At 44.9% G+C, this 259,987-nt stretch overlaps 2 protein-coding genes across 4 annotated transcripts; one reads left to right on the top strand and one right to left on the bottom strand.

Moving 5' to 3' along the window:
• The first annotated feature begins 92,777 nt into the window (after window positions 1–92,777).
• Window positions 92,778–115,969, top strand: TP53I11 (tumor protein p53 inducible protein 11). Its single transcript, XM_056494015.1, has 7 exons — window positions 92,778–92,897; window positions 108,692–109,060; window positions 109,560–109,618; window positions 110,117–110,165; window positions 110,599–110,695; window positions 111,327–111,428; window positions 112,244–115,969. Exons 2-7 carry the CDS (start codon window positions 108,932–108,934, stop codon window positions 112,375–112,377), a joined length of 570 nt encoding a protein of 189 aa, XP_056349990.1. The 5' UTR covers window positions 92,778–92,897; window positions 108,692–108,931; the 3' UTR covers window positions 112,378–115,969.
• TSPAN18 (tetraspanin 18) lies at window positions 115,955–235,311 on the bottom strand. 3 transcript variants are annotated; one of them, XM_056494012.1, is made up of 10 exons: window positions 235,141–235,311; window positions 173,535–173,663; window positions 141,678–141,767; window positions 136,080–136,171; window positions 135,145–135,339; window positions 129,807–129,881; window positions 124,125–124,223; window positions 123,263–123,448; window positions 120,406–120,489; window positions 115,955–119,530 (listed from the first exon to the last, which is right to left on the bottom strand). In XM_056494012.1, exons 4-10 carry the CDS (start codon window positions 136,140–136,142, stop codon window positions 119,483–119,485), a joined length of 750 nt encoding a protein of 249 aa, XP_056349987.1. In that variant the 5' UTR covers window positions 136,143–136,171; window positions 141,678–141,767; window positions 173,535–173,663; window positions 235,141–235,311; the 3' UTR covers window positions 115,955–119,482. The 3 variants fall into 3 exon arrangements, with proteins under 3 accessions (XP_056349987.1, XP_056349988.1, XP_056349989.1); XM_056494013.1 differs by lacking the exon at window positions 235,141–235,311 and adding an exon at window positions 234,708–234,849; XM_056494014.1 differs by lacking the exons at window positions 173,535–173,663; window positions 235,141–235,311 and adding an exon at window positions 162,359–162,446.
• Window positions 235,312–259,987: the final 24,676 nt, after the last annotated feature.

Genomic DNA, 259,987 nt, shown 5'->3' with positions numbered 1-259,987 from the left:
GAGATCCTAATAAAGCTGCCCTAGTTTGCAGTTTCTGTCTGTGTGCTGAAATGTGTGAGAACACTCAACTGGCAGTAAGTGCAACAATGGGTTTGTTAATATGATTGATGAATGAACCAAGAGGAAAAATAGTAATTAAAAAAACCAATAAAAATCATGTGAGTAATACAAATGCACACTGAATGCCAGGCTAATTTGGAGTAATAGTTTAGTTGTAGCTATTGTAGTCAAAGGCTGCAAGAGGAGGCTCAAAGGGAGGCGTAAAGCTTTTATTTGTAAAGAAAATTAAATATGCAAGTGCAATAAATAACAGCTATTATGTCTTCGTGTAAACACAGGCATGCTAATTTATTGAGAGGGAGTGGCCTGGTTTTAATATGAGCCAGTTGCCTTTATATGTTTAATAGTCAGGTGTGTTGGGTTTGTGTGGTGAGGTTTGGGCAGTGGGGAGGCTACAAGGCAGCAGAAAAGAAAATGTGTTATGAACTGACTGCAACCTCCATTCCCTGTCCCCCTGCACTGCTGGAGGGCAGGACTTAAAGAACTCAGGAGTAAAATCCAGCCCAGAAAAAGGGAGGGTTGAAGGAAGGTGTTTTAATATTTAGTTTTTATTTCCCATTATCCTTTTCTGATTTGATTGGTAGTAAGCTAATTTTCCCAAGTTGGGTCAGTTTTGCCCTTGGTGGTAATTGGTGACTCATCTTTCCTTGTCCTATTTCAACCCATGAGCTTTTAGTAGTTGCGTTTTCTCTCCACTGTCTGGTTAAGGAGGGGAGTGATAGAATCACTCTGGTGAGATAAAATCCCCATGAAGAAGATTTTGTATCTTTTCTATCTAGAAACAAATTATGGAAGGAAGGCAGGGCAAATTTATACTGTCTCTGCAAAAATGTTACCTTTGGGGCTTGAAAAGGCTTCCCTTCTTCAACAAGCTGCCTCTTCACTTATTAAGAAGACATAGGATTAATTTTTTTTTTTTTTAATGAGTGCATTCAGCCTCCACTCCACCACCCACAGCAATTCTCCTCTGTCTGACAGGCTCTTAGAATAAAACTTTACAAATGGCAACATCAGTTCAGAAAGACTGTCTGATTAGGTTTTGACAGAATGAATGTCTAATTAGGTGTTGACTTTCCAGTATTATACTGTCAAATCTGTTCCTCCATGAAATGCTGGATATTCTCCTGCATAGGCAAAAAGTTTCTTCTACTGACACTGAACTTTTAGTCAATGGTTTAAAAACTAATGCTTGCAAAAGTGGATAAAACTGAAATAAGCTTGTCAAAAAACACACTTAAATGGTCTTCAGAGCTCCAAGTGCTGGGACGTGGCAGGTACATCTGTCAGCTGCAAAACCTGACCTCTGCACCAGAAGAGTCTGGATGTACTTTGTGGAATGAGCTTACCTAAAAACACCCAGTGTCTTAGGCACAACAGTGCAGAGGGTGGAAGTCAGGAGCTGTGCTGGAGTGGGGGTGGTGGGGGATGCCTGGCTGTGCCTAAGGAAAGGTAGGAAAGCATTCAGGTTCTTCTGCAGGCTAGAGCACACAGCAGCCTTGACATTACTGAGCATTCTCTCATTTAAGATTGTCACCATCATGCACATCAATACCAAGAGGCAGCTGCTTCCCAAGCTCCAAGAAACCAGTTGCTTGGGGCCAAACTTCATCTTCCTCCAGGAAAGGTTGCTCAGTTGCAAGCAGAAAGGAAAATCCAACTGCTATTACTCAGGCAGCATTTCTCTGGCACACAGAAAATATTTAAATTTGCAAGACCACAATGCTGTTGCTCTCAGTCAGTGTGTTGTTAGCTTTTAAACCCCTTTTAGCATTAAAAATTCTGTTAATAAGCCACACCAAAATCAAGGACATTTCCACATTCCTGTGTTATTGGATAGTGAAGCAGAATACAAACTTTTCATTTTGAGAAACTGAAAATGGCCCACAAAAGAAAAGGAAATTACATGACTGAGAAGGAAACTCGGCCAGAAGCCCATAGTTACAAATTACTGTAGCAGGGTGGGACAGGCTCCGAAGGAGGTGCGGGGGAAGAGCCCTTTGAAGAGCACGTAACTGTGCAGAGCTGCAGCTTGTGTTTTTGTTTCTGCTGTACAATAGGAGCGGTGATGACCTTCACCCAGTAGTGCTGGGTGTTTTTCCTCATCATGCTATATGAGTCTTCCACTGTTAGTGGTAGAAGAATATGAATCCTTTAGCAATGCAGTGCTCTCCTGGAAGTTATGGGTTTCACTGGGTTAAGCCTAATGAACAGTTCTCCAAGGAGGCTGATGAGTATTGCTGAGTTCAACTGGTAGGCAAGAAACTTTTGGGTGTAACCTTCTACTCTTTACTCTCTTCTTCAGGCTTGGCAGGGGCTGACCCTGCCCATGCCATGGCCACAGCAGCTCTGGTGTGAGAGCAGGAAAAGGCACTGTTGGGGACAGTGGGGAGGGAGGGAGGGAGGGATGGTCCTGCCTGGGGTTTAGGATTGTGTGTGGAGCCCTTCCTGGGGACGCTGTAGAGCTGCACAGGCAGTGGGGGTATGGAGTGGTGGTAGAGGTGCCATGAGGCAGCAGGCAGTACAGCCACTGCAGCAGTCACAGCCCTCGGGCTGCCCCCTCCGAGCTGCGTGCTAGCCCAGCACTCGCCAGCATCAGCACAGGAGGTGCTGCTGGGACCATGCTGTCTGGGGAGAGGAGGGAAGCCTCCTCCATCCCCTTCCCGAGCCAAGGAATCAGCCCTGGCATCTGCACCTCCAAGGCAGTGTTGTCTTGAGGATTTCCTGTTCTGTGGTGAGTGGGTGCAGCCATGGCCACCCAGTCCTGGCTGTGCTGACGAGGCTGTTCATAGGCCATGAGCTGAAGAAGAAAGCTGAGCTGGGTTAAAAATAATCCACCAAATAAAAAAGAAGAAAGCTGATTAGTTATCTTAGTATGTGGGTAGCCTTTTACCCAGACTGGTCCCCATGCCTCAGGCTATAGGGATGGCAGCAGGAATGAGCAGTCAAACTGTAGCCAGAAACACAGAAATTAAATCACTTGCCCAAGACCAGCCCTGAAATCTTTTGGGCTACAAGAGGCACATACAAAACCTTTTTCAAACACTAGGGTCTGAGAATTTGCACTGGTATGTTTTTAATGAATAACCAGAACTGCTTTTCCATATGAAATGGTCTCTCTGTAGTTGGCCCAAAGACTGGAAAGAGAGGAATGTCTCTGCTCACAAGCACTTCAAAACTCAGTGGTTTGTTTCTAGGCACCCGTCACATGTTTTGGCAGTCCATAGGAATGTGCACTTCTGTATATCACAAGCAGCTACCCTGGCTTGAGCCAAATAACTTGTGCTTAACTATAAAGTTGTCTTTAAGAAAGACACTGAGTCCTGATCTTCAGAAATCAAGAGATAAAGAATTTATCTTTCCCTTTGTCCTCTCCTCATTATAAGCATGGGCTTGGATTCTCTGTATGAATTTGGCAGCATCCACCTTCTAGCCACTGGTTCTTTTTATACTTTTCTTTATGCTTTAGATACATTCTTGATACTTTCTTCCTGGGAAGATATTATCTGTGCTATTATCTAGTCAATTCAAAATATTTCCTTCTGAGTTAATTAATGAATTTTTCTCTTTAAATCTCTCAACAAAAGACATTTTTATCAGTCCCTATATGGTTTTCCTGCTTTTCCTGTGAACCCCACTCAGTTTTTCAACATCCGTTTTAAAACACGGTTGTCTGAACTTCCCCAGGCAATACAGGATCCACTTTACCAGAAACACGCATTTGTATTTATTTACAAGTAACTTTACAGCTATGCTTTCAGGATCACCACAGTGTGTCATCATGCCAGGACACTACAAGCTCCCAGTGAAACTGTCCTGTTACCCTTTCCAGTGCTGCTGTTCCCTGAGGGTGCTCCATCACTCCTTGGGAATGGCTTGTGCTCACAGGCCAGGCATGGCACTGCCTGCAAAATCCCTTCCTGGGAATGGGCCCGTGTTTCTGACACTGAGCACTCTCAGATCAGATATCCTAGCATCTTCTCTTCCCTCATTTACTAATCTTGATGTCACCTGTGGATTTTATAATGAGTGATTTTATATTTGACTGTCTGGTGTAATACTGAATAGGTTAAATATAAATACTTCTTAGAAAATCCATTCGTTACCAGTTGTTTATCTATTGCAGTACCTGGAGGCAGAGTTCCTGAGCAGGGGTCATTATTTGAGAGAGCTTGTTGTCACTTCAGCCCAGGGCTCTGGCTCTACCTTGACTCTCTACCCACACTTCTCACCAGGAAGCTGCAGCTACTCCCTGCTGCTCTTGGGAAGGCAGGGCTGGGCTCTCATGGTGCTCTCATGATGGTCCTTGTCAGGCAGCTCTTCCAGCTCAACTTCCAGACAGCCATATGGAATGCCTCCTGCACACATCATTTATTGCTATTTCGTTTTATTGGGAGGGCAGGAGTGTTGCTCTTCCAGAAACGCTAACACGGGATGTTACAATCTGTGCAACAGTTCCCCATTAGCTGATGTTATCCTTAACAAGCTATTTTGCAAAATAAGTCAGCACAAATGCTCCACCAGAGCAGAGGGCTCCAAAGCATGTAGTTCCAGCAGATTTTCACAGGCAGAGCCTCCACCACTTACTGCTGCACTGGCATATTATGTTTCTAGCTCTACATCATGAGAACATGATCTGTAAATCTCAGGATTCTCTTTCAAATCAGAGAGATGTGGATCAAATTTAATTCTGAATTAAAATTTTAATTAAAGTAACTAAGTTAATCTACATCAAATAAATGCTTCTATGTCATTTTATATTCTTGGAGGGAAAAAGAAAGATTTTTATACCAAGTAACTTTTTGCTTGTTCTGTTGCAGTCCAAACCATTTCATGTTGTTCTAATGCATCAGTCTGAAAGTTATTATGGCTGAGAGTTAATAATAAACAAAAAGTAAAATGACTGTCCAGACGTTCTGGTCTCTAAGAAGAAGAAGAAAACTGGATATAATTGTAGACTTTTTTTTTTTTTTTCCCCTTTACTGTTGATAATAGCATAATTGAAGATAACAAATTGATTTGTAAAAAGGCCATTCACTTAAAGGGCAACATGCTGCACTTAACCATAGCATTGAAGAATGTAAGAGGGAAAGAGCCTTAAATTTTGCATCAGAAACAGAATCTGAAGAAAAAAATGTGGTAGGGAACTACAGTGTTGCCTAGTCTCATGACACTTGGTATTTTCTTTAAAGCTTCTGATTACATGGGTTTCTCGGCTTTCATTTTAAAAATAGTGCTTTCTTGTCCTTTGGCTAAGAGGCTGCAGAAAGCCTGGGCTTCTGGACAAAATATTTAAAGATACCTAAGCTAGAAGCAAATAAAAGGCAGCCACCTTTTCATTATTGCCTTGAATGTCATGATTGCAAAGCTAATTCTGGCCGTTTAGTTAATTCTTAGCTAATTCTGGCTACCTATTTTTGTTTTGTTGTTGCTTCTGAACTCTACAGTCTGACAGGTCTCCTGCCTAATCACAGTGTGTTTAATTCAAGAATCAGTTTTTTTTTTTTGTTTTGTTTTGTGTTCTGCATTTGATTAGCACTTGGATAATTTTACAGTCTCTACATCTTCCATTAATACAAGTAATAAAAGGACTAATGCAAGTGACAACAGTGACTGTGATATGGGGTAGTTTCAAAGCAGACAAATTACTTTATCAAAAGCATGAACACCAGAAGTGTTCAAGGTGAAGAAATACATCAAAAAAGCCCCAATGAGCTGAAAACAATGTTTTCATGGGTACAACTTGCATTGATAAGAGATTTCAAACTCCTTTTTTTTTTTTTTTTGGATTTTTCTTTTCAACTCTGTGAAGATGGATGCATAGATGGATGGATGGATGGATGGAAGGATGGTGAATGGATGGATGGATGGATGGATGGATGGATGGATGGATGGATGATGGATGGATGATGGATAGATAGATGATGGATGGATGATGGATGGATGGATGGGTGCATGGATGGATGGATGGATGGATGGGTGCATGGATGGATGGATGAATGGATGGATGGATAGATGGGCAGATGATGGATGGATGAATGGATGGATGGATGGATGAGTGGATGATGGATGGATGGATGGATGGATGGATGGATGGATGATGGATGGATGGAGGATGGATGATGGATGGATGGATAGATGGACAGATGATGGATGGATGAATGGGTGGATGGATGGATGGATGGATGGATGGATGGATGGATGGTGGGTGGATGGATGGATGGGTGGATGGATGGATGGATGGATGGATGGATGGATGGACTCTGTGCAGCCTGGCTGCCAATCCCTGCCCTCTGCAGGGTGGCCCTGGCTCTCTGGAGGCACTTCCACCCAGCCCTGGGGCTACAGGAGTGCACTGTGGCTGGAGACATGCTCCCTCCTCATCACCACCTCCGAGTACCTGGGGCTGAGGAGACAGTCTGCTCATAGACACCTGCAGGGACAGAGGGAGGGGATGACTTTAAACTGAAAAGAGAGTCACTTTTGTCAGGAAAATTAAGCCACAAACACCAGAGGTTTATGTCCAAAAAGGAGACAGAGGAGTCCTTTATTCAAATAAGGGGAGAGGCCATGGGGCATTCCCCTGGGGTGTCTCGAAGTTTTGGAGGATGCAGCCTCCCTTTTTATCTTTTTTTTCCCAGCCACATTTTGTTCTCTGTTTCCCCATTGGCTGAGGTACTTGAGAGGCACAGACTTCCTGGAATGCCTGACTGCTGAGATTCCCTCCTAATGTATAACCCTCCCTTTTAATTTTTAATTTGTATAGATTTCATGGTTTTCCCCCATTGTTTCTTTCATCTTTCAATATCCAGTTTCATTTATCAGCAAACCTACAGTTTGTTTGTAAAGGCAAATATCTTTTTTTCCATTCATCAATCAGTGGAATCCATCTCATTGTTTCTTTTGTCTCTCAATGCTAGTTTTATCTACCAGCAGACCCACAGCTTGTTTGTAGAGACAAATCCATCATTCCTCTCACTTTGGATGAGTTCTTAGGAAGAAATTCTTCATTGTGAGATGGATGAGGCACTGGAACAGGTTGCTCAGACAAACTGTGGATGCCCCAACCCTGGAAGTGTTCAAGGGCAACTTTAAGCAACCTGGTCTTAGGGAAAATGTCCTACCCATGGGTGTGGGATTGGAACTAGATGACCTTTAAGGTCTTTTCCAACCCAAGCTATTCTATGATTCTATGATTCTATGATTCTATGATTCTATGATTCTATGATTCTATGATTCTATGACTCTATGTTTGTTTATGAAAATTAGCAATTCCTTTATACATGACCTAGATTAAAACAATTTTTGTTGTGGGCTGCTGCAGAAATTTAAATGCCAGTTCCCTCTGGGCCACTCAGTTGCCATCACTACCGACAAACAAAGCATAAAAGAGGTAATGAAGTGTTAGAAGATGAGTCCACTCACTTTATGCTCCATTAGGAACACATTAAATGTTTGCCAAATAATTAAAACGCCCCAATATTTTAAACAAAACTGAATTTCTTCAGGTTTTCTGAAACTGATCTTTCTTCAGCTTTTATGAGACTATGCAGGGGGAACAGAGGCTTAAGAGTGGGAATCTTCCAAGGCTTTCCATGGAGCTCCTTCTTCATGTGAAGCACAGCAAGTAAATTGTAGTATTCCCCCCAAAAAGGACAGCATTGTTTCTTTTACCTTTGATGAATCAGTTAGTGCAAATGGATTTGTGAATGAAGCTGTGCCTCTAAATGTGGAATTTTCCATATTTTTCATACCTATGCTCGTTTTAAAGGAAGATAGCTCCCTGAGGATCAAAACCAAGCCAGAGCAAGATGGAATAGTTGGGAAGGTGTTTTGGGACTGGAACAGCCTGTATCAGAGAGAGAACAATGTAGAGTGAAGGAATGGGGAAAGAAAAGCACTGACAGGAAGCTGTGGGGTGTGGAAATACAAATGTCACATCTCAAAATAGTGTTCAATGCTGTGAAACCCCTGTCCAGCCAGCACTACCAAACAACCTCAAAGTCTTCTGGATGGCACTCTCAGAGCTCTAGCTGCCCACATGGGCATGTGGCTCATGTTAATACAGCATTAACCTTTTCTACATCACTGAAACAATCCAAAATCACTTCTATTTTTAAGTTCAGAGGATCATAGAATCCTACAAAGATCATCTGGCAAAAGCATGACCTAGACAAGACAGCCCATCACCCTGCCCCCCAAAATTTTAAGTTGTTCAATACTGGGGAATCCAACACTTCTCTGGGGTGATGACTGATCCAATTCCAATGGCTGATTGTTCTCATCATTGAAAATTTGTCCTCTTGTGTCCAGTCAGAATTTCCTCAGGAGTAACTGGTACCCGTTACCCCTCATCTCTACTGTGTGACTCCTCATAAACAGGCAGTCTCCATCCTTTTTGTGCCCACCCTTTAAATATTGGAATAAACTTTTTTTAAAAATATTGGTAATAAACTTTCCCCAAAGCCTTATGTTCTCAAGGCTGAACAAACCCAATTCTCTCAGTCTTTCCTCACATGGCAGGCTTCCCAGTCCTCTGATCATCCTCACGGCCCTTCTCTGGACCTCTCCAGCCTGTCCACACCTTTTTTGCATAGTGGGGACCAAAACTCAACCCAGTATTCCAGATGTGGCTTGGCAAGCACTGAGTAGAGTGGGATGATTTCTTTATCTCTGCTTGTGATGCCCTTGTGGATGCAGCCCAGCATCCTGCTGGTTTCTCTGTTACACCATCACACTTCACCCATACTGAGCTTGTCCACCAGGACCCCAGGTCCCTTCCCACAGACCCCAGGCAGACCCAGCCTGTGCTGCTCTTCAGGATTATCTTTTCCCAAGTGCAAGACCTTACACTTGCCTTTGTTCCATTGGATTTGTTCTCTACTCTTCCTCTGCTTTTAATTGGCTGTGTGCAAGAGCTGCTCAGGTTTGGGTTTCTCCACGATGCAGCCACAGCACTGCAGATGGTGCCAAGTGGAGGCTCCTGAGCTGGCCTGAGGCTGATTAACTTGAGCAATGGAAACAGCCCGTGGCAATGCTGATCCCAGAGTGAACCACCACATGGCTGTCAGGACTAACACTAGCTAATTATTTTAAAGTTATTTCCAGTATCCTTGTACTACAACATAGTCTCTTCTATGCCATATGAAATGAAAATCTGTTCTGATTTCTCAAGTACTACAGACTCTGAAGTGGCCATTCTGGTTTTAAAAGCAGGAGAATATGCACTGTATTACATCAGACATATAGTGCCAGTATATACCAGGCCTGTGCTGTTTTGCAGTTTAAGTTGCATGGTTTACTTGTTAACTTTTTACTACAGGAAATAAGTTTTAGGAAACCTCTTTATCCATGGGCATATAGATTGGTGATGTACTTGGCTTTTATTCTCCACATTACAGGTTTCAATCTTTGTTGTCCAGAGCTCTGTTATGGCACTGTTTCTCCAGCAAGGGGCATGGAAGAGCTTTAGCTGATGGCTGAAGCTGCTCCACTGGGGCTTGCCAGCTTCTTGGCTAAACTATTTCTTCAAGTCCAGAGATGGCATGTTTCTGTGCATCTCTGAGCCACCTACAAGGACTGAATCAAATGAATGCCCAAGGTCTGCTGGCAAGCTGCTCTCTGATGCTGTCTCCATGTGATAGTTTACACCACTTTGGGTCAAAGAACATCAGATTTGGAGCAGGTGTGAAAATAAAGTATTCCTCCTTCACCACTGCTGATGCATTTCCAGGCTTCCTCAGTACTTGTGGGGAGACAACACATCCCATTTTGTAAGTGTGTACCTGAAAGCACAGTTTCACAGACAGTGGAGCAGAAGGATGGCCTCTTTCCTCTCATGTTCTGAGCAGCAAACCATCCCTTGGAGCCTCAAAGCAGCCTCAGTCCTTCTCAAGCTGGTGTCAGTGAAAATGGCAAAAGCCCTGAATGTTCCTGCTCTGATCAACAGGTTTGTTTCAGTTTTTCCTTTCTTTGTGTCCTTCCAGTGCTCCAGTGACACAGATGTGCTGGAAAAAATCATCCCCAAATCCAAGGGTGCAGGCATGCTTGTGTTACCTGCTTGCTGGGGCACCACCAACAACAGATTTTATTGTGTATAGTTCAAAGCTGGATGCTGGTGCAGGGTGATGGGTGATGAGGGGGCTGTGAAAGGGTGAAGCATGTCTCTGCTGAGCAGTCAGAAGCACCAGGAGATGTGGCAGGGAAGGTACAGCCTCAGCCATGCAGTGAGTTGCTGGTGCAGTGCTGCTGAGTGGGGGCTGATCCAGAGCCTGATGAATAAGGCAGAGCCAGGATGTTAAACTTGTGCATTTCTACTCCCAGCTGTGGTACCCAGAACATGTGTGCTAACACATAGATGAATTCTGATCCATGCTACCCCATAGGTCTGTGCAGTGGAAAGCAGAAGGATTGAGACAATGGCAGAGCTGACGTGTTTGTGGCTGTGACTGCTGTTATCACTTCACAGTTAGCAGAGCAAATCTCACCAGGATGGGGAGAAATTTTCTGTTATGATGCTTTTCCATCAATACTATTCAAACTTGGATGGAGAAGCTGAACCTGCCCTTTGCAAGATGTAGATCCTCCCTGAATTCCACTGCTCTTCCCCACATGGTGAGACAGCAGACCAACAGTCTGCTTTTCTGCACCCCAAAAAGGGACAGTTGCTGCCCAGCTGCTGAGAGAGGATGGACTGTGCAAACAACACTGCTGGCAGCAATAAGAAGTGCTGGGACTGACTGAGCTTTGCTCCCCTTTGGGATCAGACTGATTGTCACAGCTAAGTGGGACACATTTCTCACGCTGCTGGGGCCTCTGAAATGGAGGGATTTGTGTTGTTTACTGAGATTCATGTGTTGGGCACTGGCACTGCCTTAGGTTCAGCAACCTGTTGCATTTAATCTTTCTGTCAAAAGCTGACAAAGCTTTTTCCCTAGGCCCGTGTTTATCTCTCCACCAGGAGAAGCTGATGTAACAGGTAGATAAGTCATCCTTCTTACTCAGGGCAGAGCAGGGAAACTGCATTCAAAGGGGAAAAAAACTCTATTTGGAGCTTGACAAGAGCAAATATCAAAGAAATAATAAGTGTACACATGCATGAAAGAGAGCAATGCGTCTTCTTTTGCAGTCACACACACACACACACACACACACACACGATTTTCTTGCACCATTCCCAGTGCTTAGGAGATTTAAGGTTTTCTCTTTCCTGTGCAAGTGTATTCACATACCTCTACGTGCAGTCATTCCTGTTATTGTGGAAAAATGAGGAGAAAACCATCTTCTTTTCCATGTCTGAGTCCACAACTCTGCCTTTTCTGTGGCATATGCTACCCCAGAGGCTTTGAGCAAGAGCAGGAGATGATCAGTACAGATTCAACTCAAGCAGTGGAGTAGAGGCAGGCAAGGGTTAATCTCACCTGCCTGGACCTGCAGGCTAGACAATGAATCTGAAGGTAATGGGTTTAGCTGTATTTATCTTTGGGTTAATCACTTGACCCAGGCCCAGACATTCCACTTTATGAGGGAATCTGCAAAGTTAGACACCTGTGATAAAGGCAGCTGGAAGAGGAAAAGGATCATAGGGAAGGATAAGAAGCCCTGCCAGTCTCAACAACCAGAGGAGGTCTTAATCCTGAGGGAAGCTGACACACTGAATTTCTGGCAGATCCCAGAGGTGCTTGTGCAAGCTGCTCTCCCAGCAGACTGTGCACATTGACATGGGCCACTCAGGCTTTGCTCAGTAATAGAAACCCCAAATCCCACGTTGCCACCATGCCCATGTCCTTCCAAGGACACAGACTGCTTCCTCTGCTGGCTCATGTCATACAATGCATAAAAAAAATCTGCCTTCTTCAAATTCACTTCAGTAACATCTTGAAGCACAGAGAGCCTTTTGAAGAGCTGCTCAGGCAGAAAAAAATTCATCTTTTCAGCTGCCCACATTTTCCAGTAATTGCAGGTCTGGCCATTATCTTGCACAAACACATGCAGGATGACCCAGCAAGGGCACCCTCTTGGCAGGATCATTCCTGTGCATCAAAGCCTGTGCCTGCCCACTGCTCATAGCAGTGCTCTGGCAGCCCATCACTGTGTCTGCTCATGCTCTCACCATGCTGCTCACAAATACTGTTTTCCAGACCACAGCCTTTTATCTGTCAATGTAACCAGAATTTATGGGTGTAAATCTTCATTATTTACCAGCCTTCCAGGCAGCGAGAGCTGAAAATTTTGCAGACACTGATTTAAGTTCCTTTCTGGATTGCTGCTGGAGTATGGGAAAGCAGCAGGTCAGGGATGTACCTCCCTTGAAAAGATTGTGGACATCATGTTGACCACTCCTGACTGGTGAAAAGGCTTTGAGGTCTATCAGTTAGTTGGTTTGCAGTGCAAGAAATGATGGGTTATCATTTAGCCAGTTTAGTGATGGGCACTGTCCCAGGACAAAAGCACATTTGTGATTCTCCCTTCTCCAAATGTCTCCAGACACAAAGTACCCTGCTCTGTGCAATAATAACCCAGCCTCACATGCCTCTGCCTTGTATCCCTCTCCCCAGGAGTGGGCTAGTGGCCATGGGAGTGAGCTGGAGACAGCTTTCCTCTGCCTCTCTCTCATCCTCCTTCATCTCTCTCTCTTCATTGTGTCCCATTTATAATTTAAAAATGCTAATGGAATGATGATAACTCCCTTACAGTTTGCAGACAAATTTTAGTTTTCCCAAATTTTATTAAAAATTGACATTAACAGTCTAGAGAGGTCTTCAGAGAGTTTAAAAAAACCTTTTGGATACTATTTAGTGTCCTGGTTTAAAAGTATTTATCTCTAGTAAAGTATATTCAATAATTTTTAGAACAGAGTAGAATAATAGATTAATCTCAGGGGATACTAATGGCACCTGTTTTTTTCCAGAATACAGAAGATAAATATATACTGGATATGACTGGGGAGTTTTGCACAGTAGTATTGCATATACAATTATCTTCATCTGATAAAGGATCTATAACGATTTTAGGATTTCTTTTGTTCTTAGACCAAGCTGCTGGTGCATCCCATAGGAGAGCAGCAATGCTTCCTGGAGGGCTGGGGACAAGCTGTGCAGGGTGAGGAGTGACTTCAACCCTCCTGGTGACCCTGGTCACTGAGCCTGTGACACTCTTGTGGCCACCAGCAGCAGGCACTGCCTCTGCTGCTCTCTCTGCAGGTGGAGGAGAGAGTCACAGACAAAGTGGTGTGGCCAAAACCACACAGGAAATCTGCAGAAATATTTTTTTTCCCATTTAAGCTGAGTATCCAGCCTTGGGCTGCACAAACACCCTCCCTAATGTGACAGCAGATATCTGCACATGTGGGCACCTGCCAGTGCCCATCCTCCAAGGCAGCCAGAAATGCACACTACATCACAAGCCTCATGTCCCAGCAATTAAATTAAATTCTCTTTTCACTCCAATGGCAAGAGGATCTGTGCTTATTCTTCCTGTCAGTGCCAAGCCTAGAGAATACAATAAAGTCCTGGGTGGCTGGTTTTGTTGTAAGGTAAAAATGTGGGATGATTATTATCTTGGGAGGAGATGAGGAGGCCCAAAGAAGGTGCCTGAATTATTCAGCTTTCTCTAATGTAAAGCAAGTCATTCTGTTCTGCTTCACAGTCATCTACTGGAAAAATTCTGGGATTAAAATGGTCAAAACCTTGGTCTTTACAGTCACCTATAAAGAGAAGCTCAGATATGCTGTGAGGAGGAGCTTGATGACATGAAGGAGCATTTTCATGCCCTGGAGTGGCTTCTGCCTGCAGGCATATGGAAGACCATGGTCTGCTCTTATAGGACTCTTGAAGGAAAGCAAAGGTAAACTCAAGGAAGTGCATAAACTCTCTGTGTAACTCTCCACCCTAGCAACTGAAGATATTTAGGGCCACAGATCAGGACTGGTGGAAAAGTGCAAAACACAGTGTGGAAAACATTGGAAATGGCCCATTCTTTGATGATTTAAAGAACTGTAAGGAGGAGCCAGTCTGCAGGGTGATACCATTTCCTTCTCAGGAATGGAGGGGAAGGTGATCTTTGATCTGATCCACTTTCATGATCAGTAAAGGGATTTAGAAGCACTTTCACCCAGGTCCTACCAAGTGAAATTCTTACAGAAGGTGGAAGAAAGGGCCGGCATCTCTTGCTGACATTGGTCTGGAGACTAATAGAGTGGGATGGGGCTCTAGCAAGAAGCAACTCATAAAAACTCCTCCAGCAGTATCAGCAATGCACTTTACCCCCTCCTGAGCAGTTTTCAGCCTGGAGAGGATCAGAGTTGTTTGCTGAGCAGTATGAGCATCCCTGCCACAGTCAGGTGGTGGGACTGACTCCAGTGGGTCTGCTCACCAGCAGGGAAAGGGTGCCAAACAAAGCTGTCCTGAAGGGAAACTCGGAGATGCCCAGTGCTATTTCATCCTCTGGAGCACATCACAGAGGCTGGCTAACAATACCCAACAGAGGTTCAGAGCACAGCAGGACTTAGATCTCACCTGTGGCTGCTATGAGAGGTGGAATTAAAATGTGGTTTCTTGATCTCAAATTCTCCTCAGACAATCAATTCTTTGTGGAATTATAATAAGCCCTTTGGTGACTCATTATTCCAGATCTTTTTGGTGATACTCCAAGGGATTTATCCACACAGATACCATTAAACCTGCTGCAAGTTGCTTTGGAATTTTCATCCCAAAAGTGGAGAGCCCCTGCCCTGCTGGGCAGCCAGCAGTGTGTAGGTGCTGTGGGAGGGCCCTGCTCCTGCAGGGCTGGCAGCAGGGAGGATGCTCTGCTGTGCTGGGAGTGTGCCACAGCCGGTGCCCTCTGCATCTCAGCTGCCCCTGGAGGCTCTGTTTCCTTGTTCTCTTCCCTCCCTTCCAGGCTGCAGTGTGCCATCTCCTCTTGCTGCTATCTTAATATTTCTCTGACCACATCTGTGTCGCTGCAGTGCTCATTTCAGTCATTTGTACAGAGGTAATTAAGAGGCAGTGCCTCTTAATTACAGGGAGAAGCACACACCTTCCTCAAAGAGCAGGGAGGTGCAGCCTGTGTGTGCTGGGAGCATTAGATGGTGGGAAAGGAGGGAGGGCTCTGCAGGATCCCATGGTGCTGAGCAGGTCACACAGGCTAGCAGAGGAGCCTCTGGTTCACAAAGAATTTTTTTCCCAGCTCTCCCTCTTGCAGGCATGTGAGGTGAGGTGAAGAGCAGCCAAGTCACAATGCTTGTGTAAGCTGTGCCTGAGCACCAGTGCAGCATCCATCAGCTGATGGGGCAGGAGGGGAGGAGGGAGAGCCTCCAGCTGGACTGAATGGGAACCTCCATCTGGAAATGCCAGCACCAGAGCAGGGAATACAGGGAAGATTTAGGGAGGAACATATGGGTGCTGGATGTGTGGTTGTGAGACAGTATCACAGGGATAAAGTGGGAAGGCAGATTTCAAGTAGGACTGAAACAGTGTCAGAAAAAATGAGCTGGAAGGAATAATCTCCCTCTGTCTTTTCTGAGGGAAGTAGCCCAGAAGGAGCCTCCTAGGGCTGTTTCATTTTCACCCCTGACAAAAGGAGATTTTTATGCCAATGCAATAGGTTTCCTCTGGGGAATCTAGATGGAGGCTTTTCTATTCCCAGTCAACACATAAAGTATAATGGATCTAAATATAATATATATATAATGGACTCTAAACCTCAGGGGTCCCAGGCAGACCTGACTGCCCTACCATCAGGAGCTGAATGCAGAGGAGGGCCCCACACAGGCCAGGACTTTGGGAAAAACGTGTCCTCCAACCCAGTGTCACAATCCCATTGGCCTTGGGCACATGTAGGGCACTGCTCTGCAGTGACTCCATGTCCCTTGCCCCTGCTGCAGCTCAGAGGGAGGGCATTTGTGAGACACAGTCTCTGCTCTGCCTTGAGTCTCTTTTTTGAAGTCAATCAGTTTTCCCATTAGATCAGAGGTGAAGGCAACCACATCTTGCCATGTGGTGATTTCAGGCACAGATGTATATGTTTTTAGCATCAGGCAGATAACCAAAATAAATCAAGCCCTGACAACCTTGTGATTATATATTCATCTGAGAGCTCTTAAAGCCACCACAAGAAGCTTCTTTGTGTCTGAGGCTCCCTCTTGCAGTCTTACATGCACTCCAGCATTTTCAGTGTCTGGGGAAAAGGAAGTGGAAGTGTGAGGGGGTAGCAGATGGGGATTGGGGCCAGTGTTGCCAGTTATCCTTACAGGTTGCCAGTTGTCCTCCCTTGGCAAGTGCCAGCACCTCTGGGCAGTGACACAATGAAACTTGCCTTCCTAAATATTGTGCAGCAATGATGGTGCTGTAGGGCTGCTCCTCTTCACTGCTGCAGAAGATCTCTGTGAGAGGCTCTCCTCACTCTGGGATGCAGAAGATCACTGTGGGATGCTCTCCTCACTCTGTGAGAGGCTCTGATAATGTGGTGTAAGGGGATGCAATGGGAACTGGGACAAAAGACAGAGCTGGGCCATAGCTGCTCTGAGAACACAAGTGAGTTACAGGAGAGACTGGTGAAATGTGAAGACTCTTCCTGCAATTTGACCTACTTTTGGTGTCCTTAGGGGCAGCTGATGCTCTTTTTGCCCATTATTAAAAATGGTTGCTATGGGAAATTGTGTAGCTTCTCCTTAAAGGCAAAGCTGCAGAAGCAAAGCTGGGAGCCAATGCCATGGAGCTGAGTTTGCAGATGTGAAACAAGAGATGGACATAGAGGGCTGGGGAGGAGGTGGGTGGGAGGAGAAGGAGCTGCAGACCTGCTCAGACCTGGAGGAAGTCAGCTTTTCTTGAAAACTGTAGGGAGATGATGTGGAGTTTGCTGCTATTTGGTGCTACCTTCATTTTTACAGAGCCTCTTTTTCTCTTGGCATTTTCCTTTCCAGTTCCTGTCAGCATGGGTTACTTGTACCTCCAGCACTGCAGTGTTTGGAGCAATGCAGTGGGAGAAGGTTTGTGTGAAGGTTTGAAAGGACACTCTGAGTCCTTTCTGAGAAGACTCATCAAAGGTGATGCCTGAGCTGCTGGGGTTGCTGGCTGGCTGGCAGCTGGTCCCTGCACTGTCCTCTGCTGCAGGAATGTGTGGCTTCCTCCATTTTCTGACATGGAGACACCTTGAGCTTGTTGATGGGTGAGGCTTTGGGTCAATGAACATTGCAGGACATGGCAGGGAGAGGAAAGAGAGGAGCTGGGTCTGCCAGCAGCACAGTGAAAGAGAGGGACATTTGCTTGTCTTCTCTCTTCTGGGCTGCAAGAACACCCAAGTACAAAAGCAAAGGAACCTGGATAGAAACCTCATATTTATTTCCTCAGTATGGGAACCCTCATGAGGAAGAAAATAACTTTTTTCCCAGGAGCTGCTAGAAGGAGCCCTTGGGGCAGTATTTATGCAGCAGCAGTATCTAGACCTTCACAGGAAGGGAAATATAGTGCACTCAAAGGTCTGTGCTCTAAATTGTTCCCTCCTGAACATAAAGAAAGGAGTATATGTGATACTGAGCTGAAATGCTGGATGATGTTTCAGAAATCATTTGGAGGAGAGAGATGAGGGCTATTTACATTGATGTCTGCAACCTCACAATTCCCAGAAGGCCAGCAGCCTTCAGGTGGGTTGTTTGCCTCAAAAATAAACCAAGTCAGGCAGGCACACAAGAAGGCTTCCTTACTCTTCCTTTGTGGATTTGTGATGACACTAAGCAGGAGAAGAATGCAACATTCTCATATCCCAGGAAATGTCTGTGGATGTCAAGGGTCTAGACTATCAAGCATCAATATGTTCCATATGAACATCCCACCTGAGTGCTTGGCAGGTCTTGTTTTATTTTATTTTGTGTGGTGTGCTTGGGACAGCCCCTGTCTCAGAAGGGGCATTTCTTCTGTTCAGTGTGCACAGCAGAGGCTCTTTCTGCAGGAGCAGTGAGCTCACAGTGCCCACAGTGCATGTCCCAGCCCCACCTGAGCTCTTTCTCTGGGGCTGTTTCCCAGCCCCACTCCTGACTCCCTGGCTTGGCTGCAGAAAATGTGAGGGACACACAAAGGGGAGGGTTATGGACTCCTCTCTTTTGGGTTACAACTAGAATTGGGACTGGAAGCACAGTGGAGGCAGAAGATGCTGGAAGAACATGAGACTGTCACTGATTGGCACAGATGCATCCTCCAAACCTTGGAAACTGAACAGGCTTGTAGGTGAACAGTCATGATGGAAGAGCATCCTACAGCATCTTCCAAATCAGTTAATCACTGCAGTAAAAGATTTTATTTCAGAAAAAGAATCTCTGGACTTTGGTGTTTGTGGTTTTAAATTCAGTCTCTTCCATCGTTGGTTTTTTAAAAAGGAATTGGATGTGCAGGAAATGAAGCTAATATTTCATTTTATCTGTCAGCTTGTTCTACAAAGCAGAGTGTGAGATGAGTAAATGTGACTGAACCCTGACCTGCCTCCCAAAAAGTCTGACCCTCTTCCTCCACAAACATACACTTTTTTACATGTTTATTTGGGGAAGAACATATACAGAGCTGATGAGCCCAGGCAAGAGAATTCATTCATGAGGAAGGAAAACAGCTAATATTCCCATTTCACCAGGGCTTTTGAATAAATAAATAGAACAATTAATAATTAATAGATTTAAACTGGAACTCTAGGCAAAATTCCCCTCCAATGAGCTCTTTGCTCAAGCGCTATATAGGTCAGAAATTCGTGATCTGACATGAAGAAGATTTTAAAAAATAACAATTGTGGGTTGATTTTCTCCCCTCCCAAAAGAAACATTAACTGAAAGAGCCATGTGGAAAGTAGAAGTCTGTATTGTTCTTTGGATTTTGTCCAGTGCTGGGGAAAGGAGGAAGCTAAAGTATGGTCTGAGTTTTTCTTACATGTTTTGATTCAGTAGGCAGCAATAAAGATATCCAGGGGAGGGCATCACAAGTTCTCCTGAGCCCTACTTTTTTTATAGGGCAGGGAGACAATTTGTAGGAGAGCTTCCTGAGTGGGGAAACCATGGTATAGCTGGACTTACCACTAATCCCATGCACAAACACAATCTACAAATTATCCACAGCCTCAAATGATGGCTAACAGCTTCAGACTAACAATTGTGCAGAACTGGAGCATTCTTGTGAGAGAAATAAAGCTACAACACATTAATGTCATGATTCAGTAGATTTTGAGGGCCCCTTGCTCATTGCTACCTCCTTATGTGTTTTTCTTCAGTTTTTACTCTGGAGAGGGGACACTAGATTCTTAGGAGAAAAAATATGCAAAACTGAGTTAGTAAAGGAGTTTGAATCCTAAGTACTTGGATTTTTACTGGGGTTTTTTGAGTTTTGTTTTTGGGTTTTTTTTTCCCTATTGCTATTTTCTCCTAGTTCTGGTTTTTGCTCTGCTAAATTGCCATCCAAGCCAGCTCTTCTGGCTGCATTTCATCCTTGGGTTTTGCTAATGTCTGCCTGATGCTTCTACTCAAATTCTCCATCCACACTTAGTCCCCATCCTGTCTGCTTCCTGTTTTGTTTCCCCAGGACTTCTGATGCTTCTGTTTATCCCACTTGGGCTGTCTGTCCTTTTTCTGCCCAAACATTTTGCTTGCCTGTTTCTTGCAGGTTTCCAGCTCTCTTGAGATATGTACACAACTGCTGTCCTGAGCTAAGCCAGGAGCCTTCACCTCCCCACAAATGCCCCCCACAAATCACATTTCTTTCTGTTTGGAAAAACAGCAAGGGAACGAAAAGATCAAACAACACACTGATGACAAAGCTTTCACTTTAGTCAGCAGAGATGAAAGGAGACTCAAAGCAACTTCTTGTAGAATCAGACAAGTAAATGGCAACAAAAGAAATTCAGTGCTATTATTTTCTTTTTAAAACCCATTGCAGGAAGGCTCTTCAAGTATTTGTACACTGTAAAGGTTTCCACATTACCTCTGTCAGATAGGAAAGATAACAATATATCATATTCAGAAAGGACTTTTTGACCTTGGTCAGCAAAGCTAACTCTTGCAGACTGTGGAAGGCATGGAATGGAGGCATATTCTGAAGCATTTCTTGGACATACATGCTGAAAAGTTGACATACATGTTTAAAAAATGACCTAGGAATTGTCCAAGGGGTGTCTCAGTTTGTTTTCTTTGAAGAAGGCTGTAAAACTGCTTTCATTTTATAATGTGTGGGGCATGAAGCTGCTCTCTGAACTTCTCTATTAGAGAAGCCAAGTGAGCTAACACTTTAGAAGGCACCTTCTCCATCTCCTTGGCCAGGAGTGAGTGTTTGTCACCAGTCATGGCTGGGGCAGAGGTGATGGCCAGGATGGGCAGGGAGAGGGCACTGAACATGCATCCACCCTGCAGAGCTGGCAGTGACGGACAAGAACCCTCAGACCACGACCCCAGGTGACAAATGACAGCCCAAGGGGACAAGCTGCAGTGGTGATACCTTTTTCTCCAGCAGAGTGACTCCTTCAGCCACGGCTGGCAGCTGGGGCTCATTAGCTGCTTTACCCACTGAGGAGGCAGAGTCATCTGCAATTTGCCTGGGAAATATTAACTGCATAAAAAGATAATTACAGAAAGGCAATTCACTTGATGGAATTAGTGCTGTGAGAAGGTGGTGCCTCTAGTGCTGGGGCAAGTGGATAATGCAGGAAGGCTGGGTGTTCCAGTACACTGAGCAATTAACCACACACTCCTGCTGAGCTGTGCTCATCAGCTGAGCAGCCCCGAGCCTGGAGGTGTCATCTGCATGACACATCCACTGCCACAGACAGAGCCTCCACACTGGCCTCATCCACGGGGAATTCGGCTTTCCAGCAGCCAGGGATCCCCAGGGTGGCTCTGGGGACCTGCTGCTGGAGATGGAGGTGTCCCCTCTCCTGTCCTGGTGTCCCCTCTCCTGTCCTGCTGTCCTGCAGGCAGCTGTCCCCTCTCCTGTCCTGGTGTCCCCTCTCCTGTCCCGGTGTCCTGGTGGCAGCTGTCCCCTCTCCTGTCCCGGTGTCCCCTCTCCTGTCCCGGTGTCCTGGTGGCAGCTGTCCCCTCTCCTGTCCCGGTGTCCCCTCTCCTGTCCCGGTGTCCTGGTGGCAGCTGTCCCCTCTCCTGTCCCGGTGTCCCCTCTCCTGTCCCGGTGTCCTGGTGGCAGCTGTCCCCTCTCCTGCTCACACAGCCCTTGCCATGGCTGTTTGCAGGCCATGGCCCTGCAGGGATGTGGCTGGCCCAAGGCTGGATGGTCTCTCAGGGTCAGCAGGTGGCTCCACCCTGGCAGGAGGGTTTGGCCCATGGCTGATGGGATGCTCTGCTGCTGATGGGACAGGGTAGCTGGCACTGCCTGCAGTACAGCCAGGCTTCTGCCTGCTTTGGCATTTGAGTCTCCAGAGAAAGGAACAGCACTTTTGCCCAGAGCCTTGCAGGGAGCAGCAATGCTCTCATGTGCAGTGGGACTGGCCGTGGCAGTAACATCCCTGTTCCAGAGCCCTTTCTACCAAGGACTCAGAAGTGACAAAGGGCAGAATTACAGGGGACTGGAGTGAATTCAGGGTGGCACAGCTGTTGGCTGGCTGCAAAATCCCAAACCCTATTGTGTTGCTCCAGCCCTTGTGTCACATGTGATCCACTTGGGTTTCATTAGTAAAAATATTCTCCTTGTACATGGAAGACAGGCTGTGAAGCTGCAGAGGAGCTGATTCAGATGAGAATGTCCCAGCAGAACAATTGGTGCTATTTATAAAAAATGCACTCTTTGCAGTGTATAATTAGAAGCTTTGCCTTCCACACACAAATTTGAGATAATGGCTCTGAAAGAAAGTGAAGGAAATCCAAACAGAACAATTTCTCTGAAACTCACTTGTTAACAACTCCTTCAGCTTTTCCCCACACTCTCATCTGGATATCTCATCTCTCCATGTCCCAGCTAAATGACTAGGGGTCTGGGGATGTGGAAACATGACAGAACATTTGGCAGCCAGGAAGATAGCTCAGGCAGGTAGAAGTAAAACCTGTGGGTTTGTTACACCCTCATACTCAAAGAGCACTTTTGAAAGCCTCACCTGTTACTGACAGAGCTGCCTGAACAGAGGGAGCTGCTATGGCTGGAGATCTTCTAATTGGGGCAAAATGTATTTTCAAAATTCATCGTGGAAAGGCAAAGCCCAGCTGTTCCATTTCCTGACTTTGACACAGAAATATCTTTAACTGATAATTACATTTTAAAATTTAAAAATACTGTGTCTCCATATTGTTAACACATAGCACACTATGGATTAAAAACATGACATTCATTCTTAAACTTTCAGAGATTTGCTATAAGTGCACACAATTAAAGTGAATTACTAGCTAAAACCTTTTGAAAAGAAAGCAGGGTAGTTCACAAAAATCAAAATACAGTGAAATCAGAAAGTTCCTCAAGAAACCCTTCTCCATCTGCGTTTTTCTTAGAACTCACACAAAGTGCTTTCACAAGATATCTTGGCTTTCCTGAGGCAGCACCTTCTGGTGCTGTGCTGTCAGCACTGCTAGTCCATCACAGCTCAGCAGCAAGCCCAGCCAGCCCTGCTCAAGTGAAATCCTCCTCAGCAGCTGGCTGGCATTTTGGGACATGCCTTGGCCCTGGACCAAGGCAGGAAGGGAAGCCAAGGACCTGCTCCTGAGCTCTCCCACCAGCACCACGGCCTGGGCTGATGCTGGCAGGGTGGGGACAGCCACCCTGATGGGCAGAAGCATTTTAATTAAATCCTGTCATATGGCAGAGCTCCTGGAGTCCAAACACCAACTACTTCTCCTTCTAGGCAGAGAGCAGCCCATCAAAGTACGTGAGATCTCCAGTGCAGGTGTGGGGATTGCTGAGTGCTTGCCATATGTGCTTTCTCTGTACTAATTTTAAATTGATGAAAATTAAATTATTTTTATATATATATATATATATATATATATATATATATATATATATATACACATATATATACATATATATATATATATATATATATATATATAATTGTTTAAAAGTGATATAAAAATTTGCTTTAAAAGAAGTAAAGGGAACACTCACAGTCCCCCTGCAGAGCAGCCCTTTTTTTACTCCTGTTTTGCAGAGAGATAAAATGAGGTGCTGTGATCAGCATAAGTATCTGGTTTGGAGATCAGACAAATAGCTAGATGCAGAGCTAGAAATAGAAACCAGGAAACTTATTTTTCACTCTGTGCACAACAGTATCATCCATTCTCCTCCTATGGGAAAGGGAAACAATGAAATTATCATGGGAGTGCTGTGAGTATTTGGAAGGTTGGAAGGAAAACATTTCCTTCCCCACATGTAGCTCCATGTTGGCTTCCCTTCTCTGCTGAGCAGCAGCAGATCCTCAAGTCCTGTGTCCTAAGGAAATGCCATGTGCATTTCTGACACTGACTGGTGCCAGGAACTCCTCACAGCTACCAGGCTGCCCTTTTTGAGCCTTGCAAGCATCCTTTGGGTGGGAGATGGGAGAGCTGGTTGCTCCCCAGCTGGGGATGGTGTACTGAGCCAACAGTGCCACTCCCTCTCACAGCAGCTTTCTCTGAAATCAGAACATACACCACTATTTGGAGACATGTTCACTCCTGACCCCTCAGCTACAGCCTCACAGCAAATATGGTTACCACAAGATTCTTGAAAATTCTCCTAATTATTACCATATTTTTTTTAAAACAGTCTTACCTAATTACTTGACAAATGGTTCAGAATGTGTGGTTTTCTTTTCTCTGCACTTTGTTGCTAGTAATTGTTCCTCAGAGTTCACTCCTTCCACCTCTGTTTGCTGAGCTCACAAGAACTTGCCTGGGATCGAGTGATAAATGTTTAAAAAGTGCTTCCAGCAGCGTGGACTGAAATTTGGCAGGCTAAATCCTGTTCAGGATAGATACAGGCTGACATGGCAGGACAGTCTGGGTATGGACCAGTTTTACCCTAGCAGAAGGCACCACTCAGCCTTCTCCTGCCTAGGACATGGCAAGAAACCAGGACAACCATGGCAAAGCAGCCTCTGTGTCTGCAGATGCTCCTGCAGCTCAGCATGCTCATCTGACCAGAAGGAAGAAGCTGTGGATAGGACTGGGGACTCACCTGTAACCTCTGGTATGACTTGTTTGGCTTAGCATGGATAATTCCTTTGGCATCTGGTGATCAATGGGACCTGCTTGCAGCTGGGCCCCTTAGTGCTGCTTGCCTTCCTAAGAAATGCAGCAATGGAGTAGAACAGGCAGTGATGAAATAGAAGGACCCCAAAGTAGAGCTTCTTTTTCTCTTCCTTTAATTGCAAGGCTAGTGTTCCATGTAATATCTAGCAGCTGGTTATTTGTGTATGTCACTTTGAAAGCCTGGCTAAAGAACAAGAGAGAGTACAGCTGGGAGTCAAAAAAGCTTTCAGAGGAGATAAGGCACTTTGCCACCAGCACTTCATGGGAGGGGCATTCAGGCAGCAACATGATTTTAAAAGATTAAGTGCAAAGAGTATTAAGTTCATGCAGAATTTAAATATTTATTAAACATATATACCAGAGGCAGCCACAAAGCACCAGGTTTAAGAGAGGACTCCTGAGATAAAAGGTAAGTACAGGTGGTATATAGTGCTCTGTGGTTCCATAAGGAGAAATCCGTCAGACACTGCTAAATGAAAAAAAAAGCATAAACCTCTGAAATGAGCTGAGCAGTAATTGCCTAATGTCAAAAAGACAAAGCACAGGGTTCTTTCCTCTGTCCCCTTTATTATTTATAATTAACTTTTTGCTCAGACCTGCAGCCCTAGCTGCTCTGGGTACAGAGTCACCATCTGGGAAGCTACCAGAGGCTGACATTTTAAAGGCAGAAGGGATCTGAGTTGGCCCTGAAAAGCAGGGCCTCTGCCTCTGTAGACATCCCTCTGATTTCTGATGCAAATATATGGATAAATATCCAATTATGTGTATGTGACAGACAGGCATGTTGTGTGAATAGGAGCACACAGCTGCGTGCTCGTCCCAAACTCAGGGTTTCAGGACTGCCTCCAGGAAGCTGGCATTCAAGAGGAGAGGTGCTCACTCCCAGAAGTCAGCTGAAAACACACAGAGGTTCAGTGAACCACTCCAGCAGAAGTGGTTTTTGTGGCCACAGGTGAGTAGGAGGTCAGCTTGGTCCAGCTGATGGTCCAGCACAGCACGCTGAGGAGCAGAGGGCAGCACATGGCACTGGGGACACAGCAAGTGCACATGCTGGGCTGCTGGGGACCAGTGCACATGGGGGCTGTGAAAACAGCAGGGAAAATAACAAAGGAAAGTGAAAACAGCCACAAGGAAAGGCATTAAAGTGAATACTTGCAGAAGGAGAATGTCTTGGTTAGACACAGAAAGCAGGTTTTAGAAAGAGATCAGACACTGCAGATGAGAAACTCTGCAGGGACATCAGTCAGAGGAACTCAGCCTTAATGTGAGACCCTTTTTTTAATGCTCTTAAGAAATAACACTAAATTTTGAACTCCAGATGATCTAATTAAGTATGTTCCTGTCATCTTACCTTAGTCTAAGTAATATGAAGTATATGTCTGCTGGTAGTTGCCAGCAAGCTGTACCTTTTGACATTTTTCTCATGGAAAATCTTGACTCATCTCTTTCTCTCACCTCCAATATTTGTCCATTACCTAAATTCCACTCAGCTTAACTAAAGCAAGGATGGCATAAGATGCCTGTTACAGTTACTCATTTCTGGTAAACCACTACTCATATTCATACCATCTTCTATTTCTAGTGATTATAAACAATTTCCTCTATAATACAGGACTTGATTATTCATAGATGTAGTGAAAGAGATAAATTTATCAAAGGGCCAACAGTTGAGGGACAGGACACAATCAATTGCCATCACCAGCACCAGGGCAAAGAGAAGATAGCTTGAAGAGGTGATGGTGGATGGAGAGTTTCCCAGCCATTTCCAAACAGAGGTTTGGCTATCCAGATGTGAGCCCCCAGCACAGCTGTTCCTTGGTGCCACAGGACTTCCCTTCTCTCTCTTCAGAGAGCTGGCTCTGGGGCTTGCTCTGCAGTGCAAGTGCTGCTTCTCTGTTCATTGTGCAGGACTTCATTTTCAGAATGACTGTGTCCAGCCCTTTCCTGTCAAATCTATGTTCTTTAAGTTATCTCCAGATTGGAGAAATCCTTAGGCATTTCCTACCCCCACCTCCAGTGTCATAAACTCAGAAAGCTGAAAGGACTTAGAGCAGCCTAAGCTAATTTACAAGATCCATTTACTGACAGGATTTTATTTTAAAGGTTTTTTCCCCCCCCTGTTTTTAAATGCTTGCCAAATGGTCCTGCAAACACACTGACATGGACACAGACAGCCTCTAACTGTGCAATTAATGACTCTCAAATATTTGCACTGTGGGAATGTGGGAGTGCTATTGTTTTTCTTCCCAGGCAAGCATGATGTCCACATCACTCAACACCCCCTTCCAAGCTTTTTGGAATTGCTATGAGAATGTGCCCTGCACAAATAGCTGCATGACATTTTTATCTAGACCAGATTTACTTTATGTGCTTTCTTCAAATATTTGTGGGAAATAGATAAATGCACCAGGAATGTATGGTAGGGAATGGACTCTTTTTAGAGGAAGACAGTGACACAGAGATACTGCAGCTCTTGCTGTTCCAATCAGCCCCTCTCACCTCTGCAGCTCATCTCTGGATTTTAAAGGGGTCTTGGACAAGGCCCCAGCATTTGGTACTTTTTCAATGAAAAATGAGGTGGGCACCACTTACACATCTCACAGAAGAGCTGTTTTCCTTCAGTCTTGGATTTTTCTGTGGTTATGTGTGCCCTGCCAGGCATATTCATTTTGCTTCCTCACCAGACCAAATGCAGGCCAGTCTGACAGGCATTCCCAGGGAAATGGGCATGGCATTGTCCCCCCCCCATTTCCACTGACAGGGAAGCACATGCAGGTTGCTGAGCAGAGGTCTTTCATGCATGGCAAGAAGTCCAAGGGAAAATGGATTTATTTATTTAACATTTTACAGTGTAAAGTCAAAAAGCCTGAAAATCAGAACTTGTTTTGCCTTGTAAGCACAAATGTACCCAAAAAGTAACAATACCTGCATCTCTACCATGCTTTTGCCCATGTTGGTATGAATTCCACAATTCTGGAAAAAGATGAGAGATAGACCTGCCTGAATGCCTTTTAATCTCTGATCTTTGGTTTGAATGACCTTCTGGGCTAGTTTTGACTCAAGGGATGTTATGAACTGGGAAGTCCTCCTCCTGATGGAGGTAATGAAAGAACAATTTGTGCCATGCAATACCAAGCTGACTGCACTGAACAACCCAGAGACTTCTCTGGGAAACCAGAAAGCTTGCCTTTTTACTTTTTGTCATAGTTAGCTTTCCAAATGTCAATGCCACTCAGTATGCCAGCAGTAGCACCACTGTGCTAGAAGCTAGACTGGAATACTGATTTATACAGCAAAAGCTCAGAGTGGAAAACAAAAACACTTCAAGCTGCATTATGATTTTATCCAACCTGGGAACAGCCATGAAGTTTTCACAGTCACAGTTCATCTGACACATTTTTTTGATGTGTCCAAAGTCCAACTTGAATTTGAGTTTTTCTTTCCAAAGGGTTGTGTTCAACAGTGTGCCTGTTTGAGTAACCTCTGTAGACAGGATGTGAGAAGCTCACAGGTAAATGTTACAGAAAGCCCAAAGCCCTCTTAGAACAGCTATTCTTAGCAGAAACTTTATTGACCCAACAGCATCTGTATTGCTTGAGATGCCAGTTCTGGTAAAAAGTGCAAGGCTGACAACTGTGGGGACTTGAGGTTTGTTTACTCACTGAACCAAGAGAAAGGAAAAGAGCAGCAGAGAATAATTCCTTCCCAGTGCTCCCTGCCAACCTCATTCTTATTACCTAACTCTTGTAGCAAAGCAGCTTTTCAGAGCTCCAACCAGCAGCTCTGGCTGCTGAGCACTGTAAAAATAGACAACCTCTTCCATTCTAGCAAGCAGGACCAGGATAGTAAAGCACTTTTCATTCCCATGAGATTTCCAATGAAATGGCAGCTACATTCTGAGGATTTTCAGTGTCCTGACTGTTGGAATTCAAAATGCAAGGAATTCTCAGAACATCAGGCCTGTAAGCCAAAGCTTAGAATTAAACACAGTTAAGTAGAGGTAGGTTTAGCTTTAGAGCTTAAGATATAGAAAAAACAAAGGTAGTTACAAAGGTAACAAGAAGATTTAGAGTGCAGCAATGTAAGTTTGTGTGTCATTATATGATTAGCCAAGAAAGCTCACACTGTAATATGAGTCAATAAGATGAAATATCTTAGTATTGGGTTAGAAACATAAATATACCTTTTGGCAGTGTTTTATTGGTTAATAAATCCTTAAAAGACCTTGTAACCATAAGTCTTGTGACTTCTAGCCATGTTCTCAACACCTGTAACAAGAGCTCATGCCTTCTGTAGAAGATAAGAGAAATAAACCACACTTTCTAAAGCAGCTAGAAGTGCCATCTCTCTGCCTCATTCAGAAAAAGAAAGAATCCCCTGGAACATTGTAATGTAGGAGCAATAAGCCCACACCTGGCCAAGACCTGCAAACTCTTTATGCAGGGAACAGTGTGAGCACCTGACATCACCTAATCACTCACCATCTGCTTAGGCTGCCATCAAATCCTGGCTTAGGAGGACCCTGACCTAAAGCTGTGATATGTTTCTGAGTAGTACATATGCTTTAGCCAAAAAAAAGAGGAACAGCAGAAGGAAAACTGAGGCAAGGGGATAGAGAGTATAAACAGTGCATTACTGAGACATCTGTTTGCCACAGGGGCAGCAGAACAAGACAAACTTGTGAAAATTGCCTTCAGTGGTCAGGGTTGAAGCTGGAGAACCTGTCAATATCTCAATTTGGGGGGAAACTCCACTGAAAGGAGACGGCATCCCCATTTGGAACCATTCAGTTCAACACCCAGAGACAAAAGTGCAGCCCTCCAGCACAGATCACTCTAATTGCATCCTATTTACAGGGTAATTGCCCTATAAACAGACACACACATACAGCATAGGATAATTTGGATCTGTAATTATGTGTAGTTAGCAACATTCATTGCTCCCTGCTCTACTTATCCCTAATGAATGGCCTGTGCAAACAGCAGGCTTGGTACTGGGACAAATTTAAGTGTGACATGGGCAAGGGTAGTGCCAGAGATCAGCCCCATTTGTCAGAGAGTGAGGGAATGGAGGAGTATCAGTCTAGCATGAGCAATGAGAAGATCTCCAAAGCCTGGGAGGGAAGGGGAACAGTGCCTGGCCAAAGGAATCAGAGGACTCAGACTCTGCTCTTGACCTGGAAGTGTGGTATCAGGAAAATAATTTGAGTGTCACTATGCATCAATTTCAGCACCTACAAGACAGGGCTGGCCTCCTCATTTCTGTGAAATTGAGGTGGGACACAGAAGAACATTTTTATGGAAGAGATGAGATATTATGTTATTTTAACAAGGGATCCTCATATATTAGAGTCCAGTAAATGCTTTAAAATCTTAGTGGATGCAAAAACATTAGAGATACATGACTTAAAGGTGTTAGCACCTGATGAGAGAGGCACTGGCTGAAGAGGCTCAGGAACATCCCTAAATCAGAATTTTAGGACCAGATAAAACCAGATATGTCTGAGGTGTTGGGAGCAGACCACAGGGAAACAGGGACACCTTCATCACCTCCAGCTTGAGAAACAAAGCAATTTAATGTTGGGAAACTATATTCTTTGTAGCAAAGAAAGCCCTTCTGGGCCTGACAGATGGAGAAGATGGAGTTTTCTGTCCCTAGGAGCTACAGTTCTGAGAAACAGAGCTGGGCCCTGAGTGAATCAAAACTGTCTGTGAGGCTCTCCAGCAGATTTGTCATTTGCTAAACAGTGATGATAATGGTGAAAAATATCCATGTTCTAAAAAAATCTACTGCAAAGGGAAACCACCCAGCTGGGCTTCCACTCTCTGCATGAATTCAGGCTGTGGTGTTATCTGCAAGGATGCCTTCTTGCTGGCAAATGTTAGCCAGTACCTGCTGGAAGAGAAAAGCAAAACATTTTTTCTCTCCCAGCTCTCCTGTGGAGGTGTATTCTCCCAGGAGTGACTCAGCAGCTTAGCTTGGAATTGCTCTTTTGCTGCCTTCCATTTTTTTTCTTACATTCCAAGGAATGCAGTCCATTTACTTCAGCCTCCCTAGGCTGATCCTTGTTGTGTTTGCTCTCTTTCCCTCCCAGAGGAGCATGTCCCCCTCTGGACTGCCCCATGCCATCAGGGGCTGCTTGCTGAGGCAGCCAGGACTGTGCTGGGCTTCCTCAGAGGGACAGCACTCAGCCTGGCTTCTCCTGCACCAAGAGGTGCCCTGTGCAGGAGGCAGAAAAGCCTCCTATGTGCCACTGCTTTTGGGGAATTAAATATCTAGGAATTGAGGGTGAATTTCTGTTCTCTCTTATTTGATCAAGGTCAGAAAGTACCATCTCAGTAGGGCTGGCATCCTTGCCCACATACAGCCTCTGGCAGCTAAGGCTTCTCCTCTTATGTACTCATAGCTTAGTGCCCTTCCCACTGGGTGCCCTGATCAGAGAGAACTTGTTTAATGAAATCTCCTGTCTAATGGCAAAGTTCCCTGACACAGGGACTTACTAGGCCCCAGGAAATTTAAGGAAAAAGCAGAGGGATTTTTCCACCCACACAGAGCAGAGTGTGAGCCTTGGCTTTGGTGGCTTTGGAAGGCAGCAATGCATCTCCCTGGAGGAAGGCAGCTCTGACCTGCCCTGGGGATCCATCCTCCCACTCCCTTTGAGGAAACACCAATGGAGGCTGCTTCTGGTTCATCTCCTTGCTGGCATGTGCTTGTCCTTTTGGACCTCTATTCCCATGACACTGCCTGCATCTTTCTGTGCTGTACAGAGAAGATTTCATTCAGGTATCAGCCTCACCCTCCCATCACACTGCTGTTCTTCACCTTCCTGCTCTCCCAGGCCAGGAGAGCCCCCTGGCCTCTGCTGCAGCCCTGGACCAGCCCAGCAGGCTGCCCAGCCCATGGAGCACAGCATCACAGCAGGCTCAGCAAATGCTGTATTTAATGGGAATAAAATCATTACAGCAATGGCACTCTCTGTACTTAAAAAGAAAAAAGACAGCCTGCACCTTTGGTGTGTGTTACCACTAAGGAGCACTGTTTTCTTTAGTTTTTAATTTAAATTTTCTTTAAATTCTGCTTCCTGCCCTGGAGCATTTGAGAGCTTTTGAGAACTAGCAGTGGGAGGAGAGAAGAGGGGAAGAAGTTGAAACAAATTCTGTGCTGGGCTCCAGGAGCACTCTGGGGCCAGATCCTTCTCCTCACCCCACCAGCAGCCAAACTTCTGCTTGGACCTAGAACATGAAGAAAGGGTTTATTGCATGGCTGCCTAAAGGGAAGATCCTTTTGGCAGCATGAGGAAGAGAAGCAGCCCATTCTTATCTTTGGCACCAGAGCAACAGAAGGCCCTACCATTAGAGTCAGAGAGAGACCTAAGGTGACATTTTTAAGTCCCCTTCAAAGACAAAGAAAAGACAGCAGTTGCAGAAAGCATGACTCTTCTTTAAATTGCCAGTAGATACTGAACTGCCTTATGATGAACAGTTTTTGGCAGCCTGTGAACATGGAGGATGGATTATCTGGACACATCTGTGGGTTGCAGACGGGGCAAGCAGGAGACCTCAGGATCTTGGCTGTGTGCACAGAAAGAGCAACAATTTCAGGGCCTTTTGCAAAACAGCACCCACAATAACAAGTATTTTTTTCTTGCTCTTTCCAGAGCTGCACAACTCTCCCAGTGTATTAAGAGCAAGGCTACCCTGTAAGTCCTAACAACATCCATCAGGAAGGATGATACAATAGAGCATGGAATAAGGGTGTGTGGGAGGAAAGGAGGGGCATCTACATAATTTTTAAACCCAGGCAGTTCAGATGTGCTGAAGCAACTCCTTACACCCAGGAGATGCAGCAGCTGAGCAGGTGATTAGTGAGTTTGGCTGTCTGAGCATTCTGCCAAGGCGTGGGAAGGGACACAAATGGGGGAGATGGGGTGGAGTTACAGGGAGGCAACTTCAAAAATTGGTACCATTTGTCAGCTTGCTGCTGGTTTGGCCTTGGCAATTCCTCCCTGTCTGAGTTGCTCCAAGCATGGACAAGGGGATTGCAACCATTAATTTCATGGATTTTGGAAGGTGCTTTGATAAAAATATTTGGTCGTTAAAACCATTTCTTGATTAAAAAAAGATAATAAATTTCACAGTAGCTCATAACAGCACCATCAGCAAACACATTAATCCTCATGTTCCTTGGAGAGGAGCAATGGCAGAGACCAGTGAGCCAGGTAAGCTGAAAGAAAGATGAAAGAAATTAACATAATATAACATTGTCCTCGAGGAAAGTAGAGGGAGAAATGTGCCATGGCAAATTATAGTGCACAAGGAGGGAGGAGATAGAAGGTGCTGACTGAAGCAGCACAACAGGCCTTGGGAGAGCCATAGCAACAAAACAGATTGAGGTGATAAAGCAAGAAATGCTTCTCAGGGAGAGGCTCTCAAGGAAGAGAGACAACTGAACAGGATTGAACCAAGACCAGCCAAAGAAAATCTCACTGGAACTTGCTGGCACTTGCTTCAGAAAACAGACCAGTGAAGATCAAAGCAGCCTCTTACCTCAGCTCAAATGAACCCTGACATGTCTGGTTTCCTTGGAGCTGAGCAGTTCTTAGGTCCAGCAGAAGTTAAGGCAGCACTGACTGTCACAGTGCCTGGCTCTAGCCCTGATGCCCACTGGAGTGCACATTGTGCCATAAGATGTGGGATCCTGCATGCCTGGGCCATTCAGTGGGCGGTTTCTCAGGCAAGTAGTCTTATTGGACTTATTAGAAGAGATACAAAAAGGATAATTGATTATATCACATGATTTTGAAACAGAATGTTGTTGGTTTTGAAATAGGCACTGTTTTCTCCTCTATATTTATAGTCTGAGCTTTTAAACCCAGAAGGCACAGGGCAATTCAGCCTGACCACCTATTTTAGCAAGCTGGCCAGACTGTCTAACCAGCAATTTCAGTTTCAGATGGGTAACATCTGTTTAAGATCCACCACCTCTGATTGCTTTCTTTTTCCCAGGCCTCAGTCCATTGCAAGGACTGTTCCAAAATTCAGGTGCAGATTAGAGCCTGCTCAAGCTGTCAGGTGACAGGAAACCTTTTCTAAATAGGATTGCAGTAACAAAGTGCTCAGCAAATAATGCTGTCATTGCAGGGTGTTTTTCTGCTTGGTCAGGCATAATTTTGGGAGGGGGCTGGATGCCCTGCTGGTAGCAGCACAGGTGCCTTCCACTTCCTGCTCTGAAGCTTTCTGCAGACTTTCTGTTCCCATTTTCATGTCCAAAATGGATAAGGCATTTTGGTCTTGCAGGAGGCCTGTAAGAACTGTATCACTGAAGTTTCTAAAAGGCTGATCTGTGGTGGCATAAGCCCATCCATCCATTCATCCACCAGGAATTTAGAAAGACAGGGTGAAATTTTGTTCCCCTCTGAAAAGGGAGGCAAAACTGCTCCCTGATTTCAGTGGCACTTGCAAGGTGCACAGCTCTTAGATTCAGTCAGTGGCAAATCTGCCTCTCCCAGGAGGACTAATGGGCCAATCAATACAACCAGTGTTGGTATTGGGAATCAAAATACGTGCTGTTGGTAAATTGTAAAGGATAGGGCAGGAGTGGGCTTTAATTGTATTTATTAGCAGACTTCACCACATGTTGTGTGAAATAAGATATTACTAATGCTGTTAATCTGCAGTGACAGCAATCTTTTTTTACTCTGTGCACTGACTGCTCACAATCACTAATCACTGGTGCTTGCTTTTCTTCAGTTCTTTCCTTTAATGAGCAATTAGCTTGTACAATGTTGGAACCATGGTGGATATAATTTTCAGGTGGATACCTATGCCATACCATTAAATTATTACAAAAGTTGCATGAACTGAGTTAAATTATTAAGAAATATTTCCTGGTGTATGAAGTGGCAGCTGTTCTGGGATGAGGGGAATTCTCCAGACTCATGAAAAGCATATGAAAATGCAGCAAGGGTCCTCATTGGAGAAATATCTTTGGCTGTCTCTACTCAGCCTCTTAGATAACTCTCAAGCTTGAAACATAATCTTAAGCCTTCATGTGGCAGATTGGCCAAAAAAAAAAAAAGCCTTAAAACATGAATTCAGGGCTTGAGATGTGATAAGTGTTGGCACAGTAGTGGCCCAAGTGCTGGCTGCCCATGCAATGGCACATCAATATAAAAGGAGTCAGGTTTGTCCTGATCTTGCTTTGCCCAAATTACAGACACACAGTCTAATAACCACAGCATTTTGCCTTTCACAGAGTCAAGCTAGGTAAGATGACCCTCTTCTTCCTCCTGCTGCCCCACTGCTTTGCACATGCAAATAATAAATCTGGTGAAAGGAACTGCTTGCAAGTATGGCAGTTCCACTCAGAACTAATTCTGCAGAAATGTTGTAGAATAATTTTGTGGAACTTTTTTCTTCTGCATGCTTTTAGCTTCATGCTTATATACATTTTCTTCATCTCTTTTGCTCTTAAAATATATCAGAAAGACTAGCAGACATTAATGATGAGATAGATGGCAGGTCTAAATTGCATTATCAACACTGCCTTGTCATCCACCATCTGGGTAAAATAACATGTAATAGAAATGGAAGTTTATGTCAAAAAATCTGTTCAAAGGATTCAAGATTTGTCTCTCTGGCTTTACAGACAAAGCTGTATTACAACAACTACACTGAACAGTTTATTTCTCTCTTCAGAAACAGAGTTCAGTAGGATACTCTGCAGGCAGCATGCCTGAATTTAGAATTCCATGGAAACTCAGAGCAGGGAAAATGACCCTCAAGGGTCCCTTTCTGCTCCCAAATCAATTGCTAAGCTCAAATGCTGAGACAGGCTACTGGATGCAATATTAATACATTGAATATATCGTGCCCAACTTCTGCTTTTGAAGGTCTCAGAAGTTTCAGATAGTGAGGAGGATGTTGTCCTGTGCTAAAGGCACAAAGCATCATCTCCCCCTCTTGTTCTGCCCTGTGTAGACACAGTTCAAGGACCCTCATGGTCCTGAGACCCTGGTTTGTTCATAGCTGCCTTTGCCTGGGGCAGCTCTAAAATGAGGCAGGAGGGCTGCCACTGCTAAACCCATTGCAGTCAGTGCTGATCCCTTGGGAATTTCCTCCCTCAGACCTTATATTTAGCTATAAATAGAGAACAATGCAAAACACAATTTGCAGGGCATTTTCTTGGTTGCTTAGCTGGATGCCTTCTGTCTGAACAGATGAAGACCACCCAGAGCGTGGTATTTTAAGCAACTTCTGTTTAATTCTTCCTTGTGCTGGAGGCCTGAATTGTGCTAGACATACTGAAGTGGTGGGCACTGACTGTGTCCTGCAGCTAAATTCTTCCATAATTTCTTGGGAGATGGGCTGGGCTGGTTATAGGTGTAACCCAGGCAGGTTTGCCCTGAACCCTTGGCAGCACCCCCACTTTTTTTCTGCTTAATTTGTCATAGTGTCCCTTGGCTGCTTTCCATTCTCTGCTGAGAGAGGAGGCTGATCAGAATGCAGGAAGGGCCACAGGGAATTTTAAACAACCAGAAACCTGCTGGTGGCACTGGCTGCAGGCAAAGGTCTCTCTGTGGCTGCCAAGCTCAGAGCCCTCTGCCAGTGGGACACACAGTCCCTGCTCTGGATCAGCTCTGTCTGGATATCCTGCTCTGTCCCCACCTGAGATGTTTGCTTGGTGGTGGCACTTCAATGCCAGCCCCCTGGCATCTGGCATCCCAAGTCCTACAGGAGAAGCAGCCAGCTGGATCCTCAACACAGGGCTCTGTACAGAGCACAGCAGCTGAATTTTTGAGATGAATGCACAACTTTTGTTGTGGTCATTTTGGGAGAATGTTAACGAGTCCAGCACTGGAGCAGGTTGGGTTGTTGAAATAGTTGTGAAATCTCCATCCCTGGAAATATTCACAACTTGTCAGAACAAAGGGCAAGTAACTCCACATGAGTTTGCCCTGCTTTGGATGAGATGATCCTCAGAAGTACATTTCCTCCCAAATTATCCTCTGGCACTCTGATGTCATGTCAGGGTGACATGGTTTTTGAAACAATTGTGAATGTTCCCAACACAGACTGGGCAAAATGGTAGAACAAAGGTGTCTAAATTTACATTTCTAAACTTTAGTTTAATAAAAGTTACCAAAAGCTCCAAATCCACTTATGTAGATGGGCTCTTTAAACAAAAAGCATTGTTACTTTTCACAGCTCACTCTAACTTTTTCTTTGTTTTGTTCTTTTGTGTTTTTCTTGTATCTTAATCATGAAGAAATCAGATTTATTCACTGGAGCTGACTAGAAAGAAAGGATTTTTACAAAGGATCAAATGCAGAGCTGTTTAAAGATTAAAAAACCAAAACCAAAACAAAAACAAACAAACAAACAAAAACCATAACACTCCACCAACAGCCAGGAATTGTAAATTCTACATCCAGACAGCCCAGTTCTTAAAGCATTTATCTTAGGCATGGGCAAGGCAGAGTTAAGATCTTTACTCTTTCTGGTTCATTGTGTGGTCAATGTTTTTAATTGTATTTGTTTTGGCTTAGGACAGAGCGAGTGCAACCTGAGATCAGGGTCTGAAGGACAGCTAGAGGAAAAAGCTGGCTTTGTTCTCTAGCTTTCATCCCAAGTCCTGCTGGCTTGGATTGTGCACCAGGCATAGCTGGAATGAAAGGACAGATCCGAGCCCGTAAAGCCGAGAGCTGAAGGAAACTCGGTTACACCAGTAATTCATTAGTCTCCCTGAGCCAGGAGCACAGGCTGACCAGCAGAATGCCATTAACTGTGTAAGAGGAGGAGTCTAAACAGCACAGGAGTGCAAGCCTTCAGTGGAGATGAAAGAGGGTTTTTCAACATTTTCAAAAGACATCCGACGTTTCCTTGGGGTCGGATTTTTGCCTGCTCTTTTTCTGCCCTGCTGCAGCTTGCACAGATGCACAGCCCTGTTTTCTGCTTCCATCTCTGCTGGGGAGGGGCAGCAGAGGCTGGGGCTGCCACTGATGGCAGGTGGCACACTCACAGCAGGTCCTGCTGCAGTCCATCTGTGGGTTAAAGCATAGGCTGGGTGACCTGCCTTACCAAGGGTGTCTCTTGGGAACTGTAGAGCTGCTGTAAATGGAGCAGAAAAAACACCCTCCCTTCCTCACGGCTTAAGGAACTCATTTCTGTGCAGCCTGGAACAAAACTCTGTGAGAGCATCACTTGAGAGCTTGCACAAGTACCTGTCACAGTGCTGAATTCCTCAAAAATAATGCAGTCATGAATAGAACATACTAACCATTAAATGTTTAGTGAAATCAAAGGAGAAAATTGGCAGGGGAAAAAAAATGTTCTTTTTAAACTTCTGAAAGAACACTACAGGCAAGAGGGAGCAAACAGCAATATCACAGCCTAATAATAATGCTGCTTGAGGACTCCTTTAAAGTAATAAATATGTTTTTAATAAGCATATTTTCCTGTTTTGGCATCTCTGGGTTCACAAACAGATGTAATTTCACACGCTGTGAGGATGCATCTGAAATGCCTGGGGACTCTCCAGGTGGAGAGATGTGGGTATGTAGAGGAACAGTCTCTGTCAGAAGGGATTTAATCTCTACTGTCTCTCAAAGATGAGAGAAACCCAGAAAAGCTGGCAATCCCCCAGCCCCTGTTTGCCTCCCCCAAAGATGACTGCACAGCAAGTTCTACCCAGAGGTGTGCAAGACCCAGCTGCTGAGCAGGGCAGAGCACCTCTGTCCTGCTGTGCCTCCTGGATCACCCACAGGCTGTGGGGCTTCTCCTGTCCCAGCCCTGGGCCAGGGCCAGCTCTGGGACAGCCACAGGGAACCTGCTGGCAGTGCCACAGTGGCACTCTGACACCTCTCTGCAATAAAATGAATCCTTCCTCTGCACTGTCAGGTGAGGGAGATGGTGGGGAGGGGTAGGCAGACTTCAGGTATGATTATCTTGTCTTCCCATGCCTTTTGCCTCTTAGTAAATAAACCTAATAAGATGCTGGGCAGCAATTCAATCTGTCATGCTTCACACATCAGAATAATTCAGCCAGAAATAGAAAGCCTCCAACCCCCATTAGAGGCAGTGCCCTAAAGAACAGGCTGATTTCTCTGGTTTTTGGCTTGTAATTTATTTCACATCAATTATGCACTGCCAACAAAAGTAGCTTCGTGCCAAGCTGTGATCTGCTCTTCTTTTAAAGGCATCCTAACCATTTAACTTCTTCTCAGACTGCTTGTTGGCAGATCCCTGCTGACAGCAAAATCTTAGCTATGTGAAGAAGTCACACATGGCACTACATTCCCAGTGCTACAAGGTAATTCCCTCTGTGGCACGAGGTCCTGAGCCAGCTCTCCCCAGTCTTTTCCTCTCATTAAGAGGAATGCACATTTTGCCTGGCCTTCTTCTGATGGTCTCTGAGCAGGAACAACATGCTTGGAGAAAACTGTGACACCCTGATGAGCACGAGATTGACCACACACACCCTGACACTCATCCCTTGGCAGATCAGGGATGCAGTCCTTGCAGCTCAGGCTCATCAGGAAGAGTGGCAGAGAGAAGGGCAGGGGTGCTGACACCATGCTGCAAACCACCCTGCTGGGAGCAGGTCTCATGTTCTCTGCGCATCTGCAGGCTCAGTCTCTGGCTGGGAAGCTCCTCTGGGAGAGAGATCCTCTTTGCATTGTAGGGCTGTTCCACCCCTCTGCCTCTCTCACTGCATTGTCATGGTAATGGGCCTGCTTCAAACAAGAAGTGATACTCTTTTTTAATTGCTAAATTAATTATTTGGACTAAACTCCACATTGCTTTGCTTCTTGTATTGCCACTAGCACAGGAAGTGGAAACAATTTCTGCCTAAATTGCACCTTGTGGAAAAGTTGCAGATCAGATCTGTGATAGAAAAGCAGGGCAGCCACCACTCACATTCAGGCAGCATTTCTCAGCAGATGTTTCTGTAAAGCAGAGGTGAAGCACCCAAATGAACCAGCCCTACTGCTCAGCTCTCTGCCCAGTGTGATGCTCTCTTGCCTTTCCCAGCTCTCATTGCACAGTTATCCAAGTTTGCATGAATCAGACCTGGAATTCACAGGCTGTGCCAGGAATTGCTCATTCCATGCCATTCAAAGTTTTGCTGAATTGGGCATTCTTTTGAGTCTGCTTTTTCAATCATTTGCAAACACACAAGAGGGACTAAAAAGGTTTTGTTTCTTTGCTCCCATATCCTCATCATCTGTGCTGTTTTGAGAGCTTGTTGCAGGCACATGTGGAGATCTTTGTTCCAGGGAGCCATTGGTAGCTGCTATCTTGGGAATCAAGAGAGAGGCAGGCTTCTCCTCTGCCAGGGTTGAGGTTTTTTCTATTCTTCCTGCATGATGCTGGAGCCTGAAGGGAAAGGCATCTCACCAGGAGGTGCAGGTAAAAGCCATGCCTGCACAAAACACCCAGGACTCTGATCTAAAGGGATCAAAGTGGGAATGGTAATTAATTCAGCCACGGAGCTGGCTGTCATTCCCATCATTAGCAAGGACAGGCAGGAGATCAGTCATTCTCAGGGGCTGGCTCTGCCCCAGGGGTGGCCATGGCAGTCCCTGGTGGCACTGCAGAAGGGCCAGAAGTGTGGCACTTCTGACATTTGCCAAGGGGGACCCAGAGGGCCTGGCTTGCTGCATCCCAGTGTCTGTGCCCTGTGAAACAGGGGGTCAGGCTGGGGAGAGGGCCTTGCCTTGCCTCTCCTGGCTGCCCTCTGGAGAGCTCTGGAGTGGCTGGCATTTCCCCAGGGAAAGCAGAGCCTGCAGGTTCTGGAGGAGATGCTGGCTGGGAGCAGCAGTCTGCATGCCAGGAGGCACTGAGACTGCTCTGCTTTAAAGGGTGTTATTTTATTACTTTGCTGCATAATGGCATTACCTGTGCTCTTCCTCTGCTAATACATTTTTGCTGGCTGTAGGAGACAAAGTGATTCTTAATCACACTGCTGTGACAATTGGGGTATCAATATCTCACTGTGTTGGTTATGAACTGTGGCAGTATTGCCTTTACATATATTTTTATGCCATTTCACCTGCAGGAGGTTGTAAGTATTTCTCCTTTCTAACTTCCTAGCTAATACTGTTTCTGCAGAGCCTTTCTGCAGAAAGTTTTGCAAAAAGCTCTGCAGGAATGGAGTTTTGCAAACCAGGCCAGCTTGTAAAGGCCATTATGAGCTCTTTCAATAGCCAGGGTGAGCTGTGACTGGGCTCTCTGACTGTGAGGAGCAGGACTGGGATGCAGAGCCAGCAAGGTGGGTCACCCAAGGCTTCTCACAGCCATGTGCAAGTGCCACTGTGGAGGGCTGGTGAGCCTGCATGCACACTAGTTCTCCAATCTCCCCATGACAGGTACACAAATTACATATATAAATACTCCTTTGCTTCCAAGAAATTATTTTCAGAAAAGTCTCCAAATCTTCTGGGTTTACAGGAAACCAGCTAGATCAAAACAATTTCTTCTGGTGTATGAAAGCTGTTGCTACACTTTGGCTGAGACACTGTGAGGTTTGCTTGTTTTCTTTAGAGCCCTGTCCTAAAAGCCCTGCCAGGAGCTCAGTGTGCAAACAAGGTAACAATGCTGAAGTGCTCTTCCCAGCAGGTTCAGTAATGTTTCCATGTCCACTTCTCAAGAGGAACTCTTGGCACCTCTAAATGTACTCACAGCCAGGGTTATGTTCTTCTTACCCTTTCTTTTTTTTTTTTTTTTGTTCTGCTTGCTGGAAAAAAAAAAAAAAGAGAAAAGTTGAGTGTTCTGCAATGGAAGAAATGTTATGTTGTACAACTCCTCCTGAAAGTTTTTCATGATGGGGTAGAGAAAAAGGCAGGTTCCAGCAAGCTGGGCTTTGCTGGCACAGCCAAGGGGTCTGTGGCTGGTTCCTGTCTCCAGAAGAGGCTTTCTGTGTGCCTGGGAGCATTCCCTGCCTGCCTGTCCCTGAGCAAAGCCCTGGTGATACACAACCCATCACTCAGACAGGGGCAAGCAGTGAAAATGAATGTGGGGAGAGCCCTGAGCTGTGCAGGGCACACAGGCACAGCCAGGGTGCTGCTGGGCAGAGCAAGGCTGCAGGCAAGGCTCTGCTTCAGCAGGGTCAGCAGCCCAGCCCAGCTGGTCCTGGCTGCAGGCATGCTCTGCTCAGTGGGTCTGGGCTTTAGTAAGTCCTTGCCTTTTGCCCAGGCCTCTGGAGCAGCCAGTAGCTTTATTGAGGCAGCCAGCACCCCAAAACCAACTCTTGTTTGCCAGTTCTTTAATCATGCTGATTCAGTTTATTATAGAATGAATTATTTATTCAATAGACATAAAACTAACAGATATAAGACTGAAAAAAAGCCTAAGCAATAAGGACAAAAAGAGACTACTAGTAGGTATATAAAGCATATACACATATGCTAGTGAGGAAATAATATAACTTAGGATTCAATCTATCTCACCATCCAGTGGTTGGTGGGGCACACACTGAGATCCTCTCCCTCAGTCCCCAGGGAAGTAACCTGGATTTGTGTCCAAACTCCATGGAGAAAGTCCCCCACATTTTCAGGGTGTGTGTGTAGAAGGCTTCTGCCTCTGTGATAACTCCTGTGTCTTTTATGGTTTGTAAAACAGCATCTCTAAGTCAAGAGTATTTCCTTTATCTCTTCCCCCATCAGCTCTCCAGACTCAGATCCTTCTGGTGCCAGAGATGACCCTTTGCTGGGCCTTTCATCCTGGGTTATCTCTTTATGTAGCCACTGTCTGGGGGGGAAGACATCCTGCCACAATGGGAGCCTGGGGACCGTGCAGCACTACCCAGTTCTGCACTCACCTCCAAATAGAGGGGAGCACTGCTCCCTCGCTGCACATGTCTTCTATCTAAAGGCAGGCCAAAGGTCCCACTGGCTCAGGACACCCGTGTGTGACTCAATGACTGGGGCACAAGCACCACCTTGCCCCTCAGAGTGTGTTTCCAAGAGTGGGAGGGCAGAGATTCCTGCTGCAGATGGAAATCAGCCTCGCCTGGAAGCACAATGACAGCCTTATCTCGTAATTATTTCCTACTGAGCATCATTTCACATGCAAATCCCACCAGTGCAAAGATTTAATCCTTTTAAAAATTCTGAGTAAGTGGCAGGGTGTGTAATTTCCTGCTGTGGTGGCAGTGCACAGTGCCACCAGGCAGTGTGTGGCTCCAGCAGCCACTGCTCTCACCTGCCTGCACCCTGCAGGGAGCATTGCCAGCAGCTCTGGGCAAGCTGCTGTCTGCTGGCATTGCCCATCTATGGGCCATTTGTGAAACAGGATTTTCTCCAAACAAGCCCATTCAGGAGCAAAATGCAGCTGTGTAAATATGACCAGGTGCTGGGGAGCTGAAAAGAGTCCCTGGTATGTGTCAGAGCAAGGCTGATGTGGGTCAGGCTGGAGCCCATGCTGGCCTGGGCTTAGCACAGGGCTAGCACAGAGCCCTCTGCAGATACTCTACATGCCATCCTTGTCCAGGCTGGGCCTTCCCAGAGGAAAACTATTCATATCCTTCACTAATTGTTGTGCCCATCCCTATCTGGGATGTTCAGGAAGAATTATTTGGGGTGCTTTGGGAAGACCTACTTTTTCCCACTCATTGCTTATATCATCAGCTTCTTACTTGTGTCACTGTGAAGCAGAAAAGGGGAAAAAAATTGAGTAGGAATATTGCAGGTCTTCAGAAGCCTCTGGATGAGAGTCCCAAGTTGAGGGCAGCCTGTGGGCCAAAGCCCATGCTCCTGCTGGGGATGTCCTGGTGGCCTGCTGAGGATGTTGTGGAGAGAGAAGTAAAGAAAGGCACTCTTCAGGCAGCTGTTTGCAGCTTTCTGTCACTATCAAGGAGATAAACTCAAAAGTTTTAAAAGACTTTAAATAGGCTTTGTGTTTAGACAACCCAGTGTCCCAGACCTGTCTTCCACAAATCAGAATTTTAATGTGTTGAGTACCACCTGTCTCTAGATATTTATGTTCTTTTGGTTCATGACTCTCATGTTGGTTCACTGTCAAATATGTATATACATATATATATATTTATATATATATAAATATATATATGGCTCTGTCCTATACATGTATTTAATATATACAGCTCACAACTGCACTCTGAGCTCACTGGGAAAGGTGAGAACATGCAAATACCTGAGAAGAGCTGCTTTCTTGTTCCTCTCCTGGAATGGGAGCCTGCCCTGAGCTGGCAACCTTCAGCTGTGATCTATCAGTATGGAATTCTTTCACATAATAAAAGCACAAGTGGTGCTAGTTTTGATATTGAAAGCAAAAACAATCTCATCTCTGTCTCTCAGGAGACTCCTCTGAATGAAGCAACCTGTCCTGCAAAGGCTTCCCCAGTGACAAACAGAGCATGCCTAATGCTGAACCTAAACCAGAACATGCAGATTGACAAGAGTGTCTTGGAGTGGGGACAGCAATGCAAAAACACAGAAAGCAAAGCAGAGACCAGGCAAGGAAGGAGCAGAGCCAGGAGCAAGTTAATTTAAGAGACATGAGCTGCTGGATTTCTTGCACAGCACCCTGACTGCTGGAGTTAATGCTGGGTTATAAAACAAGCTCTGGTGCTGGCTGCTGCTGAGGAAACCTTCACTTACAGCAGGAGCTGGGAGAAGGGAGCCAGAACCCAAATCTGTGAGATGTCTGTAACCAGGGAAAAAGCTAAAAGGTTTTCCAAATGGCAGGAAATGGCAAAGTAGACCCACATATTGGGAAACCTTGGGTCTGCTGCCAGCCCTGGCCCTTGCAGATTTGTTGATTTATGCAAAGTTAAAGCATGCTGAGCTCTACTCACTGCAGTGCTACTGCCTGGCTTCATGCTAAAGAGCAGCAGTTGAGAGGACAAAGTACAAAGTTTAGTTTTTATGTAAAGATGGTTCATTCGAATTTAGCTCAGAAAAAATTACAGCAATAAATGATTATCTCAGAGCCCCATCTGTTAACCCAGGTAGAGTTTAGTGGCCAGCAGTCCAACTCTTAATGGCCCTGCTTGCAAAGCAGGGACACATCCTGCCTTGTCAAGCCAGAGCAGGCATTTCTGTCTGGGTTTGTGAGAGAAGGCAGGGCACATCCTCTGCTTGGAGGTGCTTCTTTCAAGGCAGGAGCTGAGTAGATTTAAGAACTGCAGAGAAAGTTATCTTTCCCTCCAGTTCTACACTAATGCTGCAAATAAATCTGCTCTTTCTGAAGGGCAGAGCTGGGCTGTCTTTTCTCTCACTGCCCTTATCTCTGCCTGTCCCTGTTGCCTGTGTCTGAACAGCATCCACACCCCACAAACCTCAACGTGTAGTCTAAGGACAGTCCTTCCTGGCTGTGTAGGGAGCAGAGAAAAAGCTGAGAACTAGAGATAAAATTGATTATTCTCCAATTTCCTGGCCACATTAGTATAAATTCTCCTCTATTCATCCCAAAAGAACTAACATGACTCAGAGGACGCACATTAAGGAGATTCACAACTGCACAGCAGGCAGTGGTGGAAATTACATTATGCTGGGGTTAAAAATGTGAAGGAAACTTAAATTTGCCATTTTCTTCCTTGTTGCAGTTCTTTGGGAAGATAGATAATTTTACATAGACAAAAGAGAGGAAGAAAGCCTGGGAGAAGCAGCTGTTATCTTTGTACATATGTATGAAGCATGAATTCAAACCCCAAAGATATTCTACAGGAGCAGCCAGCCCAGAGAGTACCCTGAGGTCCTGTGGGGCTGACCATTAATGCAAAATTGATCATCCTCAGTACTGGAAACTGGCTGCTTTACAGTCTAGAGATGCTTTATGATGACCTTGCCATGGGATTTATGCCTCAGAAAATGGTCTCTCTGATTAGTGGGAGAGCAGCCTGCAGGCCCCTGGGGATCCCAGGTCTTGCATCAGGGCACTGAGCAGTGGGAGAGGAGCATTATCCCCCTTCCAGCCTATTGCTCCCAGCAGAAAGGAAATCTGATAGCTTGCCAATCCCCTGAGTCACCTTTTGCAATAGGCAAGCATTAAACTAAAATAACAATAATAACAATAATAACAATAATAATAACAATAATAATAATAATAATAATAATAATAATAATAATAATAATAATAGTAGTAGTGATAATTTTTTAAAATTACATTGCCCTTATTGCAAGGCCTAATGAAACAGTTACTATATTTAGACTCCTATGACTGTGGTCTCACTGCAAGGCACTTCTGCTCCTCAGTTTTGTAGCTAGTTACTCCAACTCAAAAAGCTTCAGAGTAAAACATTTTATTCCAGTAGCTTCCCAAAGCTGAGTCCTGTTCCTGTGCCAAGCTTTTTCTAGCTACTTGCTCCCTCCTAAAATGCTGGTTGTGCAGCATGAAGTATCTCCTAAACATATTCCATCAAGCTTTCTGCTGAGTATATTCCTAACCTTGGGATTTCCTGCAACCCCTGGTCCTGATAAATGAACTACTTAATCCTCTGCTCTGCTCATGGTACTCTGCATGCCACACTTCTGCAATTTTCCAGCAAAAATAATGCCTGTCCCAGGTCTCAGCAAATCTTATCTCCTCATGGGCTGCAAATAACCCATGAAACCTGCTTCTTCTGATCAAACAGATGGGTAGCATCAAATTTAGTATCTCTAAATGGATGGGAGCTTCTGTTCCCTACTTCTTACAATTTATCAGTTTATTTTGGAAACAAACACATATGAGGAGACAATGGATATCCCAATGCCTGATAGAGACAAGGTGACACAGGCTTGGGGCTGTTATGTACAGAAAGTTCCCAAAAAGAAATTGCCAGAGTTATCTGGCATAACTCTAAAATATATGGTCAAGGTGTGGAGATGGTACACATTGATACACCTACTCCAATTTGAAATTATAATTTAACTGGAATTATATAACTGAGCCCAAATAACAGCAGCACTGTGTTCGCTCTGAGTTCCTACCAGCCAGCAAAATCCAGCTAAGAAGGTGGATAAATCTCTGCATGATTATCTTGGGTTGATCTTTACACTGGACAGACCCTGAAGATGTCAATTTATGGGATCTGAGGTCCATGTGAGGCAGGAATCCAACACCTCAAACAACTCTGGAAAAGACATGCTCAGTAGATGCTGAGGTATATGCACCTCTACACAGCTCTTAGTCATTTAGGCCTGATTGTTTTATCTAATGATATGATGTGATTTGATTGTCTGCAGTTTATATAATTATAGCACTCATTGTATCTCCATTGTTCAAAGAGCCTCCTTATGGGAGAGATTATTCATGTGAACGACACAATTTGTTCTTCTGTCACAGATCTTTTAAAGAAAAGCTAAATATAGAGTGCTGGTGGATCTTAAACCACTTTTCAGTGTTGCTTGCTGTAGTGGAAGAAGTCACAAGTGGGACACAGATTCACCATTTCAGTGCACTCAGCACTGCAGTGTAGGATGCATTAGAGCAGGAGTGGATGATGCAGAGGGGAAGTAGCTCAGGTAATGAATCACTGCATTGGCAACCAGTTTGTGAAACAGGTGAGAAAGGGCAAAAATACATGCATCTAGCTCTAGGTAGCACAATTTAGCTGCAAATCCCTAAGATGCAGCATCTCTGCCTAGTTGTATAATATTGTCAGTGGCAAATTGTGTCTCTAAACCATCTCAGAAGGGAGCATCTGCCCACATGAGCAAGGTATTTGTTCATGTGGTTACATGTCCTAGCTATTGCCAGACTGGATAAGGACATCAGTTCATCAAAACCTCTCTAGCCTGCTCTAATGCACCAATTTTATGTCCTACCACATTAAATTGTCAACTATGTTTCCCATATCTAATATCTTTGGAGACAATTAGTTTCACTTGCCATAAAATGTCATGTTAATTACAAACAGAATGAAATGTAATATGCATTTACTTCATCCACTTTGCACATCAGCAGTGGGCTGCACTGGGCACAGCTCAGAAGTTTGCTTTAGAAAAGCATCTCTGTTGCTGCAGCACTGTGAAAATTAGAAAAGCTTGTTGGAACATGGTTGGACTTTGATCCTCTGCAGGGCAGACAGCAGATCTTATCATCCTTGTTTCACTTTTCCTGAGTCTAAAACTGACTGGGAAGTGCTATGTGAGAAGTCCTTGCCAGCTTTCTGGCAGTCTGTGCTTCGAGCTAAGCTGGCAGTACCAAAACAGCAGACTCCAGAATGGCAGCCAGCACACTTTGTCCTTCATGCCTGCAAGGGCACCTTCAACTTTTTCCAGGGCTTCAGGGGCTGGCTCATTCATATTCATAGCCTCACCTGGGAAATTTAGCCCACAGGAACCCTGCAGCCACAACTCATGACCTGTAAACCTGGTGCATCACACATCCTGCTCTGACACACTCATCCCAAGATCAGAGTTTGGACATGTCCAACTTGCCTTGCTAGAAACAAATGCATTTGCCAACATTTCCCTTTCTGGGGGAACTTTTCATTCAGAGAACACCCTCACAATTTTGTTCATGACTTTCACACACATGATGGGAGGCAATCTGCTGGTGTTCCACGTTATCTCCACCCCCCAGGCTGACACTCAGGCAGTGTTGCCAGTCTGTGGTGAAAGATGAGGAAACTGATAATTTACTTGCCTGACACCCTTTGTCCAGGTGAAATCTGAGGATCCAGAAGTAAAAGAGGTGAGGAGGAGAAGGATAGATCAAGCTGTCTGATTCAGACTGTCTTTGAGAGTCACAGAGCACCCCTGGTTCCCAATTATCAAGATGTAATGTAGGAAAAATCCTTGTTTTACTAACAGGTGGAATCTTGAAAGTAAACTACTAACCAGGCTGGTGAAGACATGTTATGTCATGGTGTAGTCACTGCACATGACCTCTCCATGCACAAAATGTGTGCAAGGTCCTTGAATTTTCATGGGAAATCCTATCTGGCTTTGGTTCCTCCCCTGTGGCTCCTGAGCAATTCCTCAGCATGTCAACACTACAATTTGCTTGAGAGTGTCCTACTGTGAATAGTTGCCTGTTTGCTGTGGTTATCAGGTCTCCCCCAGTAAGCCATAGATGTGGATCAAACAATCCACAGCAGGTGTTTAACAGGAGAGGAGAAGAGCACTCTGCAGTGATGCTGTACTGATGTGTCAGAGGCACAGGCTGAGAGAGGAGAGGAGAGACATCATGGAGAGCACTGTGCTTTCACTGTCTTTGTGTCCAAGGCTCTGTGTGCCTGCTGATTCACCTGCTCATATTCTTCCTTCAGCTTCTTTTGCACTCTCACCTGCTGCAAGGCATTGGCAGGAGACAGAGCTGCCCAGGAAGCCTCAGCTGCATCCACAGAGCCTGCCACACTTCCTCTCCTCCACCTTTTCCTGCCCAGGCTGCCTTTCATGTGGAGCCTGCCAGTCTTAGCCCATGCACCCCTCACTGAAAGGAAATGTTTTGAACTTCAACTGAGTTGACAGCACCAGAAAGATCCAGGTGGGGGGATGAGGAGGCCAAATCTGCTGTGTTGCCATGATGAATCACAGCCTCGTCCTTTCCATTGCTCTGGGCACAAACATTTATTCCCTGTGCTGACTGCTGAACCGTGAGCATCAGAGGGATTTCATATTCCAGGTCTGAGCCCATGTCCAGGATTGCTGCTGCTATTGCCATGACATCATTTGGGTCTGATCAGACAAGCAATTTTTTGAAATACTGCTGCCTACCTGCACGGGATTTTCTATCAGGAAAAGGGTCTGTCAATGAGGGAACCAGTTAGGACAGTCCTAAGGTCAGAATGATGATGAGCCAGCTCAGTTTACTGGTAGATGTATCTGAATCCTGTGCACAAATGCCCCATGATAAGTCATGGCCAAACCACCAGCCACTTGTCACATTCTTGGAGGAAGAGTTAGGTCAAAGAAATATATTTATCCCTTCAGTGCTTCAGGGCTTTGCTTAAATCAGAGGCAAGAGATGCTGCCTGTGCAGTAGGCAGCATCCATTCTTCCCCAGCTGCAAGCCTGCTTTACATATATCTAAATAAATAAGAGCTTAATCAGCTTCCCTCGGAGCTGCCTGCACTGCTGACTCCTTGGTGGGGCTGTCAGGCACACTGGAGTAGTACAGCCATCCACAGCACCCTGGAGGAGGCTCTGCTCCATGGAGAGGTGATGGCCCAACCTGGGAAAGTGGCTCATGGGCCCCAGGCAGGGCAGGACTGGCCAGCTGGAAAAGAGGGAAGGTGTCCAGCCCAGCCTGCAGGAATGCTCCCTGCTTGCTCTCCTTTCAGACCCCCAGTGATCCCCTGGTGACCCCTGCTCACTTGTGAGTGAGGCTGAGAATATCCATGATGGACTGGAATTGTGCTCCCTGGAGAAGCTGCTCCAAGGGGCAGCAACTGAGAAAACACAGCCATGCAAGCCCAGTGTTTGGGGAAAACCCCATCCCACGGGCTGTTCTGCTGCACAGGAGTGAAATCTGGGTTGGGGAGGGACTGGCAGGCAGTGCTAAGGGCCAGGGGCTGCACAGCTCCTCAGGGAGGTGGCAGCAGACCCCAAGGGTGCTAGGCAGCTGTGCCCTTTCCCCTTCTCTATTCCTCCTTCAAATATTTACATTTCTTCATTTCTGCAACCTTTAGGCACAGGACTGGTACAGCAGATTACAACAGGATGAGGCTTTTGTTTACACATTATAGAATCACTTTCTGTTTCTAAATGAAGTTGGGAGGCAATCTCCTCTACCATGTAATGGATTATTTCATAATGCTGAAGTTTCAACAAAACATTTTTCCCTAGAACAGGAAAGAAACTGGGATCTACCAAGTACACAAGAATACAAACCCACTGAAAAAAAAGTATGTCATTTTTGTTCACATGGCTGAGATGTGGTATCAGCAATTGGAAGTGGCATTGTTCAGCATAAAGGAAAGGGCAGGAAAATGTGACAAGTCACATACAAGGAATTGTTAGCTGATGTAGCCAGTTTACACTGGAAAAACGTGTAGAGCACAACCTTCTTAAAATTAAAAAAACCCCCACAAAATCAAAACAGCCCACCCTGTTGGGCTTGTTGTTTCCTTTCAGTCTGGTTTGTGGTTTGGGGTTTTCTTCCTCTGTTTCAAATATTTTCCATGCAGGCTGGCAGTGGAAAAACCCACTTTGCTCACCACCCTTCCTCACCTGCCAGCTCCCACAGAGGCCAGCACAGCCCCAGCCCTGCCAGGCTGGTTTTGCAGCAGTGGCTGCCAGCAAGGGAAGCAGGGAGCCTTTGGGAGCAGCCCCAGCATCCTTGGAGGGGCAGACCATGTCACTCAGGTTTGCAGATCTCCAGTGGTGACATCTCTCTGGTGACACAGGGAGGGGTTGGCACTGGACTCAGGCTGGAAAAGCTGAGCTCTTGCTCTGTGGTGACAGGTAAACTGCTCTGTCAGACAGAACACGGTGCTGGTGGTTGCCAGTCTGTCCCCCGGTTTGTCCATCACAAAGCAGGCTTGTGAGACAGATGTGTGTGGGTGATAAAGACCTGGAGCTGCCTCAAAGGGACCCACTCTGCAAACTTAGGAGAATGGCAGGGCATGAGCTCTCACTGCCATCAATTATTTGACAGGGCAGAGCAGATGCTGGTTGTGTGATGCTTTGGAAGCTGAGCAGAGACCATCATCTTGCTGCTATGGGATCAGCAAAGCACAGCTGTGTGCCAGCCCCCAGAGGCTGTGTGTTTGTGCACGAGGAAGGAAGCAGCTCAGCACCATCCTTGAGCCCTCCAGTGAGGATGAAGTGCATTGGAGCAGGGACAGGGATGGCAAGGGCAGCCAAGCCTGGGTGGCTCCCTGCAGAAGCTGCTGGGGATTGGTTCCCTGCCCATCCCGAGTGACTCCATGCTCCAGAGCAGGGGGAAGAGCCTGGAGGTGCCTGCCTGAGTCGTGCTGCCTGTATCCCTGAGCAATGCCTTCCCAAGGCAGCCCCAGGAGACCAGATGCTGCTGCTTAGCAGCTTCTTGAGTACAGCTCAAAAGCACCACGGGCTCCCTCCTCTTGGCAGGGATAAAGAGAGCAAAAATGAGCCAGCTGGAAGAGACACAGGCAGTCCTGGTGACTGGAGCAAGTGCCCAGGAGCACCCACAGCAGTAGGAGGCGAGACTGGAGCAGGAATGGCAGTGGGGAACAAATAAAGGCTCTCTTGGGGACAAGGGGGTCCTTGTGCTCAGGGGGATGCCACAGGGGCAGAGCATGGAGCAGCTCTTCCCAGGCAGGCTGCTGCTGCTGCTGCTGCCCACTCTCTAATGCCAATAATACAGAAAAACCTCCTGGGTTTATCATCAAAAACACCTGCTCTCTGTCAACACAAGCTGGAGCAGTGAGAGAAGGGATGAGATAGGCAGGGGATGTGGAAAAGGCTTCAGTAGCCTTGTTATCTGATAATCTCAGTGATAACCACATCCCTCATTTTTCCTCAGTGCTTCTACATTCACATGGCAGTGGCTCTCCCAGTGACATGTCTGTGAAGATATTTGGAAGGCAGTCAGCAGAGAAACCTTCCCTGCCTCTTTGATCCCAAAAATGTGGAGAGTTGGGCTTTGTGCTCTTTAACCTCGTGTCAGGAGGCTTAGTTAGGTGTCTGTTGCAGTCTCTTTGCAGGATATGCACATCTGGTGTGCTTAGAAAGGCGATGCTATGTTTGCAGGAAATACACTTTTCCTCTCCCTCCACCCCTTTTGTAATGATCTCATTCCCAGAGCAAGAAATGGCAGGTGGCTTCACACCACATATGGGCAGCTCACAACGTGCATTCCACAGAACTCATATCCTGCCATCAGCAGTGTGCTTTCCTTGGATCAGACCTGGAAGGTGACACAATCCTGGATGAGCTGCTGAGGGAGACACACAGCAGTGGACCAGCCACTCTCTCCATGGTGTCACTGTGGTTGGGCTCAGCGCTGGGTTCCTGTTTGTCTGGGGTTTATGCTCAGGGTCACTGAGCTGAGAGTTCTCCCACTTACTGTCACCTGCTCCTGTGTCAGAGAGCTCCTCAAGGGGGAAAAAATGGTAAAAACCTGTATTAGAACTCCTCCCTCCACCAGCTGGTGGTGGAAGCAATGGTTAACATTCCTTCCATTCCAGTCAAACAGGAGTGCAGTGTAAGCACGTGACTGCTAATACAAGAATTGTTAAAATAAACGTGCATGTGGGAGATGCTTTAAATAAAGAATGTTTGTGGGGGAGAAGGAAAGGGGTAGACAGCTGTGTCATCCTCACAGCCCTCTCAGCACAGCAGCAGGGGAAGGTGACTCTCAGAAAGGCACATGCATGTTGCAATAGTCTCCACTGATGTAATACCCACCAGTGCAGCCTGTTGGGATGCACTGGGAGGGGTTTTTGTGGCATCAGGCCATTCCTAACTCACAGGGAGCCAGCCAAGGGCATCTTGTGCCCCAGAAGTGACTCACAGCATGGATGGAGCTCTGCTTCCTTCCCCTCTGCTGCTCCCAAGGCTGAGGTCTGCATGGTTTGTTGGTACAGTGGAGTTTGTCCAGCCTGCATGGTAATTTTTGTTTGACATGAATAGTCTTGCTGGGAGATAAATTTCTTGCTAGCAGGGCTGTCTGTATCTCTGAAACATATGAGCTTTCTCAGCATCTCCCAGGGCAGTTCCCAGGGAAGAAGCAGAGAAACAGAGCTAACTTAATTATCTATCAACTAACAGTGAATAAACACATCTCACAATGAGCAAACAGCATCTCCAGGCCCTTCTGTCTCCTTTGCCTGCAAATTGTAGAGGAAAGAGAGCAGCCAAACGGGCCATCACTCAGTTTCCTGGCCTGGGAAAGAGCAAATCTATTCTTATTTGATCTTGTCATAACATTTCTATGTAGGTGAAGTAATATTTGTGGAGGCATTTTGGGATTTGCAGAAAATGTTTGGAAATTGCAGGGGTTTGTTTTAACAAAAAAACGTAAAATATTTGAAGGTGTGTCAATGGATCAGAGGCCTCTTTTTTTTTCTTTATTTACTTATGGAGAACAAAGAGGTAGGATGTGTGCATGGGCTAAGCGGAGAGCTACTGTAACTCAGCATGGGAAAGGGAATCTGTCACACATCCACAAAGCCAAACAGATGGAAATGCAGTTTATATAAAACCTGTGTGCAGCAGGCAGGGAACAATCTGGGGAAGGGAGGGGAAGGGCCAGAAGCAGCAAAACTGATGATGTGTGTGTAGTGCCATATAGCTTTACAGCACTTTATGAGCCCTAACAAAGGCTCACAAAGGCTCTCCCAAATGACAGCCACAAACCCTGTCCTGCAGAGGAGATGCCTTGTTCTGCCTGAAATAACCCTGTGCCATAAAACTGCACGTTGCTGCAGAGCAAACAAAACAGGGAAATGCAGCCCCAGCCAGCAGGAAATCCTCAGATGCATGAGGGGAAATAGGCTGTGCTAGTGAGATGATTCCTTCATTATGTCACCTAATCCAAGGCAAAGTATAACCCCAAGGTTATAGCACAGGGAAAGGCAGGTAACCTTTTGATAAACACTGTTGCTGAGAGTGGAGAGACAAGGGATGGCACAAACAGAAATATGTGCTTGGTTTTCATTTTGACTTTTCATAAGCCACAGAGAAACTTTCACTCATTTCTCCTTTTGAAGGCCAGGCCGGATGGGCTCTGAGCACCTGCTCTGGGGGTGGAATGAGACAATCTTCAGGGTCCCCTCTCCACCCAAACCATTTTATGATTCTCTGATGATGATTCTGTGATTCTTTTCCCTGCTACAGCTTTGGGCACACCTTACCTAGCGTGGCTATGGAGTGCAGTGGGTCACCAGTGGATTGGAGAAGCCCTTGTGGGATTTCCCCCTCTCCTCTGACCAGTTTTTGGCAGCAGGGGCTCTGCCTGCCCTCTGGGAGCATTGCTGCCAGCTGGGGCAGGCAGAGCCCTCCTTCCCCCTCCCCTGCTCCCTCCTGGCCCTGATACCATTGCACTGGCTGCAGCCCAGCACAGCCTGGGCTTTCTCAAACCACTTGGTTACAACAGGCAAGGCAGAGACCCCTCACTCATTCTGGCTGTGCAGGTGTGTGCTTTCTCTCCAAGCCATCCTGCTTTACCTCTTGGTTCATAGGCAGGCCAGCCTTTCCTCCTGGCTTGTCTTCTCCAGCTAGTTTCCATCTCACTGAGTCCTCACACTCCTCTGTTTATTCCCTTTTGCACGTGGGAAACCATTTTTCCAGTGGATCTCACCATCTGTCAGGTATTGCTGCCATGGCCTGGATGGCTGCACTGACAGCACGTGGTGGAAGCATTTTCTGCACAGCAATCCAAGCACTGGAGAATGGCTCTTCAGGCAGAAATGTCCAGCAGCACAAAGATCAGGGAAAAGTATTGCAAGTTTATTCTCATACATCATCTCTGCAGATTTTACTCATATCCAGCTGTTCTCCATCTTCTAGCACTGTCAAAAATAGTGAAGCCCACTGAAACATGGTTAACTTGTTATTGTCCTGACACCACACTTCCAGGGGGAGGTAATAACTGGTTTTCCTCTTAATAACTGAGGATAAACACAGGTCCTTGAACAAACCTCAGGTGCTCCAGGCAACGATTCTCAAATACTGGCACAGATATTCACGGGTCACAGGTGCTCTCTTACAATTGTAAGTCAGGAAAACAGACCCAGAGAGAAAGATTTGCATCCTTCTCCAGCTGAGCTTCCAGAGCAAGTGATGTGTGAACAGCTATTCCCAAATCAGGGAAGACACTGTGTGTTTGAGCTAAAGCAGATCCATCTGAGGGGACACTGGCAGGCTGCCATGCATGATGTGCAAAAAAAGATTGAGGAAGTCGAGTTGCTGTAGCCTCAGGACATTTCTCACTGCTGACTGTAGCTGACTCATGTGGCAAGACAGAGCCAGCCTCCTCTCAGGGTAGGAAGAAGATAAGAAACAAGGAAGACAAATTGCAGAAAGGGAAATTTTGGTTGCATATAAGGAAAAGTATCTCTCCCTGTATCATGGTATCATAGAATCATGCAATATTTTGGATAGGGAGGGACCTTTAAAGGTCATGCAGTCCAACCCCCCCTGCAATGAGCAGGGACATCTTCAGCTAGATCAGGCTGCTCAGAGCCCCATCCAGCCTGGCCTTGAATGTTTCCAAGGATGTGGCACCTCTCTGGGCAGCCTGTGACAGTGCTTCACCACCCTCATTGTTAAAAGATGTTTTCCTTATATCTAACCTAAACTTAGACTCTTTTAGTTTAAAACCATTACCTCTTGTCCTATAAGTACACACCCCACAAAAAGTCTGTCCCCATCTTTCCTAAGAGTCCCCTTTAGGTACTGAAAGGCTGCAATAAAGTCCCCCTGGAGCCTTCTCTTCTCTTCTCTTCTCTTCTCTTCTCTTCTCTTCTCTTCTCTTCTCTTCTCTTCTCTTCTCTTCTCTTCTCTTCTCTTCTCTTCTCTTCTCTTCTCTTCTCTTCTCTTCTCTTCTCTTCTCTTCTCTTCTCTTCTCTTCTCTTCTCTTCTCTTCTCTTCGATGAACAACCCCAGCTCTCTCAGCCTGTCTTTACAGGAGAGTTGCTCCAGTCCTTGAATTATCTTCATGGCCCTGCTCTCTCACCCTCCAACCATCCCACATCCTTCCTGTGACTGGATGCAGTGCTCCAGGTGGGGTCCCATGAGGTTTCACAAGCTCCTTGGCAGCAACACCAGCCACAGAGACATGTATTAATAGACTGGCTCCATCTGCTTTTTCCAGTGTCACTGCCCACAGCTGGAAATAAAGAGGAAAAAATAACCTGTGCTCCAGATTCCCTTACCACCCTCAGTGTCCTTTGGTGGTCCTTGTTCAGACACTGGAAAGGGTGTCCCAGGAGCCTGCAGTATGCCCAGCCTTGGAGACACTCACAGCTGAGCTGGACACAGCCCTGGTGCCTGATCTAACTGTGAAGGCAGCTGAGCTTCAGGCCAGCTCAGGTGAGCTTCAAGGTCCCCACCAACAGAAAGCATCCTGTGACATCCACTAGGGCAAAGAAGGACAATGGAGAGCCTGGACTGCAGTGGAGTGACTATGATGGCAAGAACTTCATCTCCTAATTCTATTCTGCCTGCTCATTCAGGAATACATTACTAATATCATGGTCTCAGTCCACCAGCAAAATAATCTCAAAGCAAACAAGTTTAAAAAGACCCTTTGGGACACACTGACACTGGACATCAGGACTTTTCTTGATCTTCACATGGACACAGTGACAATGAAAAAATCTGAAAGTGTCCTAAAGAGACAGTTCTAATTGCCTCCCTTCATTAGGCAGCAATGTGCTGTTTATAGAAAATCTTAAAATGAAAATTATTTGAAAGTATAAAGAGTGGAGGAGAGGAGAATTTGTCAAATGTGGTGCTGACCCATGGTGCTAGAGGTGATGTGTAAAACAATCCTTTCTCAAATTCTTGCTGTGCCTCAGTCACTAGGTGAGAGAAAAGTGAAGTGGTTCACTTTGGGATCAATCAGTTGCAGCACCTTTCCCTCAGGTCACCTCTAAGGGGACAGACAGGAGAAGAGAAAGGGATCTTGTCCAGGATCTTTCTGCAGGAAGCCAAAAGCTCAGTATTGCTTATGAAACACATTTATGGCTTTCTGAGGAAACATTTCCCAGCCAAATGCTTTGCATTTTTTTCAGCACAATTAAAGGAAAAGGAAGAGGCAGCCTTGGTTTGATCAAAATAGACAGCAGATGCTGGAGAAGAAGAATGGGAAGGTTGTCAACTGGAGCAAAGAGGACAGAACAGCCTGTTGTGCATGGGCACAGCTGGAAAGGGCCATGGCTCCACAGCCTTTCTGCCTGAAGCTGGAGCCACTTCACCTTTCCATGTGGAAGAGGACAGGTTACAATAACTCCCACAAAAGGGAAAAATAATTCCTAAGCCCCAGGGATGAAAAAGATCAAGTGAAGGCAGTTATTCCCTATAACAGAATTAGCTGTTTCCAGGATCTCATTTTACAGCTATACCATCCAACTTCTGTGTCACAGGAGAGGCATTTCATCTCTAATTTAGTATATATTCTTGATTGAAATTTTCTCTGCAGGTATTCAAGATACTCAGTGCAATCATAGGAAACAGGAGGTCTTGAGCTAAATAACTTCCTGTCTAACTGCAGAAAGAAGGAAAAGGGAGATCAAATAATTTGGTGGACATGATCTAGCTAGGCAGTAGTGCAACTAGGCACAGAAGTCAGGTGTATGGTGTGATAGCAGAAATCCATACGCCCCAAAAGAGGTGACTCTTCTTCAGGCTCCCTGAAGTGCAGCTCCTGTGACAGAGAATGTGGTCCTGTGCCCAGAAACACACCAGGTTGCAGAAGGTTCTTAAAAACCCCCACACCAGCCACAACAAACTGCAGCAAAACTCCCCACTCCATTGTACAAAGCACCTTTGATCAGAAAGCACCTGCCCCAGGGTGGTGGGAGAAACCCAGCAGAAATGAATAAATGCTGTTAAAATTTGCCTTTGTTGTTCTTTCTTAGCAGAAGAGGCAAAACTCAGTGTAGGTCTGCTTGTCTTATGCAACTAAGGTAACTATGAAAACCCTTCCAACCTGCAGTGACAGGCAGCAAGTTCCTTTTTCTGAGCTCTTACTCATTGCTCCCCTAGCCAGTACATGTTAATGGGGCTGGCAGCCTCCATCAAACATGTGGCAGCCTGGGTTCAGTGAGACAAGGGACATGTAGAAGAAATATCCTCCCATTCTCAGTATAGCCCTGCTAATGAGTGACCCAACACTGCTATTTGTTTAGATCCCCACTATGTAACATGCACACACACACAGCTACTGCAGCTTCTTCTGCTGAAGGCACCATCAGCTAAAAGCTGCTGCTGCTGCCTGTGATGGTCCCCCAGACACTTTCTCACCACAGCAAATGTTATAATCTTTTGCTCTGAGAGGAAATATACCCCAGCTTTTCCAAGAAAGTACAAACCAAAGCATCCCAGCACAGAGAAACCATTCTGGCAAAGGGAGATGTGAGGAGCTCTCTTTATTCAATACCATTATATGAAATTATTTCTAAATGAAAGCCTTTCACTCTAAGCCAAAGAATAAACACAAATATTAGCTGAGTTGGTCTTGATGAGTTTCCTAGTACCTCGGGGTTTGTCATTATAGTGGCTGAAAACAGGGAGAGGGAGAGAAAGGGAAAATTTGCCATTTTCCCTCCTGTTGTTCAGAGAAATAAAAACTAAATAAATCAATGAATAGTTCCCCTGCAAGCAGTATGTATCAAAAGCAACAAAGACTGGCTATTAAAGAATGTAGTTTGTTACAACTTGAGCAGAAATGTCACATCACAGAAAATACTTCAACAATTTCATGCAGGAGTGAGGAGAGATTTTCTACTTGAGCAAAGGAAAAAAGAGGCAAGGACATCAACATGTTCTTTTCTGGCTTACCAGACTGACTTCATTTTTATGGATATCAGTATAAACCACAGATACTTCCAGCATCTCCTCACTCCTGCTCTGACATCTCATAAATCCTTCATTTGAACACCAGCATCTGCTGAAGGCAGGTTTTATTTCCAGTTCTGCACTTCCAACAAAGCCAGTGAAAAATGTTTTTTGTAATGGTTTGAGTAGCAGAAGGTTAGAAGCCTCCTGAAGTCCTCAATGACAGGCTGGCACCTCGATGGCTGTGGGCACTGGGACACATCCCTGTGTCTGCTGCTCTCTGCCCTCCCCCAGCAGAGCTGCCATCTCAGTGCCTGGCCTTCTCTGTGGAGCACTGGGGGATGGAGAAGTCAGCACCAGGGAAACTCTGCTCTTCCTCCTGCACATCCCAGCAGAGCCCTTTGCCTTCCATGCAGCAGCCTTGGAAACACGGGGTGCATCCTTCCAGGAATGCCTCCAGGGGAAGATGACCTACCATATATTTTGAATTCCTGGCATTTTTGGACGAAAAGAGACAAGGGTCTTATCTCTCTCTCTCTCTCTTCTTTTTTTTTTTTTTTTTTTTTTTTTTTTTTATTATTTTTTTTTTTTTAGGAAATCAGAACCCTTTTTTCAGAGAGGTGCTAGATCTTGTGACCCCTATCTCGACTTGGACTTCCAGCACTGTCCTGTGTCTGTGATTCATGACAAACCATTCATAAACACGTATTTCTGAGCCCTTGAAAAAAATCAGAGGAGCACTTCCAGACTTACTTAGGATAAGGCTGTTTTCTGCTGTGATGGAGAGTAATAGAAGAGCAGGATGAAAAGTGGTTAGAGGCATGAGAAACTTTCATAGGAAGACAGTTTAGAAAGAAAGAACCTGCCTAGTTTGCAGAGAAAATGAGTAAGAAGGACATGCTGGATAAAATATTAACAGGCTAGAAACAGTAAATCCTTAATGCTTTCTTCTAGAAGAAAAATAAGATGTTCAGAGAAGCTGGTACTCAGTAAATGCAAAACCAAGGAAAAAATGTAATTTTCACACAGCACACAGCCAGCTTGTGAGACTCAGGATTTAATCCAGGAGCCCAGCAGAGCCCAAGGAAGGAATGCACGTTCTATGGAGAAGGATACGCTCAAGTGCTATGGCAAAGGTTGAATTTGCAGATGGAAAACTACAAGAATTTGGAAGGGATACAGACTGTCTTGTTCCAGGACATCAGGTACTCACTAATAGAGAGTAAAGGCAGAGATTCACCTGGGGCCATTGATTTTACAGCAGCTTGAGCAGGTTGCATGTGCTGTCCCCTGAAGCATTGCTGAGAGCCAGAGCTAAACCACCAGGAGCTGTGTTCCCTGTGCTCTCCACAGTCCCTGCAGACTCCATACATTCATTTCTGGGAATGGTAGCACAGCTGTGGAGCATCATCCCACACACACAGCATGGATTCCAGCAGTTCCCACCATAAACCCATCCCACAAGGCAGGTGAGAGATGAGGGGGACGTGCAAAACCAAGAGAGACTTCAATAACACAGGCTTGACCTCTGATCCAGCAGTATCAAAATGAAGCTTGCTTTAGAATATCTAAATTTATGCCATTACCCAGTTTGACTCCCATAAGAAGGTCACAGACTTTTATTTATTTATGACTGCAGTGAGGATAATAAATTCTGCTTAAGTGAAAAATAAGTTTTAGAAAAGCAACTAGACTTCTTCTGAATAATTGAATTAAAACTCCTTTTCTCCTGTCTGTTCATGGTTAATTTTTCATATTGTTTCTGTTTCATCCATATGTATTTTTGTGAGCTGGAATAGTCCTTGTTGTGAGTAAAACTCTCATTATTACATCTTGGTGGCAGAAATAAATCTTTCACCTCAGTGAAAACATACACTGCAGTAAAGACTCAGTCACAAGATTATGTTATTTCTTGGTACTAATATAGGATTTTATATATTAGAAGCACTGTGGCTAATATTAGCTAATGATAAAGTAATTAAGCCAAATTTAGATGCCAATATAATTTCACTTTTGTTTCTGAAAGGTTTTAAGCTTTATACAGGCTGTGCTGCTCAATTAGCTGAACTCTCATTAAATACTGCAGTCTGCTACTCATCGTCTCAGACAGAAAAAACAACATTATTAACCACTGATGGTATTTGATACAAATAATAGCTTTAGTGGTTGTCTGTCTTTGTCAGCGATGACAACCAGCAATTCCTTCTCCACATTAATTTTAATGATGACTTCTAACATGAAGCCCAGACATAGTGAAGGAAGTTCTCACTTGCACAGAACCAGGGGAACCAGGATGGCTTTGTGGGCTTTATTCCTTGTCTCTTAGGGGCTAGATTGGAGTATTTTGTAATGCAACCTTATCATCATGTCTTGTCTTTTATCAGTTGTGCTACAGGCTCCACTGAGACAATGGAAATTTGGCATTTTGGGGGCTGAACTTTCTCAGACAGTCCTCTCCCTCTACAAGAGCTGTCATACTTAATACTGATAATCTAACATCAAACTTTCAGAGGTCAGATGGCCCTGCTCTCCTCAACCACTGCTCTGCTGTCACTATAGGGCTAGGAAGTGGCAAAAGAATATTGCAACACACAACTTCCTTCAGAGGCAGAAGAAAAGCAGCTTATTAAAGAAGCATTCACACTTTTATAGACTAGATCATAGAACTGAGGGCAGAAGTAATTTCATTGGTCCCAGGAAGGTAACACCCTTTGCAAACAGGCTTTCACCAAAATATCACATCTCACATGTCCTCTTGCACCAACAGCAGGTGCTAATATCTGTTATTAATTCTTTCCCTTCTGTTTTCCTTAGAGAAGCCTGAGAAAGGCTCAAGCTTCTTTTCCCCTAGCTCTCCACAGTATCCACACTGCCTTGCAGCATACTTGTTTGCAAAGGGTTTGGTCACTCACTCCAAAAAATTCAATGTAAATTACTTTGTCTTTAGTCTTGTTAGCTTTATACCCCACTGGGACACCCATTGATTTTATACTTAGCAGCTGTGGTCATTTGGGTTAACATCATTGAGAGCAGGGAGATGTCCCACTGAATCTCTTGGGTGTATGGGTGTTGTTGGACACTGCTGGGAACCAGGGGAAAAGCAGCCTTGAAGCCTTGGGTTCGTCAGGCTGCTCAAGGACAAGGAATTATAGCACTGCTTAAACACCTGCAGGTGTGTGAGTGATGTGATGTTTTGCAGAAAGCATGTTTTCAAAGAGGTGTTGCCTTCTTGGACCAATGAGCTTTTCTATTTTGTATTGCACAAACTACCCTATATGTAAGTGTAGTGTTTTTAAAAAAAAGCTCTCCTTTTGCTTCCCCATTACACAAAGAGCTATATTGCATTACCCTTTTCACTGCTCTCCTGTAGCCCAAACACAACACACAGGCTCTCTCCAAAGCAGGTGATCCTTAGCAGCCATCACAAGCACAGGATGGAGCAGGTACAGCTGTCACCTCCTGAGTTACTCTGCCCTCCACTGCAAGTTCAGCACCTCTTTTCTCCCCCAGCTCCACCCAAAGCTCTGATGGCTTTGCAGAGCCCCCTGTGCCAGCTGTGCCAGCTGTGAGTGCACCACAGGCTCAGTGGGAGCAGCAGCACTGGGGTGCACTGACGGTGGCTCCTCACCAAAGGGGGACTCATCATGCTATACCTTGCTGTAAAGTTTGATTCTTCCCACTCATGTGAGGTTCATGTCACTTCTGGGAAGGATGAAACAGACTCTTTTATGGGAGAGTTTCCATATCCTCTCTCATACTGGAACTCTCAGTCACTGGGAGGGCTGTCAGCTCAGGAGAAAACAGCTCTGGGCCCCAGTTTTGTGGCTACAGCTTTCAGAGCATCCACACCTGCCTCTGTGTCACCAGCTTGTCACTTCTGGACTGCAGTCCCAAGTGCTGGTGGCATGGAAGTGTGGGAAGGAGCTGCAGGGAGCAGCTGGAGATGGCCATCAGCTGTGACAGGTTGCCTTGCCTGCTCTTGCCCAGAGCAGTGATCTCCCCTTCCCATCCAGCTCAGCCACTCTGCCTTTGGAGGCAAGGAAATGGATATTTCTGCTGGTTTTGTGTGCCCTACCAAAGCACTTCACCCATGAAAACGTGAGGTAGGTTTCTGTCCAGCACTTATGGACAATTCCCAAGACACGTCCCCAGAGAGCCCTTCCAATAAAAAAGCCCTTCAGGGATGACTATATTCTGAAGGTACTGCATCCAGCTAGCAGAAACACTTTGCTGATGCCATTCCACAGCACATTAGATTCCTTCTGGTGTTCAGATCAGTTAAGAACACCCCAAATGGGTCTTTCTGTACCCCTACAGTGTCATTGCTCATGAAGAAATAATCCAAACTCTGAAACATTAAAACCAGCTATGTCACCCTGCACTGGTGAATAGCATGGAGCAGATCCAACACCCTGGTCATGTAACACCCATCAAGATTACAGAAACCAGGTTTCATGCCCTACACTAATCATTTTTGCACAGTTGGTCATGTCATCCCCAGGACAATATATTCCTTGTATCTAGTCAGTCTTTTATGTACACACAAGCTCAGTAAATTCCTTTCAAAAAATTTGGAATTCATTATAAATAAGAAAAACAGTTACAATCTATGAACAGGGTGCATGCTTGCATTCCTGCCCAAAATCCAGGAAGAGTATTATTAGTCTTATCTAAATAGAGCTCTTCTTTTTTCTCTGTACTCTTTCTGAAATGCAATCTGCCTCACAAAAAAAGGCAGCAATTATCCCCATTTTTTGATTCTTTTTGATTCAGTTCTCTGGTGCTCATGTGCATTCCTATAACACATCTGATGTTGATGGAGGTCTTTGGGTGCAATCACATGGAATTCACTGCTCAGAAACCTGGCAGTGCCTCTGTTAATTCGTTATGCTGTAGATGTACACACTGCTCTACCCAGTGTAACCTAATGATAATGAGTTTGCCACACAGGTATGATTTAATACTGCAATAAACACCTTGATTATAGTGTGACAGAGGTCTAGATCTGCTTTTCAAAACCCTTCATTTCACAAATTACCTATTTACTTTCTTGTCACTATATGAAAAAAGGCTGTTTATTTTCCTGCTGTACTACTGAAGAATTATTGCTTTGATGACAAAAGAGCTGAGCGTGGGAACCAGGGCACCATTTCCAAAACCAGAACTGAAGGGGTGATCTGACAACCACAAATTTCTGTTGTTCATCCTGTTAGATAGAAATGGCACAAAAAGAATGAACAACCATGGTTTTTGCAGAGGAAATACTTACCTTGGGAACTGCTAAAACCCATCCTCACCCCTGGAGCTATTCAAAGCTCATCTGGACCCAAGCAGCCCAAATACCCAAATACTGGTCCAAGCTGGCTCTGCTTCCAGGGCAATAGGATAGACAATCTTCACACATCCCTAAATAATTCTCTGGTTCTATGTTCTCTCACTGATGAGAAAAATGCCTGAATACCATATAACAAAACTTCAAAATTCATTGCCACTGGACATCATTCTGATCAAAAGCAGAAATTATTTTAAAGATAAAAGCCATCTCAATTGCAGGAATACCAATAGCAATTAAATACCAATGGCAATTAAATGTAATAATTTGTGTTTAACCTCTAGCACTGGAAGTCCCTGCAGTTTAGATTACATGAAGCTAAAAGCTGCTGCCTCAGACAGCTCAGTCTTGTGAGCTTGGCCTTCTGCACATTTCCTGTTAAAGTTGCTGGAAGGGTGGTAGCATTAAGTGGGCTTTTATCCTGACTAGTGTAGCTGCTTTTATGTACCAAAGTGATGAAAGTGAATGGTGCAGGAAGTGGTGCAGGGGTGGTAAGCAACGCCAGTGTGAGGCAAGGCTTTTTGAAGCTAATCTTCTTCAATTAGCCTTTCACCTTTGAATAAAGACAGACTGCTACTGCCAAAAAATGCCTCTTGAATATTCATTTAAATTAACTTCCCTTGGCCTGGTTTTGTCCTGATGGGATTTGGATTCTCTGAGTACCCACAGAGGTTGGTACCTCTGGCATGAGGGCTGTGAAGGGAACTGTCAGAGCTGTGTGCCCAGTTGTTTGTGGATTTATTTATTTATTGAGGATTTAGTCACAAAACATCCATGTCAGAAGCAACACACTGGAGCAGTGTGGGCTTTTTTTTGAGCAGCCTCAGTACAACAATTTGATTTCCAGGGAGTTGTTATTGGCCCAATGGGATTTTAAAAGAGAAAGCTGGGAATACTGTTTGGCTACAAAACCAAACAAAATAAAAAACCACATGAAGCTACACAGTGAAAGGAGAGAAGATTAAACAACCCAAGTAAGACAAATTGTTTGCACATATTTTCCTCTCTGGGTTGAACTGTACCTTTCTCATAATCCATCACACATTTTGGAAAGCAAGAAGTTGTGTAGTGACTGAAACTGCAGTCTCACACTTTCCTGGTTCATGTATTCACTTCTTCCTGGTTTTCTGCATCCCTGCAGAAAGCCCAGGGGCTGGTCCCTGTGGGTCAGGAGTGCTGACATGGAGTGATATGTCCCCAGAACTGAGACATGCCAAGTAACCACAATAGCATTGGAGCCCCTGTGTTTTAATGCAGCCTTGACATTTTTGCTCCTTACACCGTTCTGCCTATGGTGGCTGCTTTGTTCCAGCAAACCAGAATCATAAGGCCCCATGTATCTCTCCTTGAAAGACAAAGCTCAAGGAGCCTTGTGTGGTGGGCTGGCCCCAGCTGGATGCCAGGTTCTTACCACAACTGCTCTCTCATTCCCTCCTCAGCTGGACAGGGAAGAGAAACCACAACAAAAGGCTTTTGTGGGCTGTGATAAGGACAGGGAGAGATCACTCACCAATTACTGTCACAGGCAAAACTGACTCAGCATGGGGAAATTAATTTAATTTATTACCAATGAAATCAGAGTGGGGTAATGGGAAATTAAAAATAAGTCTTAAAACACCTTTGCCCCACCCTTCCCTTCTTCCTGAGATTAACTTTATTCCTGATTCCCTCTCTCCCTTCCCCACAGCCCCTCCTTTCCTGCACCTCTCACCAGCAGCACAAGAAGACAGGGAATGGGGGCTGTGGTCAGCTCATCACACATGGTCTCTGCAGCTCCTTCCTCCTCAGGGGCAGGACTCCTCACACCCTTCCCCTGCTCCAGTGTGGAGTCTCTCCCATGGGAGACAGTCCAGTTCTTCACTAACTGCTCCACCATGGGTCTCTTTTCATGGGGTGCAATCCTTCAGGAGCAGTTCTATCAACAAAATTGCTTCAGCTAGGACACCTCTCTTCATGGATTCACAGATCCTGCCAGGAGTTTGCTCCATCACTGGCTCCCCAGCCTGCTCTGGTCACATCCACTGCTCTGCTGTGGATCTCTCCAGGGGCTGCAGGTGGATGTCTCCAGGGGCTGCAGGTGGATCTCTCCCTGGGCTGCAGGTGGATGTCTCCAGGGGTTGCAGCTGAATCTCTCTGTGGGCTGCAGGGGCACAGCTGCTTCACCATGATCTGCACCAGGGGCTGCAGGGGAATCCCTGCCCCAGTGCCTGGAGCACCTCCTGCCCCTCCTTCTGCACTGACCCTGCTGTTTGCAGGGCTGCTCCTCTCCCCTGCTCCTCTCCTCGCTCCTCTCCCCTGCTGCAGTTCCAATTTCAAGGTTTTTGTTCCCTTCTTTACTCTGTTATCCAGAGGCACTACCACCATTGCTGATAGGTTCAGCCTTGGCCAGCTGGAGTTGTATCTTTTGGACATAGGGGGAGCTTCTGACAGCAGAAGACAGCCTGAAGCCCTGTCACCACCCAAACCTTGCCACACAAACCCAGCACACCTTGGCAGTGCACCCAGCCCTCCTAGCTGCTTATTCAGACCAGACTCTGATTCAAAGGATAAAAGCCCCATACAATCAGGAGTATGAATAGGACTGTCTGGTGGGAATCAGCCCACTGTTTAGTAGCAGACTGGTTATGGTTTGTTACCTCCCACCCCTAGAGCTTTGGGGACAGGGAAGGGACCTTCCAGGGAAGCAAGATGAGTCAAAGATCAGTCTCATTAAATACAGCTTGAGCACATACCTGTGTCTGACCACTTAGAATTGATGAAGAAAAGGCAAGGAAAGGCACAATCCCCTATCTTTTTCCTACCTGCATGCTTGTCTGGTAATAGGATGTATCTGATGAAGCAACGTCTCAAAACAGCCACAAAATATCACTTGGGATTTTTTTATATGATATAAACCTTGCTCTGAAGTTTCAGAAATGTTTGTTACTGTCAAGAGCAGCTCTGCACTGCCATTAGTAGATATGCTGAAAAAGGAAGGGCCAGAGTTTTGCTTGCAGTTCTGTCCTTGCTCTCCTGTGAGCAGCTGTGGGGCTGAGCTGCTCCCCTGCCACCCGAACAGGAAGACTCCTGCATTTTCCAGAGACAAAATTCCCCATCCAGTGGATGCAGATGGGGGCAATGTCTGACATACAGAATTTGGTATACATTTTTTACATGTCAAAGGTGTAGAGAGAAGAGATCAACTTTCAGAGGAAATTAGTGATTTTGGTGTTCATGGGAATCATAGAATCATGGGAATGATTTGGGTTGGTAGGGACCTTTAAAGTCCAACTTCTGTGCAATGAGCAGGGACATAACTAAAACCAGGTGGCTCAGAGACCATCCAATCTGGCCTTGAATGTTTCTAGGGAGAGGTCACTCACCACCTCTATGACCAACTTGTTCCAGTGTTTCATGACCCTAATTGTAAAAAACTTCATCCTTATGTCTAATCTAAACTGATTCTCTTTCAATTTCAAACCATTGCCTCTTGTCCTACCAAAACAGGCCCTGGATGTAATTTTTGTCCTCTTCTTTCTTGTAATCCTTATTAGGTACTGGAAAGCTTGGATAAGGTCTAACTGGAGCTCTCTCCTCTCCAGGCTGAACAATCCCAGCTCTCTCAACCTGTCCTTGCAGCAAAGTTGTTCCATCCCTCTGGTTGTCATCATAGCCCTCCTCTGGATTCAATCCAGCAGGTCCAGGTTGTTCCTGTACTGGGGACCCTAGGGCTGGATGCAGCACTCTAGTTAAAACACAAATTGTGACATTTTTTATCACCTCAAAACAAAATCAAACCCAAAGCACTAATATTCACATATAAAACTAAAACATTTGTTGCCTACAAGTAACTATCTGACTAATTCCAGTCACAGACACATCCCATCAGCACCATCCTTTTTTCTCTGATGAATTCAATTGCATTTTTCCATGTATGCAATAAATGTTAATAAAACCATGCCAGGGGCATTGAGAGTGGCTTGCATCACGTATTGACACTTCCTTATTTGCAGAAGATGCTGAGAGGTTATTGAAGCACTTTATCACTGTTTTGGGCTGGCACAGGGTGGTTTCAGCCATGCTGTGGCTTGCAGGTATCCTCATGGATCAGCTGGCAGCTCTCCAGTGTGGCTCAGAGGGTGTGACCCCTCACCTCCCTTCTGTTGGCCATGGCCAGTGCCAGCTGCTGCTCTGGGCTCTGCTGTCACTGCTCACAAGCTCCATCCACACTGAGGGCCCATCCCAGCAGGGACCATCCCTTGGTCAGTACCAATGCTCCCATGATCTAGGGAACATCTCTGACTGCAAGCCAGGGTTTAATAGAATTGTCAAGCTGATTTACAAACAAGGCTGCTCTCTGGTGCAGATGATGGTGATGATACCATCTTTGTGGCTTAGAGTTTACTTGCAGCATGGATGCTGGAGCATATTTATTTGACAAAAGGAAGGAAAATAATTACTTGGGTTACTGCTGGATTTGTTTGAGGCTGATGCACCAAGTCAGGCCAAGGCAAAATCCCCCTGTGGTGTTGCAGATAAATGATGTAAGGATTGGTCTCCTCTGGGCAGAGTGCCAGGGCATGTCCTAGGGAGCCCCACTACTCTGTTTTAGAGGGTGTAGTAGTAAATAAAACGTGGATAAACTGACCTGTTGAGTACATATGAGGAGCCCATTTACTCTGTATTCCCTAAACTGGAGGCAGATAATCTCCTTTATCTTTGTTTACACTGAGCTGCACACAGGTTTATTGGGAGGAAAGCAGCTTTCCCTGCGGCTCAGAAAGCAATTACTGGAGATTGTCCCTGTGCCTCCAATGGCTCCCAGGCAGCAACTGAGCCACAGGCACTGCCAGCAAGGAGAGCTGCCAGGAGCTTCTCAGGGCTGTGCTGGCCCTTTGCACTTCACACCCTGACAGGCTGCTGACATTTGTCCTGCTGTCCTGCTGTCCTGCTGTCCTGACCCGAGGAGTACAGCAGTGGAGAGATGCATAATCAATCTCTTTAGCATCAGTTCTTTAATTTTTGTTTTACTGTCTTCTGAAGGTGTGACTAACTCCCTCCTTCACTGCTGCTGTTGTGAAGTGTTTATACTCTCCCATGTCTCCCATCAAGTCTCCCCCCTCACCCTGAGCAATCATTCTACAGTGCACAGTTCAGGTTTTGCATGTCTAGCTTTTTCTTCTCCTCATGTTTCTCTTTATTCCTTGCTGCCTGGGTAATTTTCTCTTTGCCTCTCTTAGCACTTTTTAACTAGTTTTTCACACAGTTTTGTAAAGAGAGAGAAAGGGAAGAGCAGGATCATGGAGCACTGGTGTCTGCAAGAGCCCCACCCTGTTCCTCACCCTCTTCCTTGGATAGCTCTGGAAGTCTCCATATCCCTGTGTACCACAACAGAGTATACAGAGGACTGGCCAGTGTCTCTGCCTAGAACCCCTTGAACTGGAGTCAAGAACTGTGTTTTTAACCCTTTTCATTGTAGGGCACACCAGACAAAATCTGACTTTTGTCAGACACACCTGTGTTAGTTATTCTCAGTGCTTAGCTTTCAAATTCTAACTATCAGAGGATTTGCATGAGCTCTCAGGTTTGGTGTGGGCTTTTTTACAGCTAATTTTTTTTCCTTTGGAATCAGACCAACACAATTAAAGTGACTTCAAATAAGTATTTCAAGTTCCATTAGAGATTTCAAGTCTGGTTTAAGATAAGTTGTGAAGATTGTGGAAAAGGACTGAAGACAGGCAGACTTAGAAAAAACAGAGATGAATGCACTATCAGGAAACCATGACAGGTGAATAAATTGTGGAGTAATACAAATAACCAAAATAAGGGAGGATGGTAATCATAGCTGTCAGTGCTGACAGCAATTTTATACTAAAGAAGCACTGTTCAGTGGAGAGATAGGATCAGCCACAAACTAATAAAAGAACAGTATGAACGAATTGTACACTGAGCCAGGGGAAGCAGCTGATGGGCTCAGTGTCTGCCTAGACTCCTCTGCAATAAAGCTCAGCAGTGTTTCAAGGGTGGCAGTGATGGGCAAGAGATCCCCAAGTGCTTCTTTAAATGGGCTTCCTGACACTGAGACCACAAAGCACGGAGGCAATGAAACCAGAGAGAATATTCAGCTTTGCTTTCTCCGCTCCTGGCACTGAGTGAGATTTGCTGTCCAGGAAAACCAGAGGGCAGCTCTTGGCTTTGGGGTGGGATGAAGACTCAGGCAAATGTCTTTTTACATTCCTCAAGGCAGTGGGGGGAGAAAATGTTCCTGTATGGAAGGGTTAATGTTTGATAGCCACGCTGGGGTCTGGACATGCTAGTTACTTGTCTGCCAGCCATTAAACCTGCTGTTTCCCTGCACAACCAACACAATCAGAATCTATGCTTCTGACCCACTCAGCTCTGTGGTTCATATCTGACAGCAAGGCAGACTTTGGCTTTATATCATTAGGAACCAGCAAATTAATAGAAAATTATCCCATTCCTTGAACGAATTAGGGGACTGTCACCAGCGTCTGGATGAGAGAAAAATGCCTTGAATCATCTTTATCTAATCTAATTTGAATTTGTGTGCAGTTGTTAAAGAATAATCTATGCACCTCTAGCTGTAATCATTCAAAAGGGCAAAGGCATGGCAAGGATTTTATATGCAGGCCTACACAAATAACACCAATTAACTTGCCCTGATAAGTTCTCTAGAGAAAAAAATTGTTATTGAGGAGTTCTTACAATAGTAGCAATTTCCAATAGAGAATTTTCCCCTGAAAAAAAAATACCAAAACATAACCAAAGATTGCCATAAGAAGAAAAGGATAATGAAGTATCAGGGAGAAGAACCAGCCAAGTAGCAACAGTATTTAAAAGTTTTAATTGCAATTTTCAGTAGGAAGCCAAGAAAATGAGATTAATTTGCCCAGGATGCTCTCACTACTGTGAACTCAGGGCCTCTGGTCTGCCAGTTTCCAGACACTGGGACTTCCTTCCTGCAGGCATGAACAGAAGGGGGTGGCTAGTCATTAGCTGGTCTGAAGACAAGAGTGGGATCCGGCTTTAGTTCTCACTGGATTATTATCTCCTCTTAATTAAAATGCCCTATAACATTATTTCTCCTTTAGAAGAAAGAGCCTTTGAAAGCTGTTAAGCCTCAAGACTAGGTAGTAGAACTTTCATCCTCAAAAATTTGAGGAAAGGGAAGGGTCGTTTCTCCAAATTAGAGAAGCAAATCCAGGAGTGTATTTGCTGATTGGTTCCAGAAAGGAAATTTTTATCCTCGAGACGAAGCCAATTAGTGAGGCTCATGACTACATGCTTCACAAAGAGTATTTTGTGGGAGGAGAAAAAAAAGAAAAGCCAGTGTTGGATTTTGAAAAGGTGATGAATTTCTTGTCCTTCTTTCCATACAGTGGGCACAAACAGCTGCAGGGCAAAGCCTTCAAGATGCCACATTGGCCTGAGCCCACTGCTCTTTGGACCAGCATGCAAGTTCCCAGGTGTTCTTCTCTACCAGCCATATCCCCAGCACGGGGCCCACCAAAGCTTGCTCAACCCTAAGTCACAGTCCTGAGAGTAAGTGGCTTGTTTTCAGTGACTTGAATGCTGGAACTGACTCATATTCCCTATTTTGTTTATATACTCATCATATTTGCTTCCCACTTATGCATCACTCCAGCTTATGTCATAAAATTAGAAAATGAGACAGACTTGCTAGAGACCAAATATGATCTCTGGTTTGACTCAGCAGTGTTTATGTGGAGCTGCTCAGACATAATGTGGTTTGACACATTGGTGATGGCAGAAAGGACAGGTTATAATCATTTTCCAGCCTGTACCTCTCCCCCTGAAAAAAGCCCAACCCATTGAAATTCATTGTCATCCCATGACACCCTCATTAATAACAGAAATAGATACTCATGAACATGCCTTTCAGATAGATCTGGGTTCAAATTTTAAGACTCCCTGCAAAAGATTGCTGTTTTCTCCATCTGTAGGAGTGATGCCCGTGACAGGTACTACCTCTCCCTCCACAAATGCTCTTGCTCATTGCTTCACATATGGGAAAAGATCATCCCAATTTCACACCTCAGATGTCTGCAAAAGGCTGAGTCATCTTTATCTCTGGCTCTGGCTGTGGCTGTTTCAGCTCTTGTGCAGGTGTTATGGAGGAAGGCACTGGCAGGGGGGTTTCCCACTGTGCTGGCAGGTGCCACGCCTGGCAGAGCTGCTGCACCCATTGCCAGGGGTGGCTGTGTCTCCAGGGGCTGGCAGGTGAGCCCAGAGGGACAGCAGCTGCACAGAGTGCCTCCCTAGCATCTGTGTGGGGACCAGAACGGGATCTGGCAGCCAACAGAGCAGATTTGTGTAGCCAACAGAGACTGGCAATGAAGGCAGCGGCTCCAGGAAAACAAACACAAATATAAGAAATGCAGCAGCAACATGATTCTGTGGCAAGGATGGGAGATGAACTATCAAACTGACTCAAGCACAAGCCAGCTGCACAGGGCACACCTCAGCTTGGCAGGGAAGGTGGGCAAAATACCCCTTTGTTGGCCCTGGAATTATGATATGCTGTGGGGGCAGCATGGGAAGTGATGATCAGCTTAGGGCATGGTTCTGGTGAGAGCCTTTGGCCAAGGTGGGAAATAGCAGGGACATTGTTTGGACCTCCTGCCTACCAGTATGCAATTGACAATGTGTTGCATGGCAAATTTTTGGGTAAGGTGATACTGAAACCCAAATCTCCTGGGTCTGTATCCTCTGCTTTATTCAAGTATTTGATCACATTCCCTCAACAGAAGCATTGTGTTCAGAGTGGCACTGCCTGGTTAAGAGAGTGGAAGCAGCCATGAGAAGGGTCCTGATGTTCCTTCTCCTCAGACACAGCAGGCTGCATCCCAGGACTGAGCACTGCAGGGATGGGGCTGGATGGAGCAGCCACATCCTTGGCCTGGGACAGTCTGTGCATGTTTGGGTCAGGGTGCAAAAGAGCCTCAGAATGGCTGAGCCAGGTGGCCTGGAAACACAAACAGATCATGTCCTTCCCTCTCAACACTCTGCCAAGGCAGAGACCATGCTGGACTGCTCACCAGCAGCCTGGGAGATGCAGCCAAATTCAAGACAAACATTGACATCAGCTTTTGAATCCTAACCAGCCTGTGCAAAGATACCCTCACTTACACTTTGTTTTCTTTCCAAGCCCATATTCTCCAGAGGCCTGGGAACAAGCTGCTTTCTCACACTGCGTGAGAGTGGAGTTGGGCTGATCCAGAGTCTGGGAAGAAGGGAACAACACATCTTAATGGGGTCACACAGTCTTGTCTAACCTTTAATTCTTCTATGGGCCTTCTGTTTTGTTGTCTCTAGCAGGATTTCTGGATGACATAAGTCAGAGCAGTACAGCAATTTGTGGAAAACACATCACCCCAGTACAGCTCACAATGTGTTGCTCTTTTGTAGGGCAGCATGGATCTCAAAACAAACTGGACCCATGTTTCTACAGCATTCAGCTCCTCTTTCATGTTCCCTCCACCTCAGTATTGCACCTCTCTGTCTTGTGACAAAACAGCCATCCCTATGGCTTCCAGCTGGGATGTTACAAACACAGGATAAGGACCATGGCCACTGGTCTGTGTAAATTCCCTTAGGGTTAAAATAGAGCAATGAGATGACATGCAGTGAGAATAATGATGTGCTGTCAAACATTTCTTGGGAAGGGAACCATGCTATCAGATTTGCAGAGTTTTAGGCTTTTTAACAGATATTTTGGAAGCACTCACTGGCCTTGAGGGGCTGCACCTCTCAAGGTGTTCTGTACCACAAGGAGCTTATTACCATGAGCAAGGCCAGGCAGGTCAGGGCATCACTCAGTAATCACCTTGGTGGATACAGCAAGGACAGCCATCACCTGGCCTGGCACCATGGCCTGGACTCAGGTGAAAATGTTCAATAGCTTGTGATTAAATGAGTTGAAAATGGATATTCTTCTGTCACTTTAAGAAAACTCACATCATATTCCTGGCAGATAATCAATCTCAATCTCATCTTCTTGTGCTGGAGAACTTCTGCACCCCTCCATGATGATTCTCATGACATGGAGCATATGCTGTGCTGCTGCAAGACAGCCTGCCATGGTCACAATAATCCAGACCTCTTAAAACAAAAATTTCCCTTCAGTGCAGGTTGGGGGGAAACTAAAAAGAGCCTTGCCTGAACACCTCTTTCTTCTCTCTCTGGTTTTGTGGGGAAAGTATTGATGTCAAGGGTTGGATGGATAGAAACAAGAAGTATTGATGCTATAGACATACATCTTTTGGTGTTTGTAGAACACTCATCCTGCCTGTGATGTTAGTGTTATTTTGGGGGCATGGACCCTGTTTGGCAATTGCTGTAAGGTGCTGCATACCATGGGCCTGTCAAGGAGCTGCTGCAGCTGAGTTTCCTTGCTGGGCTGTTGGATCCATGACCACAACAGCCAGGAGCAAACCCTGATTTTCATCTGATCCTTTGCTTCCATGTCCTTAGAAGGCTTAGGCCACAGATAGACATTAAGTTTTTGTTTGATTCACTTTTTCACAAAGTGCTTAAATTGGTGGCAATCAGAAGGAGCAAGCAATCTCCTCTGGTGTTCTATAATGGTCTGCTAGTGATAAGGGGCTCCTCTTTTGGGGTTCTCTACAATAAAACAATCTGTCACACACAAGGAAGTTGGTCCTGTGCAATGAAGGTCCTAATCTGTCACAGGGTGTTTTGAGGCTTGTGATGCACTGGGACATTTCTTCTGGCCTGGGGTGATCCTAGAGGTCCCTCCTTCAGGGATCATGACCTTGCCTTGCACTGTCCCTGCCTGAAGCCAGTCCTTGAGCCAGAGGTTATGATACTAAAGAAACAAATGACAAAACCTCTCTGCCCTTGGGATCAATAATAACAAGAGAGGCGGATGTGCCACAGCCTTTTCAAGGCAAGCATTATTCATACACCCCCTCAGACATGACTGGTGCATATAAATCATAGCAGAGACTGCCTCAATGTGTCTCACTCCATTCTTGTAAGAAAAGGTGCACTTGGATTTTATTTCCTTTTCAGTTCTATTTAAAGAAGGAAAATAATCTTCAATATAATGGCAAAGGCTTTTTTATCCCTCACAGACAATACAGAATAGAAGGCTCAGGATCCCTGAAGTGAGTGGCAGATGAAAAATGCTATTCTTCCTTTCATAAATCAAAAATCAGAGCAGTTTTCTTGAAGTCAGTCCTGTTATTTTGATTTTCCCTCTTTGAAATATGAGCATTAATCCTCCTCATTTTACGCAGCTGTGTAATTGCATTCCCCAATCCAAGAGCACAAGTTTGCTTGTTTCAGTATTTCTTAGGATTTGCCATTCCACTTGCAGCTTGGAGGCTGCACAGACAAATAGGAAGAGGTCTGCAGGACTCAGAGTCCAGGAGAAGCTCTTGGGGCACGACAGCTTGGAGGCAGGCTGGGGAGGGAGGGAGGGAGCAGCACAGCATCTCACTGGAGCACTGTGGATGCCTCCTCTGGACTTGTAATCCATTACCCTTACACTGATTTGTGCAACTGCTCCCCAAGGAGGATAAAATGCAGAACAAAAGTGTTAGGGTCTGACACAGAAGTTGGACGTATCTTATTAATTCAAGTAACATTTAAGTTCAAGTCCAAGTGACTTGTTTGATCGTTCATCTCATTTGGCTGCTTTCATTTCCTCTCTCTTGCATGTGTTCAAGTCATTGATTGTCTCATTATGCAGCTAAAGCTGCTTAGTTGGGAGGAGGGGAAGATTGCTCCTCCTGAAATGCTCTTATTTTATTGCTGCTTGGGTCTGAATTCCTTCCTGCCCTTACAGTCAGTAAATGTTAAACATTGCTTGCTCTCAGTATTTACCTATTTTTAACCCTGACTCAATTTGTTTATTTCCATAATGTGTTCCTCTCTGTGCTTTACTTCTCAATATCCTCATTCATTTTTTTAAACTGCAGAACATCCTCACTTATTTTCATTTGTAAGCACTTCTGCTGTTTCTATTTTTTGTTCACTTTTTAACTCCTTTTCTTTTCTCCTTGTCCAGTTCTTGGAGGATTTTGTTTTTTTTCTGAGATGTGGGAGGTTGTCTAGTCCAGGAACTCACATCTCTCCATATCCTTAGCTTGGAGCTGCTCTCTGCCTGTCAGAAACATTCACCTTGCTTACACTTTCCCCTGCAGAAATACCAGGGTCTACCAATTCATCCAAAAAATCCTTTAGCATCTCATACCCCACTGTACAGCAAAGGCAGAGCTGAAAGTGTCAGCAGACAAATCATCTCCATAGCTCAGCTTACTGCTTAGAAAAAGAAAATCAGAAAGATTATTTTAAAGGCGGATCCTATGGGAAGCCAGCATGGTTAGCAATGGAAAGAAAACCCTTCCCTCCCCACTGCTAGCAATGAATCTTTCCCTCTCAGCTGGTCCCAGCCCTCCCCTTGGAAGCTAATTACCAGTTGGGGCACAGGGGGCTCCCTCTCAGCCCTAATGAGGCAGAGTGGCAGATGCTGGGGTTATTCGGAGGTTATGGGAGACCCTGCAGCCCACGGGGGAAGCTCTCCTGCGGGTGGGTCACCGAGGCTCACACAGGGAGCCTGCTTGGGCATATCTGCAAGCCAACCAACAAAGCAGCAGACAGAAGGGTTAATGCTGCTCCAGAAATGAGCCGGCATCAAACAAGAGAGGCTTGAATCTTTCTTCCCCTGTAATAGAATTTGTTGGCTGCTGGGAGCCTCCCCTCATTTAACTGGGGCTTTTCTCTCAGGCAAATCAGGGTGGGTGCTGCTCGCACAGCTGCAACGTTGATTTCCAGTTTGGAGTAGAAAAGGAGTTATTTTCTCCTCCTTTGTGTCATCCCAGAATGAAAAGGAGACAAATAAATAAAAATCCCCTCTGTGCAGAACATGCCACTGGGAGACCGTTGTGCATGGCACAGCCCCCTCCTCCACCACCCCTCACCCTCCGCATACAATGCTCCCTCATTAACTGGACTCCTCATTCAGAGGCTGTTGCCCAACTTAATTTGGAATAATTTATTGGATCGGATTCATATCAACTTAATAAGGCTTTAGTTGAGTGCAGAAAATTCACTTTTCACCAGCAGTAATTGCAATGATGTTAGAAGGTGACCCCCTCCAGCAGACACTGACGGGCTGCAGTGCCACAGGGTATCCATGGGCATCACTGGAAGCTAGATGGGATAACACAAGGGTGTTCCAAAGGCTTAATTCCAAACAGCACAATGTTTGTCCCCCTGCCATCCTGCTGACCTCTGTTGGCCCTTCTTAATGGGTTTTTCCTCCAGCTCCTGCTTCTCAGCTCCATACTGACCCCCAGCTTTGCCCAGCCTTGCACCTTGTCAGACCTTCCCCTGAGCCCATCCTGCCTCTCCAAACTCAGGCTTCCCTTCCCACTTCACTGCCTGCACAGCCCTTTCTCATCCCGTAGCCAGCCCTCCCAAATGACCCGTTTCACAGATACCAGCGTTGAGGGAGACACACCCTTGCTGCCCGGTGAAGAGTGGGTATCGAGCTCTGCCATGAAAAACAAATGCCCACCATTCCCTACAATCCTCCCATGCCTGCTGCTCTCCTTGCTGCCCCCAGCAATCTGGAGAAGCGGGTAGAACTCTGCTATGAAATACTTTTGGACAATAGAATTCCCTCTCTTATCCACTTGCAAATGGTTCATGCCTGGCCGAAGGAGCACACCTGGGGAAGAGGGGGAGAAGGGCACATCCCTGTGGGCACAGCAGCAGGAGCGCTGGGCAGTGAGGTGGTGCCTTCATCCCACCCTGCCACCAGCAGCAGGAGCCAAGTCTGCAGAGGGATTATCCCTCCTGGGCAGTCACTGCTGCCCTGGCAGTGGGAGGTCGAGGGAGAGCAGAGAGATTCCCTTTCATAGCTGCCCGAAGCCCTCTGACCCTTTACTTGAAAAATTAGCATCATAATACCCGGCAGTATCTGTGCTGGTAATTCTTCTCCCATTGTCCTCCTGAAAGATGCAAATGGCATCACCCATTACTAATTCTCAGCATCGGGGCTCTCTTTAGAAGAAGCTAGGTGAGAAGAAAGTAATTCTAAAATCAGCCTAATGGGCTTCTGAGGAACCTGAGCACAGCTGGTGAGCCTGCCGATGTGCTCACACATTCCAAACACAGCAGTGAGTGAATAAGTGGGCTTGCTATACCTGCAGCAGAGCAACTCTATTCCTGCTAAGCAATAGGCTTTACCTGGTGCTCAGAGAGAGGGGCAAAGTCCTCCTGCATCCCAAAAATCAGTAGCAATAAAGAAAGGCAGTGCAGGAACAACACCTCCCCTGGCTTTCATGGTCTTTTGTGCACATGGAGAAGAGATTTTTTGAAAGCTCAAAGCAAACATTGACCTAAGGCTACTCTCTGAAGATAATGGCCACCGTGGAGAGCTTTTGCAAATCCTGCTCCCAGGCAGAGAAAAAGAGTTTCATTTGAATAAAGGGAGGGAGTGACTGAAGTCAGAAAATTATAAAGCCATGAGCTGAACTATTTCTGGAAAAAAATCCTAAAACAAATAGTTGAAGAAAATTTTTGAAGCACCGAGATAATAAGGCTGAGAAAATTGTAAGTTAATAGGAATATGTCAAGAATACGTTGTGTCAACATGATCCAATTTCTTTCCTGACAGGTTAATAGGGTTTGTGGATGAGGCAGGAGCAGTCAATGACATGTGTCATCAGTAAGTTTATGACACTGGGCTTATATGACACACTCATAAACAATTTAGGGTAGCATGGCCCAAAGGCAGCTTCTGTAGACTGAGAATAAAGGTAGCTTAAAACTGCTGACATTTAATTGTCCAGTTGGAATGATTCATCAGCTGAGATTTTGCAGTGATCATTCCTGCAGCAGATGTTATTCAATGTTTTCATTAATGGCTCAGATGATGGAATGAGAACAGGCTTATTAAATTTGCAGGTGGCATTAATTTGGGAGGGACTGCAGGCACATTTGATAAGATTAGACTTCAAAATGCTCTTGATAAGTTTAAGAAATAGCCTGAAAATAACAGGAGACACTTTAATAAAGACAAGTACAAAGTAGTATCCTTAGGAAGGAATAATCAGATTCCTAAATGTAAGATGGAGATGGTGGGATGGGTAGTGGGTCTGCTGGAGGAAAAGGGCTCATACAGCATCACATGCAGAACTTTGACCATAGTTACATCTTGGTGGAAAAAGTCAAAATCATATTGGGATGTATGAATACACTTTTTAAGACAAAGTGAGTCTGCTTTGCTGGAGCAAGGCACTAATGCTCAGAAGTGGCTCATGAGCCACATGGGTGCCCCTGTCACCACAGGGCTGGTCTGCAGAGGAGTGGAGGGGGAAATGTCTGGGGAAGTCATTCTCCCAGTCAGAGCACTTTACCAATGGCTAAATGCCTGAAAACACCCCAAAAGAAAACCTCTCTGGCAGCCTAACCTGTGTAAAATCAAGGCTGCCTTCCTCCATCCCTCTCACTTCCACAGAGGTGCAGCCCCTGGCACAGAATCACCTGGTGATTCTTCAGCCCAGCTGGCTGAAGCACCAGCCCTGCAAAAAATAAGTGTTTCCTTTGCACTCCTTTGCCAGCAACTGAGCTGCCTGGAAAGGAAGCCATCACTATTTTAACTTTGTGGGGGCAGAATTCTGCCCAGCTCAGCCCTCTGCAGCCAGTGACCCCCCATTGGCAGCAGTCCCACTGGCCACAAGGTAACCAGTTCCCAATACTTGCAAACCACGTAGATGTTGGCATCACTAGGCAAAATGGCACGTTTTTTCCAACCAAGCCAAATTTCACAATTCTCCTACACTTGAGCAGGGATCTTTGCCAGCTGCTGATTGCAGTATAAGTCCAATTAGAGGCTTGCCTGCTTTCCTTGGGGAGCCTGTGACCGGTGATATAATGACAAAGTCTCCCTAAAACAAGCTTGTTTGTTTACCTTCTCTGCTCGGTTCCATTTGCTAATAAACTGCCCACACACATATTTAGTCTCATATAATCTTATGCCTCACTACAAGTGGAATGAAATTGGTTTTCTCTCTGGTATTATGTGAGAAAACCTGATGCAACCTACGTTATTTCTAAAAGTCAAGGACCTTTTGGAATTCAAGCTGTTTTGTATTGTTCTTCCTGTCTCCCACTCTCTGTTTCCTCACAAAAAAAAAAAAAAAACAGTCTTCTTTTCCCCCAAAGCAAACAGCCTGGAACATACCCAAGCCCAGCTACACCACCTGGGTTTTGCCATAAGCTCTGGTTTCTCCAGGAGACAGTTTCAGAGGCAGCAGAGAAAATCCAGCTGTTCCTATCCTGAGAAGAAAGTTCCTCCTCACTCCCCTGCCATGTCCCTGTCCCCCTCCTTTCTGCTCTAGCTCCAGAGATGTGCTCTGGCCACCTCCTTGCTTGGTGTGACTCCCAAGATGAGCCCAGCCCACACAATGGCACTTTGTCCTCAGGTTGGTTTGAGCAAAAGGCTCTTTTGGGTGGTTTGTCCCAGGGGACAGCCCTAGAGCCTGTTCTAGCAGGGTGGCAGCAGTGGGATACACCACCAAGAGCAGCACACCACAGAAAAGCAACACGGGTGAGCTCAGATCTCATTAAACTCCTCCCAGATTCCTTTCATAGGATTAAAGTAGGTAGGCTTTAGCTGATTCATTGTCACTCTCCTGGCTGTCCCCCTGGGGAGCCTGGCAGTCACTTGCACCAGGAGGCTTAGATCAGCCCTAATGAGCTCACGTCTGCAAAACAGGAGCCCACTGATTATGCTGGGCAATTGTGCAGAAGAATGTGAGACTTAGCAAATGCTCACAAAGCCAGTTCAAACACTCACTTTTTACCTTAAGATACACATTTCCTTAGATAGCTTTAAATGCCATGGTGACTGCTGTTTGTGAAAACACAGACAAAGGCTCTCTTGAGAGCCTAGAGGCTTTTTGCCAATTAAGCAAAGATCTTTTGTAACCAGAGGGGTCATTTCACTGCTACAAGTCCACCTAAAAGCATATGTACAGGTGTTATTAAAAATCACTGAACGACAAGGGGAAAACAAAACTGCAAAATTGAATGTAGGGCTTTGAGAGGGGCACATGTCCTTCTGTGCCCTCTGTATGCACTTGTACCCTCCTCCTTAAATCTTCCTTCGGTGAGAGCAGGAATGTCTCAGGAGCTGCCCTGAGCAGCAGCCTCAGTGTTAGTGCTGTTGCCAGGCTCCTGTCTCCAAAACTCTGCTCACTCAAGCAGATGAAGAGTTATCCCAAAGCCTGCCCTGTTTAGATGTGGGGATGTCTCAGGCTGAGACAGGGGCTTTTTGCTGGCTATTTGTTTTTCTAAGCCTGCCTCACTGCCCTGCATACCCTGCAAGAGCCTTTTTGTGGGGAGGGGATGCTCTGCTGCCAGCCAGGGAGGTGTGTGGGTCAGACCACCCAGCATACCTGGCTGAATGTCTGCTGCCATGCTGCTACCCAAAAAGGGCAAAGGAAATCTCTGTTGATAAGTGAGAGTGGAGTTTTGCCAAGTGAAGGTGTCTGGGCTGCTTGCAAGAGCTGTTTCTGCTGAATAAGGAAGGGAAAGGCTGCTTTGTTGTAACAGAGCACGCTGAGGAAATGATTTGTATAATCAAAAAGAATTCTACATTCATGCACAAAGTAGGTAAAGAAGCTCTCAGAAAATTACCTTAGGCAGCACAAGGGTTAAAAAGATAAGGGGGAACCTTGGAGGAGGTTTAGGTTTCTCAACACCCAGCAAATGTGCTTCCACTAGTCTGTGCTGGTTACCAGACCAAAGAACTTTGGGCTTCAGGAATAAAGTGTGAATATTGTGGACTTTATTTCCCCAGAAAGACTTTTCTTAATAAAATCAGTGAGATTTGTCAGATGTGACCCTAGAAAACCTACTAAGTATTAATTGGCTTCTGCTTACTTAAAATGTTGTTTGAGTGCACAGCCTTTGTAGATCCGTGCCCAAACACTGGAATTCACACTTGTAATAAGCAAAGTTGAATTGAAATTATGCACATCTTTTTTCCCCCATATGTCCTTCCCACAAAGGTAAAGCTCTAAACTGCTAACTGTACTCAAAGTAGCTCCCAGTATTTCCTATAAAGTAGGCTCTCTCCTCTCTGATAGTGCTGGGGTTTTTTTTTACATTTCATGCCATTTGTCTCCTTGGCTACCTGGCCCTATTCACCTCCCACAATATTTTACACTTCTTTGGAAAAATATAATTGTAATTTTATTAGGAAGTGTGGGCTGAGGCCTGTTTGCATCTCATTCTCCAGGTGAACACTGGAGAAGAGTCAGAGGCACCTCTGATGTCAAGGAGCCCTGTGTGAAGCTGGGGCCCTGCCCTGCCTGGACCCCTGCAGATCTGGCCACCCCGTGATTATGTCCAAGCTCTGCCTGCCAGTGATAAAACTGACCCTTTCTGGCTATGGATAGAAATGTCAGGAAGAGGATGATGGAAACATGGTCACATCTAAGCCTTAATTCAAGTCTGCCTATTGTTGTTACTATTGATTTGCATTTAAAGCTTAATTTTGATCATTGGAAAGCAAGGTGACTTGTCACCCTTGGTGCTGCATATTTACTTCCTATATCACTTCAGGTTAAAACTTATTATTGCTGGAGACAGCATCCTCCTGCATCCCTAGTTAGCATGGAAGTGGTTCATAGGCTTTGGACTGCTCTTGGCAGAGGGAAACTGTAGTTTTGGTCCAGAGCTTTGATGGACAGTTTCACTTACTGTTAACAGCTGCTGCTTCAGAGGTGTCTGCACATCCCTGGTGCAGGGACAAGCAGGGAGGGGACAAAGTCTGTGCCACTTATAGATGAGGAATCTGGATTAATTCTTGTTCCTTCCTTCAAAATTTCTTCTCCCCAGACCTACCTATGACTTTGAATCCCACTTCAACCATGCTTCTGTGAAATGCTGCTATTTATCCTTGCTCCCTGAGAGGAGCACAGGCTCCAGGGACAGCTGCATTGGGAACTGGCCTCACTTTTGGCATGAGGGGAGCTGTCAGAGTGCCCAGAGACATGAAGAGGCCAGATGCAGGAAGCTTTCTATTTACCCAAAAGGGACTGAAAACATGTTCAGTAAATTGGCAAAATATACTGAGAACAGAACTCAGCACACTGGAAAATGTGGGAGTTGGCAAAGGCATTGGTGGCATTAAAAGCATATATGCAAAGATGCCAAGCATTATATTTATTTAGCTAGCAGGCAGTGAACATTCCCATCCCTAGATGGTCACCAAGGCCCTGCTCTCCAAGGGAAAGGTGCTCAGGGTCCCACCGTGAGCTACCAAGTGCTCTCAGCTGCACACATCAGTGTCCAACAGGTCAGGCAGGATGCCCATGGCCAGGGCAGAGGGCAGGCCAGCAGCCTGGTGACAGAAAAACCCAACTGGCCCTCCAGGCTGCAGTGAAAGAGGCAGAAGAGACTGAAGAAGAACCAAGTGCTCTGTCCCTTTGCTGTGAAGATCAGATCCTGCCTCTCATCAACCAAGGGTTGAGGAATTTAATTTTGTCCCTGCTTTGTCACCAGGGGAAATCTACATAAATGTTTTGTCTCTTTTAAGCTTTCCCCTGTTTACCCTGACTGAGCTCATACCACTCACCCTTATTTTGGTGACCACCATGTGCTAAGCTACAACATTCTGTGCTGTAGAGCTGAACACTCCCAGTCAGCAGGGAAAGGGGAGCTGGCAGCACTGCCTGACTTCAGCCTGGTGCAAAGCAGGGGTGTGGGACCCTGCAAATCCTGACACCTGGCTGTGGGCAGCAGGGACTGGTTGGATGCCATCGTGCCCATCATCCCTCCTCACACACAGCAGACTCTCAGGGTGTGCTGCACAAGACTGGCCCTGGATCCTGCTGACCCTGAGCAGCTCCTGCTAACTCCCACTCTTCTTATAATGTGTTTTTCCCCTTCTTTTGGCTCCTCCTGCATCAGACTCCTTGTGGGCAGAATTCTGCAGGTGTCTGTGGCTCTTCACTGGCAGCTCACATTGACTCACTAGGGTACAGCAGGGTGCAGGGACAGGTTATTTCCCAGGAACTCATTGTGTTTACCCTGAAGTAATCTTTCCTGCCAATGCTACAGTCAGGTGCAGGACAGCCTGTTGCAGCTTACCCCTAATGAACACCATTTTTCTTGCAGGGACATACTCCAGGGCACTGCAGACACCAAGGAACACTGAATAGTAAACTACTTTTTATGTAAATCTTGGCTTCCAACAAGCAAGGGTGCTTCCTTTCCCACAGTGAAATTACTGAAGAAGCCTTGGGTTTAGTTCATCATTTATGAACTTTTTCTATGTTTTTGTCAAATAAACCACTGCCATCAGGAGGAAATCTGTCACTGGTGTATGAACACATCCTGATTTCTTCTGGGAGAGTGACTGGTTCCTTGTGAGTTTGGTGTCAGGGAGAACCTGGGAGAGAGGAGCTACACAGACAGCTCAGAGCAGATGGCTACAGGCCAGGGAGGTGCACGGCAGCAGCACTGCTGTGGCAGAAATCACAACCAGTGATGACATGGGTGCCTCTGAGAAGGGCACAGCTGTTGACCAGGGAAGCCACACCTCCAGCAAACCACCAGCTCCAGCTCTAGGGAGGGTCCTGCTTTGAATGTTCACCTTCATGGTCATGCAGGGTGCTGTCCTGCATGGCTGTGCCTCTGATGATGCCATGCAGGCAAAGAGGTCTCTGGTGCTCTGCCCCTTCTGCTGGAGCCTTCCAGCTGCTGGCAGCTGCCTGGCTTTGTCCAGGGGCTGAAACAGTTAACTACAGAAACAGCTGAAATGTTAAAGTAGGTGGCCTATATATGCCAAGAAACATTCCCAGCTGCTCTTTGATGTTGAATTTAATCCGTAGTAGGCTGTGCAATGGCTGTGCATCCAGTATAAATGAATGCCAAAGGGCTGGCCGTGCATGCAGAGCAGCACAGTCATTTCAGGTCACAGGGGAAATCCTGCTGTGAGGCTCTGCCCAGGGGCTTTGCCTCCCCCCCTTTGGGAGGACACCCTGGGCATCACAGCTTCTCTGCTGAGCTGTGGTTAGAGCACACAGGTGCTTCCCTCCATCCCTGTCAACCCCAGTGGGGGGCACAGAGCCCCCTCCTCAGTCAGCAGCAGCCTGGGATTCAAAGATGAGGCATGCACTTGGTCTGGATACTGGGGATACACCTAATCTTTAACAAAAAGAAAAGAAAACTAGTGGTGTGGGAGCTGTTCCAGGAAGGGCCATGCAGAGTTACAGGGAGGCTGTAATGGGGTCACTCGTTGGAGAGCCTGGTCCTCAGACCTGGGCTGGTGTCCTGCATGTGTTTTGGGAAAAGTGCCCTGGGAAATGAGAGGAGCCTTCCTAAGATGGCTCTGCTTGGCAGTGGCACTTGTCCCATCTCCTCACAATTTCTTGTTCTCAGCCTTGTACCAACAAGCTCTGAAGTCTTTGCCTTGCATCTTAAAAAGTGAATTGCTGCTTGGCTGTTGCTGGGATGTGGGGAACACACATTCCATCTGTACTATGTGTGAATACCAGAGCCCTGCCAGCCCCCAGACCCGGCTCATGAGGGGCCCAGCAGCACCTTGATTCCCTGCTTTACAAAAAGAGACAGGCAATGTCCTTTCCACAAGGGAGAGGGCATCTTCTTTGTTTCTCCCACCCTTCTGACCTGGAAAGGGCGACCTGCCACTCTTTGGCAGTGGAAATCAATTAACACAAAGGAGAAGCGTCTCACATTCTGTCAGAGATTAAGCCAAGGAAATCTCAGCCCACAAGGTGAGAAAAAAAAGGAAAAGCAACAAACAAACAGAAATAAGAAATCAGAAGGGAAAAGCTCATGTAGCCTCATATTTGTTGGTGGAAAACTGCTGCAGTGCCTATCCCAGCATCTGGTGTTGATTACCTACCCATCCTTCCCACAGCATTTCATAATCATTAGCTAAACCAGCTTACTTTAATGTGGGAAAGGGACTGGAGCACTCAGGATGAAGGGCACAGGCTGCTGGCTGTGCAGGGCACTGGTGTGGAGAGCACTGGGGCTGGCCTGGGGTGCAGCTTGGGTACGTGACTGCTGGCAGCCTGCCTGCCCCTTCCCTTTCTGCAGTTTGAAAACATCATCACTGAGCCTTCCCTCCCTGCTAGAACACTCACAGCCAATGGCTGGGAGGTGGCTGGGGGTGTCCAGGCAGGGGGAGAAGCTCCTGACTCCTGGTTTCATTGGCCTGGCAGCACAGCCAGTCTGCAGTGAGAGAATGCAATGGCTGCAACTGACAGCACAGCTGGCCTTGGAAGAAAGGGCTCCAAACAAGGCTTAGTCACTCATTTTCCAGCTCAAATCAAAGAGGACAGGGCTGGGAGGGAGCTCTTGTTCTTGTTTCTACATGTTCCTTCTATAGCTTCTATTGTTGCAGCCCCTCAGAAACATTCACAGCCTTCCAGATGGGGGCAAGAGCATTACCAGACCCCAGTGTGATGCTAGATTTAGGGGAAATCCCACTTTGCCCCATTAGTTCTGACGCTTTTGCAACACTGGTCTCCACAGCCCTCTTCCCATTCCCCACTGCTCCATCCCCCCTGTTTTTGGCCAGGAGATCACTCACTAGGTGTAAGACAGGCTCCTCTCAGGTATCAGAGGACAGGCAGCTTCTTGCCTGTGCCATCTGACTCACCTTTGCCTCTACCTGCAAAAGAAAGCACAGGAGCTCTTCTCCTGTGGGCAGCTCTCCATAGGCTTTGTTTTCCCCAAGGAAATGCCACAGCAGGTGCCAAAGATGTCAGAGGGGCTGCAGTGGCCTCCCCTGAGTGCAGCTCTCATCCCTCCCTGCTGCCATTCCCTGCTGGGGAGAGAGGACAGCAAACACCTTTTCCTGCCTTGCAGCAGCCACAATGCCAGTGATGAAGCCAGTGTGTTCCCAGCTCTGGGTGAGGAGCCAGCAGTGGCTGCAGGGCTCTGGACATGAGGGAAATGGCAGGGGCAGCACAGCCCACCTGCCCACACTGCTCACCATCACAAGGGAGCAGAACCACAGCACAAGGTATAATCATGGGCCATTTACAAGTGGCACTCATGTGGAAATCTAATCCCAGGTATAATCACTGCACTGCTGTCACTGGCACAGCACCTGGGGTTGCCAGCAGGCAACAAAACCTGCTGGGATGATATCTGCTGACTCTCAACATTGCCACACTTCAACAGGCAACTCTCAAAAACCAACTCTCTCCATTCAAGATTCACACCTCTCTCATATCCACACATGGCTTGTTCATTTTTCTTGCAGCAAACCAGGCTGCTTTACATTTGCTGAGCACCAAGGAGGGTTTGGGAGGTAAAATACCCAGGGTGGGAGGCTTGAGACAAATGAAGAATGTTAATCCAGGAGATGACCCTGTGGTGTCTCATCTATTAATAGAAGATGTAAAATACACATGCTTCCAAAGCAGCTCCCTGTGAAAACTGAATGTAAGACCTTTAGATACAGAAGCCATAAAGCTGCTACTCCTGGGGTTAAGGAAATACTTGCTGTTAAAAAAAAAAAAAAAAAAAAAAAAAAAAAAAAAAATTCCATGAGGAAGAAAATACATGGAGAAACTTTGAGGTGCAACAGCATCAAATTATACACTGCCCAACACAACTGCTCCACATATTTGCTTCACCACCACAAGCCCAGCACTGCTGAGGAGAGCCTGTCACCGTTTGCTTCCAGATGTGCCATGTCCTTTAAGCATCAGTACAGGGTACAGAAACCTCTGATCACTAGAGATGGATGCCAAGCAAACTCCCATGCAAAATTAGGCATGTTTTTCCCACAAGGCTGCTCAAATAGCACATGTTTCTGGAAGGGGAAAGGCACTTGCTTGCCTGTAGTACCAGGATTTTGTGCCCAGAGGGAGGCTGTGCCCACCCTGCCAACTTGCTGCTGGTTTCAAGCTGCTGCCTGTAGGATGTGCACAAGAGGATGGCTTTTGTCCCTGCCAGCCAAATGCCCTCTGGAAGGCTGTGTGGGGGAAAGCAAGGTGGCCTGTGGGTTGAGACACAAACAGTGTTGTCTGTAGTCCTTCAGAATTCAGGAAGGTAACTTCTGCAAAGCAGCCTTAGGGTAAAAGCTAGTCCTGACTGTCCTTCTGGAAAGTATGCTATGGCAATGAAACTCATAGACTACATAGTTAACCATCCTCTTGATCTTACAGCTTACAAATCTACCACTCAGCACATTTTCTGTGACATCTTTCAAAGGAAACTGTAGGAAGTATTTTCGAGTGTGAGAAAATGACAACTTAAAGGGTGAAAATTGAAGTCAGCAACTAGCTCCATATACTGTAGGGACAACAAGACAATCTCAGATGCTGAATAAAAGGGCTGAAAAGAGGACTATCATGAATGCCCAGAGGAGCCCAGTTGCTGAGGTGAGCTGCTGTAGGGTAACAGCACAAAAGCATTGTAGAATTCTGAAAAATAAGGGTGGCAAGCCAAAGGGGTGTGGGAGGCCACTGAGGGGCACAAAAAAGAGGAAAAATATACTGTTCTGTTCCAATGTGACCTTCTTTTACAAGAGATAGAATCTGTTCCCAACCTGCTGAAATAGCAAAGCTCCTGCAGGAGTCTTGTGCAAGTGCTGGAGCCCCTTTCAGTGACACTGGGTACAGGCAAGACACTCTGGGAGTAGCTTTTTCACTTTAATTTTTGTGTTTTAGTTTGGTTTGGGGTTTTGGTGTATTTTTCCCCTCCTAAAAATGCTATTTCATGTCTTATTCTGCTTCAGATAAAATTTGCAGAGATTTTTTTTTAAAGTTTGTGTTACAAGGACAATTTTTCTGCTTAACTGTATATACATAAAATCATTTAAAAGACAGAGATTTAAATTCAACCCTTTGCAGGCCCTGAATCAAAATGCCTTGACCAGAAACAAGTTTTTGAGATTTCCTTGAAAGAAGAGCAAAAAGTTTGTGCCAATACAGAACCTACTTTTTCCTCTCTCTAGGCCCTGCCACTTTTCACAGATCAGAAAACAATTTTCACAGCAGCTTTTTTTTTCCTTGAAAGCCTGTCCATCTGACTATGCAGCATCCTCAAAGAGCAGCTTGGGGACACAGAGCCTGCACTAGATCTCTGTGCTACCCTTCCAAGACAGAAAGGCTGCCTTGCTCCTAAAGCAGCCTGTGTGTTGCTCCTGGTAAAGAAACTGTCCCATCATCATCTTCATGCCCCAGCCCAACCTCAGGGGCAGAATTAGTTCCTCTCATGATTAGTGGTCCCAGCCCAAATAGGACATGCTGTCTTGCAGGACCTGCAGAGCTGGGGTCACACCTGGCAGACACCAGGGGACAGGTGGCCAGAGCTGTGAGAGGTGCCAATTAAAAAAACAGAGACATCCACAGGGTATTGACCATTTTGGCTGTTTCAAAGCTGCAGGAGGCTGCCTGCTCCAAGCCAGCCTGCTGCCTCCCTTCCCCAGGCTCAGAGGGACACACTGGCCTCTCCAAGTCCTTTCCACCCAACACCTTGCAACATAACTAAATAAAGTAATAAATAAAGGTCTGCACCCATCAGGTGCTGTGTGGGCAGAGGGCTTGCTTGAAGAAGGCTCCAGCCTCCATCCTCTTGGACAGGGACCATCTTCCCTTGCTGGGGCCCAGGAGGAGCCAGGCCCCCAGGGAAGAGCAGGGGGAAGTGCTCTATCTGCCCTCTCCAAGGTTCCAGCTCACCTGGGAGAAAATTTAAGATTTAGCACTGTCTGTGGAAAATCCAGATCCTCCCCACCAGCGTTGTGGGGGCTTGCTCCACACACAGTCTAACAGAACTGAGTCTCTGTGCTCTAGTCTACCTTGCATCCTCTCAGAATGTATTTTAATGTGCTCAGCACTGCATATAACAAATCCTACTGATGTAGCTGCCTTAGCACATTTCAAAGGCATCATGTTTAACAAACTGTCCTATTTGGAGATGCAGAAAGCAGGCTGGTGTTTCTCCAGCCTAGGACTGTGGAAAACAGGGCTCTGCCGTGCCTTTGATCTGCACAAAAGGCTTTCTCCCCCGCAGTGGGGGAGGCTGCTAGACCCTTCTCCTTTACAGATGCTCCTCCACCAGATATTCATGAGCACTGCTTGGAGGGACTCTGGGCCAACCTCTCCCTTCCCCACTGCTGCCTGGGGCCTCTGAGCCCCCATCTCTCTGTGTCCCACTCTGTGAGTCACTGTCTGTCCATGGGCTCTCATCAAGCGCAGGACATTCCTTAGGGATAGTCCACGAATGTTTCCTTTACTTTTCCCCTTTAAATCAAACACTGGATTGTGCAGGATCCAGGGGCAGGTGCAGCCCTCTCCCTGCTCCCCTCTCCACTCTGGTTTGCAATGCTTCTTCCCCCAGGTCCAGCTTGGAGTTTATTTTCCATCCTTCTCTCTCCTGCCTCAGCACTCCTGGGCACAGGAGCTGGTGGCTCTGAGCCTCTTGGTTTCCTGGTCCTGCAGAGCAGCGCTGCACGCACGTCAGTGCCAGCCCCAGGCACTGCTAGAGACGCTCCAGGCAGGCTTTGATTGCTGAAGCCGCTGCGGAGGAAACCACAGCCTGTGGGGCCCGTGCAACACGGCAGCGTGGCGCAGGTGAGAGCCTCCCGCAGACCAGCTGCTGCTTTTGTGCATCCTCTCACAAGGGCCTCCTGCTGCAGGGAGCTGCTGATCCCCCCCGTGACCTGTGATCTGCCTGCACCCACCCATCTGCCTGCTGCTGGGGAGCTGGGGAAAAATGTGCCTGAAAGCCTGAGGTTACTTATCAAACGTGTTCACACAGAGCAGTGTTAATGCTGCGACGATCTGCTCTGACCAGACAGCATCAAAGAGAGAGGGGAGAGGGGCAGAGCTGAAAGCCATCCTGTGGCAGTTGTCTTGCCATTGAAACACGCAGCAGGGAGGACAAAGGCTTGACCCAGGCTTCTGAATTAATAAAAGGTGGGTGGGTGGGTAATCTAGGCACTCTCAAACAATGCAGTTGCTGCAGAAGGCCTCTGGCTCTTGTTTATGAATTCAAATCTTGGCTGAGGATAATATTTTCAAAAGCACATTTATACGTGCCAGAAATAACCCCTTGTTCCTTGTGACACCAGATGACACAACTGTTTGAATGACGAACATTGAAAAGAAATGTTTACTACTTCTGAAACTCTCACCCTGATGCAGCAGCCTGAGCTATCCTTGGAAAACTGTTCATTACTTCTTTGAAACAACTTTGAGAGATCTCCTTGAATGCAAATTTCTCTTTTAAAAAAGCCAGCATGACATATTTTGACTTTCCTTGTTTGACAATATCATAGTTATTTCGTGTCAATAATATAAAACGTGATTGTTTCGGCTGCGTCTTCCCATTTTGCTCTGTATGCTTTTGTATTTCATTATCATATTTCAATGCCACAAAGCCCAGATGGAGTATGTATAATATTTCATTTCTTGTACATGTTCTGGCACAATCACACTGAAAATTTTGAACTTTATTACAGTAAAATGTTTGACTAGCTCCAAGGCAGGATTGAATTTGTTTTAGAACTTGCATTAAAAAAAACAAAAACCAACCAAACAAAAAAAATCTGCGTTTTCCCCCTCTGTTATGCAGCAAAACCAGCTACTGAAATGTCAGATATTCCCTCTGAAGAAATGTTCTGTTTCCCAAAGATTCATTACTTGGCTCTGTGAAATGATACATTTCAGCCCAGTTCTCAGTGGATGAGCCTTCAGTTTCTCAAAGGACACTCTTGTGTTTGCAATGATCTCATCACATTGTATGTTTGAGGATGTGGTTCCCCATCAGGATTCATCCACGGGGTTAAAGTGAGTTCAAAGGTTCCCACCCGATCCCCCTCTCTGTACTTCCCTCTCCCTTTTCCTCACGCAGGCATCGTCCTCTTCTATACCCTCAAACTGGACCGATGAAACGAGCTGGGTCAAATGAACACACCAGAAACCTGCCTTGGAAAAAGGAGGTGTATCAGGATAGGGACAGAGCTGCCGCCAGCTGCTGTGCCACCCCTCTGTGTTTGCTGCTGATGGTTGCCCTTTACCATGCTGTCGTTCTCTCTCGTTACAATCTTATCTGCTCTGAGACAGCCGCAACATGAAAATGCCGGCACGCCCGACTTGGTCTCCGAGCATCCTTCCAGAGGGACCCGGTGATGCCCCGCTCCAGGGCCGGCTCTGGCCAGCTCTGTGCAGCCAGGCTCTTCCCCTGCACTACTTCACCTGGAAAAACTATGCGTGCTCCCCTGTGCCCACGTTTATTCATTCCCCTTTGCCTTTCTCAGGGAATTGTAAAGCAGTCCTCGAAACCACGCGGCCGTGACCAGCGCGATCGAGGTGCGATCGCGGAGAACTGGGACAGCCTCTCCAACCCTCGGCAGCTCTAACCCGTCGGACACGAAGGATGAGACCCCTCCGGCAGCTCCCCGACGGGCTGGCTGGGACCCGAGCCTTTTGTTTATTTCCATGGATGCCCCCGCCCCTCCTTCCCTCGCAGGAGCCCGGCCGCGGGACGCCGCTCTTTGTTCCCACGCGCCAGGACGCGGTCACAGGCGGCCCACGCGTGACCTGCACAGGAGCCGCACGGGGCGCGGCACAGCCCGCAGGTAGCGCGGCGCTCGGGGCGGGGGCCGGCCCGTCGGGGTGGCGGTGGCGGTGGCAGTAAAGGCGGTGGCGGTGGCGGTGGCAGTGCAGGCGCTGGCGGTGCAGGCGCTGGCGGTCCCGCCCGCCGTGGGCCGGCGCGGGCGGGGCGGGCGGGCGCGGTAAAGGCGGCGCGGCGCGGGGGCCGGGCTCAGTCTGGCTGCCTGCGGGCTGCGCGGCGCCGCGGGCGGCCCCCGAGCGCTCTGCCCATGGGGCAGCCCAGCCGAGCCCTCGGGACCGTGCCCCGCCGCCGGGAGCTGCGCTAGGGCGGTGAGTGCTGTGCGCGTCCCCCCGCGCCGCGGACTTTCCGCGCCGCCCCTCGCGGTCCCGGGATCGCGGCCCCGCTGGCAGCCGCCCCCGCTGTCCCCTCGCCGGCAGCGCGATCTGGGGAGGGATGGACGGACCGACGGACGGACGGACAGGGGCTTCAGGAGAGGGATCAGCCCTTGTGCTGGCTGAGCGTGGCCGCGATGGGACCGTCTCCGTCCCGGCCGTGCCCGCTGCGGTGGGATGGTGGAGGAGGAGGTGGTGGAGCGCTGTGTCCTGGTGGGAGGTGGCGGGTTGCTCCGAGCGTTGGAGGGACAGCAGCCGTGCCGCCTTGCGAGGTGATGCGCAGGCGGTCCCTCGGCTTTGTGGCGAGGCTTTTCTCCTGGCTGTTACTCCACTCAAGGCAAGGGTCCGATGTCACTTTTTTCCTGCATGTGCTCCGTCCTTTTCCGCGTGCTCGGGAAGCATCATAGGAGGACCACGGTGCCCAGATGAGTACTTCAGGAGCCTGGAAGGGGAGCTGAGTCCTGACCTCTGCACAGGCTAGGGGCTCAGCCGCTGAGCGTTGCGTAGGGCTGGGATGAGGGCAGCTGGCACAGCTGTGCTCCCCGTGGGATGCGATCCTGTAGGTGCGCCGGCGAGCCCCGGCGAGGAGGGCTTGGCCATGGTGGACGGGGAGGTGCCTGGGGGGGGATGGAGGGAGAGGGGCAGGGGGCAGGAGCCACGATGCGGGAGGGAGCCGGGAGAGACCCCCTGCCATGGGAGAGGGGAAGGTGAGGAACGGCAGCTCTCAGCGGGCTCTGCATCCCCGCCAGAGCTCGCACATTCCTGCGTGCTGAGCGGTCTGCTGTGCCTCTCGCAGGTCTGGCTGTCCCACCTGAGCAGCTGCACTGCTCTGTCTAGAGCAGCAGCAGCTATTAGGCTTCTCTGTTGAGTTCAGCTCCGACTGAGCAAACCACGCTGAGCAAGAAGCAGCACCTTATTCAGCACCTGCTCCTTGGCCCGCCTCAGCACTGCTTGGAGTTGGACTTCGGTGAGGCTTTTTCTTACCTGAGCAAGGAACCTGACCCTCCTGCAGCTGCCCGAGAATCAGGGCTGCGAGTGGTTAAATGGGCACCAGTTAATGTCCTCTGTCTGCAAAGGCCAGCAGCAGCCAAAGCTTTGTTGACATTTGGGTACCACTAGCACAGCTGAGCCATGAGAAACTACAGAGTATGCAAGAGCACTGGCTATTCTGGACTTGGCATAAATAACTTGTTCAGTAACTCTATCTGCAGTGGAGCAGCCTGCTGAATAATGGCATTCAGGGTCTGTGAATGAGGAAAGTGATTTTTAAACAAATAAATAGTAGTTACAGCTCAAGCAGAGGAGACTGCCCAGGGAGGAAGTTTTCTTAGAAAGGCAAAACCTCAAAATAAACAAGGTCTTAAGACTCAGCATGAAAGCACCTCAACTAGCCCTAGCCCTAGGGCTAGGTTGTATAAATACACACCTGATGCATGCACAACAGTGTGAGGGACACCATGAACCTGCGGTGTCCTGGTGGCCTCAGCAGTGAGGGGATGGTACCCACAGCAGCTGGGAAAAGGGGGACTTGGTTGCTTTAGTGTGTGTGTGTGTTCTTGTTCTTCGACTGCAGTGCAGAGCAAGGTGAAGGGTAGGTGGTTGTCCCAGCCAGGAGGTTGAGAAGGTGAGATTTGCTCTACAGTCTCTAGAGGAGTTGGTCCTTTCTGCTTGTGGGCCTGTAGGGAGGTTTTATTGTAGAGATATGGACACAAGAGCATCTCCAGAGAGGCACAGCAAGGCGAGGCTTGGGGTGGCCATTGATGTCTTGGAGAATAAACCACAGACACGCCCTCCCCTGAGGTTTTCAGTCCATTTGGAGCCGCTTGGAGGCTGGGGTGTGATCCAAAGGGAAATGTTTCCTTATTGTTCCCATTGAGCACTGAGTGCTGAAGTGTGCAAAACGCCAGGAGTACATCTGCAGCTGGTGTTCACTTGTCCTGCAGCTCTCTGAAGGTCAACATGTTGAATAGTAGGGGCTGGGAGGGATGGTACCACATGCTGGTTACAAATATCACTTCGAGCTGTTTGGATCCTGAAATGTGCCACGTGTGTGCTTGGTCCTCACGCAGTAAGCCCCCAAATTTCTAATGAGAGCTGCTGAATGCCCCCAGAGCACAGAGTATGTCCCTCTGACGCAGGCGGGATTGGCTGCCTTCCCACCGGGCTGCCCAGGAGGCTGCATGCTGACCTGGGTGGAGCTGTGCTGAGCTGGGGGTGTCCGTCTTCTCAGTGCTGCGTTTTTGGCTACAAGCTTTCCCTTGGCACCCGATAAAAGCACACGTGAACCAGAAAGATGTTGAGATTGTTTATGCTTGACTTCTGGCCTGGTGCCAGAGGGAAAGCTTGGTGACCTTGGCACTATTGGGACATTATTTATAGAACGTAGGTTTTCTGGGTTTTGTATTTTTGACGTAGGAATGTGAAAATAAGTCTCAGGAGGAAAAGACCCAATGCTGGCCACAAAATACATCTGGATTTTTTCCAGAGCAGGAAAAACAACACTTAAGAGGTGACCAGGTGTTCTCTGTTCACATTGCTTTCTGCCTTCCCCTGAAAAATATGGGTTTGGTGCTGTCCTGGAGATTGCAGGCTAGCATGAGTTCACTCCATGTTTGAAAAGTTCTTGATCAAGATGCTAAAGGATGTTGAAAAACAAATGCAGCTATAACTAAAGACACTCTCAATAGTTTACAAATGATAAATTACTCTCTGGCCTCCTTGGGCTTCCTCTTGTTTGTGGAGCTCTGTGTCATCTGCAAGGCTTAATGCATCTCTGAGTGTTTCAGTGCCCATCTGTGGTGCTGATTAGTGTGGCTGACCCTGGATGACAGATGGAGAAGAGGAGGCCTGGAGATGCACAGGGTTTTACTGGAAGGCCCACCACAGCTCTGCCTCCCAAGGCTCTGATGAAACCCCAGTAGCAAACTTCCCTTCCGGGTTTCACAATGTGTGTAAGTCTCTTATCCTCATTCTGTGCACTGGGTATATGTTCTAATTACCTAAATCTGTAAATGTCTTTCTATCCCTCTGTATGCAAAGTACGAACTCATTGAGCATATTTGCATATTGGTTTTGATGGGGAAGCCCTTGCCTAGGCTGTACCTGACTCATTTATACCAGACTTTGGTTGGACCCTTGCCCAGCTCATCTTACAGGGCAAAAACCAAGGATCAGAGTCTGTAAAAAAGCTCTATTCCAGATTTATACTGACTACTGCTGTCATTATGGGGAGGAGAGATCTATCACCAAAACATAAATGATCAAAATCATTGTAGTTGTGTTTAGTGCTAAAGGTTGAGCAGCTTCTGCTGATGTTGGCGGTCGGGAACCACGTGCTCACTTTCTGAACCTAAGGGGCCAAAATCAGAAGCCTAAGCATAGGGGCTGGTAGCTGTCTCCATTGAAGCAGAGTTTCCTAGATATTTTTGCTAGGGATTTGGATTAACATACTTTGAGTCAAAGGCACAGAGGAGAGCATGGGGAGAAAAGCAGTTAGGAGTAAATCCACGGTTCGGTAGTCTGGTCTCCTGACGCCTGGTATTACAGGATAAGTTGGTGTAGCAGGAGATGTGCACAGAGGGGTGTCAGATAATGCTGGCCACCTAATTATTTGTTTGAAGGGATTCTGTATTTTAGAGGGAGATTAGTGTGCAGTCCCCTTTGCAGCTGCCTGCTGCAGCAAACCAGAGAGGAATCCCTCCTTTTGGTACTAAAATTAGGCAGCAGCACTTTGGCTGCGTGGCCCAGAGGGGCAGGTGCAGGCAGAGCAGCACACAAAGGCTTGCAGCCCTCTTTAGCTGTATCCTGCCTGGGTTGAGAAAGTAAACAGTTTGAGTTTGTGTCAGCAGCCAAAAAAGAGACCTACAGAGAAAACCCACAAGTCTTCAGGAAACTCGGTGGGTGACTCAGACGGTGTTTATGTTTGAGTACCTGTTCATTCAGTAACCCATGGTGGCAGCAGAAGCACTTTTTGCTGTGGTGCCACCTTATGAGTGAAACAAACCTCTGGTGTTAGGTGTTTATGGTCATATACAGACTTGAGAAGCTCTTTCAGCCAACAGGTGTTGTTCCAGGAATTCCACTGCTGAGCTTTAAAATAACAGTAGTAAAATAACTAGTCCTTGTTGGGTGCTGCAGTTTCTTTCTGGGCTTCCAGTTAGGTTTGCTCTAGATGGAGAGGGATGTGACAAAAAGCAGGCAGTTTCCCAAGGACAGCTGTGCTTCCTATCCTTCCTGACAGCCAAGAAGGTGCCTTTAGTTCAGCCTTCCTGGCTGTCTGGCCTGCCTTGCTGTGCATGGCATGCACCCAGCCAGGCAGCAGCCTCACTCACCAGTGCCCTGTACTGTTGCTGCAAAGCTGTGGGAGATGTGTGGGCAATGCTGGAGCACAGCCTGGGTGCAGACACTCTGCCATGTTGTAGAGAGTCCTCAGGAACGACTGTGTTGTGGAAATGGAGGGCTGTATTGCCAGTCTTAGCCAGAGCTACAGGAAGCAGGCTATTTTCTGAAAAACAAGATATCTTAAAGGTCCATGGTTGTAAGTCCTTCTTAACCTTTCTGTTGGACATTAAGTTTTAGCTGCCTGGCATGCCATTCATGGTAGATGTTTGGTGTATTCCAAGTAGGTAAAAACATGAGCTGCCTCCTTGAAGAGGGGAGAGGGAAATTCAAAAACCACAGTACTGAATCCAGGGGAGCTGGGTGGTATTGGCTTTTCCCCAACATTTTCTTTGTGGCTTAGGAAGAAAAGCTTCTGTAGAAGCTGCTTAATAGCAATAAACAGCATCCAAACATTACTCCACAGAAAGCAGAAATCTACCAGGAGTGAAAGTTTGCACTGAAAAGGACCAAAGAATTTAGATAATCTGTCTATGTTTTCCAAAGTTGTTTTCATGATAAAGTGAGAGTAAAATTTAGCTGACTTTGATATCAGCATTGCTGGCTGAGTCTCTGTCAGTGCTGACCAGAGATCTGCTGTGCTTCTGAACTACAGACACCTATGGTGCATCCTTCCACTCTCCTGCCCTACTGCTCTGCCCAGTGCAACCGTTTTCTCCTTGGGGTGCATGAATGAGTTCTTGCCTTGTCTGTTGGCAAAAACCCATCAGGAATCCTTCCAGTCCCTTGCATGAACTGTGACAACGTCCACTGTTTAAATCTCTGGATAAGTAGGATGCATTGAGGGTTGATGGATGGAGGAATAATAAAGCAGTTGAGCTTATCCCCTCCAGCCAATTTATTCCCTGCATCACATCACCATGCAAAGTGAGTGCCTGTCATTAGTCAAAGAAAATGGGGGAGAAGAGGCCAACATGAAACCCCCAGAGTCCTGTCTGCAAGGAAATGGCATTACAGTGAAAGGTGATGGGGAAGGTGTTGGCTAAAACCTGACACTTTTGTCCTAAGCTCTTGTAAGCAGGAAGCTTTGCTGTATGTTTGTGGACAGATGTATATTTACACAGGCACAGTAGCAAAGCACCCCGTGTGTATACACACACACAGAATCCTGATGGATGATCCTGATATTACTGGAACTTGTTGTACACAAGTATCTGAGTCTTAAAACTGAAAAAGAAGGGAAGGTCCTTAAACAACCCTTGATAGTAGAGATGGGACATCTGGCAATGCTGCGTTTTCCATGGTTACTTGAGACCTTGATTTGTCAGCACTGGTGCTGCTATCATTTGGCTGCCTGAATCTCTCTGTTGCCTCCTTGTCCCTGGGTAGAGGAATCATGCAAAAGTAGAGAGAAGAACTAGTCAGTACTACCTTTATCATTTTTTTCCTAAGACTTCTCTTGCATGAGCCAGGCAAGGTGGAGAGAGAGCTCCTGTGGGACCTCTCAGTTCTCAGATACCCCATCACCAAGGCTGTTGATGCCACATACTGCTGTCCACCCCTTTGCCTCTTCTCTGCTATGAAAAGATAAATCTTGCTTTAGTTCCTCAGGCTGACGTGGGTCCTTTGTGGCTGTGACTATAGGATATGGCATCTCCATACCCTCTCCTTGCATGTTGTTGTCTAGTTTTTTTCAGAATCCCAAAGCATGGCTCCATGCTGTGAGATGGGCAAAACTGACACAAGGTTTGCCTAGGATCAGGTAGTGAAAAGTTCACTGCAAGGATCTTGATCTTGTCCTGGGGCAGACTATGTGTGCTCCTCACAGTACACATACATTGGTCTTTTGTGGAAGCTGGAGAACCTGTCATGCATCAGAGACATTGTCTCTTTCAATCTCTGTTATAAGAGTTCCTTTTTGTGACTAAAGCTTTCTAAAGGGTACTTGTGTGCTGAATAGCCATTGTTGGTAGTGCATGATATGAAATCCAAAAGGAGGGCTCTGATGAAATGCCATGCACTTCACAGTCAGGGAATTCAAAGAGCCTTGTTGATCTGTGCATAATTCGGGGCTTGACAGCTCATGCATAAACAAACGTGCACATCCACATCCATGGTTTTGTGCAGAGTTTTCCCCTGACTCAGCAGCACATAAAAGCAAAGTCATGTGGGTGAGTTCCCGAGGGGTGGGTGCTGTGCTTGTGGGGAAAGCCTGTGGGCTCTTCAAGACTCTGACTTGAGAACCACACTGGCAAATGCAGTCATTTGTTGTCAGTGTGGTGGGCTTCCTTCTGCCTTCCTCCTCTGTGCAGCTCACTGCTGAGCTGTGGCTGCTTTGATTTTCTGCATCTGGGTTTAATCTGACCACAAGAATCTTCTGAGAGTTTCTGGTGTGTGCAAAGGCAGTATCCATGTGAGGTTCACCCCGAGGTTTCCACAGGGCAGTGAAAGAAGACAGACAGAAAAAATCTGTGTTGTGCTAAGGTGGTTGTTAGTCAGGCCAGGAAGGGCATTTCTGCCTCTGACATGTGTGTGATGACCTGAGTGCTGCACTGGAGTCCACAGAGCAGGCTGAGGTGTCGTGACCTGGCACTGGTGAGGTGCAGTGGCTGGACATGTGGGATGTCTTACCTGCTGCACATGAGCTATATGAACTTCTGTGCTAGATTTACTTTTCATATACATCTGGGAAAACTAAGGTCTCAGAGGTTTAATGACATAGTCTTGATTTTATGCAAGGAGCAGCAGTTCTGCCAAACCTATAATCTAATAGTTTGGCTTTCAGGTTTCCTACTCTGCATGCTGTAGCTCTGTCTGAAAACAGCTGGTTGCACTTTCAAGTGCCTCATTGCAGGAGAGGGGGGTATTGTGGCTCCTCCTCGTTCTGAGAGATACTGTGGAAGAGTGCTGCACAGACATGTTCCTGTACACCATGTGTTCTCCCTCTAGTGGGTTGCTAGAAGTTTCTTTTAAGGTGTTTCACCACCGACTTGTGAATTAGCAGAGCCTGTGCTAGCTCTGGCAGCAGCTATTTAGAAGTTTTCCTCTTCTAAATCTGTCCTCCTGGCTCCTGTTTGCCCAACATGGGGAATTTTGCATCTGACATTTTTAGCAGTAACCTGTTGCTATAGAAACTGCTAAGGTGTCAGAGGGAGATTTTTGCCACTTTGGGATAGGCTACCAAGTAGTTGAAGAATGTGTTTTCTTGGGAGGCCTTCTCCATCATGTTTTTGCTAAGCAACTCCCTGAGCCTGTCTGCATGCCTGGGCTTCTTTCATGTGTAAGGAGCCACGAGAGAGTGATAAACCCAGAGTTCTAATTGTGAATGAACAGGAATATTGGCATACTGTTTAGGGAAGATGGGAGAAGGTTTTTCTCAAGCTGCAGTGATGGGTCCAGGTGGTGTGTAGGTGGTAGTCCAGGGCTGAGAGAGCACATGTGGTATCACTCTTCAGGGCAGTAAATGGTCAACCTAGAAGCAGGAGTTGAGACTCTAAATGACATCTCCCAGGAAGAAGTCTGGGACAAGCTGTTTGAGACCAAAATATAGGTGAATGCCAGCATACTTGGTTGATCTGGTAGTCAAGTAACCAGACAAGAGATTGTGCAGTGGAACCCAAAGTAAGTCCACACAAATCAGCCCATGTATCTTATTTGTGTGTTTGTAAATGTATATATAATATATATAACTTATAATTTATAAATTAAATGTATTTATATAAATAATAAACTTTTATTATTTTATTCAGGATGTGAATGTAACCATGTGTATGGGAAATGCTCTAAAACAGGCTTGTTAACAACTCAGCTGTTGACTGATAGTTGCTTGGGCCATTTCATATCAGGCCTGATTAGAGAAATTCTGTGTCATAGAAGGAACATTTATTACTTGAACAATGAGAAGTGTGAGTCCTGTGAGTGCCTATGTGCCTGGGACTCAGGAAATATTCTGGCTAGTCCACAAGGCAATCTTCCTGCTTAATGCAAATTTATTCGTCTGCCCTTTTTCCTCCCTATTGTGTTTGCCTAGACTGCACATCTGGTCATATCATGACAGACTATGGAGATGAGAAACTCTTTGTTTTCAACACAAATGGAAGAAAATAAACTGATGCTGCTGGGGTGTCCTGCAGGAGTTGTTCTCAGGCTGGGGTTGCCCTTGAACCTGGTTGGGAATCTGCTTTTGCAGTTCTGGAGTGGAACAGACTCATTTCATCTTCCATTTCATGGTTGTAGACATGTTGACAGTGTATAAATCTCAGTGGTTGCATTGTGCTGAGTAAGTTTCAGGATTGCAGATAGAGAACTAATGTTGCTGGGGGTGTAGATTATTGTCTTTGGGGAGGGAATCCATTGAGAATGGCTTTGAAATGACTATTTCAGTGACAGTATACAGATGGATGTTGTGCCTGTATGTGGCTCAGGGGACTTAATGTCCCGGATTGTAGTTTCTTAACAATTTTCTTTTGAGTTCTGGAAAAGAGTAGAGGTGCAGGGAATTGTTGAGAATAAAGAGCATTGGCTTCCTGGAGTATTTATGAAAGTCTCCTGTCAGGTGCTTGGGGGCACAGTAGAAAGAAAATTTGGGGAGGTTTGAGGTTGTCAGGAAAAGAGGTGCCAAGAAGCCCATGTTACTGTGAAGGTTCAGTGTCTAGCAGGGTTGTGGATAAGCAGCACAGGAATGGACTCCTCCCTGCTCCTCCCAGGGTCTTCCCATAGATCTCTTTTGAATCTCTGTTACACCTCAGGTGCAAGGCAGAGGAGATGAAATGCAATTGCATCCTATTTTCTGTAAAACTGGCCTGTATTAGTTTGTTTGAAGGGCTTTCCTAGATTTTTAAGCTGCTCTTTTTCAGTAGTAAGGGTTGATTTACTTGGTTGGGTTTTTTGGGGGACTTTTTTGTGTGTTTCTGTGTGTGTGCATATGGGTTTTATTTTTCCTTCTAATGTTTCCCTGTAGAAATCATCTGCAGGACAGATGGCCCATTAAGCTTCTGGGGCTGTCCCTCACAAACACCTGTCTAAGGCAGCTGGGAATCAAAGAGGAATTCTCCTCTTTTAATGCCCTTAAAGAAAAAACAGCACCCGATCCTAATATGTCCTGCTTCCCCCCCCCTCTCTCCATCCTCCCAGCTTCCTGGGAAACTTAACTGCTTGGTTGTGCCATCTGTTGAGACAGTGAGGGGCTGGGTGGGGAGGTGGCAGCCAGAGCCTTTGGGGAGAGCAGGGGCAGCTTTGGGGTGATGGATTGCAGTGGTGGCTGGGCTGAGAGCCTCGGTGACGATACAAGGGATGGACTTTTATGTAACTAACACAGAAGAGAGCTGTTGAAGCAGCTGCCGTACATTGGCTGTGCTTGTACCTTGCACCCTTTGTATTTGCAGCCAAAACACACCCCAGCAGCCAGGGATGGGCTGCTTGGGAAGGCAGGGTGGCGTGGCCAGGCTTGCACGTGGGTGTGATGGATGGAGGGTGAAGCCTGTTTGTCCCCTGAGCCCAGAGAGGTGGCAGTGGGGCCAGGTGTCCTGCTGGGCACCGTGGGGAGCCTTGTGTCCCTGCCTGTCACCACACTGTGCAGGGCATGCTGTGCTCATGCAGCATGTCCCAGGCTGCCCTGCCAGCTGCTGCCAGAGGCAAACAAGCATTTCTCCCTGAGCTGCTGCCCATGGAGGGGTCAGCGAGTTGCTGCAGGTGGTGGCTGGCAGGCCTGCAGGAGTGAGGTTGCTGTGTTTAATTAGAGCTCCCATTTGAGGAACCAGTAGAGCAACAGAGCTTTTTTATCGAGTTCTGGGGAAACTGAGCACTTTACAGGTTTTGATTGCTGTATAACACATCCTGTGACACAGACAGAAACTTTCCTGTGGTCTCTGCAGAAGGAAATTTGAAACCTACAGGCAATAAAATTCTGGAGATGGTCCATGCCTCCCAGATGCTATGGGATATGGCCAATAGTGGTTTTTCTTGGGGCAGGATGTTTGTACAGCCACAGGGAGCTTGGGGCAGGAGCTGCTGTACCCAGGGGCTGCAGAGGAGCAGTGGGGAGGAGGGTACAGGGGCTGAGCCTGCTTGGGCTAAAGCAACCCTAAAGCAGATGGAGGAGAGGATGCATGGAAAAGGCTGAGCAGGCTTTGGATGTCCTTTTTTTCTGGTGGTGACTGAGTAAGCAACACAACTTAACTCTTTCCTTCCCAGCAGGCTGCAGAGGACTCACTGTCTCCTGTTGAGGGGTGATGCTGGGTGATCTGTAACGTTTAGGCTGCCAGAGCTGCTGTAGGCACTGGGTGTCACTGCCTTGTGTGTGGAGGCTTTGTGGTCATGGGCAGCTCTGCATCTCTCCCAAACAGCATTGGAGGGCATCCAAAGGTGTCTGGCCATGAGATGTGCTCAGCCTGAAGGGTAAGCTTGAGATGTGCCTGAGGCTCTTGGTGTGTTGCAGATGATTTGGAACATGATCTGGAGGCACCCAGTGAAGATGTTCTTTGACCTAAGGATCTTGCTTTGCATTTTCATCTTGTGTAGGGGCAGGAAATCTGCTGCCTAGGTCTGTAGGTATTCCCTAGGGATGACACAGTCTCCCTGTGCCTTTTAGAGTTGCTTGAAGGGCTGTGGCAGGACTGGGGATGAGCCTCTGTCAAGACATGCTTCCTGCTGGTATTGCAAAGAGCCCTCTGTGCTGAGAGGGCTGGTGTTTATGTGGGAGCAGCGTCCTGTGTACCTGACTTGTTACAGGTGAGAAATCTGAAGTCTCCCTGTTGCTCAGGGGTACAGACTGTGCCAGACGGAGCGGGAGCAGCCGCCACATTCTGCTGCTGTGGTGGCTGAGTGCTAATTGGTTTTACTGCCTGATCATCAGGTTATTTTTGGCTTGATCAAGTTTCATTCCCAGCTAGCTGGTGGTAGAGAGGTTCTAAAAGTCTAAATCTCCACACTTGATAGAAATCTAGGCAGGGAGCTGGTTTGGTCACCAAGGGTTTGGGATGTGCAGTTGCAGAAATACAGGATGAAAATAGCTATATTTTGGTAATTACATGGGACAACAGGGGAGTTCTAGCTCAGAGTCTGCTGCACCATGGGCTTCCTGGGGAAACCCTTGATAGGCCATTCATGGATGCACAAAGATGTTTTGTGACTCTCAGGTGTGTTTTTGGGTTAGACACAGGGAATTTACCTCTTCCCTCAGGATTTCAGAGCCCTGAAGTGTCTGACGTTGTTTATGAACAGATTTTAAGCTTATAAAAGTGAGCAGACTGAACCTTCATGTGTGGTGGGAAAATAGGAGTCTTGGGTCGCATGCAATTAGGCAACAGGGTACTGTTTGCAAGGATCAGGGTACTTAGTGGGTCTGTGGCTCCTGTCTTTAATCCACCTGTGTTTCCACTGCCTCTCCTCTTTACTGTGTGCATGTGTTGGAGCCCAGGCTTTCTCAACAGCTCTGTGGCTGATGAGGTATAAGGTCCTGAGCAGCTCCTATAGATCTGGTACTGTCCTCAGCAGCAAAGAGACAGAACTGCTGCAGCTGGGAGGAGCATCAGAAGAGCTGGACAAACCCATTACAGCTGCTGGGCCCTTGCAAGACAAATGCTGTGGGTATCAGCCCATCTATGAGGGCCAGGTGTGGCACTGCCATGGTGGATGCCTCTCTCATGTGCACATTTCCTTGTGCTGCTGCAGTGCTGGAGAACTCCCCTGGACTCTGCCTGATTGCTCCCAGAGAACTCCAGTATTGGAAGGGACACTGCCTCTGCTTCATTTGCTTCATACTTCGTATTGGTTCTCAACCTGTGCTTTGTAGAAGATGCTCAGGCGTGGCAAGTGCCTTGTTAGGCTGTTACAAAGGACATACATCCACTGCACCTTCTTGGATAACTCTTAGGTGTAACAAATCCAAGCAGGCTCAAGATGTTGAGTTGTCTTGGGCATTGCTGACTTGGGAAATCTAAAACAGGAGAGAAGAATCCTCTCACTGGCCTGAACGCGATAGAGCTGAACAAACCTGTGTCCAACTTAAATGTATAAACACTTCATTGTCCCAGCTTGACTCCAGTTTCATACTGTCTTCCCCTGCTTGCAGACTGGAAGTGCCATCAAACCCTTGGAGCAGAGGTTCTGTAATGGCACCTCTTCAATTCAAGCCCCGCTGCTTTGTCACGTAAGAGGCTGCACTGTGGATGACAGTGCCATGCAGCTGAGCAGTAGGCAGTGTCCCTGTCCCCAGGGCCCTGGGGAGCCAGTCCTGCAGGCAGGCAGCTCCCCACCCGCGGGCAGGGGGCTCTGGCTGGCAGTCAGCTGCAGCGGGGTCTGGTGCTGCACCTCGGTGGTGGGCGCAGCTCCGGCTGCTGCAGCGCCGTGGCGTGTGCAGTCGAGTCTCCTCTCTCCCACGCTGCGGAGCTCTCCTCTCCAGACGCTGGCAGGGAAGAGCTGTGGAGGTGGGAGAGATTGAGCTATCATTGGCGTGGCACCAGTGGGGTTTCTTTGCACCACTAAGCAGTAGCTGTCAAAATTGAATGCAGTATGCTGAACAGCCGAGCAAGAGAGCAGACACTGAAAAGAGCCTGCGAAGAAAAGGGATCTATGAGGAAAAAACCATCTTTCAGCTGCACATAGGCACTGCCCATCACAGAGAGCTGGGACAGGGAGTAGGAATTGCCTGTTTATGGTGGTTGATCTGCACAGTCCCTGGGATGCTTGGAAAAAGGATTAAGGAGGAGAGAATCGCAGGAGAAAGAGGAGGGGGAGGTTTCCCTTTGCAAACTCACAGGCTAATAGCAACCATCCTCTAAATTGTCAGTGTGTCAGGATACGTTAATGTAAGTATAATGTTTTCAAATCCTCAGCATCTTCTATCTGAATGTCAGTGAGTTAGTGCTAATTGCATTCATTAGCTCGTTAGCCATTAATATTCAGCATTTGTGAGGCTGGCTCTGTCTCTGGACGATGGGGTAATGAGATGTGTGACTGGCTGCGGGGCCATGCCATAGCTGTGCTGTAGGAGTGTGGGTTTATGCACCAGATTGTTTTATTGGCATTTGTGTCTGGCCTGTGCTGTCCCGGCTCTTGGCCAGTGGCTCACCACAAATTAGTGGAAACTCTTAATGGGAGAGCAGTGTTAATGATGATGTGGATAAATTTCTACCAACTCCTGCCCTGAAAGCAACTGGCCAGACAAATGATGAAGGCAAATTTTGATCTCTTGGCCTTGAGCCAGTTGCTAAGCTGCCTCTGTAATCAGAAAGCTATTCAGTGCACTCTTCATTGGTGAGTCATGGAGTCCCACCTTTCTTTGCTTCTTGCTCTCAGGAGAAATTCTCTATTACATTTTTTTCCTTCTTTTTTTTTCTTCTTTTTTTTTTTTCCTTCTTTTTTTTTTCCTTTTTCTCTTCCTTCCTTTTTTTTTTTTTTTGTTTTTTTTTTTTTTTTTTGTTTTTTTTTTTGTTTTTTTTTTTTTGTTTCCTTGTCCCATCTTCCATTCCTTTGACATTTCTGACTATGAGGCCAGAGCAGGAGGTGTGGGCATCAGGCTTTCCCTAGCAAGAAACCAGGAAAGATCCAGAAGTGCCAGGATGGCATGGCCAGCCCACTCAGCACCCCAAGTCCTGTCAAGACCAGCAAGCCTCAGGTTTCTTATCCCTGAGGAGAGCCAGTAGGATGCTCCTGCTCAGGCCCTCTTTCCCTTAACTTTAGAAATGTGGGATGGCCTCAGAGTGAGAGAGAGGAGCATTCACCACAGGACTGTTGCCTCACAATTGGAATGGATGGCTTTGGTCAGAAAATGCTGGGCCAGAAATATCACAGCAGCAACATGTCTTCTCTGGTTTCAGCAGTTCTAGTGAGAAGCCACTCAGCATCCAGCCTTGTGAGTCTGGGTCAGCCAGGAGCGGAAAAATTGTAAAAACTGCAGCTAGTTAAAGAGGTTGAGCTTTTCTTTTAGACACATCACTCTGGCTTTGGGGTGGATTTTTGTGTGCAGATGATCTAGATTTGAATACACACAATTTATTGTGACAGTTTAGTTTGGCAAACCCCAGACATGATAAAACTTTCAAACTTTTCTACTATCAGCTACCATTTGAGCTTCCTGCCTTGTGCTCAAAGACTGAGTATACAGCTTCTGCCTTCCTCCTGTGTGGTTGTTTTCCACTGTCCCAGTTCTGAAATATTTCTAGACCCTGACTGCTGCATCTGGCTTTGTGCTGCCTTTCCAGGAACCTGGGCTTAATTATTCAGTGGAATAAGAGGAAAAATCCATGACTGAACAAGCCCTGCTACAATCCAAAAGAAGTACCTCCAAAGCACTGAGTAGCTCAGCTGGCTCACTGAAAAGCATTTTGCCTGGTCTGCTGAAAGGATCTTGTTAAACCCTTATCATGGGGTTCACCATGAGGTTCAGCAAGACCTCTTAACTTTGCCTTAAAGAAAGAGTAACGCTGGCCACTTGCAGACAGGACTGGCTGTTCTTGTCTGAACCACCACAGGGAAGTGTTTTCCTTTGAGAGGGAAATCCCTCGCAAGGCACTGTGGAACTACATTTGCATGCACAGTGCCAAATAATTGTATCTCATTTTATTACTCTCCAAAGACCTGTGAAATATTTTGACATCAACATATATTGTCTCCTCCTGGGGGCAGCTCTGGGAAGACTTGGCTGGGCCATGAAGCTGCTGGTGCTTGAGCCTGACACTTGCTTGGGCTGGATTAGCTGTGCTTGGTGCCTAGGGGGAATTTCTGTGGGTCTCTGGAAGGGTGAAGTGGCAGATGGAAAGAAGTGTTTGTGTTCAGCTGAGCCAAGATGAAATGAAGACAAATTGGAAGAAAAGGCTTTCCAAACTGAGGGTTTCCAGGATTTTATGATTGTGGGATGAGACAGAGTAATTTCATGGGACTCAATACCTGTACCTTTACTCATGCCAGAGCAGAATTTATCTTTTTCAATTCTCGTTGCCTGTATTTACTTAACCCAGATAGTATTTGTAGTTTCTAATTGCCATCATTTCCCAGAAAGTAAAGTGAGTATCTTCAGGGAAAATCATGCCTCTAGCTTCTTGTTCGTGGGCTGATATGTTCTGTCACAGCCTGGGGGCTGCAGCATCTGAGGGGGGGACACACAAATAAATAATTGACACTTGTTTGGGGTTTGACCTGAAATGGCAGCTGAAGAATGTGATGTATTGCATGGGAAAAGAAAAAAGGCCAAGCATTACTTAATGATTTTAATTCCCCTAGTCTGAGACGCACTTAATTCCCCTAATCTCAAAAACAGCAAAGAGGTATTGGGCACTGCCTCATGCTGAGATAGACAAGATTATGGTTTGTAGGTCAAAAGCATTTATAACTAAATGTCCATGCTAAAGCCACTCTGCTCTGGGTTTTTTCTTTCTCTCTCTCCCCCGTGGCAGATCCTGGAGACAGCAGGATCATTCTGAGATGAGCCACTTGTAACTGGGGCCGGCCTCGTTGCCAGGGCTCCCTGCCCCGCGAGGATGAGGAGCCGCCTGCCGGTCTAACAGGACGATTTAGTGGCGGTGGTTGTTCCGTTTTTCCCAAGCATCGCGAAGTCCCATGTGACAGCGGAGCCGCTTCCTGCGCCCTCCCTGTGCCACCTCGCAGCCCGGGCTCGGCGGGGCAGGGCCAGCGCCATGGCGGCCAAGCAGCCCCCGCCGCTGATGAAGAAGCACAGCCAGACCGACCTGGTGAGCAGGCTGAAGACACGCAAGATCCTGGGCGTCGGCGGGGAGGACGACGACGGCGAGGTCCATCGCTCCAAGGTGAGGGTTGGGAGGGCAGTAGGAGTGCTTTACTGTGCAGCACTGGTGGAAAAGGGACCTTCTGCTGGGCAAATGGGGCTTGGGGTGCTCACAGCCAGGCATTGTGAGCAGGAGCATGTTCACTGAACAGCTCTGGGCAGCGTGCACATGACAGCAGGACACATACTGTGACACCCTGGGGGCTCTGCAGGAGCCTGTGATGCAGGTGATGTGTGTGAGGAGTCCCTCGAGGAAGGAAGAGTTAGTGTTGACCCTTTCCCAGCAGCACGCTGCAGGTGGCTGATCCCAGTAAGGGAGCAGCAGAGGCTGCAGCTCCTGATGGAAATCAAGGCAGGTGTTGGGACCAAATATTCACAGCTGAATCCTTTGTCCTCCTCCTCCTTCCAGACCTCTGAGATAAACTCCTACATGGCATTAAATGTATGGTTTTGGGCTGGTGAGTACTGCCTAAGGACTGGGGAAGGATCTGCTTAGCTTGTGCTTTTCATTTGAATTTCAGATTAGCCAAGTACTGGGAAATGAAATCAAGTTTGCAGTCCGGGAACCACTGGGACTCAGGTAAGGTACCGGATCACCTTGGAGCTAGGTCTGAGGCCCCTTGGCCACAGCATCCCTGCCAGCTCTGGTTTCTGACACCAACTCTGCTGCTGTGCCAGCATCACTGCTCCCTCTGTGGGCTTCTTGCAGCTGTGGAACCAGACCAGCTCTGCATTCTTCCCCCATAAATGAACCTGAGGCCCTCAAGTTCTTGTCTCATTGCATGTACAGAGAACTACAAGGGCTACACAAGGCTGGAGGAGCTCCTGTTCCACCGTGTGACAGGGTGGTGTGTCCTTGGGGACCCTGCACTGCACCCTCTTGGCAGGGTCACTTCCCTCCTTTGCTTGGGTGAGGAGGAGTCTGGCTCTGTCTCACCAGCAAGGCTGGTCTGCATGTTAAGCTAGTGGGATGTGGAAAGCTGAGTCCTTCCATGGGAGGTTTGCTTTGTGAAATATGAGTGATGGGGTCGGTCACCTCCAAGCTCATGCTGGGTCCTCTGTCTTTGCTCTCATGCAGGGTCTGGCAGCTGGTTTCCGCCGTCATGTTCTCCGGGGTTGCCATCATGGTAAGTGAGGGATGTGGTCCTGGCAGGAACCAGCTCCTGACTGCCAAAGGGGTGCCCCAGCACAGCCCTTTGGTCCCTGGCATTTCTCTTCCTCCCCTGCCCCCAGCAGCTCCTGTGCTTTCTCCTGCCAGGCCTTTGCCCTCACTGTGTCTCAGTAATGGGCTTTGCCAACAGTGTCCTTGGCAGTTTGTTCCTGTTACCAGAGTCTGTTTTCATTAGCAGGGCCCATAAACCAAGGAATGGCAGCCTTGGCTACAGAAACCAGCCATGCAGCCGATAGCTGACATGGTGATATTTCTGTGCCTCCTTAATGTCCAGTTTCCTGGCCAGCAGCTCCAGTCCCACAAAGGCATGATGCTGGAGCACTGCTGCCCAAGAGCACATGGTGTTGTGGCCCAGCCAGTTCAGCTTGCTGAGTTTCTCTCTCTGCCAGGCCCTCGCCTTCCCTGACCAGCTCTTTGATGCCATCTTTGAGGAGGAGGCGGTGAGCAGCAAGACTCCCATCCGGCTCTATGGAGGAGCCCTCCTCAGTGAGTGCCGTACCGCGGACTGGGGCACGCTGCTGCCCCGCAGTGAGGGGACAGGGGCCGAAACGGCAGCAGGGACAAAGCCCTGCGGCTGGAGGGCAGAACACCTGCCGTTAGCCAAGAAATTGCTAAGGGGAAAGCCTGGCTACTGCTGAATCTCTGCGGGCTCAGCCCATGTACCCAGCAAAGGGAGCCTGCAGGGGAGCACCAGAGGAGATGGGACAGGCGGCGTCATCGCGGGAGGAGGGGGGCGAAGGACGGGGAGGTGCGGGGAGCTGGGAGAAGCGGTGTGGGAAGGGAAAGCGGCCCGAGCCGCGTCCTGCAGCGGCACCGCGCGGGGCGGGCGGGAAGCGCGGCCCTCGGGCTGCGGCCCCGGGAGTGCGGCCCCGTGCCGGCCCTCGGGGTGCGGCCCTGTCCCGGCCCCGGGAGTGCGGCCCTGTCCCGGCCCCGGGAGTGCGGCCCTGTCCCGGCCCCTCGGCGTGCCCCGTCCCGGCCCTCGGGGTGCGGCCCTGCCCGGCCCCGGGAGTGCGGCCCCGTCCCAGCCCCTCGGGGTGCGGCCCCGGGAGTGCGGCCCTGTCCCGGCCCCTCGGTGTGCCCTGTGCCGGCCCTCGGGCAGCCCCGCTGTCCCCCGCAGGCATGGCGCTCATCATGTGGAACGCGCTGTACACCGCCGAGAAGGCCATCATCCGCTGGAGCCTGCTGGCCGAGGCCTGCTACTTCGCCGTGCAGTTCCTGGGTGAGTGCCCACAGCCCGCCGGGGCGAGGGAGGAGGAGGAGGGTGTGTGTTGGGAAGCGGGGATGGATGGTGGAGCATCTTCCCTGCCAGCTGCTTGCCTTTTCTCTCCCCCATGGAATAGCCTCTGCCCTGAGCTGCACCTTGGACATTGCCCTTTGACAATTCATTAATTTTTTCCCCCTGAAAATGTCCTGGGCTTCACAGCCAGCACAGGTCGTTGCTGGAGCAGACTGCCTAGATGCAGGGTCTAACAAGAAAAGATTTTAGCAACCTACACTAAAAAGGGGGATGTTCAGTGTTACCAAAACAGATCATAACAGTTTAGCTTGTTTCTAGGGAGCTCATCTATATTTAACAATGAAGGGGGCTCTTGTATGTGTGTCTTGGTAGCTCAGTGTGTAGCTGGTTTAGATATGAGTTATGTGTTAGTGCCCAGAAAAGAGAGGTGCTCGACAGAGGTGATGTGTGTGCACTGTGCATATTTTGTATGTGCTCTTAAAGTTGAAAAATGTTTATCAGCACTGAAGTGTTCAAGCCACTAAAAACTCGGGAGGATGTGACTCCCGGAGAGACTCCCAGACTGTCTCTGATGGAGAGCTCTGGGGTCCATGGCAAGCTCCAAGGCTGTGAAAAGAAGCCAGTGTAGAGCCATGCTCACTGAGCGTGTGAACGGGCCTGTTCTGAAAGCTCCTGCACTTGCAAGGCTCAGCAGTTCCTGCCGAAGCCCTGCATTAGGGGGCAGCAGAAAACAGCTATTTGTCTCCTTTTGGTTTTGCATCACCAATCTCTTTCTTGTCTCCCTCTTTCTCCTCCAGTTACCACTGTCTCCCTGGCTGAGAGTAGCCGGATAGCCACAGGTGCTGTGCTCCTCCTGGTCAGCCGAGCCCTCTTCGTCCTCATCAGCATTTATTATTATTACCAAGTTGGACGTCGTCCCAAGAAAGTCTAATTCCTGGGCTTTTTTGTTATGGGAAAGGTGGGAGGGGGGAGTTTGTGTCGGTAATTTTGCATTACAAGTTTTTAATTTTTTTTTTAATTTTTTTTTTTTTTTTTTTTTGTTACACCCTTTTGGTTCTAAAGTAGTTTCCTTCTTTACCGGCATGAATCAGTGTGTAACCCAGTGCCAGGTGAAATGGGGGGAGCAACATCAGCAGGACCCCCCAGCCCCTCTGCAGGAGGTGAGGAGCAGTAGGAGGAAGGCTCAGGGAAGTGTGTGGGCCTGGCAGGCTCAGGGAAAAAAGCCAGTTTTCTAGGGGGAACTGGCTGATGGGATCACAGGCTCTGAACCCACTGGAACAAAGCACAAAATAAGGCCAGCATATTGAAACCAAATCCCTGAGGAGGCAGGGCAGTAAGACAGCCAACAAAGGACTTGGCTTTTCTACTTGGTAAGCCTTGGACTTCTCCTGGTTTGCAGCCCAATCCCCTTTCAGCAAGTACTGACTGTCTAGGTAGCCAGGACCTGGATGGGGTCAAGTTCAGTGCTTTGCAAACAGCTCTTCTTTCCTCGCTACCAGAGGTGCATTTTTTTGTAGTTCATAGTTTTGCACCAGATGCTGTGCAGAGCTTGGTAGGAGATACAGCAAAAGAAGAGCCCCTGCTTGTTCACTCTGCGGGGACAGCACTGGGAACACTGGAGCAACTTGAATTACAAGATGTGAGAAGTGAAGGAAGCTATTGGAAATAGCCCATTGAGCACAAAGACATCCTGTTGATTGGGATGTTCAATGAAGTTTTAGGCTGGGGTCTTGTCCCCTTCACCCCAGAACACTTCCTACAGTTGAAGCTTTACTGATGTTAGTAGCAGTGGTGGGTGTGCAGTAGCTTTATCTGATGCTTTAGTTGAGCAGGGGCTGGAGTGCTGTTGTGGTTAGCACTGGTAAGAGCAGAGGACTGTAACAGTAAGAGCATCTGCACAGGTGCTTGGGTCAGTGAGCAGCCTCTAGACATGGGCGCTGGCTGTGGGAGATGGTGTTCCAACTCTGCTGATATCTACATCACATCTCTTCTGACGTTGAGAAGAGAGGACCAAAGTTTGTAGCATTAAGATATTTAATATTTAACTGGGATGAAGAACAGCAAGGAGCTGTATGAGGGCAAGGATAGACTAAATGTGCTTTAGTACTCACTAGCTAGTTTCTCCAACACCTACTGGGCTATACAGCATTGACTGCCCTGCTTCCTAGTGCTTTCCTTGTGGATTATCCCTGTCCACAGCTTGAGGCAGCATTTTTTATTCTCCATGGGACTAAAGCCAGAAGGTCTGTGTACAGGATATGGACTTGTTACTCATGCACTACTGTTGACTGGATCAAAGCATGCCCTGGAATATAGCTGACGTTCCGAAATCCCAGTAGAAAGGTTCCTACACAAACAGAACTGCTTGTGTGAACAACAGTCCTCAAGCCACTGGTAAGACTGGGATCTACAGCTATTTGCTATTTAATATCTTAGTAGAGTTAGAAGAAGGTAGTGGGTAGTTATTGTATGTTGTGTTAGTGCTTTTGGCATTTAGAAGCAGCTGCATAAGCTTGGGACACTGTGTGCATTGTACTTACTGGCCATGCAAAATGTCTGTCACGTAAGAATATTGGAAATTGTTAAATCAGGAAACATCACAACTATAACTTAGTTTTTTGCCTAATAAGTAAATCAAATGAAGAGGCAACATCCAACAGCAGGCTAAATTTTGGAGCCTCACGACAGCACAAGCTTGTCAAGCTACTTTCAGCATGTCCAGAAATGATGCTGAGCAACTAAACCTTTTAATTAAGAGTAGTGTTCCTGTTCAGATGGAAGAATTGGGGTCTAAGAGGGAAACCTTTCCCTGTGAGGCAGGTAATGATCAAAGGCAGGCTGGAGAGGATCAGAAATGAGACCAAGTGGTGCAGCATGCAGGAGCTGGAGCATGGCATGCTGTGGCTGTTGCTCTCCCCCGTGCAGCACCTGCATGGGCAGCTGCAATGGCCTCAGTGTGGCACTTTGGCTGTAGTTGTGGGTAGAGGTACGTGAAGCTTGATTCTTTGTGTTTTGGGGCGTCACTTGAATGTATACACAGATTGATGGTTGGTTTTTGGGGGGGTGGGAAATTGTTTTTAGGACAGACAAGTAAAACCTACCACAGCAAAAGCAATCTTTCAGAAGAAGGAAATGGAAGCTCTTCTTCATGCTGCCTCCCATCTGTGTTGGCCACAGGTCCTATGAACTTAGTTATGACTTGGGTCTGATTAGTGTTAAAATGCCATCCCATAGGTGAGAGAAATGAGTTACTGCACTATGTGAGAGCAGTACTCCCAAGACTTCTTGATGGTTAGATCAGGTGGGATGGTGGGGGAAGCAGTTACAGCTCTCCAGGGTAGCTTTAAATGAGGTGAGATCAGATTTCTCTGGTCCCCTGATTAGCAGCTGCCTCTGCAAAACTTGAAACAGTCAGCCTCTTCTAGGTTTGCCAGTCAATGGCTTTTTCTGCTCCACCACAGAGCAAAGCCTGGGGGAGTGGCCACTTAAAAGATTTCATGCTACTTTGGTACCTAGTCCTGAAAGTGGAGAGATGAAGTTGTTTTATTTTGATGCTTCTTGCTCCATCTTGCTATAAGTGGCCCATGTAGAAACTACAGAGCTCTACACCTCCTCTACAACTAAGCTGTGGTTCCTGGCATGTCCCTTCTCAGCAGCAAGGTGCTGCAGGAGGAACACTGCCAGGCCCACTGGAGGTGCTGAATGCATGGCAGCTGAGGCCTAGGAGGGATTTCTCAGGGTGGCTTGACGATGGAGCTGCAGCACTGCCAGAAACCAACTGCACCTGGTTGTCTTCACTCTGTTGTGAATGGGAAGAAAGGGAGGAGGATGCCAAACCTTTGTACAGAGCTGTGTCCCCAAGGATGGAAGTGCTGACATCACAGCTGCAGGTGGCAGTTGACAACACAATTTAGGACCAAATGCCTGAGGTGTCACTTCAGGCTTGGCTACTGCTCTGCTGACAAAAGAACTCCATCTCCACAGGCCTCAGCTTCCTTACCTGTTACATTGTGAGAGAGGCCTTGGACCGCTGTCACCTCCCAAGGGAGACTGCAGTGAACGTCCTGCATTTGCACAATGCTGTGTAGGATTGGGGGTCTGCTCCCCAAAGAATTGTGTTCCAAGCAGGCACAGGCCAGGACTTAAAGCTGACCCCCTTTCTCTACCAGGGATGAACCCAAACCCTTGCATTTACAGAGCCCTCACTTTGGAGGGTGAAGAAAACTCATCATTCACGTAACTCCCTACATCATCTTACTTGCATCTAACCAATATCTGGCAAACTGGAGCTGGTGACACAGAGAGGCTCTGTCTGTCCTAAGCTGGCCTCTTTTCTGGTCAAGGGTTTTTACTTGGGAGGGTGTGGGTGGGGGGTGGTGGTGCAGGGGAGAATGGGACACTTCAATTTATACCTCATTTTAGCTGCTGTACCTGAGTTTATTTCTCCTCTGGTAAGAAAGTGACTGTACTTAACACCAAGCAAATAGTGAAAATTAAAGCTGTTTCACTTCACTGTCACAATATCTTTCTTTTATTTTTGGGGTTTTTTCTAAGAAATGCACAAAAAAACCGTGCAGAGAGTGCTTCAGGCTTGTGTTCTGGTTTATATTACCAAAAAAAATTTCCTTTCAATATAAAAAAGCATTACAGTAGGGAATACAGGATAAATTAGCTCCACTATCTAATAAAAAGAACATTTACATTTTTTTAAAATAGATTTCAAACATTATTTCACACGCAGCCCTTTTCCCAGGCATTTGTGACAGTCATTGGAGCATTAAATAGCAACCAGGAGGCAGGGATGCTGAGAGGGGCTGGGGGCTTGCCCAGGCTGGTCTCTACTACTCCCTCCAAGGTGCTTGGGCTGTGGTCACAGTGCTACAGTGAAGGAGATGGCAGTCCCTTCTGCTCTCCAGCCTGCCCAGAGCTCTCCAGCCAGCAGTGACTTCAGCTTGAGCCCCTGACCCCAAAATACTCACCAGAGCTGTTAAAAACAAATACAAAAATACAATTGCTTCTCCTGCCTACAGTTCTGAAAACTACTGTACCACAGAGGGGACAGCCACAAAACTAAGGGACAAAACCAACAAATTTACATGCTTTGCCATACAGTGGGAATCTGCTTTCTGGGCTTGCTTGTTCATTAAATTCCCCCCAAGGAAAATTCCTTCTGTGTTTTATCAACTACTACAGATCCTCTCAAACTTGCAGATATCTTTACAGCTATCTCCAGTTGTTTGAAATTGCTGCCTGGCCTTTTGAGCTGTGTTCCCAGTGGCACGAGAGCCAGCCTCCAGAGAGGATTTGAAATCTTCACACAGCAAAGAGCAGTGGGTGATCAGGAAAGGTAGAAGAGGAGAAACAGCTGTGCACAGCCCAGAATAGCAGATGAAGAAGAGATCCTTTTGAAGATACAGGCACTACCATTAGGGAGAGAGGGAAAGCAAGAAACCTAAGAACAGACAAAGCAATGAGTTCAGAATTAGGAAAGCCAAAGAGAAACAAGCCAGCAGAGATCATACTTCAGGCATGTATATTTAGTACTTTGTGCTCTGTCTGCTTTGGTCCAGTTCCCCCAGCTCTAACAAGTTGTTTTTTTGTTGTTTTTTTTTTCCTGTGCCACTGGTGGTAGAAAAAGACTTTAAGGCTTTTTTTCCCCTTCAGCCATCCACCATGCACAAGTGAGGATATTTTGCCAGCCAGGCTTCTGACTTGAGAACTCTGCATAATAAACTGAGGGGAAAGGAAGAAATTGGAGACTGGGGGAGGTAGTTCTTTCGATCACATCCAGCCAAATTACCCACTCTGCTGACAGTTTTGTTCCTTCCCTGGGAATTTCTCTCCCAGAACAGTCACTGACACCAGCTCTTGAGGAAGAAGGAGAACAGATAAGCTCACTTTCTGCTCAGCCCATTCCCTGCAAGACTGGTAGAAGGAACACATTTTTCTTAAGTGCAGCACCTGCTGTCCAGTACAAATACTGCTGGGTTTTGGCTAACAAAACTGTTTTTCTTTACTAAACAACAGACCAGAGTCTAATATTAAAATGCCTCATTACAAGGAGGTCCAGAGGGAAATAGTTCAGAACAGCTTTCCACAAGGTTTAATGCAACATCTGATGCTGCTCAGCAGCCCTGGCCACATAAATTGGTGCTGGAATATGCTGACTGCAGCATGGGGGGGCTGCAGCTCTACCTGCCCAGCCCTTTCCTGCCAATGAATAAATTGTTGTTCTCTAATGAAGCTTGGAAAAGCTCCTAATGCCTCCTTCCTGTTCCTTGTATCCCAATTCCCCAACCTAAATACTTAGCCATGATCTCTGTCTGTTGTGGCCCAGGCTTTCTGCTGCTTTCCTTCCCTGCCTGTAGCCCGTGCAGTGCCACTGGCAGAGCTCAAGGGACACAGCCCTAGGGGTCTAAGGGAACAGCCAGAGCATGAACGTGCTGCTGCTGCAAAACCTGGGCACAAGGTTCAATGCTCTCCTTCCTTGCCAGAGATTACAGCTTTCAGAGGAGCTGGCTTGAGCCTATATAAAAGTGCTCCCATAATCTGAGCCTATAAAATCTGTAAAAAGACCTAATCTAAACAAGAAACCACAGCCCCTTCTCTTGTTCCCCAGGTAAAATGAGTTTGTGGTCAGGGAATAAGTGACCAGATGAACAATTAAGGCAACAGAGATTGATGATTCCAGGTGAGGGAAACCAAGCACCTGTCCAAGTCAGTATCTATGACCATAGGAGCCACAGCTGTTTGGCTGCACACAGGGTGTTCTTGGATCCTGCCTGGGGTCTCAGTAGCTCCAGCTTAATCTCTGACCAAGGTCCAGTCCCAGGCATCTTTCTCAAGTTCACTTCCAAATGATTGAGCACATGACATGTTAGTTAAATACCAAACTACCTCAAGGGAGGAAACACTATCAACTAAAACAATTCTGACTTGATGATTACTTTCATCATGAGCCCATGGGAGAATCTCAGGAGAAATTCTCTGACCAGAAATGATTCCACCAGACTGATGCAGGAAAACAGCATGGGAGTGGTTGACAAACTTCAGCCTCTTCAATCCAGCACCATGTCTGGACTTCTCCTTAGGGCTGGAAAAGCTTGCAGGAACCACTGCAAATATTTATGCTAACAGAGCACCACAAACCATTTTTTGCAAGTATAAGAGGAAAGGCAAAGGCTGACAAGATTTAAACATTATATCCTCCGCTTCTCAGGAAGGCAGCAGTATCAATGATGCTTGACCAGAGGCATTATTTTTCCCAGGAGATGGGAACACAGCAGAGAACCATTTGGTCTTTTTCAGAACAATGAACAATAAATCTTAGTAAAAACAGAAGGATAGGCACCCAACTCTTGACCCTCAGCCAGCCTTAGCTGAGTCCCATTGCTAAGTTAGATCACACTGCCCCTGCTTGGAGTTCCAGAGAAAAGCCAGCCTCACTGAAGTAAGTGCTTGACATGTCTGACAAGTTTCACATGACAGGGGCAAAGCTTCCACTGAAGAATGAGTGTTTTCATCCTGTGGCTGGAAATTAAAGCCAGAATCATACAAACGTTGACTGCACTGCTTGTTTCAAACCCCCCTGGACAGTCAAGGCCAGCCTGTTGCCTTATGCAGCCCCTGCATGTCTGTCTGAGTCCTTTGCTGTCCAAAGCACGATCAAGTGGTGAGTGGTAGGCTCAGCCTGTGTGGGAGGCAGCTGTGCTCATCCTCCCTGCCCCACCAGCTCCATCCATCTCTAGTGCAATCGGCTGCGCTGGGCTCCTGCTCCACAGTTGCTGCGGGTGGCTCTGGGCAAGGGTCCGGTGTACAGTGTAGTGCACATCACCTCAAAGTTCCAGCCCCTGAAGTACAATCCTTTTGGTCATTCATATATTACAACCCTCTTTTTTCTTTCTTTTTATCTTTTCTCCCTGTCCAGTTTTGTTAAAAAAAATAAAGTTTTTTGGTTGTTTTCAGGTTTTGTTTCTTCGGATTTTCCTTCTTTCTTCTGAGCATGTGGGGAACGTGGTGGTTCATGGGCCACTTCTTTACTGGATCCCTCGAAAGAGACACATAGCAAAGATCATGGCAAACAGCTGGGAAGAGGAGGGGGGAAGAAGAAGGCAAAAACAAAACAGAGAACCATAAATGTCAGCTGCATCTTCCAGATGATCAGCAAAGCCCTCCCTGGCCCTGGGACCACCCCCATTGCTTCCTCCTGCCCAGCAGTCAGTGATGCAGAGAGGGGCACCCTTACCACCCACAGGAGGCTGCAGCAAAACTCTTTCCTCTGCCCCTCCCTCCCCCCAAACTGTTAGTGGCTGCCTGACCTCATTCCTGAGCTGCCCCAGGAGCACAGGATCCACAGTCCCTGCTCTGCACATCTCTGCTACTGCCTGGCATGGGCACAGCACAGCCTTTCTGGGATGCTGCCTCTCTGCCCAGATCTCTCTCCTTTGCACAAGATGGGAGGCTTTTGAAGTACCCAGTCTTTCCCTGCAATGCCACAGAGATGTAATTGCTGAGCTAAAACAATGTCTGGTGGATGTCTGTTCCTCAGAGACATCACCAAAGAAGTGGTTACGAATGCAGGATGATGAAAGTGCTCTGGAGCCCATAGTTTCAGTCTCTAAACAGAAGGTTTTAAAGCACAGGCAGGCTTTGAGCACATAAACCAAGTGACAGATTAGTCAGCTGGCCGGGCTCTGTGGCACTGGGAGCAGTAACTGTGCAGGGCCCGTGGAGAGCAGTGGGTCCCCAAAGCCCCTGTGGCACAGCTCTGAGCAGGCCCAGCACGAGGTGGCACTGCAGGCGTGTGGCATCAGTTATTTCCCTGCCCTTTGTGCCAAAGGATCAAGGAGCCTCTTTCCAGGCAATGAAAAGCACAAGTTGATGGCCTGGTGAGGGGGAGCACCTGCCTGCTGGCACCTTACTGACACTGCTTTTGTTCCAGTCAGAGCACAGTAAGTACCTCAATAGCCAACACTCCGATGGCAAGGGCTCCTGCCAGGTACACGTACGTCTCAAAGGAGTTCAGGATCACGGTGTAGCAGCCCTAGGAAAGACAAAACATGGTGAGACACACCTGAGCAGCACAGTGTGGTGGTGTCACAGCAGAGCCCTCGCTAGGACACGAGGTGCTCTCAGACCCTGGCACCACAAACATGGCTGTGTCTCTCCACCTCACCCAGCCCAGGCACAGGAGGCAGAGAGAGGTCCACGGAACAGTGCTGGGGAGGGGAAGGTGTTGCTGTGTGATGGGAGGGGTTCACACCCCTCACTGACCATGAGGAACTGTGAGTTCCTGCAGGGCAGAGAGGAGCAGCACAGAGAGGAACTCCATCTGCAAAGGGCAGAAACAAGCACAGAGGGAAGGAAGGACACTCACTGCAGGTGACAGACATCCCAGACTGGCTAGAGAAAAGGATGATTTATTTAAAGCCAAGGCAGGAGATTCTTGATTCATCTCTCACAGCCAGGAGCTATTTAGGAGCCCAGGACCTTTCCTCTGTGCTTTCCCCCAAAAGAGGCTGGCTTAACATCTGCTGATCTCGCTATAGAAGAAGAATTTCATTAAGAACTCAGGGCTCTGCACTATGGCAATTATTCCACTTAAAAGCATAGCCACCATCACCCTTAATTAAATTTATTATTGCTAATACAATTAACAGCAGGTAAATCTTCCTGCAAAGGTTTCAGGGTATTTCTGGAAATCACCAGCTTATCCTGGCCTCAGTTTTCCCAGCCTAAAATTTCAACTCACTGGGAAACAGCTGACACATAAAGAGAAAAGTAGACTGGAGTTTATCCAGTATGAAAAGTAGCTTCCTCTCCAATGAGAATTTACTTCACGCATACATTTTAATCCTGTCCATACTGCTAGGATGTTTTGATCACCTGTTTTTTTTTCCTTCTACCCTTAATGAAAGTGTTGGAACTGCAAAGACAGCACAATAGTTATGTCCATGCCAGACCCTGCTCACTGTGACTGAGGTGAAGAGTGAGAGATCCACTCATGAGGCCACCCCAGGGGACCCAGACTGCTGGGGCAGTAACTGAGCAGTTAAACCCATGCTCTTGTCAACATGAGACTGCTCAGAATCAGCTCTCTTCCAGTCATGTTTCACCCAAATTTTCAGAGAAAAGCATCCAGCCCAGCAACAAATATTTGTGTGCTTGCCAGACTCCCAACCTTAACCCAGCCTCCAGCATGCTCTGCTCAGCTGGCTACAGACAGCAGTGATCACAAGTGTGGTCAGCACTGCCCTACCAGCATGGTGGCCCAAGAGCTTGACTTTGCTCCAGCAATGCCTCAATTCAGCTCTCAGTTGCCTGGGATTTTCTCTCCTGTTTTACAGAATTGCACCACTCTGTGCTTGATGACACTCACTGTAAACACGGTATCTTCCACCAACACTCTGGTGAGATGGGCTTGCAGGAAACCTTCCCTTTCCATGGAAGTGGTAAGCTTCAGCATTACCACTTGGGGAAAACTTTAACCCTCTTTCTCACAATGCATTTCTCTTTCCCTCCCTGCTGGCTGTCATCTCTCTCCTCCCCATCTATTCCCAGCAATCAGAGCTGGCAGAAGCAGCATGATGCTGTCTGCTATGATCTCTCACCCAGAGTGCCTTTGCCAACCATTTCCAGCTGCCAGTCAGGGAACAGTTCACATGCTGCTTCCAAAATCCTTTCTTCTCTTTCTCAATCTCCTCTTAAGTGCTGAAAACAGGACCACTGCCTAGTCTGGAGGGAGAAGGAGGCTTGTACATAGGTCAGTACAGAGCTCAGTTGGTTTAACTAATGCTGAGGTGACCACTGTCGGGAACTTTGCTGGGAAGTTTCTTAAACATCATGTCTTGTTGACATTAGAAGGAAACTTGGTCCAGTGTCAATGGGATGAACTGTCTTGTCATAATCCAGAATTGCAAAAAATTGCCAACTCGAGAGGCCTGGCAAAATAATCATAGAATAGAACTACAGAATGGTTTGGGTTGGGCAGGACCTTAAAGATCACCTAGTTCCAACCCCTCTGCTAGAGTCAAACACCTGCCAATGGACCAGGAAGCTCAAAGCCCCATCCAACCTGGCTGTGAACATTTCTAATGATGAGGCATCCACAACTTCTCTGGACAACCTTTTTTTCAGCATCTCACCATCCTCACAGTTAATAATTTCTTCTGTAATATCTAGACTAAAACTATTCTCAGTTTAAGGCCATTTCTTCTTGTCCTATCATTACATGCCCTTGTAAAAAGTCCCTCTCCAGCATTCTTGTAGACTCCCTGTAAGTACTGGAAGACAGTTATAAGAAATGCCCTTTTTCCACAGTAAAGAAGCAGAGAAATGCAGCTTTCCAATACTTCTCTTCCTTAGAAAACAGACATGGTTTTCTGTGGCTGTTTAACCCTTGATATTTTGATTGTATATATTGATTAGGAGTCTTTGTGAGCTAGATTAAAACCACTCCTGCAGCCAGTAAGAGTCAACTCCATTCCACCCTACCTGACCTGTGCTGCCTTGCTAATTAACTTCTCAGGCGTACTTCTAACCTTCATAAACACAACAGAACTCAATCTAAATTTCCATCTTAACTCTCAATCCCTTAGGAAAATCTTCGTATTTCTGATGATGCAGCACAACATGGACTTAGCAGTGTATGCAATGAAAGATTTTCAAAACTACCCATGTGCCATTACTTCAAAAGCTGTCAGCAGGAGTGTATTAGGATGTGAGGTACAGTCCTGCCAGATTCCCTGGGTACCATGATCACTGCCATCTCTCTGCCCACTGTGAAGCTGTTTTTCCTAGAGTTTGGCCTCCCTTACCTGCCGGTTCTGAAACCTCTCATTGCCTGATAGACAAGCTTCCTTGTTGACAAACATCCCTTCCCGGCTCTGCAGCTCCCGCTGGCAACAAGCCTCCGGTGTCGCTGTCACCTTTTCCAAAGAGGAGTATGGAAGATGAGGAATAGCTTCAAAATCTTCTGGTCCATTCACTCCACAGCAGGCAAACTGGGGAGAGGCACAGAGAAGAAAGGAAGACAGAATTGACACCTTTCCCGAAAGCAGACATGAGAAATCAAAGACCTGAGCTTTGGGGCATATCCAGAATGACTTGCTTGAGATCACCCAACAGTACAATCCAGGCACCCAACCACCCTTTCTCCCCATAGCTACTGGCCAAGATTGTTGCTGCTCAAAGGCACTGCTAGGTGATTTTGAGTAAGGTTCCTCTTTAGGATTCCAGTCAGATGCTTTTTAAGGATTCAAGTCATACTCTGACTCCGTCTCCTTTCAGTCAGCAAAAGGAAATGTCTTTATTAAAGTTCTGAATCAGCATGAAGGGCAGCAATCATCCTTTCCTTTTAAGATTAAAATTGACTTTTCATCTGCAGAAGCTGGTGTCCTGCTTTTCACTCCTGAAGGGAAACACCATGGGGTGTATGGAGCACTAACACATGTACACACACACAGAGACAGACTGAACTTCTCATGGTAGGTAATAACAACTGCAGTTCCAATGACTGCAGCCATTGCCAACCTGTAACCTGACCAATTAGGGGTGCAATAACAAAGTCAATTTTGATGGCTAATATTTCTATAGGGAAAATATATCATTAGCCACACTCCTGCCTAAGCTGCTGTTGACAACAAAACATTAGTTAATGACTGGCATGGTCTGACTTACTGTGATCATGACAGAGTTCCAGGTGGCAGAGAAGACGTCCGTGTCGTTGTTCCTCTGGTAATGCTTCTTCAGCTCCTTGGTGAAAAACTCTCTGGTCAGCTGAAATGCACAGACAGGTGGAAATGTAAAGGTTATTGCCAACACCTTTCCCAAACATTTCCCAAAGCTCCCTTCTGTGAATGCTGAGGGTTCTTTGGTTTTTTGGCTTTCTTCTTTTATTTGCAAACCTCAGAGGAGAAATGTGAACAACTATTGGCTGAGCCGTATCAATGTAAAGGGTGAAGGGTACTTGTTGAATAAAACTGTAAATCGTTAAAATCAGGGACTAAACTATATCTATACTTCCAAAATAGTGTTTACACTTAAATGTTGGTTAGTTTTAGTTTTTGTTGTTTTGTTGTTTTTCTTAAAATTTTCAGCACTATTTGAAAGTATTTAATAAATTGAAACAGGCCTAAAACAGATTTTAGAAAGATTGTCAAATCCACACCCAAACTGTATTTACACTTGCTGATTCATGAGGTCTGCAAGCAAAGCATGATTTTCCCCTCCATATTTCAGTCAAACCAATTAACTTCCTGCTAATAACAGGGGAACTGCTCTGAATTTACTTCAATGTGTGAGAAAGCAGAATGAAGCCTCAACATGAAACTTTCTGGAAATGAAAAAGAAGTAAAAAAAAAAGAATAGGAACTAGCCAAGTCAGCTTATGAATCAGAAAAAAAAAATTTCTTGACAATGCTTTTGATTGTCTAAACTAACCTGCATGCAAGAAGGAAAAAAATCCTCTTTATATTTGTGTTAAGATAATGTAAACATTTTTCCGAAGGTCAGCAATATAAATTATTAGAATTTCATTTACCCTCGTTTATATTTACAGTAAAACAGAATAAATGCACAAACAATTTGTTTCAGAGTCTTCTCAAGTAGTTAGACACCTTGAAATTACATTTACTTAGGATCACTCTTTGGAGAAATAGTAAACATACAATCCTAAGTTAAATCTTGCTGCCTGCCTTTCTATCACTTCAGGACAAAAAGTTCAAGAAATCCTCTTTCATGTTTCCAGTAGATCTGGACTTGTGTGGTCCCTTCTCCAAAATATCTTGTGATTTGTGATCCACACAGGCAAAATCTGCCACTGCAAAAGCCACAGTGAAGGAGGCTGGACTTGGCTGGCTACAGCACTGCTGTGATGTTGCATATTTGTTGGATCAGGAATTAAGCTGCCTGCAAAATACCCTTTTTATTTCCCCCGTTGTTCATACAGCACTGCTGACGCAGTAACAGAGACTGCTACAAGCTGGTTTCAGGTTCTTGATATGCAACGTGAAATATCTCACATTCATATGCATATGTATGAGCTCTATGGGTGGGCACAAAAGCACAAGCACAAAACTGCTTGTTTCGTTTGTATCACAATTTAAGGACAAAATAAAGGCTGTAGTGAGTTAAAAAGACCCTGGATACCACCTCATATTGGCTTTTCTTTTACAGATACAAAGGCCAAATGGAATTACTACATCAGTACTGGGCAAAACTTTGTCACAAATACTTGAATCCTGCAGTTGGCTCAATCGCACTACCTTTGATTAGTTATGCTGTCAAATTCCTAAATTACTTTTTTGGGACGTATATTAACTCATTGTTTTGAATATTAAAATACCAGAGGACATGGCATTTTTTCCTTTGGGAATTTGGTGCACTGAGGAAAGGTGAGGTTAGAAGATGCTGAAATATGTCCTCAGTGTTCTCCTTTGCTTCCCTTTCTCTGTGTACTGTATCCACACAGCATCCACCCCTGCAGACAGCAGCACATTTTTTTGATGCTCATCTGTTCCTGAAGCACAGACTTTGAAATTGATGTTACCACTGGTAATAATCCCAGCCGGCTGCCTTTGTTGGGGTTTAAAACAAAGGAGTAATTTAAATATAAAGTGAAACCTTTATTTTGACAGCAGCAGTCCCAGAGGAAATTGTTCAGAGTTTGTGTGTGATTTTTACAACACTTGGCCTAAAACAAAGTCTAGTTCTGGAAGAGTACATTTGCCAGGAAAATAACTGATTCCATTTTGCTGGTCTTAAACTGCTTATCCTGAGCATCTCAAGTTCAGAAGAATGGGGCCAAAAAAAAAAAAAAAAAAAAGCTTCTTTTAAAAAATTGCTGACAAAGGAGAATGAAATAAGACATGGCTATCCTTCAACTCAAACAAGTACCAGCCCTGATGAGGTTGGTGCACGTTGGATTTTTATGGCAAGAACCATTCAGAAGGGAGCAAAGACCTACTGATAACACTAGAGCTTCACACACACTTTGACAACGCAGCTGTGGCAGGCACAGCCGTGGACAATAAGGAGAAGTTCGGCTGTGTTTGGGCGGGGCGCCTCCGGTGCAGCACATGCATGCATACATTTACATGGCTGTGAAAGAAGTGACACTGTTTTGTCACACTGCTTCAAAAAATAGCTCTGCTGGGATTAGTGCAGCCAGATGAAAGGGGTTTAGCAGAAGGAGGGCATTTCTGCACAACACAGGCACACTGGCACTGCCCAGGAGGGTCACAGCCTTCTTACGCTGCGCTGTGCAAGGAGCTGCCTTCATGGTGCCTGCTTGGGAAACAGGACACACTCCTACCCATCTGCATCATCCTGGAGCATCCTGATGTGTCTGGCACAGTCTGCATGGAGGTGCAGTCACCAGTGGTGCACTTCCCACTCCTGCAGTGCCTTCCTTCTGAGAGACCTCTGTCTGCTTAGCTGAGGAAGGTCATGTTCTTTAGCTTTTGCCTTATGTCTGAGGAAATAGAGGCACTAGCATCCAAGGTGCCTTGCTTATTAAGAACTGGAACTAAAAATCCAAACATCCAGACTCCATTCAAAGCCCTGCCACTGGACTCTTCTGTTCCTACCATCCTGCTTTCCTGCTTGCTAAGACAGTTCACTAAGAATCAAATCTCCAGGGATCTCCAGGGTTTTTCCCATCCAGATCTCTGAAGGGCATATAAAGAGCAATTCCTATTGCTCTTTCACAGTCTCATTCTAGTGTTCATGAAAGTCATTATTTTATGGGGGATCTTCTAGATGATAAAGGGTTCTCCATTCCCAAAACTTCCTTCTCTAAGGAAGAGAAACTCTGGTAATCCTACAGCTAATTAACAGCAGCCTTCCTCTTCAGAGACCACTTTTGAAGTGCAGCTGGACTTGCAGGTCACAGTAGCTCACCTTTGTGAACACCACCTTCACTTACCCCACCACCTTGCTCTGCTTCACTGACTCTTCCTCTCATGTCAAATCTCAGCAGAAAACATCTCTTTTCTCCCTTATTTTTGTCTCTTGATTTCTCTCACTCCCATAGCTGTTAATAATTTAATCCCACTGAGTGTTTGGGAGCTGATTTGAACGTAAAACTATACAAGAGAAAGCTGCACAGAACATTATCTGTAAAGTGAACAGATAAAGTGTATCTTTAGTCTCATTTTACACACCCAGAGAGGCCACAGCCATAAGGCCTGGTGCAGTGACCACCACTGAATCCTGCTTGGTAAGCCCCAAAGAAATTTAGATTGGCTAAGTGTGCATTTGCCACCACATGCCCTGAAAGTAATTTATTTCTCAAGGAAGAGAAAAGCACATCTGATCTTGACCTTAAATTGCTACTGTGAAGAATTCTTCCTGCCATGAGATCGATGAAAGACCACCTCTGCCCATCCATGTCACCCTAACCCAAAGGTGACAGCAAAACTGGCCACAAGTATCTTCCAAGTCAGACAAGCTACCATCACATACAGCAACACCAAAACAAGGGCTATTTTTTTCCAGAAGAAACCTGAGGAGAGAACAAACTACGAGAACTGGCAGATGAAGTTTGACTTCTGCACAGAGCCATCTCCAGCTATGCTGGGATCTGACGCTCTTCATTCCTCTCCATTTAAGCCCTTCCTGTCAATCATTCTGACAGAGTGGGAAGCTGGTGATACAAACAAGGAGACAAGCTCAAGAAAGATAGAAGTTTGTTCCCCTTCAAGCTTGATCTCACAAAACACTTCCAGATGCCACAGAAGTCTAGAATAACCACTGTGACCTTGTCTTGCAAGAGAACATGACCTTAGGTGTCCTATGGTTCACAAGGGAGAGGAAGGTACAGATGCTTTGCCCAGAAACAAGCTGTAAGTGAGGAAGACACATCAGAAGTGCAGTCACCCTGCACCCAGGACTTGCAGCAAGCCTGGGCAGTTTCTTTTACCTTCTACCAGGTTCCTACAGAGAAGGGGGGAGGTAGGAGCCATCAGCTGACAGTGCTTGCCCAGCCCCTGCTCCTTGGGCACCGTGTTCTGTCTCTGTCACAAAGCACATGCTTGGGTCTGCAGGGCAGTTTCTATGTGTGCAGTCTGCTCCTTGTGCTAAACCAAAGGAATTCTCTAAAAACTCCTAACAGCAGAGCTGGAATGACCACAAGACACCAGACCCACCCATACTGCAATATGTTTATAGGTGTTTCCATCAGGGCATGGTCTCAAAGCCTAAACTGGAATGGAGCACCCATTCTGTGTGCAGAGTGCTATCCCTTCCCCACTGCCTTCAGATCCGAGGCAAAGACCAGCTCATAAATAGGAAAAAGTCCTCTACTTCCCCCCCAAGCCCATCCTACTACAAAAATACCACACTCTCTTGCTGTGAGCTTCCCAAGTTTTGCTTATTTTCTATCAAAAGCTTTTAAATATGAATAAAATTAAAAGTATATCCTGGTTTAAGAAAATCATCATTATATGTGGCCCTTCTTTGCTCATGCCACATTTCTCTCACGTTCAGTACAGAAATGTGCTGTATGTTCTCTTTCTGGTAGAGGCAAAATATGCAAAATAAATACTAACAGTCACTAGTGACCACCTCTACCAGCCAATGTTTTTTCACAGCCATTACTCAGAGAAGGATGGATCTACTTCAGTCAGGCTCTCCTTTGCACATGTGTGAACATGAAAAAAAAAACTGCACAGACCACTGAGGGAAAGAAATGAGACTCTGGTTACTACTACTGTAGTAAAATTTACCACTAGCACAGGGGAGGGATGATGGCCATGTAATAATATTTATTGCAGAAGAATAGAAAAAGGCTACATCATATGAAGCTTTGGAGAGAAGGACAAAACTAAGCAAGGCAATAAGTGTGGGGAGAGTTTCTTAGGGCAAGACAGAGGGGATATCTTACAAGCAGCATTGGTAGAAGTCTGCTGAGCAGCAGAACATGGCAGATCAAGAATGAACACTATTAGAAGATGCATAAGAGATTTTTTGCACTTGCAGAGCAAGCACTGGAAAATGGGAGTTTTCAACTATTAATATTAAACACATGTTATATTTAAAAAGGAAAATAGTTGCTTTTAATCATAGTGTGACTTTATTATAAAGCTTCTCTCTGCTGGAATGTGCAGCTGGTTTGGCTGTAAGAGAGTTAGGAAGACTTTAAAAGACTCTAAAAACTTGAGGAATAAGTGTGTCCCCATAAACTCTCCATCTTGCACTAACTAGTTAGCATTCCCTGACGTGCTGGCAGTTCTGCAAACAGGGTACTAACAAACAAGGTTTGCTGATATTTGAAACAGCCAAATTTGTACAGATAAATCAGCCACCATCTAACACCCAGCTCCACTGGGGTCCAGAGATTGCCCACCTTTGGATACTTACATTTTCTCTGAATATAAAAGCCAGGATTGCAGCTGAAAGCTCCGCCAGGAAGATCAACAAAATAAACATGAAGAACTGGAAGAGATAAGATAAAAACCACAAACATAGCATTAAATGTGTGCAATAGGTAGTAGGAATACAGGGGTTTGCTAATCACCAAAGAAATGGAAAAAAGGAAACTAAGGAAACTCTTAAGGAAAATCCTTTTTTTCCCCTGACAATTAAGAAACCATATGAGACAGTCACTTGAAGCACACACACTCCCTCTCTGACCTCGTTGCAGGACATGGGAGCTTGTGAGACTTTTGCCTGGTTCTAATGAGTAAAAGCATATAAAGTTACAGAACCCGTAGTATTCTCTGATAAACCTGCACCAGGTCAAAACAGTAAAGCCTACTTTGCTGGAAAAGTTATATAATTGTGGATGTGCTCACACAGGTTAAACTGTCCAGACACAAGTATAGGGATCACATGTAAATGCACACACTCTCCTGATTGCAATACAAATACCATTTTACTGTAAAATAATCACAGCTTATTTTGTGTGGAAGGAGGAAGTGGGATATACTCTCAAATCTTTATACCTATGACCTAAAATGGACTTTTTTAATTTCAGGACAAAATTAGTTTTGGTTAATATTCCCTCCACACAATGGGGTTGCACTGAGTTAAGTACTAACCACACAGGACCTCTACAGAAAGTTGATAACACACCATAATAATACAATTTGATTATGCAAGCATCATCCCTGTCTTGTATGGTATCCAAAGTGTGCATATTCACATCCTTAAGATAAGGGCATGCTGCAGACTTGACAGAAAGCACAGCCTGCACATTAAGTGATAGTAAAAGGGAAACAGGCCTCCAGGTTGAAGTAAAACTCTTAACACTTATGTCATCATAATTTTAGGAAAAGAGAAGGAAAGCAAAACAGAGAGGCACATGGCTGTTCAATCTAAGCTGTATTTCATCCTGTTGCCTTTGCAGCCTTCTGCTGCATCAGTCTAAAAGTTTGGTTTTCAGTCTTGCCAAAGGTGCCTTGTTACACAAGGTTACCAAGCCTGAGTGACCCACTGTGCCTTCACCCCCCACCCCACAGAAAAAATCAGATGTACTTAAGAGGTGTCATCCCTAGAGACTGACATCCTGCTGGGAGGGTGCTGTTCCTGGGACCAGGGGGAGTGATGGGACTCCTGCAGGCTTCCTCTTCAGCTTCTGCCTGTTCTTGTCACCAGTTCTCAGTGACACTGATGCCTCCTGCTAATTTGATGCTGCTCCAGTCATTAGGATGCAGTAAAAAGAACAGACAGGGATGTGCCTTTTAATATCCTTAAAACAACAAATGTTGGTGCTGAGGAATAGCTATAGGAATAGAGTGGGAAGTGTCTAGATTCACACTCTCTCCCAAAATGGCATTTATTTCCATTCTTGTAGAGGAAATCATGGACTTGAGTAACCAAAAGTCTGAACTAAGTGGATATTTTGTACATTCTTATTGCCATGAAATTACCATTTGAATCAGCCCGTCTAAAATTCAAACAGCCCAAGAATTTGCCCACAGACATTAGCTTAGATTTTGGCATTGTGTGAGAAAGGCAAAAGTGAATGGAGAACTCTGTAAGATCACATCATTTGGAGGGTAATAAACTTGGTACATGTTACCAGTGAAGATAAATGAAGCAGCAAGTAAAAATAAACACAAGAGAAGTCTGGAAATTTTTTTTGTGTATGTGTGAGAAGTTTATAGAAGGTCTCTCTGAAAAAGAAAACAGGCAGACAAGGCCAGAAGTACTATTATGATCCCCAAGCAATGATTTATAAACAGTGTCTGGAAGGCTGCACATTGTGCACTTCAGTAATGGAGAGAGAATTCAAACTATCTGCTTAGGATGGGCAAAATGTTGTTTTGTTGTCAATTAGCAGAGCTTTAAGTGATTTTTCCTGACTGGAAAAGCACATGCACCACCCTATCACACTTGTCATCCTGTTTCTGCAATGGAAACAAAAGAAAAGGAGCCTGGGCTCAAATGACAAAACAAGAAAAGTCAGATGAGCAGGGATTTTGGTTTTTAATAGCATGCTGTTGCTTGATTTTGCTGAACTAGTTAACTCTCTAATTTATTCTTACTGCTGGAGTTTTCTGTGTGGCTTCTTTTTTTCCTGCTCAGAGACTGTTTTAATTTCACCACAGGAGGGCAAAGAACAAGTGATGAGAATGAACAACGCTTTGCAAATTCACATCATCATCCATCAAGGGATTTCAGCATAGTCACTAAGGTCTAAGGTGGTGATCAAGTGATTAATCCCATCACCCTGCTAATTGCATTTCATTTACTGATTACTGGGGGGCACATGTTCACCCAAGCTCCAGCACAAGTCTGTGCAGAAGTGGAAGCAGTCCTTCCCAGATTATCTGTGATAAGCTTCATTATCATTCCCAAACTGATTTACACTTATATTGTGCACTCTGCATTACAGATTTGTAAGTTACAGTAGAAAAAAAACCCACAAGCAGCCATTATGTTTGATGAGGAAAAGATGGATCATCAGTGTTTCAGAACTTGCTCTCATTCTGCATTTGAAGGAGAGTCAAAATCTGCTTAACGTGTTTTCCTTCCAAAAATTAAATTGATTACTGATATGTGGGAGCACAAAGGAGCCAGCTGGTTAATGCATGGGACACAGTAACCTCACGTTCAAATTCAAGCTTGATACTTGACATTTGAACACAGATACTCCCCACATCCAAGGTGAACATCCTGAGAAATGGGATCTCTCATACTGGTCAAAAATCTTGCCTCAGCTCCAGGTGATGGTTACAGGAGGTTTCACAGAAGTGGTCTATCAGAAGTTTCCACAAATTAATGCTTCATGTTTATTTTTCATAATTCATCCAATGTTCCAGTTTCAGAACTGCTATTCCAAAAAGTGCATCAGCTGTCTTTAACTCAGAGGGACTGTATTTTCACACTGGGAAGTTTGAGGGGCTACTACACCCATTTTACAGGAGAGCAAAACAGGATGTCTGCATTGGAAACTAAGCCAAATGAAGCTAACATGGACTCTTCTTTCTTTTGACAAAGCTGAATTCAGTCCCTTGCTGCAAGGCTGACTGTTTAATAGTACTTTGGATTCTGATTTTTACAGTGTTGTTTTGCAGTCAGAGGACCTTCAGGACGAGTAATTCAGTATCTGATTTGCAGGCCACTGTTTGTTCCTTTTTGTTTGTGAGCCAGGTCCAAATGCCAGGAAATCTAGAAGTGCTTCACAGCCTTGTGCTTAATGTAACATGTTAGGTTCCATAATGATGGGATTGTTTTTTACCAAAAGACAAGCAGCTTAATGAAAAATAAAAGTCCTTGCAAACACTGAAACCAGAACCTAGAGAACATGCATCTGTCTTGTAGCTTCTATCTTCTGTTTACATTTGGACTAAAAGCTTCAGGCATACATTATGCATCACTGTGAAATCTCACTCACTCCAGCAGCTCTCTGGCTCATCAATTCTTTAACAACTTTGTAAGTGGACTTGATTTGATCTAGCAACTTCTCCCCAGGTACCACCCCCACAAAGACTTACACTCTGGTTTGCAAGTGTTCCCAGTCTCTCTGGCATACAGGCATGACTCTTTTGCCTATTCAATGTCTGAAACTGACTCCTGTCAGACTTTGGGTTTCACAGATGTTTTAAGATCAGCCGATTTTAACATCAAAAAAGAAGTTAGAAACATATTTCTTCTCCCTTGGTATCAGCACAGGTCCTCATCCAAGTGCTTCACAGTGCTGAACATGAGCTGGCTGTTCAGCTGAGTTGGTGTTGATACAAAAAGCCCTTGAAGATCTGGTTGATCAAAATACAACAATGATTCCTTATCCAGTAATTAGAGTTAGTCCTAGTCTAGGGCATTACTTCCAGCTCTTATTTTTCTCACATTTCCTTCAAAATAAAATAATAATAAAGGTAAATAAATAAAGCAGCAGGGCTCAGAACTCTCTCTAGGAGTAGAAAAAGTAATAACCACAAAATTGAGTGTATTGGAGTATAACTAAAACACATGGAGAGATAGTCAAGCCTCTAACTGATGTTAAATCAGGAAGGAACACGGCCCAGAGCTCCCTTTCTCCAGTCAGGTCACCAGTCTGTATGCAGCAGACTGAAAATATTAATCCCCCACTCAGTTACAACAACATCTCATCAAACTTTGCTTTTAGTTCCTTAATCTGACAAGGTCAGGCTTTGAAGTAGCTTCAGGCTCATTGGGTCTCATCCTTTCCATTTTCTTAGATTCCTCTGGGCAGATCTCCACAGACTTAACAGGTGATACACTTGTTTTTTGGATTTTCTTCTGAGATGAATCAAACCCAGAGTGGCTTCCCCAAAAGGGCTCTCATTTGCAGGCTATGAACTCAAGGCATAGGGGAGCCAAGAGCCAGAGAGAATTTATCTCAGTGAAGCCACACTCATCTCTAGGAAAAGATGGGTTTGCATTCAAGAAAGAGAACTTTCCTGTTCTGTTTAAAGTTAGACAAGCCTTTTTTGAACCATGAAGCAGCTGTGCAAGACACAATCCTAACAAAATACAGTAAAATCAAGATTTAAAAAATAAAAAAAAAAAGTAAACCACAACAAACAAACAAAAAAAGATAACTGGCAATGCCTTCCAGTAGGAGATAATGGCTGGAAATCCTTCAGTATCAGAACTTGGCAGGAGTGGGTGGCAAGGGCAAAAGTGACTTATTTTAACTCTTTGTAATTACTGATGGCCACCATGGGCTGAAATTTAATCCTGTAATTCAGGGGAGAATGTGTCCAAAGGTAGCAAATCTGGTTAATTTTATGAGCAGAGCAGGCTGTATCAGGGAGTGGCCAGCTATTGAGAGCAGCAATGACAGCAGTGACTGCTGTGATGCAGTTCTGGGCTGGGCATTTCTGCTGGCATGGGGGCATCCCTTGCACAGGGGCTGTGCTCTAGTGTTCCCTCCTTTGTTGTGACCCCCTGAGGAATGAATGTATGAGTGGAACAGTGGGTAGCCAAGAAAGGACCATTTTTGGTCACTTTATAAAAGTAGAAAAAGACCAAACAACCAAATGGGGTCAATTAGAATGAAAGCTTAAAAAGGTCAAAATACACTCCCAGACTGGGCTCAAATCTATATAGGTGAAAAAGCAAATTATCTGCATTTCTAGCAGTGTGTAGTATCCTAAACCTACTTATCATCAGAAGGAATAATGGCTACAACAACAACCACCCATTCCTGTGCTTATCTCAGCATCATCTATGCAGTCACCCATACAGGAGGCTCCAAGAGGCCAGCAGAAGTTGCAAGGGCACTTACAAAGAGCAGGAGGCATTTGTTCTCCCGGATGGCTCCACAGCAGCCCAGGAAGCCCAGCAGGAAGAGCATTGCCCCCATGGCCAGCATGATGTAGGCTCCCGTGAAGAGCAGCGGGTTGGCAGCCACTATCTCTCGAAAACCTGTGGGATCCACAATGACCCAGATTCCCAGTCCCAGCAGGCATGCTCCTCCCAGCTGGCACAGCACAAGGACAGAGAGAGAGGGAGACAGGTCAACATGAAACAGCTGCTGCAGAAAAACTGGATTCGTTGTTATCTTTGATCAAAGATGTTAATTTGGAGAATTTGTGTTTCTCCAAGGCATGTATTCTCTGCTGTGCCTTCTGACACGCTGCTCTTAGTATCTCTTGCTCAATAAATGAATAATTTCCAGCAAAAGACACACCTCATTCTACCAACTGTTTACTCCCTCTGTACTGCTGAAAGTCTTGATCTGCTGCCCATCTGTAAAGGACAGCCCAGTAAAGGGCCTCACATGAACCATACCTGCCACAGAGGCCTGGCTGGCTGGGCACTCCCACCCTCCTTTTCAAAAACAAAACCAGCTAAGAATGACTCCACATGGGGTAGGAAAAGGACTGCTTCTGAGTGAAAACTCCAGCAGGGCACCCAGGACTAGAAAACAATTTCTTCTGACGTTCAAGGATGAACCGTGTGCACCATTAGTTTACAGCTTTCCCTGTGGTTTGCCCTGTCAAGGACAGCAATAACTCAGACAACAGAGACCACTGTGCTGCCTTGCTGAATGTCTGAGCATCTTTGGATGCTGCAAAATGCTCAGTGATTGCTAGTGCAAAGCAGAGAGGATATTCTGTATTGTGGCAACTTTACCACACTATAGCCTGTCCTGCTGGGCAACAGCAGGTTGCTGGAAACAGAAGGATCCAGAAAAGAAAGTGAATTCCAAATACTTACAAATATAAAGAAATTGAAAAGAAACATCAGGTATTTCATGCAGCTCAGACAGTCTCCCTCCATGGTCTTCAGGGTCCTTTGTCCAATTCCTCCTGCAAAACAGCAGCACTTTCTTAGCACACTCATTTTTACTGGAATGAGACAATCTATCTCCAATCTATTTGTGTTTCCTCCAAGACCCTGTGGAGTTCATTATACAGAAGAGCTCTTTTCTTACCTGAGCAGGGAACATAGCACAGGCTAGCAAGAGATAATGATTACTGCTGGGTCCCTTTGTGCTCCTTAAGGTCTGAAGGCGAGCACAGAACTGAAGGGAAAGGTTGCAGGAGAGGAAAGGTCTAGCTTTTCTTGCAGAGTGAGATATTGGGAAAAAAAATCCCTCTGCACATGAAGAATTTTTTTTCCCCACTCCTTAAAGCTTGTCAAGTCTAAGAATCACTGAATGCAGCTGTCTATTTCACACTGAGAAAAGGTCATATTGAAACTTCCATATTGAAGCTTCCTCTACGGAATGAGCACCACACAAACATGGACAGCAGCTTCAGGGAAACTTGTAGACCTTTGGGCTTGGAATGCCAGCACTGCCCAGTGGCAGGGCCCAAGGAGGATGTCCTCTCATGGTTACTCAGCCTGGGGCACGCCTGCTTGCCATGCAGTGTGAGATGTTCCTGAACAGTGAAATCCTCCTGCTCTGTGCCCCACCCTGCACAGGTCTTTTGCAAGAACCCATGGATCAATGTTGGAAAGCTTTTGAGGCCAGGAAAATCTGCTAAGGAATCTTAACCAGTTCTGAAATTCAGTTTTTGATTTAGACAACATCTGCTTGGCCAGTGCTTCTATTGGAAGAGCAGCAATAAATTCTGACCAGGTGAGGCTATGCTGGAGGAAAGTTTCTGCTTGCTGTTTAATGAAGTGTCCAAATATGCTAGGGTATCACCAAGTACCCTAGAGGGGCAGACAAATGAATACATGAAATAGTAAAACTTCCAGTGAAGCAATGCAGTCATGCACCATGCACAGATGGAGCTGTACATTTGCAAACACAGAGGCACAGGTTTGCTTGGCTCCCCAGAGGAGCCTTCCCAAAGCCCATGTGCTTTTTAATGCATCTCATTCTCTTTCTCCACTGAAAATGCCATTCCCTAACTGACATGTCTCTAATGATATGCTATGTTAGCAAAGTCCATTTAATTCACTTAAAAGAAAAAACTGAAATTATCCAAGATTTTCACCAGGGCAGAAATAAAATTGCCTTTCACTCCATTGTTTTTGTTAAACCACAAAATCTGTGAGTGCTGTAGAGCCTCACAAAGTGCTTTCCTCTGTGACCATAGGAACTGCTCTGCTTTAGCCGAAGAGCTGAGAAAACCCATGGCAGGCAGAGCTCCCAGCACGGGGCTGCCTGAGGTAAGAGCCAGATTTTTGTTACACAGTGTGTGTTTGGTATACTGCTTTTGCTTCATTTAAAATCAGATCAATTCCTTCTTTGTGACAGAACAGGCAGAGACACAACTGGTGTGACACAGAAGCTGATGTGGATGATCACTGCTTTCCCTCTGCAGCTGGGGCAGGACAGCAGGGTGCCTTGCTGGCTGGGTACTGCCAGGGAACCCCTTTGCTAGAGGAATCCTGAGAAGTTACAGCTTGCTTCTGGGGAGACACAAACCTGAACTAAACCTGAGAACTAGGGCAGCAGTTTTCTTTACAAAGTTTATTTTCTTATATGCCTGATAGATAATTGTTCTGCCCAGACAAATTCCAATACAAGACTGGCTGCAGGAGATGGGGTATGGCACAGAGCTCTGATGTGAGCCTGCAGGAAATGCCCACAGCTTCCTGACACTGTGGAAAGCCATGTCTGCAAATCTGACAGAGAAATGGATCTTGAAGTCCAGAGGGATAAGGAGCTGGGCAGGGAATTCTTCAGTTTCATAAGAAAGATGAGCCTTCAGCTCCACTAACACATGAGTTGGACACTAGAGAGGGATATGAAAATACAGACAAATAAATAGGGTTCTGGTATTTCAAGAGCCCCACAATTAGTGTCACTTAGATGTTTCCATCACTGCACTAAAAATTCAGCTCCAGTGAAACAAAGGATGGCTAAATTTTAGTATATTAGCCAAAGTCTTAAAGGTATCTCAGAAATTTCAAAGTCCTGCTGCCTTGAGCATCCATCTGTATGATCCATATTATACTAGATTTTGTAAAAAAAAAAAAAAAAAAAAAAAAAAAAAGAAAAAGGAACAGCCTTGTTGTGACACTATACATAATTCACACACCCCACTACAGGTACCCACATGAAAAACAATGCTTGTGGTCCAAGAAGCAGCAGCTCCTAAGCCTAACACTGTCCTGCTGCTTTGTAGTGTTGATAAATCACGTTCCTGCCTTACTTTCCTTTCCATGTCTGGGGCTGCTTCCTCTGTAAGGTGAGCAAGTCTCCTTTTATTTTCAAAGACAAACATAGGCTATGATTCTTTTCATGTCTCCTGGCTGCCCATCCACTCAGTATGTTAAAATGTTTTCCAGGCATAAGTAGGGAAGGGAGATTGTAAATACATTGAGCAATCAAATCCTGAAAACTTCACTGTCTGGAAGAACCAGTCAGCCACAATAACCTGGGAGCAGCATGAACACCAGCACACTGAGCCTTGGCAGACAAGGGCTCCCTTCTGCTTTGCTTGGGCATGAAATAGTCCCCAGCAGTGGTACTGGGCTCAGATTTGTATTTCCTAAACCCACTGCAGTTCACACAGCAAAGCAGTAACTGAGGGCAACCTTACTCATTGTGCTTCAGATCAAGACAACGCCCGCTGGGCATTTCAGATTCCAAACTTCTTCCACTCACCATGTGCAAATGGAACTCAGGGGCAATAACATGAGGTCTGGGCTGGTAAAGCCAACAACAAACCATATCAGAGTTCCCACAACAGAAGAACTCAAGCAAGCTTCCAAAAAATGCCAACCCACTGGCCTGATCTGAGAACCAGGGGCTCTGAGCACTGGTGAACTTGGAGAGACTCACACCCATCAGCACAACACACACTTTCCAGTTCCTGCTGGGTACCCAGATTGCCAAACAGCTCATGCAAGGCCACCATTTGGATCCTGTGATTGCATTGATTCAAACAGGGCAAATCAACCAAAAGCATGATCTGATCTCTTATGAGGCACTTAAAATGTTTGGTGTCACAGCTTGGGCACTCTGGCACTTAACACCATCTAGTTCATATTCACAGTGGTGCAAGTGGACTTTGAAGAGTATGTAAGTAATGCTGTTTACAAACAATGCAAGCAAAATGTAAATAATATGACTTACAAATAATGTAATTATGAATGCATTTGTGCCAACTCCTGCCTTGCTAATTAGTTGAAGGTACCTGGAGTCCTTGATGACAGGCTTCATGGCTAAAATAACCAACATTAAAGGACAGTCCTGACCCACACAGATGGGCTTTCCCTCTACTTTTCTTTTTAAGCCATACACACAAAGAGCAAATTATCTGAGTTACTCCTACTACACACTGATACAAGTGTGATAAAAACTGAACACATATGTCTTAATCTACCTTTTAAAAATACCTTCACTCCCCTCCTCCAGACCCCAAATCTGTGAGAGATTAAGTTCTTCTCTGCAGGAGACATTTAATGCTAAGCAAACATTAACAGTCAGAACTGCAGAAGACAGAGGCTGACAGATGCTCTCCCTGGCTTGTCCCATCTCAGACCTGTGAGACATATGAAATGCATTTGTTTTTCTCTGAAATGTAGCTATAAATGTTCAGCTTTTCCTTAGGCACATTATTCTGCATTTCTCTCTCCCCTGTATCCCCCATGAATTTTATCTTGCAAAGGGATGGGAAGGCTAAAAGTCCCCAGCAGTGTAGCCAGGAAACACAGCCCAGCTGCAGTAATCAGTTAGGAATAAAGTCTAGTTTTTTAAGGCAATGCATTTTTTTTTGTTTTCCAGCCACTTCCTTCCTTCTGTCATTTGCTTTGCATGCATTGCAGCTGCCTTGACCTTCACATTTCTAAAGGCAGCTGCCCAACCACACCCCTCCAAAAGGCCTCCAATTTTCTCTTTGCTGCCACTGACACTTCCCTCAACCCCCAATATCCCCTTAACACTGGATTGAAACCCATGGATTCACTTAGATTGCTTCTTTACCTTTGCTTTGAAGAAGGAATCACTGGAAAACTTAGGTTGGGCAGGACCTCTGGATGTCACTGAGTATAAGCACCCACTGCCTCCAACCTGGGCCAATTCCAAATGTGATCTAACTTCAAAGTTAGAGCACGCTGCTTAGGGTCACATTAGTTAAGTTCTTAATATGTCCAAGGATTGAGATTCCCCAGTCTCCCTGGACACCTCTTCCAGTGTTTGATGACTCTCCTTGGTAAAAAGACTTTTCAAAACAGCTGCTCAAGTGTGCCTGAGTTACCTGGAGGCATATGGAACAAGAGCATCTCATGGATGTGCCAGTCTATCAGAACTGTCAGCAGCACCTTATCTTCACCAGTCTCAATCCTCACATCTTCTGTACTTTATCACTCCTAGCCTCTACTGAAAACAAGTGTGTGAACTATTTTACTTGCCCATCCCTAACAGGCTACAGCAGACAATTTGTGCTTCAGTGCAGAAATTCAGATAGATTGACTGATTGCTCAGTGTCCCCATCACAAATACTTGATAGAAAACACAGAATAATTGAGATTGAGAGAGATGTCTACAATCCTCTTGCCCTCATGCAAATCACTTTTTCAGTCTCTGCTCTTCTGTCTCATGATCCATGTATATCTTCTTTCAATATAAATATTTCTGCTGTGAACATGCACTAAGAACTTGTCCACTGAACTGATGCTGAACTGCTGCTTCCTCTAAACCCTAAGAACCAGTTCTGCAGTACTTCCTACAAAATATTAGCTTGTGGCTTGAGCTTTCATAACCATACACAATGTACCAAGCAAAAGCAGAAGGTGTGATTGAAGTTCTCCAGAACCAGTGCCAGGTAGCCTTCAAAGGGGTTAGAAAATATGGATGAGATCCTCTTTCAAGTAAATGTATTGATTTCTAGAGGCTGTCCCAGATAAGATGTCACTGGAAACATCCCTGAAGCTCTAAGCTGCACAGTGCAAAGGATCACCACCACCTGGCATTGCTCCAATGTGTCCTCTCCCCAGCAGTGTGACAGGGCACCCTTTGGCTTGCAGGCATGGAGACTCAGCTCAGCGTGCCTTCCTTGCCAAGTACACCTCCCATAAGAGGAATTCTGTGTTCACTACCTGCAAGCAGCATTCAACTTTACAGCAAAGTGGTGGGATCTCCTAAGAGAACATATCTAACAGGAAGGGCCTTCCAGAAAATCCTCTCAAGAGCATTATTTTCACAGTCTGCTCCTCTAGATACAGCAGAGGTTAGGGGCAGTTTCATGAGGAAGGATGACTTTCTGCAGCACCTTCCGGGTGATACAGTGGCAGATGAGCTGTGTATTTCTTACCTCCTCCAGCACACCATAGCTACCCTTAAGCTGCCCCAACAGAGATACAGAGAAAGCACCTGGCATACAGAAAGAGCAAGCCATTAACAGCACTCACCTTTACTAATCTTGGAACTTGAAGCACAGTGTCTCTTCCAGTGTTTAATTGTCTGTGTGTCCCATGTATCTCCTTCTATCCAAGCTTATCCTGCAAGAGAAAAATACGCAATTACTGAAGAAGTCAATAAAATGCAATCATGTTAAATACACAATTTATTAAAACATACCATCCTGATGAACGTGCTCCGTCTAATTGCCACCTTAATTTAGTGTACATTAGCACTAATGAAGAGCTTTTAATGCCTGGTGAGGGATTCAATTCCTCAGAATCTCTTTAACAATCTTTGGGGTGTTTTAAATGCCCACAGACCACATGTAAATCTATAGTCCCATTACACATGCACTTCATACCACAAGAGGACTAGATTAATACCAGCTGCACCTTCAATATTTTATTGAGGTTTAGACAAACTTTAATCTGCTGTGACTTTACAGCCCATTTACTGGGAAAATGGAAAAGGCAGGAAGGGAGATGGAATGCATCTTTGGGAAGCCCAGCCATTAGGAGCAGCAGTGTGAAATGTTGGGTGCTATCCCTCATTCTTCCAGCCAATTGTCACTCCAAGTTGAGCAAACTGTTTCCTCTCCTCTGCCTCACTGTCACTGCCTGGGAAGCATCAACAGAGAGGCACAGCAAAGCCACAGCCCTGTCCACCCAAAAGCATGAGATATATGGGTGCAGACAGAGGGATTCTTGTGCAGACTGTACTCAAAGTAACAATCAGAATTTTCTCAGTAAGTTTTAATTTCTGCCCACACAGTGCTAATGACAGCCTTTGACTAGGCAAAGGTGAAGTGAGACTACAGACTAATGTGCCAGGCATGCATGTTGACTCTTGCTTTCTCAGGGCACCCACTCCTAGATTGCTTTTTCCAGCTATCTGACACAGCCCCAACCCCACATTGCAGGGCCTGTGGGGAAGGGGCAGCTTTAACCCTCCAAAGAGCACCCCATGCCATAAGAGTCCAGTGCTCACATTGCAGGGCTCAGCACTGGAACTCACTCACTATCCTTCAAAAATGGTTTTGGCACACTCACAGCTTTGCTGGAGCTGCTGCTTCCCTGTGAGGCACCAGATAAGTCACCTGGGTCTCTCCCTGCTTTCTCACTGCCAGCATTTCATCATGATTTCTAGAGTGGGTGCATTTAACATCTGTTTCCAACAAACATTTGTAAATGTGCCTTTGAAAATTGCCTGCCATTAAGACTTCTGTGAGTAAAAGTCTATCATTTGTTGTTGGCAGGAAGTGAACAAGGAGTTTCAAGGTGGCTGAAACTAATATGATATAAAACATACAATGAATATTCATAGGCCTTTTGTTTTGCATTAATCCCTCACATTTAATGCCCTTCCTCTGTCACTGTAAACCTACATCTCTAGATGAAGAACAAGGATGGCTTCCCCTGTGGAATCTGGAGGGTACAAACACCTCCTGCCAATCCACCTGTCTCTGCTGTGAAGTGCTGAAGGCACGAGCCGAGCAGTGGCTGAGCTGCCCTGCTTTACAGTGCTGGGTACAAGGGCTGCTCCAGGTCAGTGCAGCTTTTCCACCAGTGTCAGAGCTCAGAGGGTGCTGTGTGAGTGCCTGGGACACGGCTGCAGCAGGTCCAGCAGGTGTGAACAGTGACATCTGGGACAAGGGACAGTGCCTCACAGCAGGGCCCTGCCTGGCAGTCAGAGCCCATGCCCACCTGACCTCTACATCTATTTCTGTGGTGTGTAGGGACACTTCATCCTGTGTTTTGCATGTATGATTGAGAGACAATTTCTTTGCTTGTCCTGTCCTGTGATGCCACTGTCTTGGGATAGATGCTGCCAAGAGAAGATGCTTCTAACTTTAAAGCAGAGATGACATTGTGCTATACAAACCTATCATTAAGAAAATAACCAGAATGATAGGATTCCTGCTCCTACTGTGTGTGCATATAATTACATTCCTACAAGCCCTCAGAGGTCTGTGTGGGAGAGAAATTTTATTTTTTTATCCATCATAAGTCACAATATTTTAAAGAAATTACAGCACCCCGGAGAAGAAGAGTTTAAATGCTTCAGTAGGTACCAGCAGGTACTGTGTCAGAAAGCATGAAAGACTGAGTTTAGTGCCAAACAGCAGCAGTGTTCCACCTGACTCTGTTGCCTTAAAGGGGAAGAAGTCCCTGCCAAAGAGATTCTCTTTGGTTAATAGCTACGATTCTGTCATTAGGGAGAACTGCACAAAGTGCAAACCCACCATGCCTAATTGTGACTCCAGCAAGCTGATGCCTTTAATTACAGTCTCTGGGGAAACACAGTGGGAGCTGGAGCGACAGCTGAGGCTAAGCCTCATCCTTGGGCTGGCCAGCTGTGGCTGCTGCATTGTCCACAGCCACCACATCAACTCTCCTTGCTGAGCACTGGCTTCTCCTCACATTCACACTGCAGCCTGTTGAGGAGCCAGCTTTGATGGAGAAAAGCAGCTAAACATGTACCTCACGTTGGTATCACGCTGCAAGACAGACAGCTGGAGCTCCAGAGCAAAGAGGGATGGGACAGACAACAGGCAGCAAGGGACACAATAAATTAGTGATGTACAGGATGGAGAAGCAAGGACTGTCTTTGTGAGAAATCCAACCTGTTGGAAGGGCCACCAGATGAACCCCTTAGAACTGCTGTGCTTCAAAAGGGCTTCTAGCTACTGCCAGTCCCCTGCACTCACTGCTTTTGCAGGGTCAAGAGACACTTAAACACATACCAGCACATATATTCAAACAAAGGAGAAGCTGAACACAGAGTCATGTCTCTGTGTCAAGTCAGTGCTTTCACAGTGTAGGGTGAGGAGGAACTTCTCCGTGGAAGCTGGATCTGAATAATTTAATTCCCCTGCAGTGGCTTCAGAAAAAAGGTGAGACACTCTTTGATTTAGAACCGGACCTTGGCACAAGCTGTCAGCCCCATGTGTTATCCTGTAACTATTGCTCTTGCATAAATAACTAATTGTTCTGGAATTTCATAGCACTTGTGCAGCAGAATCGTTGCTATGACACAAGTGCATTACTGCATGTAAATCCAATTAGATCCCGAAGTGCACTGAGTGACTGTAATCGGCCCCTGTGGAGCAGGATGAGGGGACCTGCACAGGGCCATGCAACTGGATACTAAATTACAGTCAATCTACCTCCTCTTTAGTTGCATTAGAATGCAAATGTCAGTGTAACATGGGCCCATTTACCAGGATGACTGCCTTGCCTTGCAACACCAGAGTGAACGAGGCTGTTGCACTGCCTCCCAGCATTTAATTCCTCCGTGCAGTTGAGTGAGCAAAGCCCTTAGGGGCATCTTATACCTTCAAACACTAACCTGACTGGAGCTGAACACTAAAAGCACACGAGGCTTGTGACAGTGCTTAAATGAACAGAGCTGCCTCCAAAACTACCCTAAGTTTCCTACACAAGCAGAGCAACTGGGTCCCATCTATCCCTGATTGCTTTTAACAAGAACTCGTTTCTACCACCACTTTGCACATCAGTCTCACACAGGAGGAAAAAGAGGGCTGGACTGAACACCCTAAATTCTCAAATAAATAACAGCAGCTTTGCAACAAAACTGCTGATGCAACTCTTACCCTCTGTTTTATATTTGCAACTTCACACGATGTATGCACAGAATACATGAGATCATATGGAGGCAAAATCTCCCACACGTGCACAGACATTCAAAATGGAAATTCAGAAGTCCCAGAGCAGAACCAATTCTAAATGCTGCAATGTTTTGCAAAGTGCTAGATTATGTGTTTGAAGTGCCAGCATGGCTTCAGGCCACAGAGCACTCCGTTTCAGCTGGTGCAAATGTGCACACTGCAGCGTTCAGAACATGAACTGCCCGCTCGCTTTGGCCCCTTCCCAAGGAAAGCTCCATAGGTAATCACATCTGGATCTTTCAGACAGCTTCTCACACACAGGCACCAGCTGTCTCAGAACAGATCCTGCACACAGAACCAAAACATCTGATAGATAGCCTGCTGCAATTCTTTTAAGTTCTGTTCCTTTAAAACCAACCCTCAGATAGCTCACAGGTGTATTTTCCCTTGTATCATTAACTGCACCACAATTGCCTTTTTAAACAGATGACCCAGAGATTATATGCACTGATAATATAACATCAATTTTGTTTATTAGATGAGAGACCAAGGCTAAAAGGGGAATGGAGGTGCTAAGCCTCCTGACCCCCAATACAGCTCTCTGCTCACCAGTCCATACTGAGACCAGTCCCAAACCCAGGTGAAAGCTGATCACTTCTGGCTGACAAGTAGCACTCTTTGTCAGGCATCTTCTGTCCCAGAAAGCTGTTATTTAGCAAACCCAAAGGGAGGCAGCTAACTTTGGCCTCCTATTTCTGAAAGTATTTCCCTTCTGGATGGAATAAATGTCACCCTCCTGAGTGGATCACGAAGCTGCACACAAGCCAAGTGACATTATTATCATGTCAGACACTGTCACGTGTTGAAACACTCCATAAGCTTGCACAGCATTCCAGACACTGAGGGGATTTAACACAAAGTCTAAATGCCTGCCACTTTTTCCCTGAGCCTGACATACCTCACCTTTACAACAACTGGCTGCTCAGTGCTCTATTCTGTTCTCTTTTCCTATAGCCCTGCTTTGTTTGCAGCAAGTGCCTCAGCAGTCTGTGGCATTCGTGATGGTTTTGAGAGATACAGGAATAAAGATCTCAGGAACTCTGGACAGTTGCTGTGGCAACCTTGTCCTCCTCAGACCACGATTTTTAATATTTTAAGAATTTTCCTGATACTTTGCTGGCTTCAGGAAAACAAAATATTTTAAAGATGTTACCAAAAGTAATTATTATGTGCCACAGGGCTTCTTTTTCCTATCAAAAAGATGATGATGTTGATGTCCTTAGCAAGAAAAAGAAAACATGACTGTCTGAGCAGAGGCAGAGGCAAGGGGCCATGGGCAAGGGGATTTGAAATCACTGCTTGTATCATCTGTTCTAACACAGAATGGACTTGAAGATCAATAGGTTAACTTCTTTTGTTGTGTTTATTCTCAGTATTTTCTCATAAGGCAGAGATGTGGAAAAACTAACCTATAGTTAAGGTCATTTAACTGGGGAAGTAATAACTTTAATTCCTTTTTAAAAAGAAATCCCAAACAGAACTTTGAATTCATTAACTGTTGTACAAAAAAACCCAAACAACAACCAAAAAGACATAAACAAACAAACAAATCCTCCCAAACCAAAGCCAGACAGAACCCTCACAAACTCCAGACAACTAGCAAATTCTCTGCTCAAGGTAACAGTCTGTACAGATATAAAAACAACACAGTCAGTTTAGTCAGTCTAGAAAAGCAAAGGTTAGGAAAAAGAGCCTGTAAGAAAGACAGATCTTAAATGAGGGATCTCAGTAATACTAAATAACCCAGAAAACAGTATTTCTGGAAATCTGAGAAGTGACATTTTTTATCTGTTTCTGGTCACCTGTTAAATGTTTTTAATGAGATGAATAATAATGCATCCCAAAGTGTTATGGATTCTAAACACGATAGGATATTATAGGAAATATATACATTTCACAAGCTATTGGTGTGATATATGCAGGAAAACTTGAATGCAGCAAAAGACATGAGAAATGGCCTCAGGAAGAGAGGGAGACCTGAAGTCTAAGTTACCCTGCTTATAGTCAAACTGATACACATCTCATAAATATTTCATGTGCAAATCTAAACTGAGTTTCACTGTAATCAGCACCTTTAACTTACTCTAACACATAAAATTGCAGCTAATATGGTTTGAAAGGTAAATGTGACTGATCTAAACCACACCTGTCCCAATTAAGGTATGAACACCCAATCTTTTGCTACATATTTTTGATTTCAAATTAAGAGAGAGAACCATGGCCACAGCCCACAAGAGGGCTTCAAATGTTCTACAGGAAAATAAATGAGAGTTAATAAATCCCATAATCTTGGCATACATGTTTCTAAATGTTCTCTCTGTCTCTATTAGACATATAATCTAAGTGCTCCAGCAACCATCAGGTTCCAGGCAGACAAAAGACCCCAAGTACAATTCATACCTAGATGACAGCAGTAGAGGGACTAAGTGAGATATGAGCCAAGACTCAAAGGCTGGCTCCCAGCTGCTTTTGCTTTCCCAATGGATAACAGATACTGCATCAATACACACAATGTCATGCTAGTGAGTTTGCTGCTCTCTTAACACCTCATTTTTCTCTCCATCTGAACTTATTTTGAAAGCATGCAGTTCACTGTCCCATTCTCCTTTCTCTTTTGTCCTTACTCATGGCATGGGAAACATGAAAGACAGCATAGCTGGTTATTGTTAATGCATTTGAAAGTGCAGACCTTTAAAAGGGGGTTATTCTGGAACATGCCACGGTTTTCCTTGTTATTTGTACAGGCAGCTAATGATCATCCTAATAGCTTCTCTCTCTGAAGTCATAATAAGCTTACAAATGAACCCATTCAGCACATATTAGAAAGCAAGGGATGCTCCTTTGATTACAGCCTTTATGGAAATCTCGGAATATTTGTTTTGTTGCTGCACAGCCGCAATTAGGACATGCTGCTGGGAGCCGGCTCAGCTGCCAGAGCAGTGGGGTTTGGAGACACCTCCAGTGCCATAGCAACACACCACCTCTCCAGCATCACACACAGGGAGCCTGGCAGCTCCAGCTCTGGAGAAACTGGGAAATAAAAGGTGCCTGACTGAGCTTGCTCTGCTGACACCTCACCCGCGTTCCGGAGGCAGGACAGCCCCGTGTGCTGCTGTGGCAAAGGAGCCGTCCTGCTGCCCCCAGCACAGCCCTGCCACGAGCACTGTGTGGGGCACACAGCCCCTGAGACACGGCTGCACACCCACTCTGGGGCTGCACACTGCAGGAAACCGGGCAGCAAGGGGACAAATGCTGGGGAGACCTGAGGAGGCAGGAGAGCCACATTGCTGAGGTGCCAGTGTGCTGTTACAAGGCTAGGAAGCAGTGAAAACTGCAACAAAACTCCTTCCAGGCAGCAAGAAGGAGCCATTTATTGAAAAGCCATGGCATTTGTATAAGGGAGATCATGAAAAACAAAGTGGAAAAGACTCATTGGTCAAAGAAGGCAACACCTCTTTGAAAACATGCTTTCTGCAAAATATCACGAGACACTCACACGGCTCAGTGGTCAACACCAGGTGTCTACCTGTGTTCTTCTTCCTTCCTTCCTTCCCTTGTTTTGTCTCTGAGAAAGATCCCCAGCCTGGGAAAGATCCAAGCTGGAGTTGAGAAAAGTTAACAGCCTGGGAAAAAACCAGTTTAGGTTTCTCCACGAGCCTTCAGCAGTGTCCACACCAGTATGGGGGAACTCGCTTCCATCTCACCTATAACACTTCTCCCTCCCCAAGCTCATCCTTCCACATGTGCCAGGGGATCCAAATAACCCTATGGAAATCTCCTTACCACTTAGCTGCTCAGAGGCTGATCTAAATCCCACCTGTATTGCTGACAGACTTAAACTTCTCCAAGGGGAGGGGGAATTAAAGGATGTAAATACCTGCAAAGTTGGGGTTCATTAAGTTTTCATTAAGATTTGATCAAGCATTCCACAACAGCTAAAAGTTAAAAGACCAGACCTTTTTCTCCCTAAAGGAGACACTATGAACAATATGCCTCTTTCCCAAAATATCCCTATTCCCTGAGTGAATCTGTAAAAGTCTTAAGTGTAGAGACTTGGGAATTAATTTATTTTTGCAAACAGAATCAGCAGCTTACGTGCTGATGACATGGATCCAGAGGCTTTCAGACAGCCTCAGTGGGGTGACTTTCACCCACAAAAAGTATAACATCTCCTCTCACAAAGCTGGGACTCTAAACAAACCACTTCTACTTTGCCTGAAAGCCAAGACCTTTGTATGGAACAGATATTTTCTAAATCTCCAGGAGACTGGCTGAGGTTAAAGCAGGTCAAACCATGTAATACAGATATCTTTGTGTTGATACTACCCACGGTGCCTATTAGGAGGGCCACAATTGTAAGAAACCTTTTCTCTGCAAGGATATTTAATACAGTGCCAGAGAGTCTCCCCAGGCAGTCTTTGTTTTAAGGTTTGTGAGCTTTGGGGGGAAAGGATTGTGTCTCTGATTGTGAAGTAGGTTTTTAGCTCTATTGTAATCTAAATAGCACTTTAGAGCAGACTTCACTGCCAGCATCCCTTGCAAGAGGCCTGGGTATAGCCTGGGGCAAAACCTGGAGCACCATCAATCATACATGCACATAAAAACTGGCATGCACTCACAGAGCATTGTAAGGACTCTCAAAACTGAAGCAGCAAATTTAATTATGGAAATACTCTGCTTGCTTTACTCAGCCTTCACTTCTAGTTTACCCACTGGAAGTCAGGACTTAGAAACTAAAGAAATGAAACTTTTTCTAATTCAGATCAGAAGGGCTGGAATAATTAGAAATGCATCAGTGAATGATGAAGGCACAAGCTGATCTCATGGCCTTAAATCAGTACAAAAAAGAATTTGTAGATGAGCACCTTCCTCTTCCCACCCAAAAAAAAGCACTAAGTCTGACTTAACCTGGCAATTCTGATTTTCAAAGTATAGGCAACCTTCTTAGGGAGGACAACAAAACCAGACCTCTCACGAGGGACAGGTTAACTTTCACATCAGTCAGGACTGGGCTGAAATCTGAAAGCAAAATCACATCAGTTTTCAGTGGCTGGAGCTCACTATACCCACACTTTGCTATGTTTCTTTTCTATGTTTATTTTCTTCATCAGCATCCAATTTGAAAGAAATGTTTCATTTCCGTTAAAACCCTCACATTTTAAAAGTACCAAAGTGAAGTTTGCAGAGCAAAGAGCCAAGACAGGCCATATTAAGGCTGAGAAAACAGGAAACAAAAGGATGTTTAAGCTATCCTGAGCACAGAGAGACAACCCTTTGGGCACAATCTCTCAGTTAGGCTGCAGAGTTGCTCTGCATGAAGGACAAGAAAAGCTGTCTCAAGAAACACAGCATTTAACAGCTCCTTCTCTCATCCCCATTGTCAGCATGGGGAGAAGAATCTTTCTGAAAACATTGTGGCATCCTGCTGTGAAAATACATTTGACAATACATTTTATGACAAATTTCATTACAAGATTTGTGGTTACCATTCCTCATGTCTGGTGCACAAACCACCTTGCATCAGAACATTAATACCATTTAAGCCTTAGATTGCTTTCCACATTAGTCTGAAAGCCCTTTATGAAGCTGTGCCCTTTATAAAGCTGATGTGGCTTTACTCCAGGATACTCAGCAAGTGTCCTGAGCAGCTTCTGTGGTCTCCTGTCTAGTGCTCAAACCACTTTTATAGTTCCAGTTCTGCTAACATCTCTCACAGAAACTCAGACATTAGCAAGTTGTTTTAAGCTGGTGTTCATCATCCTCCCCTACCCCCTGTATTTAATGTAATTAACAGCAACACTTATCTGTCACCCATGCAGTTTCAGAGATTTATTTCAGTACCCTATGAGAGTGCCAGGCTGCCTGTACTGAAAACAGAAAAAAATGTACCCAGAAGACAGTATTCAAAATATTGTCATTTTTAGATGAAAACAAGGGGTTTGAGTGACTGCCAGCATTTTTATAAACTGCTCAAGTACAAAAACCCCAAGTGGGGTACTTCATATGGACCAAAAAATGTCAGATGGTTTGTACTCCATGTTCCTCTCAACAATGTGCTCAAAACTGCAGAAATAACCATTTAGAGCTGATGTCTCCAAAAATGCTCTCCTGCAGCCCTCAAACAGACAACCCCTTTGTTTCCTCTACAGGTTCACACCAGGAAATTTCCCACTAGGAGAATCCAAATCCAATGATGAAGACACAGAAGGCTTTGCAACCTTAAGAGTGGACACTGTCCACAACACAACCATCACCAGCAGGGCCCCCAGACAGTGAGAGGTTGGCTCACAGGGGTTGTGCATGGGAGGGAAGAGCATCCTGGTTCCAATCTACAGGGCCTCTGCCAGCTCAAGGCACTTTGAAACTCCATGTTCAGCAGCACAGCCCACACACCCTCCCTGCTGTTCCCCATTGACAATGGTCTGAGCCAGCAGACAAGAGTCTTCTTGGGATCAAGGATCAGTATCCTGGAGGCCCCAGTGGCTAATAAGGCATGGGGACAGTCATTTTTGGAAAATGAAGTTCCTTCAGAAGTACCTCAGGAACTAAAGTTTGGCAGTCAGCACAGTGTAAATCAGGAATTTGAAGCAGCACTTCCAATAATCTCATACTCATGGCAGAAAATCTGCAGTGCAAAACTTCCCCCAGTAAGGGATCACCTACTTGCATGGCTTGGAAAAACAGGCTTGTTCTTATATCTTTTGGATGAAGCACATTAATCTGGACACAGGATGCATTCATGTAAATTGGCCTTCCAATATTTCTATTTCTGTTTATTTGCATCAGCCTATTCCAGCTTAGAGCCCATCCTTAACCTCCAATGTTTCAAGCTGTGCACCCAGGTGCTCTAGAGACTGATGAGATGGAAGATGAAGTACCAGAGATGCACAGAGAAATGAGAGAGGCAGGAGGTGTGCTCAGGGATCTGTCATTTCGATGGGCTGCCCTCCTTTTCTGAGCCTGCACACTCCCTCTGGGCAAGGGGAAGGCAGGTGGTGATGCTGGCCCACTGTGGAAAACCCTGTAGAATAGCTTTGACTCGGTTTGTCCTTCACCACTTTTGCTGTTTGAATGCTGCAACTCACTGGAGCTGAGCACACCTCATCAGCAGAGCCAAGTTCTCCCCTTGAACCCCAGAAGAGTGAGCACACAGGGATGTGCAGCCTTTCCCCAAAGTTTTGCAGCTGCTGAAACAGCATGGGCTCACCTTGCCCTGGCTGAACCATCCCCTCTCCTCTCCTCCAAGTAGGAGGCTGTCTGTATTCCTCTTCCTCATCCATTCCACTGCTTCAGATTTTGAGAGGCTCTATTTCACCTCTCATTTCCCAAGTTTCCCTCTCTTCTGCAATGCATGGTGTTGACACTGTTAGCTGAGCCATAGATCTCACACCATATTAATCTTTTTTGTCATCTGATTTTTGCATAGCAGTTGTCATTTGGAAAATCTGATTTTGCTCAGAAGCATCCAAACAAATCTGTGAGTCAGAAAGAATGAGAGAACAAAAGTGAGTGCCAAGTAAGCTCCCATTTAAGCACTTTAGATATCCTGCATGAAATACCAGCTCCTAAAATTCATTTTTTGGTGAGATGGCATCTTACATAATATGCTATCTTTCCTTATCCCAGGGTCACACTGCTCAGGTATCTCAGCTAATACTTATCTGCTGCTTTCCCTGCTATCCTGGGGAGATTACAAATGAATTAGGTGGCTCCAAAGCATTTTGGAGTAAAAGCCAGGATATCCTTCTGATAAAAAATCATAGTCAGATAACTACAGTCTATCAGTACCAACCCAGGGAATTCATTTCTGTAAATCAATGAAATACTGCTATATCAAACACCCAGAACAATGATTTCCTCACTACTTAAACTTTGCCACTGGCTCAGTGAATCTGAAATTAGTCCTTTCAACTGGACCATTATTTGGTCCAGAGCTTAAAAAAAAAATTTAAAAAAAAAATTTTTCTGGGATGGGATATTCCTGTAATGTCAGATCTCATTCAGCCGTTTAATTAAAAAAAAAAATGATCACACTGCTGGGTATGGTATAAGCTATTAACCTACAAAATAAGCTGATTTTAATTAAGGCACAGATGTGTAAGGTTTTGGCTGAAGACTTTAAATATCTGCTTCAAGAAGTATGATACATTTATATGAGTCATGGGCAAGATAGGGAGGAATTTACTTTACACATTCATTTTTTAAAGGACTGAAAATGCAGGATTTAGTTTGTGAAGGCAGCTTTAAGTTGCCACCTGTGGTTATTACCCCAGCTTTGCTTGGAGACCTGCATTTTACAGCTAGCTGTAGTAACTCATATAAACAAGGGAATTTGCCTGGGGCAAAGGGTGCTTAACCTCGATGGGTTTGACAATATCTCCAGTCAGACTGTGTTTCATTTTCCCAACCACACAAGCAGACCACTGCCTCTGCTCCAAGCAAGGACACATTTTTCTAGCTGAAATAAAATGATATGTCATGACTCTGTTCCCTTTACAGCATCAGTTTCTTTCCTACTGTACCTGAAGGCTTAGTGAGCAATTTAATAGGAACTTCATAATGTGAATGCTTTTCTCCTTTTTAAAGATGATATAACTGCCCTTTTTGCTAAAAGATCTAAATGGAGCTACACCAGAAAAAAAAAAATGTAGTAAGGGATATTGCTACTTTGACTGTGCAGCTAAGAGTTCAATTAGCAACTCTGCACAACATAGGACAAGGCATCTGTCCACTTCATACAATGCACAAGAGCTCCTAAATCAATAAGCTTACTCCAAACCCTGAAGAAAAATATCATCAGCCTTTTCCCAAAGCCTTTTTCCTCCACTGTTTTAAATAGAGGCACTTTAGGCTTTACATGGCCAGGTAAAAAAAGATCCATGTAGGTCTGACCTGTGAACACATTACTTTACATATTAAAGAAAGAAATTAGTATTAATTACAAAGCTGAACAGATCCTGTGACCACCACAAAATGAAACAGGTTCTTGTAACTACACAATTGGAAAAATTATAGAAACATTAAGAAAATACACCAAACAATAAGAAAAATCAAAGTCTACCAGCCTTTCCCCAGCTCATCCTCCAGGCAAACATGAGTGGAGATGGACTTCCCACTCAGCCCCAGAAGTCAAGTGCCTTGTCCCAGCCCCAGATGAGCCCCAGGTGTGAGTGTTCCCTTAGAACATGAAGCTCTACTGAAACCCAAGTGACATTGTAAAGAGTGTAAAGAAACTTCCACATGCTCAGGATGCTTTACACTGGCATCTATCCAGTGTCCCTTTTACTGGGCACCATCCTGCAGGAAGGCAGCCACTGGTTTTATGGCAGCCACCACTTTTACTGGTTAACTGAGAAATGTAGTGTCTGTATTTCAGAAGGAGAGAGATATGTATGTACTTTTGTGTTTATTTTTAGTATTATGCAATACACCAGGGAAGGATGGGATTATTTTTTGTCAAGGACACACCACAACTTATCCTTTCTCTTCTCTAAGCTTAATGTTATCTTTCAAACTAGTTGATAGCATATTCAGTCAATCTAGTGATAGGAAGAAGTTCCTAGATGGCTCCAGCCAAGCAAGCACCTGGGAGCTACAGGTTGTAGGTAATGAGATTGCAACTATGCAGTATTCAAAGGGGCACTGCACTAGCAGCCCCAGAACTGTGTAATAGATTTTCTGGGGAAAAAAAAATGCACTTTTGCCCAGTACACTACCTGAGATCACATTTGTCCATGGCAAAGGAAATGGACTGCAGAGGAGCACACCCTACCCTAATTAGAGTGACACCAGCCAAGGCAGGCTCTGGGCTCTCAGGGAGGGTTACACGTGTCCCAGTCAGTCCTGAAAAGACAAGTTTCCATGAGGAGACTGACCTGGGCAGAGGTTAGTGGCAGGAAAGTGCCATCATTCACAAGAGCAGGGTAATAAGACAGCCTCTACATTTTGCAGCCTCAATTCTTCAGCAGCACTGGTTTTTAAAATACCAAAGATACCGGGTGCAAGGGGAAGGTCTCTTTTGTGTTTACAGCTTCAAACAATAGCTCAGTGATAGGAGCTTGGATATTACATGACCTACTCAAGCACTCAGGCCCTGAGCTCTTTGTCACAAGGTCTCTGTCAGAACAAAGCTAAGTCCTTGCAGCTGCACTTAAGTGACTCTACTAGTGTTCATTAAGAGGACAGTAAAAAGGACAGCAAATGGTTTGCTGATAGACTGATTCTGAGGTGCACTATGAATAGAGGAGAGGTAGCATAATTACATTAGTAAAGGTAACTGAACTCACTGCCACATTGTTGTTTGCTCTTTAATTTAAGCAAAAATAGTGTAAGGTGGCCATAATTGGAGAGAGAGAGGAAAAAAAAAAAGACTGGAGAAACTGTTCTGCTTTTGGATGAGTCTGACTGCATGATTATAGGATGTTGGTTATGTCTAAGAGGGAGCTACTGAATATTTAACCTTAGAAATGGAAGCTTGGTTGTCTCTTGTCCTGTTAACATCCACGCATATCTTCCATTAGCTCTAATTAGGGCTAACAGGGTGTTCACTAAGTATCTCCATAATTAATGTTAATAGTAGTTACAGGCAAACCTTGATAGAGGATGAAATGCCAAGGTTCTTCTCTAGGGTTAAATACTCAGCAGCCTGTCTGTCTCTCATTCCCATTTCCTCCTTTAATCAATCCCACGGATCCCAGACAGCTTCACACACCCAGTCTCACAAGAGACACGTGCAGACATAAGTAAGAGCACATGCTGTTATTTATACAAAATATAAACACAGACACACAATACCTGACACATATTAGGCTGGTTCATGTCTGTATGCTCACTGCCATACAGATATTCCAGCAATGTACTAGCAGTGCAGACTGACACATCCCTTCTTCCTTCAACATGCTCAGGCTTCACTGGGAGGTAATATTATTTCTATCATATATTAAGATAAGTAATTTTTAATTAACAAACCAAAGAGCAAACAGATTATAGAAACACCTCAATTACCCTTATTAATGCCTTTATGCCACCTTTAGTTGATAGACTATACTATATTCCCAAATCAGATTTTATTAATAAACCATTACATTTGTAAATGAGAACAGAACAATTATCAGCCATAACCAGAACAGCTATAATAATGCACCTCCTATTGTGCTTCTGGGTCAAGCCCTGAGCAGTAGGTCATGGAAAAATCATTAGCAGACTGCTTCCAGCCAGGGGTCATTTGCTAGCACAAAGTCTCACTCTCTGCTTTCCTATCCCATCATAAGTGGAGAATATCTATCAAACACGTGCAATTCTGTGGCTGAGTAGATTTATAAACTGCCTTTAGTTGGAAATGTGTTTATAAAGCCTCAGGGAGCCAGATGAGTGCTCTGCAGTTTCCCTCAGGAGCTGCTGGTGCTATGTGTGGAAACCTCAGGATGCTGAAGCCTTTGCCAGGGATGTCTCAAAGAGGCAAAAAGCATCAGAAGAGGAGTGATGGGACAGCCTGTGCAGGCAGCCAGGAGGGAGGAAGGACCAGAGCATCATCCCACTGGAGCTGGCTGTTGGGGCCAGGCAAGGAGCTGTGCTCGTGGAAAATGTGACTCAGGCATCTGAACCCTCCCTGTGCCCCAGTGCTGGCAGCCACTGCTCCTCCTGCACTTTGGGGCAGCTCCAGGAGCAAAGCACATGCAGCCACGAGTCCCACAGAAAGGAACAGGTGTTCTCTATAGGGTGAGGGAATAAAATCAACTTGTGTATTTATCAACTCACCTATAGTGTTACATTAAAGAGGAGACAGCTCCCATGACTCCTCTTAAATCAGAACTGGAGATGTTTTGGCTTTGCTATGTGAAAACAAACTTTTTTTTTGCCTGCTTTGTTTTCTCCCCAAGGGAACTAGTGACTCAAGCAGGATGCTGAGGGCTCAGGGGGATTTATTTTTCATCATGTTTAAGGAGGGTTTTCTTCTACCAGGCATGAGGGCTTATTAATGCAGCTTCACTCAGTACTAGACTTTAAATAAATAATTTTGCCCCTCCATTTGTCTTCATAAGTTTGTGGGGGGAGCATGGGGAAGGTACTGTTCAGGAAAGCAAGGTAAATGAAGCACAGAAGGCACTATCTGAGGCATGCTGGCCCTCTGGGCCAGCTACCCTCCTGATGCACCCCTTTGGCACTCCTTCTAACAAGGGGAGGATCTCACACAGGGCAGGTCCCCCTCTGGGCACCCTCACATTGCTCTTTTTGTGGCACCCAGTCCCTGCACCACATCCCTCCTCTTCTGGTTCCACATTTCACCCAGTCTCCTCTGACAATACATCCATGACTTGCATTGAAGCACTCACTTCACTGCTGGATCCTCAGACTAGGAAACTTTGTGAAAGAGGAAAGTGTCTGTAGAACAAAAACCTTCCTATTTTCTTGGCCAGGCCTGATTTACCAGAGGTACTTTGCTGTAGCCACACAACTTTTCAGAACAACTTTTCCAGAGCTATAGGACCAGCAAATATTTTAGCTATAGGCAATCTGACCAAACACAGAATGTTTCTTCCCAAATAATGGGTTGCTGTCAATGTATTTTGAATATTTATGATATGCTCTTTCTCTCAATCACCCAAAACAGAGGAAATATATTTAACAATAGCAGAACCAAGAATGGCCAGAGCTCTGTATTACCTGTTACAACACTGGTCCTTTTTCCAGCCTGCTCATACTCTTGGCATTTAGAAATGCTCAGTGAAAAAGAAAATGTAGTCAGTAAAAGTAACACTTATAAAATTGCATTTTAAAATCAGAGTGTTGTAAAGCAGCAGCTACAAAATGAGCTGAAATCCTAAGCAACGACTTGTCTAGACATTTTTATAAGAGTTTCAATGAATGTTGAGTAAGTGTTCAAGGAAATCTGAGTTGATTGAAACATCTGACTACTCTGTATTTTAACTGGATGGCTGGTGCTGCTTCAGCATCTTGCCAGCAGGATGAGAAGGATATTAAAATAGGGAGCAGGAGGGGATCAGCCAAGAGCAGTGATAGGGTAGTTCATCTCCTCTTCATTATTACTGAACTTAGTGAGAATGTTCTGTGATTGTGTTGGATATCCAGTTAATTTTATCCAGCTCTCCTGGATACAGGTAGCACAAAGAGGTGAATCATGTCTGAAGGAATTTGCTCTCACTGGATTTTTCTTCTTCTTTCCCAGCACAAACAGAAACAATAGGAAAAGGTTTAAACTGAGTATTTTCTGTAAGCTTAGCCAGAATCTGAAAACATGAGCTCTGAGGTGTATTTTTGAACTTGAAATCTTTGTCTTTTTTACATTCTGATGCCAACTCACTTTCAGCTATCATTCTGCATGATGGAATGCCATGGACTTCCTGAGAGCATGTTGCATCTCTTCCAGATGAATCCTAAGTCTGAACTGAGAATTTATTTCAGTTTGGGAAGAAGCATTTACTGCTTGAATTTGTTTTAAAACTCAAACCCAGGTATTTTGTGATATTTTTGTGAATCGAGGATGGAATTTTAATCAAAACAAGGTAGACTGTTTGAACTAGCCAGAGGTGTGGTCAATGGGGCATTAATGTGGGACACAGAAGGTTCAGGCTGACATTCCTGGTCTTTCCAGTTCTCACCAGGGAACACAAGCAACTTACTAGCCAGGCTATTGACCTAAAATTAGATGAAACAGAGAACACCTTTTCTGCACATACCTAATTTAAAGATGTTGCAATATACTACACAGATTAAATTCCTTGTCTTTTCAGTTTAGCACTGTCCTTGCTCAAAAGATCACTTTGGAATTCCATTGTGTACAAGCTGGGAAGCATTTGGAGAATTTTGGATGAACAAGAGTAATACAATAGTAACAAATGAAGACTACAGAAAATAGTAATAAACAATATTAATAAATGAATGATATATAAAAGAACTAACTAGTTAGACCTTAGTACCTGTGCTGTCCCACTGCAGTGGGGTGAGTGCTGGGGCTCTCCTCCCACTCACCAGCCTCATCCCTTTGCAGGGAAAGGACACATGACAGCCAGCAGCCCAGGCTGGCTTAAGAACCAAAAACAACCACCAAAGTCATCTACAGCCAGGAGCCACAAAAATCTCTTTATTTTCTTCCTCTCTCTAAAATAAAATAAACCCCAATTATAATCATCCTAACCATAGCACTTCAGTTTGCAAACACTCTCAAAGCTGCAGTGGGCAATAAATCAGACATGTCACTTCCAGCAATTCATCTCTGGAGTTGGTTGCTACATGGCTACAATATATAAAGAGGCTTTTTCCTGGTGATCCTCAGAGCCAAGATTCTTTTTGTTGGCTCTTCTTTAAACAAACACTCCTGCAAATTGCAGTTGAATCTAAATTCATCATTCAATCCTAATTATTTTCCTCTAATCAGTGGTTTGAGGGTGACTTTGGTTCTGATAGGCTGATACATTGTCGTACTCATTTAAAAAAAATTAATTCAGTTAAGCCAACTCTAAATGTATGCACATGATATCTCTGCTGCAAACTCGTCATTGTCACATAAGTCACACTGAAGGCAACCAAGACCTTTTGTTTTCAGGCAAATTGTCTCAAAAGAGCAACAATAAAAATCAATAAAGGACAAAAGAAGCTTCTGTAATGTCATGAAAGACCAGCAAAATGCACTGAGGCTCTGTTGAAGCACAGATGTAACATCCCATCCCTTACACATCACTCAGAAGGATAGGAGAGAATTTTCCATAAAGCAACAGAACATGAAAGTTTATACATCTTTGATGTCCCACAGCTGGAGGGAAAGACAGCAGTTTACTAATCCTGTACCATTTCCCTTTCATTAGTTTAAGTTTTCAATTTGGGATGGTGCTAAATTTAGAAGGAGGGGTTAATTGTTTAACCTTAGAAAAATAATTATGCTTCTTTTGGTGCTGCCTTAAAAAAAAAAAATCATATTTTCAGTTGCCCAAAGCATATAAAGTTCAATGCAATAGTAAACTCTTTAGTGGAGATGTACCTGTGGGATCACTAAACAAAAATCTGATACTAGGCTACCAGCTTTTATAGATTATGGATCTGCCTGCCTGTGCTGTGGGAAAAAACCTCCCACCATTTATTTAAAACAAAACTTGAAATCTGGTTTGGTTTTTTTTAATTTCTATTTTGTTTTGGTTTTGGTTGTTTGTTTTTTTTTTTTAATCCAGTGTTCCAATACTGCACATGTTCAATTTAATTTCTATTCCAGTTACTGCTGTCACTTGGCTGGAAGAAGAGGTGGTGTGGCATAGCTAAGTCTGGTTTAGAACTTTCAAGCAATTTTTTAATCAGAATTTCTTGCAGTTCTGTGATTTGTCCTCCTATATGTTGTGAGCTATGGGGTTGGGTTTTTTTCCCCAGTAGAGGTAGTTGAGTAGTAATAATTCCTTACATTCTCAACAAAACTGGTGTTCAGCCCAGCCTTGTCATTCACACAGATCTGGGTGCAGGGGTAAGGTTTCAATCTCCATTCTGGTCACTGTCTTTTCAAGTTCACTGATACTAATATGGTTCCCAAAAATGTTACTCCACTCTCCATTTCAGCAGGAACCAGAGTGAACATTTACTCCTCCCATTTCAATTTTCCAGAAATTACACAGGCCTTTTACATATTTTCTCTACTAGTAAGAAAAGAAATCGGGGAAGAGAAATGGGATGTGGTTTCTGTTTTAAGCAGGAAAATTTATATGGAATAAAGTGCTTAATCCAACAGGTTGTTGGGATATTAATGCTAAAATTTGATTAGGAGATGGAATTTTATTGATACCCCTGGTTAGCCTATATTTGGTTTAACAAAGTAAATAATCTGGTAAAACACCTAAAAAATGTTTAGGAAGACAGGAGGAATACAACAATAAACAATTTATATGACAAAACCCCTGTACCAAAGTGTAGCAATTTATTGTCTAACTTCACCTTCAGTAGAGAGAAAAGGGTTTCTCATTTCTATTCACAATGGATACTAGACTTCTGTGAATAGTTATTTACTGACAATCAGTGGCTTTGTGTGCATATTTTCATACATATATATGTATGTATATATGTATATTTATACACACACACACAGAGCCAAGACAAAGCAGATTCACCTTCAGCCCAGCTTTTCAGCAGTCATCTCACAAGGAGTCTCAGTGAGCCTCATCTCTCATCCTCTGACACTCTTCATACATTGTAAATAGAAACACAAAGTGTGGACTGCCATTTGCATTCATTTTCAGAGATGCAAATACTTTCATAAATAACATTTTCTAAAGACCTAGGAAAAAATGTTCCACATTTCCTGACCTTCTACTGTTTGTCTTTAAACCCTTCAGGTTTCCAGACTTCTAGCAGTTTTGTTTCTAATATCAGTTCAAAGTTTGGTGCTGACCCCCTTCAGCAATGAAATGAGCCAATCTTCAATGTGACTTTGCTCAGGTGTTCATCCCCCTGCCACACACACTTCATTAGACTAATTTGCTTTCACATATTAAAGTTGAATATACATATTCTTAGATCAGGTAGCATTTCTGCCATGAAAACTGACTGCTTTGAGCAAGAGGACCCTGATCTGTTATTTAAGGTCTTTCATGCTCTCTCAGTCTAAAGGTTAATTACCACTACTGACACAGTTCCTGAGTGCTGTTTGAAGTAGCACAATACTTTACAGATGTATACTGCAAAGGAAATAGCCCAAATTTAAACTAGATGAGCTTAAAAGTTATTTTTGACCTCTCTCAGTGAAGTTTATAGACATTTACACCAGTGCTGCACCACAGGGCATCCTCCTGACAATGAGCATTCAAGTGCTCAGCAAAGGAGAGGGGAGAAGGGTTGTGCCCTACAGTCAGCATAGGCCCCTCTGAACACAAGAATAATGCATGACATGGCCAGCCACTGTCACCAAGCAGTGATGTGCACGGGCTGCAAAGAGCATTTCCATGTTTTAGATGAAATAATTTATTTTTAAATATTCAGCAGTCAGTGCCTTCTTGGTACTGTACTCACAGGGTCTCCAGTCACAGGCTGTGATTCCATGCTGCCAGGAAGGCTACTTGTCAGCAGTGTAGTGTGAGCAGCAGGAGGCTCAGAGCAGGGATGTGGAACAGAGTGCACACGCCAGAGCCAGCACAGTGGTGGTTTGCTAAGCCCCCACATCTCTGCTGAGCAGCTGGGCTGCACTTCCCTCCTATCAATAATAATGATAAACAATATTAACAGCAGCAAAGGCAAAGGGAGCTCTGAGCCTGCAGGCTGCATCAGGCAGACTTTGTGCTCCTGCTCCCAAGTGCACAGGGATTTCTCCCCACAGCCTGCGCTTTCGCAGGGCTGGCCGGGGGCTGAGATGCAGGACAGCCTGTATCCAGGCAACAGGCATCCTGAGCTCTGCAAACCTCTGCAGTGCACAAGAGGAGAAGCTGGGACCTCCCCAGGCTTCACAGAGTGTGGGATAGAAGGAGCTTTTCCAGTTTCAAAGAACAAGGGCAGAGAGTAAAACAAACTGTCAAAATACTTTCTGTCAATGACAGCATGTTCCAAGGTCCCCCTGGGGCTGCCTGCTTTCCCAGCACTGCTCACTGGGAAGGTGAAAAATTTACTGTGACCTTCTCTTTTCTTTCTCAGTGCTCTGTATGTTCTCACCTGGTACACCTCTTCCTAGTGCAGGAATTTTCCAGATTTACTAGCCACCTATAGGCAGTGGTCTGGATTCCTGGAGCCATGTTTTGGCCAGGCAAAACCTACCAGTGTCATGGTTAATGGACATGCACCCACATCACCAGGCTTCAGAGAGGTTTGTGGGAGGAAAAGATCAGTTGAGAGCAGGTGATTCATCAATCCTTATATTCACAAGAAGTTCTTCATCAGTAAAGGGATACACTTCTAGGGCCAGGGAGATACGTGGGAGTGTGTACACTGACTCCAGTGGCATTCAGATTTCACACACAGTGCCTTGGGCAGGTTTGCTCAGGATGCACTGTTCCACTCAGTTTCCAGCTTCAGCTGATGACAGAGACTGGGACAGTCTGGTGGAGATTTCATATTTGAGGAAAGATCAAACACCATGAGCTAAGTGAGTTACAGACACAAACCTGGTCCCCAAGCATCTTCAATTCTCAGATAATCTACAGGCCACTGACATTCAAAACATGAACTGCAGAGGATGAAGTTATTTGACAAAGAAGTAGAAACATGCTCATAGAGCTTCTGTAGTGTTCAGCTGCCTTCCAAGCAATTCTTCAAGCTGCCATATGGACATTATGTAATTGCAAGATATACAGGGAAGAACAGTCATGGATAGAAAAAAAGCATGGCAAATTGCTGTATGAAGATGCTCTGATCCAAAGCAGGCTTAATTCAAAGGAACCTTGTGTCTAGGATGAAAACAGGGTCACAATGGCCTTTCCCACCTTACTTGATGCTGTGCCAGCATTTGAGGCTCTTGGCCATAAACATAATTTGTGACACAACAAACTGCACAGCAAACACAACAGGTAGCCTAACCTTCCTCATCATCACACTACTAATACACTGTCCAGTCAGGATTTTTACTGTCATTCACTGTGACTAGAAACATTAAACAAACACTACCCCCAGAGCTGTATGAAGAGATAAAATCAGGAGCACTCTTCAGGGCTTGGGAATTCTCATGACTCCTGCTGCCATCTCAGCTTTCTGCCCATACCTTTCCTTCTCTCTTACTAACTTTTACAGCCTCACTGCCTTGGCAAGTAGCTTATTTTCCTTCTAGCACTGACAGCTCTTATTGTAGGAGACAGCACAGTATAAAGTTACTCATTAAGGGAGGTAAAGAACTACCTCCCTTCAACTCCAGTTGAACTCTGGAGAAAAATAAGTATAGCCCTTCTTTTCTCCTTTGTGAGCAACGACATGGAACATCAGAAAATGCTGGCCTAAGTGCATGTTGTACAGATGTCCTCAAGGAGATTAACTCAGGGCATGCAATTCCCATCCTTTGCAGTACAGGGTGTGTCTTCCCAGCCAGCTACACCAATTTTACAATTTCCTTAAGTAGGAAGGGTGATGTCAGACCTGTGTGCCAGGTGTCCTGGATTTCAATCTGAGTTCACCCACTGATAGAGGAAGGGCAAAACTTTCTGTCTGTTAAATCACATCAGCTTTCTCCCCCAAATTCTTATAGACATAAAGACTGTCTTGAATCCATAAATATTTTTTACAGCTTTTTCCTTCCTAACATGTCCATTCTGCAACACTGCCTCTGCAAAAGCAAGAAGAGTTGCAGCACAGAATCTGGAGGTATGGTAAGTTGAAGGCCAGATAGATAAAGGGGCAGGACAGTGATGTGGCACCACTGTAAAGCTGAAGCACAGGGTCCTTTCTGAAATAAGGAATGCTCCATATCAGAGGTGACAGCAAAGATCCAAGGGGACAATTTAATGTTGCATTAGGAAACCACTGAGATCTTCAGAGCACACTTCAGCAGAGCACTACCACCACTGTCTTCTTCAGGACCTACAATTAAAATACCCATTTAAGTGCTTGGGAGAAGATAGGCCAGATGCTTTCACCCATTGCTAAACCAACTCTTCTGCCTGTGCTATTTTGTGCAAATCGATCCCTCAGTCAGAAATTAAAAACAAGATGAGCAGCACTCAAAGACACATCAGAGGAGCTCAGATTGAGAAGAAACCCAGAGTGATGCTGATTGATTCCTCCCAGGATGCCTCTCCCCAAAGCAATAATGAAGAACGTGCCTGGGACAGCAGCCCTGAGCACTGCCTGAAACATTTGCAGAGCTCTCCTCACCCACAGACCTCCCTGCCTGGGGAGTGTGTTTAAAACAGCTCTGCAAAGCACTGCAGCCAGGGTCTCTCCTGGAAAAAACAAACATCCCCTTCCATTCTGCTCCCCTGGAAATCAAGCTCCAGCCCCAAATCTGGGAGCACCTCTGCTGTGTGTACAGTGGTACCTGTCCAACATTCCTCAGTAACAGAATCACTGGGGATGGGGGGGAGAGTGCTGCTCCTCCTGGGCAGGCAGAGTACAAGGGATACAGGGAAGATAAACAATGCCCTTCAGAGCTTCCAAACAAATCCTACTGCTGGTGCTGGAGGCAGATATTTTAATCCTCAGCTGCAAGTCACTGGGACACAATAAAAGAGAATTAGCAAAGAAAACAGTTAATGATAACAATGAGCATTCGTGTCTTAGTCCTTGCCTTGCAGCTGAGAGTATTCAGTAATTCAGAGGTGGATGAGAAAACAGAAATAGGAAAACCTAGAGCAGTCTCCCTGCCACTAAGAGTGGCAAAATTAACTCACCAGCAGAAGGAAGAGCAATGTCTTAATTGTCATTTTCCTGCCAAACATGCCCCAAATTCTTTCAGAAATGGGGCACAAAAATAAATTTTATATTAACAAAAAACAAACAAACAAAAATTACCCTGCATCATAATACCCAGAAAGAACAGCAAAATGACCAAAAGATTCTGCTGTTTGGATATATATATATATATCTGTAGCCAGATTCTGTTGACTGAAACATCTTAATTTTAACCTGATTTTATGAAGATGTATGGTGTCTGTGAAGATTCTGGGATATAAAAATTTAATTTTTGTCTTTCATAAAAATTGTCTCCTACAGGGATGTGATTCACAGACTTGATATGCACAGCTGATTTTCTATTCACAGGAAAAGAACATCAGAACACTAGGCTTTCCATCAATTGTCATTACTACTAATCAATAGAAAAAACTCATAGCAGAAGACTAAGACCCCAAGCAGCTCAGGCAGCAGCTTGGGATTAGCTTTGTCCACTTAACACTCAGGACTATTGAGTATCCCTGGGGATTTATATTGCTAGTCCTAAACATCTGGATTTACATTTAGCCAGTTTGGAGTTGTCCAAAAGAGTTCTTTTTAACTACAGCTTGAAAAAAAAAAAAAAAACCCAAAAAAACAAAACTAACAAAACAACCAGAAACCATTTCATCACTGCTTTTTAAACCATTTCATCACTGCTTTTTAGAAGCCACCATCACTTATCCCCATTTCCTGAGATGACTTGTGGAATATACACATATTTATCCACTGTGTGGTCATGCTAAGTCTCCAGCAGAACCAGAGCTTTGCTGTACTGATCTTCAGGTGTTTTAAACAGCCATAAATTGTGCTCATGTGAGTAGTCTGTACTTACAGTCTTCACTTTGAGCACTGGCTTTTGGCAGATGGACCCAGAACAGCAGAACTCCAGCTCCTGGTTCCCATCAGTTCAGAGACTTTGGCCTCCAGTGCTGCTACCAGATAGCATACAGAGCTGGGAGATGGAAAGGGAAATGGAAAAGCAAAGGCAGTCCTGGCAAATAATTTCACTTTCCAGTAATGTGATCCATACATGAATCCAGCTCACAGGCCAATAACTTGTGATAAACTTATAGCTCTGTTCTGAGAGCTGAGCACTTCAGCACAGGGGGAAGAGGGAACAAACTCTTTCCTTCTTGTTAACTGAATCCTTGTGGGAGAAATAAGTTAAAGTTGAGGATATTATTTTTAGCTTTCTTGGAATGTACTCTTGGATACACTTTGCAGCCAGAAATAAATGGTTATAAATGGTCCAGGTCAGTTTGAGGAGTCAGTGACAAGTTCTGCATTGCCAAACATGTCCTCTGTGCTGCACTGGGTGTCCATCCTTCTCTCTCTAGCACCAGCAAGGGCTACCCAGGCAGCAGCAAGAATGCCCAAGCCTGAAAACCCTGCTGCAGAACATGAGGAAACCAGTGGGCTGGATAGCCACAAACTCTAATACCCTGTTGTTAACAGTCACCAGGGAAAAGTGCCAGAAACAGTTCAAGGTGGCAAGTACACAAAGCCAGCTCACAGAGATGCTTCCTCCCACCCTCCTGGGCTGCAGGGAGGGACTAAGCCTGCTAAACCTCCTAGATACTTTACAAGGTCAAGACTGTGCTACGAGTCCATCTGAAAACTACCACCTCATTAGTGATTGGGCATTTGAAAATAAACCTTTCACAGATGGTTAGAAAAGGAATTTTATGCTGCTTAAATATACTTCTTTGAAATATACTTGTATTTGCACTCACACATGTGCTGTACTCCACGTTTTCAGGAAAGGAAAGCCTCCATATGCTGGGCACTGGAAGCTGAAACACAGAGCACTGCCATCATAACCCCCTCCATCTCATCCAGCACAAAATACCTGCATGTCCTCCCTGCCTCAGCTCTCCTGACACTTCCTTCTGAGGAGAGCAGCCCTGAATGTCCAGCACAAGCATGTCCAAGGCTACTCCTACTTTCTTATCTGCCAACAATCCTCAACAAAGGTAATGCCTGCCAAGGATGCAGCTCCCATCCATTAGAAGAGTACGAGACATCTTAAAAAGGACAAACCAGACATCAGATTATCATTATCTTTACTGTGCACAAGCCTGGCCAGCAGCTGACCTACGTGTAGGCTCCTCTCTCAAAAGAGCTCTCAAGATTTTGCACTAAATAGATGCATCAATATAGGCAAGAAAGAAATCTCAGCTTTAAAATGGGTCAGGGCACTCAATAGCAATAATAACCTTTTTCATGCTCTGAAAGTTTATAAATCGACTAGTTTTCAATTTATTTTCTTTTCAAGACACATAGAAATTTTTTGATATGCAGTTTTACAAGTGAGGAAAAGGAATTTCTGGATCAATTCTTTCACAGAAAGGAGGAACAACAGGGAAATACACGAAGATAAACACCCCAGAATTAAAACTTTTTCATCATCATATTTCTCTGAAAAGGAATGCAAAGTTCCACAAAACTAGTTTCTTCACAAAATAAAATACATTTCCTACAAGCAAAAGCTTATCAGCTGTTTTAACATCTTTATATAGTTGAGGAAGGAAAGCAGAGATGAATCAAGCTACTTCCCACTGTCAGTATGCAGACTAGACACAGAACTAATAATTGAATGCAAAACTCCCCAAACCCACTTCACTAGAGGGTAATACTATCGTTATTACTGATTTTAGTAGTTATCACCTCTCACTGATCCCAGCTCTTACTCATAAGCCCAGGAATGGAAGCTTCAAATACATGCACATATACCCCTCTTATGTATCTGTTTCCTGAGAAATCTCTACAGCGAGAGAATAGTTCTAGCAGCTTTTCAACTAAGCCCCCAGCTACACTCAATAGTCTTCAAAATGCATGAATCAAAAGCAAATGTACTTTTGTAGGTCTCAAAATAAGCAATGCAAAGCCTTCAGTGCCATTCTCAGTGACACCCTATCTCAGGCACTCCACTCAGGATGTGGCACAGCAGTGAAAGGCAGCTCTGCTTTCCTGCCCTGTCACATTGGGTAAACCTCATTTTGCCTTGACAAAGCACTTATTAGACAAGAATTAGTCAAAAAAAGCTTTAAATTACTCTGTAGCATTAGATCTAAGTGACAGGAATTGTTAGAGATATATTTCTAATGACAATTTCTTTCCTCCTCCATCATGATTGTTTCCATGTTACACAAGCTCCTAACTTCATAGGGAAACAGGCACCCACATGCACCACAGTCAGCATCAGAAGGATTAGTTCCAAGTCTCTGGAGCCTCTGAAGAGGTCACTCCACTGCTGGCAGAATCAGCCCTAGTGACATTTGGGTCCCTAGAGCCATTAGAGACAGAGGTGGCAAACACGTGCCACATTGTCAGCGGCCACTTGCAGCCTGCTGAGCACCTCCTGCAGCAGAAGAGCAGAACCCTCCCTCTGTCCCAGCTGAGATCCCAGGCACTGCCCCTCAGAGAAGGCATTCAGCATGCATGGCTGACCTGGCACTCACCCTGGGCACTCCTCTCTCCTTGTTATCGTGCACAGCAAACCTTGGCCACTGCAGCTCCCGGGACAGCCACAGCATGAGCAAGCTGTGAGCAAAACAATCAGCCTGGGAGCTTGCAGGGAGCTTGGGATAATGGCTGCCAGGCCAGGAGCATCCCATTTATCTGTGCAGTGCTAGCTCAGGTGTCCTGTGCCAGCCATGTACCTGCCAAAAGTCATTTGTCACCTCGCTGGTGACCTGGGAGCCGAGCGCACGGGGCATGGCATCGTTCCACATCTCCCACTGTGACACCTCCTCTTGATACCACACTGGACTGCACTGAGCAGGCACCACACTACCTCTCCTGAAGAAAAGGCTGTGTGAGCCCATTCCCCTGCTACACTGGTGCCAGAGTAAGGCAAAGCCCAGAAGGCTTCCCCAGTTTTATCTCTAGTATCAGTACAATTTATCACAGAGTAAGATTCTCTTGGAGAATAATTTTGTAGGCTTCTCCAAACAATTTAATTCACAGCCAAAAGAAAAATTAAAGAAAATTAGAACTTTTTAAGCATGATATCTGATTCTTTTGGTCAATGCAACAGGCTTATATAAAAAACACCGAACCTTTAGAAAGTCCTTAGTCCATTCTCACAACATTGCAGTTTCTTTAAAAGTTGTCAAACTGTTCAACATTTTAATACTGTATATTGTCATGCACACACAGATTATCATCATTATAATATTGAACTATTAATATTCTGCCCAAAAATTTGTCTATAGAAAGTATTTTCCCTTTTTCCACTTCTGTAATCACACCTCAGCATAACACAGATTGAGTATTGTGACATGATTGTGGTAAATGGACCTCAAAATTTGTTGCTTCTTCTTTCTAAAAAGGAATTGGGTTTTTTCTACTTTAATTTTTAACAAGTTTGCAACATTATCAGTTGTTGAACAGATTTTTATGGGGGCAATCAGCAGAGCATCACAAGGAATCAGAAGTGATGGCAAGCATAGAAAGCACAACTAAAAACTGCATCCCAATTCAAGAGGCTACAAGAGGATACAAAAGGAAGAGTGCCCAAATCTTGTGCTCACATAAACAAGCACACACTCATTCCTCTCCAAGAGTTACCCTTTTCCCAGCTCCCAAACCTATGCTTTTCCCACTCCAGGCTCTGCCTCTGCTTTCTGGAGTCAGGGGATTCAGCCTTTTTTGTGCTCACTTTGCTCCAGCTGTTCCTTTGTAGAAGTTGCTAAGTGGATGTGTTTGAAGTTCAGATCTATTTCAAAAAAAAGAGCAGTCTCTGTTCATCAACAAGTGACAGTTGCACCAGGAAGAAATCCCAAACTCCAGGAGTCCTTTTCCTGAGCTGGTTCATGTTTAGACTGACCCCTGCTACCAACAGATCTTCAGTCCCTGAAATACTGCTGCTCACAGCCTGGCTTCCTGCAGCCTCAAACATTTCATCCAGCTGCTGGGATAATTGGGCTGTGGTCAGACCCAGCAGAGGGCTGGGTCATCCAACAGAGCAGAGGAAGCTGCTGGCCCAAACTGTGCCTGCCACTCACTCAGCCCTGCAGCTGCAAGCATGTATGAATAAAAGGCAGGTTGTGAATGAAAAGGGACACAGAGGGGTGCTCTGTGCCTCTGTCCCAGGTCCCAAGCATCCTCTCCAGCGAGGTAAAAAAAGGTGAGAAAACAAACATCACTATTAATCATTATTACTGAGTTCAAGACACAGGAAAATGCAACATCCTCTCCTCCTGTCATAGTAAATGGACTCGTCATTTGCTATTTTGCTGCTTTGCCTCATCACCTGAACTGAGATAACAGAGTAAGTCTTTGCACAGCCTAAAATACTGTACCACATGTACCATGGGCTACCACTTTCCTTTTGCCCAGAGCTTGCACCAAAACAGAACAACTTTCAGCAAGGGGGAAAGAAAAAGCAACTGTAAGAAATCAATTTCTAGAAAGAATGCAACATTATGCCATTTTCCTTAAATGGCCACGGGTATCCCATGTGGAGGCACAAACAATAGCCAGCTTGGCAGGGGGGAGAGTAAGAAGAAGACTTGGGGGGAAAAAATTATATATATAAATTCCCTGCTGGCCCTCACCCTCCATTTCCTCTTGGATTTCTTTGTGACTGCACTGAAAGGGGTCAATAGCTCCCAGCTTGAGAAATGCAGCTTTTGAAAGGACTATCACCAGCATCTGTATTTAAAGCCTTTTACTCCACGGCCCCCCAGCTAATGCAAAGCTTTTAAAAAGAGAACAGCAAGATAAACTTTCATGGTAAAGGAAAAGCAAAGGGGAGAGGAGAAACAGTGCCTCTCTGCCTTGGGCTTACTGACACTTTCAGTGGAATAAAGCTTGACTGGCAAAGCAGGGACAGGGAACATAAGCTGCAGATGATCCAGAGTGCTATGGGTCATTACACCTGGCTTTGGTCTCCACCTCCCCATCCTTTAAAGTGCATTGCAAAACCACAAGAAACAGCCAAGCACCAAACTGGAAAAGAGTTTCAAGTGGTTAAAAACAATGGGAAAATTAGCACAGGACTCACTGAGCATATCAGAGCTTTGCCATCTTAAGTGCTTAAGAATCTTGTATCTGACAAGCACAGGAAACTTAGTCAAATTTTAGTAAGCTTAATTAACTTATCTTGATAATGAAAGACTGCAGCAGTGGCTAAGATTATATTTAGGCTTTCTGTTTGAAGAAACACTCCATAAAAGCTATGTTAGAGCCAGGATTAATTGAGAGGGAGGAGGAACAGGATTGTGACCTCCTCCTTTAGTGCCAGAGGACAGAGCCCATGTGAAAGGCTGGCACATGCCCAGTTTTTCAGGACCCCCAGGCTCCATTTCACATTGAAACCTCATTCAAACATCCAATGGCAATTATATTGCAGTTGCTTTGTGTATTAGGATGTTGTTTTTAATTCACTTTGGAAGCTGATGAATCCGTATGCCCACACAAGGCAGCTGTACAGCTCAGCTGTTCCAGGTGTAATCTGGTCATCTGCATTCCAGCATTCATCCACTTAGAAACTAACTGTTCTCCCTAATAAAACTTTTCCAAATTTGAGAGAAAAAAACAGGTGAAATGTCACAGAAAGATGCTCTACCTTGGATTAGCTAAATAAAACCAGCTATGATTTTCCAGCTCAAATTTATTTGACTTTATCTGATTATTTAACTGGAGTTTTTCGGTGAACATTAGAAGAAGCCCACACCATTCATCAAAGACAAGCCTGCAATCCACAGATGGAAAGGTGCTCCAGCAGCACCACACACAGCAAAAAGGTGTTTCATCCTACCAAATTGTCTGGGAGAAAAGCCAGAGAGAATGCTCCAGAAACACAAAAGTAAATTGCCACTTCGAGTCTCTAGCACTGGCAGCAAACGACTTTGCATTTCACTTCAGTTCCCAATCATACTATCTTTCTCACAGGCATTCAAAAACATTAGTCTGAGCCTTATCAGATCCTGAATTAGGATTGTAGAAAAGCTCCTGAGTCTGAGAAATGCAGTTCAGAGACGTTTATGGGGCTGTAATGAGTACTGACAGATAAGCCACACTCATGCAAACATGCTTGCAACTGATGTCTGGTTTAACACAATACAGCCCTAAGCCTTCATAATGCAGCACAGGACACAGAATCCTCCCATCACCTACTACTAATTGCATCTGCAGCGGTCAGGGGTTGAAAGAGAAGTAAGCAGATTAATTCTATTAGTCTGTGCAATAGTATCCCAGGGGGACAAGGGAAAATCCCATCATTTAAATCAGGGCTGGTAGACGCTGCTGGGAACGATGTTACATACTAGCAGGGGATTAAGAGTTTGGACTAAAGGGCCTCGTTTTTTCTAGATCTGGTTTCCATGAGTCATAGCAATTAGAACTGCAAGGCTTTTGTGTTTGTTTTTTCTCACTCACAGATGACCTGGTACATCTTTCCGAGTTGAAAACAACATTATTAAATTAATTTCTTACTAAACCCCTTTTCCACAACATACATTCTTTTATTCCCTTTTCTTAAAAAAAAAGTTTTCTGTTTAAATTAAGGTATTTCCAATACAAAATTATTTTAGAACACAAGATGTAAGTATTGCTTTATTAATACCTTGTATGTAACATTTTTCTTTTTTCAGCACACTCCTCCCACGCTTTTAGGCTATATTTATCTCAACCATATGGGCAGTCTTGATCCTCTGAAAGTACATTTTTGCTGAGAAATGTTCCCCGTGCTGTAAATACATTGCAAGGTTTCATCCCAACACACATAGCAGGCAGTGGTGACAAAGCCCCTCTTGAGCCAAATGAATGGGAAAAATAATTTTCTCAATCTAATGCAGGTGAGCTTGAGCATCAGAAGCACTGTCTGCCTTACCTGTGGGGTGCTTTGAGGGGACAGACTTCAGGGAATACTTGTTCTCCTCAAGAGGTCAGGCTGTACTGAATATGCATCAGTCAGGATCCTTGCTTCAGGTCTCTAGCACTGTGAGCAAGGCTGGTCAACCTGTCAGAGACAGCAAACAAAATACATAAGACACATACTGTGTGGGAGTCCAGAGTATTCCTCTGGCTTCCTTGGAAGGTTTAAGACCCCTCTGGCGGGGTCCCCAAAGACCCTGGAATGGGACCCAGGTGTCTCGGGGGCTGGATTTGGCTCCTTGGAGCAACTTACCAACACTGAGAGAAGAAATGCAAGCCACAAGAGTGAATGGAGTGTAAATTAGACTGTTAGAATGTAGAATTAGCAAATTTCTAGAATGTTTGTGATAAGGGACACATGGCCAAGATAAAGAATTGGGGGTGTGAATACCTCTTCCTCCTTCTCCTCCGTGTCATCCATGCTGGGTGACACGCTGGCACTTTTAGATTGGATGAAAACAAATCTGGACCATGTAACAAGATTGTATTGTATTGGGGGTCATTTGTAAATACCTAGTACGTAGGTTAGACTATAAAAGATAAGTCCTGCCTCTGCCAGGCGAATTCTGCCATGGACGTCTGGCAAGCAGACTGCTGTTCGCTAAACAAAGCATTCCTAAGATAAGCAACAATAAACAACCATAAAAACCTCTAAAAACAGCCTCCTGCAGTCTCTCATCGGCGAGCATTGGAAAGAGCTGGGTTCCAAACCACCTGCATGTCCACCAAAGGTGATCTCAAGTCTAAGAAAACACCTCAGGATGTGACATTTGGCGTCCCTGGGTGGGCTGCAGCTTACAAAGGTGGGTGCGGACCCCTAAACCCTGAAAACCCAGCTCAAAAAGATGCACACAGCTAGAAGAGACCCCTCCAGGCAAAGACATTTAACCACCTAGCTAGTCCTTGTAGCCTGCAAAAGCAAGTACAAACCTCCAAAAAACCAAGCTTCAAAAAAGGCACGCCGTTGAAAAGGACTGCGGCAGAAATTTCTGGCCCTCTGCCAAGTAAAGCCAAAGTCCAAACGCAAGTCAAAGAAGAGGTGTCCCAAAAAGCCTCGCTCCTGTGCACTGCTAGTCAGTTTCAAAAACCTCCAAATCAATTTTGGACAAATTGCTTTTGGGTAAAACGGTTCAAATTCAAATACGTCATAAAAACACTATAGGCAAAACTCTCAGCAAGAAACAGCTCACTTTACCATCCACTTTAGAAGTTTTAGCTTTTGTTCATCCTGTCTCTGTCACAAAGAAGGAATTCTAAAATTTGCTTGTGTGAGTGAAGCTTCATTACCCACAGGCAAAAACAAATGTACTATTTACAGCAGAATTCTGGCAAAAAGTTAATTGTGATTGATATAAGTCTGTAACTCTAAGAAATAAGAAAGTAAAAGACTCCCAAAAGTGTAGCTTTATCCAGTCTCTCCTTGGCAAAAAGCAATTAAAGTCTCTCAAAAACTAGGAAAAAATTCTTACCTAGCTATGAGCTGGGGGAGGGAAGTTTATGGCTGCCGTGCCAGCAGCAGCAAGTTCAGCAAAAAATCTTTTAACAGTAGCACAAGTTATGTTAAAGGCATTGTCTGCTAAAAAAATAAAAGTTTCTAGTCCTCTAAAGGCCATAGAGAGTCTCTCAAGACTTGAAAAGAAGACATCCAGCCAGCAGCTGGTGTCTACACAAACTGTCTGCCAGCAGCAGACCAGTTCGTCTTCAGACATCCTAAATTCCTCAAATTCACCCAAATTCCTAAAATTACCTAAACCTACCCCTAAGTCGGAAAAACTCAAAATGGAAGTTTTTCCAAAAAATTTTGACAATTTAGACTTTTGTTTTTTCAATCCCTCAAAAATGACCTCACCACCAGCAGGGAGGCAATTGCATTCTACCCAGGGAGCGGTGGGGAGATCAAGGGAGGGAGATAAAATAAAACACACGATACCTTATACTTCTACAATGCTAAAACAGACAATTCTTAGTGCTGCGGGAATACACAAAGTAACTGCAACGCCATCGAAATTTCAAATCAGGGACACTTTACCAGCTTTGACACCACTTTCGCAAAAAGAGACGCCACAAATCTCAGAAAGCGGGGCGGGGGGGACAAAAACACACGCAGCAGTGGCAGGGGGTGGAGATATGAGTATAGAAACCGCAGCGCAATTCATTGTCCGCAAAAAAACCCCGTTGGTCAGTGGCGCCTCATGGGGGAACCCAGGCAAAGCGACCCCCAGAGGCGGCGGAATCGATCCCAGACGCGGCAGCCGCACAAATAGCGGGCGGGGGGAATTTCTCGCTGCCGGGGGGAGGTGGCTCCAGGCAAGACCAGCGCGGCGAGATTCACGGGGGTGGCGCTGCCCATGCCGAAAACAAGGTAAGTCTCGACGGCCAACACACAAGCGGCAGCGAGGCCAGCCACGTCCAAGGTGGACAAGTCACACCCGGGAGGGAGATCAAGACAGCCCAACCCAAAAGCAGCCAGCAGCGCATGCGTAGTTCGACCTAAGCGTAGAGAGCACACGCAAGCGTGGCGCCTAAAAATGCCAACATCCCCAAACACAAAAGTAACAAAAACAAAACAGAAACACTCAAATGTAAATAGGCATCACAGCATGCAAGCACAAAGGCCAAAATTTAGTTCACAAAGCAGTAATTCCAGCGTGAAAAGGCCAAAAATGAGTCACCACAAAGCAAAGCCAACCCGTGCCAGACGAAGGACGGGGTGCAGTCTCTCATCGGCGAGCATTGGAAAGAGCTGGGTTCCAAACCACCTGCATGTCCACCAAAGGTGATCTCAAGTCTAAGAAAACACCTCAGGATGTGACAATACTGGACCTGAAGAGAAGACTGCCACCTTGTTTTCCTTCCTCCTGCTTGGGTAAAGACCAACTCTTTCTTGTGCACCTGAAGGAAATGAAGGGAAGCATCTCTCAGTGACCCCGAACACCCTGTAAGGTCAGGACTAAAGGCAAAATCTTCCTCCTTACTTTACAGTTCGTTAGGCTGACCAGAAAAGGGCTTTAACCAGAAGGCAGGAGGAGGACAGGACTATCTCCAGCAGAAAAAGAAAAGCATCAGAGTTGCTCTGCATCTTCCCCTCTTGCTCCCTGCACAGCAGAGAAGTCATGCCCAAGAAGAGGTGCTGAGTCCCCAAAAGGCAAGTTCCAGAACAGAGGATGCATAGTGTGTGATAAAACACAGGTAATTAAATGTTTAACACACTGTAGGCAACAAACATGCACGTTTGCTCACCTACTGAATGGATGTTAAAGTACCACTTATTCTGAATGGAGGGAGCCAGAAATGACTGAGGATGGGAAAGAAGGCAAGGTGATGGAGCTAAGAGGCAGGTAAGGGTGGGAGCAAGACACCAACAAGTGCTCAAGGGCTGAAGGCAATAAGGCAAGCAAAAGAAGGTAATGCAGAGCCTGCAGAAAGGCACGAAAGGCCAGTGGGAGAGGAGAAGGGATTGTGCCAAATTGTGTCTGTTTTCTACTTGCAGAAATCAGCCAGACACAGGGTGCAGAGGTGGAGCCATCACTTCAACTGAGCAATCATTCCATAACAGCTCCTCTCTGGAGAACAGCAGAGAGCCTGGATCTCATTCTCCCTGACAGCTCCAGTTCAGATATGAAGACGGCGCCATGTAAATCCACTTCACGATATTAATTCTCTCCTCCCTACTCTACCTTGTTGCTTTGCTTTCTTTTGAAGCCCAAATCCTCTGCCCTGCCCAGATCTCAGGGCCAATGCCAACTGTCCATATGAGACATCAGGTAGCATCTCTGACCCCTCTGCACCACACAATGCTCAGCACCTCCTTCAGGATCAAGAAAAGCTGGGAGAGAAGGTCTTGTCACAACAACTCCACCCAGCAGCCCCATAACACACTGAGACAGGGCTGGAACAGGACATGTCAAGCTCCCCTTCCCTGTCATGCTGTCTGAAGATGACAGCCATACTGAGCTGAACTGCCATTTGTCAATCCAGGGATTACAAAGACACCTACCAGCCAGCTGGAAAGTGCTAATGTCACACCAACCACATGAAAGGAAATTCCTCCCACTCACAGGGTATCAGCTCTCTGTCAGCACCTCCCCAGCGCAGAGGTGTTACTCCACAGCTCCCAGGATGAGAGAGAGCCTTTACTGGGCACACAGGGGCATTGGGAGGAGTGCTCTGCACCCTGGACATTCATCTTACATGCAATAGAGGGGCAGCATGGTCCAGTGAGCAGAGCAAGGGCCCACCAAATGGTACTTGGCAGATGTTCCCCATGCCTGTTGGACTCTGTCAGCACTCTCAGGTGTGGTTCATCCTCCCATGGGTGTTTGTTTACAAGACTCTGCTCTGTACAACCTGGCATTTCAAATACACACATACATACCAGCCACATCCTGGTTTCTTTGAAGGAGAAGGGCAAATATTTGAAAGGTGCAAATGCTTGGATGTAGAAAATGCACCTCCATATCCTTCTGCACGGGACAAAGTGCCTGCTGCCTAACAAAAACATATCCTATTGAAGACAGTCCTAGTCCTTTCAGATATAAGGTATTGGATATTAACTCCCAGCCTTTGAAGACAGTGAGGGAGAAAAAAAGTTTATTCAAGTTTGTAAAGTGATCTGAAACCACAACATGGAAAGTGTCACAGGCAGGCATAGAGAGAGTCATCAAAAATTTGATTCAATGGCACCTTTAGTAGCAATTTTCCCTTTCCATTATGGAAGAATAGTCCTGTCCATGTAGGCATACCCCATTCATCCCCTATTACTATTCTAGCTGCTGCACCACTGTGATCAGAAGCAGAGGGCTCTAATATATTTAGGGTCACTAATAATGTATTTTGTCTTCTGTGTGTGCTTGCTCAGGTGAGAGATTTCAATCATCTCTATTCAAGGAACATTAAGAAACACAAGACATATCAGGTCATATAAATCCTCCTCTCCAGTGGAGGATCATGCCTCTCCTCTCCCCCTCCTTTGTTTAGATGTAATCCAATTGAAAGCATCTCAGGCAGCAGGAATATTCTCCTTTCTTTCAGCAGACTGCAGAAAATTCTGATACAGAGCTGTCTTAAAGACTTGTTGCATGCATTAAGAGTCTGTCTGGTTTGTTGTTTTAAAAAATGTGATTCCTTAGTATCTCACCAGAGCAAAAGCAGTAGCATGTGAGAAAGGTGAATAAAGAAAATAAAAAACAGGCTTCTTCTCCAAGGTTGATGCATAGGGACAGAGATGGACAGCATCACTAGAGGATCCAACACTCCTCTAGCCTGCAGGTGAATTTTCAACAGAGGAGTAAGCCCAGTGGACTATAAATCATCTGGGCTCAATACATTTTTAATATGAAAACAAAAATAAACAAAAGCTTAAGGTGGAATTTCTGCCGGTTGTTGCCCTGGTCTTGCATTCTCTCTAGTCAGGGCTGGCTGCTATCAGAGACAAGACCCTGGATTAGGCATGACCTGACCTGGACTAGCAGCTCATGGATGCTGCTCCCACAGCACTGCCTGAGCCCCACACCGTGGGGCTGTAGACTCTGTGGCTCCTGAGCTTGATTTAAGGGCACAACTGACTCTACAGGAATTTAGTTTCTAAAAAAATTTCTCTTTTAAATCCAGCCCTTGTCACAGCTTTCTCCCCACCTCAATGTTTCTATGCTTTGGGGCCCCAGTGGTGCTATACTTTGCAAATGACATTGTTTTCCTCCTTGTACACTTGTACAACCACACACATGGTTGTATAAAGCCACTTAATCAAGCATAAACAACAAGAGTTTGCACTGCATACTGACATCAGGAGGAGCACAAAGCATTCCCATTTAGCATTCTATGCATCAGAAATAACACCCAAACAGATGTAAAGCTGTAATTCCTCGTTACTTAACACAAATCTTTGTGCATTAAATACAAGTGAAAGGGAGCTGTGAAGTTGGCATTAGCTTGACAGATGTTGAGATGAGCTGCACCAGAACTGAGTATCTCAGCCTGAAATGGTGCACGTTAAAAAGGCATCTGCTTATTGTTTGGTATGTGTATTTATTTACATAGGCAGCTTGCTGACATGCTGGAAGGCTGGGGAGGCTGGTGTAGGCTGGCATTTTAAACTCTCAGCAGGCACTCAGCCAGTGGTTTGTTATCCTTTGGTCATATCACTAACCTCCATTTTATTGCTGAGTGGTAGCAAAAGGGGGAGCAGGGAAGGAACCAGGATCCCCTCCATTGTGCAGGCTTAACTCCCCTCCAGGAGCTTGCCCTTGGCACACAAGGCAGCATTTCCAAGCTCAGCCTCCACAAGCATGTTGCCCCCAGGGCTCACCCTCCAGTTTCTGGGGCCTCTGTGCCTTTGATACAGACATGAGAAGAGTCTCTGAAAAGCAAGTCAAGCACAGCTCCTTGTGCATAAAAAGAGATATTTTTTAACAAGAAAGAAAATTAATTAAGTGGATAAAATCCCACAGGTTGGAACAGCAGCTGAGGAATTATCTTTCTATCAGGTTGGTAATGAGGACTAAAAAATCTCACACAAACATTAACAGCTTCATATGGACTCATTGGCATTTCAGATCAGATGTGAGATTTGGCATTCCCAGGAGCACCAGATGAAACAAGTTACAGACCAGACTATGGGCAAAATGCATTTTGCCCTGGTGAAAACAGTCTTGTTGCAATGTCTGAAAATTAAAGGTACATCTCTATCTACACAATAAATTTTTTTCCCACAGAAATTATGCCCAGGGAGGATGTAGGTCAATAACATCCAATGCCTCAGGTAGATCTGACTCACCTCTGAAACCTGAGTTTAGATGTGTGTGTGTGTGTGAGAGTTCTTCAACGTGCTGTGGGGAGCAGCCAGCACACATCTGGGTGCACATCAAATGACATGATCAGACACTGGCCAAATCCACCACCCCTACCCTACTGAATTCATAGAATCAGAGAATATGCTGAGTTGGCAGGGACCCATCAGGATCATGGAGTTCAACTCTTGGCCCCATGCAGAACATCTCAAGAGTCAAATCATGTGCCTGAAAGTGTTGTCCAAATGCTTCTCAAATTCTGTCAGGCTGGTGCTGTGACCAGTCCCCTGGGGAGCCTGTTTCAGTGCCCAGCCACCCTCTGGGTGAAGAACCATTTTCCTGATATCCAGTCTAAACCTCCCCTGACTCAGCTGCACATCTTCCTCATGTCTTCCTCGAGTCTTGTCCCTGGTCACTAGAGAGAAGAGATCAGTGCCTGGCCCTCTACTTGCCTTTGAGAGGATGCTGAAGACCACAATGAGGTTTCCCCTCAGTGTCTTCTCCAGGCTGAACAGAGCAAGTGACCTCAGCCACTCCTCATACTGCTTCTCCTCCAGACCCTTCACCATCTTCACTGGCCTCCTTTGGACAATCTATAATAGTTTCATGCCTTTCTTATATTGTGGCACCCAGAATTGCACTCAGAGATTTAGGGATTCTGATGTAAATAAGCACAAGGAATTCTTAGCTGGCACCCAAAAATTGCCCCAAAGAGTCCAAATGTCCCCCCTTTTAATGAACAAGTGCTGGCAGGTGCTGTTTTGTGGAAGTTTTTTAATATACCTAATCAGAGGGCCTTCAACTCACCAACCCCTCCAGTGCAGGTATTTCCAAGGTAGATGTTTCATATATTACCCATGTGTTATCAGTCAATACACATAAAAAATACCTGATGAAAAAATTATTTTGAAATTGCATGGAAATAAAAGATATCTCTTTCAAATATTTCACTAATTAGCCAGACTTACCAAAGGCTAAGGATAATGGAGTATTTCCCCACTATGTCTGCCTCTCATTAATTCATATGCCCTCTGTGCCCTAAACCTATTGGAAGAAGAAGCCAACAGCACTTCTGAGCAATAGGATTAAATTACCTGCCCCAAGGAAGCAGGTTCCCTATCAGAAGCATTTGCAATATTAATAGCTACTTCAAATAATTTTAAATCGTCATTTAACATCCATCACTACTTCCTCAGTTTTTCTTGAGTTTGAAATATCTGTAGTGCATAAACAACAGTCAATCTAACTGTTTTTCAAGTTATTTTTTTCTTGTTTGACTCAGAAATGATGCTTTCTGTCAGCCTGAATTGTTAATTTAGGTTTGCTGTTGCTGCTCTCTCCTTTTTCCTTGAATAAAGGGCTGGCTGATCCCTGGGATACTGCAGCACAGCACTTGGGTTTTCACACTCAAGCTGTCACTCTAATAGCTCTGACAATCTGGCAGTTTTCTATCCTACTTTTTAAAGGCTCTCATCTATCTCTTGTGGCTTTTTCCTCAGATTCACCTGAGAAGGCACGTTGACAATTTTGGGCAGGATGTTCCCAGAATTACAGGAGCATCTAAGGGGAGAAAAAAGGAAGACATTCAAGGCAGCACACACTGAATGTGCAGCAAGGGTTTATGTCTATTACAGCAATTCAAACATCTGCTGGTAATGAAGTTAGTTTGGAAAGGCTTTGATTCCTGCCTAGGGAATTTAGTGTCGTTTGCTTGCTCCATGAGAATGCCACGGGCTTCCTCATGCAGTGTTACATCCAAATATTCTTTCATGTATTGCAGAGTTTTATGTATAATACATGTGTGTGTGATTCTGGTCCTTCAAAAGATTTCCCAGTGAAAAAGCTAATACAGAATGGAGCACTTCATGGAGTTGTATAGCTCTTCAGCTCTCCTTTGGAATGCATCATTAGTTCTGCATAACTGATATCTCTGTTTTATCTTCTTCAGATCCCCCTTCTTTAAACAAACTCCAGATTCCCCCACTCCCAAAAAATGTCTCTTAAGTCCTGATTGTTTTTCTTGAAACATACAATAATTTTAAAGGGCTTAGCAGGAGTTTTTCAAGAGGAAAAAGCACACAAAACCCAATAATCAAGTGATAAAGGCCAAAGAGAAAGCCACAGTCAGTTATGGAAAAGGACATGCAATGTTGTTTGATTATCCCCTTGAAATGAAGAGTTAAATCTTGCAAAATTCCTTCCCAGTGCCTGCTGCTCCACCTAAATCCTCCTGACCACAGCAACAAAGCCATTATATAGCACACGTCTTGGCATTTTCATCATGCTCCAAACATCTAGCACACGGTTCAAAGGTTTTGGTCCTTCAAATAATGAAACTTGTGATGAGCACATGAAATCAAACTGCTAAGTAAGAAGAGAAAAGAAAGCTGATTTTCTAAAACATGGAAGAAATCACCCTCTCCCCTCAAATCCTTCTCTGTACTCCCCACTGAGTGGCTCAGGTCTCCTTGCCCACATGTTATACCATTTCTGCATCACCCCAGTGTCCAACCTTGTGCTGTTCTCCACTGCTTCTTCCTAGAGTATGAGGCAGCTCTGCTGTGCACAGGCACAAGGAAGACACAATAAAGTTTTGATTTTTGCAAATTTCTGAACTTAACCTCTGAATAAAAGCTACCATGGATGAGCACAGGGCAAATACACCACTTGTCAAAGTCAAATTAGAGCAACTTTAAAAATTATCAGTAAGTAAGCTTCCTTGGAACATGCAGGCCAGCAGAGTCAGCCAACCACACATGGAAGTACAGTTTAACTGGCTTGGATGGAAACCACACTGTCATTGAGCAATAGGGCTGTCCATGGCAGAAAACTGAGTGAAGGCAGAGCTGAACCCTACAGAAATAGCTGCTAGATTTTCAAGTACCAAGAATCAGATGCCAAAATGTAAATTAACAACTTCAATCTTAAAGGCCTCAAAAGGGTTTGCTCTGTCTGCACAACAGAAAGGCACCTATTAATGACAGAAAGTCTGTAACTGGAAGGAATTAAGAACATACAGAATCAGCCAAACAAAAGCAGTGCAAGGTAAAGAACTCTAAGTTAACACCAGGCAAAGACATCCATCCATCCTCTTTTTCTCTCAGAAAAAAATTTAAAAACTGTCATAAGAGTTGCATTTTTCTTTTTCCCTTCTACTCTCTGTACATTAAAAAGAAAAACACTACAAACCCAAACAAACACAAAAACTTTCTAGCCACCAATCCTTTAGGAAAAAACGAAACTGACAGATTTTTTTTTCCCTGGAATTCAGTATTAAAAATGGTTTAAACTTCAAAACTTTTTAATAGTCCAAAAGAAACATGACTGTCAGTAAATGTATTAGCAACTCCAGCACATGTTAGAAACATAGGGATGAGGTAATTGTTGCTTTAGCTAAGGCTAAAGAGCACCTTAAAGCCATTTTGTGTTGCATGGCATTCAGCAGAATTACAGCACATCAGAATGGACTGACTAGGCAGGTATTCATTTCTTGCTGCTATGTTCTGGTGATGATTTTAAGGACTCACACCAGCTTTCATTACTAGGGCATCTTCCCTATTTGCAAATGTTTTTCAGCAGCAGCTTTCCCCAAATCCATCCCACTGTTTTTCTCCTTCAGCTGTTTAAAGAGCTAGTAATCAAAACCAGTGTAGCATAATGGAATTTGCAAGTATGGAGCTGTTAGTGTAGTTTAGATCAAGCACAATTGTTGCTATTACATGCTACAATACTATGGAGATCCTGCAACAACGCTGGATGAATCCCAAAGGATCTCCCAGAACTGGAGAAATGGGATGCCACCCCTCTGAAAGCTGCAGAAATCAAGCTCTTTGGCTCACTGTCACAGTGTGTCAGCAAAGAAACATCTCTGCCTAGCTTTCCCAGTTATTAATACAGTTATTAAAATGTGAGACAATGTTTTCTGTTGTAAAAACACTGTATTGTCAGGGAATATCCTTTTGGAGGGCTCAGGCAATTAGAGAGCAATTCTGAGCCTTGAATACAAGAGAAGGAGGGATGCCAAGGGAAACTACAATTCCATTGAAATTGAGGGCAGAACTCTGTGTCTGCAATAGGACCATAAACATATCCCAAACATGCACAGAGGCCAGCTTCACAAAGTTTTAGAAGTGGTCAGTGGTTTGGGAATGCATCAGTACAAATGTCTCAGTCTGGGTGTTCAAGCCTCCTGAGGCAAGAAATACTTAGCTGTTTCTTAAAATCCTGGCCCTCTGGAAGTGTTTCAAACCAAATCAAGACAATCTGTTCCACTCTCAGAACTTTAGATGCCACTGACATGGTGGGACTTCTGCCTTGTTCATTAGCCCACAATTTTAGAAGTGTTCCCAAAAAGCTGCATGTGCTGATATGCCTGTCTTTCCAAGTCTGGTCAGGTAATAGTCTGTAAAAGCCAAAATACAACTTTTTACCAGCCTGAACAATAAAGAGAAGTTCTGACTCTCAGGTTTCCTCCTGACAAGTGGGACCCAAGGCTATTCCTTCCAACCAAGATTCTGCATTCTGTTTTTCTATTACAGAGCTGCTTGCAAAGATATGTCTTGAAAATAACCATGGCCTTATCTTTTCCTGACCTTCCCCTGTGCTTATTTCCTATAATTTCAGCCTCAATTTTTTTTCAGCATTTCAATAAAGGGCACATCTGCAATTCAGTGTTTTGCACCAGCCTAGAAACAGTGAAACTGAGAGACAGGGAAAAAGAAAAGACCAACACTACTTGTAAAACAGTTTGGCAAAGACAGTGTGAACTAATATAAGCCTATTGGCCTTATAATTGGCAACAAGAGCTTTTACTAGCACTTAGCTTTTAACTGCAGCATTCCACAAGAATCTAGAGGAGGCAACATCCCAACTAATTAGGTAGGCATTGCCATCAGGAAAAGAGGACAAGGAAACAACTGAACAAAAACTCTCTGCTGCTTTTGCCTTGGTCTCTTGGGCCACACAAGCACACAAAAGGCTTCCAGATGAGCTGGTATGGAACAGCTGCTCTGGACAGACAGCTGCATTTCATTTTGGGTGGAGTTAGGTGTTTAAAGGCCCTCAGAAAGCAGCTCTTAGCTGCAAGAGCCAGAGAGCTCCTGCAAGGGGAGACTTTTGCTCCCTTTGACTCACCTGGGGAAAGATGCTGCTTGTAATCAATGATTCCTTAAGTCAGCTGTAATGTCAGGCTACCAGCTGGCAAGATACAGCAGCCTGCACAGAGCTCAAGCTCGGGCTGTGGAGGAGCTTTCTGTCAGAGAAATACTTTTTGGCACATGGAAAGTGAGCCCAGCAACTGGGAGAAAGGACAAAGCCTTGGGAGGCTGTGAAACCTTGCTCTTTCACACTGCTGGCACAATCAAGATTTAGAGCCTTTGAAAGGTCTCTCAACACTTGCACAGCTCCAGCCCACCCAGGCAAATTGTCAGACAATAACAAGAGATGCAGCATATCCCTCACCTGAGTACACCTCAGGGTGAGCTTGCCAGGGTTCTTACATGCTGCTAAAGCTTTCAGAACACTCCATCCCCTAGCTACAGCAGAACCAGCTGCATTTAAATTAAAGGCAGGCGGGAAGGAAAGCTAAGGTTCAGGCACCAGCTGCCATCCCAGGTAAAAGCAGTCAGAGCAATGCTAGTGTCTACAACTAAAGGTTTCTTTCCCTCTAGGGCCTCTCCTCAGGAGCAAGACAGGTGGAGGAAACATTTGGATCACTTTGGGCTTGGCTTTCTCCGTGTCTCCTCTGAACAGCTGCCCCAGTGTCCTGCAGGAGCCCAGGGCCAGCTGAGCCAGGGATCTCTGAGTGTCCTGTCTCCACAGCTCTCTCAGTGCAGTGGACTCCTGTACCAGGGCTTAACTGGTACAAAATAATGTTTCAGATCCACCAAATGAGCTGCCAACCAGTAAGAGAAGAAAGCCCTCACTAAAAGCAATGACTAGATGCAGGAACTTCTCTCAGGGCCCAGATAATGCTCCACAGGGCCCTTCTCCACAAGCAGGTCTTTCCAGAGCACTGCAACCAGGAATTCCAAGCCAGACATTAAACATTCAATTGTAATAAACACTCTCCTGAGCCCCAGGGACCAGTTAGAGGTGTAGGGAAACACAGCAAACAGAATCCAGAGAGGCCAGATGCCTTGCACTCTGTTTATTTGAATATGTGAAGAAAAATAATAGAAGTGTTTTCAAAATGGTCCATGTACTAAGAAACAGCAATAATTTTTTTTTTTTTGACACCTTAGCTCTTCAAGGGCAGTTTTATCTCTGAACAGCAAGAGAGCATGGCTCTCACTGTTATTTTAGAATGTGTACAGGAATTCCAAACATGCTCTCTGCTTTCCAATGCAATCCTTGAACTGAAATGTCTCCACACTTGCAGTCATTTTATCTCTGCAGAGCAAGGGGCAGTTGGGGACAGCAAAGGAAAAAGGGATCTGTGAGACCTCAGACCAAAGACTCAGACTCATAAGAGCAGCTGGCTATTGCTCATTTAATGGCTCTGGCTTGTCCAGTTAGTGTTGGATTTTATTTGTCTGTTGATTTTATATTCATTGTACTGTGGCTTTAAACAGAACTGTGGAGTTCTAGTAACCTATAACAGGAAAAGTTTTGTGAAATGGAAGGACACACATAAGGCACTCTGCAACCATCACTAAGGGTGGAGGTGACTATATGCAGTTTCCACTGGAAATGCTTATAACTCAACGGTATGTATGTGTAAATTTTTCAACTTTTTCATAAAATTACTTAATTTCACAAATACAAAAAAAAAATATTTAAATAAATATTAATATTTTGAGATAATAGAAAGAAGATGGGCAAACACAGTGAAACTAATAAAAATGCAGCTGAGTGCATAGCTGAAGCTTTACAGCAAATTTGTTCATTTATGGTAATGTCCACTGTGCATTAGCATTTCCATAAATACTCTGTAAATAAGATTAAAAAGGATTGTTTCAGTTTCTGCTGATAATCAAGTGCTAAAGAATGGCTGCAGAATAAGAATTTTGTAATTCAATGCAAATATTCGTGCAAGAAGCTAGATCCTATGAATTATATGCATTTAGTCAGGGAGCAGAAATACTATTTTGTGACCTGTATGTCAAAATACGAACTGAATCGTGCAGCTGGAAGCTGAACACTTGAACACCAGCCACTGAATACTAAAAAGGAATTGCTTGTAAACAATCAGCAAACCCAGAAGCAATCTATGAACAATTTCAAATAACTCATGCAGTTGAAAAGTCAGTAAGCTATTTGTAGACAATTTGTCAATAGAAGAACTCACACAAAAATGTATTTTCAAATTTCTAAAAATTAACATGTAGATATCAAAAGAGCATTTATGATTCATCATGAAGAGACATAAGTAATTATACCAGGGATTGAAAAGGCGTTTTCTTTCCTGTATTATATTCTGTAACCAATCAGGTGCATTAGAATAATACCTTTAGTTATAATTCTGCTGATCCCCAAAGCAGAAGCCATTAGTGTGTGGTGGAGGCATGATGATCAAACTTGATGGCTGAGTAATCTGATCACTCTCACTGAATTTGAGCAAAATCTGACGTCAATGAATCTGTACTCAAATGTACTAATGTCATTATTAAATCTCATTCCTGCAGGTGACCACACCAGATAACAATTTCATTCTCTTGATTTGGATAAGAGCAGTGACCTGTGATTCAATACACAGCACAGCCCACTTTAATCCTTTAAAAATTTAAAGCACCTGATTGTGCAGTTGGGGGAAAAAAAAGACCACAAGCCCTCCCAGCAATGTATTTTCCAAGAGCTAAGACCTGCAGGACAGGGATCTCAAGCTGTACATGACAGCTTTAAAAAGAAGATTGGTGACCTTCCTGCACTGCTAAATCAATTATTTGTTGAATTTACCACAGTACTGCACGAAGAGGCAGCAAGCAGTCACCAACAAGCCTCAGTCCCCCAGGTTCATGGCAGCAGTTCTGAATGGAAAATTCATGAGCCTTCCAGTTCATGAGGAAAACAGCAGGTTATGGAATACATGGAAAGCTGGCCCTGTTCAACTAAATGAGATCTACTCCAGGAGCAAAAGGAAATACATTTTTAGAAGGGTCTTATTCTGAAGGAAAATTCCTGGAGCCACAGATCTTGTAAAAACACTAGGTTTCCTTAACCTCAGCAATAAAATGGCAGGAGCCAACGTTGCTGCAGAGATTTTGCAATGTTTTAAAAATTATTTTACCATTCTGCTTCTCTTATCAACTTTGCATTTCATTTGATCTTCATTTGGTGATTACACCAGTTCCTCTACTGCTGTAACAATGGAGATCAGTACGTGACATCCTTTGTTTCACACAGAAACCTTTGCTTCCTTCCTCTTGACCTGAAATTAGGAGCACTGCAGTGATGGTCTGAGAGGAATGAATCACATCTACTAAATAGCCCAGATTGCTAAATCACAGAAAGCAGAGCAGCAGAAGGACGGAAGCAGCCTCCCTCCCACACAATCTGAGTGTTTGTGATTCTGCATTGGGTCACTTATCTTCATTCATTTGGGGTTCTACCACCCCCTCCTCCTAAAAAGTTAAGATCCCTACTTGTTACACCTCAGCAGTGCAACGTATCTCCACAGCCTTCCATGAATCACACATTTGGGGAAATGTTAACAACCATGAGACTTGTTGCATTTTCCTGTTAGTTTCACAAGTGACAAACACTAGTACTGTTTCCTTCAAGTCAGGTACTTGACCACATGAAGAACTTGCTCTCAGGTGTACCTTGGTATCTGCCAAAAAGCAGGAGGGCAACCTTTTCCCTGCAATTGTACCTCTCCTTGTCCTCATGAGCTTTACTGGAAGCAAATGCTGTAACAAGGACAGATTACAACTTGCATTAGCACATCAGTGGGGAATAATTGGAACTGAGAGCGAGACAAAGTAATTGAAAAGGAGAGTTGTCACAAGTGTACTACGTGTTTGGTTTGGAGTCCAGCATTTTGGAAGTGGCTCTGGCACGGTTGTCTAGTCAAGATTAATCACACTTCTGCCAGCACTCAGCCAGGCTGCTGTGATGTCTCTTCCCTGGACATTCTCTTCTACTTGGGTCAGCAGTTAGAGGAAATCCTAGGAAAACAAGCACCTCCTTTGGGGCTGTATTTAAACAAATAGACAGCTCCTCCTGAACAAATGCCACTGTCATAAAGACATCCACATCATTTTTCAACATTTCACAATGTGTTTAAGGAGGAGAGAGGCTGTCAGGCTGAAGAGCTCAGGCAGCAGGCCATTAGCCACACTTCTTGGGGTGATTGACTTTAACTCTTCTCTGTACAGTTCTTGCCCTCCTACCTCTCAGGATAAAGCAGCAGAGTAGCTGTTTCACACCCCCCAGCTGCAGAGCTTGCCCAGGAATCCTTGGAGCTCTCCCAGCCCAGGCAAGAAAGATTCTAACCTCATCCTCCTGCTACACTGAGGAACTTTGCTCTCATGGGAACACCAAGCCAATACACCACGATTTTGGAACCTCACAGAAATGTATCCTTTATAAATGAATAAAACATCTTTCTTACTTCTACAAAGGAATTGTAACACCACCAGGAAAAGCAAGCAATTCTCAAAAACTTTACTCTGTCCTAGAGAAACAAACAGTTTTATTATCTCTTCTCTCACTAATGTGGCCCTAACCTATCCCAGCTTCACAACTACATCTTCTCCAACAGATGGTTTAAGTGATTAACATAACTTTGCTAAACTTGGGGAAAGTGTTCTCAACATGTATTTATTTAGTTTCAAAGGCTGATGCTTCTATTTCAGATATGAGAAACCACATTCACATGTTTAAAAGATTGCCCCAACAGTATCAGTAGATCTAATAAATGATCCAACCTACTTACCCTGTCAACCTTGTTCAAGAAACTGACACTGATAGTTGTGTTGCAGTACAGCTCTTCCCCTGAATCTGCTTACATGTCTCTGCTGGCCTGTGCTCATATTTCAGCCAATAAAGGATGAAACACTAAAAGCAACAGCTTTCCCCTTGAAGCACACCAAAACATTTTCTTGCTGCAGCATTTGTATCTGCTACCAGTACAGGTAGGATTGTGTGTTCCTCCTCTCAGACCAGTGCTCAGGGAAGAGGGAGCAGGAGCTGAGCCTGCACTCACAAGAAGTGGCCTTGCTTTCAAGTCCTTTGCACAGTATTTATAAAGTATCAATGGAAACTGAAGGTGGCAGCTGGTTAGCATCCTCTAACACCACTACAGAACAGTTTTATCCAGAAGTTATGGAGAGCCTCATAATTAATTGAGGCTGCACAAGGAATGCAGGCAGACTGACTAATTACCTCCAATACTCTGGCTAAGACTTGCTGCTGGAACACATGCTAGGGGATCTCTAGTGCTCACAAGCAGTCAGGATCTCTGCTTTGTGTCTCCACTAAAGATGCATTTCTAAAGACCTAACACAGCTCTCAGACAGAGGTTTCACTCTGTGTTGTGCTGCTACAGCCATCACTTTCCTTTGCCTTGCACAGCACAGCCCTGCTCAGAGCTGCCACCCACTCCCAGCAACTCTAAGATTTACCTGTTACGTACTGACCAGCAGGAGAAATCAATAAAATAATGTCAGAATTGCCACTGCCAGCCCTCTGAGCTGGACATTTACTTGGAAACAATCAGAAAATCATTCTTTCACTGAGAACCTTGTAAGGTTCAGCAAAGCGAGCACAAGGCAAGTGGAGCAGGAATAAGAAAAAAAACTAAATCACATCTTTCAGTGGAAATAAAAAAAAATAGCATTATTTTAAACAAACTTTAATACATCACTGGCCAAAATGCCTGATAAGGGTACTTATGCAATAAATCAGCTTCTGAGTTCTGCTTAACCTTGTGACCTTTTAAATCTGAACATGGAAAACTATCCGGTTAGAAAAAAAAAGTAAAAGGAGAGATCAAATTAAATAGTTCACCTGGCAAATATGCAAGAGGCTTAAAAACTAAAAAGCCTCATTTCCCCAGATTAATCTGCAGTGCAAATGTGAAGATGCTAATGATTTATTTCTCACCCCTCGGTACCAACTCCCTCTCGGTCTCTTTAAGACAGAAAAATGAATAATAATAATGATAATAATAACAAATTTATGTGCTCTTTTCATCAACAACTCTGAGCTCTCATTTCTGACTTGGTATCAAAAACAAGCTCCCCAGCCCCCACCCCACAGGGTGATCAATGATTCTTTACCACTTATAGGAGATCTAAAGAGGCACTTATTACATTTATTATGTCACAGTCATCAGCACAAATTCTTTTCAAAACATAGTAATCCTGTCCACGTGATACTTAACTCCCCAGTAGGTCCATTTGCAGTCAGGTTAATAACCTTCATATTATGTAGGTAAAGGAAGATTAACTCTGAACATGTTGAAACCAAATTTATAGTATGATACCTCCTCCTTTTGTTCAGTTCTAGGCCCTGCTGGCCTCTGCCTAGGACTTGACAAATCTCATTTGACATTGCTGGCAAATGCTTCTTGATTGAGCATTTGGGATCAAAGAGGGTCTTCTCATTTCCTCCCACTGCAGCTCTGCTGGTCTAGTATCACTTTGATTTGTCTTCCTAGTCCAGCAGAAACAGCTAGCAAGCAAGCAAAAATAATTCTTTTCCCACTAGAAATTCAGCTCTCAAAAATTTATTTCCAAGTTCTGTGTTTTATCCACACTGATTTTAGAGCAAAAGGCCATATTTTCAGAACCTAATACCCTATTTCCACCTTCAACAGGCACAAAAACTCCTATAAGCTAATAAAATCCTCAGTATAAGATGGAAGAGGAAGCTCTAAGTACTACTTTGCAATCTTAACAAAAGGTAAGTGGTTTTTGTCTCCTGTTTCTCCATCTGAAACAGCAGCCAGCAGATGTGCAAGCACAGTTTGTTCTGCCCAAGTCAGGAAACCCTCAGAGCAGTAGTGTCCCCTTTGAACCAAAGCAGCAAAAATTCTCATTAGCTATCAGCAAGGTAAGGAATAGAAGCAGCCACCTCACTCCCCCAAGCAAGGATAAGCCAAGTGAGCCAGCTGGGATGTCCAGCAAAACATTCCCATCACATCTTTGCTGCATCTTGCTCTCCTTGGGGCTGCTCTGTGAGAGGATTTTGTGCTGATAACATGTGTGACATCCAGGATCAGGCAGGAGCATCAGGGCTCACTCAGCACAGAGACACCAGGAGGTGGGTAGGGAGGAAAAGAAATGAGGGGTAAGAGAAGAAGGCAGCTCTGAAACTCTGAAGTGCTTTAACCTAAAGAGAAGAGGATTTTACAAACAGCAGCTGTGAACTTGCCCAAAATCGTAAGCATCTGAATGGGAAATGTGCTGCCAAAACCCACCTGCCACAATCACTCCTCCCCAAAGGAAACCTTGTATTTCAGGGTCAATCCTGTTTCCAAAATGAAACACTGATAATAAACAGCTGATAATGAGCAAAACCCCAAATAGCCATGAAACACAGAGCACTCAGGGATACAGGGTCAGACTTCCAGCTCTCTACTTGCCAAGGGCAAATCCTTGCTTTGAGTAGGGAATAGACTGCAAAATCAGCCAGGGGATCATCTTTACTGGGTGCAGTCAGGAGTTTTGAGCTGGATTAGGCAGTATCCCTAATCCTTTTCCTCTATCCACCCCAGGCAGATCCTGGACTGCCAGAGATCCATTTTCAAGGATGCCTAAAATGAGATCTGAGAGGTGAAATTAGAGCTTCCTTACCCATGCCACCCCCTCAGATGACAGCATGCAAATTCACTGGCACCCCAGAGCTGGACCAGGTGAGCACTGTTGTCTGACACAGGCACAACAGCAGGACTTGTGTGGGCTAGAAAAACAGAGGCTCAGGTAGACAGGAAAGAAGGCTTTACAATAAACTATCATTTTCTGATTTTCAGATGTCTAACAGACTCAAAATCCTGTCACGCTCCACCCCCTTCAAAACAAAGCAAGCTGGAAGGAGAAGAGGTTATTTGTTTGTTTGAGTGATTGCCTTTTCTTTGCCTGATATTTTCGAGCCAAAAGTTCTTCTCAGATTAAAACAAACAAACATGCTCAAAACATTAAAACTCTAATCTTAAAGGTTTTAGATTTTAGCATTTTGACTTCATAGAAATTCCACAGAAAAGAGTGTATCCTCCTAGACCACAAAATAATTGGTAAGAGAAGACTCAGGCATTTAGGCAAAATGTGTATTGCTGGCTCAAACTAAACTGAATAATCAGCAGAGCTCCTAACCCCAGGCTGGCTGGAGGCCTGGCTTTCCCCAGCTTAGACACTAACTACAGTCACTCATTATTATTCAGCACTGGCTCAGCACAGACAACACACACACTTAGCATTGTAAAAAAGTGAGGGAAGGAACTCTTCCTGCCTCAGTGGATTTATTCTGTAAGGCCATCAATCTCATCCTGACATTTGGTGCATGTGGCAATCAGCAGATAGATAACTGTCAAAGCACTGCATCCTTTCTACCTTTCTTATACTAAAGAGAACACAGCTACATTTAGTGACTCTTTTATGAAAACAAAGCTGGTCAAAACATTTTGAATTCAAACTTCGTCTCAAAATGAGAGAGGAAAGAAACACCCTGTGGTAATCTCTCCTGGTTTTCAACTCACTCTACCTGAAAAGCAGCTTTGAAGAAGATAGTGTTCAAAGAATATTTGGAGCTGACAGAGCACAGCTTATGAGGAGCCAGCAAAGCTTGGGGCATTCTGATTGTCACTTGGTAAGGAGGAGCTGGTTTTAATGTGACTGCTAAAAAGCAGAGACAGGAAACCCTCTGCAGGGCTGCCATGAGGCACTCCAAACTTGGTAGATTTAGTTGCAAATATATCTTAATTTCTGGGGATGGGACTAGGCGAAAGGAAAGGAGCTCCTTGCTGCCTTAGCCAAGGCAGTGACTGGATGTGCCAAGCCTGTGGCCACACCTGGCTGACACTGTGTGCCACATCAGCCCCCATGGCAGCCAGCACTCACACACTGCCCACTGTGTGGGCCACACCTCTGCCAGGCCAGGCTGCAAGAGCAAGCTTCACACTCCTTGGCCACAGTGAGGATGAGCTAAAGCCTTCATCTGATAGGGTAGATAGGAATAAACAGAGCTGGGTTTTTTTCTCCAAGATGTTAAATCTGTGATAATGTGCTCACCAGAATGAACCCAGGGGGAAATTACCCCAAGGGAAGTGCTTTAAACATTTCTGAAAGGAAACCTGCTTCAATTCCCACTTAAGGGAGCTGGAGGAAGCAGAGATCCATCCATGTATGCAGCCACAGCAGCTGACTACATTGCTATAATTTTCTCCAAAGCCTCCTTGTTTCTAACAATCAGATCTATCCTTTATGGATATAATTTTTGGATGCCCAGACCACAGCCACAAACATCCATCAGCATGGTGCTGTCAGAATGCAAACAACCTCCTGTTGCCCCTGAGCACAAAGTCTCTTTTCACCAGCAATTTTTCCCATCCTGTGGGAATCATTCAGGTGTAGCTAACAGCTATGCTGAATCAACATGGCTGTAAACACCACATATTTAAATTCCTGAGTTTCTGAGGCAATACATCTAATGACTTTGTTTCATGGAGAGGAGAAAGGCATAGCAGAGTAACTAAAAAGAAAGTACCCTGCAATGCAAGGAAATTTCTGTCCCTCTTGGTCTTTGTTCAAATACGTGGTGCAAAGGAGAGCCCAGATGAAAGGAAAGAGAGAGATGTGGGTCTGGATGAAGTTCACTGGAAAGCCTGAAGTTTTTACTCTCTCAGAAGACACTGGATTTACTTCTGGCAATTTCTTCTTTCTCTAATCAATTTCATATCACATGTTGTCTCTAAATTGGAAAGACTGCCCAGCCCATCCTGCAGCTTTATGCCACTTCACCCTAGCCAGCTTAGGCAGAGCTGAGTTGAGTTTGATGCCTGCTCTCCTAGCACAAGCACTATGGGTGCTTCCAGGCATTTAGAGAAGCTGGGGGGAGTGGCTGTTATCCCCATCAGCATCTTCTGGGAGAGGAGTATGCCCTTTGGAGCCTGTGGGCAGCCACATCAATGTGACATGGCACCAGTGTAAAATTGTCAGTTTAAAAGTCAAAAAGATATATAGCCCAGCTCCACAGGTGCAAAGGGGAGATAAGCAGTAGTTGAGCAGGTAGACACTGTATTCCCTATTTCTACCCTCCTCTAGGCAGCAAAAGAAGAGCCTTCTGTGCCTGTGCCCCACCCAGATCTCTGCAGAGGAAACAGCAGTGGGTGCTGCCTGAGCCCAGCCACCAGCGGGTCACAGCCCAGGGCAGAGCTGCACCCAAATTGCCACTTCAGGTTTACATTTGGGTCCCTGCACTCTGCACAGCCAGCACACAGGCGAGTCTCTGGATGCCAAGTCATGCAGGCAGGCAGGGGAGGGAAGGGCTGAGAGCTGCTGGCCAGGCTCCATCCCTGGGGCCTCCAGCCCCAGCTCTGACGCAGAGCTCCATTGTGAGCCAGCATCTCGGGGGAGCGCTTGCATCCGGGCAAACATCCCTTCTGAAAACCCAGCAGCAAACCCTCGCTTTCTGAGCAGCCTGAGCACACAGACAGAGTCCCAGCTGGCAGTGTAGCAAATCAAGCACTTATTGATCAGCATGCCCAATGCAAGGACAGCTACCCTCTAAGGGTGCCTCGGAGAATAGGAGCATCCTTCCATCTGAGGGGAGCAACATCCTCCAACTCACTGAGCTGAGCCAAGCACAGGGTGGCAAATGACAGCATTATGCATCAGAACATGAATTATGTAAAATTATGCACACAAACACACTGGGGAGGAGGACATCCAACTTCTTCTCCCAGTTGTGGCAGACATTAGCTCTTCAGCATGTGCTTGCAAACTTCTTAAAATCCTCAAATAATATCTTTTTGGTGCTGCATATTCTTATCTCCTCCCTGCCCTCCTTTTCACAAAAATTTCTCATAGCAAAAATAGCCAGCAATGAGCATGCACTACAGAGTATAGGCTGGATTTCTGCTTGCTGACTTCAGTTTCACAACCCCATGGCTGCGTTTGCTTTGGTGGTGTCACTTCTGCTTTATGAGGGAGGGAAATCTCAGGTCCCCAGTGTGCAACTCAGGCACAACACTGCAAGTGTTTTCCTGTAAAGTGGTTCAGTCATACTCTCAGAAATTAACAAGAGCCCAGAGTGATTTTATAAGCTTAGAGGAAAGTGTCTCAAGCAAGATACAATGGTGTGGGTTGTGAAAGGCACAAAACACCATCTATACCCTTCGCCCTAGGCTCGATGTAGCAATCTCTGACTGCTGACATCTGTTAACTTTAGCAGACTTTCTGTTTTTAAAGCAGATAAAAATGAGTAAATGAGTAAACCATCTTGACAAGAAACTCTACTTTCCATGCCCATTAAACCTTAAACCCTTCCAAATTTTCTCCAGCAGCTGCAAGCATCTTCCCAATAGTTTCTGGGATGCCTGTTGGCAGGCTGCTCAGCAAGCCACAGAAGTCTCTAAGGATTCCTGTCTCTCTCCTTGCACAAGTAAAGACAGAGATTAGATTTGTCAAATGGGGATAAGAAGTTAACAGGGCCGATAAGGTTAGACATGCCAAGCGATTCAGCAAACAATTCTGGAAAGAACGATTAGATCTGGGCTAACTAAGTATGATAAATGCTGACTTTAACCCAATTATTACAATGATTTCAGACGTCTGGGAAGAGCTGAGCACTACAGCGTTGTAATCAATGCATGTGTGTGAAACTGGGCAGGCTCCCTTCCTCACTCCACCTCCCAGAGACATGGAAATTCAAGTCGAGCAGTTTTTGAGAAATAAAGGTCTCCGAATTTTTCTGAATCTAAAAACTCTGTCCTGGTCATAGACAGGTTTTAGCAGCAGGGAAATCAAGATCGGTTCCTAGTTCTATTTAATAATTTTAATTGCAAAAAATAAAATAGTCCCAAAGACTTCCCTGGTCTGATGTTAGTCAGAAGCCAATAAAGACAAAAGCTTGGTCTCTGCTTTGTCTGAAGAAAGCCTCTTCCCCCTACAAATATCATCAACTGAAATAGTCAAAAGAAAATATTTGTCTTAGAGGAATGCTCTATTTCTTTTTCTCTAACCTACAATCCAAAGACCCTGAGGTCATTTTCTCCTCCCCACTTTCTGTAGCTCTGTGAAAGTCACCCCAGACAGAGGCCAGCCTGAGGTCTGGGGGTCACTTCAGTCATACAGCTTAATGCAAAGATCAAGGGGGTTTTGGAACCAAGACCGTTTACATCAGATTTAAAAAACTCTAGATAGGAAAAATACCCTGGTCTCTTAGCTGCTCACCAATGCATGACATTTAATAATAGCAAAGACAACAACTGTAGATTAGGCCAAAAAGTTTCCCAGTCAAGTTGGCTTTGATGTACATGTCTTCAATAATAAACTCATTTGCTGTTGATGTTTTCATGCTGAGGCCTTATCCAAAAAGAACACTGCCTCTCTGTTTTTCCCAAAGCATCTTTCATTTATGTCATGAAACATATCAACCTAATGTTTTTCATCTAATTTAATTTGTGGTCCTGGCTTGTCCTAGCACCAAAATATTTCTTCAGTATGTTGTTAAAGAGTATAGACACATTCACATGAGTTTCACCAAACTATTGTGGACAGGGAAGTTTTTGGGGAAATTGCTTGGAGAGGTTTAAAAGAAATTAGTGCTCTTTTATTATTAGGACTCATAGAACATAAATACAGCTCCCACACATTTTTCCTTTTTCAAAAAATTCAGTACTCTAGGAAAAGCCTTGAAGCTACCACAAACTGGCAAACTGCAGACCCAAGGATTATTTAGTAGAAAAGAATATGAAAACATTTTTATTGCATGGATTCAGAGCTGCAGTGTTCTTAAATTATGCCGGATGTCTAAAACAGACCTGAATGTAAATAGGATGCACCAGTATGGCAAGTGTTGAAATTAAATATAAAATATATGAAAGAAAAGTTTGCTTCTAGACTGTGCACTCCCTTACTGCACCAGGATTGCAGTACCTTGTGTGTATTCTCTCTTTGCAATGCTTTCACGAGCCAGGGAAACTGAGCACAGTCCAGAGAGCATCTGAACAGGGCTCAGAGGTCTCTGGCTGCCCAGAAATCCCTGCACTTCCACCCTGCTCAGTCTCTGTGTACCCAGGGTAGTGCCTGCCAGCAGCCCCACTAACGAGCCTCTTGGAGACAGTTCTTTATTAGCAGAAGCAGAACTCTATGTTTCCAAGTCTAAATGACTTCCAGGCTAAGATAGCATGAAAATAGTAGTAAGCAAAATTCCTCCAAGTCAGCTGTGATAGACCCTAAAACAGCACTATGCTCCTTAGTGTGTGCAGGTACACAGAATTAATTCAGGACCACCAGAAGGTAAGGAGGGCTTAAGAACCTAAGGATCTGCATTTTTCCTAAAGAGTATGCTTAAGGAATTTTGGCTGGTGGGCAAGTGAGGGAAGAAAAAACTTTGGACAGATAACATTAGTTGAGTTAAAAGATTTTGTGTTTCAATCATGGTCAGAAATCTATCTACTATAGAACCATAGACTATACTGAGTTGGAAGGGATACATCTGGATCATCACAAGTCCAATTTCTGGGTACCTCTGGGGTTCTGGGCATAACTGAGAGAAGAAATGAGCGTGAAACAGAACTAGCTAGAAGAATTATCCAAGAATGCCCTACTGAGATGCACAAGTAATGCATTATCTCCAGGAAGAGGGGTGTGGTGTTAAAAATGGCGTGGGAAAGAAACCAGGAGAGGTGATGAGTCAGCAAATAATGGGTGAAAACATCTAGCTTTAGCTGTGAGGCACTGGCCTGCTCAAAATCATACTTGGAGCAGAGCCTAATACTCTCCAGCTGCTCCCTTCCACCAGAAACTCAGGGGCACTAATTTTGACCAGAAGGGCTGGGGCAGTCCCAGGAGAGTGCTATGAAAATCCTAGAAATATTGCCATGAGAAACAAGCCAAACAAGGCATGCAGCTACTCCTTCATCCCCCAGGTGACATGGACACCACTGGTTCTGCTGTAATCCAGGGCAGCACTGCAATTATTTCTGTTCTTTAAACAAAACTCTGCTGGGCTTGGGTGATTAGATGCTTAGAGCCAAGAAGAAGGTGGAATAGTTTTGTTTGGCAGTGATTCAGACCTGGCAGTGCCTCAAGGGACAGCAAACCCAAGAAATATTCAAGGGTTTAACAACACTCAGCTCAAGGAAAATTATGAAGACCACAGAGTGGCATGAACTGAGAAGCCCCATCAGGCAGCAGATGTGTGAGGGGCTCTTCTGGTGGGGCACAGCAGGTCCTGAGAGGAAGAGTGAGGGGCAGAGAAAGCTGTGCTGGCCAACTCTGCCCCAGATCCACCAGGATCACAAACCCAGCCTGCCACACGTCCACCTGGTGCTGGCTGGCAGTGAAATACAACTGATCTAAGCTGGAAAAAGCACTTTCTTTAATAGTGCAACCAAAAAGTCAGCTCTGGGCAGCTTAGGTCAAAATATCAAATAAAGCTGATATCAACACCAAAGTGTTGAATTTGTCTATACAGCCAGGAAAAAAAAAAAAAGGAATAAAGCAGTCTCCAAAGAAATAAAAGTTGTCTGTAACCCTGCTTATTAGCAATCAGAGCATTTGATGGCTCATTCAACAAAGGTCTAAGTATCATTCTGCCCTAGCCCTAAATTACCACACAAGGTATCACTTTTGCTTGGCACACAACTTCAAACTTTGCTAACAACTGTTTCTGCTACATGGATTGTACCCGTTGGAGAAAATTATTTTGGGTAGGAGGTACTCAAATCCAGAGCAATGGTTCTGAGCCTGTTTGGACCTCTTCATTCTGCACCTTGTTTTGCTGAACTCTTCAAGGACATGGAAGAAGACCTTGACAGGAAAGTAGGGAGAACTACATATACAAGAATTCCATGTAAACACCAGCCCCTGAAAAACAGACTGGGATACTGACACTTATAGGAAAGCAGAAGTGAATGGTTTTGGTATATTTCTTTCTCAAAGCACTAGAATAACTTTGTTTTCATTCCACATGAAGATTTATAGTGGGCTCTAATTGCCTGCAAAGGAGCAGGGAGTACTCCATAAAGGATGGACATGGAAACTATGCAGACAAGACTGCTGCTGGGTTAACATTTTCTTTAACTCTAATTTTCTGGTGACACATACAAGTGTTTGAAAATAATAAAGGTTGTCAAAATATTTTCCATAATAAACTCCTACGCACAGCACATGTACAAGACCAGCACAGTTTCCTACCCAGCTGGTGCACTAGCTGCTACCAAGATATTATCTGATTACTAAGATGCCATTGCAGCTTGTGTGGGAGCTTGCCTTCTCACAATGGACTCAAGCACTGCCTCTCCTTGTCCTTACATCTCCTGGCACACAGTGTCCTGCATTCTCACAAGTGGCAGCTTTTGGGAAGTGGAGGATTTCTCACGTAAGGGTAACTAGTGATCCCAAAGTTATCAACTACCCCATAACCAAGGCAGGGGAAGGCAGTATAGTTCTGTAATATGGCTGATGCATAGTGCCTCTGGGCAGACTGTGGAAGACAACAACAAGTCACAACTCCCCTGCTTTACTCTACACTCGCATGGTTACTCATGAAGGATGCAAGGGCACGGGGGATTTCCATTTTTGCTAAACATAGCAGCAAGAGAGAAAAAAAATGAATTTAAGATGTACTCTCAATTTGAGAATGGCAGATTCATTGGTTTGGGTTACAAGCTCTGGAACAGGGATCCCAAGGCCCTTTATTTCAGACCTTCATTTTATGCCTTAGTAAAGCTTCTTTCCTCCTCCTTCCCCCCAGCCAATCCCCCCCTCCTTTTATTAATTGGAGATATAAAAAGAGAAACAAACAAAGAAGTCCTCAAAAACCCATAACAGGGTGAGGCGCCCATGCTTTCTGCCCTAATAACATTCTCTAATTAAAACACAAAGCAGCCAGGGCTACAGGATTAATGGACATGGTTTCCTCTTTTCAAGTCTTGCCTGCTGACAGATCGCCTCATTCCTTCCTTGCTCTTGAACCTCTCAGGAAAAAAAATAATCCAGTTTGCTTATCTTACAGTGTGGGGTTGCCATGGAAACCGCATCCCCCTGTGAGATGCTCTGTCATAACATTTCAGCACTGTATGGAAGGCTTAAAGACACAGCATCCTCTACTCTGAGGGCTCCTGAGCTAGCCAGAGTCTTTGCAGATGAGCAGCTGTCAAACCTGGTGGAAGTCTAAAGTTGGGAGGGAGAGATAGAGAAGTAACAGTAGGAATACTCAGTGGTCCGGTTCTTTGCAAAAATCTTCTTCTTGCATTGGCAGTTATATTGACCAAGAAGTCCTTCAGTTTGGTGTAAGACACATTTTGCCCTTTGGAGAACCTGTCCCCTGACAGCCCTTTGAAAAAAAGACTGCTGGCACCAAAACATAACCCATCATTCTACCATGGGGTAGCACAAAGCACCTCTTTAGTCAGGGTTTTATGTCAGATTAGTCTTTGAGCCCTATTTTCTCAGTCCTTTTGTAAGAAAGGAGGGGAAAAGTAGCAAGCACAATAATTGCCCATAATGGGAACAGGCCTCCTATAGCCTGCTCCTTAATTACAGGGATGGCTTCCAGGCTGTAATCACTAGGGGTCCAGATGGAAGTTCTCCAAGATCTTTGAGGGACAGAATGTGTCAGTTATTAATTAAACATATGAGGCAATTAGCCTCAAAACTTCGTAGTAAATCACTACAGCTGTGTTACTTTCACTTTTTCCTTTGGTGAGTGCAAGTCAAATGCACAGTGCATTTCCCAGGGGGGTCGCAAAGACTGCAGCCAAAAAGCATTCCCAAACAAGACCTTTGTTGTTGGGTGGAAAAAAGTATCTGCAGAAGGCTTGTTTTCAGAAGTCAGCTACTTCACAGCCACATCCCTCGTGAGAGATGGTGGATTCTGTGTACAAAAGCTATTCACCACTCAGGCTGTCTGGTGTGCAAGGCAGCTAAACTCTCTCTACCACCCCAAATAGCAGTCTGGAGTTGTTCTGGTACAGCAGCAGGAGGAAATCACTTCTGTGATTGTGGCCCATATTCCAGCATCAGCTATCAACTGTAATTAATAGTTTTGGATCTTGTCAAGATTTGTGTCTTGGTAGACTCCAGCACATTTGGAGGACCCTGTTGCTGGTTGGTCAAAACAGCTTGAAAACGAGATGCTGTGTTGCAATTCTTTGTCTATCTCCAAGTTCAGAAACCAAGCCAAAAGCACCACAGTTGTTAAAACCCAGTTAGTGATTTATTCCAGTATTTGTCCTCTCAGACAAAAACTCTCTCAGTCACATCAAGGCAGCCTGACGTCAGTGCATTGTTAGTCAGCCTTTTACTCCATGGTTCAGTGCCACAGTTGGAGATTCTATCAACTACAAAAACCTCAGTGAGTTTCCCTACACTTTTCTCACATGTAGCTGACAAAAGATGCAGTAAGTAATAATTGACAACAGTAAGAACTGGGTGGTGACCTCAGCCCTGTTTTACTCTAACAGAAAAAGAACTGCAACCCAATTTTCCTCTAATATATAAAGAACTTTGACCCTTTCCTTAGACATTTTAGCATGCTTGGAGAAAACACTTTGGGAGAACTCACAGGAAAAATGGAGAAGAACAACAGTTGCAGGCTGTAATCACATGCTGCAAGCTCCCCCTGGTACTTGACCAAACACAGCAAGTGGAGTCAAGGAGGCTCCTCTGGAGTGAGCAGCCTGCATTCTCAAGAAGGATCAGTGATGATTGCTTGCCCAGTTCAGAGAGCACAGCAGCCTGGAGGAGCCTTGAGCCCACGGGAGGTTATGTAAGTTAGAGGGACACACATATCCTCTTGCCATGGAAGAGGATAGAGCAGAGCCAAGAGCATCTTTAGTACACTTGAATTTAACAAGATGATGGATGGCTGATGTGCAGAATAGTAAGTACTTTGTGTGCAAGCAATTCTCATTTATAAATTTATTTCGTGCCTTTGCTCAACAGACCAGATTTGAACAAAATAAAGGGGCTTTCTCTGGGAAACCAGATTACTGTGTATGACAAAAACTGGATGCAGCTTCTCATGTCTACCTCATCCTTGTCCTGGCATTGTAACTTATGTTTGATTGCCATGTGAGCAAAGACACATTTTTGCAGATTTTCTGAAATTCAAACTGAAATACTAAATATTGCTGGAAGTAAAACCTTTCAGAATGTTTGCAGTGAACAGAAAGTAAAGCAAAATATTACTATTGTCTTTGATTTTAAAAGTTTGAGTAAAGTTAAGTTGAATGACTTCATAGTGGATTTTGCAACGTCTCTAAAGCGTCACACTTAGAAAAGGGTAGATAATACTCAATGAATTTAATCACACACATATGGGACTTTTAATTGGGCACTCTCCCTACTGTACATTAGAACAAACTTCTCACTTCTCTGCACAGCCAGTGCCATTCTTAATGTAAACTTGATAGCATTTGCTCAGCATTCCTTAGAAAGCAATCAAGAGAAAAGAGAGCTTGTGTTCCCTAAAACACAAGTGCACCTTAATTTAATATATTTAAGGACAATTTCAGAAGGGAAAACCAAACAAAACAAACAAAAAATACCTGAACAACTAGAAAAAACAAACAAACAACACAAAAAACCCAAGCAAACAAATGAATAAATTAAAAAACAAACAACCCCCTCCCCCCCAAACCAAACCAAAAACAAGAGAAAAATAAAATCTCACTCCCAGGAACTAAGGCACTTGTCATCATGTCCTTATAAAAAGGGGGGGGGAAAGGATATTTCAGCAAACACAAATTTTAATCTGGGTTTCTAAACTGGGTGTAAGAAGTCCATCATTGTACAGCCCTGCCCAGAGTAGTCAGAATGTTACAGTAAAGGTGTATTTTCATTTTCCCTAACCAAAAAGAATTTCACATAAAACTTAAAAAAATGAGAGTGATTTAACCACACCAGCACAGTTAAACCTTGAGTGTCTTTGACATTCATGAAAGCAGGGAAGTTGTTCTGTATACAGAGGGTAACCCAAGAGTAACCTGATAAAAAACAAGCCTCATAATCAACCCAAACATCAAAAGAATAATCTCTAATTAAATATGCTGGGGATTTTTTCAGCCTATTACTAAGGTCTTGATGATCTTTTCTGAATTCCCAGGGCTCAGGCAGGAATAATGATATTAAACATTCTGTGTGTTATTGGAAGAAAAGAAATAAGGGAGAACTGACACAAATTGCTTCAAATTCCTTGAAAGATCCTACACCATGTACTTAAAAAAGGTGGAACTCAGTTCTGGTCAACTCAGAACATATTTTTGCTGCCAAACAAGCCCCAGAAAAAACGTGGCCAAGGAGCACTTGTTGTCTGGAGGTCACTGGCAAGGTGTTACATCATTTTGTGATGCACAGGGAGACTGTTTTTGTCCTTCAGAGCTTTTTCCCTTTGGTAATGGTTCTGGACCTCTCTGCCTAATTGCACTCACTTCATCTGTGAAGAGAGATTTATAATGGAACATAATTTTGAGGGATTAACTTTGACGCTGGTAGATGGCCCATGCAGAAGCGACAGCAAAAAATTTATATTAGCTGTTGCTCCTGCCAAAGAATAACAGAGAAGCTTATTACACAGGCAATCTAACTCCCAAATTAGTGCTGATTTTCACCCCATGGCACTTTCCTGCTGTTGATGATGGGAAGCAGCAGCAAATATGAAGCAAAAAGCCATCAGGAACCTAGCTGCCAATTTTTATTATTGAATAGGGTGACCAAAGTCTTTGTTTAAGTACAAATCTCAAAGGCAGTGAGAGCTGAAGACAGAGCACAAAAATTACTGGAGGAATCAGGGTTCTTGGGGAACTTCTAGCTCAGCATTTCTAATTCAGAAGCCTGGCAGAGCATCAGTCTTCTCCCTTCCTCCCTACTACTGGAGAATTCTGCAGCAAGCTGTGTCTAAGGCAAAGCTGAATGCTTTTGGGACCCACAGCCACAATCTACTGGCACTCCTATCTCTGGGAAGCCAGAGCTTCACTTGAAAGTTCTAGATATGTTGTTTAACCTATGGAAACCTCAGTACTAATTATAATGGCAGCAATCATGATCCCACCTGCAGAAGGATGCAGAAGAAGACAAGCTTCCACCTAGACTCTGCCACAATTCCCTTGGAACAGAGCTCAAGTGGACAGGACATTCACTAGGAACAAACTGTGAACTGTGGGCTTCAAATATTGCCAGTGCAGTGATTCACCACTGGAGTGATACTACTAACAGCCCTAAAATGCTGCAAGCAATGGAAGATAAATAAATCTGGAAAAACAAGATAAACTGGGCCCCTTTCTAGTATTCAACAGAATAAAGGAGGGTTCTTTAGCATCTGTCATTTGAGAAACACCCAAAGGCACAAGCCAGCCTTAAATATTCACAACACGATGTGCTTAATAGGAAGCAAGGCTAGAAACTCTGCCCTGGAAAGAGCACTACACATTCTAACCAGAAAGTTTACATTTGGCTTCACTTCAAAGGAATCCTGACTCCCCAGATCACCTGAACCGTTTTCAGCTCAGTGTCTTTTCCCATGTGCTGCTACTGCCTCGCTGTAATTAGTTAAAAACTTATTTCCTCTCTCCTGACCTTTTAAGGGGAAAAGGCAACTTCTGTGATGGAAGTGTCCTGTAGGACTCAAGTGCCCATCTACACAAAATAATTTCTGCTGAAGTCCTCTTTCAAAAGCAGGTTAGTGCCTTCTGCAGCTCTCACTGAAATCAGATGTAGTTCTTCTACCTTGGTCCAGGCTGGAGCTATCTCAGCTGCAGTGGTGTGTTTGCATGTAAAGTTTGTCCATAGTTTGAGGATTAATCCAAACAAATAAAGATCATTATCATAGATAATTGAAGACCCATAAAAATGAGACAAATCTTCCTGCAACACATCTAAGAGGTTACAAGTAAAATATTTCTTCCTATTCTTTTATTTTCTGCTCTTTGATACTATGCTTCCCACATGGATTTGTTGCTGGCCTCAACAATAAATCCCTCTATGTAATCTCTCTTAAAATGATTGCTTAGCAAGACTTGCTACCCCTGTTCACACTATGGCTATTCTTATAGCAGAGTAGAACTAGTTTATGGTGAGTTCTCAAGTACTCAACATCTCCAACTGCTCCTGAAAGGCAGCAGAGCAGTCGGAGGCGTCGAGGGACAGATTTGTCCTCAGATCAACTCCCATAGAGGAGCTCCTCAGTCACATCATGTACTTCTGAGCATGGCAAGACCAGGCTGGCAGTCTGGGCCTGACAGCTCACTGGCATCTCTTGTGCTCACTTGTTAATAGAGTCTAGAAAAGCTTTTTATGGTAGCTGACAGAAGCCATAGTAGTAACTTAGGTTCGTGCTACACTTATTTTGTGAGTGTTTGGTTTAATGAAGTACTTCCATCAATTTTCAAGGAAGACCCCACTCACCAGAGAATGCCCAGATTAGACAGAGATAGGCACCTTAAAGGATTCAAAGACCAGCCTTGTTATTTTGCTAAAGAGTGACTCCCCACCCTGAAAACTGACGGGTCAGTCCAAGGTCCAGCATGAAGGGGCTATAGACAGATATTTAGAGTCGTGGCTTCAAGAAATCCTTCCTAAGGACTGAATAAGCAGAGCTGTGGGTGCCAGGTGGGAGGGCAGCATCAAACAGGGCAGATGGAGCCATGAGCTGAGGGAGGTGAGGGAGCAGACACAGACACATCCTGCACTGTGGGCACTGCACAGGGCTAACACTGGAGAAAGGGAGCAGGCAGGGACTGCAGCTCACCAGCCCCTCCAGAGGAATCTGCTCCCAGCCTCTAAAAGCATGCTTTTCATAAATCAGCCAACAGCTCCTTAATGTGCAGCCTCACCCTCAGCACCACAACATGGGGAGAGATGCATCCAGTCAGGGATGGCTCTGGGGTGCTATGCCAGCAGAAGCAGCTCAGTAAATTACAACACTCTCCTCAGGACTATTACAGAAAAAGAACAGCTGGAGACAAGATCCTGGAATGTGAATGGCTCACAAAGAAATCCAGATAACAAAGAACAGTTAATGTATGTAGAGCTGTGGTGTCTGATAACATGAGAGCCCCATTAAAGGACCAAGGGGTGCCAAAAATATGCTTCAAGTGAAAAAACAAAACAATAAATAATAATAAAAAAAAGCAACACATGTAATGGAAAAGGAGTAAAAAAAATAATTCCTTAGCTTGAGGCCGCAAAACTTACAAGGGGCCTTTGAGACCACAAGCTCTACTGCTGAACACTGATATGTGTGGCATGTGCAGCAGGGCCAAATCAAACACAGCCAGGGCTGAGTAAGGCAATATTGCAGCTTTGTGTGGAGATGCACACTTGAGTTCTGGAGGCAGTAGGATGCCACACCATCCTACATATCTAGGGCTCTGCTCACTGGTTGTCCTGATGTCATTGTATCACTTCCAGTTCCAGGAGCACTTTTCTAAATGCTCTCTCTGACATCTCTTCAGTGCAATACAGGCAAAGGTAAAACAGCTTTTCCATCTCTTTCTATTTTTCTTCCTCTCTTTCTGCCAAGTCTGTTTCTCTCTTTGTACAAAGGAGAGCAACATCAGTTAAGTCATCCAGCAAATGGAAAGTGATTGCAGCTTCTGCTAAAAGGAACACTGTGGCCATGAAACTACCACTACTAATTAGTGATTTGAAGTCTAATGGAGCAGGAAGCAGCAAAGTTTGCAATAGAACTGTTAGAGAATATCCACATGAAGCACACCAAGCACACATCAGGCTAGAAGCAGCTGTGGCCATACCAAATTCAAGGTCCCCAAAATGACATTTGCCTGTGCCTGATAGAACCTGCTTCATACAAATCCTTTAAGCCTGATTGAATCAGACAGTCTCAGTGGTTCTCACACACAAGCCATGCAAGTCCAGCAGCTCTGAGCCCTCTCTTCAGTGGAATGCCCTTGTCCTTTGGGCTTTCTTTATGTATCACACTCAAAAGCTCTAGAGCTCCTCAGACCATCCAGGGACACAGGTCTGCCTGAGCCCACATCATCTCTACAGCAGCACCACCACTAAGGGCAGGACCACATCCTGCTTTTCCTGCAGTGCTGGTGGTTGGAGATGGTGATCCAGACCAGGAGCACTCACTGGCAATGCTGCTCTGGCACTGGCTTTACTGCACAGCTCTGCTCCCACAGCAGCCCGTGGCACCTCTGTGTCTCACCCATGTAACATGGGCAGCACACATCATTTCTGCATCTCACTGGAGTGCTGCATTACCTGTGCTTTGCTCACTTCCACAAACAGCACATTTCCTCAGGTAAGCACATCAAGAGACAAGTTCTAGTCCCAACTTGAAGGATATACGAAAAGTTAATATCTTTGACTCTCCTTTATACCCACCAGCAAAATCCACCCACTCCTGCAATTTGCTTTGAAATAAGGCAAAAAGCACTAATTGTTCAGACTTATTTGCTGGCTGCATTTAAGAGTATGCATTCTCTGCAGACATGAACTTGCTCTGTCCCAGGGCTTGAGAAAACACCAGTTCTGCTGGTGCACAGCATTATCTTTCGAAAAACTCACCACAGCATGCACTACATGCACTTGCCTGACTAAACTTAGACTTTAAATGAGAACAAATATATTGCTGTGAAAAGCCCAAAACACGTCTGAGCAAGTTATTTCCAGATGATTTTCCCGTGAACATCTAAAAAACCTGAAGTTTACATTAAATATACACTGAGGATTTTCTCCTTCTTTTGAGGGCAATCAACATCCAAGTTCCTCTGCCCCAGGAGGTACTGGCACAATCCATTCTGATTAGACTCAGAAGGGGGAGCAAACAGACAATTACTCTGATAACAATCTTATCTGAGAACATAAATGAGATTAGCAGCCTAACTGCAGTGATTCTTACCCAGATACACCGTTAAATTCTGACTAACCCAGCATGGGACAGAGGGGGAATTTCCCCATGGAACCTGTTGGCAAGTAAAGTGAGGTGTAATTCTTCCCCTACTAGTCCTTTTCCACCAAAGAGAATTATCTGTTAGGACCCAGTGGCCATGAACAGCACAGGTTCCAGGCTAGGCATGCTCCTGATATTGTAGCAGCTGAGCAATTTCTTCCTTCTAGTATCCAACTGCTACACAGACTCTTGTAAGCAGAAAACAAAGTAAAATTGGCTGGGACCCTTCCCTGATAACAGGGAACAATTCCATCCTGCTGGCTCTCCTGTTATTTAATTTTTGCAAGTCTACTCTCAAAATTCTCAGAAAGTACAAATTAGCTTCTCATGAATCTAATGACCAATGCTGTTGTGAAATCCTCCATAAACAGTTTTGATTGTATACTTCTGTAACTTGATCTCACTGTTTGTAGCTATTCCATTTAAAACAGCCAAATTGACTCCAGTCCCTGGGTGCTTGTAGCCTTCATGTCTCTGGAACAATGAACAGCAACAGACAGGGCAACATGATGGGATATTAACAGAACTTCTCCAGGATAAGGATCCCAAATAAGTCTGCACTTTAATCTCACAAAGACAAATTAATACAGTAACAGGACATAAACCTAGCTGCTCAGGAGGCTGCTTGCACCCTGCCTATACCAACAGGTTTACACAGGGGTCTTGTAAGTCAATATTGCAGGGGACACCACACACCAGTCTTGAGATGTCAGCTTTGCTGCTGATAAATCTGGATGTTGTAGGCTCTGCTCTGCCTGCAGCTGGGGGAATGTGCCTGTGGAAGGGGTGAGGATGCCTCCAGCAACAGAGCTACAAATTTTGTGTCTCTGATGCTGTTTAATGAACTCCTTACATTGCTCAATTGCAGGAAGAGGTCAAAGACCAAAAAAAAAAAGCCATGGATTCACCAGAAATGCCATACCCAAAAGGAATAACAATTTCAACAGTCTGGGTAAATCAAGCTGGTGGTGATTGGAAAACTGATAAAAGGCAGAGGGTTAAACTTTCTTCATGCAGTATATGACACCATCATGCTTCAGTATTTGCAGTTTTCTTTACACATCTATTTAGACTAAGATGAACAACCTCATAAAAATACATAAGTAAGTAGCAGAAGAAATGGGCCAACTGCTGTACTTCTGCTTTGCTGATCTGAATTCATGGCATTTAGTTATAATCCTTCATATAGGAAGTTTATTTATACAGACAGGGATTTTGGGAATTCTGCAGGATTAGTCAATCTACAGCATTTTCAGGCCATGAATTTTAGCATCAGAATTACACTGCCTGGATATTCAATGCCTAGAGTAAATATTTGGTTTGATGAAGGTTAAACAGATTAGACAAGATGAAGCCAGAGTTCTCTGCTTATTTACACAGAAGCTTAAATATTGCTGCTCTTCATTTAAGAAGCCTAATTTAAAAGAAAATCCCAGAAAAGCAACAAACAAAATATACTTACCCAACCTGAAGTGAGATAGCACCAAGATTTCTATCATCTTCAGCCTGGCTAGGCATGTGACAAAGCCACACACTGAATCACAAATCTCACACTCCTTGGCCTCCTTATGGGAAACAACAGCTTCAGCACAAGCTTGCTGCTCTGAGTTTCAGCTGCACCAGGGAGATGGGATAAACAACCCCCCTCCCGGTTCTATTCAAAAACAAGAGGGAAATAATTGGTGTGAAAACCATTTACAGTTCAGTTACACTTTTGTGATGTGAAGAGGCAGTTATGCACAAGGCTGTCTGGGACTTGATCATGTCCATAAGTCCTACTGTGGAGAGGATTTCCAAACATTCCCAGTAATGCCACACATCAGCTTTCATCAAAATCAGCAACAAATTCCCACCCATTGCAGGCAAAGCAGTGTTAAGCCAAGTCCAATTCCTAAGCCCACCTGCTGTATGTTCCAAGCTTACAGTGACCGTTTTCTGTGTCATATCAAGTGCCTGATCCAAAGCCCCTCCATTGCCAATAGGTTTTGGATCAGCTGGTAAAGGACCAGTAGGTAAGCACTAGACACAAAAAGCAAAATTTTGATTTCAGTCTTTGATAGACACAGAATAAGACTGAAAGCAAAATGACCAGGCAGGTATGCCAGCAGGTACACACCTAGCACAAGCTGGAAGTTTGAGGAGGAGCAGCCAAGCATTAGTTCACATTTCAGTCCATTTGTTCAGTTTCAATTTCTGAAACAGTTTTATTAAAAGGAACAGACATTAAACTGTTTTCTATTAAGGCATCAAGGAAAAAAACCCCACTTGTGTGTAAATTAAATGCCTCAGCAGAACACTACTTTCACTTGCTGGATTTTCCATCCACCCTTCACTGCTGTGCATCACTCAGCCCTGACCCCACTGAGGTTGTGTTTTGTTTACCACAGCCTCAAGAAAATTTGTGTACAAATTTCAGACACTTTGGAGGAAGAATTTCCACCAATCCACATTTACTCTGAACAGATGTAACATTCCTAAGAAGCTCTCAGCTGACTGCCTTTGAAGTCTGAAGAAAAAGGGAGGGGTGGAAGGGGTTGGGGGACATATTTAAAAAAAAAAAAAAAAAAAAAAAAAAAAAAAAAAAAAGAAGAAGCTCGACCTTGAAAGCTGCATTTCTTCCCTTAAAAGAAGTCTCCAGGGACTCCTGAGCAAAATAAAAAGCAAATTCTCCAGATCCTTATTTCGTGTTATTTTTGAGAGCGTTTTCTTTTGTTCCTTTGCTCCTGTCATACTCTGGATTAAAGGACTTTCACAGATGCAGCTCATGTGCAAGCAGCCCATTCACCATTCCAGACCTGTGCCCTCTGTGCCAGGCCAGGCAACTCCTCCCCTTCAGCTTTCCCTTTGCAGGAAAGCACAGCCCAGCCGCAGACCCCAGCACCACGCACAATTTGATGCAGGCAGCTGCTGAGACGAGCTGTGCAGAGGTAAAGCAGCGGCCCAAAGTGAGTTGCCAGCCCGAAGGCACTCCGGCAGCAGGCGGTCCCAGCGGGGATGGCAGTGATGGGCAGCACTCACACCGCACTCACACCTGAGCACCCACTGCCTGAACACAGGACTTCATCAGACACAGCTCGCACTTACCCCAAAAATCTCAGTGGGGACTAAGTTAACTTTAGCATGGCAAAAAGGGGCTGCTTTTCTTGTTTTGCTTCTCTCTGTCTGCTGCCATGTCTTCGGCGTTCCTCCCCTCCTCTCTCAAACTCAGCTCCTCCTCTGTTAGCCTGCCCTATTAACCTTCTCCACATCCCACCCACCCAAATTTGCACATTATTAAGCATCCAGAGCCTTTTGTTCAGGTCCTTAGACAAAAGCACGGCTACTGCGTTTGCTGGCAAGAGGTGTCTCAGCAATCACTCAGGGCAGCTCTGATAGACTCATTAGTCCCAAACACAGAATCTGGGCGCGCCAGACGGGCGAATTCAAGGACACGTCCTTTCCCGAATTCCACAGAGCAAGATAAGCCTGTGAGCCTCGTGCTTGCTTTATCTTAACTACGAGGCTTCCCCCGTTTTCTCACTCAGTAAGAAACTAATTATTTGCCACTGAGGCACGGAATAGGTTAAAGTTTCCTCTGTCTTGTCTCAGTTCCCTTCGCAGATTAGGGGAAAACAATGAAGTCTCCGCACTTTGTGATATTGCTAATGCTTCCTGTGGGGATAGCAGCGCCGGCTGCAGAGAGGATTATGATTGCACTTTAAAAGGAGTGTGCACTGCACTGCCGCAAGAGGCACAGGCTTATCAGCAAAGAGAGCGAGCTGCCCCCAAACCATGCACTCGGGACTGCTGCCTGCCCTCGGCTCCGCTCGGATCGCACACCAGCTTATCGGCAGCGATAAAGCGGGAGCGGATCCGGGGGGCAGGGGGATGGATGAGTAACACTGAGCAAACAGCTTGCAAACATCCACCGTCGGAACACACAGCAGTGTTTACAGACCATCCCACCGCATTCATCTGCGGCAAAACACCGGGCTGGCCAGGGCACGGCCGAGCGCAGGGCTGGCCACAGCTGGGAATTGGGAACAAAAGAGCGCGGCGGTACTGCCGGGAGATGCTGGCTGGCCTTCCACGGGCAAGGCTGCCAACGCTCTGGAAAGCACAGCGCCATCGGTGAGATCTGCTCCGAGCAGATTCAGCTGGGAGGTACAGCTTCGGAGCTGCCAGTCTCAGTGCTGAGCAGAGTGGACTCGCTGAAGAATAGTAAGAAATTGCTGCTGTGTATCGTAAGATACATCTCTATCACTGGGCCCTCCAAGGTACCAGGAGCAAGACAAAAGTTTATTCACACCCGTTCATCTCTAGCAGCACAATTGCTTTTTTATAATGCCAAAGCTTTGGCCAAAACACCAATCAAAAGTTCCTTGACTTCAAATAGTGCTTAACCTACATGGCAGATGCAACTACAGGTCAGCATGGCACTTTCCCCCCACCCTTGCATAGTTCAGCCTGTATCCTCTTGGTAGACACATCCTGACACGTGTCAAGAGGGTTTTGTTGTTCCTGTTGGCTTGATTTCTTTAGTTTGGTTTGATTTTTGTTTGTTTCTTTTTTTAAACACTATGCCCGTGCTTGCTCTCCTTCAAGTAATTTGTACAACTGATACAAGCTGAAGTTATCAGATATTCCCCCTCACCCCTATTTCTATTCAGAGGGGTTTAATAGCTCCCTATCTACTTGCTAGAGGCTACAATAAGCAACAGCAGTAATTCATGTTCTCCTGAATTTTTACAGGCTTACAAATCCCCGAGTTTCACCCAGCATGGCACTGTCTCATTACACACTGCTCTCTAAGCAGTCTTTGCCACCTCCCACCACACACCAAAAAACCACAGACAAACCTTCCAACCAGTCATAATAAATACCAAACAAAACAACAGTTTTAAGATGCTCACAAGGCACTTCCATGAATTGTTGAATGCTTTAGACCAAGCTGTTTGACTTCTGCAGAGGCATAAAGTGTCTTACAGTCAGCAAAACTGGATGCTTTTTGCCCACTGAAATAAACCTTCTTGTGCTGGTACAACTCATCATCCCTACTAACCTTTGCTGCTGGATGACTTGCCTAGGTTCCCTCTCTATCCACTGTTCCTTACCATTAATCTCTGTTGAAGAGTAAAGGGAATGGAGCTGAAAGACCAAAGACGTCCCTGGCTTATTGTTGTTATAAAAGAGAACAGAAATTTTCCCATCAACATGACCTCAACCAGTTTGTGCTTTAAGGGACTTGAGAGGCCCAGTAGAGACCTGAAATCCAGTTGGCCTAATGTTTGAGATGCTCCCTTTAACTCTGAGAACGGTGGGGGCAGACATGCATTATTAAATTAAATAAAGTCGCTGTCTTTCAAATTTTAATCAGGAAATCATATGGGTCCTGAGCCTTGGAAAGGACAAGCTTCAGTGCATTTCTCAATTTCACATGCTGAGAGCCAGGTGACTTAAGGTATGCAAGGAAACTTCATACCTCAGGAAAAATGTCCTGCTTGATGGTAAATGTTTTAGAGATTACTAAAAAGATTAAAAGGATTATTTGATAACAGGTTCTACACAAGGCAACAGTGAAAGGCAACCTAAGCAAGCAGGACCAACACAGAAAGAGAAGAAATCCAAAGAAATCTATCTAGATGCAGTTTGAATAAGTGGGCTTGAGAAAAAACCAAATTGATAAGACTGGATTCAGGTCTAGTCAAAGGCACTTCATCACCACCTCTGCAGAAAAGTCATTCTTGTTAGCAACATGGGTATTGAATTGCATCAGCAGCATTCCAGAAGTTTTCCACTCAAATCTAGTCAGTGTGTCTCTGTTCCTTCTCCTCAGAGCCCCTTTGACTGACAGCAGCACCCATGGACATACTGCACAGATCTTTGATATCCCCATAAAGGGGACCCATCCTCAGGATGGGCTGTTGGTTTAAAACAAAGGAAAGGCAGACACAATGTGCCAGGCTGTCACTAGCAGTGATACAGGGAGAAAAGCTCTCAGTGTTTGGGCAGAGCCAATCAAAACTGCTATCAAAGAGAAAGCTGGAAACAAGGGATCAGAAGTAGCTGTACAGGCAAACTTTACACACCTCTGCCCTGTTTGACATTGCAGGATGGAGGCTACATAAAGTCTACCCAAAAATTTAACTGAAAACCAAATTATTTAGATAAGTAAATGTCTGACTTTCAGAAAAGACTGGGGACACAGAAAAAATGCAGCCACAATAAACAGGAGAAGCATCAACACTTCATGCTAAAACGTGTTCTTTTCCAACATGGGCTTTAAAGTCAGATGCAGTGATTCATTTTACAACCTGCACAGACCCAGCAAGGCATTTCTCACCAGTCATCTCTACCACAGCAAAAAGCAAACCAGGCTGGACTGAACTGACCACATCACACCCAGGAGCTCCACACTCCTGCTTACCTGAAAGACATTTGGCATCCTCAACACTTTAAACTGGGAAGTGTTTGCTGCCCTGCTTGGCTTTATCTCACTCTGCCTATAGAGAGATTTGGATATATCAACTTTCAGAATGCAATTCATACATTTCTAAAATCAATCAGAATCCCTAAGCTTTTACAAAAGGAAATGAAAAATATTACTGTCAAATGTCCATCAGACCTAGGAGCCTAGGTGACTGTCATACATTAAAGAAATTAAAAGGCTGCAGTTGAGATAGTATATGCTCTTCCCATTCCTATCTTGAAAAGCTATGATTAAACTGCTCTAAGAATCAAAATTCAATTTCTTTCATGTCTTGCAAACAACATTGGCCTTGAGCTGAATGCTGCCAGCCTGCCTGCAGCCTTTGAGGAGATTAGGCTTTTACCAGCCAACTACTAGAATCTTAAATCCAGTATTAATCCTAATTCCCATTTAACCACATCTTCATTGTGCAGTGAAAGCAGGCTGTACATGAACTTGCACTTTCATTCTTCCATGTGCAATGATCTGTGTCACCAACAACAGATGCTCAACTTCATGTATGTTTAAGAAACACATTCCAGCCCTGGTTTACAGAAAATCACAGCAAAAGAGAAACTAGAGCTGGAAAGAGGGTTTGTCACACTGTGATGATTTCTGAGAGATTATATGAATGGGAAATTTTCAGTACAAAAGCTTTTATCAGTCAAAACCAGGAGATTTCAGTCCTGGCTTGGAAGAAAACAGGATGAGCAGCCAGGTCCCAAGGACATGGAAGCACCTGTGACCCTGACTCCATAATCACAGTGCAGTGGTGCTGCCAGCATCACCCCACCAGTACCAAACCATGGAGATGACAACCATGGGACTGCAGAAACACTGCAGAAAGCACTGCCCACCATCACCATCACCATGGTCACTGCCAGGATAAGCTCCTGGGGACAAGAGGCTCAGCACTCCCCCTGAGCAAGCCCTTATTCCCCCCTCCTCCTAGAGGTTCTGAAGCTGGCATGGGCCACCTTGCCACCCTCACACTAGGAGCCCTGGGGATCAGGTCAGACCAAGGTGAGGCTTCCCATGCCCACCAGAACAAAGGCATCACCTGCAATTTTTCGTGTCCTGAGGCTGAGCTGACACACACTGCCCACAGAGGCTTTTGCTAAAGTTCTCTCTTCCTAGTGTGAAGGACAAAGAGGCAAAGTGGATATTCCTACATCCTTTCTAACATCACTTTGCACCAATTCCCTTTCAAATCCTGTTATGACAGCCAAACTGAACACATCTCCAGGATGCCAAGCTTGCTGGACCATCCATGGCAAGGTCAGATTATTCATTGGTATTCCTAGACAAGGAATACTGATCTCAGAGACAAAGCAACTGAAAGTGAGGGCAGACTGCTGCTTGGTCTGCTATCAAATGGGACAATTTTGATTCATTTACAAAGACGTTCTCACAGATATTTGGAAAAAAAATAATATTTCCTGTGTTTAAAGCACAAGAATTCATTGCAGATGGAAGGAAAAACATTCCCAAGATAACAAAAATGTATTTGGCACCACTGCCTGTTACAAGAAAAAGGACCTCCCTACAGGCAAAGGAGCCAACATCTGCTGGAAATGGCTTCTTTTTTTTTTTAAGTAAGTACAGTAATTGTTGAAAACCTCTATTTCCCATCAGCCTTAAAATCAGCCACCTGAACTTCCCAAACTAAAACTTTGATGAGATTTAGGGGCTATATTTTCTAGATGGAGGCAGAGCTGTGTTTCCTTCTCCTTGCAAGTGGCTATTACTTGTTGCTTGCTCACTGGGCTCTCCAGTGGAGATCCCAGAGCTGTGCACTGCAGTAACTGAGGGCTGAGCATCAGCTGAGCTGTGCTAACTCTCCCTGGGCATGCTCATCCCCTGCAGATGAGGTGAGGTAATTTAATTTAGCAGTGATAGAGCTTAGTTAGATTGCATTACCTTCCATTTGCCATGGGCTAAGACCACACACATGGACAACAACCACAGCCCATCCAACAAGTAATTTGACTGAGTGCCTGGCTTCTGGAACACTGCAGACTGGTTCATACAGAGATTTTGCCTAAAGTTCAAGCCAATATTTGAACTGAGAACTTTCTCTTTCCCAGAAGGTGTTCTACCCATCATGCTGCTACATGTCCTGGGGTAAGGCATCTTCAGTCTTGGGAATCTGGAAACACAAAGGCTCTTGGTGAAATAATTACTGCTACACTGAAGATTAAAATCTTTCAAAGCACAACAACTCCAATGTTTTAAACCTCAGTTTCTCTGAAGGAGAGAGCAGATATGTCCAGTATGAGCAGATTGGGAACTTTGCCTCTTACTGTCACAGCTGCATCTCCTACAACTTTCCTCATCTCAGAAACATGGAGCAGTACATACAGAGAATCCACACCAAGTCCTGAAAGATGGCTACTTGCAAGATTTAGGCTGTGGTTGCTGTTAACCAGCACTTCCACACCCCTTCTTTCCTCATGCAGTCAAAAGAAAGGAGAATTATAGTCTTAAAACTATGCAGGCATATAAAAGGAGGAAAAAAATATTTTAAAAAAGAAGAAAAAAAAAAAAAAAAAAAAAAAAAAGCAGAAGCCATCTATCAAAGAGGGTGACCCATTCCCTTCCAATAAACACCTTTTACAGACCATGCCTGGATATCCCACTGCCCCTTTGGCTAGTCCAGCCACCTGCTTCACAGGCTCATCCAAAAGCCTGACTGTGCATGGCATGTTTCTTCAGACAGAGCAGAGGATTTTGTTTTGCACTTGTATTTAGGATTTAATCTGCAGAGATTACCTGCATACTTAATCAGAGAAGTGACATTGACGTGGCATGTACTAACACTCCACTCTAAATCCTACTTTTCCCACTGCCAACACCTTCATCTTCTAGCGTGGAAGGAGGGATTGTGGTGGAAGAATGCAGCTCAAGCTCCCTCCTCTTTGCACACACAAAAACCCAAATGGAAAATGCAAAGAAGTTGCACAGTTTAAAATTCATGTCTGCAAAACAACTATGGACCCGTTAAGAGCCACCTGTTTATTCATGCAACCTTAAATTTTCAAGATTAAGGAAAAAGCACTTTTTGTCAGAAATAGGAATTAGAAAAAGATAGAGATTTTTTTCCCAGTGATCACAACAATTTCAGAGGGAATAATTTCTCATAAAAAAAATATTGTTTGCAATTCCTAAAGGCACCCACTGAGAAATGTAAGAATTAGAGAGAAAAAAGCCCACTGAAAACAGCCTTTAAATATACATGAGATTGGCAAGTGAATTGCAACTGCTTATGATGGGAAAAACTACAAGAGGATGGGGTGAATTGCTGTTTCTTCTCACACACAGACACTGACTTAAAGTAATAAATTTGCTGAAAGCCAAACAGGAAGCCATGGTGAACACCATCCTTAGTGCATTATGCACCAGCCATATTTTCATATTATTTAGAGCATTCCACATTAAAACAGCTTTCCCTAAAGCTGACTTCCCAAATGTCCTACCCAATCTGCCTTAGGATGCTCCAAGCTATACAGCACTTCAAACTCAAGTCAAATGAGAAAGGAAAGGTCTGTTCCACACTGTCTCACTGCTGTCCAGTCTCTTTACCTTGCTCCATCCAGTGTCTCCTTCATCCCAACCCCAAAAAAAACCCCTTGCTCCTGCCCCCAGGTGATACATGCTGGCAACCAAACACTTCAGCTGCAAAATAGAAGGGACTGATGCTTTGAAGATTTGAAATAAGCTGGCAGCTCATATTTAACAGTAAATATGCCTTAAAAATAATAAATAAACAACATTACAGGTTCACAGAAACCTGAAAGCCATAAGCTTAATGGCCTAGATAGCCCTGCAGCTCAGTGATTTGGGCTCTCCTGAGGGCTGAAATTGCCTGGCTAGTCCTGATTAAAAAGATAAGCACAGACAGACCTATTGCTCTAACATATTTCAGAGACAGCTAAAGGAATGACTGAGTCTCATGGGTCTAATAATACACTATTTCAGTTATTTATAGCACTGGCTAGCCAAGTATTTACCTGGTTCCAAAGCAGAACACTAACAGAATCTCTGTAGAGTTGAATGAGATATTCCTAACACGTCAAAACCTTCAGCCAAAAACCTAAATAGACAGAGCAGCAGTTGCTCACAGATACAGAGAGCATCCCCAGAGGAACATGCCTGGCTGCCTCCTGCACAGACCTGACCAGCCCAGCCACCTTGGGCACAGCAGCAGAGCAGCCACAGCACTGCAGGGCCACTGCCAACACAGCAGCTGCTCAGGACCTCAGGCAAGCCTTGCTGCCCTGCTCACAGCAGCCATGGAGAAAACATTCCCAGCCTGTGTGCCCTCCCTGGCTCTGCATGGAGAACCACAGTCTCCCTGGTGAAACCCTGGGGAAGATGGTCCATCCCATCCCAGGACACAAGGGTATGCCCATGACTGGATCAGTTGCCCTGGCAGGGACAGCCCTGTTGTGTTTAACCTTTTTATTTTTTGCTACAGTTGGAATTAAAAGTTCAGGAGACAGTATTTTTTGTTTGGACTTAGATGTTTACTAATTTTTATTTGTATTATAGTGAGTGTTACAGTATTTTTATCTAACAAGTCAAAAATGGAGGCACATTTTGTTTTCTACAAGGCCTTTTAAGGGCCAATTTATTTAATTAAGAATGGACGCTTTAAACCTTTGCTTTAAAACTTTCATCTTGTATTCTATATATTGTTATATTTTAAGACTTTAAATTCCAAGTTTTTCACTATATGATATTACACACTTATATGTAAACTACATGCTTGTGATTTTAGCTTTATAATTTAAATTTGGAAGCCTTCTCCACGGCCTTAAGTCAAAAGCAGTGTTTTCTTGGGGGGTCACAGAAAGTCTAAAATTCCCAGTTTCCAGGGTTCCAACACTCCCCCACAAGAGAGGCATCCTTGGCACCGCAGGCACGTCCCACAAAGTGGGCAGGGGCAGGAGGGGCACCAGGGTGGGCTCTCCAGCTGTGTGCCAGCCTTTCCTGCAGGGTGCTGGTTGCAGGGAGTACCTGGCCTGCACACACCTGCAGAGGGGCTCAGCTGCTCACACAGAACTGGTCTATCCAAATGATGGGTGCATCACTCCTCCTTATCACTTAACAGATGAAAAGCTACAGAAAACTTCATTTCTGACTGAGCAGTCCTTTTTAGTAGAATAGCATCATTCTCACTTTCCCTCCAACAGCTCCATATGTTGAAAGGGTTAAAAAAGACAGCAGAACCATTAGCATTTTGATAGCTTTCCACACATGTACAGCAAAAAGTCTTTAAAATTCATTGTGCTGAGATAATCCTTCAAGTCTAGCATTTCCTCCTCAGCTTGAGGCAACCAACTGGTTTTCCTCCCCTTAATACCTTAACAGAAAGCTCCAAGGAGTTGCCAGGATAGAAGAGTCAAATATGTTAGAGAAAAGCAGAGTCCTGAAGTTCAAGAGAAGCCATGTAAGGTGTCTGGGGCTTAATTAAGAAACAACTATAGGGGCATCTTATTAGATACTGCAAACCCCTAGAGATCCTGGCTTCTGCACATCACAGCTCACAACACATGCACACGCTGTTTTCCTTCCAAAATGCTGAGCACACACAGCTCCCACTAATTCCAGCAGCACAGAAAGTGCTCAGCATCTCTGAAGAATGAACAAATTAAAAACCTTGACCCTGATTCCACTCAAGCTCAGGGACTTGAGCTCTCATCAAGATCAAGGCTGAATATTTTAACACTATTACAACCTCGAAAACAAAGCAGTGATTTTGAACTGTTCAACTGGCATTAATACTCAGCAGCTCCACACCTGTGCCTGGGAAGTTGGTTTTTTTTTTGTTTTTTTTTTTTTACAGCATGTGCTGTTTTAATAACTCCAAAGCAAATTGCTTTCTCAAGGAAGAGCCTGGGAGTGCCCCAGGGCAGAGAAAGAGGCCATCTCACTCTGTGGCTGTGATTGGGGTTGTTGCAGTGAGAACAGGCAGATGCTTCAGGACAGCATCACTCCTCAGACACCAATACAGGGTAGCACTCAAGGAGTCACTAACTTCTTAAGGGCTATTAGACCTGATTAGCTGCCCTTCCCAAACACTATTTCTGGGGGAAAACAGTCTGAAAAAACCTGTCTGTTCAAAGAGAAATGCTTGTTATGAACCTCTGCACACTTCCAAGGAAATTTAACTGGCAAGAAGTTGACATTCCAAAAAAAGAAAGAGTAGCAGTGCACTGCAGTACTATGTGGAAAAAAAGATTCAGATCTCAGGGCCACCAGCTGTAGTGTCCCACACTCTAATGCATATCCCAAATCATGAAATATTGACTATTTTGTCTGAGGTTAAAATTTCCCTGCCCCCAACCCCATTCCTTCCAAAACTTCAGATCTTTATTTTCTATGAGAAAAAAATTGATCAACCAAGCCTTGCCCCTAACATGCCCCTGAAAAAACAAACAAACAAAAACAAACAAACAAACAAACAAAAAACAAACTCCAAACACCTCACAAATAGAGCTTCATTTACAGAGAAAAAGTTGTCCCATCCAAATTTAGTAAATGCACAATTAACACAGCCAAAATAAGAAAAGGCCTTAGCAACATATTGAGTTACTTCGGGCATTTGGCTCCAAGAGCACAGCAAATCAAGTCATTTATTTAGCTGGGGAAAATCTTCTTATGATAGAGGAAATAGTCCCTCTCCATTTTTAAACATGATCTATCTTTCCAAGGAGCAAAATTTGGATATGTGCTATTATTTTCTAGTGTGTTACTAGTTTCCTGTGACACCCTCAGCAAGTTATTTAGACTTCACTTACATCAGTAAATTGGGAATTCTCTGCCTCAAAAAGGTGCTACAAAGATCCAATCCATTTGCAACTGTGAGATGTTCAGATAATGTGGACCACACAGACTCTCAATAATCAAGTGGAAGATAATTACTGTGACATGAAGCAGAGAGAGGCTGCATCTGCCAGAAAAATTCTGAGCAACTGACTCATTCTGGTGGGGCAGTGCAGGGATATTCAGATGCCTGCCCAATCTGTTCCTCAGCATCACCCAGCAGTCAATCTCTGATTTCTGTCTCAGGGTGTACACACAACAAATGCTACCAGCACTGCAAATCCTCTTTCAAACGTGTTTGCAGTTATTGGAAGGGTGAGAAAATTACCTTATCATCACTTCCAACAACTGCATTTGTTTCACCACCTCCTTGCTAGACAATGGTGTATTTGGACAAATCCCTGCTCTATTTAGGCAGAGTTCATCACAAGGAATAAAGCTCAGGGACAGTAGAACAGAAAGGAGAAAGGAAGAAACAAAACTTGTCTATGAAGAGTTACCAATGAAGCTACAAGACAGTCAGGCTCAGGCAGTCTTACATTTAATCATATTCCTTTTATAAAAAAAAAAAAAAAAGTCAGTGTTTGGTCCTACTCCACACTGTTGCACCCCATTAAAAAAAAAAAAAAAATCAAGGACTTCAACTGAAGATTGTAGCTTCTTGTTAAAGCACAGATGTAATCTTGTAGGATGCTAAGGGAAACAGATCCACTACATGGCTTCTCTTGGGCTCCTTCACTTTAGAATGACAAGTCTGAGGCAGTGACATTGAAGTCCACAAGAACACATCTCCAGCCACAAAAAGGATTTTGCAAGCCAGTCTCAGGGAACAGCTGGAGCACACAGCCTGCTCTGTGTTATTTTATTTCAACAGGAAAAATGTGGCTCAATCATACATCTAAGACCTCAGCTTAGCTGGAACTATTTTCAGACTAACCTCTTCTTTTTTTACATCTTTTTCTTACATCAATAGCTTGCTTTTCCCAATAATTTAGGTACACTTAAAAAATGGGCAGAATTTAGACATGAAATGGATGCAAAGCAGTCAGGGCATTCTTTGATTAGAAGATGCAAACTGACTTTTTAGGGCAAAAGGTGCAGTCCTTAAAAAAGCCTCATATAACTCCCAGATTACAGCTATCATAGAGCACAGCTGAAGGCTCTGAAGAAAGGTAGCAGCCTACCTTTGTCCTCCTGGGGATCTATGGAACCTTAGCAATCAGCCTCCTAGAGGTTCCTTTAAAGGTTCCTTTGATGACTGTAGCCATAAGTAAGACTAGAAATCTGCTGTCATTTCAGTCCTAAAGGTCTTACACTTGATTAATTTAAGAGAAATATTTTCTTAGGTCAATTTTTTGTGGAAATATATTAAGACATTATTGCCATCTTACATTTTAAGTATTGCCTGTTTATTAAAAAAAAAAAACACATAAAAGCAAGGCTTATGGTGTTTTAATTTGCTCTTTCAAACACTGTATCTGGGGTCTGCATCTCTGCATACAGACAGACACAGTGGAGCTTGTCTCACATCCAGGACTGCTTTGACATTATATGATTTCCAGACCAGACCATTGTGGATCCAACTGCTATGCTGCATCCAAAAAAGCTGTGTGGTAATCCTGGTTCTGATTTCCACTGGATTTTCACTGCTGCTTCTGTGTGCTGTAAATGCATCTTATACCTCCTAATTTAACTTGAAGGAAAAGAGAGGTGCAATCAAAATGGCAAGCTCAGACTCCTGCCTACCACAAGATGAACACGAGTCTCCTTAAAACACATTAGTGGAGGCCATCTGAGGATGAATTTGGCTTCCCTGAAACAGGAAACTCCCATTATTTAACCTCAAATAGGCAGCAAGGGCTTGGAATTTTTTGCCTGTAAGAGGAGAGTTTTGTCTTTGTTTATGCAATGATGAAGATTCAGCCTTTTTTCTCCCCTCTTTTCTAAAAACAGCAAGAACAAAATACAAAGTAAAGGCAGAGTGGCATTCCCATATAATCAGAACTGCAGTGTGCACCTCAGATTTGCAATCCCACCTTTTGTAACAGAGGGATTCCTGTGCCAAGCAGCACAGAGCACATCATGGTCCAGGGAGCTGAGCTGCACTGGAATAACCAGGTTCAGGGTCTTTGGTGCTGCACAGCACAACCACAGAGGACAAACACCCTCCTAAGCACCCAGCTTAGCTGAGGTGCCCTCCTGACCTTCTTGTTATCTCCTTACTCTCCTAGCAGAATTAAGAAAGGACCAAGACAGGACTACTTTCTCCTCCTCTCTGCAAAACACGAGGAAAGAAGAAATTGGAAGAGGGCTATTACTGAAACCAGGTGCTAGCCTTGCTGCAACCAAACCAGCACAAGAGTGTTTCATGCTGTTCCAAGCAGCTCCTCTCTTGCCCTAAGCATTATTTTCCTACCCTGCCCAACAACAATGGCCCTGGCACAAACATATCAGCAGTGTTCGGTTATATTTTCCTTGGCTGCTTAAGGTGATTTTCTAATAATATTCCTCAGAGGAAGCAGTGGTTTAGGAGTTATATATCCTTGTACAGCCTTGACCCTGACAAAATACACCAGCATTGCTACAGGGTCAGTCTTTCCCCTGCTGTCACTTTGCCAAGGTCTCTGGAGATTCTTCACTCCACCCCTAAGAGCACATCCAGGGGAGACACAAACCTGCACAACCAGTGAGGAAAGACAGTAAGACCACGAAGAAGACACAAGGACACCTGGATGGGAACTCAGTTTTTAGAGAGAACCACATTTTTTGAGACTTGAAATATTTTTTTATTTCACATAGGGATGAAAATTTGGAATACCCCTTGGAATCCTTCATATATAAACACATGTGCTCTAGAACAGCAGTTCTGTGGTTAGGACAGGCATTTCTGGCATGTAGGAAACCTTCTTTCAGGACCCTGTTTTGGATTTGTGACAGCATAGGTGAAAAACCCAAACCACTTGGCTCCTATCTGTTTTGACTAAGAAATTCTATCCTATATGCAAGAAATTCACCCAAGGAAAACTGAGTGGAGACCAATCCTTTCCCACAAGGCAGTAATGGCTTCAATAAATCAGCATCTTCTGCAGGCAAATTGTTTCCTTGAAGACTCCTAGGCAGTCCTAGCCTCAAGTAGCAACCAGTGTGGTTTCTGCTGAAGACACAAGCCTGGAACAACCCATCCAAAATAAATTCTGCCTAGGAACAGCTTGTCTCTCCTAAGTAGGGCCACTGCTACACAGAGTAGAAGAAACAAATAAGGTTTCATGAAACTTGCCCTGACAACTCAGGATTCTGTATTTTTCTCCAAATCTGGTAACTTGCATTGTTAAACAGAGGAAAGGAGGTATGGTGGGAAAACCTCACACTCTCCATCCGTGTTTACTTTATTCATTCCTTCGTCTGGGACAGTAAAAATGTTGCTGATACCCAGAAGAGCATGTGCATGTGTGTGTGTGGCAAAACCTTTGGAGCCTGGGCTGTGCATTATGTGGTCGATTTTACACAGTGGGGCAGACAGCATCTTTATGTTCTGTAGCTCTAAGGAGAAGTAAACCTGTCTCTGCAGGGAATTCAAAGCAAACACAGTAATACCACAGATGCATGTCATAGTTTGTCTTGCTGATCTAAGATACTTCCTATGAAATGGCTTGAAAGAATCTCCAAAAGTACAGTCTTCTTAAACTATTTTCTCCAGAAAGAATGTTTTTCTACTTCTAAACACAGCAATTTTTATGTGCAGTACAGGATTACCTTATATAGGTCATTGACACTCCATGGAAACCTAGATAAATAGCTCTATTCCCACACTAAATTTTGTTGGCTTCTCTTCCTTTATTGCTAAGAATATTTCAACTGGAACAACATATTTGTGCCTTTGAGGTTCTCTGTTCCTGCTGCGACTTCCCCACCTGGAGCTATAATCCTACGCTTGTCACAAACCCAGCCACTGCTTCAGAACTTATTACAGCTACAATCTGCAGATTATAGCAACTTCTAATAGGGGATAAGCAGCAGGGAAAGGTGAGTTTAAGCTGCAAAGAACCTGCTGGTTCAAAGAGCCCTATTATTAATATTTATTATTTTTAAGCATTCATTGAGTGCTGTAGAAGATAAAAGAATGAATTGAAAGCAAGAACCAAGGAACCAAGTTTATATAAGACAAGACAATGTGACATCTTAAAGAATAAGTGCACTCTTTGGGAAGGAGGGGAGCCAAAGAAAATGTAGTAACAGCAATGTGGAAAAAAAGCCACACCTTTTATCAGCACAATGTTCCTAACATTAATAAGCATGAAGAGAATTAAAGAATTCTTCAGTGTCTAATCAGAAATGTTGTCCATAGGGGATCTTCTGAGCATTATTACAAGGCATTGGGAATGAAGCTTTGATCACAAAAAAACACGTGTGGAGGAGAGGGTGGGGCTGGAAAAACAGCAAAAGGAAATGCAACTGGTTTTAAGAAAAAATCCAGCCCTGGACGGGTGCTTTACAAAGCTCCGAATAAATCCATTTAGATTTTGTGTACAGGGCTAGAATGAGGCATAATTCTCACTCAAGTACTGCCATTACAGGCAAATTTCTCCTCCTTCCCACAAACCCTTTGTGCCTGCTGCCAAAGGTCTCCCAGTTGACACTTCTCTTCCCTAAAAAAGGTGGAAGCTCATGGCTTACACCATTTTAAACCTTCACACTTTCAAATAACAACTCACAACACTTCACAGCTCCAAAGCTCCTCAGCAAGATTAGCTAACAAGGACGTTCATCATACCCACATGCTGAGGGCACCGTCCTCATTTTCACAGCTGGTGGAACAGATGCTCAGAAAAGCAATGCAACTTTCCCAGAGCTCAGGAGTGTCTACAGCAGGCTGATGTTAGAAATGCTGGCATTCACCCACCTCAGTTCTGAGCAGCAAAATCAGTGATAGCACTTGGGAGTGAGAGTCCAGCCCCCCTCCCAAAGCCCTCTGCTCCCCAAGGCTGGTGCAGAGCTTCAAAGCACTTCCCAAAGAGCATCAAGTTACAGAAAATCTGAAAGAAATCCACTACAAACTGAAACTTGGAACTATCTGCAGCAGCATTAACAAAGAAAATTAATGTTTTTAAACTAACTCCGACTCTTCTCCTGCCAAACCTTCCCCACTGCAGTATCAAAATATGAACACACAAAATGCAAAGCCTGAAACCTTCTGCTCCCTTCAGCACAATGAGGAGATAGAATAAGACTTCCAAGAGACTGGCAGGATTAACTCGATTTTTTTTCTTTTGTTTTGTGTCTTCTCCGTTTTTTCTTTCTTAATCACATCAGAATGCTGTTCCTGACTGATGTTTCCCTTAACATTTAAAAGAAGAAAAACAGTTCTTAATTAACAAAGCATCACTCTAAGCTGAAATCCTTATCAGCTTTGCAGGTTTTTTTCAATCCTATGAACCCAGAGTGATCTGTCACACCAGCAAGGTATTACATTGTCAATTCTCAGGCTGCAAAGCAAAAAGATATTTTGGTGCTTCCAGTGTTGTGCCTCGAGCATTTCCAGAATTATCTTTCAGATTTTCCAGTATCTTATTCTGAAAAGCAGCTTGGTATAACTCTAGAAGATCCCTGTTATGTGCCATATTCCCATCAGAAGGAAAAGTTTTGTTGATCTACACAAAATAAGCACCTCATCCTACACAGATTTGCTTTGAGAATTCCCTCTGACCTTAACAGGAAAAAAGGGCAGTCCAGCAGTCCAAAAATACATCATATCCAAAGCTCACCCCCTCAATGACATTCTGAGACATTCAATCCTTTATTTGCCATTATTTCTCATGCATGTCCACGTTGTACCCACCACATTATTGTCACCATTAAGCTGCATCAATTTTTATCAGCAAGACTGACATTAAAACACATTCTGGTTTCAAATGACTACAGAAACAAGGATATCAACAATGACAGTGATTCCCACTCCAATATCCACTGAATTTCCATTCAGTGGGGATCCCATTATCTTCTTTTTGCTGGCAGCAAGTTTTGAGGATATCATCTGAAAGGTGCCCACAGGTCCCAAAGACTTCCATGGGAAAGGTTCTCAGCAGGCCTGAGAAAGCAGTACAGGCACAAGTTCCCTCCATACAAGAAGATCTGGTTTATTTTCACTCCTCAAGAAAATGAGATGTGCCATCAAGTGAGCCAAGAACAAACTCTATCACTGCTTTCCCAGCATGGAGTGTTCCAGTTCAGTGCCCTGTGAGGTCCAGGTCTCAGGAACAGGCAAACTGCCAGTCAGTTCATTTGGACCATTTTTCCTGAAGAAGTGTAGACACCATAATTTAGTGCAATATTTATTACTCTAGAACTCTCTCCTCATAGACTGTCTTACACTGAGCTTTCTGTAAGGAGTAAATATAGTAACTGTTTCCATAATAATGTTAAAAATACCCCAAGAGATTAAATTCAACAGATGAAACAGGGCCATAAATACGTATGTCTAGCAACATGACCAAAATCACCCTTCTTCAAACTGGGCATTGGGCCATGAAAAGAAAGCTGCTAGCATTACAGTTTCAGTGTTGAGCCTTAGGAGCAGCACAGAGCTGCAGGAGCAGTCAGTCAGTAATCATGCACAATAATCTTAACCCAACCTGCAGCCAGGGCCTCCAAGCTCCTGAGCCCCTGCCAAACTGTGCCACTGACCCACCATACCCCATTCCACTCCTCTGTCCTGTGGGCTTTCCAGACAATTGAGCAGCACAAGATGTATTTAAAGCTGTTTACAACTCTAGTGAGAAGTCTGAGAAAATATTAGAATTATATTTTATTATCTGTCATTATCTCTGCTGTACTACATGACTTTTCACGTTAGCAGCTTGGTTTAGTTCCACTTCCTTGGAATCAACAACCACTGTAAGGTTTTTTCCTGACAGTAATGCCACAGAACAGGAGTAAAGAGGGTACTGGTTATATTGCTTCCAGAAGACTAACCAGGGCAAACTCCAGATGACCCAACAAAGTCCTTTTCTAACATGGCCATGCACCAACTAATGAGGGCAAGAAAGGCAGGAATAAGAAATAGATGAGCTAAGCACAGTCAGTCAGAGGCTGAGCTACCAAGCAAACTCAGACCTAGACCCTAATTCACATAATAGAGCAGCACTTTGATAACCAAGTAATATCAAGCACACAGATGAGACTCAGCTTCAGCACTATTTATTTCATCAAAAGCATCCTCCCTTTCAGCCTGAAGTGAAAACTGGTCTAAAAACTCTGAACTCCATTTGAGTTTAAAAATGGACTCTTCTACACTGATTTTTAATTCATTTCTCAAGAAACAGGGAACTTCCATTTTAGACCAGGTTTACTTAGTAAATACATAGCAAAGGGAAGATCCTGATAGCAATAAATAAATAAATAAATAAATAAACAAAGCCCAAAACACAAGAACCTCCAGACACTTATCAGACATTGGAGTTCTTGTTGGAAGGACTACCCAGTCAGGAAGATTCCTGTCCAGAAAAAGAGATCCTTACTAAAAATATGTCATGGTCAAAACCCCTCTTCCAATATCTCTGAGGACAATAACAAGATACTGGTTATGGTTTTCTTTGAAATTAATTTGTTAGGGATAAATTGGCACCACATGACTACTCTCAATTTTCCTGCAATATTTGCTGCATATCAGTCCACCAGAAAAGAAGCATTCAGATTAGGCACTTGGTCACCCAGAGATTCCTGTATCAAGACAGCTGCAGAGACAATTCAAATCCTAAACACCCCACACATAACCAGCTCACCAGGATGGTGAGACTCTCTGCCTCTAGCTCTGAGGAAGACCAAAGAAGGACAGCCCATTGGCAAAGAACAGAAGGTGGCAGAGGTGGAGAAACAAATCACATTGTAGGAGCAAAACACCTTTATCATAGCTTGTTTCTTTAAATTTTATCTGTGCAAAAATAAATAAAAACATGCTGACAAACTGGTTTAGCAGATGGTGTGGTTAACAGAAAAAGATCAACACACTGCCTTCCTATAGCCACTTCTCTCAGGCTCAGAAAATTTACACTAAATTAGCCCATGACAGATCTTTTCCAATGCAGAAATGATAAACAGCAAAGCAGCTGGTAAATGCTCCAAGAGAAGAGGCTGGGTGGGCAGGAGACCCACTGACTATTTGGTGGGTGCTGAATTCACCAGATCCCCTGGAACTGTGGGATGGGTTAACTCATTCACCAGCTTGGAAGCTCAAGACTGAAAGAACAGTGAAAAGAAAATAAGAAATGTAGGTGTAGGGGAAGGAATGGACACAAGAGGAATGCTGGGCTAGGCAGCCATGAGCTAAGGCAGGACCAAAAGCAACCTGGCTGCTGTATCAGTTACCAGTGGCCACCAGAAAGCAGCTCTGGCCATCTGGAATATATCCTCATATGAAATACAATTAATGCCCAATCATCTTCCCAGTGCTGAGAAGCAGATCGTGTGAAGGGAAGGGACAACACAAAACATTAAAGTTTTAGAAGGAATCAGCAGCATGAGGAAGAATGGAGTTGTCTGTACTGATTTTTCCATGCAACTATTTTCTTCCTTCATTTGCCACTTCCAATTAAAATTAATAATTATTTCCAGGGGAAAAAAAAAAGAATAAAAGAACACATAACAAACAGCTTAAAAAAGAATGAGAACTTTCAGATCTGAAATATCTCATTTCTATGCATCTTGAGGGAAAAACACACAGGCTTTGCCCTCTCATGCAAATACACTGCTTGGTTTTGAGTCATTATTTTGCAGTGACAACTAAAGATACTCCAAAACAAGCTACTTTTCAACTGTCTGTACCACTTGTAGGGTTTTCTCCCCCATGAAAACCAAGAAAAATGGATCTTTTTTATTGATAAGTCAGTTTAAATTAAATAAACAAATCATATTGAAATTAGTCAAAAATTATTGAGAAAGTGAAAGCAGGGATTGTCTTGCAACATTATTCCCAGACAGGGGCTGCTTCAGCAGCCTCACAGGGTTAGCACAGAATACAGATATCCATCTGTTTTAATTATAACTCCCAAACAGACCTTGGACCTACTACCACCCCATGCAATGACTCATGTTCAACATGTCAAGAACTATGCACTACCTCAGGAAACTCTCTAAATACTACTTGGGCCACCATCTGCTTTTTTAGATACCTTAGCCCCTAAGGCCTCAATTTTGTAGCATCTGAACTTTTCTTTTCAAGTCCTTCCCCTCCTCTAAGACCTACAGGCCCATAAATCCAGTAGCTTCTGTCCCCAGAGCAGTTGTGCCTGTTTTCCAGCAGCCTGGTGAGAACAGACAGGACTCAAGATAATTAAATAAAAACACAGGAACTTCATTATTTATTTTAAAGGAAAATGTGTTTTCTAGGAAGAAAGTCCTTTAGTTGGGCAAATCTGTAAGCTGTTTATCAGCTTAAACTCATTATCTGTCCATATGGTCTTAGCACTGTGGTTTTAAAAAAATGGGCATGCACTAGCTGATGAAATGTCATCTGCCCTTATGCCAGAAACTACTATTTTTTCATTGACGTCAAATTAGGATCCCTGCCACAAGTGAAGGGCTACCATAAGCATAGTCATAATATTTTAATTATGAAAGGATCTTACAGAAGGCAGCAAGGGAGGCAGGGGCAATGCAAGAAAACCCATTCACAAAAATACAAAGTCACTTCATTCACATTTTGCTCTAATTCTTTTTGTTTGGAGAGGTGGGGTGGAAAGAGAGCAACCCAAAAAAAAAAAAAAAAATGGCAAGGGAATGAGATGCTAAAGCCAATAAACACACATCAAAGCATGAGATGGCTCTGCTTCAACTGCCTACAGTATTCAACCTGGGATAGATTAAGGCAAGACAAAAGGTGTTATGAGGGAAAATACTGCCCCTACAGCAGTGCAGACCATCTCCCTATCTCCCTCACTCGCTCAGCCCTAAGAGTGAGACCCCAGCCAGCTCTGCTGCCCTATTAGAGGCAAGGACACATGATGGGCCCAGCTTTGTAGAACCCCAAATTTGTCCCCCGTCGTCTGCTGTTGTGATTTGAAGCCCTTCCCACTCCCCTGCTGAGCTGCTGCAGAGAAGCAGGAGCTGGGTTTATTGATTCTGTGAGTCACAATTAGCCGTGGGACACACGACCAAAGGTTTAGCACAGGACATTAAACCTGACTGAGCTGTCAACTCAGTTATTCCAAGGAGAGAGAAACAAATTGAAGTCACAGTAACAGATGTTTCTCATGTTTTATGAACTGCAATATTATTACTAGTTACAGGCACAGTATCTGCCTTTTAAAACAGACCTGCAATCCTGTGCGTGTGAAATTGTTCGAACTAACACACAGACAACTTGGCAAAGGACTTGCAGATAGCATTTTCGTACTTGCACAATGATTCCCGTTTCCCTTCTGCCCAGCCCCACCCTGAGAAGTATAATACATGTTAAAGCAGCCAAAAATGAGATCACACCAGGATGGAGTACTTCGTTGCCATCATCTGCGGCGAGGATGCAAACACTCCAACCCCTCTCCTCTTTTGTGGAAAACACACTCAGCCCCTTCTCGGTTTCCACTGTGGGGAAATTAACTTGTTGGGATCGCTCTGAGTTTTAAGGGAGCCTGGAAACTGAAGGCTGGTGTTCTTCCCAGGATGCCTTCTCCTTACACCTCAGGGGCAGTAAAGGGATTTCCCCCTAATTTACAAAGGAAATGGGAAGCACCCAGCGAGCGCACAGCACCCCAAGCCCATCCTGCTCCTCCGCGCCGAGCAGCGAGCGCAGGGGCGGCCGGCACGGCGAGAAAGCCCTCTCGTGGAAATCGCCAGCATCACCCACCCGAGCCCTCCCCTCGGAGCACACTTCGGCCCCATCCCAGCCCCGCTCCCCGCGGGATGCGGGCTGGCATCGTCCCCTTCCCGAGGAGAGCTCCGCGATCACCTGCGCATCTCACAGCGTTAAACACGGGCAGCTGAGCGATGTGCGGCACAGGGCTGCCTCGCAGAAAGGGTGGAAATTCTGTGTGGATTTTGCCGGCTGTCTGCAACATCTCAGGGAAGTTAAAGCTCTTCCTTTCTCCCCACCCCGCTACGCTTGAATTCGTGGCAACTGTATCACATGGTATTTTAGCTTGCGCCAACAAAAGCTGTACCTCGGCCACAACAAATACAGAAACATTAACTGCCTTCCAAGCAGGGTCAAACATTCGAATCATTTTAACATACTACAAAAATACTTCTGTGAAAGCAGATGATAAAGTAGCGCATCTATACATTATGCTACGTAATCCAATTTAAAAGATTCCCCCCAAATTACGAAAAAAATGAAGAATATACTTATTTCTCCAAATGACATCTCTATCGTTCGCTCACAGCTTCCATACTTTTGTGAGGCAACAACTACTGCCCCTTACAAAAACCATTGAGTACCAAAATAAGTATTTAACTGGTAGAATCCATCAAACACTTGTATACATCCTGTTGAATTAAGACAACTCTTTAACATTTCCAACTTTTTACCCACTAGCAAAAGTCCAAGGCGAGCCCATGGTCACAATGAACATATACCCCGCCAGGCACACAACCATCCCCAGCACATTTCTGCCCAACCAGCTTTGGTAGCCACTGGCTATTCAGTGAATTATGTGCCTAAAGTCTATTAACTGTGCCCAAATCTGCTCTTTTTATAGAAATACAGGCAGCAATAGGTCGATCTTACTAACTGCTGAGAAAAGCGCTAGAGAAAATAAAGAATGATTATAATACTTTACAGAAAACCACCCAAGTACAACACACATGAAAATGCTATTTACTCACTCACTGAAGCTTTTAAATACAAAAGTTACGATAAAACTTGCAGTGCCCAGTTCAGCTTACAAAACCCCCATGTGGTACCTCGCTAACATGTTGCTGCAGCTGTAAATCTCTGTTAAAGAGCGGGCACTGACCCAGGGTAGCGGGCTGGAAGATCAGCAAAGTGTGACGGAGAAAATCCCTCCCAGTAATCTTCTGAAGCAAAAAACACAGGTAACCGTCCCACCTTCCTCATCCGAATGTCAGGGGTGGTGGCACACCCCAACACGCGGCAGAGCAGCGCAGGGCGCTCCGGGCGCAGCCTGCGGGCTCCGCTTGTCCTCACGGCCACAGGGATCCCGGGCGGAGGCAGCAGAGCACACAGATACCGAGGGCAGGCTCTGAGGCTCCGGAGACGCTCCGGGGGCCCGAGCCCGGGGAGGTGTTACCAGCGGGGCGAGTTCGGCTGGCTCGGGCAGCCCTCCCCCAGCTCCCGTGCCGCCGGTACCGGCGGGCGGGCTGCCTTCTCAGCCCCACAAACTTGCACGCCCAGCACCCGGGGGAGGCACGGCTCTCCCGAGGGAACAGCGCAGCCGTGGGGTGGGCGAGCCGCCCCCCGAGCCCCCGCACCCCAGAGCGTCCCGTGGGAAGGGCAGCGAGAGGGGAGCCCCGCCCGTTACCTGGCGGCTCCCGCGGCGGCGGCTCCGGGCACGGACCGAGCGGCTCCGGGCACGCACCGGGCACGGAACGAGCGGCGGCTCCGGGCACGGACCGGGCACGGACCGAGCGGCGGCTCCGGGCACACACCGGGCGGACCGAGCGGCGGCTCCCGGCAGCGCTGGGCTCCCACTGCCGTGCGCGCCCCGTGCCCGGCAGCCGCGGAGCGCCGGAGCCGCCAGCGCAGCCGGCTCCACCTCCCGGCCGTGCCCCCTCCTCCGCCCCCGCCCGGCCCGGCTCCGCTCCGGCCCCCCGGCCCGCTCTCTGCCTCGCCTCACCTCCGCCTCCACCCTAGAACTTGCCGGGTGACCCGTCCCTCCCGCGCCGTGGCCGCTCGGGGTGCGGGAATGGCAGCCGGGCAAGGGGCAGCGTCCGCCGGGACCCGAGAGCAGCGCTGAGCCCGCAGCAGGCAGCGGTGGGAAGGAGAGCTGCCTAGTCCCCGCTGCAGGGTGCGCCCGGTAACATCCAATGCGCTTCTGATGCTCCGGGGAGATCCTTGGGACGCAAAAGGAGGAGACCCGGGAGGTGGGAGAGAGGTCTCTTGGTGAGAGCTGCTGAAATGCCTTCGGAGATCTGCTCAGAAACTTCAAAGGATGACACTGCGAGACTGGGAAGCCTTTCCAAAATGCATACCAGACCGAAGGAAGAGCTCATGTTTTCGACACGGGAAAAGCCTAAGGAAATAAGGCTTGTGCCGTTGTACTGTGTGTGTGTACCAATAACTTCTGAGCCAGTTAAAAAATTTCAATAGCACTTGATAGCTCCAAATTCCATAAAAATAGATAACTGTGTAGAAGAGGTTATCTTTTTTACTGCTCTTGCACATAGAGCGACTGTATTTCAAGTCCAACAGCATCTGACAAGGGAATCCACAAGGGGGTTAATTTCAATTATCCCCTAGGAAAACTACTCTTCACTTTTCCTGATACTTACAAAGTCCTTACTGGGTCGGAGTGAAAGAAACTGAGACAAGTAAAAAGAGTGCAGAAGTAACACTGTTACTCTCAGTAACAATCAATAGCTCAGGATTAATAGATTGGACTTTAGTAAATTGGACATTATGTCCTTATATAACAACAGAGAGAACAATCCTGCAAGGGCCAGATCATGCAAGTGATATGCAGATGTGTCCTGGTGCTGATAAGAAATCCTGCTTATTTTCATGATGCTTTGCAAGATGAGGGATGCAGATTTGGACCCTCAAAGCTTAGTAGAAAAACAAGAGACAACATGAATGTCAATGCAAAGGAAATACAGATGTGCCAGCATCTCTGCATAATCTCTGCTAATGTGTCATATATCTGGTAATGAACACTTACAAGGCTCCCCAGGTGCAATATTTGTTGGTGTTGGCTTTCTTTTATTTCCTAATGTGAAATAAAAATAGGGAGATACACACAGAATTTAACAGTTATGGTCCCCAATCTATTTCTGTGTAATAGCAAAACTAGATTACACAACCAGACTGTATTTGAAAGTGTATGTTTTGTTATAGTCTATTGCTTAAGACAGGCAATCATTTCAGGGTCTGGTATTTTCTTGCAATATTTGGGCCCATGTTTTTCCATTTCTGTTTTGCTATTCATTTGTTTGTGTCACACAGCATGATCCTAGCTCTGCTTGGTCTTTGTGGCAGAGTAGGGGATTTCCATTTCTTTATTAAGCACAGTTTGACACGAGGTAATAGCCTTGTTCCCTATTTGATTCCTTTGCAAAGGACTCAGAGTGCCATTTTCCAGGAGGCTGGCTTGTCATATCCCTTAAGCAGCAAATCATAGTTCTTTCAGGCAAAGATTACATTTTTGCTCTACAGACCTGCCAAACTGGATCCATTGGTCCTCCTCCTGCACTGCCCAGGACTGTTGCAGTCCTGCACATGCCAAACTATTTCACTGTACCAGTGAGTAAATCATGAAAGTGTGCGTGTATCTGCCTGGCTGCCCAACACTTACCCTTGTTTTAGGGCCTAATGCACAGGTCTCATGGAGGGTTTATAATAAACTGACTGGGCTTAGTCCTGATGGGAGCACCACCATTTTAAACAGCCCCACATTCCACAAACAAGATCCTCTCCTCATCAGGGACACTCTTGGCATTTTTTCCAACAACTGCCACCCCTTTCCTCTCCAGTGACATCATTATTCTGATATTTTGGAAAAAAAAAAAAAGTGCAGGGTGATGTATCCAAAGACTTGTATGTGTTTTCTGTTTTCCATCCTGATTCTATGAAACTGTTTTGTAAATGAACAAAAGTCAACTATATGTGACCCCAGCTTTCAAATCTTCCACATGCTAGCATAGACACAATAGTGCTCTTACATGCTCAACTGTGCAATTTAAGGGGCCACTATTGAAAACCAGCTTCCCGAGTTCATAGTGCTTTCACCATCATGAAGGAATTGCTTTGTGAATCCCAGCCAGCACTGAATTGAGTTTTGCATTTAAAGCTGGGGTTTGCATTCTTTGCTATGTGTAAAGAATATAGTATATCCTCTGTGAACTTAAAGCATAACAACCTCAAATAAAGCCAATTTTATGATAGATCAACATGTAAGAGGGCTGTTTTACTTGTTTTCTGATAAACAGGTTATTGAATTGAAATCAGAACAAGAAAAGAGTTCCATGGTTTAGCCCAGATCACTAAAGCCACTTTCTCCCATTTCATAAGTGCCTGGAGCTGCAGCTCTCCCACTGCCTGAAGGATCTGTCCCTTGAATATTACATCATATGTATCACAATCCAAATTGCCTCTCTGTTGCACTTCTGGTAGGCTTGAGTTTTCAGAAGCAGAAACTGCAATATTGGGAAACCATGAACAAATGATGGCAGGTTCCTCATAGGTGTAACTGTACAGATTTTGAGATAAATTTCTCTCCACAGAACTCACCCATTACTTACAAACACTTTCTTGTCTGCACTTCACATCTTAGTACTCAACTTCAAAGTTTCCCTGTTCCATCCTTCCCTGACCTCCCCAGCTTTCCTCCCTCTTCCTTTGCCTTCAGACTGCTCTCTTTCTTTTCCTATTATTCTCTCTCAGTATTTCTACTGATGCCTTTCTCAATTTGCTGTGAAGGCAGGAATCAAGCCTGATCCAGCTTGGCTCTGGTTCCTAGAGCTGGACTGACACACAGCCCAGCTCATTGCCTAGACAGATGGGCAGAAGGAAACTCTCTGGCATCTGCATGCTGGAACCTGAATACCAGTCTATTTCCAGATAACCATAGCACATTCCAGGAGCAATCTGTGCTCAGTAGAAACCACACAGTGTTATTAACTCTGCCATGAAACTGAGTGGCACTTCTGAGAGCACAAAACAAACAAGGTCTCAGCCACAAAGAGCTTAGGATGACAAACTGACTGTCTGAACCTGATCACCTGCTCCCAGATAAGGACAGCAAAGTAAGAGATCTTGTTCTTCTGAAATGTCAAGCACTTACAGTGCTGACTGAAGTCACACTGATCAGTATGTTCTCTCATCTGCCATCAGACTGCTTTTCCAGGGCCCCTCCATCAGGCTTGGGAAAACAGCATGAGGGGACAGTTGATGTACTGGTAGTGAGAGGTTTGTTCAAGCTTCATTATTAAAATCATAATTAAAACCTTGCCAGTGTATTTTTCAATCCAGTTTTGCTTTCCCAGGCTCAGCTGGGAAAACTGAAGCTAAATTGTTTATGAGTTGGTTTCTTTGTAAATATCAGCATTTCCCAATAATTTTCATCCAAGCAAGAGCTAACATTTTGGAGAAAAAAAAAAATCACAGGCCCTCCCTTTGTCATGTTATTTTTGTTTTTGTTTCTTAAATCAAGAACTAAGCTGCATTTTGAATATTCATTTACAGATTTATTTTTCCAAGCTTTGTTTTCATATTCACTTGATCATATGCATGTTTTTCTGAAATGGAAAAACATGTTTTGTCATTATTTCACATATCACCTCCTCATGTCTTTCTGACCCACAGACCACAAGATTGGAAGCAGGCTTCCAGGGAAAGGGACACACTTTTCTTAAGACTATCCAACCCATGAACAACACTTTATGCTCACTGAGATACTCAAATAGGTAGACATAATTTTCTTAAAAGCTTTCATGCTCACCTCCCTCTTTCCTTGTCTTTGAAGCTGTAAGATTACACAAAGAAACTGGCAGCAGTGCCTAAACCCAAAACTGTAGCAACATTGACTGAACAAACCCTTGGACTCTGCCCAGAAAAATCTAAATTAGGAGAATAATTTGTAATAGTTTTAATACCTAGCATTGAAGGGATACTTTAAAGGCAAAATGAACATATTTAAGATGAAAGCCATTTCCACAGCTAACAGCAGGTAAAGCTGCATACTACTGGAAAAAAAGGAAACAAACCAGAAAATATCCTGTCCCCCGTTTATTTTTTTTTCCCAGAAGTTTTCTAAAATGGAGATTAAACCAAAACATCAAGATTTCCAGGTATGTATATTTTGAGAAAATTCTCAGCATTCATATTTCCTCTGGAATGTGCAGCTGAGATTTTCCTGTACTCCTTGAAACCTTTATGGACACTAACTCTGTTTCTCACAATCTTTTTAGTAATTTTCACTAAGAAAGAAAAAGCAAAATGGAGATCCCCATTGTACCAGGAACCTTGCAGTTCCTTACATGTTTAAATATGGCAGGAGAAAAACACAGAGGAACAGTTATCCCCATTTACAAACAGGAAATTGAAGCAGGAAGAATGAATGCTGAAGAAGTACTAGAGGTCTGTGTCAGCTCCAGGACATGAGCTAGGAGATCCTGGATCACAGACAAATGCCTTACTCATCCAAATATCTATCCTCAAATGTTTTGACTCTTCTTGGCATTTGCATCTCTCTTATAACACAAAGGGAGTAGGTTCAAATGCATTTTAAAAACTCCAGATGACACTAAAATTGTGAAGCTATTTTTATTCTCATAAGATTTCACAAAGCACCTTTCTCCTTAAAAAAAAAAAAAAGGAAAACTAACAAGCATAGCTTCAGGGTTTATTGTTCCTTGAGATGTTCCAATTAAATAACACCTTATTGGACAGTTAAACTTCTTAACAATTACTCTGTCAAAAGATTGGTGTGTAGTTCACAGGTATCTACAGAAAACAGCAGTAACAGCCAGGGGGGAGATGGAAGTGTTGAAAACTTCACTTCTGACAACAGTTGGATGGTCACCCTGCAATTTGTTTCAACACAGCCAGTTGTGTTGCCATAACATGTTAAACATCTGCTAAAAACATATGGAATCCTCCTGGGGGATGTAAGTTGATGCCATTCATCAAACTATTTCACTGCTTCCCTTCTCCCCAAATGACTCCCTCCAGAGAGCCAGCTGAAGAAAGGATTCCAATGTCTATATTGGGAGAAAGGGATCCCCAGCCAGAAAAGTGCTGATAGCTCCCCTTGGAACTGGGAGAAGGTCCTATCCAAGTATATTTTGCTGAAGCACATGTAACATGGTTCAGGAGGAAAATAAGACAGCACATCACCAGAACTCCAAAGCAGGCATTCCCCCCTTTGGTGAAGGGAGGTAGCATGGGGTTCTGCTGTAAAACTAATCCCCATTCTGCTGAATTCAGTTTACATGGGCACTGCCAGGCTAGCTGGGAGACTGATGAAATAATGAAGAGCATGGAAGGACCTAATGTTTTTCCCATTACCACACAAAATAGAACGTCATTACATGCAGAAAACTGAACTGTCCAATGCCTAAGCACTGGAATGAACATTCATGGTTCAGTAAAATGATTTCAGGAAGGCTGTAAAAGGCAACAGGAGCATCAGTGACTTAAAGTGGTGGCAGTCAATTTTCATGGTGTGAGGGTTGCTGGACATCACACATGATCCCAGAATTTTTCATGATCAAATTCGGTGCCTTAAGTGGGATGCATCTTTCCAGATCTGAACTATCTCTAGTGACAAATGGAGATTACATATCCTAACAAGTCCACAGAGCAGTGATTGGATGGTGATGCTGCTGTAACCTCATTGGGATAGCTATTGAAAACTACACAGCTTTCTTTTGTCTCCTGAGGCTTCTGTTGTTTTTCTCAGATATGCTACTTTCTATAATAAAAGATAGTACTTCTCTGCAGACCTCTTTTCACTTGTCATTCACACCCCTTCCAAGCATACACCAGTGAGGGCAGGAACAAAACTGCACAAGTTTTGCTTCTTTTTTCCTCACTCTCAAGAGTCCTTTTGTGCATTTGTGTGTAAGGCAGCCCTGCTCTTCTGTCAGCAAAAGGGAACTGCTAAGTGAACAGAGCAGCCATGCAGGGCATGGGAGCTGTGAAATTCCTGAATGCTGGAGAGTGGGACTGGGGCTGACTTGATACTTGGGCAAGATCAGTTATTTTTAAAAATGTAGTCATAAAATTAATGGTCCTTGTGAACCCTTCACCAGGCACTAATTAATCAGCCTTCCGTTTTTACAAGTGAGAGCAAATGAATGCCAGGAATATGCAGTGATTTTGCCAAGCGGGCAGTAGGATTAGATTTATTAGAATTTAGAGCTCCTAACCTGTGATCAAAACATGATTGCACCTCTGTCAGTTACTTCAAATGCAAGTTTTCTTTATCTGAAAACGAAAATCTTTTAATTGGCTGGATGCTCATTAGTCAGAACAACTGCTATACAAATAATGTTATTTTTCAGCTCAAAAATATGGATTTTTATAGACCACCATGGAACAATGTAGACCACCACAGGCTGGAACTATGTGAGTCACTTATCTGACTGATTCCTGCTATGAATGTTTTAAACAACATTGTGAGTTATTAGCTGCTGTTTCCTATCAGGAAGAGATAAACTGTGGATTTATTAAATGTTGGAGCCAATTTCACCCCTGGTTTTACTGGACTAATTTCAATGAAACAATGCCAAGGACACTTTTTCTTAGCTAAGTAGTCCTTAGCCACCTACTGCATTTAACTTATTGTACATACATCACAAAAGCTTACAAAGCAAGAGGAAAGAACCATCCTCTTGGTTCCTGCATTCTGAGATACTCTCAGTGAAGCACCTAGAATCCAGATCCTGTTTGAAAGATCCCCAAGACTACTCCTGTAGACTCACAGTCCACCAAAAGGTTGAATCCACCAAGCCCTGAAACCTGAGAATTGTGGAAAGCCTGGCAAGGGCCCTAGAGCTTCCTCCCCTTCCCTCTTGTTGTAACCAGCCCCTCTTGAAACCTTTCCTGCCATGTTTTGGCACTTGCTGATCTTCCTGCCTGTGGTACCAAATTGCAGACAGCTGTGAAAAGTGAAGACTTTAAGAAGAAATTGTTAACTGGATTTTCCTGAAATCCTGTGCAGCAGAGTCAAGACTGGGGGATTTAGAGGAAAATGGGAGTTTGCCCAAACCACTTTCTGCAGCACTGCTTTTAAGATGATTTCAGTTGCTCTAGAAGAGGTGCAGAGCAGAAGTGGTGCAAGCCCCACAGAAGGGTTAGCTCCTTCTGTGCAGTACACAACCCAGTCTGTACATTTCTATCTTCCTCCTTTTCAGTACATCTGACTCTCCACCTCTCATCTCCACCTCTCTAGGCTCATTTTCCCCCACTATCTCCAGCCCTGTTGTGTTCTGTGAAGCACTTTAATTCTTTACTTTCCCCTGTGTATCCCCACGATAATCAGTCCTTCCCTCCCTCCCTATCAAGTCTCTATGTTGTCTTCCAGGAAATCTCATTTTGGTTCTACAGATAAAGACAAAGCAGAGAGAGAGTAGAGGAATGGGGGTCACAAAAAGAAGAGTTTTTTCCTCTTTAAAATGATAAAAGGGGGGCAAATCCCTCTGTTGTTAGAAAGGATGAGAATGGAAACTCTGCCTTTCTTGGAAACAGCCACTGAAATGAAGCAATAGTTTTGGGAAGCCCAGGGTATGGGTAGAGCAGCTGGTCTCCCTCCAGCTGGGATTTGCTGTGTTCCAGGACTATAATCAAGCAAATAGAGATTTTGCCAACCAAGGCTCTGTTCAATGTGCCAGAGAGCAGCCATCCCTTCACCTGAGCTAGAAATGTCTTCACTAATGTGCAGCATGTGCACAAGTCACTGAAGAGCCTTCACCCCTCATCAGTCAGACAAGTGCAGTTGTGTGTGCAGCAGGACGAGCACAGGCAAGGGGATGGCAAGCTATTAAGAATGAAGCCTAATGGCCCTTTGAGAGCCCTGGGAGGGGGGAAATAAAATAAAATTAAAAAAACCTTTCACCTGAATTTCAATCATACCCAAGGGAAGACATGAGATTTAATACAAAACATTACACAGCTGCTTTGCTACACGAGATTAACTTCATGTAACAGGATGAATAAAAATATTCCCACTCCAACTTTCTGAAACATTCTGCCCTGAGGCAGTGAGAGAAATGGCACAGAATGCAGAATGAGGCAGGGGGATGAGCTAGAGATGCTTTTAAGCTCTGTGCAAGTCACCCATCCAAAGCTGGGCTCTGACACAAATCTCCTTCAGCATCTCAAATTAATAATTCATCCTTAGCGGGGCGATCATTACAAGATCTCTTTCTGTAGACAGACAGTCAGAGAGAACAAATGCAAGAGTTAATGCTGGCTGGCAATACTGTGAACCTCTGAGAGCAACAGGCTATGACAGCACTGCTTAAGTTCTCCTAGGGCTGTGCTTGGGCATCTGCTAAAGACTGTAAATGTGCACGGGTGAGGACTGACCCACTTCTGCAATTGAAAGCTGGAAAGCCTCCCAGATGTTCACATGATGTTTTGGCAATGCAGAGAGAGAGAAGTTCAAGGAAAGTAGGAAAAGAGTTCAGAAGAAGAGTGTGAACAAAAATACACAAACAGAAAAACACTGAGTTCTAAACTCTTTGTTATCAGTCATCCAAGATGAGTTCCTGTCAAGGTCAGTAGAGATTTTTGTGGTAGAAATGAGGCAACTTCCCTCAGCCACCAACAGAAGCTTTAGGTTCACATCACAGCCTGTCAAAGTCAGCAGGGACTTGATCACAAATTGATTTACAAGAATATCAGCTGGACACATAACCTTTTTACTTTCCAAGCTGTAGAGTAAATGCAAATACTTGTCCCTTGACAAGTAACTTTTCCTGGTAACCCCATCAACCATTTATGAAGCAAGAGTGGTATTTGCTTAGTGCTCAGCATAACAGGCAGTGTGCATTTCACAAAATACACCTCCTTCCATAACCGACAATTTAGAAAATTAACTATTTACTATTCTTGCTAGAAATAATCAGAAGCATCCAACTCATTGTGCACATTTTGCGCTTGTCTTTTGGGAATAACATTCCTAGTAGATCCTGGAAATCAAGGAGCTTCTAGCACTGACTAGGCCTTGGAAAATAAATCCAAATCTCAACAACTGCTATGAGTCAGATGTGATTTTCTTCTTTTATGCCAGATGAGAATTCACAACCCGAGCATGATGCCAGTCACAGAAATGCGAAATCTCAGAGTTGCCCAGGACAGCAGTGTGCTCAGGGACACTGTGGTGCCTGCTCAGTCTCTATAAAGCTCTGCACAGGCAGGCTGTGGCTGTGGCTGCCCAGACAGAAGTCAGGCTTATTCAGAACAGATGCAGGAATCACCTACCTGATCCCTCTCAGGTGTCTGGCAGTGGTGCTTGCAGCAATCCCAATTCCCTTGTGCTCTCCTCTTCAGCCTGCAATTATGGTGTCACTCCTTCCTGCTGCTCTTCTCTTGCTGTGGAAACAGCAGACTCACACCAGTCCCTCATCTTGGGGGCTGAAAAATTCAACCCCCAGGCACTGGTGATGCTCTGCAACTGGAGGTGTTCTGAGCAAGATGTAAATCAAGATACTTGGTCATAAAGCAGCAAGTGACAAGTCTTGAAGTCAAAAAAAGGTGTTATCTTTAGTAACCAGGCCAAATGCCAGCTCCAGCTAAGATAACAGACATTCTACTGACTTCCTGCAATTTTCCTTCAGTGAAATATTATCCCCTTTACTTCCTGCCAGGGTATCATTTAACACTGCTTTGCCAGTCTACTGTGATTTGCTCAAAGCAAGCTGCATTTCAGTGAAGGCTAAAGTAACCCCACTACATTAGAGGTGTGCCCAAACTGTGTGATTCTGAAGGAGATTTATATACATATATATATTCAAGAAGCTACATTGATTCAATAGCTCAATTTAATTTTGGTTGGTGAATTTAGCAATAATCCTTTATTACAGGAAAAAAGGCAACTAATCAGTAACATACATGGATGACATGGGGAGTACATGTCACTAAAATAATTTTCTCAGAACAACAGCAAGACCCTCTTCCTGTAGCACCCTGATCTCACATTCCAGCACCCACTAATCCTATCACCTGGAAACAGCTGCTGCTCCTGGAGACAGCTCTGAAGTGCCCTCAAACAGAAGGTACCAGCCTTGTTTGGACTTGATCATCTTAACAATTTCCATCTTAAACAATTCTGTGATTCTGTGATAGATACTGGGCTGTTACACACAGCTACATTTGCTGCACATATTGAAGTGTTCAACACCAGGTGGGATGGGTTTTGAGCAACCTGGTCTCATGAGTGGCATCCCTGCCCATGGCAGCAGGGTTGGAACAAGATGATCTTTAATCTTTCCAGCCCAAACCATTCTATAACACTGCAGTTTTGCCTTGCAGACACTGTTAAGTGATACAAATGCTTTGTGATAATATATTACTTGAACTCAGCATAAAACTACAGCAAAGCACTTTATTGCTACCTGTATATTTGCACTGGAATATGTCAGTGTACCTGAGGAAGATGTAACAGCTCCCAAAGTAGGCAGGAGGAAATGTTGGTTTTCTGTTCACAATGGGTTTCCTCATCAATCAGGCATGTTCATTAAAGCTTGCTTCCTTTAGCAGGATGACTATAAAGGGCAGCTGTGCAGGAGGAAAAGGAGTAGAGACTTATGCCATTTTCCAGGATTTGTCCTGGAGATTAATTTTATCCACCACTTTAATGAGGCTGAGCCCTCACGAAGTGACCAGCATCTTCACCTTCTAGTGTGACAGAAGAGTAACCAGACATCCTCTCATCATGTGTGAGGCCATGCCTTTCACAGCAGCACTAGGTACTGAGCACAGAGCACAGGCCAGGTAGGGAAGGCATAGATATTCACTGCAATTCAGGTGGTGTCAGAGCCTCAGGATCCATAAGGTCAGAACTGCTACAGCTAATAGGCAATTTCTCCATCAAGTGTCACGCTGTTCACATGTTCCTGCTCTGCCCTTTCCTCCTGGGGTGTTGATGGTGCTGTTGATGAAGGTGGGACTGCAGCCAGCTGTTCTGTGACATGAGGTGTGCCAGGCAGTGGGATACTGCCCTCAGCTCCAGAAGCTGTCAAAACCATCATGGATTTATATTCTGTGGCAGTAATTAGGGACTCCCCGTTGCTTCTCCACTCGCCTCCCATTTGTAGGGCAATCACATCAGACAAGAGCCGTGCTCAGTGAACACTGCCAGCCTCCCCTGAAGCCAGTGGGGACTATTAAGAGAGGTTACTGGGGCAGATGGAATATTCCCCACTAGAATGCACACGCAGAGCTATAGATTTTGCCTTTGAACATAGCCTGTGGCAATTTCCAGCAGATAAATGAAAGATGCTATTCTCATTTGTCTGGGTTTTTAAAATAATGATTTGCATCACTTGTTGCTTTTAGTTGTAGTAATCCCTTCTCCAGTCTGTGGTAGAGACACAAATTGTTTTTTCCTTCCCTGTTTGCCTGATTTTTTTCCATTCACTTCCTCACTCTCTTCACAACTAGCAGAGAGGCATACAGAGCCTTTGTGCTAAGGGAGCCTGGAAGGGGAGCTGCTGCTGCTGCTGACCAGACTCCTTTTGTTAAGGTTTGCAAGGGGAAAAGGCTGGCCCTGAGATGCTTAAGGAGATTTCTTCAGCCAGCTTTGGTCCTTTCCTCATGACCAAAACTGGACTAGTGGTTCAGAGGCACAATCTGAGCTCATTTTATCCTCCTGCATCAGGAAAAACCCTTTCTAAAGCAGTGAGCTTCTGATGCCTTGGGCTCCCCACTGTGATGTGAGGCTCACTGGGGGATAAGACCCACAAGTTTTGCCAGGATGAAAAGCCAAGCTCTTGCAGTTTCCTGTCTAAGAGCAGATCCCTCCAGCAGAGTCCTTGCCCTCCCCCTCGGGTGAACTGCCACTGACCCAGCGAATTCAATTAGCATGGTTCTTCCTTTATCAAACAAACCCCACATGGCCCAAACCAAACATGGTGCATTTGAAAACAAATGGATTGAAACAGCCCTAATCTAGTCAGGCACTGTCCTCTGCATGTGTTCCCTCCAGCTCAGCCTCCCCACAAACACAATCAGGGCATCATCAGGATCCCATCTGGCCTGCAAGGGGCGTGGGGAGCCTGACTCCCTGCAGAACAGGCTATCTCTGATTTGGCCTGTGTCAAACAGACCATTACAGTGCCTCCACACTGCTTTTCAGTCCAGTTTTCTCACTGTCTCCACAGCTGAGCCCTAAAGGAAAGGGGAAGAATGCCTCAGCTGAAGTCCTAGGAAAAAGCTTGTGTAACCTTGACTCATTCCACTTTTGCCATGCACAATGTACTGTCATATGCAGTCTGGACAAACCCCACTACCTAAAGCACTCACATAAATCACCAGAGCAGAAAGCACAGCACCTTGTCTGGAAGGCTCTGAATCAATTCAGCCACTCTGGATGTGAAGATCTTTCCTTCATACCACAGGGAACTTGTCAGTGCTCCCATTGCTGGGGCCCCCTGCTCAGCTACATCTGTCCTAGGATGCATGGCAGCAAAAAGAAATCCCACATCCAAGTGGGATTCCCCACCTGACTTGTCCAGAAGAAGAGCCCAGCTATGATGAAGAGAAGGGAGCTTTCTTTGCTGGCAGATTGGCACAGACACAGATGCTGCCCCTATTAGTGCCATCAGAAACAGCACAGATTGTTTGGGAACCCTCCTCTAACAGTGCACCAAGCATTGAGTCGAGATTGCCAGAAATTCCTGGGCACCCCCAACACCTATTCTGACTCATCTCCCATGCCCCACCTGCTCTTAGCCAGAGGAGACCAGGCACCCTGGTCTCTAGCAGAGATCCCTTTTTCTTTGGGACACAGAGGGAGAACAGCTTAAGTCAGGCAGCACATCTTAGGGCAGACTTCCTTGGGTGGTTCCCAGGGAAAGCCTGTACAAGAGGATCAGAGCCAGTGGGACTGTGAGAGGGCTCAAGCAGCACTGCCATCAGATCTGGAGGAATGGGGACTTCCCTGAAGACAGCTCTTGTGTAGTGCACTGAGGACGTATTCCAGAGATGCACTCTAGGACCAGTGACACAGGAGTTTCAAATCAGGGCTGTGCAACTGGGTAACCATTGGGGCTGCAAAGACACTAAAAACAAAACTAAATCAGTATTTCTTAGCACAGCCCATCCCAAGAGACTCCCTCCACGTGGTCATTCAGACAGCAGGACACTGGAGCCATCTCCCATGGCAATGCCCACTGAGGGCAGTCTCTGCTGACCCACTCAGAGACCTCATTCAGCCTTATCCCCCTTGGAGGCAATCTAACAGCACAGAGGAGGCAAGCCAGGGGCAGGTATTAATTCCAGGAGGAGTCAAAGGCAGAGAACATATTCCCTTCATGCAGCCTTTATACATCTGTTTTCAGTGTATAACACATGCCTTAGGTGAGTTTAACAAAACTGTGAAAAGAGAAATCCTGTGAAGCTAGACCAGAAATCTTAGCAGAATATATTTGAAGAAACTGCTGAAAAACATAAATTAGAAGTTATCACATTTTCTATTCCAGGTTGCCTGAAAGGCATGACATACATATCCACGTGTGGTAGATGTGAATTGTCCCACTGGAACCAGCAGCAAGCACTCCAGACTTTTGAGATGAGCCATTCTTTTGAACCACTTCCTTTGCCCCAAAAGCCCTTGACAGGTTTTCCATATTCTTTAAAATACATGTTCACATTTTTTTCCTATTTTTTTCTGTCAAACTTCCTGAAGATGAAAAAAAGCAAAAACCAAAAAGAAGTTTCTGTTGCACTACCCAATCCTATCCTAAGTAAGGAACAACTGGAAATGATTGCAAAGCTAGCTGCTGCCCCAGGGGCAGGGTGCTCCCCAGGGGCACTGATGGGCAGAATTCCACCCACTGCTGCTTCTTTTTGTCCTGCAAACACAACATTCCCTGCAGAGCACTCACACAACAGTGCAGCTGCCTCACTGAGAACAAACTAAAATATGGCTGAGGAGACCTCTGGAAAGGCCTTTAAGAAAGCTGAATAAATCAGTACTATCAGTAGTACAAGTGCACCAGCACAACAGAATTCACTGGAAAAATATATTGATCTGGCTCTCAGAATCTCTGATTCTGAGATTTGAAAAACTCACAAGAATGCTTGAAGTTGCTCATTTGCATTTTGTTTCCCAGAATGCAGTTCCAACTGGTGTATTTCCCACAGGCACCAACATCAAAGCTGCAGAAACAAGCTATCTTTGCATGAAAGTGTTCTTTTTAATTAAACATTATAAACTAAGGCCAGAAATTCCTTCTTCTTTCACAGCTGGAGGAAGCATAAAGGCGAAGTGAGGCTAGAGAAACAGAATCCATCAGTCACTGTACAGAGAGAGATTGCTTGGCCATGGATGCTTACAATTGCCTTCTAGCTGCTTGGCTCATTTGTGCAGCATATGGCAAGGTATGGAGAGAGCACCTACAGCCCAAAGGTCACTGTGCCACCTGCAGGCCCCAGCCAACATGCAGCCTTGCACAAATACACATGGAAGTAATTAGGCAGGCAAGGGAGCTGTGGAACCCCCTCAGGTCTGCTGCATTAATCCTTCCAGCTGAGTTGGAGAAGAAGGCTGAATTCCCAGGGGTCTGATTGCTGCGGCTTGTAGCTCTGGGTGGAAAAAAAGTAATTTAGTGTTTCCTTGCCACAAACATGCTGTTACATTTTTTGGGGTTTGGGTGGAGAGAAGAGCATAAGGGAGCTCCAAAGGGGCCAGGTTTGCTTCCCTCATTACCTGCACAGTCACAGTTTGGCAGGCTGCTTTCTTAGTGTTGCTCTTCCATGAGCAATTTCAATTTAGAAACTACATTTGGATTTTACAAATTTTCAGTTGAAGATGACAAGTTTTTTTGGGACTAGAGTGGTAGATCCCAGTGAGCGGATATGAGGATGCAGAATGACAGGAAGTTTGGATTCAGTTTCATCTTTATAATGTTGCATCCTCTGGAAGTCTTAGGTTGTGGATTGTGCCACCCTTCCCTGCATTACACTGATAAATACAATGTCCTCTTACTGCAAAGATCTTATCTGATAGCTGAAGCACCAGCCAAGAGATAAGAGAGACAAGGATGTGGCATGACAAGGAAATCATGGTGATTACAGGAATGTGATAGGTTTGGAGGGGTGGACTGAAAACAGGCAAAAAGGAAGTGGGATTGAAGGATAAGAGGATATCTGAACCCACCAGGGATCCAAGGTTCAGATGTCAGTAAATCTTCAGTCTTCTATCTCAGTATATCCAAACCCCTTTGCCCATCCTACACATTTGCTAACAGGCAATTTGGGGACAGTTTGCCAGTCATTCCCTTCATGGTACTGGTACATTCCTCTTGTCTCCACCCTACTCCACTTCCCTGGATTCATCACTTCTTGCATGCAGTTTCCTGTGCTTTTTCTTTTAAAAGTTGACTGCTCAGGCAACTTCTCACACAAAATTATGACTCCACATAATGAAAATATCACCTAGCAACCAGTGAGGGTGGCTCTGCTGTGGTTAGTGGATGGAGAAAAAAAAACCCACAAAAAACTCATGACCATGACTTGACTTCGGTCCCAGGACCAGCTTCTCAGTTTTGGAGTGGTTCTTTTCCATGCAGCTCTGTGAGACAGGACAAGAGGCAAAGTATCAGACAAAAATGAGCAACAGGGAGAAATCACTACACACTGATCATAACCCCAATTCTCTTTGTGCTGCTTGGGGAGAGTAAAGGAGTTGGACTAAATGAGTGAAGCTGAGTCTGAGCAAGAGCAGATAAAGGTGTTGATTTAATGTTTGGCATTTTTTTGTTTTCTACTACCTGAATTAATTATTAAATTTAATTTTTAATTGTGAATAAATTAATTCCCAAAAACTATAGAATCATATGACCATTTGGGTGGGACTGGACCTTAAAGAAGATCACCTGCTTCCAACCTTCACTCTGTTGGGCAGGGACACTGGAGGGTAAAGTCTCTGCAGACTGCTGGCAAGTGGCACATCATGCTCATGTCACTTCATCAAGTTGTTCACTTACACTTAGTGAGTGATAAACAAGCCACTGCACTCATCTTTGTGCCTCTTTTACTCAGTGAGCATACATCATAAGTGCAGCCATCGACTGTGTTTCTATTCCATCATTCCCCTAGAGGTTTTCTATCTAATTTTAAGCTAACTGTTTACATTTTCTGGGTTGTGTCAAATAAACAGACACCACTATATGGAAGTTAAGGATACAGGAAGAGGCAGGGGTGGGGAGCACTGCTAAGCACTCTCTCTTCTCATCTATTCCTGGAACATAAATATTGGGCCTGCAATTCCTAGCACAATTGTTCCTGTCCTTGTGGAACTGTAAGGGTAAATTCTCAAGCATCACACAGAGCTGTCTCTGCTTTTTGAAAAAGCCAGTTGAATGCATGGGGAGCAGTTCTGAGTGAGCAGCAGGAATGTTTCTGTGCTACCTTTCTGCTGCTGCTTGGCCAAAGATTTCCAGGCACTTTTCATGATGCAGCCACTCTTCTATGGGGTCAAGATTATTTCCTTTTCATGGTGCTTATCAGGGAGGAAAAGGCTTGGTGCCTGCTGTTCCTGCTGAATCTTCCAACTCTGCATTTTCTACCCACCCCTCAGTGGTGGTAAAAAACCAAACTCTATTTGACAAAATGTTCTGCTTCCTGGTGAGAGAAAAGAGAGCAAAATATGCTGAGACAGCATCAAAGTCAGAACTGTGGGAGCTGCTTGGAGACAGCCAAGGCACAAGGGTACATGGTACCCAGCAAATCCCCTTACAGAATAAGAACTGAGAACTGATCCTAAGTTTTAATCTTGGACTACCATCTTCAGCTGCTTGTGGCTGTTTTTTCTACACTTAAAAATAAAGAGAAAACCCTAAAACTGATTTGGAAAGCTTTTGCTTTGCATATAGTTGGCAGAGTCACATGTTGCACAAAGTAAAAAAAAATAATTGTGTGGGGACAATGGACCTAAACCTTTCTCTTGCTGATTCAAGCATCAGAGCACAGAACACTCAGTTCCATAACCCAGACTAAGCCTTTTGCTGAATGTCCCCAGACTGCCATTTCAGGGAATGTTTGCAGAAGGTTAATGCCATGTCAGCATCCCCATGTGGGAAATGGCAAATATTTAGGCACAGGGAATACAGAAATTCATGCATCCAGAGGCTGCCTTAACAGATTTCCATTTTCTCTGAATAGAGTGCTTTCCAAAACCAAATGTAATTCACCACTGGAAAGCTACATAACTGCAATTCAGTGCTGCCTAATTTCTGTGTGAGCTGCATGGGTGTATCTTAGTTCTGTCTTAACACAAAGGTCTGACATTTGAGGAACCTCCTTCCTCAGAAAGATTTTCCATTCTATCAGGAAAGATGCCATCTCCCTGGTGAAAAGCAAAATTCCCTAGCTAAGGGTCAAGCACACAGTCCATGTAAGAGAATGGTGCATTTATTACAGTAAATTTCCTGCATTATCAGTCCAATGCAACAAATATTATATAATCATGGAATAGCAGAGTGGATGCACAGCTCTCAAAGAAAGTCACCTCATATTTGAGTCTCTGACTGCCACGGCTAAGACAGATATATCTGACCATCTAGTTTAGGGATTTAAATCACCTTACCAGTGTGATTTAAAGCCAAATCCTCCCTCATCCTTGGTAGAACATTTTTCACAGGCAGTTCAGTTTTTGTGGTGCCATCAGGAAATAAAAAACAAGGCGGTGCCTGTTTTCTCACACACTTTCTCTACTTCACTCAAAGGGGAGAAATGCAGTTGTGAATCACTTCCCATCAGTGTGAAGAAAGAACTATAAGTGGTTAATCATACCCAGCCAGGCTGGTGCCTCAGTGACAGCAGAATGGCTGAGATGGGCTCTGAACAAGCCACTCCACCTCCTCTTCAGTCCCTTCTTAGCCCTTGTGTGTTACAATCATTATCAAGGTAGCCAGAGTCATTACTGCAATGCTGATTTGTACTCCAGGGTCTGGGCATATGCCCACTCTGGGGTGCTGAGGAACAAGATAAGCTGCCAGGTCTTTATCAAGATGCCTGGTTCCATTTCTTAGCAAAGAGTGAAGATTTTCACTGTTAAAAAGCCCATCTTACAACAAATGTAATTTCAGCCTGGACACAAAAAACTGCATAGGATTCCTTCTAGAAGAAGTTTCCATTAGAGCAAAATAGATATGGAGACATCATCTCCAGAGATCCATCACTAAGGATTATATATAATACTGAGAGAAAAACTTGGAAAATACATTTTGACCCCATAACCTAAATTTTGTATGAACTCAATTTCTGTTTGGGTAAAGAAAAAGCTGAAATGCCTAGTTGCCATCTAAGGTATATTATTTAACCCAGGTTTTAGCCAAGGCTGTTTTTCCTGTCTCTGATAATTTGGTGTCTTAGCCCTTCTTTCTATGCCAGGGAAAGCAAGGTGTGGTATTAGTGCAGTTTGCAAACCTCTTATTCAGGGCTTGGAGAAACAATTAGTAAATTAGTCACTACAGCTTAATGAGTGTCTATCAGCTGAACTGATGGAGGTGTGCACACTCTGCTCACAGTGAATGCACAGATATAATACACAGATATAATAGCTAACCTGCTGAGTCCTTTTACTGCTGATAGAAATAAGGATCTGCCTTTAAACTCCTTTCTTCTGGTGACCACAGTTACCTGTGCCATATTCTCCCCCTTCTAAATAAATCTCTTTCAAAAGCAAACATTCATGAAGAGGAATTCAGCCAAGCAAGCAGCAGCCCGTGGCTCTGGAAACATCCAACCATTGGTGACAGGGCTGTTGTGCTCCCCAGCAGTCCTGGATAGTGGATGTTTGCCACCACAGGGTACAAGGTGTGATGGGAGGGCTGTCAGAGATGAGATCCCAGACAATTTAGCCCAACTCATCTGGGTTTTGCAGCTTCTTGAACATGTTCACCAAGAATGAGCCTGTAACTCTCAGCACAGCAAAACAGTGTTAGTAGGGACAAAAGGTACAAAGTTCAGAAGAGAGTAGGTAGCAGGAGATAGCACTGCACTCAGAATTTCTCAGCCCTTCTCACATCTGCCTAGATTCTACACTCTCAAAGAGCTTAAACCTTAAGTGGGATAATTACTTGAAAATATTACAGCAAAAGATGAATCACTCAACTTTATTAAACTTTAATGACTCTTTTGATTGCTCTGAGATGACAGGACTAATTTCACTGTATTTACAAGACTACTTTAAAATTATATCAATAATTTCAACATTAGAACTGCTGATTTTCTCCTTGTTCAACACTTGGCCAGCAAACCAGAGCTTTTGTGTTTGCAGGCTGGCTTATGGAAAATGAGATGGCATAATGCCACAGTCCAGGGAAGCATCATCACCCAGATGAGAATGATTTATTAAAGAAATGAAAGTCAGCACTGCTAGTTAGTAGACCAGCAGCTGGAGAAGGAGCCCTTCACAGCCCTCTCCCCTGTAAAACAGCCTGGAAACACTGGAGTTTAGTGCATGGGTATTTTCTTTGCACAAAGGAGAAAATCCCACTCATTTTAATTTTGCCAGATGGCTTTACACATTCTGCTACTGGACCAATAGTGGCAATTTCATGACACTGAAGGGATTTGCAGATGGGATAAGAGGAGATGATTATCACTGGGTCTCTGCAGTAAGGCTTGCCCCAGCTCTGTGTTGTGAAGAACTGAGATTGCCCGTGTTGTGTGTCACACTCCTCCCTCCAGCAACAGTGGAAGCTCTTGTCATGGAGTATTACATTACACAAGATCAAACCTCATGGGCTACTTCGAGTGGTTACTGACTCTTTTTTGTTCCATTTCAAACCTTGAGTTACTGAGGTCAAATACAGTGACCCCAGCCTTCATTTGGCATCAAAGGGAGGGATACAGCCTTTATACACTGTGGGAACTGCAGCTTCAAAGGACACAGCATCAATACATGCAGGAAAGTGCCTCCAGCACTCACTCATTACTAGCAGGGGAAGGCAGGATTTTCCTAGAGGTTCCCTGTGGGCCCAGGCACAGAGCACACCCCCCAGCAGAGCAGTTGCTCTGCTCTATGGGAAGGGCTCTTCTGTAAACCTTTCAGACAGTCAATTCCTTTAGGATGTGGGGGATTCCTAGGGGGCACATGAGAGGACACACATGAGACTTCTGATATCCCAGATCTTTACAGGTGCACTCTAAAAAAGTCTTAAGTGTCACCATGGAAGAATTCCTGAGATATCTGCCACCCACTCACTACGCTGAGTCAAGGGCAGCACTCAGACATATTTGTCTTCCTTTGAAAATCTTTCACATTGGCTGCAGCTGAAGGCACATGGAAAAAAAAAAATAATAAACTGCTTTACCAGATGATTCTAACTTTATAGGTCTGGCTTCAGTTTTCACATTGCATGGACCTCACCTTTCACACTATACCAAACCACAGGTACAAGCCTGGTCACCAGAGAACAGATGCACTTTATATAACATGTTTGTCCTTATAAACATGCTCCTGCCTCCATTCTTAAACAGCTGGGTCAGCCTTTGGATTTCTGAGTATTTCAAAACTGGAGAGAAGCTGCTGCTGCCAGCAGACCTCCAAGTGGCACAAATTCACATAGTTGCTGGGGCTGTGAGCATACTGTGGGGTTTTCCCTCTAGTTCACTCTGGAGAAAATGTACTATTTTAAAGGATTTTCTTAATATTCTCTCCTTCCTTTCTCTCTCACACTGCAGTTGTTTTGTGACATTTCTGTTCTTTGTTAAATTATACAGTATATTTCTCTAAAAGTTGCTGAGATGGCCTAGCTTTAAACATGGATATGTTAATGCAGAGAGAAACTCCTGTGACTCTGGGACCTCTCCTGGAAGCTGCATGTCGGAATTAATGCAGCTTCCCATTTAATATAGAAAGTATCTCAATAAAATATAAAGCAAAGATTTAAAAAAAATAATCCAAACCCTGGAGAAAAGCTCTCTCATCTAACAGCACCAAAGTAAATGTCTTTTGCATCTCATTCAACTGTGCTCAAAGTTCTTCAGCAACAGCTTGAATACTGCAGTCCTCTGACCAAGCTCAGATGGTCATTTCAAGTACAGCTGTGCACCTCTGCATGCCCTCAGTCACTCTCTGGGAAGGGTTAAAACTCCTTTTGCTCTGGTGTGAAAGGATCAGTCTGACAGCAGCAGATACAAAGGATACTCACAGGCTCCCCAGGAGCTGTGATCTGGAGACACCCTGTTACTTGCTTAGAACATCCTGTATTGCATCACTGAAATGGTTTTGGTTTTTTTCATATAATCATCAGTAGAATGTACCAGAGTAGTAGAATGTGTCACTAGTAGAATAGAGAAGGGGAAAAAGCAGAAAAAGAGAAATAAAGGGATAGCAGGCTAGTTTATCACACACACCTAGTTTTGAGAGGGCTAAAGAGGGTCCAAACTCATTACTTTACAATATATCCCACTAAACATTATGCATCACTACCTAAAAGCAGCTCTTTCCAGCTCTACTGTACTACCAAAAATTCCTGGTTAATGTTCTTTTTTAACTCTCCAAGCCTTTGTCCATGGCTGCTTCAAACAATGGCAGTTCACAAGGATGTGGAACAAACAGCCACAATTCCTTTCTGAATGCTTGCTATGGTGGGAACAAATAGGGAGGGAATAGAGGAAACACTGCCTGCAAATAGCACAGGTGAGGGAAGAATGGCACAGAAAGCCTTTTGCAATTACATGCCAACATTCTTTGCTCAGCAGTGGAAAGGAGGGAATCTTCTCAGTTGGGACTGTGGCTAAAAAGGCTCTTTTAGGTCTGAGCATGAGGCAAAGTGAGGATTTCCATGCCTATTTAGGTTGTGGGGGAAAGGGAGGATGAAGACAGTCTCTTAAAAAGAAGTGTTCTCTAAAAATTCTCTGTTTGGAGTAAAGTGAAAAATTGAGGTGGGTAAATCCTAAGCAACAAGAGAAGAAACTTGCAGCCTGCAGAAATTCCTCTAACAATGCCTTGGGATCACATAAACAAGGCTATTAATAGAAGCCTGCCTCTCCAGCAGCCCTCAAAGGCTGCTTCCTCCCATTCTTCTATCTGCACCAATTCAAGGCAGAGAAATCCTGCCTTGAGAAAACCTCACTTGCTCTCTTCTTGTTTTTATCTTTCCCTCCACTGTATTTCCTGCCAAGCCTGCAGGTCAGAAAAGCAGGAAATCTCTTTGTAGCCCTGTGGCTGCCGTGGTGTGAGCAGGAATGTGCCTCAGATGGAACCTGGGACCCAAGTGTCCCTGCAAGACCCTGGGGCAAAACCGTGGGGAAGAGGTGCTGGAGAAGGGCAGAGTGAGGAGAAGAGTGGCCACCAGCAGTCCAGACTAGCACAGGTGAGGTGGCAGCTGGGGACAGACTGCTTTCCCAATCTCTTCAGAAAAGCCAGCATTCCTGCTTCACAGCCACAGGACACATGGAGACCTTGCCTTTCCTGAGCTTTCCAGTCAATGTCCCAGCAGACACCCCCAAAACATTGATTTTTTAATTTTTTTTTTTTTTTTTATTTTTTTATTCTGGCTTCACAAATCCCAGGCATCTCTTTAGTGATTTTGCTAGCAAAAGGCCAAATTTTATGCACCCCTGGGGTTTTCTGAGGAACTGACAACCTCTGAGAAAATGAAGTATTTTATACTTTTCAACCATTTTTTTCTGTTCTGTCGTTACAGAGGTTGCAGCCATACTTTCTCTAAAAGTTAATTTTCTCAGCTTCTAGAGTTACAAGAGGTCTGGGGAAGAAAGAGGGAAAAAAATTGCAGAAACCCTAGGATTAACACACATCACCAGCAAATGTACCTACCACAGAGAACACAGAGGCAGGCAGACTCACACTTGCACACACAGCAAAGAAGAAACCATTATTAATACTGCAAAACAACAAAAGGTCAGGCCAAATTTATCTATACCTACAAAAACAATATTCAATAAGGCTTGCTCTTCCTGGGTGCTGATTTAGACAGAAGGTGTTAACAAACAGAGCACAAACTGAAATACTGCACTCATTTGACTTGATAGCTTCTCCAAACTCAAACCAAGCCAGGTGTCAAAATAAATGCTTCCCCTGGGATTAGACTTCAAATAAAACACAGAGAAGGAGGCATATGCTCCCTGCCACTCTCTCTTTCCACACATGATCTAGACTTTTTGGGGTCTCAAGCTCTGGGTGATGCACAGGTTGTTTGAAACTCACAGGAAAACTCAGCACAGATAAAGCCTCTTTCAGTACACATGCAGAAGCAAGAGCTGCTGCTGTCTTTGCCATTAGTAAAATACACACATTAGTAAAATACCTCAGCAAAATACATTTAAGGGCTCTGTTCTAAAATCTGTATCACTTTCCATAATGAAACAGATTTTGCACAGATTTTACATGGTCCTCAAGGACTCAGTCTTCCTTTCTTCAGCCTCAGTAAGCCCTCCTGAGCTGAAACAACCAGTGTGGGTCTTTAACTTTCTTTTGGAGGCCCTGACATATTTCAAGTGAAGGCAGGGGAATAGAGACAGCTCCTTTCTCTGTCTAAAATTTTTGTTGCATTTCAAAATCCGCGTTATTCAATGGCAACACAGTGCACAAGAACGTTGAGCAGGGTGTCTGCTGTGGCTGGGTTGAAATAACAGAGCCCTGCTATCTGCAGAATAGAAGAACTGGCACTACTCCTGTTGCTAAAGAGGGTTCAGCTGGAGGAGCTGGTGCTGTTTGGCTGTCACCAGCACAGAGCAGCCCCCAGCAGGATCTCAGTGCACCATGGCATGGTGACACCCAGGCCACCCTTGTGTGATTCCTTGGAGCTGAGGCACCAAAGCTGTGAATCAGCTTGGGTCCAGGAGGAACACAGCCACAGCACTCAGGGCTCCTGGCAAGTGAATAAACAGGGAAACCATCACAGGGCTCTGCTGCAGAGACCTGTGGGTTCAGAACTCAGGACTGGCTCTTTGCCTCTTCCCCCACAGATGCTACAGACATGCCTCAGGCAGCTTTGCTGAAAGCTGAGCAATGTGTAAGCACAGAAGGAAATTTTACAAATTGAGAAATAGAAAGCCAAAAGCAGTGCATTTATGATCAGAAAATATTTTGACCATCATAGTATTAGCTGTTGGGATTGATGTCTACAATTATCCCAGAAGTCAACAGACTGAAAGTACTCAGAAGACTACAGGGTGGATAGTGGGACATGCAAGGTTATTTTAAACAGCATAAAATGGATAAAGAAGTTAAAACCAACCTATAACTGCTCAGAGGAAAATGGAAATTGCCCTGTACTAGTCATGATTTTTGACCTTACATTTTCTGCATTCTTCTTTGAATCTCTGCTTTTGGGTACTCTCTGAGACAGGCTTGTTTTCACATATGTTATCTTATTTTCATATCTCACTCTGGGTAGTTATTGAATGGTTCTCCATAATCCCTGGTTTCTCTCTACATGGCAGGAAGATTTGATTTTAGGGAAAGCAGGGAGGAGACCCTGCAAGGGGCTAAACTTTTAAAGGAG

This window comes from Oenanthe melanoleuca, chromosome 5 (genome assembly GCF_029582105.1).
Source record: "Oenanthe melanoleuca isolate GR-GAL-2019-014 chromosome 5, OMel1.0, whole genome shotgun sequence".
Lineage (NCBI taxonomy): Eukaryota > Metazoa > Chordata > Aves > Passeriformes > Muscicapidae > Oenanthe > Oenanthe melanoleuca.
This window is presented reverse-complemented; position numbering and strand designations above follow the sequence as displayed.

Coding starts and splice junctions, on each gene's coding strand:
- TP53I11 (XM_056494015.1), top strand. CDS start 108,932: ATGGCGGCCAAGCAGCCCCCGCCGCTGATGAAGAAGCACAGCCAGACC. Junction 109,061..109,559: donor GCGAGGTCCATCGCTCCAAG/GTGAGGGTTGGG, acceptor TTTGAATTTCAG/ATTAGCCAAGTACTGGGAAA. Junction 110,696..111,326: donor CTATGGAGGAGCCCTCCTCA/GTGAGTGCCGTA, acceptor TGTCCCCCGCAG/GCATGGCGCTCATCATGTGG.
- TSPAN18 (XM_056494012.1), bottom strand. CDS start 136,142: ATGGAGGGAGACTGTCTGAGCTGCATGAAATACCTGATGTTTCTTTTC. Junction 135,340..136,079: donor TTTTCAATTTCTTTATATTT/GTAAGTATTTGG, acceptor GTGCTGTGCCAG/CTGGGAGGAGCATGCCTGCT. Junction 129,882..135,144: donor ACAAATGCCTCCTGCTCTTT/GTAAGTGCCCTT, acceptor TATCTCTTCCAG/TTCTTCATGTTTATTTTGTT.